This window comes from Oncorhynchus nerka, linkage group LG12 (genome assembly GCF_034236695.1).
Source record: "Oncorhynchus nerka isolate Pitt River linkage group LG12, Oner_Uvic_2.0, whole genome shotgun sequence".
NCBI classification, from domain to species: Eukaryota; Metazoa; Chordata; class Actinopteri; order Salmoniformes; family Salmonidae; genus Oncorhynchus; species Oncorhynchus nerka.
Window position 1 is genome coordinate 92,779,892 of NC_088407.1, and position 288,358 is coordinate 93,068,249.

A 288,358-nucleotide genomic window follows, 5' to 3' on the forward strand; every position below is an offset into this window, starting at 1 on the left:
AGTTCTACTGGAACAGTCTGTTTTAGGGTGTGATGGTCCTACTGGAACAGTCTGTTTTAGGGTGATGGTCCTACTGGAACAGTCTGTTTTAGGGTGTGATGGTCCTACTGGAACAGACTGTTTTAACAACACTGTTTTAGGGTGTGATGGTCCTACTGGAACAGTCTGTTTTAGGGTGTGATGGTCCTACTGGAACAGTCTGTTTTAGGGTGTGATGGTTCTACTGGAACAGTCTGTTTTAGGGTGTGATGGTTCTACTGGAACAGTCTGTTTTAGGGTGTGATGGTCCTACTGGAACAGTCTGTTTTAGGGTGTGATGGTCCTACTGGAACAGTCTGTTTTAGGGTGTGATGGTCCTACTGGAACAGTCTGTTTTAGGGTGTGATGGTTCTACTGGAACAGTCTGTTTTAGGGTGTGATGGTTCTACTGGAACAGTCTGTTTTAGGGTGTGATGGTCCTACTGGAACAGTCTGTTTTAGGGTGTGTTTTAGAACCATGTCAAGGACTGCTACTTCACGTGTTACAGTATAAACTTGACAACTAAACTACTGAAAACAACTATTCAATGACTATAGATGACAATTTAGTTACAACTTAAAACAATATTTTCTCCTCAGCTGAGTATGCTACTATTTCTTAAGAGAAGCCTCATCATAGTTGGGAGAGAGAAGACAGCGAGCCTCCTCGCGGAGGAGTTGGGAGAGAGAAGACAGCGAGCCTCCTCGCGGAGGAGTTGGGAGAGAGAAGACAGCGAGCCTCCTCGCGGAGGAGTTGGGAGAGAGAAGACAGCGGAGGAGTTGGGAGAGAGAAGACAGCCTCCTCACGGAGGAGTTGGGAGGAGTTGGGAGAGAGAAGACAGCGAGCCTCCTCGCGGAGGAGTTGGGAGAGAGAAGACAGCGAGCCTCCTCGTGGAGGAGTTGGGAGAGAGAAGACAGCGAGCCTCCTCACGGAGGAGTTGGGAGAGAGAAGACAGCGAGCCTCCTCGCGGAGGAGTTGGGAGAGAGAAGACAGCGAGCCACACATTTACTCAATGACAGGACCTTGATTTTGGTCAGAAGTTGTATTTATACACCAACAATCGTCCCGGATACAGAACAATTTCCCCGGATACAGAACAATTTCCCCGGTTACAGAACAATTTCCCCAGTTACAGAACAATTTCCCCAGTTACAGAACAATTTCCCCAGTTACAGAACAATTTCCCCAGTTACAGGACAATTTAGTGAGACAAAGAAAACAATGACATGAAATCTCCCCTCCTCAACTCCTTAGCCCTTCTGCTCCCAAACCTCCTTCCCACTCTTCTCCTCCCCATCTTCTCTTAAACCAACTCTCCCTCTCCTCTCAAACCTCCTCCCCTCTCTCCTCTCAAACCTCCTCCCCTCTCTCCTCTCAAACCTCCTCCCCTCTCTCCTCAACCCCCTTCACTTGCCTACTGTTCTTCCTCAACTCAAGCACTATCCCCGTCCTTCGACGTAATTGGCCAACAAGTTTCCCCAACTCAGACCGGCTGATTGGCTGTTGCTAAGCAGTAAGCTGTAGGAACCGGCCAGCTACTGGCAGCGGCTCAGAGTTCCTCTAAACCAACACCTCCTGACAGTCCTATGGAGCAGGGTCCTCCTACCACCACAGCTCTAAACCAACACCTCCTGACAGTCCTATGGAGCAGGGTCCTCCTACCACCACAGCTCTAAACCAACACCTCCTGACAGTCCTATGGAGCAGGGTCCTCCTACCACCACAGCTCTAAACCAACACCTCCTGACAGTCCTATGGAGCAGGGTCCTCCTACCACCACAGCTCTAAACCAACACCTCCTGACAGTCCTATGGAGCAGGGTCCTCCTACCACCACAGCTCTAAACCAACACCTCCTGGAGCAGGGTCCTCCTACCACCACAGCTCTAAACCAACACCTCCTGACAGTCCTATGGAGCAGGGTCCTCCTACCACCACAGCTCTAAACCAACACCTCCTGACAGTCCTATGGAGCAGGGTCCTCCTACCACCACAGCTCTAAAACAACACCTCCTGGAGCAGGGTCCTCCTACCACCACAGCTCTAAAACAGCTCAATGTTCAGATGTAAACAGCAAACTTTCAAAGTGGTTTTAACTTAACTATGGCAACACAGCCCAGTCTATGGCAACACAGCCCAGTCTATGACAACACAGCCCAGTCTATGGCAACACAGCCCAGTCTATGGCAACACAGCCCAGTCTATGGCAACACAGCCCAGTCTATGGCAACACAGCCCAGTCTATGGCAACACAGCCCAGTCTAAACCAACACAGCCCAGTCTATGGCAACACAGCCCAGTCTAAACCAACACCCCAGTCTATGGGCAACACAGCCCAGTCTATGGCAACACAGCCCAGTCTATGGCAACACAGCCCAGTCTAAACCAACACAGCCCAGTCTATGGCAACACAGCCCAGTCTATGGCAACACAGCCCAGTCTATGACAACACAGCCCAGTCTAAAACAACACAGCCCAGTCTATGGCAACACAGCCCAGTCTAAAACAACACAGCCCAGTCTATGGCAACACAGCCCAGTCTATGGCAACACAGCCCAGTCTATGGCAACACAGCCCAGTCTAAACAACCCCTTTAACTATGACAACCTACCAGCCCAGCTCTAAAACACAGCCCAGTCTGGCAAGGGTCACAGCCCAGTCTATGGCAACACAGCCCAGTCTATGGCAACACAGCCCAGTCTAAACACAGCCCAGTCTGTAACACAGCCCAGTCTATGGCAACACAGCCCAGTCTATGGCAACACAGCCCAGTCTATGGCAACACAGCCCAGTCTATGGCAACACAGCCCAGTCTATGACAACACAGCCCAGTCTATGGCAACACAGCCCAGTCTATGGCAACACAGCCCAGTCTATGGCAACACAGCCCAGTCTATGGCAACACAGCCCAGTCTATGGCAACACAGCCCAGTCTATGGCAACACAGCCCAGTCTAATCAACCCCTTTAACTATGACAACACAGCCCAGTCTATGGCAACACAGCCCAGTCTATGGCAACACAGCCCAGTCTATGGCAACACAGCCCAGTCTATGGCAACACAGCCCAGTCTATGGCAACACAGCCCAGTCTATGGCAACACAGCCCAGTCTATGACAACACAGCCCAGTCTATGGCAACACAGCCCAGTCTATGGCAACACAGCCCAGTCTATGGCAACACAGCCCAGTCTATGGCAACACAGCCCAGTCTAATCAACCCCCTTAACTATGACAACACAGCCCAGTCTATGGCAACACAGCCCAGTCTATGGCAACACAGCCCAGTCTATGGCAACACAGCCCAGTCTATGGCAACACAGCCCAGTCTATGGCAACACAGCCCAGTCTATGGCAACACAGCCCAGTCTATGGCCACACAGCCCAGTCTATGACAACACAGCCCAGTCTATGGCAACACAGCTATGGCCACACAGCCCAGTCTGTGGCAACACAGCCCAGTCTATGGCAACACAGCCCAGTCTATGGCAACACAGCCCAGTCTATGGCAACACAGCCCAGTCTATGGCAACACAGCCCAGTCTATGGCAACACAGCCCAGTCTATGGCAACACAGCCCAGTCTATGGCAACACAGCCCAGTCTATGGCAACACAGCCCAGTCTATGGCAACACAGCCCAGTCTATGGCAACACAGCCCAGTCTATGGCAACACAGCCCAGTCTATGGCAACACAGCCCAGTCTATGGCAACACAGCCCAGTCTATGGCAACACAGCCCAGTCTATGGCAACACAGCCCAGTCTATGGCAACACAGCCCAGTCTATGGCAACACAGCCCAGTCTGTGGCAACACAGCCCAGTCTATGGCAACACAGCCCAGTCTATGGCAACACAGCCCAGTCTATGGCAACACAGCCCAGTCTATGGCAACACAGCCCAGTCTATGGCAACACAGCCCAGTCTATGGCAACACAGCCCAGTCTATGGCAACACAGCCCAGTCTAATCAACACAGCCCAACTCTGGCAACACAGCCCAGTCTAGTCAACCCCCTTAACTATGGCAACACAGCCCAGTCTAGTGGCCCCCTTAACTATGGCACAGCCCAGTCTAGTCAACTCCCCAGTCTATGGCAACACAGCCCAGTCTAGTCAACCCCCTTAACTATGGCAACACAGCCCAGTCTAGTCAACCCCCAGTAACTATGGCAACACAGCCCAGTCCAGTCTAACTGGCAACACAGCCCAGTCTATGGCAACACAGCCCAGTCTAGTCAACCCCTTAACTATGGCAACACAGCCCAGTCTATGGCAACACAGCCCAGTCTATGGCAACACAGCCCAGTCTATGGCAACACAGCCCAGTCTATGGCAACACAGCCCAGTCTAGTCAACCCCCTTAACTAGGCAACACAGCCCAGTCTAGTCAACCCCAGTAACTATGGCAACACAGCCCAGTCTATGGCAACACAGCCCAGTCTATGGCAACACAGCCCAGTCTAGTCAACAACACAGCCCAGTCTAGTCAACCCCCAACTATGGCAACACAGCCCAGTCTATGGCAACACAGCCCAGTCTATGGCAACACAGCCCAGTCTAGTCAACACCCCAGTCTATGGCAACACAGTCTAGTCAACCCCTTAACTATGGCAACACAGCCCAGTCTAGTCAACCCCTTAACTATGGCAACACAGCCCAGTCTAGTCAACCCCTTAACTATGGCAACACAGCCCAGTCTAGTCAACCCCAGTAACTATGGCAACACAGCCCAGTCTAATCAACCCCTTAACTATGACAACACAGCCCAGTCTAGTCAACCCCCTTAACTATGACAACACAGCCCAGTCTATGGCAACACAGCCCAGTCTATGGCAACACAGCCCAGTCTATGGCAACACAGCCCAGTCTATGGCAACACAGCCCAGTCTAGTCAACCCCCTTAACTATGGCAACACAGCCCAGTCTAGTCAACCCCCTTAACTATGGCAACACAGCCCAGTCTATGGCAACACAGCCCAGTCTAGTCAACCCCCTTAACTATGGCAACACAGCCCAGTCTATGGCAACACAGCCCAGTCTATGGCAACACAGCCCAGTCTATGGCAACACAGCCCAGTCTATGGCAACACAGCCCAGTCTATGGCAACACAGCCCAGTCTAGTCAACCCCCTTAACTATGGCAACACAGCCCAGTCTAGTCAACCCCCTTAACTATGGCAACACAGCCCAGTCTATGGCAACACAGCCCAGTCTATGGCAACACAGCCCAGTCTAGTCAACCCCCTTAACTATGGCAACACAGCCCAGTCTAGTCAACCCCCTTAACTATGGCAACACAGCCCAGTCTATGGCAACACAGCCCAGTCTATGGCAACACAGCCCAGTCTAGTCAACCCCTTAACTATGGCAACACAGCCCAGTCTAGTCAACCCCCTTAACTATGGCAGTCTAGTCAACCCCCTTAACTATGGCAACACAGCCCAGTCTAGTCAACCCCTTAACTATGGCAACACAGCCCAGTCTAGTCAACCCCCTTAACTATGGCAACACAGCCCAGTCTAATCAACCCCCTTAACTATGACAACACAGCCCAGTCTAGTCAACCCCCTTAACTATGACAACACAGCCCAGTCTATGGCAACACAGCCCAGTCTATGGCAACACAGCCCAGTCTATGGCAACACAGCCCAGTCTATGGCAACACAGCCCAGTCTAGTCAACCCCCTTAACTATGGCAACACAGCCCAGTCTAGTCAACCCCCTTAACTATGGCAACACAGCCCAGTCTATGGCAACACAGCCCAGTCTATGGCAACACAGCCCAGTCTATGGCAACACAGCCCAGTCTATGGCAACACAGCCCAGTCTAACCCCCTGGCAACACAGCCCAGTCTAGTCAACCCCCTTAACTATGGCAACACAGCCCAGTCTATGGCAACACAGCCCAGTCTATGGCAACACAGCCCAGTCTAGTCAACCCCCTTAACTATGGCAACACAGCCCAGTCTAGTCAACCCCCTTAACTATGGCAACACAGCCCAGTCTATGGCAACACAGCCCAGTCTATGGCAACACAGCCCAGTCTAGTCAACCCCCTTAACTATGGCAACACAGCCCAGTCTAGTCAACCCCCTTAACTATGGCAACACAGCCCAGTCTAGTCAACCCCCTTAACTATGGCAACACAGCCCAGTCTAGTCAACCCCCTTAACTATGGCAACACAGCCCAGTCTAGTCAACCCCCTTAACTATGGCAACACAGCCCAGTCTAATCAACCCCCTTAACTATGACAACACAGCCCAGTCTAGTCAACCCCCTTAACTATGACAACACAGCCCAGTCTATGGCAACACAGCCCAGTCTATGGCAACACAGCCCAGTCTATGGCAACACAGCCCAGTCTATGGCAACACAGCCCAGTCTATGGCAACACAGCCCAGTCTAGTCAACCCCGTTAACTATGGCAACACAGCCCAGTCTAGTCAACCCCGTTAACTATGGCAACACAGCCCAGTGAGGTGACTTTCTTTTCTCAGTCTTCTGAGAACTGTAAGCTGCCCAGAAACTGCAGATCATAGTGAGATCGCCATAGAGGGCTGACGCTATTTATAGATCTGATAGACAGAACAGTGTAGGTCCCAAACGGCACTATACAGGGAATAGGGTCCTACTTAGGACAGCCGGTGAAAGAGACTTCAAGAGCAAAGAGATATCAGACAAAACAAATATTTAAAAGGAGAATTAAAAACACACGAGTCTCCCAGCCAGACTGATTCTGTCAGGACGTTTCTACAAAAGTGCCTTTTGAACGGTGTTGCTACCACAACGGTCTGTCCACGCGGTGTGTTTGACCTACAGCTGCCAGGTAGACCTACTATCAAGTCAAACTGCTTACACAGCCAGTCCAGTATGATTACACACCTTAGAATGTGGACTTGAGGTGTAATGAATCAGTACATTTAGGCTTATCTAGATTCACTGGTTTCATGCACCAACAAATCTTTTTGGGAGAGAGAGCGATGGTCCTCTTAATTAGAATGTGGATTTGTGAGGCCTCCCAAGTGGCGCAGCGCTCTAAGGCCCTGCATCTCAGTGCTAGAGGCGTCACTACAGAACCGGGTTCGATCCCAACTGTCACAACCGGCCGTGATCGGGAGTCCCATAGGACGGTGCACAGCGTCTACAGCATCTACAGTGGGTTCAGTCCACTCAGCGTCTACAGTGGGTTCAGTGGGTTCAGTCCACTCAGCATCTACAGTGGGTTCAGTCCGCTCAGCGTCTACAGTAGGTTCAGTGGGTTCAGTCCACTCAGCATCTACAGTAGGTGTGTAGCTTGTTGTTTACTCAACAGAGGGACTATTTATATTTATTAAGAGGGAGATGGGTAAAGTGTTTCAAGGGATTTTAGATCCAGTTGTTTATGGAACACCAAGACTTGTTGGTTTTAAAAGTGATTATCCATTGTGGAGAAGAAAGGTGCATCACAGAAAGCTGCCCCAGTGGAAACAGCTTACCCCACAAAGTGGTTCCTACTATTTGGAAACAGTAAAACTATTTAAACTATTTAGCCCTGTGGCATAAACAAGGACTGAAGCAATGATGTCACAGACATTATGTAGGCCTTGGTAGGCTATGGATAGACCTGACGGTGAGCAGACGGACAGACCTGACGGTGAGCAGACGGACAGCCGGACAGACCTGACGGTGAGCAGACGGACAGCCGGACAGACCTGACGGTGAGCAGACGGACAGACCTGACGGTGAGCAGACGGACAGACCTGACGGTGAGCAGACGGACAGACCTGACGGTGAGCAGACGGACAGACCTGACGGTGAGCAGACGGACAGACCTGACGGACAGACCTGACGGTGAGCAGACGGACAGACCTGACGGTGAGCAGACGGACAGCCGGACAGACCTGACGGTGAGCAGACGGACAGACCTGACGGTGAGCAGACGGACAGACCTGACAGTGAGCAGACGGACAGACCTGACGGTGAGCAGACGGACAGACCTGACGGACAGACCTGACGGTGAGCAGACGGACAGACCTGACGGTGAGCAGACTGACAGACCTGACGGATAGACCTGACGGTGAGCAGGCGGACAGACCTGACGGTGAGCAGGCGGACAGACCTGACGGTGAGCAGGCGGACAGACCTGACGGTGAGCAGGCGGACAGACCTGACGGTGAGCAGGCGGACAGACCTGACGGTGAGCAGGCGGACAGACCTGACGGTGAGCAGGCGGACAGACCTGACGGTGAGCAGGCGGACAGACCTGACGGTGAGCAGGCGGACAGACCTGACGGTGAGCAGACGGACAGACCTGACGGTGAGCAGAACGGACAGACCTGACGGTGAGCAGAACGGACAGACGGACAGACTGACAGACCTGACAGTGAGCAGAACGGACAGACTGACAGACCTGACGGTGAGCAGACGGACAGACTGACAGACCTGACGGTGAGCAGGCGGACAGACTGACAGACCTGACGGTGAGCAGGCGGACAGACTGACAGACCTGACGGTGAGCAGACGGACAGACTGACAGACCTGACGGTGAGCAGACGGACAGACTGACAGACCTGACGGTGAGCAGACGGACAGACTGACAGACCTGACGGTGAGCAGACGGACAGACCTGACGGTGAGCAGACGGACAGACTGACAGACCTGACGGTGAGCAGACGGACAGACTGACGGTGAGCAGACGGTGAGCCTGACGGACAGACTGACAGACCTGACGATGAGCAGACGGACAGACTGACAGACCTGACGGTGAGCAGACGGACAGACTGACAGACCTGACGGTGAGCAGACGGACAGACCTGACGGTGAGCACACGGACAGACCTGACGGTGAGCAGACCTGACGGTGAGCAGACGGACAGACCTGACGGTGAGCAGGCGGACAGACCTGACGGTGAGCAGACGGACAACTGTGTTCTTTAGGATAGACCTGACGGTGAGCAGGGGACAGATCAACTGTGTTCTTTACGGTGAGCAGATCAACTGTGTTCTTAGGTGATAGCCTGTGTTCTTTAGGGATAGCCTATCAACTGTGAGCAGACGGACAGACCTGAACTGTGTTTTTAGAGCATAGCCTATCAGACCTGTGTTTTTACGGTGAGCAGACGGACAGACCCTGAACTGTGTTTTTAGGCGGACAGACCTGACGGTGAGCAGGCGGTATAGACCTGACTGTGTTCTTTAGCAGGCGGACAGACCTGAGGGTGAGCAGATCAACTGTGTTTTTAGACCTGACGGTTTTTAGGAAGCCTATCAACTGTGTTCTTTAGGGTGTATAGCCTATCAACTGTGTTCTTTAGGGTGTATAGCCTATCAACTGTGTTCTTCAGGGTGTATAGCCTATCAACTGTGTTTTTAGGGTGTATAGCCTATCTACTGTGTTCTGTAGGGTGTATAGCCTATCAACTGTGTTCTGTAGGGTGTATAGCCTATCAACTGTGTTCTGTAGGGTGTATAGCCCATCAACTGTGTTCTGTAGGGTGTATAGCCCATCAACTGTGTTCTTAGGGTGTATAGCCTATCAACTGTGTTCTTTAGGGTGTGTAGCCTATCAACTGTGTTCTTTAGGGTGTGTAGCCTATCAACTGTGTTCTTTAGGGTGTATAGCCTATCAACTGTGTTCTTTAGGGTGTATAGCCTATCAACTGTGTTCTTTAGGGTGTATAGCCTATCAACTGTGTTCTTTAGGGTGTATAGCCTATCAACTGTGTTCTTTAGGGTGTATAGCCTATCAACTGTGTTCTTTAGGGTGTATAGCCTATCAACTGTGTTCTTTAGGGTGTATAGCCTATCAACTGTGTTCTTTAGGGTGTATAGCCTATCAACTGTGTTCTTTAGGGTGTATAGCCTATCAACTGTGTTCTTTAGGGTGTATAGCCTATCAACTGTGTTCTTTAGGGTGTATAGCCTATCAACTGTGTTCTTTAGGGTGTGTAGCCTATCAACTGTGTTCTTTAGGGTGTGTAGCCTATCAACTGTGTTCTTTAGGGTGTGTAGCCTATCAACTGTGTTCTTTAGGGTGTGTAGCCTATCAACTGTGTTCTTTAGGGTGTATAGCCTATCAACTGTGTTCTTTAGGGTGTATAGCCTATCTACTGTGTTCTTTAGGGTGTATAGCCTATCTACTGTGTTCTTTAGGGTGTATAGCCTATCTACTGTGTTCTTTAGGGTGTATAGCCTATCAACTGTGTTCTTTAGGGTGTATAGCCTATCAACTGTGTTCTTTAGGGTGTGTAGCCTATCAACTGTGTTCTTTAGGGTGTGTAGCCTATCTACTGTGTTCTTTAGGGTGTATAGCCTATCAACTGTGTTCTTTAGGGTGTATAGCCTATCTACTGTGTTCTTTAGGGTGTATAGCCTATCTACTGTGTTCTTTAGGGTGTATAGCCTATCAACTGTGTTCTTTAGGGTGTATAGCCTATCTACTGTGTTCTTTAGGGTGTATAGCCTATCTACTGTGTTCTTTAGGGTGTATAGCCTATCTACTGTGTTCTTTAGGGTGTATAGCCTATCTACTGTGTTCTTTTAGGGTGTATAGCCTATCTACTGTGTTCTTTAGGGTGTATAGCCTATCAACTGTGTTCTTTAGGGTGTATAGCCTATCAACTGTGTTCTTTAGGGTGTATAGCCTATCTACTGTGTTCTTTAGGGTGTATAGCCTATCTACTGTGTTCTTTAGGGTGTATAGCCTATCTACTGTGTTCTTTAGGGTGTATAGCCTATCAACTGTGTTCTTTAGGGTGTATAGCCTATCAACTGTGTTCTTTAGGGTGTATAGCCTATCTACTGTGTTCTTTAGGGTGTATAGCCTATCAACTGTGTTCTTTAGGGTGTATAGCCTATCAACTGTGTTCTTTAGGGTGTATAGCCTATCAACTGTGTTCTTTAGGGTGTATAGCCTATCTACTGTGTTCTTTAGGGTGTATAGCCAATCAACTGTGTTCTTTAGGGTGTATAGCCTATCAACTGTGTTCTTTAGGATGCACACAGATTTCTAGATGTTATCACAGGTGCAGTGAAATGCTTGTGTTTCCAACAGTGATAATAATACCTAGAAAACAATACAAAACAATGGGCACATAATCCCCAAATTAAAATATAATGTCAGAGTCCAGATTAGACACTGAGTGCACAAAACATTAGGAACACCTTCCTAATATTGAGGTTAAACCCCCTTTTGTCCTCAGAACAGCCTCAATTTGTCAGGACATGGACTCTACAAGGTGTCGAAAGCGTTCCACAGGGAAGCTGGCCCCATGTTGACTCCAATGCTTCCCGCAGTTTTGTCAAGTTGGCTGGATGTCCTTTGGGTGTGGACCATTCTTGATACACACAGGAAACTGTTGAGTGTGAAAAACCCAGCAGTGTTGCAGTTATTCACACACTCAAACCGGTGCTCCTGGCACCTACTACCAAAACCTGTTCAAAGGCACTTAAATATTCTGTCTTGCCCATTCACCCTCTGAATGGTACACAGACACAACCCATGTCTCAATTATCTCAAGGCTTAAAAGACCTTCTTAAACCAGTCTGCTCCCCTTCATCTACATGTCTCCTCCCCTTCATCTACACTGATTGATGTGGCTTTAACAAGTGACATCAATAAGGGATCATACAGTAGCTTTCACCTGGTCAGTCTGTCATGGAAAGAACAGGTGTTCCTAATGCATACACTCAGCATGTGATATCTATATATATATATATCTATCTACATATATCTATATACATATACATATACACATACATATACACACACACACATATACACATATATACACACATATACATATATACATATACACACACACATATACACACACACATATATATGCCAAGAGTGTTCTGATTGGCTCAAACAAATTAAGAAGGAAAGAAATTCCACATATTAACTTTTAACAAGGCACACCTGTTAATTGAAATGCATTCCAGGTGACTACCTCATGAAGCTGGTTTAGAGAATACCAAGAGTGTGCAAAACTGTCATCAAGGCAAAGGGTCACTACTTTGAAGAATCTCAAATATAAAATATATTTTGATTTGTTTAACACTTTTTTTGGTTACTACATGATTCCATAGTTTTGATGTCTTCACTATTATTCTACAATGTAGAAAACAGTCCAAATAAAGAACCGTGGAATGAGGAGGTAGGAGGTAGGAGGAGGGAGGAGGTGGGAGGAGGAGGGAGGGAGGTGGGAGGAGGAGGAGGTAGGAGGAGGTAAGAGGAGGTGGGAGGAGGGGGAGGAGGGAGAGGTAGGAGGAGGTGGGGAGGGAGGAGGGAGGAGGAGGTAGGAGGAGGTGGGAGGAGGGAGGAGGAGGTGGGAGGAGGTAGGAGGAGGTGGAGGGAGGAGGGTGGGAGGAGGGAGGAGGGAGGAGGAGGAGAGAGGGGTGGGAGGAGGTAGGAGGAGGTGGGAGGAGAGGAGGGAGGAGGGAGGGGGTAGGAGGAGGTAGGAGGTAGAGGGAGGAGGTGGGAGGAGGGAGGAGGGAGGAGGAGGAGGGAGGAGGTAGGAGGAGGTGGGAGGAGGTAGAGGGAGGAGGTGGGAGGAGGTAGGAGGAGGTGGAGGGAGGAGGTAGGAGGAGGTGGGAGGAGGTAGGAGGAGGTGGAGGGAGGAGGGGAGGGAGGAGGTAGGAGGTAGGAGGAGGTGGAGGGAGGAGGAGGGAGGAGGTAGGAGGTACCTTTTGATCAGTACTGTACTTCCCAAAAACATCTAAATAAAAACATCTATTATCTATGTATTGTTGTTTTTGACCAAATCCTCCTGCCATCATCTACATCCATATTTCAATGTTTTTTGGTTTCCTAAATACCGAACGTAAGGGCAGTATATGAGTTATTGCCCAGCGAAACTCCATATTTAGTGAGGAAAAGGTATTTTGACATAAAACTTTGACAGCTCTGCAAGTGTTATCTGATTTATTTCTCTAGGCAAGGAGGGAGGAGGTAAGAGGAGGTGGGAGGAGGTAGGAGGAGGGAGGAGGTAGGAGGAGGTGGGAGGAGGTAGGAGGAGGTGGGAGGAGGTAGGAGGAGGTGGAGGGAGGAGGTGGGAGGAGGGAGGAGGTAGGAGGAGGTGGGAGGAGGTAGGAGGAGGTGGGATTTGATTTATTTCTCTAGGCAAGTCAGTTAAGAACAAATTCTTAATTCACAATGACGACCTACCGCGGCCAAACCCTCCTCTAATATGTCCCCTAATGGGACAATGTATTGTAGCTAACTGTGTATAGATGAGATCTCATGATATCCTCTCCTCTGCCCAGATACTGGTTCAAGCTATACATTAACCAAAGAACAGTCCATTCTGGAAAGTGACTGTCGCTTCCCACTGGGCAGATATCAGTTCAATGTCTAGTTTGGATTTACATTTGGGTTGTGTTGTCAACTAACGTGCATTCAACAAAACATTTCACTGTGTCATTGGATTAAGGTTCAAAGTTGGGTTGAAAACTCCCGAGTGGCGCAGCGGTCTAAGGCACTGCGTTGCAGTGCATGAGGCATCACTACAGACCCGGGTTCGATCCCAGGCTGTGTCACATGATTGGGAGACCCAAGAAGCGGCGCACAATTGGCCCAGCGTCGTTTCAGGTTAAGGGAGGGTTTGGCCGGTCAGGATTTCCTTGTCCCATCGCACTCTAGCGACACGTGGCGGCCGGGCGCCGGCTAGCTGACTTCAGCCATCAGTTGGAGGGTGTTTCCTCCGACACATTGGTGCGGCTGGCTTCCGGGTTAAGTGTGTCAAGAAGCAGTGCAGCTTCCGGGTTAAGCGAGCAGTGTGTCAAGAAGCAGTGCGGCTTGGCAGGGTCGTGTTTCAGAGGAGGCATGGCTCTCGACCTTCGCCTCTCCCGAGTCCGTACGGGAGTTGCAGCGATGGGACAAGACTGTAACTACCAATTGGAAACCACGACATTGGGGAGAAAAAGGGGTAAACTTCTACACCTGCATTGCTTGCTGTTTGGTGTTTTAGGCTGGGTTTCTGTACAGCACTTTGAGATATCAGCTGATGTACGAAGGGCTATATAAATAAATTTGACTTGACTTGATTTGACTTGTAAACAATGTTTTGGGGTGAAAACAATACAGAATGCCCTTTTTGTAAATCCAATTAGTTTTCCACGTTGATTCAAAGTCCTCACATAGATTTGGAGGGGTTGAAATTACGTGGAAACCACCTGATTCAACCAGTTCTTGCCCAGTGGTTTGTCCGGGTGCCAGCCAGATACACTTTAATGATGGAAGAGGTTTGGAGAATAACGGAGCGTGTGACACTTTGGGTTTGATGACAGCTCTCGTTCTGTTGCTGCACTCAAGCAGAATCAGCAGATGCAAAGCAACAAATCGCTTCATTTTCAAATACATTTGCCACATAAACGTTATGAGTGACCACTATTAAGAGAACAATGTACCAAAGATTACTGAGAACGAGTTCGTAGCTATTACATCCAACAGAAACAAACTTGGGAGTAAAGAACTGTTTAGTTACATTGTTTGCGCACCAATTGTCTCCCCCTCCTCTCAAACTGGGAGCAGGCGACCATTGCAACAGAACAAGACAATAACTGTCTGAGTTGATGAACCACCTCGTTGGGAAATCATTGTGGTTTCAACAGTTTGCCAGTTGCAGTGGTCTCACCACAAACCGCTATAAGTTGTTAAGTACTAAACATGGGTTCTCACCGTTTCGGTCTGATGTTTCCGTCACTTTCTCCGTACGACTCCTCTCCGTTCCCGGTCGCCCCGCTCTCATCATCATGATCCTCCACGGTCACGTCTCCGATAACACCCGGAAGAGGACCGCCGATACTTTCCAAGCCCCGTTCCACCAACACCCCTTCGTTTCCATCTTCCCCGGCTCTGTGTGACCCCAGAGCGGCTGCGGTTTGAGGCTCTCTCCCGGAGGTAAAGCTTAGAGTTGGAGACGTCCCAGTCAGAGCCCTCAAAAACAACATGAGCACTAGGGATATGCTCACGTTCCCAAAGTGAAACTCCCTTTCCATTTGTAACAATGGCACATCAGTACATAGACTATTTACATGCCAAGCCCAGAGTAAAAGTAAAAATTAAAAAATAGCAGAGTAGGTTTTGTACAAGTAAATGTAGATAAGAGTTGTTCTTTCTTCGAAGTCATTTCCTTCGCTAGGTAAACAAACCACCGTTAAGGCACCATACTGTTATTCCCTTATACCTGACACAAGACTGGCCTTAGTAACGCTACTCCCTCCCCGTCTCCACACAGCAATAGGACAGACAAGTAGCAACTAAACAGAAAATGACAAGCATAGAAAGCCGATTGCACACCTGCACCATCAATCTGCACAAGTCGTGTACTAAGCAGAACCCGATTGCACGAAACCTTTGTCGCTCAAAAAAACATTTCCGTGGTCCGGACCGGCCCCCCCCCAAACACTGAACCTGATTGGACAAGCGCCTATCCGTCAAAAATCAAGGTAGAGTCTACGCATGCGCCGTCACGGCCAACACAAGGGAAAGCACCGGGTGACGTCAGAAGGTTTCTAGTGGCGCGTCCTCTGGTTAAAACATCATTGGTTAAAATAGTAATCGCTGGACCAATATAAATGCTCTGTGAAATCAGGAGAAAGATATTGGTTGGTTTACACGACCGCGAAAGATAGTGAGGTCCCCGAGTGGATATGTCCAGCTGTCAATCACCGTCGTTGCTACGGTGGCATTTAAATAGGCGGATTAGAAAGCAGCGAACGAGCAGTGAAACTGGGACGAGATGGAAAGATCAACGTGGCCGGACTGTAAAACGCTACGTTTCCTCTTCCGGTTTTATCACGAGTTACTGCAGCCACCGCAGTCTTCTGAACTCAACAAAATGATCAGAGAGGAAGAGGCGAAAATAAACCCACTATGTTAGGATTTTTTTGTATGGCAGGTTTCCATTGACCCATATGTATTCGACAAAAACAATGTCGCTAAATAAACATTGCGACGTGTGTAATGGAAACGGCAGATAGGAGACCTGTATGTGTATCCATTTGACAGGAGTGGATTTTTATTTAGTCAAACTTTGAGACAAATGACAAACGGTGTTTTTCTAATAAATTATGATTGCCGAAAATGTTTGAAAGTACAGTATGAAGGTTATCACGTAACTAGAAACTCCACTCCACATTTAATTCTAAATGCCTACCGCAAAATACATTTTCACAACTATAAAAATCATCTTTATTTGATGGACAAGGATTGTCCTGAATTGCTTCGCCTTCCTTTTCTAGTTGGCTGGCAAGTTTCACCACCCAATTATACCAGATCTACTGGAGTGTAAATTACAGCATGACAGGGACCGTGGCGATGCGTCGCACATGAGAATGATTAGAATATGGTAAATATTCGTCAATTATTGTATTGTATCCATGCTGTCTTTCACCGGCTACCGGAGACATGAAACCGGTAGGTGGGAAGGCATACAGGCTGTCACGCATATATTTTTACGCAATTTTCCTAAATAGGTAATGAAAACACTTCAACCGCTAACTTCACTTTCTTCACACTTGGTTTTCCGTTTTAGGTGTATGTCATTACGTCCAGCTATTTTTTATTGATTCAAGATTGTTCAATGGAAACGCACCCTAGCGGGCAATTGTCCGCGTCTATTTTCTATGCAAACTTTATAAATCTCGACAAAAAAAAATCACTGGACACGTTTAATGGAAACGTAGCTATTGAGTGTCGAAGTCGGTCAACAAAAACTTGAATTGCTATTTTGCTTACGTGAAGCTTTTCAAATCAAAAATCTCATTTGTAATTGTCACATTCGTCGAATACAACAGGTGTCGACTTTACCGTGTAATGCTTACTAACAGGCCCTTCACCAACAATACAGTCAAAGAAATAGAGTTAAGAAAAGATTTACTAAATAAACTAAATTTAAAAATAAAAAATGCAATAACAATTAACGAGGCTATGTACAGGTTAGTCGACGTAATATGTAGGTAGGGCTAAAGTGACACTGCATAGATAAACAGAGTAGCAGCAGTGTAAAAACAAAGGGGAGGAGCTTCATTTGATTAATTGCTCAGCAGTCTTATGGCTTGAAGCTGTTAAGCTTCTGGATTGGCGCAGTGGTCTAAAACACTGCAGTACCTGGTTCAAATCCAGGCTGCATCACATCCAGCTGTGATTGGGTGGCGTACAATTGGCCCAGTGTCCGTCTGGATTTGGCCTGGGTAGGCCATCATTGTAAATAGAATTTGTTCTTAAATTGACTTGCCTAGATAAATAAAAGTACAACTTATTGTTTTTATTATTAAGGAGCCTTTTGGACCCTAGACTTGGTGCTCCGGTACCGCTTGCCGTGCGGTAGCAGAGCGAACAGTCTACAACGAGGGTGACTGGAGTCTTTGACATTTTTTAGGGGCCCTCTGACACCGCCTGGTATAGAGGTCCTGGATGGCAGGAAGCTCCCTGTCAGGCGTCACCCGCCCCTATCTGAGATATCTACTGCAGCCCTCATCCTTCACATACAACACCCGTTCTGCCAGTCACATTCTGTTAAAGGTCCTCAAAGCACACACATCCCTGGGTCGCTCCTCTTTTCAGTTCGCTGCAGCTGGCGACTGGAACGAGCTGCAACACTCAAACTGGACAGTTTTATCTCCATCTCTTCATTCAAAGACTCAATCATGGACACTTACTGACAGTTGTGTCTGCTTCACGTGATGTAATTGTTGTCTCTACCTTCTTGCCCTTTGTGCTGTTGTCTGTGCCCAATAATGTTTGTACCATGTTTTGTGTTGCTACCATGTTGTGCTGTTGCCATGTTGTGTTTCATCCATGTTGTTGTCATGTTGTGTTGCTACCATGCTATGTTGCTGTCTTAGGTCTCTCTTGTCGTGATGTGTGTTTTGTCCTATATTAAAATGTATAATTTTTAATCCCAGCCCTGTCCCCGCAGGAGGACTTTTGGTAGGCCGTCGTTGTAAATAAGATTTTTTTCTTAACTGACTTGCTAAGTTAAAAAAAAGGTTAAATTTGAAAATTAAAAAAGCTTGGCCCCAGTGATGTAGTGGACTGTACGCACTACCCCCTGTAGCGCCTTACGATCGGATGCTGAGCAGTTGCCATACCAGGCGGTGATGCAGCCAGTCAAGATGCTCTCAATGGTGCAGCTGTATAACCTTTTGAAGATATGAGGGCCCATTACAAATCTGTTCAGTCTCCTGAGGGGGAAGAGGCGTTGTCGTGCCATCTTCACAACTGTCTTGGTGTGTTTGGACCATGTTAGTTTGTTGGTGATGTGGAGACCAAGGAACTTGAAGCTCTCGACCTGCTCCACTACAGCTCCGTCAATGTTAATGGGGGCCTGTTCAGCCAACCTTTTCCCTGTAGTCCACGATCAGTTCCTTTGTCTTGCTGACGTTGGGGGAGAGGTTGTTGTCCTGGCACCACACTGTCCGGTCAATGACCTCCTCCCTATAGGTTGTCGCGATGATGAATTGGAGTGGGTCTAGGGTTTATGGGATGATGGTGTTGTTGAGCCTTTCATGGCTGCAGATGTGAGTGGCAGTCATTTAGACAGGTTACCTTGAAGTTCTTTGGCACAGGGTCAGGTTGAGATGCCTGCATGTGTTTATTTCCATTGTTAAGGTGGGTCCCATGTCTGTCTTGTCAACATCATCTTTGAGGTGATCCAATTTATCCAGGAAAGACAATCTAACAAACAGATGACAAACTCATACAGATGGTTATACAGATGGCTATTACAGATGGTTCTTACAGATGGTTAATACAGTGGCAATCTAACAAACAGATGGTTCATACAGATGGTTCTTACAGATGGTTAATACAGTGGCAATCTAACAAACAGATGACAACCTCATACAGATGGTTCATACAGTGGCAATCTAACAAACAGATGACAACCTCATACAGATGGTTAATACAGATGGTTATTACAGATGGTTCATACAGTGGCAATCTAACAAACAGATGACAACCTCATACAGATGGTTATTACAGATGGTTCATACAGTGACAATCTAACAAACAGATGACAACCTCATACAGATGGTTATTACAGATGGTTCATACAGTGGCAATCTAACAAACAGATGACAACCTCATACAGATGGTTAATACAGTGACAATCTAACAAACAGATGACAACCTCATACAGATGGTTCATACAGATGGCTATTACAGATGGTTCATACAGTGGCAATCTAACAAACAGATGACAACCTCATACAGATGGTTCATACAGATGGCTATTACAGATGGTTCATACAGTGGCAATCTAACAAACAGATGACAACCTCATACAGATGGTTCATACAGATGGTTATTACAGATGGTTCATACAGTGGCAATCTAACAAACAGATGACAACCTCATACAGATGGTTATTACAGATGGTTCATACAGTGGCAATCTAACAAACAGATGACAACTCATACAGATGGTTCTTACAGATGGTTCATACAGATGGTTATTACAGATGGTTCATACAGTGCCAATCTAACAAACAGATGACAACCTCATACAGATGGTTCATACAGATGGTTCTTACAGATGGTTCATACAGTGCCAATCTAACAAACAGATGACAACCTCATACAGATGGTTCATACAGATGGTTATTACAGATGGTTCATACAGTGGCAATCTAACAAACAGATACAGATGGTTAATACAGATGGTTAATACAGATGGTTCATACAGATGGTTCATACAGTGGCAATCTAACAAACAGATGACAACCTCATACAGATGGTTCTTACAGATGGTTCATACAGATGGTTTTTACAGATGGTTCATACAGTGGCAATCTAACAAACAGATGACAACCTCTTACAGATGGTTCATACAGTGGCAATCTAACAAACAGATGACAACTCATACAGATGGTTCTTACAGATGGTTCATACAGATGGTTATTACAGATGGTTCATACAGTGCCAATCTAACAAACAGATGACAACCTCATACAGATGGTTAATACAGATGGTTATTACAGATGGTTCATACAGTGCCAATCTAACAAACATATGACAACCTCATACAGATGGTTATTACAGATGGTTCATACAGTGCCAATCTAACAAACAGATGACAACCTCATACAGATGGTTCATACAGATGGTTTTTACAGATGGTTCATACAGTGGCAATCTAACAAACAGATGACAACCTCATACAGATGGTTATTACAGATGGTTCATACAGTGGCAATCTAACAAACAGATGACAACTCATACAGATGGTTCTTACAGATGGTTCATACAGATGGTTATTACAGATGGTTCATACAGTGCCAATCTAACAAACAGATGACAACCTCATACAGATGGTTCATACAGATGGTTATTACAGATGGTTCATACAGTGCCAATCTAACAAACATATGACAACCTCATACAGATGGTTATTACAGATGGTTATTACAGATGGTTCATACAGTGCCAATCTAACAAACAGATGACAACCTCATACAGATGGTTCATACAGATGGTTATTACAGATGGTTCATACAGTGGCAATCTAACAAACAGATGACAACCTCATACAGATGGTTCATACAGATGGCTATTACAGATGGTTCATACAGTGGCAATCTAACAAACAGATACAGATGGTTAATACAGATGGTTCATACAGATGGTTATTACAGATGGTTCATACAGTGGCAATCTAACAAACAGATGACAACCTCATACAGATGGTTCTTACAGATGGTTCATACAGATGGTTATTACAGATGGTTCATACAGTGGCAATCTAACAAACAGATACATGCCCGGGGTCATAAACATCATGCTCAAATGTTCTATAAATGTTAAATGACAAAATAAAGCCTATGCATTGTTGTTACAAAGTGTGAACATTCTACATTTCTAACAGACTTGTCACCCCCTTGTGGGGAAAATACATACAGTGGGGCAAAAAAAGTATTTAGTCAGCCACCAATTGTGCAAGTTCTCCCACTTAAAAAGATGAGAGAGGCCTGTATTTTTCATTATAGGTACAGTTCAACTATGACAGACAAAATGAGAAAAAAAATCCTGATAATCACATTGTAGGATTTGTTATGAATTTATTTGCAAATTATGGTGGAAAAGAAGTATTTGGTCAATAACAAAAGTTTCTCAATACTTTGTTATATACCCTTTGTTGGCAATGACAGAGGACAAATGTTTTCTGTAAGTCTTCACAAGGTTCACACTCTGTTGCTGGTATTTTGGCCCATTCCTCCATGCAGATCTCCTCTAGAGCAGTGATATTTTGGGGCTGTTGCTGGGCAACATGGACTTTCAACTCCCTCCAAATATTTTCTATGGGGTTGAAATCTGGAGACTGGCTAGGACACTCCAGGACCTTGAAATGCTTCTTCTGTTTGGGATCATTGTCGTGCTGAAAGACCCAGCCACGTTTCATCTTCAATGCCCTTGCTGATGGAAGGAGGTTTTCACTCAATATCTCACGATACATGGCCCCATTCATTCTTTCCTTTACACGGATCAGTCGTCCTGGTCCCTTTGCAGAAAAACAGCCCCAAAGCATGATGTTTCCACCCCCATGCATCACAGTAGGTATGGCGTTCTTTGGATGCAACTCAGCATTCTTTGTCTTCCAAACACGACGAGTTGAGTTTTTACCAAAAAGTTCTATTTTGGTTTCATCTGACCATATGACATTCTCCCAATCTTCTTCTGGATCATCCAAATGCTCTCTAGCAAACTTGAGACGGGCCTGGACATGTACTGGCTTAAGCAGGGGGACACGTCTGGCACTGCAGGATTTGAGTCCCTGGCGGAGTAGTGTGTTACTGATGGTAGGCTTTGTTACTTTGGTCCCAGCTCTCTGCAGGTCATTCACTAGGTCCCCCCGTGTGGTTCTGGGATTTTTGCTCTCCGTTCTTGTGATCATTTTGACCCCACGAGGTGAGATCTTGCGTGGAGCCCCAGATCGAGGGAGATTATCAGTGGTCTTGTATGTCTTCCATTTCCTAATAATTGCTCCCACAGTTGATTTCTTCAAATCAAGCTGTTTACCTATTGCAGATTCAGTCTTCCCAGCCTGGTGCAGGTCTACAATTTTGTTTCTGGTGTCCTTTGACAGCTCTTTGGTCTTGGCCATAGTGGAGTTTGGAGTGTGACTGTTTGAGGTTGTAGACAGGTGTCTTTTATACTGATAACAAGTTCAAACAGGTAACGAGTGGAGGACAGAGGAGCCTCTTAAAGAATAAGTTACAGGTCTGTGAGAGCCAGAAATCTTGCTTGTTTGTAGGTGACCAAATACTTATTTTCCACCATAATTTGCAAATAAATTCATTAAAAATCCTACAATGTGATTTTCTGGATTTTTTTGTCTTATTTTGTCTGTCATAGTTGAAGTGTACCTATGATGACAATTACAGGCCTCTCTCATCTTTTTAAGTGGGAGAACTTGCACAATTGGTGGCTGACTAAATACTTTTTTGCCCCATTCACAATATTTCAGTCAATTACATGAAGATACCTGGTAGAGATGAACAATCTCAAGTAAAATATTATTTGTCACATGTGCCGAATACATCAGGTGAAACACTTACTTACAAGCCCTTAACCAACAATGCAGGGTTAAAAGTAAGAACAATTTGGCTAAAAATAAAAAAGGAAATAGTACCACAATGAGATTATATAATGGGTAGCGGTACCAAGTCAATATGCAGGAGTACGAGGTAGTCAATATGCAGGGGTACGAGGTAGTCGATATGCAGGGGTACGAGGTAGTCAATATGCAGGAGTACGAGGTAGTCGATATGCAGGAGTACGAGGTAGTCAATATGCAGGGGTACGAGGTAGTCGATATGCAGGGGTATGAGGTAGTCAACATGCAGGGGTACGAGGTAGTCAATATGCAGGGGTACGAGGTAGTCAACATGCAGGGGTGAGGTAGTCAATATGCAGGAGTACGAGGTAGTCAATATGCAGGAGTACGAGGTAGTCAATATGCAGGGGTACGAGGTAGTCGATATGCAGGGGTATGAGGTAGTCAACATGCAGGGGTACGAGGTAGTCAATATGCAGGGGTACGAGGTAGTCAACATGCAGGGGTGAGGTAGTCAATATGCAGGGTTACGAGGTAGTCAATATGCAGGGGTACGAGGTAGTCAATATGCAGGGGTATGAGGTAGTCAACATGCAGGGGTACGAGGTAGTCAATATGCAGGGGTGCGAGGTAGTCAATATGCAGGGGTACGAGGTAGTCAATATGCAGGGGTACGAGGTAGTCAATATGCAGGGGTACGAGGTAGCCAATATGCAGGGTTACGAGGTAGCCAATATGCAGGGGTATGAGGTAGCCAATATGCAGGGGTACGAGGTAGTCAATATGCAGGGGTACGAGGTAGCCAATATGCAGGGTTACGAGGTAGCCAATATGCAGGGGTACGAGGTAGTCAATATGCAGGGGTATGAGGTAGTCAATATGCAGGGGTACGAGGTAGTCAATATGCAGGGGTACGAGGTAGCCAATATGCAGGGGTATGAGGTAGTCGATATGCAGGGGTACGAGGTAGTCGATATGCAGGGGTACGAGGTAGTCGATATGCAGGGGTACGAGGTAGTCGATTGACTTATTCCACATTTGACTTATTCCACATTTTGTTGTGTTACATCCTGAGAGAAAAAAGAAACCCACACACTGCTCTTGCTAGTTTCGCTGCTCTTTATTAAGAAAATAACCAAGTGTTATCAAATATAACAATGTGTATTCTAAACGTATTAAAAAAGACTGTAAAAACACAATGAGGACATCAACCTATCAAGTACGTAATCAATGGGTCCAGTGCAGGAAAAACCACCAGAGTTGGCTGAAGTGGCGACATTAATTCACATTTACAATATAACCTGCTTGGGCATCTATCTCATCAAGACCTTTAGGGAATAATGTCTGGAGGGTGAAAATACAAAAACATTCTCTTTTGCTCAGTGTAATTTACAATGCATTCGGAAAGTATTCAGACCCCTTAAATAAAAACCTAGTCAATCTACCCACTATAATGACAAAGTGAAAACCTTTTTTAATTTTTATTTAAAAGAACCAAAATATATGAGACTTGAAATTGAGCTCAGGTGGATCCTGTTTCCATTGATCATCCTTGAGATGTTTCTGCAACTTAATTGGAGTCCACCTGGGGTAAATTCAATTGATTGGACATGATTTGGAAAGGCACACACCTGTATATATAAGGTATCATAGTTGACAGTGCATGTCAGAGCAAAACCCAAGCCATGATGTCGAAAGGAATTGTCCGTAGAGCTCTGAAAAAGGATTGTGTCGAGGCACAGATCTTGGGAAGGGTACCAAAACATTTCAGCAGCTTTGAATTTCCCAAAGACAAGAGGCCTCTATCATTCTTAAATGAAATTAGTTTGGAAGCTGGCCGCTTGGCCAAACTGAACAATCAAGGGAGAAGGGCCGTGGTCAGGGAGGTCTTGGTCTGGTGATGTAGAGGTTAATCCAGGCCCTGCAGTGCCTAGCTCCACTCCCATTCCCCAGGCGCTCTCATTTGTTGTCTTCTGTAACCGTAAAAGCCTTGGTGTCATGCATGTTAAGAAGGCATCAACAAGGTCAGAATCTGTAGACACGGCTCCGCCACACCTTCATGTATTAGGTCTCCACCCCCAATGAATAGCAGTGGAATAGCAGCTGAATAGCAGGTGTATAACAGATGTATAACAGGTGAATAACAGGTGTATATCAGGTGAATAGCAGGTGTATAACAGGTGAATAGCTCTCCCCCTTAAACCGCCCAAGAGGCACAGACAATTAATTCGTTCTGCTTACATTTTCAGTAACAGCTTAACCAAAAACTCATACTTTTCATACCATAACATAATAGTATTAGAATAAATGGTTCTAATCAATAATGTATACATAATTAATCATTTCAACTATAATTTCCTCTATCAATAACAGGTGTATAACAGGTGTATAACAGGTGTATAGCAGGTGTATAGCAGGTGAATAACAGGTGAATAACAGGTGAATAACAGGTGAATAGCAGGTGTATAGCAGGTGAATAGCAGGTGTATAGCAGGTGAATAGCAGGTGTATAACAGGTGTATATCAGGTGTATATCAGGTGAATAGCAGGTGTATATCAGGTGTATAGCAGGTGTATATCAGGTGTATATCAGGTGTATAACAGGTGTATAACAGGTGAATAGCAGGTGTATAACAGGTGTATAGCAGGTGAATAACAGGTGAATAGCAGGTGTATATTAGGTGAATAGCAGGTGTATAGCAGGTGAATAACAGGTGTATAACAGGTGAGTAGCAGGTGAGTAGCAGGTGTATAACAGGTGTATAGCAGGTGTATAGCAGGTGTATAGCAGGTGTATAGCAGGTGAATAGCAGGTGTATAACAGGTGAATAACAGGTGTATAACAGGTGAGTAGCAGGTGAATAGCAGGTGTATAACAGGTGTATAACAGGTGTATTAAAGGTGTATTAAAGGTGTATAGCAGGTGAATAGCAGGTGAATAGCAGGTGTATAACAGGTGAGTAGCAGGTGAATAACAGGTGTATAACAGGTGTGTAGCAGGTGAATAGCAGGTGTATAGCAGGTGTATAGCAGGTGTATAACAGGTGTATAACGGGTGTATATCAGGTGAATAGCAGGTGTATAACAGGTGTATAGCAGGTGAATAGCAGGTGTATAACAGGTGAATAGCGGGTGTATAGCGGGTGTATAGAGGGTGTATATCAGGTGAATAGCGGGTGTATAACAGGTGAATAGCAGGTGAATAACAGGTGAATAACAGGTGAATAACAGGTGTATAGCAGGTGTATAACAGGTGAATAGCAGGTGTATAACAGATGTATAGCAGGTGAGTAGCAGGTGTGTAGCAGGTGTATAACAGGTGTATAACAGGTGAATAGCAGGTGTATAACAGGTGTATAACAGGTGTATAACAGGTGTATAGCAGGTGTATAGCAGGTGAATAGCAGGTGTATAACAGGTGAGTAGCAGGTGAATAGCAGGTGAATAACAGGTGTATAACAGGTGTATAGCAGGTGAACAGGTGTATAACAGGTGAGTAGCAGGTGAATAGCAGGTGTGTAGCAGGTGTATAGCAGGTGTATAACAGGTGAACAGGTGAGTAGCAGGTGAATAACAGGTGTGTAGCAGGTGAATAGCAGGTGTATAACAGGTGTATAGCAGGTGAATAGCAGGTGTATAGCAGGTGTATAACAGGTGTATAACAGGTGAGTAGCAGGTGTATAACAGGTGTGTAGCAGGTGAATAACAGGTGTATAACGGGTGTATAGCGGGTGTATAACAGGTGTATAACGGGTGTATATCAGGTGAATAGCGGGTGTATAGCGGGTGTATATCAGGTGAATAGCGGGTGTATAACAGGTGAATAGCAGGTGAATAACAGGTGTATAGCAGGTGAGTAGCAGGTGTGTAGCAGGTGTATAACAGGTGTATAGCAGGTGAATAACAGGTGTATAGCAGGTGTATAACAGGTGAGTAGCAGGTGAATAGCAGGTGTATAACAGGTGTATAGCAGGTGTATAACAGGTGTGTAGCAGGTGTATAACAGGTGTGTAGCAGGTGAATAGCAGGTGTATAACAGGTGAGTGGCAGGTGAATAGCAGGTGAATAACAGGTGAATAGCAGGTGTATAGCAGGTGTATAGCAGGTGTATAGCAGGTGAGTAGCAGGTGAATAGCAGGTGTATAACAGGTGTATAACAGGTGAATAACAGGTGTATAGCAGGTGTATAACAGGTGAGTAGCAGGTGAATAGCAGGTGAATAGCAGGTGAATAACAGGTGTATAACAGGTGTATAACAGGTGTATAGCAGGTGAATAGCAGGTGTATAACAGGTGAGTAGCAGGTGAATAGCAGGTGAATAACAGGTGTATAGCAGGTGTATAGCAGGTGAATAACAGGTGAGTAGCAGGTGAATAGCAGGTGTATAACAGGTGTATAGCAGGTGAATAACAGGTGTATAGCAGGTGAATAACAGGTGAGTAGCAGGTGAATAGCAGGTGTATAGCAGGTGTGTAGCAGGTGTATAACAGGTGTGTAGCAGGTGAGTAGCAGGTGAATAGCAGGTGTATAACAGGTGAGTAGCAGGTGAATAGCAGGTGAATAACAGGTGTATAGCAGGTGTATAGCAGGTGAATAACAGGTGTATAACAGGTGTATAACAGGTGTATAACAGGTGAGTAGCAGGTGTGTAACAGGTGAGTAGCAGGTGAATAGCAGGTGAATAACAGGTGTATAACAGGTGTATATCAGGTGAATAGCAGGTGTATAACAGGTGTATAACAGGTGTATAACAGGTGAATAACAGGTGAATAACAGGTGAATAACAGGTGTATAGCAGGTGTATAGCAGGTGAATAACAGGTGAATAGCAGGTGTATAACAGGTGTGTAGCAGGTGTGTAGCAGGTGTGTAGCAGGTGTTTAGCAGGTGTATAACAGGTGTATATCAGGTGTATAACAGGTGTATAGCAGGTGAATAGCAGGTGTATAACAAATGTGTATAACAGGTATATATCAGGTATATATCAGGCGAATAGCAGGTGTATAACAGGTGAATAACAGGTGTATAGCAGGTGAATAACAGGTGAGTAGCAGGTGTATATCAGGTGTATATCAGGTGTATAACAGGTGTATAGCAGGTGTATAGCAGGTGTATAACAGGTGTATAGCGGGTGTATAACGGGTGTATAGCGGGTGTATATCAGGTGAATAGCAGGTGTATATGTATATCAGGTGAATAGCAGGTGTGTAACAGATGTGTAGCAGGTGTATATCAGGTGAATAGCAGGTGAATAACAGATGTATAACAGGTGTATAGCAGGTGTATATTCTCATGCTTCAGTTCAAGGTCAGAATCCAGAGAGAAAAGTGCATAAAAAGGGAATTACGTTCCATAACTCTGGTCGGACATCACCCCTATAATCCCTGGTCTAATTTAGTGCACTATGTAGGGAATTAGGTTCCATAACTCTGGTCGGACTTCACCCCTATAATCCCTGGTCTAATTTAGTGCACTATGTAGGGAATAGGGACCTAAATATGAATTAAAAACATTCCTACATTTCTTACGTAGTTATCACACTATCACTCGTATTTCATATGTCACGATTCGTCAATTTTTTACCTTTATTTAACCAGGCAAGTCAGTTAAAGAACAAATTCTTATTTTCAATGACTGCCTAGGAACAGTGGGTTAACTGCCTGTTCAGGGGCAGAACGACAGATTTGTACCTTGTCAGCTGGGGGGTTTGAACTTGCAACCTTCCGGTTACTAGTCCAACGCTCTAACCACTAGGCTACCTGCTGGTTACTAGTCCAACCACTAGGCTACCTGCTGGTTACTAGTCCAACCACTAGGCTACCTGCTGGTTACTAGTCCAACCACTAGGCTACCTGCTGGTTACTAGTCCAACCACTAGGCTACCTGCTGGTTACTAGTCCAACACTAACCACTAGGCTACCTGCTGGTTACTAGTCCAACACTAACCACTAGGCTACCTGCTGGTTACTAGTCCAACACTAACCACTAGGCTACCTGCTGGTTACTAGTCCAACACTAACCACTAGGCTACCTGCTGGTTACTAGTCCAACACTAACCACTAGGCTACCTGCTGGTTACTAGTCCAACACTAACCACTAGGCTACCTGCTGGTTACTAGTCCAACGCTCTAACCACTAGGCTACCTGCTGGTTACTAGTCCAACACTCTAACCACTAGGCTACCTGCTGGTTACTAGTCCAACACTAACCACTAGGCTACCTGCTGGTTACTAGTCCAACACTAACCACTAGGCTACCTGCTGGTTACTAGTCCAACACTAACCACTAGGCTACCTGCTGGTTACTAGTCCAACACTAACCACTAGACGACCTGTATATGTTTAAACATGCAAAGACCCAAACGGTGCGCCAAACATAGACACCTAAGTATATTGCTGTTCTACCTCGCATTTATTTAGAAGCACCAGTGCAGGCAAGAATGTATAACCTCGTTTTTCATCGTGCATCGTTTAATGTATTTATGTGTACATACATTTTTCAACATACAAAAAGGTAGAGCCCTGTGCATGTCATGGTAGATGTTGTGAGGTCAACCTGTAGTTATACACCATTCACAGTCTGTCAGATCAGGAAGAGTCCATAGGTGAAAGAATATGGTTTCCCCCAATGGCGCCCTATCCGCTACATAGGACCCTAACCCCATCATAACCCATAGGGCTGGTCAAAAGTAGTGCACTTTGTAAAGGATAGGGTGCCATTTGGGACCCAATATAGAAGGCACTGTGGTTTAGATGGTGGTCCCAGAATAGAAGGTACTGTGGTTTAGATGGTGGTCCCAGAATAGAAGGTACTGTGGTTTAGATGGTGGTCCCAGAATAGAAAGCACTGTGGTTTAGATGGTGGTCCCAGACAGGGAGGTTGGTGGAAGGTGTCAGGTCCCAGACAGGGAGGTTGGTGGAAGGTGTCAGGTCCCAGACAGGGAGGTTGGTGGAAGGTGTCAGGTCCCAGACAGGGAGGTTGGTGGAAGGTGTCAGGTCCCAGACAGGGAGGTTGGTGGAAGGTGTCGGGTCCCAGACAGGGAGGTTGGTGGAAGGTGTCGGGTTCCAGACAGGGAGGTTGGTGGAAGGTGTCGGGTTCCAGACAGGGAGGTTGGTGGAAGGTGTCAGGTTCCAGACAGGGAGGTTGGTAGAAGGTGTCGGGTCCCAGACAGGGAGGTTTGTAGAAGGTGTCGGGTCCCAGACAGGGAGGTTGGTGGAAGGTGTCGGGTCCCAGACAGCGAGGTTGGTGGAAGGTGTCAGGTCCCAGACAGGGAGGTTTGTAGAAGGTGTCGGGTCCCAGACAGGGAGGTTGGTGGAAGGTGTCGGGTCCCAGACAGCGAGGTTGGTGGAAGGTGTCAGGTCCCAGACAGGGAGGTTGGCAGAAGGTGTCGGGTCCCAGACAGGGAGGTTGGTGGAAGGTGTCAGGTCCCAGACAGGGAGGTTGGCAGAAGGTGTCGGGTCCCAGACAGGGAGGTTGGTGGTTGGTGTCGGGTCCCAGACAGGTCAGATGACTGGAGGGTCTCTCACACGAACACTGCCATCCTCCATCCCAAAGTACACCCTCTCAGCCATCCCCACAAACAGACCCGTCTCTACCACACCTAGAGAGAAGAAGCAGGAAGAGATAAAACCATATTGACTGAAGAAACAGTCAGTTGACCAGCCACACTGTCTATGATGATGATAGAAACAGAGCTGTGTGTGTTGTGTAGACTGTGTTACCTGGTATCATCTTAATAGCGGTATTGACCTCCTTCCAGTTCTGAGCGTGTTCAAACTTCCAGTCCAGAATGAAGTTACTGTTGTCTGTTACCACAGGACCCTGAGATGGGGAGACGGACCAATCACATCAGTTACATTGACATGTCGGTCATTTAGCAGAAGCTCTTATCCAGAGAGAGACTTAAGTTTATGTATTTCTACGTGCTGGTCTCCCGTGGGAATCGAACCCACAACCCCGGGGTTACAAGCACCATGCTCTACCACAACACTAAAACCTCAGAGACGAATCAGAACAGCTGCTAGTGGACAGGAAGACCAATCAAAACCTCTGCCTCTCACTGTAACCATCTCAACCTCTGTTAGTGCAGTGGTTCACCTAGGTAATTTGTTGTGTATTATAGTGAATATGAAATGTCAACTCCAGAAATGTAACCAATCCATGCAGTAACTACAACACACCATAATGAATTGCATTCAGTGACTCACAGCTTTACAACAGGAAGAGTTGTATATATGGTGACTCACAACAGGAAGAGTTGTATATATGGTGACTCACAGCTTTACAACAGGAAGAGTTGTATATATGGTGACTCAGCTTTACAACAGGAAGAGTTGTATATATGGTGACTCACTTTACAACAGGAAGAGTTGTATATATGGTGACTCACAGCTTTACAACAGGAAGAGTTGTATATATGGTGACTCACAGCTTTACAACAGGAAGAGTTGTATATATGGAGACTCACAGCTTTACAACAGGAAGAGTTGTATATATGGTGACTCACAGCTTTACAACAGGAAGAGTTGTATATATGGTGACTCACAGCTTTACAACAGGAAGAGTTGTATATATGGAGACTCACAGGAAGAGTTTACATATGGTGACTCAGGAAAGAGTTGTATATATGGTGACTCACAGCTTTACAACAGGAAGAGTTGTATATATGGTGACTCACAGCTTTACAACAGGAAGAGTTGTATATATGGTGACTCACAGCTTTTGTACAACAGGAAGAGTTGTATATATGGTGACTCACAGCTTTACAACAGGAAGAGTTGTATATATGGTGACTCACAGCTTTACAACAGGAAGAGTTGTATATATGGTGACTCACAACAGGAAGAGTTGTATATATGGTGACTCACAGCTTTACAACAGGAAGAGTTGTATATATGGTGACTCACAGCTTTACAACAGGAAGAGTTGTATATATGGTGACTCACAGCTTTACACTTGTATATATGGTGACTCAGCTTTACAACAGGAAGAGTTGTATATATGGTGACTCACAGCTTTACAACAGGAAGAGTTGTATATATGGTGACTCACAGCTTTACAACAGGAAGAGTTGTATATATGGTGACTCAGCTTTACAACAGGAAGAGTTGTATATATGGTGACTCACAGCTTTACAACAGGAAGAGTTGTATATATGGTGACTCACAGCTTTACAACAGGAAGAGTTGTATATATGGTGACTCACAGCTTTACAACAGGAAGAGTTGTATATATGGTGACTCACAGCTTTACAACAGGAAGAGTTGTATATATGGTGACTCACAGCTTTACAACAGGAAGAGTTGTATATATGGTGACTCACAGCTTTACAACAGGAAGAGTTGTATATATGAAGCTTTACAGGAAGAGTTGTATATATGGTGACTCACAGCTTTACAACAGGAAGAGTTGTATATATGGTGACTCACAGCTTTACAACAGGAAGAGTTGTATATATGGTGACTCACAGCTTTACAACAGGAAGAGTTGTATATATGGTGACTCACAACAGGAAGAGTTGTATATATGGTGACTCACAACAGGAAGAGTTGTATATATGGTGACTCAGCTTTACAACAGGAAGAGTTGTATATATGGTGACTCACAGCTTTACAACAGGAAGAGTTGTATATATGGTGACTCAGCTTTACAACAGGAAGAGTTGTATATATGGTGACTCAGCTTTACAACAGGAAGAGTTGTATATATGGTGACTCACAAACAGGAAGAGTTGTATATATGGTGACTCACAGCTTTACAACAGGAAGAGTTGTATATATGGTGACTCACAACTTTACAACAGGAAGAGTTGTATATATGGCTTTACAACAGGAAGAGTTGTATATATGGAGACTCAGCTTTACAACAGGAAGAGTTGTATATATGGTGACTCAGCTTTACAACAGGAAGAGTTGTATATATGGTGACTTTACACAGCTTTATATATGGTGACAACAGGAAGAGTTGTATATATGGTGACTCACTTTACAGGAAGAGTTGTATATATGGTGACTCAGCTTTACAACAGGAAGAGTTGTATATATGGTGACTCACAGCTTTACAACAGGAAGAGTTGGTGACTCACAGCTTTACAACAGGAAGAGTTGTATATATGTGACTCAGCTTTACAACAGGAAGAGTTGTATATATGGTGACTCAGCTTTACAACAGGAAGAGTTGTATATATGGTGACTCAGCTTTACAACAGGAAGAGTTGTATATATGGTGACTCACAACAGGAAGAGTTGTATATATGGTGACTCAGCTTTACAACAGGAAGAGTTGTATATATGGTGACTCAGCTTTACAACAGGAAGAGTTGTATATATGGAGACTCACAACAGGAAGAGTTGTATATATGGAGACTCAGCTTTACAACAGGAAGAGTTGTATATATGGTGACACAGCTTTACAACAGGAAGAGTTGTATATATGGTGACTCAGCTTTACAACAGGAAGAGTTGTATATATGGTGACTCACAACAGGAAGAGTTGTATATATGGTGACTCACAGCTTTACAACAGGAAGAGTTGTATATATGGTGACTCACTTTACAACAGGAAGAGTTGTATATATGGTGACTCACAGCTTTACAACAGGAAGAGTTGTATATATGGTGACTCAGCTTTACAACAGGAAGAGTTGTATATATGGTGACTCAGCTTTACAACAGGAAGAGTTGTATATATGGTGACTCACAACAGGAAGAGTTGTATATATGGTGACTCACAGGAAGAGTTGTATATATGGTGACTCAAACAGGAAGAGTTGTATATATGGTGACTCACAGCTTTGTATATATGGTGACTCACAACAGGAAGAGTTGTATATATGGTGACTCAGCTTTACAACAGGAAGAGTTGTATATATGGTGACTCAGCTTTACAACAGGAAGAGTTGTATATATGGTGACTCACAACAGGAAGAGTTGTATATATGGTGACTCAGCTTTACAACAGGAAGAGTTGTATATATGGTGACTCAGCTTTAAGAGTTGTATATATGGTGACTCAACAGGAAGAGTTGTATATATGGTGACTCAGCTTTACAACAGGAAGAGTTGTATATATGGTGACTCAGCTTTACAACAGGAAGAGTTGTATATATGGTGACTCAGCTTTACAACAGGAAGAGTTGTATATATGGTGACTCACAGCTTTACAACAGGAAGAGTTGTATATATGGTGACTCACAGCTTTACAACAGGAAGAGTTGTATATATGGTGACTCAGCTTTACAACAGGAAGAGTTGTATATATGGTGACTCAGCTTTACAACAAGGAAGGTGACACAGCTTTACATTGTATATGGTGACTCACAGCTTTACAACAGGAAGAGTTGTTGTACTCAGCTTTATTGTATGGTGACTCACAGCTTTACAACAGGAAGAGTTGTATATATGGTGACTCACAACAACAGGAAGAGTTGTATATATTTACAACAGGAAGACTCACAACAGGAAGAGTTGTATATATGGTGACTCACTTTACAGGGAAGAGTTGTATATATGGTGACTCACTTTAACAGGAAGAGTTGTATATATGGTGACTCACAACAGGAAGAGTTGTATATATGGTGACTCACAACAGGAAGAGTTGTATATATGGTGACTCACAACAGGAAGAGTTGTATATATGGTGACTCACAACAGGAAGAGTTGTATATATGGTGACTCACAACAGGAAGAGTTGTATATATGGTGACTCACACAACAGGAAGAGTTGTATATATGGTGACTCACAACAGGAAGAGTTGTATATATGGTGACTCACAACAACAGGAAGAGTTGTATATATGGAGACTCACAACAGGAAGAGTTGTATATATGGTGACTCAGCTTTACAACAGGAAGAGTTGTATATATGGAGACTCAGCTTTACAACAGGAAGAGTTGTATATATGGTGACTCAGCTTTACAACAGGAAGAGTTGTATATATGGAGACTCAGCTTTACAACAGGAAGAGTTGTATATATGGAGACTCACAACAGGAAGAGTTGTATATATGGAGACTCACAACAGGAAGAGTTGTATATATGGAGACTCAGCTTTACAACAGGAAGAGTTGTATATATGGAGACTCACAACAGGAAGAGTTGTATATATGGTGACTCAGCTTTACAACAGGAAGAGTTGTATATATGGAGACTCACAACAGGAAGAGTTGTATATATGGTGACTCAGCTTTACAACAGGAAGAGTTGTATATATGGTGACTCACAGCTTTACAACAGGAAGAGTTGTATATATGGTGACTCACAACAGGAAGAGTTGTATATATGGTGACTCACAACAGGAAGAGTTGTATATATGGTGACTCACAACAGGAAGAGTTGTATATATGGAGACTCACAACAGGAAGAGTTGTATATATGGTGACTCACAACAGGAAGAGTTGTATATATGGTGACTCACAACAGGAAGAGTTGTATATATGGTGACTCACAACAGGAAGAGTTGTATATATGGTGACTCACAACAGGAAGAGTTGTATATATGGTGACTCACAACAGGAAGAGTTGTATATATGGAGACTCACAACAGGAAGAGTTGTATATATGGTGACTCACAACAGGAAGAGTTGTATATATGGTGACTCACAACAGGAAGAGTTGTATATATGGTGACTCACTGCTTTACAACAGGAAGAGTTGTATATATGGTGACTCACAGCTTTACAACAGGAAGAGTTGTATATATGGTGACTCAGCTTTACAACAGGAAGAGTTGTATATATGGTGACTCACAGCTTTACAACAGGAAGAGTTGTATATATGGTGACTCAGCTTTACAACAGGAAGAGTTGGTGACTCACAACAGGAAGAGTTGTATTGTATATATGGTGACTCACAACAGGAAGAGTTGTATATATGGAGACTCACAACAGGAAGAGTTGTATATATGGTGACTCACAGCTTTACAACAGGAAGAGTTGTATATATGGAGACTCACAACAGGAAGAGTTGTATATATGGTGACTCACAACAGGAAGAGTTGTATATATGGAGACTCACAACAGGAAGAGTTGTATATATGGAGACTCACAACAGGAAGAGTTGTATATATGGAGACTCACAACAGGAAGAGTTGTATATATGGTGACTCACAACAGGAAGAGTTGTATATATGGTGACTCACAACAGGAAGAGTTGTATATATGGTGACTCACAACAGGAAGAGTTGTATATATGGTGACTCACAACAGGAAGAGTTGTATATATGGTGACTCACAACAGGAAGAGTTGTATATATGGAGACTCACAACAGGAAGAGTTGTATATATGGTGACTCACAACAGGAAGAGTTGTATATATGGCGACTCACAACAGGAAGAGTTGTATATATGGTGACTCACTGCTTTACAACAGGAAGAGTTGTATATATGGTGACTCACAGCTTTACAACAGGAAGAGTTGTATATATGGTGACTCAGCTTTACAACAGGAAGAGTTGTATATATGGTGACTCACAGCTTTACAACAGGAAGAGTTGTATATATGGTGACTCACAGCTTTACAACAGGAAGAGTTGTATATATGGTGACTCACAACAGGAAGAGTTGTATATATGGAGACTCACAACAGGAAGAGTTGTATATATGGTGACTCACAGCTTTACAACAGGAAGAGTTGTATATATGGAGACTCACAACAGGAAGAGTTGTATATATGGTGACTCACAACAGGAAGAGTTGTATATATGGAGACTCACAACAGGAAGAGTTGTATATATGGAGACTCACAACAGGAAGAGTTGTATATATGGTGACTCAGCTTTACAACAGGAAGAGTTGTATATATGGTGACTCACAACAGGAAGAGTTGTATATATGGTGACTCACAACAGGAAGAGTTGTATATATGGTGACTCACAGCTTTACAACAGGAAGAGTTGTATATATGGTGACTCAGCTTTACAACAGGAAGAGTTGTATATATGGTGACTCACAGCTTTACAACAGGAAGAGTTGTATATATGGTGACTCACAGCTTTACAACAGGAAGAGTTGTATATATGGTGACTCACAACAGGAAGAGTTGTATATATGGAGACTCACAACAGGAAGAGTTGTATATATGGAGACTCACAACAGGAAGAGTTGTATATATGGAGACTCACAACAGGAAGAGTTGTATATATGGTGACTCACAACAGGAAGAGTTGTATATATGGTGACTCACAACAGGAAGAGTTGTATATATGGTGACTCACAACAGGAAGAGTTGTATATATGGTGACTCACAACAGGAAGAGTTGTATATATGGTGACTCACAACAGGAAGAGTTGTATATATGGTGACTCACAACAGGAAGAGTTGTATATATGGTGACTCACAACAGGAAGAGTTGTATATATGGTGACTCACAACAGGAAGAGTTGTATATATGGTGACTCACAACAGGAAGAGTTGTATATATGGTGACTCACAACAGGAAGAGTTGTATATATGGTGACTCACAACAGGAAGAGTTGTATATATGGAGACTCACAACAGGAAGAGTTGTATATATGGTGACTCACAACAGGAAGAGTTGTATATATGGTGACTCACAACAGGAAGAGTTGTATATATGGCGACTCACAACAGGAAGAGTTGTATATATGGAGACTCACAACAGGAAGAGTTGTATATATGGTGACTCACAGCTTTACAACAGGAAGAGTTGTATATATGGTGACTCACAGCTTTACAACAGGAAGCGTTGTATATATGGTGACTCACAACAGGAAGAGTTGTATATATGGTGACTCACAACAGGAAGAGTTGTATATATGGTGACTCACAACAGGAAGAGTTGTATATATGGTGACTCACAACAGGAAGAGTTGTATATATGGTGACTCACAGCTTTACAACAGGAAGAGTTGTATATATGGTGACTCACAACAGGAAGAGTTGTATATATGGTGACTCACAACAGGAAGAGTTGTATATATGGTGACTCACAACAGGAAGAGTTGTATATATGGAGACTCACAACAGGAAGAGTTGTATATATGGAGACTCACAACAGGAAGAGTTGTATATATGGTGACTCACAACAGGAAGAGTTGTATATATGGTGACTCACAACAGGAAGAGTTGTATATATGGTGACTCACAACAGGAAGAGTTGTATATATGGTGACTCACAACAGGAAGAGTTGTATATATGGTGACTCACAACAGGAAGAGTTGTATATATGGAGACTCACAACAGGAAGAGTTGTATATATGGTGACTCAGCTTTACAACAGGAAGAGTTGTATATATGGTGACTCAGCTTTACAACAGGAAGAGTTGTATATATGGTGACTCACAACAGGAAGAGTTGTATATATGGTGACTCACAACAGGAAGAGTTGTATATATGGAGACTCACAACAGGAAGAGTTGTATATATGGTGACTCACAGCTTTACTGATGGCCATGCGGAGTACTGCCTCCCCTCCGAAGCGTTTGGCTATCGTCCTGGAGACGGGGACGTAGGCCATAGGGATCACCTCAATAGGAACTCCCTTCTTCCACTGCTGGCCCAGGACCGAGGAGTCCTTCCTGTAGGGGGAGGTCAGGGGCTTGTGAACTTCAACCTTTTAGGCAAGTGCATGTTTCTTTGTATTTAAAACCTGTATATGATACTTAGCCAAAGTAAACAAGTCAATAAATCAACAATGTTAAAGACAATCCACAATTACAGGAGACTACGGAACGCCTTTAGGGTCTTTGGACGTGTGTCCAATCAGCTTGTTGACCAATCAGGACCTGAATAAGGCGTCACATAATTTAACTCATTCATACATTTTTTACGTAGTTACTACACATTGGTTACACCATCACTCGTATTTCATGCATCACAACGATGAAATGCTATGATGCTATGCTACGATGAAATGCTATGATGCTATGCTATTATGATGCTATGCTATGATGCTATGCTGCTATGCTATGATGCTATGCTATGATGCTGGTAAAGTTGTCTCGCGTCACCTACAGTGCTGGTCATTAAGAAGCAGCTAGCTGATGGATGCACACTATGTTCTTCCCCAGAAACACCTGTTTCAGTAGCTGTAGTTAGCTAGCTAGCTATATAGCTAGGTGTCATCATGTAAAATAGGTCATTGACAGTGATGCAAATTAAAACAAATAGTAGAATTCTTATGACATTGAATAGATTACGCTAAACAAGGTTGGAATGTTATAGAAAAAAAAATAATCAACAAAAGACAAAAAAATCTGTTGAAATCACACTGGATGTATTGCACTTCAGAACTGCATTGGGGACATTCATACCAAGTCATTGATCTTACCAAGTCATTGATCCACAGGCATCAGTCTACTCAGTGACACCCAGAGAACATTAGCATCGTAGCTCTTAGTGTGGGACTCTGAAACAACTGAATCGAGCCACGTTTGTCAGCCCATGTGTATTGAACACTATTCCAGAGGAAAACCAATACTTTGTGGATGTTTTGGAGTCTAACAACCCTGAGGAAGTTGGGTAAAAATATATTGGGTATTGAGTAGACTGACAACCCATTTCATTGATCCCCAATCCTTAGGTAAAGCTGTACAGTGCAATATGAATGGCAAAACACACAATAGGCTGACTGGGGATATGATTTCACACAGTCACAGTCCCGCGATAAGAGCTACAAGGCTAATATTTGCATAAACTCTCCCCAGTTGTGTTCTGTGGGTCACAGAGTAGACATACCTCATTTCATTGCTTCACATTCCAACCTTGTTTAACATTATCTAGTCTAAATATGGCATGATTCCACCAATTCCGCATCACTTTCAATGAGGTACTTTTATTTTGAAGGCACACTGCAAATTCCACTATTGTGCCTAATCCTTATTGTGGCTAGCTTCACAACACACCCTGGTCTGGTCGAGCTTCACGATGCTAGCTAGCTGCTTATAACGTTAGCTTACCCCCTGTATATGTAGCCACGTTATTACCTGGTACTTCCTGTATATGTAGCCACGTTATTACCTGGTACTTCCTGTATATGTAGCCACGTTATTACCTGGTACTTCCTGTATATGTAGCCACGTTATTACCTGGTACTTCCTGTATATGTAGCCACGTTATTACCTGGTACTTCCTGTATATGTAGCCACGTTATTACCTGGTACTTCCTGTATATAGCCACGTTATTACCTGGTACTTCCTGTATATAACCACGTTATTACCTGGTACTTCCTGTATATAACCACGTTATTACCTGGTACTTCCTGTATATAACCACGTTATTACCTGGTACTTCCTGTATATAGCCACGTTATTACCTGGTACTTCCTGTATATAGCCACGTTATTACCTGGTACTTCCTGTATATAGCCACGTTATTACCTGGTACTTCCTGTATATATAGCCACGTTATTACCTGGTACTTCCTGTATATAGCCACGTTATTACCTGGTACTTCCTGTATATATAGCCACGTTATTACCTGGTACTTCCTGTATATAACCACGTTATTACCTGGTACTTTCTGTATATATAGCCACGTTATTACCTGGTACTTCCTGTATATATAACCACGTTATTACCTGGTACTTCCTGTATATATAGCCACGTTATTACCTGGTACTTCCTGTATATAACCACGTTATTACCTGGTACTTCCTGTATATATAACCACGTTATTACCTGGTACTTCCTGTATATAACCACGTTATTACCTGGTACTTCCTGTATATATAACCACGTTATTACCTGGTACTTCCTGTATATATAACCACGTTATTACCTGATACTTCCTGTATATATAACCACGTTATTACCTGGTACTTCCTGTATATATAACCACATTATTACATGGTACTTCCTGTATATAGCCACGTTATTACATGGTGCTGCCTGTATATAAGCCACGTTATTACCTGGTACTTCCTGTATATAGCCACGTTATTACCTGGTACTTCCTGTATATAACCACGATATTACCTGGTACTTCCTGTATATAGCCACGTTATTACCTGGTACTTCCTGTATATAGCCACGTTATTACCTGGTACTTCCTGTATATATAGCCATGTTATTACCTGGTACTTCCTGTATATAACCACGTTATTACCTGGTACTTCCTGTATATAACCACGTTATTACCTGGTACTTCCTGTATATAACCACGTTATTACCTGGTACTTCCTGTATATAACCACGTTATTACATGGTACTTCCTGTACCAGGTATATATATATTACTTGGTACTTCCTGTATTACTTGGTACTTCCTGTATATAACCATGATATTTTTACACTTATTTTTTGTTATTCACTATTTATTCCTGGTGTCACTGTTTCTATTGTATCTTTATCTCTGCATTGTTGGAAAAGGACCCATTAGTAAAGCATTTCACTGTTAGTCTACATGTCGTTTACGATGCATGTGACAAATACAACTTAATTTGAACACACAGACCCACCTGAAGTCAGCGATGACGATGAAGTGTTTGGCACAGCCGGCTACGATCTTCTCCTGAGTCAGACAGCCTCTATGAGCCGGAGAGAGAGAACTAGTCAGGGAGCCTGGCAGCATGGATAGCAGAGCCGTCACACCGGAATTTAAAACGGATTCAGTTGAGATGTTTAGGGTCACTAGCATACATACAATACCCCATAAATGACAAGTGGAATAATGTTGTATTAAAATTATTAAAAATTTAAAAGCTAAAATGTCTTGACTCAATAAGTACTCAACCTCTTTGTTACGTTAAGTCTAAATAAGTTCAGGATTAAAAACGTGCTTAACAAGTCACAGGTTGCATAGACTCACTGTGCAATAATGACTCCATATCTGTACCCCACACATACATTTAAGTTCCCTCAGTCGATCAGTGAATCTCAAACACAGATTCAACCACAAAGACGATTTTCAATGCCTCGCAAAGGGCACCTATTGGTTGATGGATCAAATAAAGGGCACCTATTGGTTGATGGATCAAATAAAGGGCACCTATTGGTTGATGGATCAAATAAAGGGCACCTATTGGTTGATGGATCAAATAAAGGGCACCTATTGGTTGATGGATCAAATAAAGGGCACCTATTGGTTGATGGATCAAATAAAGGGCACCTATTGGTTGATGGATCAAATAAAGGGCACCTATTGGTTGATGGATCAAATAAAGGGCACCTATTGGTTGATGGATCAAATAAAGGGCACCTATTGGTTGATGGATCAAATAAATCAGACAATATCCCTTTGAGCAGGGTGAATCTATGATTACACTCTGGGTGTATCAATACACCATCCAGTCACTACTAAGATACATAAGGTCCTTCCTAACTCAGTTACCGGAGAGGAAGGAAACCACCGAGGGGTTTCACCATGAGGACAATGGTGACTTTAAAACATTTAGAGTTTAATGGGAGAAAACTGAGGATGGATCAACAGCATTGTAGTTACTCCACAATACTAACCTAAATGACAGAAAAGGAAGCCAGTACAGAATAAAAATAATTCAAAACATGCATCAAGACACTAACGTAACACTGGAAAAAATGTGGCAAAGCAATTCACTTTTTGTCCTGAACACAAAAAAGTGGTTTTTGGGGCAAATACAATACAATACTGAGTACCACTATATTTTCAACCATAGTGATGGCTGCATCATGTTATGGGTATGCTTGTAGCATGGATAGCATGGAGCCTGACAGCACGGATAGTAACAGGCTAGCCTAGAACCTGACAGCATGGATAGTAACAGGCTAGCCTAGAACCTGACAGCATGGATAGTAACGGGCTAGCCTAGAACCTGACAGCATGGATAGTAACAGGCTAGCCTAGAACCTGACAGCATGGATAGTAACGGGCTAGCCTAGAACCTGACAGCATGGATAGTAACAGGCTAGCCTAGAACCTGACAGCATGGATAGTAAGGGCTAGCCTAGAACCTGACAGCATGGATAGTAACGGGCTAGCCTAGAACCTGACTGACTAGTCTGGTGAATAAGACAGAAGCTTCTTACCCTCCTCCCTTGATGAGTGTGAGAGCTGCATCCACCTCGTCCGCCCCGTCGATGGCCACATCCAGCTGGGAGGGGTTAGAGGTCAAACAGCATACACAGGGGCCACGTTACAGTTCAGAAATATGCATTTTCAAAACTCAGACCTTCAAAAGAAATATGTTTTAAACCATTTCACCTGCTTTTTATATTGAGTGTTTTTTGCTTCAAATAGAGTGATCAGGACCGTGCAACTATACTTTTCCTTCAGAAAATACATTAGTGCAACACATTAGGCAGAAAACAGCTTCAGGTCATCAGATGACAACAGAAGTGCAAAGCCTTTTGGCTGGTAGCCGCATGTAAGTGAGCTTACAAAAGCAAGGATTTTTTTTTGCAAAAACTAGCTAACACATTTCTAATGTTTAGGCCTACCATAGGAAGAATGTAGGCAGCTACATTTCCTAATGTTTTGCTTTAAGTTAAACTTGCATTTAACAGGAGAAAAATAGTCTGGCTACACCGAGAAAAGTAGAGCGAAAAGTAGCTTCATATCAGTCAGAGCGCTGCCTGCCTGCCGATAGAAGGTATCAGTCAGAGCGCTGCCTGCCTGCCGATAGAAGGTATCAGTCAGAGCGCTGCCTGCCTGCCGATAGAAGGTATCAGTCAGAGCGCTGCCTGCCTGCCGATAGAAGGTATCAGTCAGAGCGCTGCCTGCCTGCCGATAGAAGGTATCAGTCAGAGCGCTGCCTGCCTGCCGATAGAAGGTATCAGTCAGAGCGCTGCCTGCCTGCCGATAGAAGGTATCAGTCAGAGCGCTGCCTGCCTGCCGATAGAAGGTATCAGTCAGAGCGCTGCCTGCCTGCCGATAGAAGGTATCAGTCAGAGCGCTGCCTGCCTGCCGATAGAAGGTATCAGTCAGAGCGCTGCCTGCCTGCCGATAGAAGGTATCAGTCAGAGCGCTGCCTGCCTGCCGATAGAAGGTATCAGTCAGAGCGCTGCCTGCCGATAGAAGGTATCAGTCAGAGCGCTGCCTGCCTGCGGAAGGTATCAGTCAGAGCGCTGCCTGCCTGCGGAAGGTATCAGTCAGAGCGCTGCCTGCCGATGGAAGGTATCAGTCAGAGCGCTGCCTGCCGATAGAAGGTATCAGTCAGAGCGCTGCCTGCCGATGGAAGGTATCAGTCAGAGCGCTGCCTGCCGATGGAAGGTATCAGTCAGAGCGCTGCCTGCCTGCCGATAGAAGGTATCAGTCAGAGCGCTGCCTGCCTGCCGATAGAAGGTATCAGTCAGAGCGCTGCCTGCCTGCCGATAGAAGGTATCAGTCAGAGCGCTGCCTGCCTGCCGATAGAAGGTATCAGTCAGAGCGCTGCCTGCCTGCCGATAGAAGGTATCAGTCAGAGCGCTGCCTGCCTGCCGATAGAAGGTATCAGTCAGAGCGCTGCCTGCCTGCCGATAGAAGGTATCAGTCAGAGCGCTGCCTGCCTGCCGATAGAAGGTATCAGTCAGAGCGCTGCCTGCCTGCGGAAGGTATCAGTCAGAGCGCTGCCTGCCTGCGGAAGGTATCAGTCAGAGCGCTGCCTGCCGATGGAAGGTATCAGTCAGAGCGCTGCCTGCCTGCCGATAGAAGGTATCAGTCAGAGCGCTGCCTGCCTGCCGATAGAAGGTATCAGTCAGAGCGCTGCCTGCCTGCCGATAGAAGGTATCAGTCAGAGCGCTGCCTGCCTGCCGATAGAAGGTATCAGTCAGAGCGCTGCCTGCCTGCCGATAGAAGGTATCAGTCAGAGCGCTGCCTGCCTGCCGATAGAAGGTATCAGTCAGAGCGCTGCCTGCCTGCCGATAGAAGGTATCAGTCAGAGCGCTGCCTGCCTGCCGATAGAAGGTATCAGTCAGAGCGCTGCCTGCCTGCCGATAGAAGGTATCAGTCAGAGCGCTGCCTGCCTGCCGATAGAAGGTATCAGTCAGAGCGCTGCCTGCCTGCCGATAGAAGGTATCAGTCAGAGCGCTGCCTGCCTGCCGATAGAAGGTATCAGTCAGAGCGCTGCCTGCCTGCCGATAGAAGGTATCAGTCAGAGCGCTGCCTGCCTGCCGATAGAAGGTATCAGTCAGAGCGCTGCCTGCCTGCCGATAGAAGGTATCAGTCAGAGCGCTGCCTGCCTGCCGATAGAAGGTATCAGTCAGAGCGCTGCCTGCCTGCCGATAGAAGGTATCAGTCAGAGCGCTGCCTGCCTGCCGATAGAAGGTATCAGTCAGAGCGCTGCCTGCCTGCCGATAGAAGGTATCAGTCAGAGCGCTGCCTGCCTGCCGATAGAAGGTATCAGTCAGAGCGCTGCCTGCCTGCCGATGGAAGGTATCAGTCAGAGCGCTGCCTGCCTGCCGATGGAAGGTATCAGTCAGAGCGCTGCCTGCCTGCCGATGGAAGGTATCAGTCAGAGCGCTGCCTGCCTGCCGATGGAAGGTATCAGTCAGAGCGCTGCCTGCCTGCCGATGGAAGGTATCAGTCAGAGCGCTGCCTGCCTGCCGATGGAAGGTATCAGTCAGAGCGCTGCCTGCCTGCCGATGGAAGGTATCAGTCAGGCGCTGCCTGCCTGCCGATGGAAGGTATCAGTCAGAGCGCTGCCTGCCTGATGGAAGGTATCAGTCAGAGCGCTGCCTGCCTGCCGATGGAAGGTATCAGTCAGAGCGCTGCCTGCCTGCCGATGGAAGGTATCAGTCAGAGCGCTGCCTGCCTGCCGATGGAAGGTATCAGTCAGAGCGCTGCCTGCCTGCCGATGGAAGGTATCAGTCAGAGCGCTGCCTGCCTGCCGATGGAAGGTATCAGTCAGAGCGCTGCCTGCCTGCCGATGGAAGGTATCAGTCAGAGCGCTGCCTGCCTGCCGATGGAAGGTATCAGTCAGAGCGCTGCCTGCCTGCCGATGGAAGGTATCAGTCAGAGCGCTGCCTGCCTGCCGATGGAAGGTATCAGTCAGAGCGCTGCCTGCCTGCCGATGGAAGGTATCAGTCAGAGCGCTGCCTGCCTGCCGATGGAAGGTATCAGTCAGAGCGCTGCCTGCCTGCCGATGGAAGGTATCAGTCAGAGCGCTGCCTGCCTGCCGATGGAAGGTATCAGTCAGAGCGCTGCCTGCCTGCCGATGGAAGGTATCAGTCAGAGCGCTGCCTGCCTGCCGATGGAAGGTATCAGTCAGAGCGCTGCCTGCCTGCCGATAGAAGGTATCAGTCAGAGCGCTGCCTGCCTGCCGATAGAAGGTATCAGTCAGAGCGCTGCCTGCCTGCCGATAGAAGGTATCAGTCAGAGCGCTGCCTGCCTGCCGATAGAAGGTATCAGTCAGAGCGCTGCCTGCCTGCCGATAGAAGGTATCAGTCAGAGCGCTGCCTGCCTGCCGATAGAAGGTATCAGTCAGAGCGCTGCCTGCCTGCCGATAGAAGGTATCAGTCAGAGCGCTGCCTGCCTGCCGATAGAAGGTATCAGTCAGAGCGCTGCCTGCCGATGGAAGGTATCAGTCAGAGCGCTGCCTGCCGATGGAAGGTATCAGTCAGAGCGCTGCCTGCCTGCCGATAGAAGGTATCAGTCAGAGCGCTGCCTGCCGATGGAAGGTATCAGTCAGAGCGCTGCCTGCCGATGGAAGGTATCAGTCAGAGCGCTGCCTGCCGATGGAAGGTATCAGTCAGAGCGCTGCCTGCCGATGGAAGGTATCAGTCAGAGCGCTGCCTGCCGATGGAAGGTATCAGTCAGAGCGCTGCCTGCCTGCTGATAGAAGGTATCAGTCAGAGCGCTGCCTGCCTGCCGATGGAAGGTATCAGTCAGAGCGCTGCCTGCCGATGGAAGGTATCAGTCAGAGCGCTGCCTGCCTGCTGATAGAAGGTATCAGTCAGAGCGCTGCCTGCCTGCCGATGGAAGGTATCAGTCAGAGCGCTGCCTGCCTGCTGATAGAAGGTATCAGTCAGAGCGCTGCCTGCCTGCTGATAGAAGGTATCAGTCAGAGCGCTGCCTGCTGATAGAAGGTATCAGTCAGAGCGCTGCCTGCTGATAGAAGGTATCAGTCAGAGCGCTGCCTGCCTGCTGATAGAAGGTATCAGTCAGAGCGCTGCCTGCCTGCTGATAGAAGGTATCAGTCAGAGCGCTGCCTGCCTGCTGATAGAAGGTATCAGTCAGAGCGCTGCCTGCCTGCTGATAGAAGGTATCAGTCAGAGTGCTGCCTGCCTGCTGATAGAAGGTATCAGTCAGAGCGCTGCCTGCCTGCTGATAGAAGGTATCAGTCAGAGCGCTGCCTGCCTGCTGATAGAAGGTATCAGTCAGAGTGCTGCCTGCCTGCTGATAGAAGGTATCAGTCAGAGTGCTGCCTGCCTGCTGATAGAAGGTATCAGTCAGAGCGCTGCCTGCCTGCCGATAGAAGGTATCAGTCAGAGCGCTGCCTGCCTGCCGATAGAAGGTATCAGTCAGAGCGCTGCCTGCCTGCCGATAGAAGGTATCAGTCAGAGCGCTGCCTGCCTGCCGATAGAAGGTATCAGTCAGAGCGCTGCCTGCCTGCCGATAGAAGGTATCAGTCAGAGCGCTGCCTGCCTGCCGATAGAAGGTATCAGTCAGAGCGCTGCCTGCCTGCTGATAGAAGGTATCAGTCAGAGCGCTGCCTGCCGATGGAAGGTATCAGTCAGAGCGCTGCCTGCCTGCTGATAGAAGGTATCAGTCAGAGCGCTGCCTGCCGATAGAAGGTATCAGTCAGAGCGCTGCCTGCCGATAGAAGGTATCAGTCAGAGCGCTGCCTGCCGATGGAAGTGGGTTTATAAAAAGCAGCAAGATCTTATGCATTTAATCTTTTTTTTTGTGTGAAAAGGGCAGAATTCTGCATTAACATGACCCCTGATACATTACTACATGACCCCTGATACATTACTACATGACCCCTGATACATTACTACATGACCCCTGATACATTACTACATGACCCCTGATACATTACTGCATGACCCCTGATACATTACTGCATGACCCCTGATACATTACTGCATGACCCCTGATACATTACTGCATGACCCCTGATACATTACTGCATGACCCCTGATACATTACTGCATGACCCCTGATACATTACTGCATGACCCCTGATACATTACTACATGACCCCTGATACATTACTACATGACCCCTGATACATTACTACATGACCCCTGATACATTACTACATGACCCCTGATACATTACTACATGACCCCTGATACATTACTACATGACCCCTGATACATTACTACATGACCCCTGATACATTACTACATGACCCCTGATACATTACTACATGACCCCTGATACATTACTACCGATAAGAACTACATGACCCCTGATACATTACTACATGACCCCTGATACATTACTACCGATAAGAACTACATGACCCCTGATACATTACTACCGATAAGAACTACATGACCCCTGATACATTACTACCGATAAGAACTACATGACCCCTGATACATTACTACCGATAAGAACTACATGACCCCTGATACATTACTGCCGATAAGAACTACATAACCCCTGATACATTACTGCCGATAAGAACTACATGACCCCTGATACATTACTACCGATAAGAACTACATGACCCCTGATACATTACTACCGATAAGAACTACATGACCCCTGATACATTACTACCGATAAGAACTACATGACCCCTGATACATTACTACCGATAAGAACTACATGACCCCTGATACATTACTGCCGATAAGAACTACATGACCCCTGATACATTACTGCCGATAAGAACTACATGACCCCTGATACATTACTGCCGATAAGAACTACATGACCCCTGATACATTACTACCGATAAGAACTACATGACCCCTGATACATTACTACCGATAAGAACTACATGACCCCTGATACATTACTACCGATAAGAACTACATGACCCCTGATACATTACTACCGATAAGAACTACATGACCCCTGATACATTACTGCCGATAAGAACTACATGACCCCTGATACATTACTGCCGATAAGAACTACATGACCCCTGATACATTACTACCGATAAGAACTACATGACCCCTGATACATTACTGCCGATAAGAACTACATGACCCCTGATACATTACTACCGATAAGAACTACATGACCCCTGATACATTACTGCCGATAAGAACTACATGACCCCTGATACATTACTACCGATAAGAACTACATGACCCCTGATACATTACTACCGATAAGAACTACATGACCCCTGATACATTACTGCTGATAATGACTAGAGGAAACTGAAACATTGAAAACAGCATTGGAACACATGAAAAGTTGTTTCTAGCTGAAGTAAGACTGTACCTCTGGGTGTCTGTCCAGATCCGATAGGGTTAGACCATGCTGCAGAATCAACTGACGAGCCTGGAGTTGAGGAGGGAGAGGATAAGGCACAAAGGAACTTCAGCTGGAACGTTGTCTATGTTTTTGTTACACCACAGAGTGACAACTTCACCTGGAAGGAGGTGGGGACACACACGATGTTGAGTTTCTCCTGACGAACCCTCTCCGCTGGAACACACACACACACACACGTACGTACGTTAGATCACATTTCCAAGTCATCTTAATGAGAGAGAACACAACATTTGAAAAAGGCTCATCGACCAGCCTACATTATTCACAAAAGCCCTTTGTGGATGAATAAAGTACTAGCTTGGCTTGTTCTATAATCAACCATTGGGATACTAGTCTCCTCACCTAGTCTGTCTACAGCATACAAAATGGTGGATCCACTGCCCACTCCAACTACCTGGTTGTTCTGTGATGGAAGGAAAGACAAGTAACAGTCAGCACATTTTATATAATATAACAAATTACCTGGGCATATGCTGGTAGATAATGTCTAGAACTCTGATATTCAGAGACTTGTCCCGAAGCCACTCCTGCGTTGTCTTGGCTGTGTGCTTGGGGTCGTTGTTCTGTTGGAAGGTGAACCTTCACCCCAGTCGGAGGTCCTGAGCGCTCTGGAGCGGGGTTTCAAGGAGCTCTGTACTTTGCTCCATTCGTTTTGCGTCGATCCAGACAAGTCTCCCGGTCCCTGCCGCTTAGAACAGACCCATAACAGACACATGCTGCTGCCACCACATTTCACCGCGTCAGGTTTCCTTCAGATGTGACGCTTGACATTCAGGCCAAAGAGTTAAATCTTGGTTTCATCAGACCAGAGAATCTTGTTTCATGTTCAGAGAGTCTTTAGGTACCTTTTGGCAAACTAAGCGAGCTGTCATGTGCCTTTTACTGAGGAGAGGTTGCCGCCTGGTCACTCTACCATAAAGGCCTGATTGGTGGCGTGCTGTCGAGATGGTTGTCCTTCTGGAAGGTTCTCATCTCCACAGAGGAACTCTGGAGCTCTGTCAGAGTGACCATCAGGTTCTTGATCACCTCCCTGACCAAGGCACTTCTCCCCTGATTGCTCCATTTGGCCGAGCAGCCAGCTCTAGGAAGTCCTTGTGGTTCCAAACTTCTTCCATTTAAGAATGATGGAGACCACTGTGTTCTTGAAGACCTTCAATGCTGCAGACTTTTTTTGGTACCCTTCCCCAGATCTGTGGCTCGACAAAATCCTGTTTGAGCTCTATTCCTTCGACCTCATGGCTTGGTTTTTGCTCTGACATGCACAGTCAACTGTGAGACCTTATATAGACAGCTGTGTGCCTTCCCAAATCATGTCCAATCAATTTACCACAGGTGGACTCCCGTCAAGTTGTAGAAACATCAAGGATGATCAATGGAAATAGTATGATGAACCCAAGCTCAATTTCTCGTAGCAAAGGGTCTGAATACTTATGTAAATAAATTTGCAAAAACGTATAATCCTGTTTTCGCTTTGTCATTGTCTGAATACTTTCCCCGAAGGCTTCGGTGTATTGTCCTGTATGTATATAACACTGTATGTGTTGTCTAAAGGCACTGTATGTGTTGTCCCAAGGAACTGTATGTGTTGTCCCAAGGCACTGTATGCGTTGTCCCAAGGCACTGTATGCGTTGTCCCAAGGCACTGTATGCGTTGTCTAAAGGCACTGTATGTGTTGTCTAAAGGCACTGTATGTGTTGTCCCAAGGCACTGTATGCGTTGTCCCAAGGCACTGTATGCGTTGTCCCAAGGCACTGTATGTGTTGTCTGAAGGCACTGTATGTGTTGTCTGAAGGCACTGTATGTGTTGTCCCAAGGCACTGTATGTGTTGTCCCAAGGCACTGTATGCGTTGTCCCAAGGCACTGTATGTGTTGTCTAAAGGCACTGTATGTGTTGTCCCAAGGCACTGTATGTGTTGTCTGAAGGCACTGTATGTGTTGTCCCAAGGCACTGTATGTGTTGTCCCAAGGCACTGTATGTGTTGTCAGTCGCTCTGGATAAGAGCGTCTGCTAAATGACTTAAATGTAAATGTAAATGTTGTACAGCAGAAATGGATCGGAAGTCAGAGAAAGTAGAGGTTGTGGCAGCAGAAATGGATCGGAAGTCAGAGAAAGTAGAGGTTGTGGCAGCAGAGAGAAGTACTTGGGATTTGGAGGATTTACTGCAGAACAGCTGCAGGGGGTGTTGAGTGGTTGTGTTTTGTACTGAGTGTACTGAGTGTTCTGAGTGTACTGAGTGTTCTGAGTGTACTGAGTGTTCTGAGTGTACTGAGTGTTCTGAGTGTACTGAGTGTACTGAGTGGACAACAGTAGTTTCAAAAACTGGAACAAAAAGGGAATGGTCTAAAGGACGCATGTGGGAATGATAATGAATCACTTCTGGTTGGGAAGCTTTTGTTGAGCAAGGACGCATGTGGGAAACCCATTTGAGGTGTCAAATGGTGAAGTACGAGTCTGTCAGTGACCAGAAGTGGTCTTATTTTAGATTCATTGCATTTCTGAAGAACAGAGGAAGATTGCAGTAGGCCTCAAAAGAATCCGGACAACAGGAGTTGTGTGTTTTGAACTTCGGGAAGTAGAACACCAGTCAAAGGAGTCATCTCAGGGGTGACGACAGATGTTCAGGTTGAAGACCTGAAGAGAATTCCTGGTGTGGTTGGTGCCCGGCGTCTGACTCTCTGGGTGAAAGCAGAAAGGGAAGCCTGTCGGGCCTGTTTTTTGCAGTTACCTGCATGTGAAACTTGTTTGTTTGTGTAAGATACCCCGTACAAGCTTTCATCCACAAACCACTGCAGTGTAAAAAAAAATGTCAGGGATTTGGCCATGTTTCGAGTGTGGAGTGCCCTGTCAGGGTGGCGGGGATCATGATCCTGAGTTCCTGGAGTGCCCTGTCAGGGTGGCGGGGATCATGATCCTGAGTTCCTGGAGTGCCCTGTCAGGGTGGCGGGGATCATGATCCTGAGTTCCTGGAGTGCCCTGTCAGGGTGGCGGGGATCATGATCCTGAGTTCCTGGAGTGCCCTGTCAGGGTGGCGGGGATCATGATCCTGAGTTCCTGGAGTGCCCTGTCAGGGTGGCGGGATCATGATCCTGAGTTCCTGGAGTGCCCTGTCAGGGTGGCGGGGATCATGATCCTGAGTTCCTGGAGTGCCCTGTCAGGGTGGCGGGGATCATGATCCTGAGTTCCTGGAGTGCCCTGTCAGGGTGGCGGGGATTGAAAAATAACAAGTGGTTCCCGTGAAGAGATGGTGGTGGATTCCATCTCTGTGGTAAATGTTTGCTGACAGACAAAAGACACGCTGTGTGTTGAAAAGGTGGACTTTGATGCGTTCATTTGCCCCAGTTATAAACCTGTACAGCACAAGTCTCAAAGAAGTCCAAATTAGACAAGGTGGCTGCAGCAGAAAAGTTTTTGGGAATCAAAAGATTTGACATTGGATGACATGTAAGGGGTACTGGCACCGGAATACCCCCCTCCCAGGTTCCTCTTGAGCCTGTATAGGGATCAGATCTGTTTTAACAGGCAAGTTTGTTTGATTTATTGTAAGTTCAGTTTGGGGGGAATCTTGTTTCCATCCCGCATAGTAGGTGGCAGGATGCACATTACATTGTGGGGTCGCCAATATACCATAGAATAAATCCACGTGTGTCGATCAATGAGAGAACATGGCGATTTACACATTGCTGGATTTAACTCTCGGAGGAATTTATTTTGTTTTAATAACGGAGTATTTTCTCAAATTCAAAAGCGCCACCTGCACACAGACATGTTATAAGATAGATGTTTGGTCGAGTCGATACCAAGTTAAGTTTGGTCGAAAATGATCTATGCTCCTGTAACCCCCAGTAACGGTTATAAAACAAATATTTAGTTTATTCACATTATCTGGTAACAATTTGCAACTCTAGAAGGTGAGACAGTATTACCTCATGTTGCACAGCTAACCACGTGGTGCCAAAGTTGACCATGTTACCTGGCTGGCGTAGAAACAAATAACTTCCTTTGTGCAGCCATTACTATTAGGTAGTCATATGTCTAGCTAAAAAGTACACCATTCAAATGTTTGCTAGCTACTAGTAGCTAACTAGCCAGCTCATATAGCTGTTGTTCGGCATCAGTAACTTGCACATGACATGACAGTCAGGTTGTAAACAGAGTATGCCCCCTATCACCCTAAAGCAAACCCCTGTAGTTAACTGGCTATATTAACGTATCGTCAATGCAATACCAAATGTTATGACCTGGACATGGTTATCCACCGCAGCGTAGCCTGCTAGTTTCTTGGCCTCTTCTGCCATGACGCCTGTGACCCTAAAGCCTCCTGCAGAAAATGCACAACGTGCTGTAAAAGAAGCGTAGCGTGTTGATGACTTCGCAAGGAGTCTTCTGCCACTTGACCAACGTGGTAAAAACTTCTACTTCGGTGGGGTTTTATCGGCGGTTGGCATCCAACGTTATGGTGCATGACCGCCACCTACTGTACTGGAGTGTGGGCCAGAGACACGGAGGAACGACATCCTACCTGCCAGCCCCGTTGATCTTTATTAAAACGATAACACATTGAGACTCTATCCAAATGACGTTCTACTCAATATACTCTTTAAACTCATTCATTGTATCCCCTTCCCCTCATACTAGATCTCAGCCTCTCTCTACAATACTGCCCACACAGTATCAATACATGATCCACGGTCTCAGTTTCCTGGCAATAATCACACTTACCTGTTGGATGCTTTCTTTTCACATTAAGGACTTATTCAACCAGCTGTGTTCCACCCTTCATCTTGTAAAAATAGACTCCTCTCTTCTGTCCCTTCCTGCCGTCCTCCCCTCCTTGACTCTCCTCTGTACCTGAAATAAATGCCTGCCCCTTAGTATCTCTATTCCCCTGCTCCTGTCATCTCTACACCATCACTGTCTATATCAGGCTTTTAACCTGTCATCTCTACACCATCACTGTCTATATCAGGCTGTTAACCTGCCATCTCTACACCATCACTGTCTATATCAGGCTTTTAACCTGTCATCTCTACACCATCACTGTCCATATCAGGCTTTTAACCTGTCATCTCTACACCATCACTGTCTATATCAGGCTTTTAACCTGTCATCTCTACACCATCACTGTCCATATCAGGCTTTTAACCTGTCATCTCTACACCATCACTGTCTATATCAGGCTTTTAACCTGCTCCTGTCATCTCTACACCATCACTGTCCATATCAGGCTGTTAACCTGTCATCTCTACACCATCACTGTCTATATCAGGCTTTTAACCTGTCATCTCTACACCATCACTGTCTATATCAGGCTTTTAACCTGCTCCTGCCATCTCTACACCATCACTGTCTATATCAGGCTTTAACCTGTCATCTCTACACCATCACTGTCTATATCAGGCTATTAACCTGTCATCTCTACACCATCACTGTCTATATCAGGCTTTTAACCTGCTCCTGTCATCTCTACACCATCACTGTCTATATCAGGCTTTTAACCTGTCATCTCTACACCATCACTGTCTATATCAGGCTGTTAACCTGTCATCTCTACACCATCACTGTCTATATCAGGCTGTTAACCTGCTCCTGTCATCTCTACACCATCACTGTCTATATCAGGCTTTTAACCTGTCATCTCTACTCCATCACTGTCTATATCAGGCTTTTAACCTGCTCCTGTCATCTCTACACCATCACTGTCCATATCAGGCTGTTAACCTGTCATCTCTACACCATCACTGTCTATATCAGGCTTTAACCTGCTCCTGTCATCTCTACACCATCACTGTCTATATCAGGCTGTTAACCTGTCATCTCTACACCATCACTGTCCATATCAGGCTGTTAACCTGTCATCTCTACACCATCACTGTCTATATCAGGCTTTTAACCTGTCATCTCTACACCATCACTGTCCATATCAGGCTTTTAACCTGTCATCTCTACACCATCACTGTCTATATCAGGCTTTTAACCTGTCATCTCTACACCATCACTGTCCATATCAGGCTTTTAACCTGTCATCTCTACACCATCACTGTCTATATCAGGCTGTTAACCTGCCATCTCTACACCATCACTGTCTATATCAGGCTTTTAACCTGCTCCTGTCATCTCTACACCATCACTGTCTATATCAAGCTTTTAACCTGCTCCTGTCATCTCTACACCATCACTGTCTATATCAGGCTTTTAACCTGTCATCTCTACACCATCACTGTCCATATCAGGCTTTTAACCTGTCATCTCTACACCATCACTGTCTATATCAGGCTGTTAACCTGTCATCTCTACACCATCACTGTCTATATCAGGCTGTTAACCTGTCATCTCTACACCATCACTGTCTATATTTACATTTACATTTAAGTCATTTAGCAGACGCTCTTATCCAGAGCGACTTACAAATTGGTGCTTTCACCTTATGACATCCTGTGGAACAGCCACTTTACAATAGTGCATCTAGGTCTTTTAAGGGGGGAGGGGAGAAGGATTACTTTATCCTATCCTAGGTATTCCTTAAAGAGGTGGGGTTTCAGGTGTCTCCGGAAGGTGGTGATTGACTCCGCTGTCCTGGCGTCGTGAGGGAGTTTGTTCCACCATTGGGGGGCCAGAGCAGCGAACAGTTTTGACTGGGCTGAGCGGGAACTGTACTTCCTCAGTGGTAGGGAGGCGAGCAGGCCAGAGGTGGATGAACGCAGTGCCCTTGTTTGGGTGTAGGGCCTGATCAGAGCCTGGAGGTAGTGAGGTGCCGTTCCCCTCACAGCTCCGTAGGCAAGCACCATGGTCTTGTAGCGGATGCGAGCTTCAACTGGAAGCCAGTGGAGAGAGCGGAGGAGCGGGGTGACGTGAGAGAACTTGGGAAGGTTGAACACCAGACGGGCTGCGGCGTTCTGGATGAGTTGTAGGGGTTTAATGGCACAGGCAGGGAGCCCAGCCAACAGCGAGTTGCAGTAATCCAGACGGGAGATGACAAGTGCCTGGATTAGGACCTGCGCCGCTTCCTGTGTGAGGCAGGGTCGTACTCTGCGGATGTTGTAGAGCATGAACCTACAGGAACGGGCCACCGCTTTGATGTTATTTGAGAACGACAGGGTGTTGTCCAGGATCACGCCAAGGTTCTTAGCGCTCTGGGACGAGGACACAATGGAGTTGTCAACCGTGATGGCGAGATCATGGAACGGGCAGTCCTTCCCGGGAGGAAGAGCAGCTCCGTCTTGCCGAGGTTCAGCTTGAGGTGATGATCCGTCATCCACACTGATATGTCTGCCAGACATGCAGAGATGCGATTCGCCACCTGGTCGTCAGAAGGGGGAAAGGAGAAGATTAATTGTGTGTCGTCTGCATAGCAATAATAGGAGAGACCATGTGAGGTTATGACAGAGCCAAGTGACTTGGTGTATAGCGAGAATAGGAGAGGGCCTAGAACAGAGCCCTGGGGACACCAGTGGTGAGAGCACGTGGTGAGGAGACGGATTCTCGCCACGCCACCTGGTAGGAGCGACCTGTCAGGTAGGACGCAATCCAAGCGTGGGCCGCGCCGGAGATGCCCAACTCGGAGAGGGTGGAGAGGAGGATCTGATGGTTCACAGTATCGAAGGCAGCCGATAGGTCTAGAAGGATGAGAGCAGAGGAGAGAGAGTTAGCTTTAGCAGTGCGGAGCGCCTCCGTGATACAGAGAAGAGCAGTCTCAGTTGAATGACTAGTCTTGAAACCTGACTGATTTGGATCAAGAAGGTCATTCTGAGAGAGATAGCGGGAGAGCTGGCCAAGGACGGCACGTTCAAGAGTTTTGGAGAGAAAAGAAAGAAGGGATACTGGTCTGTAGTTGTTGACATCGGAGGGATCGAGTGTAGGTTTTTTCAGAAGGGGTGCAACTCTCGCTCTCTTGAAGACGGGAGGGACGTAGCCAGCGGTCAGGGATGAGTTGATGAGCGAGGTGAGGTAAGGGAGAAGGTCACCGGAGATGGTCTGGAGAAGAGAGGAGGGGATAGGGTCAAGCGGGCAGGTTGTTGGGCGGCCGGCCGTCACAAGACGTGAGATGTCATCTGGAGAGAGAGGGGAGAAAGAGGTCAGAGCACAGGGTAGGGCAGTGTGAGCAGAACCAGCGGTGTCGTTTGACTTAGCAAACGAGGATCGGATGTCGTCGACCTTCTTTTCAAAATGGTTGACGAAGTCATCTGCAGAGAGGGAGGAGGGGGGGGAGGGGGAGGAGGATTCAAGAGGGAGGAGAAGGTGGCAAAGAGCTTCCTAGGGTTAGAGGCAGATGCTTGGAATTTAGAGTGGTAGAAAGTGGCTTTAGCAGCAGAGACAGAGGAGGAAAATGTAGAGAGGAGGGAGTGAAAGGATGCCAGGTCTGCAGGGAGGCGAGTTTTCCTCCATTTCCGCTCGGCTGCCCGGAGCAGGCTGTTAACCTGTCATCTCTACACCATCACTGTCTATATCAGGCTTTTAACCTGCTCCTGTCATCTCTACACCATCACTGTCTATATCAGGCTGTTAACCTGTCATCTCTACACCATCACTGTCTATATCAGGCTTTTAACCTGTCATCTCTACACCATCACTGTCTATATCAGGCTTTTAACCTGTCATCTCTACACCATCACTGTCTATATCAGGCTGTTAACCTGTCATCTCTACACCATCACTGTCTATATCAGGCTTTTAACCTGCTCCTGTCATCTCTACACCATCACTGTCTATATCAGGCTTTAACCTGCTCCCGTCATCTCTACACCATCACTGTCTATATCAGGCTGTTAACCTGCCATCTCTACACCATCACTGTCTATATCAGGCTTTTAACCTGCTCCTGTCATCTCTACACCATCACTGTCTATATCAGGCTGTAAACCTGTCATCTCTACACCATCACTGTCTATATCAGGCTTTTAACCTGCTCCTGTCATCTCTACACCATCACTGTCCATATCAGGCTGTTAACCTGTCATCTCTACACCATCACTGTCTATATCAGGCTTTTAACCTGTCATCTCTACACCATCACTGTCCATATCAGGCTTTTAACCTGTCATCTCTACACCATCACTGTCTATATCAGGCTTTTAACCTGCTCCTGTCATCTCTACACCATCACATTTACATTACATTTAAGTCATTTAGCAGACGCTCTTATCCAGAGCGACTTACAAATGGGTGCTTTCACCTTATGACATCCAGTGGAACAGCCACTTTACAATAGTGCATCTAAGTCTTTTAAGGGGGGTGAGAAGGATTACTTTATCCTATCCTAGGTATTCCTTAAAGAGGTGGGGTTTCAGGTGTCTCCGGAAGGTGGGGATTGACTCCGCTGTCCTGGCGTCGTGAGGGAGTTTGTTCCACCATTGGGGGGCCAGAGCAGCGAACAGTTTTGACTGGGCTGAGCGGGAACTGTACTTCCTCAGTGGTAGGGAGGCGAGCAGGCCAGAGGTGGATGAACGCAGTGCCCTTGTTTGGGTGTAGGGCCTGATCAGAGCCTGGAGGTACTGAGGTGCCGTTCCCCTCACAGCTCCGTAGGCAAGCACCATGGTCTTGTAGCGGATGCGAGCTTCAACTGGAAGCCAATGGAGAGAGCGGAGGAGCGGGGTGACGTGAGAGAACTTGGGAAGGTTGAACACCAGACGGGCTGCGGCGTTCTGGATGAGTTGTAGGGGTTTAATGGCACAGGCAGGGAGCCCAGCCAACAGCGAGTTGCAGTAATCCAGACGGGAGATGACAAGTGCCTGGATTAGGACCTGCGCCGCTTCCTGTGTGAGGCAGGGTCGTACTCTGCGGATGTTGTAGAGCATGAACCTACAGGAACGGGCCACCGCCTTGATGTTAGTTGAGAACGACAGGGTGTTGTCCAGGATCACGCCAAGGTTCTTAGCGCTCTGGGAGGAGGACACGATGGAGTTGTCAACCGTGATGGCGAGATCATGGAACGGGCAGTCCTTCCCGGGAGGAAGAGCAGCTCCGTCTTGCCGAGGTTCAGCTTGAGGTGGTGATCCGTCATCCACACTGATATGTCTGCCAGACATGCAGAGATGCGATTCGCCACCTGGTCATCAGAGGGGGAAAGGAGAAGATTAATTGTGTGTCGTCTGCATAGCAATGATAGGAGAGACCATGTGAGGTTATGACAGAGCCAAGTGACTTGGTGTATAGCGAGAATAGGAGAGGGCCTAGAACAGAGCCCTGGGGACACCAGTGGTGAGAGCGCGTGGTGAGGAGACAGATTCTCGCCACGCCACCTGGTAGGAGCGACCTGTCAGGTAGGACGCAATCCAAGCGTGGGCCGCGCCGGAGATGCCCAACTCGGAGAGGGTGGAGAGGAGGATCTGATGGTTCACAGTATCGAAGGCAGCCGATAGGTCTAGAAGGATGAGAGCAGAGGAGAGAGAGTTAGCTTTAGCAGTGCGGAGTGCCTCCGTGATACAGAGAAGAGCAGTCTCAGTTGAATGACTAGTCTTGAAACCTGACTGATTTGGATCAAGAAGGTCATTCTGAGAGAGATAGCGGGAGAGCTGGCCAAGGACGGCACGTTCAAGAGTTTTGGAGAGAAAAGAAAGAAGGGATACTGGTCTGTAGTTGTTGACATCGGAGGGATCGAGTGTAGGTTTTTTCAGAAGGGGTGCAACTCTCGCTCTCTTGAAGACGGAGGGACGTGAGCCAGCGGTCAGGGATGAGTTGATGAGCGAGGTGAGGTAAGGGAGAAGGTCACCGGAAATGGTCTGGAGAAGAGAGGAGGGGATAGGGTCAAGCGGGCAGGTTGTTGGGCGGCCGGCCGTCACAAGACGCGAGATGTCATCTGGAGAGAGAGGGGAGAAAGAGATCAGAGCACAGGGTAGGGCAGTGTGAGCAGAACCAGCGGTGTCGTTTGACTTCGCAAACGAGGATCGGATGTCGTCGACCTTCTTTTCAAAATGGTTGACGAAGTCATCTGCAGAGAGGGAGGAGGGGGGGGGGAGGGGGAGGAGGATTCAGGAGGGAGGAGAAGGTGGCAAAGAGCTTCCTAGGGTTAGAGGCAGATGCTTGGAATTTAGAGTGGTAGAAAGTGGCTTTAGCAGCAGAGACAGAGGAGGAAAATGTAGAGAGGAGGGAGTGAAAGGATGCCAGGTCCGCAGGGAGGCGAGTTTTCCTCCATTTCCGCTCGGCTGCCCGGAGCCCTGTTCTACAGTACTACCATCACTGTCTATATCAGGCTTTTAACCTGCTCCTGTCATCTCTACACCATCACTGTCTATATCAGGCTTTTAACCTGCCATCTCTACACCATCACTGTCTATATCAGGCTTTTAACCTGTCATCTCTACACCATCACTGTCCATATCAGGCTTTTAACCTGTCATCTCTACACCATCACTGTCTATATCAGGCTTTTAACCTCTTCAGTCGACCCTCTACTTTTTTGAACATTTTGTTAAAAATCGCGCAACATTTCAGCGCCCTGCTACTCATGCCAGGAATATAGTACGTTCATATGGTTAGAATGTGTGGATAGGAAACCCTCGGACGTTTTTAAAACTGGTTAAATCACGACTGTGGCTATTACATGACGTGCGTTACATCGGAAAGTGCAGGAAAACCTGATCACAGAAAATGGAAATAAATATCCTTGCGCCACTTCCAGCAATTGTTAACAGTGAGCCGAATTAGATAAGACCGAGCATTCAACTCCCACAGCATCCCCGTGTTGTCGAGAGTCTTGTGAATTTAATCATCTTTGATTCTTGGTTGAACCGAAAGAGGGGCACCGCTTACCTCCGGTCTCCGCCCAGATCATTCCGGAAGAGCTCTCTCCTGAAATTTTTTCCAAGACGACAGCTAATGATATTTACATCGCCTATGGATGATTTTTATCGCTTATTAACGTTTACTAATACCTAAAGTAGCATTACAAACGTATTTCGAAGTGTTTTGTGAAAGTTTATCGTCTACTTTTTGAATTTTAAAAATGACGTTACGTTGTGAAATCGCTGTTTTTTTCGTTTATCACACAGTCTACATATAACGATATCTTGGCTTTATATGGCCCGATTTAATCGAAATAAAGACCCAATAGTGTTTATGGGACATCTAGGAGTGCCAACAAAGAAGATGGTGAAAGGTAATGACTGTTTTCTATTTTATTGTGCGGTTTGTGTAACGCCGAAATGCTAATTATTTTGTTTACGTCCCCTGCTGTGCTTTTCTGTTGTAGTGTATTGGTGCATGCTATCAGATAATAGCTTCTCATGCTGTCGCCGAAAAGCATTTTAAAAATCGGACTTGTTGCCTGGATTCACAACGAGTGTAGCTTTAATTTGATACCCTGCATGTGTATTTTAATGAACTTTTGAGTTTTAACTAATACTATTAGCATTTAGCGTAGCGCATTTGCATTTCCAGAGCTCTAGTTGGGACGCAAGCGTCCCAAGTAGAGGCAACAGGTTAACCTGTCATCTCTACACCATCACTGTCTATATCAGGCTTTTACCTGCCATCTCTACACCATCACCATTAAAATCACATCAGGCTTAGCTGGCATATCCACAATCAACTGCTTGAACTGCTGCTCATCAGCCAACAGCCTTGGAGCATAACTTCCATTGTGGTACTACCACCATAACTTCCATTGTGGTACTACCACCATAACTTCCATTGTGGTACTACCACCATAACTTCCATTGTGGTACTACCACCATAACTTCCATTGTGGTACTACCACCATAACTTCCATTGTGGTACTACCACCATAACTTCCATTGTGGTACTACCACCATTCCCACAATAAGTTGGGTGAATTTTGGCCCATTCCTCCTGACAGAGCTGGTGTAACTGAGTCAGGTTTTGTAGGCCTCCTTGCTTGCACACGCTTTTTCAGTTCTGCCCAGTTCTGACGGCTACTCTAATACCTTGACTTTGTTGTCCTTAAGCCATTTTGCCACAACTTTGGAAGTATGCTTGGGGTCATTGTCCATTTGGAAGACCCATTTGCGACCAAGCTTTCACTTCTTGACTGATGTCTTGAGATGTTGCTTCAATATATCCACATTTTGTGAAGTGCACCAGTCCCTCCTGCAGCAAAGCACCCCCACAACATGATGCTGTCACCCCATGCATTATGGACAAACAGTTATATTTTGTTTCATCAGACCAGAGGGCATTTCTCCAATAAGTACGATCTGTTGTTTATGGCGGTTTTGGAGCAGTGGCTTCTTCCTTGCTGAGCGGCCTTTCAGGTTATGTCGATATAGGACTCATTTTACTCTGGATATAGATACTTTTGTATCTGTTTCCTCCAGCATCTTCACAAGGTCCTTTGCTGTTGTTCTGGGTTTGATTTGCACTTTTCTCTAGGAGACAGAACGCGTTTCCTTCCTGAGCGGTATGACGGCTGCGTGGTCCCATGGTGTATATACTTGCGTACTATTGTTTGTACAGATGAACGTGGTACCTTCAGGCGTTTTGAAAATTGGCTGATTTCTTTTGATTTTCCCATGATGTCAAGCAAAGAGGCACTGAGTTTGAAGGTAGGCCTTGAAATACATCCACAGGTACACCTCCAATTGACTCAAATTATGTCAATTAGCCTATCAGAAGCTTCTAAAGCCATGACATCATTTTCTGTAATTGTCCAAGCTGTTTAAAGGCACAGTCAACTTAGTGTATGTAAACTTCTGACCCACTGGAATTGTGATACAGTGAATTATAAGTGAAATAATCTGTCTGTAAACAATTGTTGGAAAAATTACTTGTGTCATGCACAAATTAGATGTCCTAACTGATTTGGCAAAACTATAAAATTTGTGGAGTGGATGAAAAATGAGTGTTAATGACTCCAACCTAAGTGTGTGTAAACTTCCGACTTCAACTGTATTTGAAAAACAAATATTTCATTTAGAAGGCGAAAATGACATTGATATCTTCACAAAAGTATTCTCATATTTAATCATATCACATTTAAACTTGATATATAGTGTACACTTTCAGAGTTACAGTTACTTTGTCATACCATCCTTAATGACATCACAAAATAATAAACCATATGGCAGGATTATTCTTTAGATCCCCACGGAACATCCTACCCTATGAATATTTTTCCAAAGTTCATTCTTTGGCGAAAAAGGTTATGTCGGCAAAAGTCTCTCTGTAACAAAGGGGTTTCAGTCTTCCAATACTGCAGGGCAAAGAAGATAAAGGTCTCTCTAAATGTTAAGGTGTCAATACCGCCCCACCACCTCATCTGTGGGAGAGAGGGGATCATCAAGCACTTGCCTAGCTGATAGGTCCTTTGATTCACTGTCAGGAGAGTCATGACACCAGTTACTGTTTATGGCCATCTCATGAAAAATAATTACATTTGGGTGTGTCTATTTAGGTTGAATCAACATTTTTCATTCAAGAACTATTCCATGTCTGATTTGTTATTGGTAGCCATCTACCAATCAAATTTGATATGTCACATGCGCTGAATACAATATAGTGAAATGCTTACTTACAAGCCCTTAAACAACAATGCAGTTAAAATATTTACTTAATAAACTAAAGTTTAAAAAAATATATAGAAAAAGGAATAGAAAAATCACAAATAATTAAAGAGCAACAATAAAAGAACAGTAGCGAGACTATATACAGAGGGTACCGGTACAGAGTCAATGTAGGTATTAAAGGTTTTCCAAGATGGCGTAGCAGTCTGGTCCGGTCTGTCTTGTCTTGTCCCGTGTATAAATGTTTTTTTTCCGTATTTATTTCATATATATTTTTTATATTTTTAATCTCAATTTCCATCTACGGACTGAACATACTCTCCTGCAACCTGCCTCACCCAATGTGGTATGGATCTGCTATTTATTACCCCCTTCAGAAGCTAGACAGCTAACTAGCTACTAGCTAGTAGTCAACCAGCCTCACCCAATGTGGTATGGATCTGCTATTTTATACCCCCTTCAGAAGCTAGACAGCTAACTAGCTACTAGCTAGTAGTCAGTTAGCCACTGTAGCGGTCATCCCCGTTAACTCGGACATCAGACAGCCTCAACCTGGTCAACTCCTGCCAGTCTGCACAATGCGATATCAACCCAGAGCATATGGGACTGCTTTTCTCTACCACATCTCCGGATTCCTACAGTAAGCTCTGAACCTTTACTCCGGATCATTGCAGCTAGCTAGCTACTACCCGAATCCTGGCTAATGTCTCTGTCCCGAAACCAGCACCAGTTAGCCTGGAGCTAGCCTGGAGCTAGACCCATCTCCCGGCTAACCGAAGAGATCCATCAGACAATTCCTGGGCTTAAATACCTCTTTTGCCAATTGGCCTGGACCGTTTGCTGCCGACACGGAGCCCCGCTGATCCATCACGACTGGTCTGCCGAGGGGGTTTCAAAAGGTTCTTCCATCGCAACGTCCCCCTGAGGCCCATCTGCTAGCCCCGGCCTGCTAGCTGGCTGAATCGCTGTCTCCAGCTCGCCTAGCAACTCACTGGACCCTATGATCACTCAGCTACACATGCCTCTCCCTAACGTCAATATGTCTTGTCCATTGCTGTTTTGGTTAGTGATTTCTGTCTTATTTCCCTGTAGAGACTCCAGCTCTGCTCAATATGCCTTAGCTAACCCTTTAGTTCCACCCCCCACACATGCGCTGACCTACCCTGGCTTAAATGGTGCCCCTAGAGACAAAACCTCTCATCGTCACTCAATGCCTAGGTTTACCTCCACTGTACTCACATCCTACCATACCCTTGTCTGTACATTATGCCTTGAATCTATTCTTCAACACCCAGAAATCTGCTCCTTTTACTCTCTGTTCCGAACGCACTAGACAACCAGTTCTTATAGCCTTTAGCCGTACCCTTATCCTACTCCTCCTCTGGTGATGTAGAGGTTAACCCCTGTAGCCCCCAGTACCACACCTATTCCCCAGGTGCTCTCATTTGTTGACTTCTGTAACCATAAAAGCCTTGGTTTCATGCATGTTAACATTAGAAGCCTCCTCCCTAAGTTTGTTTTATTCACTGCTTTAGCACACTCTGCCAACCCTTATGTCCTAGCCGCGTCTGAATCCTGGTTTAGGAAGACCACCAAAAATCCTTAAATGTACATCCCTAACTATAACATTTTCTGACAAGATAGAACTGCCAAAGGGGGCGGAGTTGCAATCTACTGCAGAGATAGCTTGCAGAGTTCTGTCATACTATCCAGGTCTGTGCCCAAACAATTCAAACTTCTACCTTTCCAGAAACAAGGCTCTTACTATTGCCGCTTGCTGTAGACCACCCTCTGCCCCCAGCTGTGCCCTGGACACCATGTGTGAATTGATTGCCTCCCATCTATCTTCAGAGTTCGTACTGTCAGGTGACCTAAACTGGGATATGCTTAACACCCCGGCCGTCCTACAATTTAAGCTAGATGCCCTTAATCTCACACAAATTATCAAGGAACCTACCAGGTACAACCCTAAATCCGTAACCATGGGCACCCTCTGAGATATCACCCTGACAAACTTCCCTTTAAATACACCTCTGCTGTTTTCAATCAGGATCTCAGAAATCACTGCCTCATTGCCTGCGTGCGTAATGGGTCTGCGGTCAGACCGCCCCTCATCACTGTCAAATACTCCCTAAAACACTTCAGTGAGCAAGCCTTTCTAATCGACCTGGCCCGGTTATCCTGGAAGGATATTGACCTCATCCCGTCAGTAGAAGATGCCTGGTCGCTCTTCAAAAGTGCTTTCCTCACCATCTTAAATAAGCATGCCGCATTAAAAAAAATGTAGAACCAGGAATAGATATAGCCCTTGGTTCACCCCAGACATGACTGCCCTTGACCAGCACAAAAACATCCTGTGGCGTTCTGCATTAGCATTGAAAAGCCCCCGCCATATGCAACTTTTCAGGGAAGTCGGGAACCAATGTACTCAGTCAGTTAGGAAAGCTAAGGCAAGTCCAAAAGGTTTTGGGACACTGTAAAGTCCATGGAGAATAAGAGCACCTCCTTCTGGGACACTGTAAAGTCCATGGAGAACAAGAGCACCTCCTTCTGGGACACTGTAAAGTCCATGGAGAATAAGAGCACCTCCTCCCAGCTGCCCACTGCACTGAGGCTCGGAAACACTGTCACCACCGATAAATCTACGATAATCGATAATTTCAAAAAGCATTTCTCTATGGCTGGCCATGCTTTCCACCTGGCTTCGCCTACCCCGGACAACATCTCAGCACCCCCCTACATCAACCAAGTTAACAAACAGATCACCAACCATTTTCGAATCCCACCATGCCTTCTCCACTATGCAATTAGGTTTCCGAGCTAGTCATGGGTGCACCTCAGCCACGCTCAAGGTTCTAAACAATATCATAATCGCCATCGATAAGAGACATTACTGTGCAGCCGTCTTCATCGACCTGGCCAAGGCTTTCGACTCTGCCAATCACCGCATTCTTATTGGCACACTCAACAGCCTTGTTTTCTCAAACGATTGCCTCGCCTTGTTCACCAACTACTTCTCTGATAGAGTTCAGTGTGTCAAATCGGAGGGCCTGTTGTCCTGGCCTCTGGCAGTCTCTATGGGTGTGCCACAAGGTTAAATTCTCGGGCCGACTCTTTTCGCTGTCCTGTACATATCAATGATGTCACTCTTACTGCTGGTGATTCTCTGATCCACCTCTACGCAGACTAAACCATTCTGTATACATCTGGCCCTTCTTTGGACACTGTGCTAACAAACGTCCAAACGAGCTTCAATGCCATACAACTCTCCTTCCGTGGCCTCCAACTGCTTCTAAATGCTAGTATAACTAAATGCATGCTCTTCAACCGATTGCTGCCCACACCTACACGCCCGAATAGCATCACTACTCTGGACGGTTCTGACATAGATTATGTGGACATCTACAAATACCTAGGTGTCTGGTTAGACTGTAAACTCTCCTTTCAGACTCACATTAAACATCTCCAATCTAAAATTAAATCTAGAACTGGCTTCCTATTTCGCAAACAAAGCCTCCTTCACTCATGCTGCCAAACATACCCTCGTAAAACTGACTATCCTACCGATCCTTGACTTCGGCATTTACAAAATAGCCTCCAACACTGTACTCAGCATGTATGGATGTAGTCCATCACAGTGGCATCCGTTTTGTCACCAAAGCCCCGTATACTACCCACCACTGGGACCTGTATTCTGTCGTTGGCTGGCCCTCACCACCTATTTGTCGCCAAACCCACTGGCTCCAGGTCATCTTTAAGTCTTTGCTAGGTAAAGCCCCACCTTATCTCAGCTCACTGGTCATCAAAGCAACACCCACCCATAGCATGCGCTCCAGCAGGTATTTTTCATTGGTCATCTCCAAAGCCAACACTTCCTTTGGCTGCCTTTCCTTCAAGGTTCTCTACTGCCAATGACTGGAACGAATTGCAAAAATCACTGAAGCTGGACACTTATATCTCCCGCTCTAACTTTAAGCATCAGCTGTTAGAGCAGCTTACCGATCACTGTACCTGTACACAGCCAATCTGTAAATAGCACACCCAACTACCTCATCCCCATATTGTCACTGTACCTGTACATAGCCCATCTGTAAATAGCCCATCCAACTACCTCATCCCCATATTGTCACTGTACCTGTACATAGCCCATCTGTAAATAGCACACCCAACTACCTCATCCCCATATTGTCACTGTACCTGTACATAGCCCATCTGTAAATAGCCCATCCAACTACCTCATCCCCATATTATTACTTACCCTCTTGCTCTTTTGCTCCCCAGTATCTCTACTTGTACATCATCATCTGCACATCTATCACTCCAGTATTAATGCTAAATGTGTATTATTTATGCCACTAGGGCCTATTTATTGCCTACCTCCCTACTCTTCTACATTTGCACACACTGTACATAGATTTTTAAAAAATGTTTCTCTTGTGTTATTGACTGTACGTTTGTTTATGTGAAACTCTGTGTTGTTGTTTTTGTCGCACTGATTTGTTTTATCTTGGCCAGGCTGCAGTTGTAAATGAGAACTTGTTCTCAACTGGCCTACCTGGTTAAATAAAGGTGTTCTCAACTGGCCTACCTGGTTAAATAAGTAAAAAATATGCGGGGGCACAGGTTAGTCGAGGTAATATGTAAATGCAGGTAGAGGTAAAGTGACCATGCAAAGACGATGAACAGACAGTAGCAGCAGGGTAGCCATTTGGTTAGTTGTTCAGGAGTCTATTGGCTTTGGGGTAGAAGCTGTTAAGAAGCCTTTTGGACCTAGACTTGTCGTTCCGGTAATGCTTGCCGTGCGGTAGCAGAGAGAACAGTCTATGAGTAGGGAGGCTGGAGTCTTTGGCCATTTGTAGGCCCTTCCTCTGACACCGCCTGGTATAAAGGTCCTGGGTGGCATGAAGCTTGACAAATCTTTTCAGTGTCTTGAGGGGGAATAGGCTTTTGTCGTGCCCTCTTCACGACTGTCTTGGTGTGTTTGGACCATGACAGTTCGTTGGTGATGTGGACACCAAGGAACTTGAAGCTCTCGACCTGCTCCACTACAGCCCTGTCGATGAGAATGGGGGCGTGCTCGGCCCTCCTTTTCCTGTAGTTCATGTTCATCGCCTTTGTCTTGATCACGTTGTGGGAGAGGTTGTTGTACAGGCACCACATGGCCAGGTCTCTGCTGACTTCCTCTCTAGGCCATCTCATCGTTGTCGGTGATCAGGCCTACCACTGTTGTGTCATCGACAAACTTAATGATGGTGTTGTGCTTGGTCATGCAGTCATGGGTGAACAGGGAGTACAGGCGGGGACTGAGCACGGACCACTGAGGGGCCCCCGTGTTGAGGATCAGTGTGGCAGATGTGTTGTTACCTACCCTTACCACCTAGGGGCGGCCCGTCGGGAAATCCAGGATCCAGTTGCAGAGGGAGATGTTTAGTCCCAGGATCCTAAGCTTAGTGGGGGTCCAACGGTTCAGACACGAGAGGTATGTGGCAGGGTCTACAGTCAATCACGGACTACAAAAACAAAACCAGCCCCGTCGTGGACCACGATGTCTTGCTCCCAGGCAGACTAAACAATGTCTTTGCTCACTTTGAGGACAATACAGTGCCACCGACACGGCCCGCTACCAAAACCTGTGGACTCTCCTTCACCGTGGCCAACGTGAGTAAAACATTTAAACGTGTTAACCCTCGCAAGGCTGCCTGCCCAGACGACATCCCTAGCCGCGCCCTCAGAGCATGCGCAGACCAGCTGGCCGGTGTGTTTATGGACATATTCAATCAATCATTATCCCAGTCTGCTGTCCCCACATGCTTCAAGAGGGCCACCATTGTTCCTATTCCCAAGAAAGCTAAGGTAACTGAGCTAAACGACTACCGCCCCGTAGCACTCACTTCCATATCACCTCCACCCTACCTGACACCCTAGACCCACTCCAATTTGCTTACCGCTCCAATAGGTCCACAGACGACACAATCGCAACCACACTGCACACTGCCCTAACCCATCAGGACAAGAGGAATACCTATGTGAGAATGCTGTTCATTGACTACAGCTCAGCATTTAACGCCATAGTACCATCAAAACTCGTCATCAAGCTAGAGACCCTGGGTCTCGACCCCGCCCTGTGCAACTGGGTCCTGGACTTTCTGACGGGCTGCCCCCAGGTGGTGAGGGTAGGAAACATCTCCACCCCGCAGATCCTCAACACTGGGGCCCCACAGCCCTCTCCTGTACTCCCTGTTCGCCCATGACTGCGTGGCCATGCACCTCTCCAACTCAATCATCAAGTTTGCAGACGACACAACAGTGGTAGGCCTGATTACCAACAACGATGAGACGCCCTACAGGGAAGAGGTGAGGGCCCTCGGAGTTTGGTGTCAGGAAAATAACCTCACACTCAACGTCAACAAAACGGAGATGATCGTGGACTTCAGGTAACAGCAGAGGGAGCACCCCCTATCCACATCGACGGGATAGTAGTGGAGAAGGTGGAAAGTTTTAAGTTCCTCGGCGTACACATCACAGACAAACTGAAATGGCCCACCAACACAGACAGCATGGTGAAGAAGGTGCAACAGCGCCTCTTCAACCTCAGGAGACTGAACAAATTTGGCTTGTCACCAATAAACTTTTACAGATGCACAATCGAGAGCATCCTGTATCACCACCTGGTACAGAAATTACACCGCAAGGCTCTCCAGAGGGTAGCGAGGTCTGCACAAACTACCTGCCCTCCAGGACACCTACACAACCCGATGTCACAGGAAGGCCATAAAGATCATCAAGAACAACAACCACCTGAGCCACTGCCTGGTCACCCCGCTACCATCCAGAAGGCGGGGTCCGTACAGGGGCATCAAAGCTGGGACCGAGAGATTGAGAAACAGCTTCTATCTCAAGGCCATCAGACTGTTAAACAGCTTCTATCTCAAGGCCATCAGACTGATAAACAGCTTCTATCTCCATCAGACTGATAAACAGCTTCTATCTCCATCAGACTGATAAACAGCTTCTATCTCCATCAGACTGATAAACAGCTTCTATCTCCATCAGACTGATAAACAGCTTCTATCTCAAGGCCATCAGACTGATAAACAGCTTCTATCTCCATCAGACTGGTAAACAGCTTCTATCTCCATCAGACTGGTAAACAGCTTCTATCTCCATCAGACTGGTAAACAGCTTCTATCTCAAGGCCATCAGACTGATAAACAGCTTCTATCTCCATCAGACTGATAAACAGCTTCTATCTCCATCAGACTGTTAAACAGCTTCTATCTCCATCAGACTGGTAAACAGCTTCTATCTCCATCAGACTGGTAAACAGCTTCTATCTCCATCAGACTGGTAAACAGCTTCTATCTCAAGGCCATCAGACTGGTAAACAGCTTCTATCTCCATCAGACTGGTAAACAGCTTCTATCTCCATCAGACTGATAAACAGCTTCTATCTCCATCAGACTGATAAACAGCTTCTATCTCCATCAGACTGATAAACAGCTTCTATCTCCATCAGACTGATAAACAGCTTCTATCTCAAGGCCATCAGACTGATAAACAGCTTCTATCTCAAGGCCATCAGACTGATAAACAGCTTCTATCTCAAGGCCATCAGACTGATAAACAGCTTCTATCTCCATCAGACTGATAAACAGCTTCTATCTCCATCAGACTGATAAACAGCTTCTATCTCCATCAGACTGATAAACAGCTTCTATCTCCATCAGACTGATAAACAGCTTCTATCTCCATCAGACTGATAAACAGCTTCTATCACCATCAGACTGATAAACAGCTTCTATCTCAAGGCCATCAGACTGATAAACAGCTTCTATCTCCATCAGACTGATAAACAGCTTCTATCTCCATCAGACTGATAAACAGCTTCTATCTCCATCAGACTGATAAACAGCTTCTATCACCATCAGACTGATAAACAGCTTCTATCTCCATCAGACTGATAAACAGCTTCTATCTCCATCAGACTGATAAACAGCTTCTATCTCAAGGCCATCAGACTGATAAACAGCTTCTATCTCCATCAGACTGATAAACAGCTTCTATCTCCATCAGACTGATAAACAGCTTCTATCTCCATCAGACTGATAAACAGCTTCTATCTCAAGGCCATCAGACTGTAAAACAGCTTCTATCTCCATCAGACTGTTAAAACAGCCACCACTAACATTGAGTGGCTGCTGCCAACATACTGACTCAAATCTCTAGCCACTTTAATAATTAAAAATTGGATGTAATAAATGTATCACTAGTCACTTTAAACAATGCCACTTTATATAATGTTTACATACCCTACATTACTCATCTCATCCAGGCCAGTGTGTATAAGATAGTTGTTGGGGAATTGTTAGATTACTTGATAGATATTACTGCACGGTCGGAACTAGAAGCACAAGCATTTCGCTACACTCACATTATTAACATCTGCTAACCATGTGACCAATAAAATTTGATTTAGTGATGAGCTTTGAGGGCACTATAGTGTTGAACACTGAGCTGTAGTCAATGTATAGCATTATCACATAGGTGTTCCTCTTGTCCAGGTGGGAAAGGGCAGTGTGGAGTGCAGTAGAGGTTGCGTAATCCGTGGATCTGTTGGGGCGGTATGCAAATTGGAGTGGGTCTAGTGTTTCTGGGATAATGGTGTTGATGTGAGCCATGACCAGCCTTTCAAAGCACTTTATGGCTACAGATGTGTGCTACAGGTCGGTAGTCATTTAGGCAGATTACCTTAGTGTTCTTGGGCACAGGGACTATGGTGGTCTGCTTTAAACATGTTGTTGTAACAGACTCGGTCAGGGACATGTTGAAAATGTCAGTGAAGACACTTGCCAGTTGGTCAGCACAGGCCTGGAGTACACGTCCTGGTAACCCGTGTGAATGGTTGTGAATGGTGACCTGTTTAAAGGTCTTACTCACATCGGCTACGGAGAGCGTGATCACACAGTCGTCCGGAACAGCTGGAGCTCCCATGCATGCTTCAGTGTTGCTTGCCTTGAAGCGCGCATAGAATTCATTTAGTTCGTCTGGTAGGCTCGTGTCACTGGGCAGCTCGCAGTTGTTTTTGTCTTTGTAGTCCATAATAGTTTGCAAACCCTGCCACATCCGACGAGCATCAGAGCAGTAGGATTCAATCACTGCCCTTTGAGGCTTTCAAAAAGCTCCCTGATCTTTGTACTTGAATCTGTGCTGGAATTCAACACTTGACAGAGAGACCTTACAGATGTATGTATGTGGGACAGATAAAGGGTTAGTCATAAATCATGCTAAACACTATTATTACACACAAAGTGAGTCCATGTAAGTTATGTGACTTGTTAAGCCACATCTTATTGAACTAATGTAGGCTTGCCCAAACAAAGGGGCTTTTATGTAAAGACTATATTTTAGTTCATTATTTGTTATTCATCTTTAAAAAAGTAAAACTTTCACAGAGTATTTTGTCGAATAAATTACAATTAAATCCATATAATACCACTAACAAAAATTCTGAAGAAATCCAGGGGTTTGAATACATTAAGGTACAGTAAATACACTCGTATCTGACGATGACAAAAATAATGAGACTATTTAACCATATCAATATTTTAATGGTTTACTTGGTGCAATAAATAACACAATAAGATTATAAAAGCATCAGTCACAGGAAAAAAACTAAAGTTACAGTAGTTTTGTGTAAATTCAATTAATCATCCTCAAAAACATTTTTGGCACTAAGTTCACTTCACCAAATTCCTTCTTTCAGCTTATTGGATTCCACATCGGAAATCCTTTTTTTGAGGCAATATATTAATCAATTGTATTAATATAGTTACGTTACAGATGTAATAACTTGGTTGTAGAGGTGAAAAGAGTCTTTAGTTTACCACCACGTTCATGCCATAAACTACCTCCAACTTAAATCAATACTTTCCCAAACATAGAAATGTAGTTGTCATAAGATTGTATTAAACTATGGGCTATCAGCTTCTGATTAGGATTGGCAGACTAACCACTACTGAACCATCAGTAGTGGTTGACAGGGTGTAAACCCACTGTTACAGGTGTGGAAACCTGGGCCCAGATTTACAAAACATTTCTTATGCAGAAACTTAAGAAAAAAATGATAAGTTCATAAGATAGTTCACAAGTGCAATTCTTCAACAATATGTTAAGATTTTATAATTTTCTTACAAACTTAACTATCTTCTTAAAACGATTGTCACAAACTGTTTTAGCTGTTTTAGCTGGCTATAGTATCTAGCTAGCAATGACAATCATGTTAGCATATTTCATACCGAGATGACTGTTCTAAAACATTTTTTTTGGGGGGTTTCAAATAATCAATACTGAAACTTTCAGATGAAGTTTGAGTGAATTAAATATGTTCAATTGATTTAATTAGGTTATTATCTCACTGCCCTGAGTTTAAGACAATTCTTTAGATGTCTTGGAATTAAGAAAATGTCCAAGAACAAACTATATTTTTACTTGAAGAGAAACATGAAATAACACAAGAACATGTCCAAGAAGCTTTTTGAGGAATACCACCTTGGCTGAACTTTCGTCTGTAGTCTATAGTTAAGGAATAAATGGCAGTTAAGAAGAAATATCTTCTTAAGAAGGTTTTGTGAATCTGGGCCCTGACCTATAACCTTCCTATAGACCTATATACCTGAGTTATTACTCCCACTGAAACTTGTGATTCCTTTTAACACCTAAAGACTGTTGAAGTCAGGGTACTGTATAGGTAGGTTACTGTAGGCATGTGAAAGATCACTTTGACTACAGGTGAGATAATTACTCCATTACAAAACATACAAATACAATCAATTCAAATATCAGTTTTCATCAAAGTGCATAAATTCCAAATGTTGGCTCTCTGGAACCTTGGAGCCAATCTTCAGAACATTTAATTTAGTTTAGAACATACTCATCACATTTCCCTCGTAAAAAAAAACAATAAACACTAAACTTAGTTTTTGTCCTATAACTTCAGCTACAAGCCGCTAGCCTCCACATACAGCATGAATACAACATAGCCAGAGGGTTGAGTAAAAAGAGTTACATCAGAAGCATAGCTTTAGCTCTGAGTTACAGGGGAGAACCTCTAGAGGGCTTTTTCTCTGGGGCCCACTGAGCAATAAGGTGGGTCTCCTAACCAATCAGCTGACCGATACCCTAAATAGGACAGGGTAGGCTGCTCTACTTTAACCAATAGGACAGGGTAGGCTGCTCTACTTTAACCACTAAGTTAACCACTAGGACAGGGTAGGCTGCTCTACTTTAACCACTAAGTTAACCACTAGGACAGGGTAGGCTGCTCTACTTTAACCACTAAGTTAACCATTAGGACAGGGTAGGCTGCTCTACTTTAACCACTAAGTTAACCACTAGGACAGGGTAGGCTGCTCTACTTTAACCACTAAGTTAACCATTAGGACAGGGTAGGCTGCTCTACTTTAACCACTAAGTTAACCATTAGGACAGGGTAGGCTGCTCTACTTTAACCATTAGGACAGGGTAGGCTGCTCTACTTTAACCACTAGGACAGGGTAGGCTGCTCTACTTTAACCACTAAGTTAACCACTAGGACAGGGTAGGCTGCTCTACTTTAACCACTAAGTTAACCATTAGGACAGGGTAGGCTGCTCTACTTTAACCACTAAGTTAACCATTAGGACAGGGTAGGCTGCTCTACTTTAACCACTAAGTTAACCATTAGGACAGGGTAGGCTGCTCTACTTTAACCACTAAGTTAATCACTAGGACAGGGTAGGCTGCTCTACTTTAACCACTAAGTTAACCACTAGGACAGGGTAGGCTGCTCTACTTTAACCACTAAGTTAATCACTAGGACAGGGTAGGCTGCTCTACTTTAACCACTAAATTAACCACTAGGACAGGGTAGGCTGCTCTACTTTAACCACTAAGTTAACCACTAGGACAGGGTAGGCTGCTCTACTTTAACCACTAAGTTAACCACTAGGACAGGGTAGGCTGCTCTACTTTAACCACTAAGTTAACCACTAGGACAGGGTAGGCTGCTCTACTTTAACCACTAAGTTAACCACTAGGACAGGGTAGGCTGCTCTACTTTAACCACTAAGTTAACCATTAGGACAGGGTAGGCTGCTCTACTTTAACCACTAGGACAGGGTAGGCTGCTCTACTTTAACCACTAGGACAGGGTAGGCTGCTCTACTTTAACCACTAAGTTAACCATTAGGACAGGGTAGGCTGCTCTACTTTAACCACTAAGTTAACCACTAGGACAGGGTAGGCTGCTCTACTTTAACCACTAGGACAGGGTAGACTGCTCTACTTTAACCACTAAGTTAACCACTAGGACAGGGTAGACTGCTCTACTTTAACCACTAAGTTAACCATTAGGACAGGGTAGGCTGCTCTACTTTAACCACTAGGACAGGGTAGACTGCTCTACTTTAACCACTAAGTTAACCATTAGGACAGGGTAGACTGCTCTACTTTAACCACTAAGTTAACCACTAGGACAGGGTAGACTGCTCTACTTTAACCACTAAGTTAACCATTAGGACAGGGTAGACTGCTCTACTTTAACCACTAAGTTAACCACTAGGACAGGGTAGACTGCTCTACTTTAACCACTAAGTTAACCATTAGGACAGGGTAGTACTTTAACCACTAACTCATCATCCTCATTTTTGACAACAGCTTTGAAACCAGAACCACGAGGACCCCGGTTTCCATTCAGAATCCTTGTGGCTTCGTATCATTTATTGACTAGTTGAAACGGTGTGAGCCCTCGAGTGACCTCCCCTTCCCCCAGGGCTTACTGCCCCCTTTGGCTGAGTAACACATTGCTTAAAGAACAATTCCATTGATTCAGTCCTTTCACCAACACTGTTTAAGATAGCTGGTCCCAGATCTGTTTGTCATCATCTCGACTCCTTGTCATGCCAAACCGGAAAGGCGTGGCATGATGACACAAATAGACTGGTACCCAGGCTGTTTCAGGATGGTTCCTTTCACCAAATACCGTTTCAGGACGGTTCCTCAGCCTCCAGCCCCGTCATGTACAGTAGCAGTAGAATGTAGACTAGAGGGGGCTGGAGCTCTGAACAGGATTATTTCTTAGCCGTAAAGTAACGGGCCAAGGCACTGCTGGACCAGAGAAACATCACGTCTCACAACATTTCTCTGTTTTGCTTATTTATTCAATTGTGTGAGAAAAAGATTGACTCTTAGCTTTTTCTCTGTTCAATTCACAGCATTACAAAAATACTCTAGTGGTGTCTGAGGTACTTCAATTCTCACCAGTTTTGTAAAATAAATGTGATAATTTTCTCTTGGTTATACCAGTTTGGTGAAAGGCAATAGTATCAGAATATATCATAGATATATATATATATATATATATTAAAAGGACATCCTAACACATGCAGATAGTGTGGCATCTTATGTGCTACTAAGTTAATATCACAAACATGTTCAATAATAACCCCCTAGAACCCTTTAAGGACTGATAGCTACACCGTAGACCAATCAGTGTCTGTTCCCAAACACCGCCCATATTAGGACCTGTAGTTATGGCATCTTCAGTCTTATTCTGTAGGATATCAATCACCCTCAGTTATGGCTCTGTGTCTCTGACTCAACTAAGACAGGTCTCTGTGGTATTGCAGACAAGAGGACTTGTCAGAAGAGACTCCAGTCATACGGAGACAAGACACAGAGCGTTAGTCTCCAGTGCTGTGGATTAGGTCAGCGTGGTACTATAAACGTTAAGCAAATCTCAACTCACTCCAATGTTGAGACTGAGAACACGGTCCTTATTTAATCAGCTAGTCCTTAAAATAGTTCTGTGAAGGTAGTTAGAATACATATAAAAACAGAGTACAATTGCACTTGATAAAGTTAAGGAGAGGGAGGGATTGTAAGCTAAGAGAATGAATAGTAACATGGGTCAGGAGGATTGTGATGTAGTCTGTCTTCCTTTCTAGACTGATTGACTGGGTGTGTATCTGACTGGAACAGGCCTGGACCCTGAAGAAACTAACTTACTGGCTAGGGATCATTCTCTATTCAGACAGTAACACGTCTAGCAGAGGACTGGGTCATTCTCTATTCAGACAGTAACACGTCTAGCATGGGAGGCACTGTGAATGGACAGGCTTGGTATAGATGGACTGGTGAGTGGAGCTAAATTAGCAGACCGTAACTGTTCTCCTGGTGAGTGGAGCTAAATTAGCAGACCGTAACTGTTCTCCTGGTGAGTGGAGCTAAATTAGCAGACCGTAACTGTTCTCCTGGTGAGTGGAGCTAAATTAGCAGACCGTAACTGTTCTGTCAACTGATATTGTCAAATATTCTGTTATTTTCTCATTTGAAATTCCATCTATCTAACAGGTAGTGGACACAGGTTAAGTCCCATCTATCTAACAGGTAGTGGACACAGGTTAAGTCCCATCTATCTAACAGGTAGTGGACACAGATTAAGTCCCATCTATCTAACAGGTAGTGGACACAGGTTAAGTCCCATCTATCTAACAGGTAGTGGACACAGGTTAAGTCCCATCTATCTAACAGGTAGTGGACACAGGTTTAAGTCCCATCTATCTAACAGGTAGTGGACACAGGTTTAAGTCCCATCTATCTAACAGGTAGTGGACACAGGTTAAGTCCCATCTATCTAACAGGTAGTGGACACAGGTTTAAGTCCCATCTATCTAACAGGTAGTGGACACAGGTTAAGTCCCATCTATCTAACAGGTAGTGGACACAGGTTAAGTCCCATCTATCTAACAGGTAGTGGACACAGGTTTAAGTCCCATCTATCTAACAGGTAGTGGACACAGGTTAAGTCCCATCTATCTAACAGGTAGTGGACACAGGTTTAAGTCCCATCTATCTAACAGGTAGTGGACACAGGTTAAGTCCCATCTATCTAACAGGTAGTGGACACAGGTTAAGTCCCATCTATCTAACAGGTAGTGGACACAGGTTTAAGTCCCATCTATCTAACAGGTAGTGGACGCAGATTAAGTCCCATCTCCAGGAACATCACGACAGGTAGTCCTGAGAGAACATGTAAGCTACCTCCAACACCCATCTATCTAACAGGTAGTGGACACAGGTTAAGTCCCATCTATCTAACAGGTAGTGGACACAGGTTAAGTCCCATCTCCAGGAACATCACGACAGGTAGTCCTGAGAGAACATGTAAGCTACCTCCAACACCCATCTATCTAACAGGTAGTGGACGCAGATTAAGTCCCACATCAAGGAACTGCATGTGGTCAACAACACTAACTCTGACCCCTGACCCTACCCATCCCTGTAATACACCATTACTAAGACCCTGACCTCTGACCCTACTCATCCCTGTAATACACCACTACTAACTCATTCCTCAGCCCTTATCTGGCCAACACCAGTCCTACCCTCCCCATCCCTCAAACACCCTCAAACCAAACCCTCCTAATCCAGACCAAAGTGGCCTAACCCAAAGTGGCCTAACCCAGCCCAAACCCTCCTAACCCAAAGTGGCCTAACCCAGCCCAAACCCTCCTAACCCAAAGTGGCCTAAACCAGCCCAAACCCTCCTAACCCAAAGTGGCCTAAACCAGCCCAAACCCTCCCAACCCAAAGTGGCCTAACCCAGCCCAAACCCTCCTAACCCAAAGTGGCCTAAACCAGCCCAAACCCTCCCAACCCAAAGTGGCCTAAACCAGCCCAAACCCTCCTAACCAAAACCGGCCTAAACCAGCCCAAACTGGCCTAAACTAGACTAATTGATTTCAGACCATCCCCATTCCAACCAGTATCCCACCCACAGCATGTTAGGTGGTTGTGTGAAAGGGGGAGGAGTAATGTTATTGTTGATGTTTGATCACCATGACGTTATGTTACTGAGGACCACGTTGCTATGCTGACTAGAGCTGGGTGACGGTCACGCTAGTATTTATAACAACAGGAGACAGTTTCTATCACCACACCAGGGATTGACAGCTACAGGCTGCCTATTCAAAGTTCACAGCTCTGCGTCCACTTCCTCTCACCAAGTCTGACACTGATACAAGCTATTGGCACAGTAGAGCCAGTGAGAACAGCTACACAACGTGATACTGAAAGCAGCTAACTAACAGGTGGGCTGTGCATCGTATGACAGGTCAGGAAAATAGACGAGAAAGGAGTGTTTTAATAATGCCAACAGCCAGGCTACAAATAGAACCAATTCTACTGGCCTATTAGAAACATACCTAGGATGATACTGACTGACAATGTAAAGTTGAACCTCTTATCTGGACAGAAAGCTTGTGCTCTCTCACCATAATAATGTCTTGATTCATGTTTATCACCCCTATATGTATGGTGACAGGATGTATGGTATAGTGGAGGTGACAGGATGTATGGTATAGTGGAGGTGACAGGATGTATGGTATAGTGGAGGTGACAGGATGTATGGTATAGTGGAGGTGACAGGATGTATGGTATAGTGGAGGTGACAGGATGTATGGTATAGTGGAGGTGACAGGATGTATGGTATAGTGGAGGTGACAGGATGTATGGTATAGTGGAGGTGACAGGATGTATGGTATAGTGGAGGTGACAGGATGTATGGTATAGTGGAGGTGACAGGATGTATGGTATAGTGGAGGTGACAGGATGTATGGTATAGTGGAGGTGACAGGATGTATGGTATAGTGGAGGTGACAGGATGTATGGTATAGTGGAGGTGACAGGATGTATGGTATAGTGGAGGTGACAGGATGTATGGTATAGTGGAGGTGACAGGATGTATGGTATAGTGGAGGTGACAGGATGTATGGTATAGTTTTGTTTCCCTTTGAGATGTGCTGAGGAGGACAAACAGTAAAAGGACGAGACAGACGACCTCTAACCCCAACCTTGGGGGTCACTAAGGGTCAAACAGGTTCCGGTGCTGCTGCTGCTCCAGCTGATTGTTGAAGAGGTCGATCTCTCGGTTGGCCTCCTCAACATACTCCGCTATGAACCGGTCCATTTCTGCAGGGGCTGGATGTAAGGACAGCTACACCACCTTACTACTCATCAACAACAAACCATTCAGTGGAATAGGGATGTGTTGTCAGGTGGTGTATTAGACACCATTCAGTGGAATAGGGATGTGTTGTCAGGTGGTGTATTAGACACCATTCAGTGGAATAGGGATGTGTTGTCAGGTGGTGTATTAGACACCATTCAGTGGAATAGGGATGTGTTGTATTAGACACCATTCAGTGGAATAGGGATGTGTTGTATTAGACACCATTCAGTGGAATAGGGATGTGTTGTATTAGACACCATTCAGTGGAATAGGGATGTGTTGTATTAGACACCATTCAGTGGAATAGGGATGTGGTGTATTAGACACCATTCAGTGGAATAGGGATGTGTTGTCAGGTGTTGTGTTGAGGACAGACAGGGTTGTGTATTAGACAGACAGGGTTGTGTTGAGGACAGACAGGGTTGTGTTGAGGACAGACAGGGTTGAGTTGAGGACAGACAGGGTTGAGTTGAGGACAGACAGGGTTGTGTTGAGGACAGACGGGGTTGTGTTGAGGACAGACGGGGTTGTGTTGAGGACAGACGGGGTTGTGTTGAGGACAGACGGGGTTGTGTTGAGGACAGACGGGGTCGTGTTGAGGACAGACGGGGTCGTGTTGAGGACAGACGGGGTCGTGTTGAGGACAGACGGGGTCGTGTTGAGGACAGACGGGGTCGTGTTGAGGACAGACGGGGTCGTGTTGAGGACAGACGGGGTTGTGTTGAGGACAGACGGGGTTGTGTTGAGGACAGACGGGGTTGTGTTGAGGACAGACGGGGTTGTGTTGAGGACAGACAGGGTTGTGTTGAGGACAGACAGGGTTGTGTTGAGGACAGACAGGGTTGTGTTGAGAACAGACAGGGTTGTGTTGAGGACAGACAGGGTTGTGTTGAGGACAGACAGGGTTGTGTTGAGGACAGACAGGGTTGTGTTGAGGACAGACAGGGTTGTGTTGAGGACAGACAGGGTTGTGTTGAGGACAGAGCGATAAAAGGATACGTGGATGGAAGTTGTTCTTCTCTCCAAAGAAACTGACGTACTGTTGTCCGTTGTAGAAGAAGCCTGGAGGCAGAGGGTCCAGATGTCTCTTCACCTGAACACAGACACAGGCAGGTTGACAGGCAGGTTGACAGGCCGGTTGACAGACAGGTACACAGGCAGGTTGACAGGCAGGTTGACAGGCAGGTTGACAGGCAGGTTGACAGGCAGGTTGACAGACAGGTACACAGGCAGGTTGACAGACAGGTTGACAGGCAGGTTGACAGACAGGTACACAGGCAGGTTGACAGACAGGTTGACAGGCAGGTTGACAGGCAGGTTGACAGGCAGGTACACAGGCAGGTTGACAGGCAGGTTGACAGACAGGTTGACAGACAGGTACACAGGCAGGTTGACAGACAGGTTGACAGACAGGTTGACAGGCAGGTTGACAGACATGTTGACAGGGAGGTTGACAGACAGGTACACAGGCAGGTTGACAGACAGGTACACAGGCAGGTTGACAGACAGGTACACAGGCAGGTTGACAGACAGGTTGACAGACAGGTTGACAGACAGGTTGACAGGCAGGTTGACAGACAGGTACACAGGCAGGTTGACAGACAGGTTGACAGACAGGTACACAGGCAGGTTGACAGACAGGTACACAGGCAGGTTGACAGACAGGTTGACAGACAGGTTGACAGACAGGTACACAGGCAGGTTGACAGACAGGTTGACAGACAGGTTGACAGGCAGGTTGACAGACATGTTGACAGGGAGGTTGACAGACAGGTACACAGGCAGGTTGACAGACAGGTACACAGGCAGGTTGACAGACAGGTACACAGGCAGGTTGACAGACAGGTTGACAGACAGGTTGACAGACAGGTTGACAGGCAGGTTGACAGACAGGTACACAGGCAGGTTGACAGACAGGTTGACAGACAGGTACACAGGCAGGTTGACAGACAGGTACACAGGCAGGTTGACAGACAGGTTGACAGACAGGTTGACAGACAGGTACACAGGCAGGTTGACAGACAGGTTGACAGACAGGTTGACAGACAGGTACAGAGGCAGGTTGACAGACAGGTACACAGGCAGGTTGACAGACAGGTACACAGGCAGGTTGACAGACAGGTACACAGGCAGGTTGACAGACAGGTACACAGGCAGGTTGACAGACAGGTACACAGGCAGGTTGACAGACAGGTACACAGGCAGGTCAAGAGAGAGGAACAATGATATGTTAGAGGAAACACTCACATGGATGGTCCTGATTTCCTGAGGAGAGAGGCTGGTGTGGGTCTTCTTCACCTTCCTCACCTCCTTCTGAAAACAACACCACAGATACCAAGATGAGTATATTACCTCTGATGTTTACAATACCATCAACCTCTGCAACTTGTCTACAGCACAGTAGATGGTCAGTTAGATGGTCAGCTAGATGGTCAGTTAGATGGTCAGTTAGATGGTCAGCTAGATGGTCAATTAGATGGTCAATTAGATGGCCAGCTAGATGGTCAGTTATATGGCCAGTTAGATGGTCAGTTAGATGGCCAGTTATATGGTCAGTTATATGGTCAGTTAGATGGCCAGTTATATGGCCAGTTAGATGGTCAGTTAGATGGCCAGTTAGATGGTCAGTTAGATGGTCAGTTAGATGGCCAGTTAGATGGCCAGTTAGATGGTCAGTTAGATGGCCAGTTAGATGAGCTGTGAGTTCCAGTAGATGGTCAGTTAGATGAGCTGTGAGTTCCAGTAGTTGGTCAGTTAGATGGTCAGTTAGGTGGTCAGTTGGATGGTCAGTTAGATGGTCAGTTGGATGAGCTGTGAGTTCGTTAGATGGTCAGTTGGATGGTCAGTTAGATGGTCAGTTAGATGGCCAGTTAGATGGCCAGTTAGATGGTCAGTTAGATGGCCAGTTAGGTGGTCAGTTAGATGAGCTGTGAGTTCCAGTAGTTGGTCAGTTAGATGAGCTGTGAGTTCCAGTAGTTGGTCAGTTAGATGAGCTGTGAGTTCCAGTAGTTGGTCAGTTAGATGGTCAGTTAGATGAGCTGTGAGTTCCAGTAGATGGTCAGTTAAATGGCCAGTTAGGTGGTCAGTTAGGTGGCCAGTTAGGTGGCCAGTTAGGTGGTCAGTTGGATGGCCAGATAGATGGCCAGTTAGATGGCCAGTTAGGTGGTCAGTTAGGTGGCCAGTTAGGTGGCCAGTTAGGTGGTCAGTTAGGTGGTCAGTTAGATGGCCAGTTAGATGGTCAGTTAGATGAGCTGTGAGTTCCAGTAGTTGGTCAGTTAGATGGTCAGTTAGATGAGCTGTGAGTTCCAGTAGTTGGTCAGTTAGATGAGCTGTGAGTTCCAGTAGTTGGTCAGTTAGATGGTCAGTTATATGGCCAGTTAGGTGGCCAGTTAGATGGTCAGTTAGATGAGCTGTGAGTTCCAGTAGTTGGTCAGTTAGATGAGCTGTGAGTTCCAGTAGTTGGTCAGTTAGATGGTCAGTTATATGGCCAGTTAGATGGCCAGTTAGATGGCCAGTTAGATGGCCAGTTAGGTGGCCAGTTAGGTGGCCAGTTAGGTGGCCAGTTGGATGGCCAGTTGGATGGTCAGTTAGATGGTCAGTTAGATGGTCAGTTAGATGGCCAGTTAGATGGTCAGTTAGATGGCCAGTTAGATGGTCAGTTAGATGAGCTGTGAGTTCCAGTAGTTGGTCAGTTAGATGGCCAGTTAGTTGGCCAGATGGATGGTCAGTAAGATGGCCAGTTAGATGGCCAGTTAGATGGTCAGTTAGATGGTCAGTTAGATGGTCAGTTAGGTGGTCAGTTAGATGAGCTGTGAGTTCCAGTAGTTGGTCAGTTAGATGGTCAGTTAGATGAGCTGTGAGTTCCAGTAGTTGGTCAGTTAGATGGTCAGTTAGATGGTCAGTTAGATGGTCAGTTAGGTGGTCAGTTATATGGTCAGTTAGATGGTCAGTTAGATGAGCTGTGAGTTCCAGTAATTGGTCAGTTAGATGGTCAGTTAGATGGTCAGTTAGATGGTCAGTTAGATGAGCTGTGAGTTCCAGTAGTTGGTCAGTTAGATGAGCTGTGAGTTCCAGTAGATGGTCAGTTAGATGAGCTGTGAGTTCCAGTAGTTGGTCAGTTAGATGAGCTGTGAGTTCCAGTAGTTGGTCAGTTAGATGAGCTGTGAGTTCCAGTAGTTGGTCAGTTAGATGGTCAGTTATATGGCCAGTTAGATGGCCAGTTAGATGGCCAGTTAGGTGGCCAGTTAGGTGGCCAGTTGGATGGCCAGTTAGATGGTCAGTTAGATGGCCAGTTAGATGGCCAGTTGGATGGTCAGTTAGATGGCCAGTTAGATGGCCAGTTGGATGGCCAGTTAGATGGCCAGTTAGATGAGCTGTGAGTTCCAGTAGGTGGTCAGTTAGATGGTCAGATAGATGGTCAGTTAGATGGCCAGTTAGATGGTCAGTTAGATGGCCAGTTAGATGGTCAGTTAGATGAGCTGTGAGTTCCATTAGTTGGTCAGTTAGATGAGCTGTGAGTTCCAGTAGTTGGTCAGTTAGATGGTCAGTTAGTTGGTCAGTTAGCTGGTCAGTTAGATGAGCTGTGAGTTCCAGTAGGTGGTAAGTTAGATGAGCTGTGAGTTCCAGTAGATGGTCAGTTAGATGAGCTGTGAGTTCCAGTAGGTGGTCAGTTAGATGAGCTGTGAGTTCCAGTAGGTGGTCAGTTAGATGGTCAGTTAGATGGTCAGTTAGATGGCCAGTTAGATGAGCTGTGAGTTCCAGTAGGTGGTCAGTTAGATGAGCTGTGAGTTCCAGTAGTTGGTCAGTTAGATGGTCAGTTAGATGAGCTGTGAGTTCCAGTAGTTGGTCAGTTAGATGAGCTGTGAGTTCCAGTAGTTGGCCAGTTAGGTGGTCAGTTAGATGGCCAGTTAGATGGTCAGTTAGATGAGCGGTGAGTTCCAGTAGTTGGTCAGTTAGATGAGCTGTGAGTTCCAGTAGTTGGTCAGTTAGATGGTCAGTTAGATGGTCAGTTAGTTGGTCAGTTAGCTGGTCAGTTAGATGAGCTGTGAGTTCCAGTAGGTGGTCAGTTAGATGGTCAGTTAGATGGTCAGTTAGATGAGCTGTGAGTTCCAGTAGTTGGTCAGTTAGATGGCCAGTTAGATGGCCAGATGGATGGTCAGTAAGATGGCCAGTTAGATGGCCAGTTAGATGAGCTGTGAGTTCCAGTAGTTGGTCAGTTAGATGGCCAGATGGATGGTCAGTAAGATGGCCAGTTAGATGGCCAGTTAGATGGTCAGTTAGATGGTCAGTAAGATGGCCAGTTAGATGGTCAGTTAGATGAGCTGTGAGTTCCAGTAGTTGGTCAGTTAGATGGTCAGTTAGTTGGTCAGTTAGATGAGCTGTGAGTTCCAGTAGTTGGTCAGTTAGATGGTCAGTTAGATGGTCAGTTAGGTGGTCAGTTAGGTGGTCAGTTAGATGAGCTGTGAGTTCCAGTAGTTGGTCAGTTAGATGGTCAGTTAGATGGTCAGTTAGATGGCCAGTTAGATGGTCAGTTAGATGAGCTGTGAGTTCCAGTAGTTGGTCAGTTAGATGGTCAGTTAGATGGCCAGTTAGATGAGCTGTGAGTTCCAGTAGTTGGTCAGTTAGATGAGCTGTGAGTTCCAGTAGATGGTCAGTTAGACGAGCTGTGAGTTCCAGTAGTTGGTCAGTTAGATGAGCTGTGAGTTCCAGTAGTTGGTCAGTTAGATGGTCAGTTAGGTGGTCAGTTAGGTGGTCAGTTAGATGGTCAGTTGGATGGCCAGTTGGATGGTCAGTTGGATGGTCAGTTAGATGGCCAGTTAGATGAGCTGTGAGTTCGTTAGATGGTCAGTTAGATGGTCAGTTAGATGGCCAGTTAGATGGCCAGTTAGATGGTCAGTTGGATGGCCAGTTAGGTGGTCAGTTAGATGAGCTGTGAGTTCCAGTAGTTGGTCAGTTAGATGAGCTGTGAGTTCCAGTAGTTGGTCAGTTAGCTGGTCAGTTAGATGAGCTGTGAGTTCCAGTAGGTGGTCAGTTAGATGGTCAGTTGGATGGCCAGTTGGATGGCCAGTTAGGTGGTCAGTTGGGTGGCCAGTTAGGTGGCCAGTTAGGTGGTCAGTTGGATGGCCACTTAGATGGTCAGTTAGATGAGCTGTGAGTTCCAGTAGTTGGTCAGTTAGATGAGCTGTGAGTTCCAGTAGTTGGTCAGTTAGCTGGTCAGTTAGATGAGCTGTGAGTTCCAGTAGGTGGTCAGTTAGATGGTCAGTTGGATGGCCAGTTGGATGGCCAGTTAGGTGGTCAGTTGGGTGGCCAGTTAGGTGGCCAGTTAGGTGGTCAGTTGGATGGCCACTTAGATGGTCAGTTAGATGAGCTGTGAGTTCCAGTAGTTGGTCAGTTAGATGAGCTGTGAGTTCCAGTAGATGGCCAGTTAGATGAGCTGTGAGTTCCAGTAGGTGGTCAGTTAGATGAGCTGTGAGTTCCAGTAGGTGGTCAGTTAGTTGGTCAGTTAGATGGTCAGTTAGATGGCCAGTTAGATGAGATGTGAGTTCCAGTAGGTGGTCAGTTAGATGAGCTGTGAGTTCCAGTAGTTGGTCAGTTAGATGGTCAGTTAGATGAGCTGTGAGTTCCAGTAGATGGTCAGTTAGATGAGCTGTGAGTTCCAGTAGTTGGTCAGTTAGATGGTCAGTTATATGGCCAGTTAGATGGCCAGTTAGATGGCCAGTTAGGTGGCCAGTTAGGTGGCCAGTTGGATGGCCAGTTAGATGGTCAGTTAGATGGCCAGTTAGATGGCCAGTTGGATGGTCAGTTAGATGGCCAGTTAGATGGCCAGTTGGATGGCCAGTTAGATGGCCAGTTAGATGAGCTGTGAGTTCCAGTAGGTGGTCAGTTAGATGGTCAGATAGATGGCCAGTTAGATGGTCAGTTAGATGGCCAGTTAGATGGTCAGTTAGATGAGCTGTGAGTTCCATTAGTTGGTCAGTTAGATGAGCTGTGAGTTCCAGTAGTTGGTCAGTTAGATGGTCAGTTAGTTGGTCAGTTAGCTGGTCAGTTAGATGAGCTGTGAGTTCCAGTAGGTGGTAAGTTAGATGAGCTGTGAGTTCCAGTAGATGGTCAGTTAGATGAGCTGTGAGTTCCAGTAGGTGGTCAGTTAGATGAGCTGTGAGTTCCAGTAGGTGGTCAGTTAGATGGTCAGTTAGATGGTCAGTTAGATGGCCAGTTAGATGAGCTGTGAGTTCCAGTAGGTGGTCAGTTAGATGAGCTGTGAGTTCCAGTAGTTGGTCAGTTAGATGGTCAGTTAGATGAGCTGTGAGTTCCAGTAGTTGGTCAGTTAGATGAGCTGTGAGTTCCAGTAGTTGGCCAGTTAGGTGGTCAGTTAGATGGCCAGTTAGATGGTCAGTTAGATGAGCGGTGAGTTCCAGTAGTTGGTCAGTTAGATGAGCTGTGAGTTCCAGTAGTTGGTCAGTTAGATGGTCAGTTAGATGGTCAGTTAGTTGGTCAGTTAGCTGGTCAGTTAGATGAGCTGTGAGTTCCAGTAGGTGGTCAGTTAGATGGTCAGTTAGATGGTCAGTTAGATGAGCTGTGAGTTCCAGTAGTTGGTCAGTTAGATGGCCAGTTAGATGGCCAGATGGATGGTCAGTAAGATGGCCAGTTAGATGGCCAGTTAGATGAGCTGTGAGTTCCAGTAGTTGGTCAGTTAGATGGCCAGTTAGATGGCCAGATGGATGGTCAGTAAGATGGCCAGTTAGATGGCCAGTTAGATGGTCAGTTAGATGGTCAGTAAGATGGCCAGTTAGATGGTCAGTTAGATGAGCTGTGAGTTCCAGTAGTTGGTCAGTTAGATGGTCAGTTAGTTGGTCAGTTAGATGAGCTGTGAGTTCCAGTAGTTGGTCAGTTAGATGGTCAGTTAGATGGTCAGTTAGGTGGTCAGTTAGATGGTCAGTTAGATGAGCTGTGAGTTCCAGTAGTTGGTCAGTTAGATGGTCAGTTAGATGGTCAGTTAGATGGCCAGTTAGATGGTCAGTTAGATGGTCAGTTAGATGAGCTGTGAGTTCCAGTAGTTGGTCAGTTAGATGGTCAGTTAGATGGCCAGTTAGATGAGCTGTGAGTTCCAGTAGTTGGTCAGTTAGATGAGCTGTGAGTTCCAGTAGATGGTCAGTTAGACGAGCTGTGAGTTCCAGTAGTTGGTCAGTTAGATGAGCTGTGAGTTCCAGTAGTTGGTCAGTTAGATGGTCAGTTAGGTGGTCAGTTAGGTGGTCAGTTAGATGGTCAGTTGGATGGCCAGTTGGATGGTCAGTTGGATGGTCAGTTAGATGGCCAGTTAGATGAGCTGTGAGTTCGTTAGATGGTCAGTTAGATGGTCAGTTAGATGGCCAGTTAGATGGCCAGTTAGATGGTCAGTTGGATGGCCAGTTAGGTGGTCAGTTAGATGAGCTGTGAGTTCCAGTAGTTGGTCAGTTAGATGAGCTGTGAGTTCCAGTAGTTGGTCAGTTAGATGAGCTGTGAGTTCCAGTAGTTGGTCAGTTAGCTGGTCAGTTAGATGAGCTGTGAGTTCCAGTAGGTGGTCAGTTAGATGGTCAGTTGGATGGCCAGTTGGATGGCCAGTTAGGTGGTCAGTTGGGTGGCCAGTTAGGTGGCCAGTTAGGTGGTCAGTTGGATGGCCACTTAGATGGTCAGTTAGATGAGCTGTGAGTTCCAGTAGTTGGTCAGTTAGATGAGCTGTGAGTTCCAGTAGATGGCCAGTTAGATGAGCTGTGAGTTCCAGTAGGTGGTCAGTTAGATGAGCTGTGAGTTCCAGTAGGTGGTCAGTTAGTTGGTCAGTTAGATGGTCAGTTAGATGGCCAGTTAGATGAGCTGTGAGTTCCAGTAGGTGGTCAGTTAGATGAGCTGTGAGTTCCAGTAGTTGGTCAGTTAGATGGTCAGTTAGATGAGCTGTGAGTTCCAGTAGTTGGTCAGTTAGATGAGCTGTGAGTTCCAGTAGTTGGTCAGTTAGATGGTCAGTTAGATGGTCAGTTAGGTGGCCAGTTAGGTGGTCAGTTAGATGGCCAGTTGGATGGTCAGTTAGATGAGCTGTGAGTTCCAGTAGTTGGTCAGTTAGATGGTCAGTTAGATGGTCAGTTAGTTGGTCAGTTAGCTGGTCAGTTAGATGGTCAGTTAGTTGGTCAGTTAGATGAGCTGTGAGTTCCAGTAGGTGGTCAGTTAGATTGTCAGTTAGTTGGTCAGTTAGATGTCAATTAGATGGTCAGTTAGATGGTCAGTTAGATGGTCAGTTATATGGTCAGTTAGATGAGCTGTGAGTTCCAGTAGTTGGTCAGTTAGATGGTCAGTTAGATGAGCTGTGAGTTCCAGTAGATGGTCAGTTAGATGGCCAGTTAGATGGTCAGTTAGATGAGCTGTGAGTTCCAGTAGTTGGTCAGTTAGATGGCCAGTTAGTTGGCCAGATGGATGGTCAGTAAGATGGCCAGTTAGATGGTCAGTTAGATGGTCAGTAAGATGGCCAGTTAGATGGTCAGTTAGATGAGCTGTGAGTTCCAGTAGTTGGTCAGTTAGATGGTCAGTTAGTTGGTCAGTTAGATGAGCTGTGAGTTCCAGTAGTTGGTCAGTTAGATGGTCAGTTAGATGGTCAGTTAGGTGGTCAGTTAGATGGTCAGTTAGATGAGCTGTGAGTTCCAGTAGATGGTCAGTTAGATGGTCAGTTAGTTGGTCAGTTAGATAAGCTGTGAGTTCCAGTAGTTGTTCAGTTAGATGGTCAGTTAGATGGTCAGTTAGTTGGTCAGTTAGCTGGTCAGTTAGATGAGCTGTGAGTTCGTTAGATGGTCAGTTAGATGGTCAGTTAGGTGGTCAGTTAGATGGTCAGTTAGATGAGCTGTGAGTTCCAGTAGATGGTCAGTTAGATGGTCAGTTAGATGGTCAGTTAGATGGTCAGTTAGATGGCCAGTTAGGTGGTCAGTTAGATGGCCAGTTAGGTGGTCAGTTAGATGGTCAGTTAGATGAGCTGTGAGTTCCAGTAGATGGTCAGTTAGTTGGTCAGTTAGCTGGTCAGTTAGATGGTCAGTTAGGTGGTCAGTTAGCTGGTCAGTTAGGTGGTCAGTTAGATGAGCTGTGAGTTCGTTAGATGGTCAGTTAGATGGCCAGTTAGAATGTCAGTTGGATGGCCAGTTAGATGGTCAGTTGGATGGCCAGTTAGATGGTCAGTTGGATGGCCAGTTAGATGGTCAGTTGGATGGCCAGTTAGATGGCCAGTTAGATGAGCTGTGAGTTTCAGTAGTTGGTCAGTTAGATGGTCAGTTAGATGGCCAGTTAGATGGTCAGTTAGATGAGCTGTGAGTTCCAGTAGTTGGTCAGTTAGATGAGCTGTGAGTTCCAGTAGTTGGTCAGTCAGTCTTGTACCTGTTTTACACAGATCCTCAGCCAGTCCTTCAGGGCCTCCTGTGTCAATCCCACTCCATGGAACAGCAGGAAGCATCCAGGGGGTTCCTGGTCTCCCTGGTGGCTGTCCCCCAAGGGCTGCTGAGTGATACGGAGGTTCCCACTCACAGTGTTGTAGCTCACCTCCATCATCCTCTCAGAGTCTGGAGAAGAACATGGAGATATCTCAGCATCTCACTGATTTGTCTGATGGTCCTAATGACTGGTCTGATGGACCTACCACTGTGGCAGCTACATATACCAAACAGCATGCTGAGGATGAGGAGGGGTTCAGTGCTACAACATCCATTCATCTATCCATGATCCAACTCCAGAATGACTCAAACAACATGGAACATTCAATAGAAGACACGAATAAACAAAATTCAATGGACAGTAACTTAAAATTCACAGAAACTAGTAAGGAACACGCCAAGGACCACCAGCTCCAGAATCATTCAACTTCCACAAGCATCTGCTCTCTCTTCATTCTGCTCTCTCTTCATTCTGCTCTCTCTTCATTCTGCTCTCTCTTCATTCTGCTCTCTCTTCATTCTGCTCTCTCTTCATTCTGCTCTCTCTTCATTCTGCACTCTCTTCATTCTGCACTCTCTTCATTCTGCTCTCTCTTCATTCTGCACTCTCTTCATTCTGCTCTCTCTTCATTCTGCTCTCTCTTCATTCTGCACTCTCTTCATTCTGCTCTCTCTTCATTCTGCTCTCTCTTCATTCCGCACCCTCTTCATTCTGCTCTCTCTTCATTCTGCTCTCTCTTCATTCTGCTCTCTCTTCATTCTGCACTCTCTTCATTCTGCTCTCTCTTCATTCTGCTCTCTCTTCATTCTGCTCTCTCTTCATTCTGCTCTCTCTTCATTCTGCACCCTCTTCATTCTGCTCTCTCTTCATTCTGCTCTCTCTTCATTCTGCTCTCTCTTCATTCTGCTCTCTCTTCATTCTGCACCCTCTTCATTCTGCTCTCTCTTCATTCTGCTCTCTTCATTCTCTCTCTTCATTCTGCTCTCTCTTCATTCTGCACTCTCTTCATTCTGCTCTCTCTTCATTCTGCTCTCTCTTCATTCTGCTCTCTCTTCATTCTGCACTCTCTTCATTCTGCTCTCTCTTCATTCTGCTCTCTCTTCATTCTGCACTCTCTTCATTCTGCACTCTCTCTCTTCATTCTGCACTCTCTTCATTCTGCTCTCTCTTCATTCTGCTCTCTCTTCATTCTGCTCTCTCTTCATTCTGCACTCTCTTCATTCTGCTCTCTCTTCATTCTGCTCTCTCTTCATTCTGCTCCCTCTTCATTCTGCACTCTCTTCATTCTGCACTCTCTTCATTCTGCACTCTCTTCATTCTGCACTCTCTTCATTCTGCACTCTCTCTCTTCATTCTGCTCTCTCTTCATTCTGCTCTCTCTTCATTCTGCTCTCTCTTCATTCTGCACTCTCTTCATTCTGCACCCTCTTCATTCTGCTCTCTCTTCATTCTGCACCCTCTTCATTCTGCTCTCTCTTCATTCTGCACTCTCTCTCTTCATTCTGCACTCTCTTCATTCTGCACTCTCTTCATTCTGCTCTCTCTTCATTCTGCTCTCTCTTCATTCTGCTCTCTCTTCATTCTGCTCTCTCTTCATTCTGCACTCTCTTCATTCTGCTCTCTCTTCATTCTGCTCTCTCTTCATTCTGCTCTCTCTTCATTCTGCTCTCTCTTCATTCTGCTCTCTCTTCATTCTGCACTCTCTTCATTCTGCTCTCTCTTCATTCTGCTCTCTCTTCATTCTGCTCTCTCTTCATTCTGCTCTCTCTTCATTCTGCTCTCTCTTCATTCTGCTCTCTCTTCATTCTGCACCCTCTTCATTCTGCACTCTCTTCATTCTGCACTCTCTTCATTCTGCACCCTCTTCATTCTGCTCTCTCTTCATTCTGCACCCTCTTCATTCTGCTCTCTCTTCATTCTGCTCTCTCTTCATTCTGCACTCTCTTCATTCTGCACCCTCTTCATTCTGCACCCTCTTCATTCTGCTCTCTCTTCATTCTGCTCTCTCTTCATTCTGCACCCTCTTCATTCTGCACCCTCTTCATTCTGCTCTCTCTTCATTCTGCTCTCTCTTCATTCTGCTCTCTCTTCATTCTGCTCTCTCTTCATTCTGCACTCTCTTCATTCTGCTCTCTCTTCATTCTGCACTCTCTTCATTCTGCTCTCTCTTCATTCTGCACCCTTCATTCTGCTCTCTTCATTCTGCTCTCTCTTCATTCTGCACTCTCTTCATTCTGCACCCTCTTCATTCTGCTCTCTCTTCATTCTGCTCTCTCTTCATTCTGCACCCTCTTCATTCTGCTCTCTCTTCATTCTGCTCTCTCTTCATTCTGCTCTCTCTTCATTCTGCTCTCTCTTCATTCTGCTCTCTCTTCATTCTGCTCTCTCTTCATTCTGCTCTCTCTTCATTCTGCACCCTCTTCATTCTGCTCTCTCTTCATTCTGCTCTCTCTTCATTCTGCTCTCTCTTCATTCTGCTCTCTCTTCATTCTGCTCTCTCTTCATTCTGCTCTCTCTTCATTCTGCTCTCTCTTCATTCTGCTCTCTCTTCATTCTGCTCTCTCTTCATTCTGCACCCTCTTCATTCTGCTCTCTCTTCATTCTGCACTCTCTCCTCATTCAACAACGTCACATAAACGTCTGTATGAATAAAGTGAGGAGAAACTACTCAACCAAACTAAACCAGTGGAGAGTGAAGGAGCTCAGTTTCCTACCATCAGCTGGTGCTGCTTGCCTTGAGGACAAACCTTTATCTAATAATACTCACAACTGGGAATGCAAGTACAGGTTAAATGTTGGCATTTAGTATTAGAACACAAGGCAGAAGACATCTCAAATAATACTTATATGATTATTGATAAGTAGTACAAGTAAACATTTCTACTCAATCATCACCATCATTACACAGAGTGATGTTGTGTATATTGTCAGTGAGGGAGAATAACAGAAACCCTACCAGAGAAGAGGACCTTCCCCGAGACGTTGTAGACGTTTCCTCTGAAAGGGTTTGGTCTCAGAGCTGACTTGAAGGCTAGGGGGCAGAGAGAGAGACTGGTAGGATATTCAACTGTATAAAATATCCTACTGTTTAATATACATGGTTAAGCATTGTACTGTACACTATATAGATCCTCGAAAAGTTATACAGCTGCGCCATTGAGAGCATCTTGACTGGCTGCATCACCGCCTGGTATGGCAACTGCTTTGGCATCTGACCGTAAGGCGCTACAGAGGGTAGTGCGTACGGCCCAGTACATCACCGTGCCAATCTCCCTGCCATCCAAGACCTCTATACCAGGCGGTGTCAGAGGAAGACCCTAAAAATTGCACAGCAAGCGGTACCAGAGCGCCAAGTCTTGGACCAAAAGGATCCTTAAAAGCTTCTAGCTTCTGCCTAAATAAAGGTGAAATAAATCAAATAAATAAATAAGGCACATCTCCCCCGATACTGCTGAACAGTTAATGGCTACTCTGACTGCTAACATTGACCCCTTTTTTAATTGAATGACAGTCTTGCACTGGCTCTATGCGCCCTCACACACACACTACATACGCTCACACACACACACTACATACGCTCACACACACACACTACATACGCTCACACACACACACTACATACGCTCTCACACACACACTACATACGCTCACACACACACACTACATACGCTCACACGCACACACTACATACGCTCACACACACACACACACTACATACGCTCACACACTACATACGCTCACACACACACACACACACTACATACGCTCACACACACACACACACACTACATACGCTCACACACACACACACTACATACGCTCACACACACACACACTACATACGCTCACACACACACACTACATACGCTCACACACACACACACACTACATACGCTCACACACACACACACTACATACGCTCACAGACACACACTACATATGCTCACACACTACATACGCTCACACACACACACTACATACGCTCACACGCACACACTACATACGCTCACACACACACACACACACACTACATACGCTCACACACTACATACGCTCACACACACACACACACACTACATACGCTCACACACACACACTACATACGCTCACACACACACACACTACATACGCTCACACACACACACACTACATACGCTCACACACACACACACTACATACGCTCACACACACACACACTACATACGCTCACACACACACACACTACATACGCTCACAGACACACACTACATATGCTCACACACTACATACGCTCACACACACACACTACATACGCTCACACGCACACACTACATACGCTCACACACACACACACACACTACATACGCTCACACACTACATACGCTCACACACACACACTACATACGCTCACACACACACACACTACATACGCTCACACACACACACTACATACGCTCACACACACACACACACACTACATACGCTCACACACACACACTACATACGCTCACACACACACACTACATACGCTCACACACACACACACTACATACGCTCACACACACACTACATACGCTCACACAGTAACATATTGTTACTGACTGGTACATCTAGTCTATGGTCTCAGTATTGACTGGTACATCTAGTCTATGGTCTCAGTATTGTTACTGACTGGTACATCTAGTCTATGGTCTCAGTATCGACTGGTACATCTAGTCTATGGTCTCAGTATTGTTATTGATGGTACATCTAGTCTATGGTCTCAGTATTGTTATTGACTGGTACATCTAGTCTATGGTCTCAGTATTGTTATTGACTGGTATATCTAGTCTATGGTCTCAGTATTGTTATTGACTGGTACATCTAGTCTATGGTCTCAGTAGTGTTATTGACTGGTACATCTAGTCTATGGTCTCAGTATTGTTATTGACTGGTACATCTAGTCTATGGTCTCAGTAGTGTTACTGACTGGTACATCTAGTCTATGGTCTCAGTATTGACTGGTACATCTAGTCTATGGTCTCAGTATTGTTATTGACTGGTACATCTAGTCTATGGTCTCAGTATTGTTATTGACTGGTACATCTAGTCTATGGTCTCAGTATTGTTACTGACTGGTACATCTAGTCTATGGTCTCAGTAGTGTTACTGACTGGTACATCTAGTCTATGGTCTCAGTATTGTTATTGATGGTACATCTAGTCTATGGTCTCAGTAGTGTTACTGACTGGTACATCTAGTCTATGGTCTCAGTATTGACTGGTACATCTAGTCTATGGTCTCAGTATTGTTATTGACTGGTACATCTAGTCTATGGTCTCAGTATTGTTATTGACTGGTACATCTAGTCTATGGTCTCAGTATTGTTATTGACTGGTACATCTAGTCTATGGTCTCAGTATTGTTACTGACTGGTACATCTAGTCTATGGTCTCAGTAGTGTTACTGACTGGTACATCTAGTCTATGGTCTCAGTATTGTTATTGATGGTACATCTAGTCTATGGTCTCAGTATTGTTACTGACTGGTACATCTAGTCTATGGTCTCAGTAGTGTTATTGACTGGTACATCTAGTCTATGGTCTCAGTATTGTTACTGACTGGTACATCTAGTCTATGGTCTCAGTAGTGTTATTGACTGGTACATCTAGTCTATGGTCTCAGTAGTGTTATTGACTGGTATATCTAGTCTATGGTCTCAGTATTGTTACTGACTGGTATATCTAGTCTATGGTCTCAGTATTGTTACTGACTGGTATATCTAGTCTATGGTCTCAGTAGTGTTATTGACTGGTATATCTAGTCTATGGTCTCAGTAGTGTTATTGACTGGTACATCTAGTCTATGGTCTCAGTATTGTTATTGATGGTACATCTAGTCTATGGTCTCAGTATTGTTACTGACTGGTACATCTAGTCTATGGTCTCAGTATTGACTGGTACATCTAGTCTATGGTCTCAGTAGTGTTATCGACTGGTACATCTAGTCTATGGTCTCAGTATTGTTATTGACTGGTACATCTAGTCTATGGTCTCAGTAGTGTTACTGACTGGTACATCTAGTCTATGGTCTCAGTATTGTTATTGATGGTACATCTAGTCTATGGTCTCAGTAGTGTTATTGACTGGTATATCTAGTCTATGGTCTCAGTAGTGTTATTGACTGGTACATCTAGTCTATGGTCTCAGTATTGTTACTGACTGGTACATCTAGTCTATGGTCTCAGTATTGTTACTGACTGGTACATCTAGTCTATGGTCTCAGTATTGTTATTGACTGGTACATCTAGTCTATGGTCTCAGTAGTGTTACTGACTGGTACATCTAGTCTATGGTCTCAGTAGTGTTATTGACTGGTACATCTAGTCTATGGTCTCAGTATTGTTACTGACTGGTATATCTAGTCTATGGTCTCAGTATTGTTACTGACTGGTACATCTAGTCTATGGTCTCAGTATTGTTACTGACTGGTACATCTAGTCTATGGTCTCAGTAGTGTTATTGACTGGTACATCTAGTCTATGGTCTCAGTATTGTTACTGACTGGTACATCTAGTCTATGGTCTCAGTATTGTTACTGACTGGTATATCTAGTCTATGGTCTCAGTATTGTTACTGACTGGTACATCTAGTCTATGGTCTCAGTATTGACTGGTACATCTAGTCTATGGTCTCAGTATTGTTACTGACTGGTACATCTAGTCTATGGTCTCAGTATTGTTACTGACTGGTACATCTAGTCTATGGTCTCAGTAGTGTTATTGACTGGTACATCTAGTCTATGGTCTCAGTATTGTTACTGACTGGTATATCTAGTCTATGGTCTCAGTATTGTTACTGACTGGTATATCTAGTCTATGGTCTCAGTAGTGTTATTGACTGGTATATCTAGTCTATGGTCTCAGTAGTGTTATTGACTGGTACATCTAGTCTATGGTCTCAGTATTGTTATTGATGGTACATCTAGTCTATGGTCTCAGTATTGTTACTGACTGGTACATCTAGTCTATGGTCTCAGTATTGACTGGTACATCTAGTCTATGGTCTCAGTAGTGTTATCGACTGGTACATCTAGTCTATGGTCTCAGTATTGTTATTGACTGGTACATCTAGTCTATGGTCTCAGTAGTGTTACTGACTGGTACATCTAGTCTATGGTCTCAGTATTGTTACTGACTGGTACATCTAGTCTATGGTCTCAGTATTGTTACTGACTGGTACATCTAGTCTATGGTCTCAGTAGTGTTATTGATGGTACATCTAGTCTATGGTCTCAGTAGTGTTATTGACTGGTATATCTAGTCTATGGTCTCAGTAGTGTTATTGACTGGTACATCTAGTCTATGGTCTCAGTATTGTTACTGACTGGTACATCTAGTCTATGGTCTCAGTATTGTTATTGACTGGTACATCTAGTCTATGGTCTCAGTAGTGTTATTGACTGGTACATCTAGTCTATGGTCTCAGTAGTGTTATTGACTGGTACATCTAGTCTATGGTCTCAGTATTGTTATTGACTGGTACATCTAGTCTATGGTCTCAGTATTGACTGGTACATCTAGTCTATGGTCTCAGTATTGTTACTGACTGGTACATCTAGTCTATGGTCTCAGTATTGACTGGTACATCTAGTCTATGGTCTCAGTATTGACTGGTACATCTAGTCTATGGTCTCAGTATTGACTGGTATATCTAGTCTATGGTCTCAGTATTGACTGGTACATCTAGTCTATGGTCTCAGTATTGTTATTGACTGGTACATCTAGTCTATGGTCTCAGTAGTGTTATTGACTGGTACATCTAGTCTATGGTCTCAGTATTGTTATTGATGGTACATCTAGTCTATGGTCTCAGTATTGTTACTGACTGGTACATCTAGTCTATGGTCTCAGTAGTGTTATTGACTGGTACATCTAGTCTATGGTCTCAGTATTGTTACTGACTGGTACATCTAGTCTATGGTCTCAGTAGTGTTATTGACTGGTACATCTAGTCTATGGTCTCAGTATTGTTACTGACTGGTACATCTAGTCTATGGTCTCAGTAGTGTTATTGACTGGTACATCTAGTCTATGGTCTCAGTAGTGTTATTGATGGTACATCTAGTCTATGGTCTCAGTATTGTTATTGACTGGTACATCTAGTCTATGGTCTCAGTATTGTTACTGACTGGTATATCTAGTCTATGGTCTCAGTATTGTTACTGACTGGTATATCTAGTCTATGGTCTCAGTAGTGTTATTGACTGGTATATCTAGTCTATGGTCTCAGTAGTGTTATTGACTGGTACATCTAGTCTATGGTCTCAGTATTGTTATTGATGGTACATCTAGTCTATGGTCTCAGTATTGTTACTGACTGGTACATCTAGTCTATGGTCTCAGTATTGACTGGTACATCTAGTCTATGGTCTCAGTAGTGTTATCGACTGGTACATCTAGTCTATGGTCTCAGTAGTGTTATTGACTGGTACATCTAGTCTATGGTCTCAGTATTGTTATTGACTGGTACATCTAGTCTATGGTCTCAGTAGTGTTATTGACTGGTACATCTAGTCTATGGTCTCAGTAGTGTTATTGACTGGTACATCTAGTCTATGGTCTCAGTATTGTTATTGACTGGTACATCTAGTCTATGGTCTCAGTAGTGTTACTGACTGGTACATCTAGTCTATGGTCTCAGTAGTGTTATTGACTGGTACATCTAGTCTATGGTCTCAGTATTGTTACTGACTGGTATATCTAGTCTATGGTCTCAGTATTGTTACTGACTGGTACATCTAGTCTATGGTCTCAGTATTGTTACTGACTGGTACATCTAGTCTATGGTCTCAGTAGTGTTATTGACTGGTACATCTAGTCTATGGTCTCAGTATTGTTACTGACTGGTACATCTAGTCTATGGTCTCAGTATTGTTACTGACTGGTATATCTAGTCTATGGTCTCAGTATTGTTACTGACTGGTACATCTAGTCTATGGTCTCAGTATTGACTGGTACATCTAGTCTATGGTCTCAGTATTGTTACTGACTGGTACATCTAGTCTATGGTCTCAGTATTGTTACTGACTGGTACATCTAGTCTATGGTCTCAGTAGTGTTATTGACTGGTACATCTAGTCTATGGTCTCAGTATTGTTACTGACTGGTATATCTAGTCTATGGTCTCAGTATTGTTACTGACTGGTATATCTAGTCTATGGTCTCAGTAGTGTTATTGACTGGTATATCTAGTCTATGGTCTCAGTAGTGTTATTGACTGGTACATCTAGTCTATGGTCTCAGTATTGTTATTGATGGTACATCTAGTCTATGGTCTCAGTATTGTTACTGACTGGTACATCTAGTCTATGGTCTCAGTATTGACTGGTACATCTAGTCTATGGTCTCAGTAGTGTTATCGACTGGTACATCTAGTCTATGGTCTCAGTATTGTTATTGACTGGTACATCTAGTCTATGGTCTCAGTAGTGTTACTGACTGGTACATCTAGTCTATGGTCTCAGTATTGTTACTGACTGGTACATCTAGTCTATGGTCTCAGTATTGTTACTGACTGGTACATCTAGTCTATGGTCTCAGTAGTGTTATTGACTGGTACATCTAGTCTATGGTCTCAGTATTGTTACTGACTGGTACATCTAGTCTATGGTCTCAGTATTGTTACTGACTGGTACATCTAGTCTATGGTCTCAGTAGTGTTATTGATGGTACATCTAGTCTATGGTCTCAGTAGTGTTATTGACTGGTATATCTAGTCTATGGTCTCAGTAGTGTTATTGACTGGTACATCTAGTCTATGGTCTCAGTATTGTTACTGACTGGTACATCTAGTCTATGGTCTCAGTATTGTTATTGACTGGTACATCTAGTCTATGGTCTCAGTAGTGTTATTGACTGGTACATCTAGTCTATGGTCTCAGTAGTGTTATTGACTGGTACATCTAGTCTATGGTCTCAGTATTGTTATTGACTGGTACATCTAGTCTATGGTCTCAGTAGTGTTACTGACTGGTACATCTAGTCTATGGTCTCAGTAGTGTTATTGACTGGTACATCTAGTCTATGGTCTCAGTATTGTTACTGACTGGTATATCTAGTCTATGGTCTCAGTATTGTTACTGACTGGTACATCTAGTCTATGGTCTCAGTATTGTTACTGACTGGTACATCTAGTCTATGGTCTCAGTAGTGTTATTGACTGGTACATCTAGTCTATGGTCTCAGTATTGTTACTGACTGGTACATCTAGTCTATGGTCTCAGTATTGTTACTGACTGGTATATCTAGTCTATGGTCTCAGTATTGTTACTGACTGGTACATCTAGTCTATGGTCTCAGTATTGACTGGTACATCTAGTCTATGGTCTCAGTATTGTTACTGACTGGTACATCTAGTCTATGGTCTCAGTATTGTTACTGACTGGTACATCTAGTCTATGGTCTCAGTAGTGTTATTGACTGGTACATCTAGTCTATGGTCTCAGTATTGTTACTGACTGGTACATCTAGTCTATGGTCTCAGTAGTGTTATTGACTGGTACATCTAGTCTATGGTCTCAGTATTGACTGGTACATCTAGTCTATGGTCTCAGTATTGACTGGTACATCTAGTCTATGGTCTCAGTATTGACTGGTACATCTAGTCTATGGTCTCAGTATTGACTGGTACATCTAGTCTATGGTCTCAGTATTGTTATTGACTGGTACATCTAGTCTATGGTCTCAGTATTGTTACTGACTGGTACATCTAGTCTATGGTCTCAGTATTGTTACTGACTGGTACATCTAGTCTATGGTCTCAGTATTGTTACTGACTGGTACATCTAGTCTATGGTCTCAGTATTGTTACTGACTGGTACATCTAGTCTATGGTCTCAGTATTGTTATTGACTGGTACATCTAGTCTATGGTCTCAGTATTGTTATTGACTGGTACATCTAGTCTATGGTCTCAGTATTGTTACTGACTGGTACATCTAGTCTATGGTCTCAGTATTGTTACTGACTGGTACATCTAGTCTATGGTCTCAGTAGTGTTATTGATGGTACATCTAGTCTATGGTCTCAGTAGTGTTATTGACTGGTACATCTAGTCTATGGTCTCAGTATTGTTATTGATGGTACATCTAGTCTATGGTCTCAGTATTGTTACTGACTGGTACATCTAGTCTATGGTCTCAGTAGTGTTATTGACTGGTACATCTAGTCTATGGTCTCAGTATTGACTGGTACATCTAGTCTATGGTCTCAGTATTGACTGGTACATCTAGTCTATGGTCTCAGTATTGACTGGTACATCTAGTCTATGGTCTCAGTATTGACTGGTACATCTAGTCTATGGTCTCAGTATTGACTGGTACATCTAGTCTATGGTCTCAGTATTGACTGGTACATCTAGTCTATGGTCTCAGTATTGACTGGTACATCTAGTCTATGGTCTCAGTAGTGTTATTGATGGTACATCTAGTCTATGGTCTCAGTAGTGTTATTGACTGGTACATCTAGTCTATGGTCTCAGTATTGTTATTGATGGTATATCTAGTCTATGGTCTCAGTATTGTTACTGACTGGTACATCTAGTCTATGGTCTCAGTAGTGTTATTGACTGGTACATCTAGTCTATGGTCTCAGTATTGACTGGTACATCTAGTCTATGGTCTCAGTATTGACTGGTACATCTAGTCTATGGTCTCAGTATTGACTGGTACATCTAGTCTATGGTCTCAGTATTGACTGGTACATCTAGTCTATGGTCTCAGTATTGACTGGTACATCTAGTCTATGGTCTCAGTATTGACTGGTACATCTAGTCTATGGTCTCAGTATTGACTGGTACATCTAGTCTATGGTCTCAGTAGTGTTATTGACTGGTACATCTAGTCTATGGTCTCAGTATTGTTACTGACTGGTACATCTAGTCTATGGTCTCAGTATTGTTACTGACTGGTACATCTAGTCTATGGTCTCAGTATTGTTACTGACTGGTATATCTAGTCTATGGTCTCAGTATTGTTACTGACTGGTACATCTAGTCTATGGTCTCAGTATTGACTGGTACATCTAGTCTATGGTCTCAGTATTGTTACTGACTGGTACATCTAGTCTATGGTCTCAGTATTGTTACTGACTGGTACATCTAGTCTATGGTCTCAGTAGTGTTATTGACTGGTACATCTAGTCTATGGTCTCAGTATTGTTACTGACTGGTACATCTAGTCTATGGTCTCAGTAGTGTTATTGACTGGTACATCTAGTCTATGGTCTCAGTATTGACTGGTACATCTAGTCTATGGTCTCAGTATTGACTGGTACATCTAGTCTATGGTCTCAGTATTGACTGGTACATCTAGTCTATGGTCTCAGTATTGACTGGTACATCTAGTCTATGGTCTCAGTATTGACTGGTACATCTAGTCTATGGTCTCAGTAGTGTTACTGACTGGTATATCTAGTCTATGGTCTCAGTATTGTTACTGACTGGTACATCTAGTCTATGGTCTCAGTATTGTTATTGACTGGTACATCTAGTCTATGGTCTCAGTATTGTTATTGACTGGTACATCTAGTCTATGGTCTCAGTATTGTTACTGACTGGTACATCTAGTCTATGGTCTCAGTATTGTTACTGACTGGTACATCTAGTCTATGGTCTCAGTAGTGTTATTGATGGTACATCTAGTCTATGGTCTCAGTAGTGTTATTGACTGGTACATCTAGTCTATGGTCTCAGTATTGTTATTGATGGTACATCTAGTCTATGGTCTCAGTATTGTTACTGACTGGTACATCTAGTCTATGGTCTCAGTATTGTTACTGACTGGTACATCTAGTCTATGGTCTCAGTAGTGTTATTGATGGTACATCTAGTCTATGGTCTCAGTATTGTTATTGATGGTACATCTAGTCTATGGTCTCAGTATTGTTATTGATGGTACATCTAGTCTATGGTCTCAGTATTGTTACTGACTGGTACATCTAGTCTATGGTCTCAGTATTGTTACTGACTGGTACATCTAGTCTATGGTCTCAGTAGTGTTATTGATGGTACATCTAGTCTATGGTCTCAGTATTGTTATTGATGGTACATCTAGTCTATGGTCTCAGTATTGTTACTGACTGGTACATCTAGTCTATGGTCTCAGTATTGTTACTGACTGGTACATCTAGTCTATGGTCTCAGTAGTGTTATTGATGGTACATCTAGTCTATGGTCTCAGTAGTGTTATTGACTGGTATATCTAGTATATGGTCTCAGTATTGTTACTGACTGGTACATCTAGTCTATGGTCTCAGTATTGTTACTGACTGGTACATCTAGTCTATGGTCTCAGTATTGTTACTGACTGGTACATCTAGTCTATGGTCTCAGTATTGTTACTGACTGGTACATCTAGTCTATGGTCTCAGTATTGTTATTGACTGGTACATCTAGTCTATGGTCTCAGTATTGTTACTGACTGGTACATCTAGTCTATGGTCTCAGTATTGTTATTGACTGGTACATCTAGTCTATGGTCTCAGTATTGTTACTGACTGGTACATCTAGTCTATGGTCTCAGTATTGTTACTGACTGGTACATCTAGTCTATGGTCTCAGTATTGTTATTGACTGGTACATCTAGTCTATGGTCTCAGTATTGTTACTGACTGGTACATCTAGTCTATGGTCTCAGTATTGTTACTGACTGGTAGATCTAGTCTATGGTCTCAGTATTGTTACTGACTGGTACATCTAGTCTATGGTCTCAGTATTGTTACTGACTGGTACATCTAGTCTATGGTCTCAGTATTGTTATTGACTGGTATATCTAGTCTATGGTCTCAGTAGTGTTATTGACTGGTACATCTAGTCTATGGTCTCAGTAGTGTTATTGACTGGTACATCTAGTCTATGGTCTCAGTATTGTTATTGACTTGTGCTACTATTTCCTTATTTTTCAACAAATTATTTTCTTTCTTAATTCTTAATTTATTTTCTTTCTTAATGAATTATTTTTCTTTCTTAATATCTGCTGTATTCGGCACGTGACAAGTAAAATTTGATTTTAAAATTTGATTTCAAAATTTGATTTGATATAATTAAATAATTCCAATGCTATTGTACTGGAAATGTTTTAGGAACATGTGCCATGTCATGACAACTCAGACTGCAGTCACTTGGTGCTCTCCATATCAGAAGAGAAAGGTCTTCACGTGTTCCACTTGATTGACTGATGTAATTATTAGGGTGTTCTTACCTTTACAGTGTTTCAGAAACAGAGGTCTCTCCAGGGGAAGGTTGAACATCACATACTGGTGGCCCAAAGACAGGGACCCACAACCACTGCTGAACAGGCCTTTACACCTGAAATACACACAGACATCAGACCTTGTGACGGGCATTCATGCACGTTTGATAGAGTAGATAGCCCGTGTTTTCTAAGCTGCTGCTAGAAACACTTCTAATGAGGCATAGTGACCACTGAGGTGTCATAAGGTGTCTAAATGGACTGGTCCAGAGGTAGAGCCCAGCCAGTCTGTGTACATGGCAACCGCCTGGCCAACAGCTTGGTAGTGGTCTGTTACAGTAGGAGGAACCAGGCTGGTAGTGGTCTGCTACAGTAGGAGGAACCAGGCTGGTAGTGGTCTGTTACAGTAGGAGGAACCAGGCTGGTAGTGGTCTGCTACAGTAGGAGGAACCAGGCTGGTAGTGTCTGCTACAGTAGGAGGAACCAGGCTGGTAGTGTCTGCTACAGTAGGAGGAACCAGGCTGGTAGTGTCTGCTACAGTAGGAGGAACCAGGCTGGTAGTGGTCTGCTACAGTAGGAGGAACCAGGCTGGTAGTGTCTGCTACAGTAGGAGGAACCAGGCTGGTAGTGGTCTGCTACAGTAGGAGGAACCAGGCTGGTAGTGGTCTGCTACAGTAGGAGGAACCAGGCTGGTAGTGGTCTGTTACAGTAGGAGGAACCAGGCTGGTAGTGGTCTGTTACAGTAGGAGGAACCAGGCTGGTAGTGGTCTGCTACAGTAGGAGGAACCAGGCTGGTAGTGTCTGCTACAGTAGGAGGAACCAGGCTGGTAGTGTCTGCTACAGTAGGAGGAACCAGGCTGGTAGTGGTCTGCTACAGTAGGAGGAACCAGGCTGGTAGTGTCTGTTACAGTAGGAGGAACCAGGCTGGTAGTGGTCTGTTACAGTAGGAGGAACCAGGCTGGTAGTGGTCTGTTACAGTAGGAGGAACCAGGCTGGTAGTGGTCTGCTACAGTAGGAAGAACCAGGCTGGTAGTGTCTGCTACAGTAGAAGGAACCAGGCTGGTAGTGGTCTGTTACAGTAGGAGGAACCAGGCTGGTAGTGTCTGCTACAGTAGGAGGAACCAGGCTGGTAGTGTCTGTTACAGTAGGAGGAACCAGGCTGGTAGTGGTCTGTTACAGTAGGAGGAACCAGGCTGGTAGTGTCTGTTACAGTAGGAGGAACCAGGCTGGTAGTGTCTGCTACAGTAGGAGGAACCAGGCTGGTAGTGGTCTGCTACAGTAGGAGGAACCAGGCTGGTAGTGGTCTGTTACAGTAGGAGGAACCAGGCTGGTAGTGGTCTGTTACAGTAGGAGGTACCAGGCTGGTAGTGGTCTGTTACAGTAGGAGGTACCAGGCTGGTAGTGTCTGTTACAGTAGGAGGAACCAGGCTGGTAGTGTCTGCTACAGTAGGAGGAACCAGGCTGGTAGTGGTCTGTTACAGTAGGAGGAACCAGGCTGGTAGTGTCTGCTACAGTAGGACGAACCAGGCTGGTAGCTGAACTGCCTGTTACTCAGGCCCAGAAGCTAGGATATGCATATGCATGTAGTATTGGATAGAAAACACTCTAAAGTTTCTAAAACTGTTAAAATAGTGTCTGTGAATATAACAGAACTGATATGGCAGGCGAAACCCAGAGGACAAACCATAAAAATAAAATCAGCCTACCACTGTTTCCAATGGCTGTCATGTTTATTATGAGGCAAAATCCACCCATATTGCAGTTCCTAGGGCTTCCACTAGATGTCAACAGTCTTTAGAAAGAGTTTCAGGCTTGTTTTTGGAAGAATTAGCTAGAATTTGTAGTTTTTCTAAGTGGCTCCCATTTAGGCTGTAGTGTTTTCATGCACGTGGATGAGAGTGCGTTCTTTGTTGTTTATCAATGGTAAGGCAATAACGATTCTCAGTCTTAAATTTGATCATTTATTTACGTATTAAGGTACCGGAGGTTTGATTATTAACGTTGTTTGACTTGTTTGGACAAGTTTATTGGTAACGTTTGGGATTCATTTTGTATGCATTTTGATGGAGGGAAACCGGTGGATTATTGAATGAAGCGTGCCAGTTAACTGAGTTTTGGGGATATAAAGAAGGACTTTATTGAACAAAAGGACCATTTGTGATGTAGCTGGGACCCTTTTGGAGTGCCAACAGAAGGAGACCTTCAAAGGTAAGGCAATTATTATATCGCTATTTCTGACTTTAGTGGCGCACCTGCCTGGTTGAAATATGTTTTTCATGCTTTTGTATGCGGGGCGCTGTCCTCAGATAATCGCATGGTGTGCTTTCGCCGTAAAGCCTTTTTGAAATCTGACACAGCGGCTGGATTAACAAGAAGTTAAGCTTTATTTTGATGTATGACACTTGTATTTTCATGAATGTAAAATATTTCAATTTCTGTAATTTGAATTTCGCGCTCTGCAATTTCACCGGATGTTGGCCAGGTAGGACGCTACCGTCCCACCTGCCCGTAAGAAGTTATATCCATTATTAAAAAATGGAAAGAATATGGCACCACAACAAACTTGCCAAGAGAGGGCCGCCCACCAAAAATCACAGAACATATAGCTGGGCTTTACGGAAGAGTGGCCAGAAAAAAAGCCATTGCTTAAAGAAAGAAATAAGCAAACGTGGGAGACTCCACAAACATATGGAAGAAGGTACTCTGGTCAGATGAGACTAAAGTTGAGCTTTTTGACCAGCAAGGAAAACGCTATGTCTGGAGCAAACCCAACACCTCTAATCACCCCGAGGACACCATCCCCATGCTGTGGGAATGTTTTTCCATCGGCAGGGACTGGGAAACTGGTCAGAATTGAAGGATGATGGATGGTGCTAAATACACAGAAATTCTTCAGGGAAACTTGTTTCAGTCTTCCAGAGATTTGAGACTGGGAAGGAGGTTCACCCTAAGCATACTGCTAAAGCAACACTTGAATGGTTTAAGGGGAAACATTTAAATGTATTGGAATGGCCTAGTCAACGCCCAGACCTCAATCCAATTGAGAATCTGTGGTATGACTTAAAGATCGCTGTACACCAGCGGAACCCATCCAACTTGAACTTGAAGAATGGGCAACAATCCCAGGGGCTAGATGTGCCAAGCTTATAGAGACACACCCCAAGAGACTTGCAGCTGTAATTGTTGCAAAAGGTGGCTCTACAAAGTATTGACTTGGAGGGGGTGAATAGTTATGCACGCTCAAGTTTTCTGTATTTTTGGTATTATTTCATGTTTGTTTCAAATTAAAACATATTTTGCATCTTCAAAGTGGTAGGCATGTTGTGTAAATCAAATGATACAAACCCCACAAAATGTTTTATTCCAGGTTGTAGGATAACAAAATAGGGGGTGAATCCTTTCACAAGCCACTGTAGATCACATAAATATAAAACAAAATAAATGGAGGGGAGATGGAGAGAAGGAGAGGAGAGAGAGGTGGAAGAGAGGGAGAGGAGAGAAGGAGAGGAGAAATCAAGGGGAAGGAGAGAGAGGGGAAGGAGCGAGAGATAGAGGTGGAGAGAGGGAGAGGAGAAGGAGAGATCATCTTACCAGCCAGGGTAGAGCAGGTAGCGTGCTCTCATCATCTGCGCCTCAGAGAAGCTGCTCTCAGACAAAATCATCTTCACATCCTCATTCCTATAGAAGGGAATGATGCATTGTTACGCAAGGAACCAAGAGAATTACTGAAAGATTAAGACAGAAATGAGTTTAGACTTCATTGGGCTAATCTACCTGGTAACGGCTCCTCTCTCTGCCAGGATGAAGACAGCGTTGGGATTGGCTGACCGGATCAGCTGCTGTACGGTTTGGAGGAGAGGGTTCTTCTGTTCTGCTGCCGGTCCAGTGAAGACGACCGTACTCACTATACCTTGGCTGCACTGCTCCACCAGCTTCGGGAAGACAAATCTATAAGGTAGAATCAGATATACACTCAGAACGGCTACCTCACTTTAATATTATCAGTTATGGCACAGAGTGGTTTAGCTCAGAGAGTGGGGGTCCGCAGTCCCTGTTAGTGGGCCACGTCGGTGGCACTGTATTATCCTCAAAGCGGGCAAAGAAGGTGTTTAGTTAGTCTGATTTTATTTTTGTAGTCCGTAATTGCCTGTAGACACTGCCACATAAGTCTCATTGTCTGAGCCGTTGAATTACAACTCCACTTTGACCCTATAATGACATTTCGCTTGTTTGATTGCTTGCGGATCGGTTATAAGAAATGATAGCGGATTCATTCAGTTAAATAATAATTGGGTTGGAGTCTGCAAAACGGCTATCTTTTATACATTTAAGTTATGAATCTGAGCCTCACGCTTATCACCTGTGGAAGGAGGGGCTTCCAGCGAGGAAGGAGGGGCTTCCACCTCACCTAGCCTAGGCCATAGGCCTATATGTTTTAATATGGTTTGTATCACAACTAAAGTAGCCAAATAACTTCTTAAAATGAAGCACATTAATCTGCTTTACAACGGGTGTCGAGCCTAACTACATACATAAACAGCGTGTGAGTCTCAAGTTTGGGGAAGATAATGTTCACCATAGAAATGCACCTTTATAATAAAAGCATTACATGCATAACCGCATTTGTGGTTAGTTTTGATAATGGTGTTTTCCGCTAATGGAACATTTGCGCTTAGCGCCTACTACCATGTGCAAATCACTGTGGTTATAATGTGAAGAAATAGCCTAATACGTTATCCACATTTTAAGCTAAACGTTCTGATCGGTTGCCTCAAGCCACATTGCGGAATTTTTCATTAATGTTTTTATTCTAGAGGTTGTATTCATTTGGGATCTATCGCATCCCACATCTGTCCCAGACTATGTCTGGAATATTTATTTCTCGCACAGAATAGGTAAACTTTTGTACAATGGGGATAGTAAATAGACAGAGCTAGTGCTTTTGCTGTTCGTTAGGACTACTCATCTTGTTGGCTGACGAAAAGTAAATGTGGACAGTTCTTCCGATATCTTCAATATGGACCTTGGAATTGGATAAGGAGGTGTGCAGTTGCGTCCCTGATGTGTCGGTCTTCACTTGTAGCCTGTGAGAAAGACCCGATCACATGATGGAGAGCCGTGTGAGTGAGAGGTGCTTCGGAGTGCTCAGGGAGAAGGGCAGAATGCAGCACTCAGGGAGAAGGGCACAGCAGCCACTAGCCACAAAGTAATGTCTTTTTTTTAGGGTGCATTACGGTCACAAAGGGGATGCCACCGTGAAATTCGAGGCATAATCAAGTGCTTGTCAAACTATGACTGATGTAGTGTGTACAGCTTGCCAAAAAAAAAAACAGAGCTCATGCATTTCAACATACTTTTTCCCAAATCATCATTAGTGTCTCATCATGCAGCCTTACAATGTATTAAACATCAAAACATACAGGCCAACGTTTGTAGAACAACTAAAGTTACATTAACGACTCTAAATTAAGCATCTAGGAGGACCTGTTTCTTTGTTGACCTATCAACACAGAATAGCCACCTATTATCGTTTGGATAACGTATCCTTTCTATTTTATTAAGCTTTGTTCAATGGTAGTATTTAAACTATAAACCATAAATAAAGGCACGACATTCTAAGTAAATCTTGCCTGCTAAATGAACTAGTGTAGCCCACAGCCATATGTCACAGCCAGATCAGGACCTAACATAATGAACTAGTGTAGCCCACAGCCATATGTCACAGCCAGATCAGGACCTAACATAATGAACTAGTGTAGCCCACAGCCATATGGCACAGCCATATCAGGACCTAACATAAACTGTGTAACAGCCATATGTCACAGCCAGATCAGTAACATAATGAACTAGTGTAGCCCACAGCCAGATCAGGACCTAACATAATGAACTAGTGTAGCCAGCCAGATCAGGACCTAACATAATGAACTAGTGTAGCCCACAGCCAGATCAGGACCCTAACATAATGAACCCCACAGCCAGATCAGGACCCTAACATAATGAACTAGTGTAGCCCACAGCCAGATCAGGACCCTAACATAATGAACTAGTGTAGCCCACAGCCAGATCAGGACCCTAACATAATGAACTAGTGTAGCCCACAGCCAGATCAGGACCCTAACATAATGAACTAGTGTAGCCCACAGCCAACATAATGAACTAGTGTAGCCCACAGCCATATGGCAGCCAGATCAGGACCTAACATAATGAACTAGTGTAGCCCACAGCCAGATGGCACAGCCAGATCAGGACTTAACTAAATGAACTAGTGTAGCCCACAGCCAGATCAGGACCTAACATAATGAACTAGTGTAGCCCACAGCCATATGTCACAGCCAGATCAGGACCTAACATAATGAACTAGTGTAGCCCACAGCCAGATGGCACAGCCAGATCAGGACTTAACTAAATGAACTAGTGTAGCCCACAGCCAGATCAGGACCTAACATAATGAACTAGTGTAGCCCACAGCCATATGTCACAGCCAGATCAGGACCTAACATAATGAACTAGTGTAGCCCACAGCCATATGGCACAGCCATATCAGGACCTAACATAAGGACAACTAAATGAACTAGTGTAGCCCACAGCCATATGGCACAGCCAGATCAGGACCTAACATAATGAACTAGTGTAGCCCACAGCCATATGGCACAGCCAGATCAGGACCCTAACATAATGAACTAGTGTAGCCCACAGCCATATGGCACAGCCAGATCAGGACCCTAACATAATGAACTAGTGTAGCCCACAGCCATATGGCACAGCCAGATCAGGACCTAACATAATGAACTAGTGTAGCCCACAGCCATATGGCACAGCCAGATCAGGACCTAACATAATGAACTAGTGTAGCCCACAGCCATATGGCACAGCCAGATCAGGACCCTAACATAATGAACTAGTGTAGCCCACAGCCATATGGCACAGCCAGATCAGGACCTAACATAATGAACTAGTGTAGCCCACAGCCAGATCAGGACCTAACATAATGAACTAGTGTAGCCCACAGCCATATGTCACAGCCAGATCAGGACCTAACATAATGAACTAGTGTAGCCCACAGCCATATGGCACAGCCAGATCAGGACTTAACTAAATGAACTAGTGTAGCCCACAGCCATATGTCACAGCCAGATCAGGACCTAACATCAGGACAACTAAATGAACTAGTGTAGCCCACAGCCATATGGCACAGCCAGATCAGGACCCTAACATCAGGACAACTAAATGAACTAGTGTAGCCCACAGCCATATGTCACAGCCAGATCAGGACCCTAACATAAGGACAACTCAGAGTAAACTATTCTGTTCTTCTGAAGAAAAAAAAGACATTTCCTTTATATCATGTTTCTTTAGACCTGTATAAAATAAATAATGGATTTATTGTGAAGGTGTAGGATATATTACATGGATTTATTGTGAAGGTGTAGGATATATTACATGGATTTATTGTGAAGGTGTAGGATATATTACATGGATTTATGGTGAAGGTGTAGGATATATTACATGGATTTATGGTGAAGGTGTAGGATATATTACATGGATTTATGGTGAAGGTGTAGGATATATTACATGGATTTATTGTGAAGGTGTAGGATATATTACATGGATTTATTGTGAAGGTGTAGGATATATTACATGGATTTATTGTGAAGGTGTAGGATATATTACATGGATTTATTGTGAAGGTGTAGGATATATTACATGGATTTATGGTGAAGGTGTAGGATATATTACATGGATTTATGGTGAAGGTGTAGGATATATTACATGGATTTATGGTGAAGGTGTAGGATATATTACATGGATTTATGGTGAAGGTGTAGGATATATTACATGGATTTATTGTGAAGGTGTAGGATATATTACATGGATTTATTGTGAAGGTGTAGACTATATTACATGGATTTATTGTGATGGTGTAGGATATATTACATGGATTTATGGTGAAGGTGTAGGATATATTACATGGATTTATGGTGAAGGTGTAGGATATATTACATGGATTTATTGTGAAGGTGTAGGATATATTACATGGATTTATTGTGAAGGTGTAGGATATATTACATGGATTTATTGGAAGGTGTAGGATATATTACATGGTTTATGGTGAAGGTATATATTACATGGATTTATGGTGAAGGTGTAGGATATATTACATGGATTTATGGTGAAGGTGTAGGATATATTACATGGATTTATTGTGAAGGTGTAGGATATATTACATGGATTTATTGTGAAGGTGTAGGATATATTACATGGATTTATTGTGAAGGTGTAGGATATATTACATGGATTTATTGTGAAGGTGTAGGATATATTACATGGATTTATGGTGAAGGTGTAGACTATATTACATGGATTTATGGTGAAGGTGTAGGATATATTACATGGATTTATGGTGAAGGTGTAGACTATATTACATGGATTTATGGTGAAGGTGTAGGATATATTAAATTGATTTTTTTTAATAATTTTTTTTTTTAGATGTTTCAAAGGTCTGCATCAGTGGCTTGTAGGCTAAATTATTTTACGTTAATTAACGGTCAATTACCGTGAGAACGGCAGTTATTTGCTTGACAATCACTGTCTTGATCAAATTTCCGCCACAGCCTCATGTGTGACCAGTGGAAGGTGTCCTGACCTGTGTTCCATGTATGAGCTGAGAGGGTCCACACAGGCTGTGACCGCCCCGATGGTGAAACAGGCCTGGACCACAGCATCTGGATGGGACAGGACCGCCTGGACCACGTCTAATACATCTGTACATCTAGAGATAGAGACAGAGAGATAGTCAGGGTTAAGCCATCTAGAGATATAGATAATCTACACAGACACAGGAAAGAGATTTAACCAGTGGATTATAAACAGAAAGATCATCAGTGACACCAGCAGCTAATGGAGGATATATCTGTCTGGTTGACTTCTTTACGCTACATGCTACTATAACAGAGCTAATGGAGGGTATATCTGTCTGGTTGACTTCTTTACGCTACATGCTACTATAACAGAGCTAATGGAGGGTATATCTGTCTGGTTGACTTCTGTAAGCTACATGCTACTATAACAGAGCTAATGGAGGGTATATCTGTCTGGTTGACTTCTTTACGCTACATGCTACTATAACAGAGCTAATGGAGGGTATATCTGTCTGGTTGACTTCTGTAAGCTACATGCTACTATAACAGAGCTAATGGAGGGTATATCTGTCTGGTTGACTTCTGTAAGCTACATGCTACTATAACAGAGCTAATGGAGGGTATATCTGTCTGGTTGACTTCTGTAAGCTACATGCTACTATAACAGAGCTAATGGAGGGTATATCTGTCTGGTTGACTTCTTTACGCTACATGCTACTATAACAGAGCTAATGGAGGGTATATCTGTCTGGTTGACTTCTGTAAGCTACATGCTACTATAACAGAGCTAATGGAGGGTATATCTGTCTGGTTGACTTCTTTACGCTACATGCTACTATAACAGAGCTAATGGAGGGTATATCTGTCTGGTTGACTTCTGTAAGCTACATGCTACTATAACAGAGCTAATGGAGGGTATATCTGTCTGGTTGACTTCTGTAAGCTACATGCTACTATAACAGAGCTAATGGAGGGTATATCTGTCTGGTTGACTTCTGTAAGCTACATGCTACTATAACAGAGCTAATGGAGGGTATATCTGTCTGGTTGACTTCTTTACGCTACATGCTACTATAACAGAGCTAATGGAGGGTATATCTGTCTGGTTGACTTCTGTAAGCTACATGCTACTATAACAGAGCTAATGGAGGGTATATCTGTCTGGTTGACTTCTGTAAGCTACATGATACTATAACAGAGCTAATGGAGGGTATATCTGTCTGGTTGACTTCTGTAAGCTACATGATACTATAACAGAGCTAATGGAGGGTATATCTGTCTGGTTGACTTCTGTAAGCTACATGCTACTATAACAGAGCTAATGGAGGGTATATCTGTCTGGTTGACTTCTGTAAGCTACATGCTACTATAACAGAGCTAATGGAGGGTATATCTGTCTGGTTGACTTCTTTACGCTACATGCTACTATAACAGAGCTAATGGAGGGTATATCTGTCTGGTTGACTTCTGTAAGCTACATGCTACTATAACAGAGCTAATGGAGGGTATATCTGTCTGGTTGACTTCTGTAAGCTACATGCTACTATAACAGAGCTAATGGAGGGTATATCTGTCTGGTTGACTTCTGTAAGCTACATGCTACTATAACAGAGCTAATGGAGGGTATATCTGTCTGGTTGACTTCTTTACGCTACATGCTACTATAACAGAGCTAATGGAGGGTATATCTGTCTGGTTGACTTCTGTAAGCTACATGCTACTATAACAGAGCTAATGGAGGATATATCGATCTGGTTGACTTCTGTAAGCTACATGCTACTATAACAGAGCTAATGGAGGGTATATCTGTCTGGTTGACTTCTGTAAGCTACATGATACTATAACAGAGCTAATGGAGGGTATATCTGTCTGGTTGACTTCTGTAAGCTACATGCTACTATAACAGAGCTAATGGAGGGTATATCTGTCTGGTTGACTTCTTTACGCTACATGCTACTATAACAGAGCTAATGGAGGGTATATCTGTCTGGTTGACTTCTGTAAGCTACATGCTACTATAACAGAGCTAATGGAGGGTATATCTGTCTGGTTGACTTCTGTAAGCTACATGGAACTATAACAGAGCTAATGGAGGATATATCGATCTGGTTGACTTCTGTAAGCTACATGCTACTATAACAGAGCTAATGGAGGGTATATCTGTCTGGTTGACTTCTGTAAGCTACATGATACTATAACAGAGCTAATGGAGGGTATATCTGTCTGGTTGACTTCTGTAAGCTACATGATACTATAACAGAGCTAATGGAGGGTATATCTGTCTGGTTGACTTCTGTAAGCTACTATAACAGAGCTAATGGAGGGTATATCTGTCTGGTTGACTTCTTTACGCTACATGCTACTATAACAGAGCTAATGGAGGGTATATCTGTCTGGTTGACTTCTGTAAGCTACATGCTACTATAACAGAGCTAATGGAGGATATATCGATCTGGTTGACTTCTGTAAGCTACATGCTACTATAACAGAGCTAATGGAGGGTATATCTGTCTGGTTGACTTCTGTAAGCTACATGATACTATAACAGAGCTAATGGAGGGTATATCTGTCTGGTTGACTTCTGTAAGCTACATGATACTATAACAGAGCTAATGGAGGGTATATCTGTCTGGTTGACTTCTGTAAGCTACATGATACTATAACAGAGCTAATGGAGGGTATATCTGTCTGGTTGACTTCTGTAAGCTACATGCTACTATAACAGAGCTAATGGAGGATATATCGATCTGGTTGACTTCTGTAAGCTACATGCTACTATAACAGAGCTAATGGAGGGTATATCTGTCTGGTTGACTTCTGTAAGCTACATGCTACTATAACAGAGCTAATGGAGGGTATATCTGTCTGGTTGACTTCTTTACGCTACATGCTACTATAACAGAGCTAATGGAGGGTATATCTGTCTGGTTGACTTCTGTAAGCTACATGCTACTATAACAGAGCTAATGGAGGGTATATCTGTCTGGTTGACTTCTTTATGCTACATGCTACTATAACAGAGCTAATGGAGGGTATATCTGTCTGGTTGACTTCTGTAAGCTACATGCTACTATAACAGAGCTAATGGAGGGTATATCTGTCTGGTTGACTTCTTTACGCTACATGCTACTATAAGAGATGATCTTAGAGACCGGTACACAGCTTAATGTGTACATACCCAGGAGTGAGCAGCAGTAGTCGGGGCTTCCCTCCAGGTGCTCTCTGTGTCTCCAGGAAGCAGGACAGGTAGCGCTGGAAGTGGGAGGTGGAGAAACAATCACTGCAGTCTGGACCTGGACGGTAGACAACCCACCTACACATCAACACACACAGGGGAAACACTACAGTTAGACACAATCACTGCAGTCTGGTCCTGGACGGTAGACAACCCACCTGGTAGAATATACACACACCGTTAGGAACACCACAGTGGGGAACACCACAGTTAGGAACACCACAGTGGGGAACACCACAGTTGGGAACACCACAGTGGGGAACACCACAGTTAGGAACACCACAGTGGGGAACACCACAGTGGGGAACACCACAGTGGGGAACACCACAGTTAGGAACACCACAGTAGGGAACACCACAGTTAGGAACACCACAGTTAGGAACACCACAGTGGGGAACACCACAGTTAGGAACACCACAGTTAGGAACACCAGAGTGGGGAACACCACAGTGGGGAACACCACATTTAGGAACACCACAGTTAGGAACACCACAGTTAGGAACACCACAGTGGGGAACACCAGTGGGGAACACCACAGTTGGGAACACCACAGTGGGGAACACCACAGAGGGGAACACCACAGTGGGGAACACCACAGTTAGGAACACCACAGTGGGGAACACCACAGTTAGGAACACCACAGTTAGGAACACCATAGTGGGGAACACCACAGTTGGGAACACCACAGTGAGGAACACCACAGTGGGGAACACCACAGTGGGGAACACCAGAGTGGGGAACACCACAGTTAGGAACACCACAGTGGGGAACACCACAGTGGGGAACACCACAGTTAGGAACACCACAGTGGGGAACACCACCGTTAGGAACACCACAGTTAGGGACACCACAGTTAGGAACACCACTGTTAGGAACACCACAGAGGGGAACACCACAGTTAGGAACACCACAGTTAGGAACACCACAGTTAGGAACACCACAGAGGGGAACATCACAGTTAGGAACACCACAGTTAGGAACACCACAGTTGGGAACACCACAGTGGGGAACACCACAGTTAGGAACACCACAGTGGGGAACACCACAGTGGGGAACACCACAGTTAGGAACACCACCGTTAGGAACACCACCGTTAGGAACACCACAGTTAGGGACACCACTGTTAGGAACACCACAGAGGGGAACACCACAGTTAGGAACACCACAGAGGGGAACATCACAGTTAGGAACACCACAGTTAGAAACACCACAGTGGGGAACACCACAGTGGGGAACACCACAGTTAGGAACACCACAGTGGGGAACACCACAGTGGGGAACACCACAGTGGGGAACACCACAGTTAATAACACCACAGTTAGGAACACCATAGTGGGGAACACCACAGTTAGGAACACCACAGTTAGGAACACCACAGTTGGGAACACCACAGTGGGGAACACCACAGTTAGGAACACCACAGTTAGGAACACCACAGTTGGGAACACCACAGTGGGGAACACCACAGTTAGGAACACCACAGTTAGGAACACCACAGTTAGGAACACCACAGTTAGGAACACCATAGTGGGGAACACCACAGTTAGGAACACCACAGTTAGGAACACCACAGAGGGGAACACCACAGTTAGGAACACCACAGAGGGGAACACCACAGTTAGGAACACCATAGTGGGGAACACCACAGTTGGGAACACCACAGTGGGGAACACCACAGTGGGGAACACCATAGTGGGGAACACCACAGTGGGGAACACCACAGTTAGGAACACCACAGTGGGGAACACCACAATTAGGAACACCACAGTTAGGAACAACCACAGTTAGGAACACCACAGTTAGGAACACCACAGTTAGGAACACCACAGTGGGGAACACCATAGTGGGGAACACCACAGTTGGGAACACCACAGTGGGGAACACCACAGTGGGGAACACCACAGTTAGGAACACCACAGTGGGGAACACCACAGTTAGGAACACCACAGTGGGGAACACCACCGTTGGGAACACCACAGTGGGGAACACCACAGTTAGGAACACCACAGTTAGGAACACCACAGTGGGGAACACCACAGTTAGGAACACCACAGTTAGGAACACCACAGTGGGGAACACCACAGTGGGGAACACCACAGTTAGGAACACCACAGTGGGGAACACCACAGTTAGGAACACCACAGAGGGGAACACCACAGTTAGGAACACCACAGTGGGGAACACCACAGTTAGGAACACCACAGTGGGGAACACCACAGTTAGGAACAACCACAGTTAGGAACACCACAGTTAGGAACACCACAGAGGGGAACACCACAGTTAGGAACACCACAGTGGGGAACACCACAGTTAGGAACACCACAGTGGGGAACACCACAGTTAGGAACAACCACAGTTAGGAACACCACAGTTAGGAACACCACAGTTAGGAACACCACAGTGGGGAACACCACAGTGGGGAACACCACAGTTAGGAACACCACAGTGGGGAACACCACAGTTAGGAACACCACAGTTAGGAACACCACCGTGGGTAACACCACAGTTAGGAACACCACAGTTAGGAACACCACAGTGGGGAACACCACAGTTAGGAACACCACAGTTAGGAACACCACCGTGGGGAACACCACAGCGGGGAACACCACCGTGGGGAACACCACAGCGGGGAACACCACCGTGGGGAACACCACAGTCAGACACATACTGTACTGTGGGTCAGAGTTATAGTTCTTATTGTCTCACCTTCCTCCTTCTCTATTCAGCTGGACCAGGAAGTTAACCAGTCTGTTCTTGTGGCTGCCCGGTAGTCCAGAGATGATGGTTATAACCACCTGTTATCATACAAACACACAGGTACATCAGACTCCTGGACAATCAACAACATGTGGGAAGTAGTGGGAGCTGGGAAGACAGAATAGTCATCTGTATTAGTTACCTTGTCAACTGTCCTGTGAGAGGGTTGGTTACCTTGTCAGTCTGTCCTGTGAGAGGGTTGGTTACCTTGTCAGTCTGTCCTGTGAGAGGGTTGGTTACCTTGTCAGTCTGTCCTGTGAGAGGGTTGGTTACCTTGTCAACTGTCCTGTGAGAGGGTTGGTTACCTTGTCAGTCTGTCCTGTGAGAGGGTTGGTTACCTTGTCAACTGTCCTGTGAGAGGGTTGGTTACCTTGTCAACTGTCCTGTGAGAGGGTTGGTTACCTTGTCAGTCTGTCCTGTGAGAGGGTTGGTTACCTTGTCAACTGTCCTGTGAGAGGGTTGGTTACCTTGTCAACTGTCCTGTGAGAGGGTTGGTTACCCTGTCAACTGTCCTGTGAGAGGGTTGGTTACCTTGTCAGTCTGTCCTGTGAGAGGGTTGGTTACCTTGTCAACTGTCCTGTGAGAGGGTTGGTTACCTTGTCAACTGTCCTGTGAGAGGGTTGGTTACCCTGTCAACTGTCCTGTGAGAGGGTTGGTTACCTTGTCAGTCTGTCCTGTGAGAGGATTGGTTACCTTGTCAACTGTCCTGTGAGAGGGTTGGTTACCCTGTCAACTGTCCTGTGAGAGGGTTGGTTACCTTGTCAGTCTGTCCTGTGAGAGGGTTGGTTACCTTGTCAGTCTGTCCTGTGAGAGGGTTGGTTACCTTGTCAGTCTGTCCTGTGAGAGGGTTGGTTACCTTGTCAGTCTGTCCTGTGAGAGGGTTGGTTACCTTGTCAGTGCGTCCTGCCAGAGGGTTCCTGGTGTCTGGCGTGGAGAACAGTGCCCCCAGGTGGTCATCCTGGATGGGCTCCTGACCCACACTGCTCAGAGCAAAGTGCTGCAGGAACCTGTTGCAACACAGCAGCATTAGGAAGCATGTTGTGGTGGTTCAATGGGAGAACACTTGGGCTATTGGCAGGCAGGGTGGGACATCTACACATATATACTACTGGTCAAAAGATTGAGGTCACTTAGAAATGTCCTTGTTTTTTAAAGAAAATCACATTTTTTTGTCCATTGCAATAACATCAAATTGATCAGAAATACAGTGTAGACATTGTTAATGTGGTAAATTACTATTGTAGCTACATGTAGCTACATCTACATAGGTGTACAGAGGCCTGTTATCAGCAACCATCACTCCTGTGTCCCAATGGCACGTTGTGTTAGCTAATCCAAGTTTATCATTTTAAAAGGCTTAGAAAACCCTTTTGCAATTATGTTAGCACAGCTAAAAACCGTTGTCCAGATTAAAGAAGCAATAAAACTGGCCTTCTTTAGACTAGTTGAGTATCTGGAGCATCAGAATTTGCGGGTTCGATTACAGGCTCAAAATGTCCAGAAACAAAGAACTTTATTCTGAAACTCGTCAGTCTATTCTTGTTCTGAAAAATGAAGGCTATTCCATGAGAGAAATTGCCAAGAAACTGAAGACCTCGTACAACGTTGTGTGCTACTCCCTTCACAGAACAGCGCAAACTGGCTCTAACCATAATAGAAAGAGGAGTGGGAGGCCCTGGTGTACAACTGAGCAAGAGGACAAGTACATTAGCACCTCACAAGTCCTCAACTGGCAGCTTCATTAAATAGTACCCGCAAAACACCAGTCTCAACGTCAACAGTGAAGAGGTGACTGAAGGATGCTGGCCTTCTAGGCAGAGTTCTTCTGTCCAGTCTCAACATCAACAGTGAAGAGGTGACTGAAGGATGCTGGCCTTCTAGGCAGAGTTCTTCTGTCCAGTCTCAACATCAACAGTGAAGAGGTGACTGAAGGATGCTGGCCTTCTAGGCAGAGTTCTTCTGTCCAGTCTCAACGTCAACAGTGAAGAGGTGACTGAAGGATGCTGGCCTTCTAGGCAGAGTTCCTCTGTCCAGTCTCAACGTCAACAGTGAAGAGGTGACTGAAGGATGCTGGCCTTCTAGGCAGAGTTCCTCTGTCCAGTCTCAACGTCAACAGTGAAGAGGTGACTGAAGGATGCTGGCCTTCTAGGCAGAGTTCTTCTGTCCAGTCTCAACAGTGAAGAGGCGACTGAAGGATGCTGGCCTTCTAGGCAGAGTTCTTCTGTCCAGTCTCAACAGTGAAGAGGCGACTGAAGGATGCTGGCCTTCTAGGCAGAGTTCTTCTGTCCAGTCTCAACAGTGAAGAGGCGACTGAAGGATGCTGGCCTTCTAGGCAGAGTTCTTCTGTCCAGTCTCAACAGTGAAGAGGCGACTGAAGGATGCTGGCCTTCTAGGCAGAGTTTCTCTGTCCAGTGTCTGTGTTCTTTTGCCCATCTTAATATTTTATTTTTATTGGCCAGTCTGAGATATGGCTTTTTCTTTGCAACTCTGCCTAGAAGGCCAGCATCCTGGAGATGCCTCTTCACTGTTGACGTTGAGACTGATAAACTGAGAATGATAAACTTGCATTAGCTAACACAACATGCCATTGGAACACAGGAGTGATGGTTGCTGATAATGGGCCTCTGTACACATATGTAGATATTCCATTAAAAATCTGCCATTTCCAAGTACAATAGCCATTTACAACATTAACAATGTCTACACTGTATTTCTGATCAATTTGAAGTCATTTTAATGAACAAAAAATGTGCTCTTCTTTCATCAACATGGACATTTCTAAGTGATCTCAAACTTTTGAGCGGTAGTGTGTGTATATATATATATATTAGAGGTCGACCGATTAATCGGAATGGCCGATTAATTAGGGCCGATTTCAAGTTTTCATAACAAATTGGTAATCTGCATTTTTGGACGCCGATTATGGCCGATTACATTGCACTCCATGAGGAGACTGCTGACCACCTGTTACTCCACGAGGAGACTGCGTGGCAGGCTGACCACCTGTTACTCCATGAGGAGACTGCGTGGCAGGCTGACCACCTGTTACTCCATGAGGAGACTGCTGACCACCTGTTACTCCACGAGGAGACTGCGTGGCAGGCTGACCACCTGTTACTCCACGAGGAGACTGCGTGGCAGGCTGACCACCTGTTACTCCACGAGGAGACTGCGTGGCAGGCTGACCACCTGTTACTCCATGAGGAGACTGCTGACCACCTGTTACTCCATGAGGAGACTGCGTGGCAGGCTGACCACCTGTTACTCCACGAGGAGACTGCGTGGCAGGCTGACCACCTGTTACTCCATGAGGAGACTGCGTGGCAGGCTGACCACCTGTTACTCCATGAGGAGACTGCTGACCACCTGTTACTCCACGAGGAGACTGCGTGGCAGGCTGACCACCTGTTACTCCACGAGGAGACTGCGTGGCAGGCTGACCACCTGTTACTCCATGAGGAGACTGCTGACCACCTGTTACTCCATGAGGAGACTGCGTGGCAGGCTGACCACCTGTTACTCCACGAGGAGACTGCGTGGCAGGCTGACCACCTGTTACTCCATGAGGAGACTGCGTGGCAGGCTGACCACCTGTTACTCCATGAGGAGACTGCTGACCACCTGTTACTCCACGAGGAGACTGCGTGGCAGGCTGACCACCTGTTACTCCATGAGGAGACTGCGTGGCAGGCTGACCACCTGTTAATCCATGAGGAGACTGCTGACCACCTGTTACTCCATGAGGAGACTGCGTGGCAGGCTGACCACCTGTTACTCCACGAGGAGACTGCGTGGCAGGCTGACCACCTGTTACTCCACGAGGAGACTGCGTGGCAGGCTGACCACCTGTTACTCCACGAGGAGACTGCTGACCACCTGTTACTCCATGAGGAGACTGCGTGGCAGGCTGACCACCTGTTATGCGAGTGCAGCAAGGAGCCACGGTAAGTTGCTAGCTAGCATTAAACTTATCTTAACATAATCACTAGTTAACTACACATGGTTGATGATATTACGAGTTTAACTAGCTTGTCCTGCTTTGAATATAATCAATGCGCTGCCTGTTAATTTATTATCCAATCACAGCCTACTTCGCCAAACGGGTGATGATTTAACATTCGTGAAAAAAGAACTGTGGTTGCACCAATGTGTACCTAACCATAAACATCAATGCCTTCCTTAAGATCAATACACAAGCACATTCGTGAAAAAAGAACTGTGGTTGCACCAATGTGTACCTAACCATAAACATCAATGCCTTCCTTAAGATCAATACACAAGCACATTTTTTAAAACCTGCATATTTAGTTAATATTGCCTGCTAACATGAATTTCTTTTAACTAGGGTAATTGTGTTCTGTGCAAGCAGAGTCAGGGTATTATGCAGCAGTTTGGGCCGCCTGGCTCGTTGCGAACTGCGTGAAGACCATTTCTTCCTAACAAAGACCAAAATTAATTTGCCAGAATTGTACATAATTATGACATAACATTGAAGGTTGTGCACTGTAACAGCAATATTTAGACTTAGGGTTGCCGCCCGTTAGATAAAATACGTAACGGTTCCATATTTCACTTCCAGCATGAGTGAAGGATGCTTTGTTGCGAAATAGAAGCCAATTCTAGATTTAACTTTGGATTGGAGGTTTGACGTGAGTCTGGAAGGAGAGTTTACAGTCTAACCAGACACCTAAGTATTTGTAGTTGTTCACATATTCACAGAACCATCCAGAGTAGTGAGTAGTGATGCTGGACGGGCGGGCAGATGCAGGCAGCGATCGGTTGAAGAGCATGCATTTAATTTTACTTGTATTTAAGAGCAGTTGGAGGCCACGGAAGGAGAGTTGTATGGCATTGAAGCTCGTCTAGAGGGTTGTTATCACAATGTCCAAAGAAGGGCCAGAAGTATACAGAATGGTGTCGTCTGTGTAGAGGTCGATCAGAGACTCACCAGCAGCAAGAGCGACATCATTGATGTATACAGAGAAGAGAGTCGGCCCAAGAATTGAACCCTGTGGCACACCCATAGAGACTGCCAGAGGCCAGGACAAAAGGCCCTCCGATTTGACACACTGAACTCTATCAGAGAAGTACTTGGTGAACCAGGCGAGGCAATCATTTGAGAAAACAAGGCTGTCGAGTCTGCCGATGAGGATATGGTTATTGACAGTGTCGAAAGCCTTGGCCAGGTCGATGAATACGGCTGCACAGTACTGTCTGGCGGTTAAGATATTGTTTAGGACCTTGAGCGTGGCTGAGGTGCACCCCATGACCAGCTCGGAAACCAGATTGCATAGCGGAGAAGGTGCGGTGGGATTCTAAATGGTCGGTAATCTGTTTGTTGACTTGGTTTTCGAAGACCTTAGAAAGGCAGGGTAGGATAGATATTGGTCTGTAGCAGTTTGGGTCAAGAGTTTCCCCCCCTTTGAAGAGGGGGATGACCGCAGCTGCTTTCCAATCTTTGGGAATCTCAGACGACACGAAAGAGAGGTTGAACAGGCTAGTAATAGGGGTGGCAACAACTTCGGCAGATAATGTTAGAAAGGGTCCAGATTGTCTAGCCCGGCTGATTTGTAGGGGTCCAGATTTTGCAGCTCTTTCAGAACATCATGTCCTGAGCAAGGATTAAAAAAAAAATGTTTATATATATGTCCATGTCCTGTTCTGGTAGCTGGGACTATGAGGCCTTCAGGCTGCCTCTATGTGGTAGGTAGTGTATACTAAGTAGTGTATACTAGGTAGTGTATACTAGGCAATGTATACTAGGTAGTGTATACTAGGTAGTGTATACTAGGTAGTGTATATGTACATGTTCTGTTCTGGTAGCTGGGACTATGAGGCCTTCAGGCTGCCTCTATGTGGTAGGTAGTGTATACTAGGTCATGTATACTAGGTCATGTATACTAGGTAGTGTATACTAGGTAGTGTATACATACATCTCCTGTTCTGGTAGCTGGGACTATGAGGCCTTCAGGCTGCCTCTATGTGGTAGGTAGTGTATACTAGGTAGTGTATACTAGGTAATGTATACTAGGTCATGTATACTAGGTAGTGTATACATACATCTCCTGTTCTGGTAGCTGGGAGTATGAGGCCTTCAGGCTGCCTCTATGTGGTAGGTAGTGTATACTAGGTCATGTATACTAGGTAGTGTATACTAGGTAGTGTATACTAGGTCATGTATACTAGGTAGTGTATACATACATCTCCTGTTCTGGTAGCTGGGAGTATGAGGCCTTCAGGCTGCCTCTGCGTTTGGCCACCGGGGGGGCGTGGCAGTCATGCAACCACTGCAGTCTGGAGTGCCTTGAGGGACAACATGGATCAACAACATTACTCCTAATATTGACATTTCTGACAGATCAAAGTCAGACCACTTTACGTAGAAGTCGTAGACTAAGTGCCAGTTCGTTACTGTGACTCACATGTTCCTCTGATCCCAGGTCAGCTGTTCTCTGTCCACCAGCTGCAGAGAGAGTCCAGAGTCTGACCCCTGCCACACTGGTAACACCTGCAACAACAATACAACACCTAAACAACCACAATACAACACAACCACAATACAACACAACCACAATACAACACCTAAACAACCACAATACAACACCTAAACAACCACAATACAACACCTAAACAACCACAATACAACACAACCACAATACAACACCTAAACAACCACAATACAACACCTAAACAACCACAATACAACACCTAAACAACCACAATACAACACATAAACAACCACAATACAATACAACCACAATACAACACCTAAACAACCACAATACAACCACCATACAACACAACCACAATACAACACAACCACAATACAAATCCTAAACAACCACAATACAACACCTAAACAACCAACAATACAATACAACCACAATACAACACCTAAACAACCACAATACAACCACAATACAACACCTAAACAACCACAATACAACCACAATACAACACCTAAACAACCACAATACAACACAAACAACCACAATACAACACAAACAACCACAATACAACACCTAAACAACCACAATATAACACCTAAACAACCACAATACAACACCTAAACAACCACAATACAACACCTAAACAACCACAATATAACACAACCAAAATACAACACCTAAACAACCACAATATAACACAACCACAATACAACACCTAAACAACCACAATACAAACAGATAAACAACCACAATACAACACCTAAACAACCACAATACAACACAACCACAATACAACACCTAAACAACCACAATACAACACAACCACAATACAACACCTAAACAACCACAATACAACACAACCACAATACAACACCTAAACAACCACAATACAATACAACCACAATTCAACACATAAACAACCACAATTCAACACATAAACAACCACAATACAACATCTAAACAACCACAATACAACATCTAAACAACCACAATACAAATCCTAAACAACCACAATACAACACCTAAACAACCACAATACAACCACAATACAACACCTAAACAACCACAATACAACACATAAACAACCACAATACAACACAACCACAATACAACACAACCACAATACAACACCTAAACAACCACAATACAACCACAATACAACACATAAACAACCACAATACAATACAACCACAATACAACACCTAAACAACCACAATACAACCACCACAATACAACACCTAAACAACCACAATACAACACCTAAACAACCACAATACAACCACAATACAACACATAAACAACCACAATACAATACATAAACAACCACAATACAACACATAAACAACCACGATACAACACCTAAACAACCACAATACAACACCTAAACAACCACCATACAACACAACCACAATACAACACCTAAACAACCACAATACAACACCTAAACAACCACAATACAACACAACCACAATACAATACAACCACAATACAACACCTAAACAACCACAATACAATACAACCACAATACAACACCTAAACAACCACAATACAACACAACCACAATACAATACAACCACAATACAACACCTAAACAACCACAATACAATACAACCACAATACAACACCTAAACAACCACAATACAACACACAAACAACCACAACACAACCACAATACAACACCTAAACAACCACAATACAACACCTAAACAACCACAATACAACCACAATACAACACCTAAACAACCACAATACAACACCTAAACAACCACAACACAACCACAATACAACACCTAAACAACCACAATACAACACATAAACAACTACAATACAACACAACCACAATACAACACAACCACAATACAACACAACCACAATACAACACCTAAACAACCACAATACAACACATAAACAACCACAATACAATACAACCACAATACAACACCTAAACAACCACAATACAACACCTAAACAACCACAATACAACACAACCACAATACAACACAACCACAACACATAAACAACCACAATACAACACCTAAACAACCACAATACAACACCTAAACAACCACAATACAACACCTAAACAACCACAATACAACACATAAACAACCACAATACAATACAACCACAATACAACACATAAACAACCACAATACAACACAACCACAATACAACACAACCACAATACAATACAACCACAATACAACACCTAAACAACCACAATACAACACCTAAACAACCACAATACAACACCTAAACAACCACAATACAACACAACCACAATACAACACCTAAACAACCACAATACAACACAACCACAATACAACACCTAAACAACCACAATACAATACAACCACAATACAACACATAAACAACCACAATACAACACCTAAACAACCACAATACAACACAACCACAATACAACACCTAAACAACCACAATACAACACCTAAAAACAACCACAATACAATACAACCACAATACAACACCTAAACAACCACAATACAACACCTAAACAACCACAATACAATACATAAACAACCACCATACAACACATAAACAACCACAACACAACACCTAAACAACCACAATACAACACCTAAACAACCACAATACAACACATAAACAACCACAATACAACACAACCACAATACAACACCTAAACAACCACAATACAACCACCATACAACACAACCACAATACAACACAACCACAATACAAATCCTAAACAACCACAATACAACACCTAAACAACCACAATACAATACAACCACAATACAACACCTAAACAACCACAATACAACCACAATACAACACCTAAACAACCACAATACAACCACAATACAACACCTAAACAACCACAATACAACACAAACAACCACAATACAACACAACCACAATACAACACCTAAACAACCACAATATAACACCTAAACAACCACAATACAACACCTAAACAACCACAATACAACACCTAAACAACCACAATATAACACAACCAAAATACAACACCTAAACAACCACAATATAACACAACCACAATACAACACCTAAACAACCACAATACAACACAACCACAATACAACACCTAAACAACCACAATACAACACAACCACAATACAACACCTAAACAACCACAATACAACACAACCACAATACAACACCTAAACAACCACAATACAACACAACCACAATACAACACCTAAACAACCACAATACAATACAACCACAATTCAACACATAAACAACCACAATTCAACACATAAACAACCACAATACAACATCTAAACAACCACAATACAACATCTAAACAACCACAATACAAATCCTAAACAACCACAATACAACACCTAAACAACCACAATACAACCACAATACAACACCTAAACAACCACAATACAACACATAAACAACCACAATACAACACAACCACAATACAACACAACCACAATACAACACCTAAACAACCACAATACAACCACAATACAACACATAAACAACCACAATACAATACAACCACAATACAACACCTAAACAACCACAATACAACCACAATACAACACCTAAACAACCACAATACAACACCTAAACAACCACAATACAACCACAATACAACACATAAACAACCACAATACAATACATAAACAACCACAATACAACACATAAACAACCACGATACAACACCTAAACAACCACAATACAACACCTAAACAACCACCATACAACACAACCACAAATACAACACCTAAACAACCACAATACAACACCTAAACAACCACAATACAACACAACCACAATACAATACAACCACAATACAACACCTAAACAACCACAATACAATACAACCACAATACAACACCTAAACAACCACAATACAACACAACCACAATACAATACAACCACAATACAACACCTAAACAACCACAATACAATACAACCACAATACAACACCTAAACAACCACAATACAACACACAAACAACCACAACACAACCACAATACAACACCTAAACAACCACAATACAACACCTAAACAACCACAATACAACCACAATACAACACCTAAACAACCACAATACAACACCTAAACAACAACACAACACAACCACAATACAACACCTAAACAACCACAATACAACACATAAACAACTACAATACAACACAACCACAATACAACACAACAACCACAATACAACACAAAACCACAATACAACACCTAAACAACCACAATACAACACATAAACAACCACAATACAATACAACCACAATACAACACCTAAACAACCACAATACAACACCTAAACAACCACAATACAACACAACCACAATACAACACAACCACAACACATAAACAACCACAATACAACACCTAAACAACCACAATACAACACCTAAACAACCACAATACAACACCTAAACAACCACAATAAACAACACATAAACAACCACAATACAATACAACCACAATACAACACATAAACAACCACAATACAACACAACCACAATACAACACAACCACAATACAATACAACCACAATACAACACCTAAACAACCACAATACAACACCTAAACAACCACAATACAACACCTAAACAACCACAATACAACACAACCACAATACAACACCTAAACAACCACAATACAACACAACCACAATACAACACCTAAACAACCACAATACAATACAACCACAATACAACACATAAACAACCACAATACAACACCTAAACAACCACAATACAACACAAACCACAATACAACACCTAAACAACCACAATACAACACCTAAACAACCACAATACAATACAACCACAATACAACACCTAAACAACCACAATACAACACCTAAACAACCACAATACAATACATAAACAACCACCATACAACACATAAACAACCACAACACAACACCTAAACAACCACAATACAACACCTAAACAACCACAATACAACACATAAACAACCACAATACAACACAACCACAATACAACACCTAAACAACCACAATACAACACCTAAACAACCACAATACAACACAACCACAATACAACACATAAACAACTACAGTACAACATATAAACAGCTACAGCTCCCTCTGTGAATAGAAGGCTCTGTGACTGACTGACCTGTGAGTAGAAGGCTCTGTGACTGACTGACCTGTGAGTAGAAGGCTCTGTGACTGACTGACTGACCTGTGAGTAGAAGGCTCTGTGACAGACTGACTGACCTGTGAGTAGAAGGCTCTGTGACTGACTGACTGACCTGTGAGTAGAAGGCTCTGTGACTGACTGACTGACCTGTGAGTAGAAGGCTCTGTGACAGACTGACTGACCTGTTAGTAGAAGGCTCTGTGACAGACTGACTGACCTGTTAGTAGAAGGCTCTGTGACTGACTGACCTGTTAGTAGAAGGTTCTGTGACTGACTGACTGACCTGTGAGTAGAAGGTTCTGTGACTGACTGACCTGTGAGTAGAAGGCTCTGTGACTGACTGACCTGTGAGTAGAAGGCTCTGTGACTGACTGACCTGTGAGTAGAAGGCTCTGTGACTGACTGACCTGTGAGTAGAAGGTTCTGTGACTGACTGACTGACCTGTGAGTAGAAGGCTCTGTGACTGACTGACTGACTGACCTGTTAGTAGAAGGCTCTGTGACTGACTAACCTGTGAGTAGAAGGCTCTGTGACTGACTGACCTGTTAGTAGAAGGTTCTGTGACTGACTGACTGACCTGTGAGTAGAAGGTTCTGTGACTGACTGACCTGTGAGTAGAAGGCTCTGTGACTGACTGACCTGTGAGTAGAAGGCTCTGTGACTGACTGACCTGTGAGTAGAAGGCTCTGTGACTGACTGACCTGTGAGTAGAAGGTTCTGTGACTGACTGACTGACCTGTGAGTAGAAGGCTCTGTGACTGACTGACTGACTGACCTGTTAGTAGAAGGCTCTGTGACTGACTAACCTGTGAGTAGAAGGCTCTGTGACTGACTGACCTGTTAGTAGAAGGTTCTGTGACTGACTGACTGACCTGTGAGTAGAAGGTTCTGTGACTGACTGACCTGTGAGTAGAAGGCTCTGTGACTGACTGACCTGTGAGTAGAAGGCTCTGTGACTGACTGACCTGTGAGTAGAAGGCTCTGTGACTGACTGACCTGTGAGTAGAAGGTTCTGTGACTGACTGACTGACCTGTGAGTAGAAGGCTCTGTGACTGACTGACTGACTGACCTGTTAGTAGAAGGCTCTGTGACTGACTAACCTGTGAGTAGAAGGCTCTGTGACTGACTGACATTTTAGTAGGTTCTGTGACTGACTGACCTGTGTGTAGAAGGCTCTGTGAAGGACTGACATTTTAGTAGGTTCTGTGACTGACTGACCTGTGAGTAGAAGGCTCTGTGACTGACTGACCTGTTAGTAGAAGGCTCTGTGACTGACTGACCTGTTAGTAGAAGGTTCTGTGACTGACTGACCTGTGAGTAGAAGGCTCTGTGACTGACTGACCTGTGAGTAGAAGGCTCTGTGACTGACTGACCTGTTAGTAGAAGGCTCTGTGACTGACTGACCTGTGAGTAGAAGGTTCTGTGACTGACTGACCTGTTAGTAGAAGGCTCTGTGACTGACTGACCTGTGAGTAGAAGGTTCTGTGACTGACTGACCTGTGAGTAGAAGGTTCTGTGACTCTGTGAGCGTGGCTGGAGGCTGAAGACCAAACAGTGGTCGTCACTGTGGAGAGGGAAGGGCAGGTGGGACAGCAGAGCAGCTTCATACTGTACAAACAGAGCTGCCACCTGTGAGTAGAAGGCTCGACTGAGTCCTGGCTGGACACAGATAGCAGACACAGAGAGATATGGGGGACAGTGGTGGAATGTATAACAACCCCACAGACAGAAAAGGCACAGTAACAATAACAGAACCATGGTTGGTCCGACACCATATTCTCACACAACACCGACATACATACGCTTATGAACAACACACACACACACACCCACACACACACATTTTACACACACACAACACCCACACACACACACAGACTCTGTGACACCCACACACAACACACACTGTGACACACACACACCACACCCACACACAACACACACTCTGTGACACACCCACACACACACACACACACTGACAACACCCTGTGACACACACACACACACACACACACACACCACACCCACACACAACACACCCACACACACACTGCTGTCTGTTCTTTATCTATCCTGATGTCTAGTCACTTTGACTGACCTGCCTTCATGTACATATCTACCTCAAATACCTTATTATTATCTATCCTGATGTCTAGTCACTTTACTGACTGACCTTCATGTACATATCTACCTGACAAATACCTTATTATTATCTATCCTGATGCCTAGTCACTTTACCCTGCCTTCATGTACATATCTACCTATAATACCTTATTATTATCTATCCTGATGTCACTTTACCCTGCCTTCATGTACATATCTACCTCACCTTATTATTATCTATCCTGATGTCACTCTTGACTGACTGCCTTCATGTACATATCTACCTCAAATACCTTATTATTATCTATCCTGATGTCACTTTACCCTGCCTTCATGTACATATCTACCTCAAATACCTTATTATTATCTATCCTGATGTCTAGTCACTTTACCCTGCCTTCATGTACATATCTACCTCAAATACCTTATTATCTATCCTGATGTCACTTTACCCTGCCTTCATGTACTCTGTGATGACTACCTTAAATACCTTATTATTATCTATCCTGATGTCACTTTGACTGACCTGCCTTCATGTACATATCTACCTCAAATACCTTATTATTATCTATCCTGATGTCTAGTCACTTTACCTTCATGTACATATCTACCTCAAATACCTTATTATTATCAATCCTGATGTCACTTTACCCTGCCTTCATGTACATATCTACCTCATTATTATCTATCCTGATGCCTAGTCACTTTACCCTGCCTTCATGTACATATCTACCTCAAATACCTTATTATTATCTATCCTGATGCCTAGTCACTTTACCCTGCCTTCATGTACATATCTACCTCTAATACCTTATTATTATCTATCCTGATGTCTAGTCACTTTACCCTGCCTTCATGTACATATCTACCTCAAATACCTTATTATTATCTATCCTGATGCCTAGTCACTTTACCCTGCCTTCATGTACATATCTACCTATAATACCTTATTAGTATCTATCCTGATGTCTAGTCACTTTACCCTGCCTTCATGTTCATATCTACCTCAAATACCTTATTATTATCTATCCTGATGTCTATTCACTTTACCCTGCCTTCATGTACATATCTACCTCACCTTATTATTATCTATCCTGATGTCACTTTACCCTGCCTTCATGTACATATCTACAGATATAGACCTTGGTTCACTCCAGAACTGACTGCCCTTGACCAGCACAAAAACATCCTATGCGTTCTGCACTAGCATCAATTAGACCCCACAATATGAAACTTTTCAGGTAAGTTAGGAACCAATATACACAGTCAGTTAGGAAAGCTAAGGCTAGCTTTTTAAACAGAAATTTGCATCCTGCAACACTAATTCCAAAAAGTTTTCGGACAGTGTAAAGTCCATGGAGAACAAGAGCACAAGAGGGAGACACTCTAGACCCTGCTTTGCTTTATCTTGGCCAGGTCGCAGTTGTAAATGAGAACTTGTTCTCAACTGGCCTACCTGGTTAAATAAAGGTAACATATATATATTTCTATATATTTTTTAATTGTATTTATTATGAATCCCCATTACTTCCTGCCAAGGCAGCAGTTACTCTTCCTGGGATTTATTACGGATCCCCATTAGTTCCTGTCAAGGCAGCAGCTACTCTTCCTGGGGTTTATTACGGATCCCCATTAGTTCCTGTCAAGGCAGCAGTTACTCTTCCTGGGGTTTATTACGGATCCCCATTACTTCCTGCCAAGGCAGCAGCTACTCTTCCTGGGGTTTATTACAGATCCCCATTAGTTCCTGCCAACGCAGCAGCTACTCTTCCTGTGGTTTATTATGGATCCCCATTAGTTCCTGCCAAGGCAGCAGTTACTCTTCCTGGGGTTTATTATGGATCCCCATTAGTTCCTGCCAAGGCAGCAGCTACTGTTCATGGGGTTTATTATGGATCCCCATTAGTTCCTGCCAAGGCAGCAGTTACTCTTCCTGGGGTTTATTATGGATCCCCATTAGTTCCTGCCAAGGCAGCAGCTACTCTTCCTGGGGTTTATTATGGATCCCCATTAGTTCCTGCCAAGGCAGCAGTTACTCTTCCTGGGGTTTATTATGGATCCCCATTAGTTCCTGCCAAGGCAGCAGTTACTCTTCCTGGGGTTTATTATGGATCCCCATTAGTTCCTGCCAAGGCAGCAGCTACTGTTCCTGGGGTTTATTATGGATCCCCATTAGTTCCTGCCAAGGCAGCAGCTACTCTTCCTGAGGTTTATTATGGATCCCCATTAGTTCCTGCCAAGGCAGCAGCTACTGTTCATGGGGTTTATTATGGATCCCCATTAGTTCCTGCCAAGGCAGCAGCTACTCTTCCTGAGGTTTATTATGGATCCCCATTAGTTCCTGCCAAGGCAGCAGCTACTCTTCCTGAGGTTTATTATGGATCCCCATTAGTTCCTGCCAAGGCAGCAGCTACTCTTCATGGGGTTTATTATGGTTCCCCATTAGTTCCTGCCAAGGCAGCAGCTACTCTTCCTGAGGTTTATTATGGATCCCCATTAGTTCCTGCCAAGGCAGCAGCTACTCTTCCTGGGGTTTATTATGGATCCCCATTAGTTCCTGCCAAGGCAGCAGCTACTCTTCCTGGGGTTTATAATGGATCCCCACTTAGTTCCTGCCAAGGCAGCAGCTACTCTTCCTGGGGTTTATTATGGATCCCATTGTTCCTGTTCCAAGGCAGCAGCTACTCTTCCTGGGGTTTATTATGGATCCCCATTAGTTCCTGCCAAGGCAGCAGCTACTCTTCCTGGGGTTTATTATGGATCCCCATTAGTTCCTGCCAAGGCAGCAGCTACTCTTCCTGGGGTTTATTATGGATCCCCATTAGTTCCTGTCGAGGCAGCAGCTACTCTTCCTGGGGTTTATTATGGATCCCCATTAGTTCCTGCCAAGGCAGCAGCTACTCTTCCTGGGGTTTATTATGGATCCCCATTAGTTCCTGTCGATGCAGCAGCTACTCTTCCTGAGGTTTATTATGGATCCCCATTAGTTCCTGCCAAGGCAGCAGCTACTCTCCCTGGGGTTTATTATGGATCCCCATTAGTTCCTGCCAAGGCAGCAGCTACTCTTCCTGGGGTTTATTATGGATCCCCATTAGTTCCTGCCAAGGCAGCAGCTACTCTTCCTGGGGTTTATTATGGATCCCCATTAGTTCCTGTCGAGGCAGCAGCTACTCTTCCTGGGGTTTATTATGGATCCCCATTAGTTCCTGCCAAGGCAGCAGCTACTCTTCCTGGGGTTTATTATGGATCCCCATTAGTTCCTGTCGATGCAGCAGCTACTCTTCCTGAGGTTTATTATGGATCCCCATTAGTTCCTGCCAAGGCAGCAGCTACTCTCCCTGGGGTTTATTATGGATCCCCATTAGTTCCTGCCAAGGCAGCAGCTACTCTTCCTGGGGTTTATTATGGATCCCCATTAGTTCCTGCCAAGGCAGCAGCTACTCTTCCTGGGGTTTATTATGGATCCCCATTAGTTCCTGCCAAGGCAGCAGCTACTCTTCCTGGGGTTTATTATGGATCCCCATTAGTTCCTGCCAAGGCAGCAGCTACTCTTCCTGGGGTTTATTATGGATCCCCATTAGTTCCTGCTAAGGCAGCAGCTACTCTTCCTGGGGTTTATTATGGATCCCCATTAGTTCCTGCCAAGGCAGCAGCTACTCTTCCTGGGGTTTATTATGGATCCCCATTAGTTCCTGCCAAGGCAGCAGCTACTCTTCCTGGGGTTTATTATGGATCCCCATTAGTTCCTGCCAAGGCAGCAGTTACTCTTCCTGGGGTTTATTATGGATCCCCATTAGTTCCTGCCAAGGCAGCAGCTACTCTTCCTGGGGTTTATTATGGATCCCCATTAGTTCCTGCCAAGGCAGCAGTTACTCTTCCTGGGGTTTATTATGGATCCCCATTAGTTCCTGTCAAGGCAGCAGCTACTCTTCCTGGGGTTTATTATGGATTATGAATATTAAGGCAGTTTATACATTTCTTAAAACACTACAATACATTCACAAATTTCATAACAGACTGTGTGCCCTCAGGCCCCTACTCCACCACTACCACATATCTACAGTACAAAATCCATGTGTACGTGTGTGTATAGTGCGTATGTTATCGTGTGTGTGTGCTGTGCCTATGTTTGTGTTTCTTCACAGTCCCCGCTGTTCCTTAAGGTGTTTTTGAAATAAATTTTTCAAAATAGAATGACATTTTATTAGTCACATGCGCCGAATACAACAGGTGTAGAACTTACAGCGAAATGCTGAATACAACAGGTGTAGAACTTACAGTGAAATGCTGAATACAACAGGTGTAGAACTTACAGTGAAATGCTGAATACAACAGGTGTAGAACTTACAGTGAAATGCTGAATACAACAGGTGTAGAACTTACAGCGAAATGCTGAATACAACAGGTGTAGAACTTACAGTGAAATGCTGAATACAACAGGTGTAGAACTTACAGTGAAATGCTGAATACAACAGGTGTAGAACTTACAGCGAAATGCTGAATACAACAGGTGTAGAACTTACAGCGAAATGCTGAATACAACAGGTGTAGAACTTACAGTGAAATGCTGAATACAACAGGTGTAGAACTTACAGCGAAATGCTGAATACAACAGGTGTAGAACTTACAGCGAAATGCTGAATACAACAGGTGTAGAACTTACAGCGAAATGCTGAATACAACCTATGATAAAAAATTACAGACCTCTACATGCTTTGTAAGTAGGAAAACCTGCAAAATAGGTAGTGTATCAAATACTTGTTCTCCCCACTGTACGCGCTCGTAGTTTGTCTATTTTATTATTCATTGCTTGTACGTTGGCTAACAGGACCGATGGTAAAGGTAGATTACCCTCTCGGCGACGGATCCTTACAAGGCACCCGGACCGTCATCCACAATTTCTCCATCTTTTCCTCTTGTGAATAACGGGGATGAGGGCATTGTCTGTAGTAAATCCTTCCCATCCAACTCGTTGAAGAAGAAGAATTCCTCCAGTACGAGGTGAGTAATCGCTGTCCTGATATCCAGAAGCTCTTTTCAGTCATAAGACACAGTGGCAGAAACATAAAGTACACAATACGTTACAAATAACGCAAAAAAACATGCACAAATGGTTACGGGATCGTAAAACGGCGGCCATCTCCTTCGGCGCCATTATCTATGTGAGCGGCTCTCCTCTAGTAAAAATTGCTGGATGGAAACCCGGTTGGCTAAAGTGAGCGGCTCTCCTGTAGTCAATGTAGCCTACCAAATCAGTGAGAGCCATTCATTTGGCTCCTGGTAGGCCTAGGCTTTTTGGCTATTATCTGCAGATAAATTACGAAAGCATTCGATGAATGTGGCCTCCTGATGTGGTTTCAGGATTGTTGTGGATGTAGAACTTTCGCTGTTGGTGTTTTTCTGTTGAAAAATGGTGATTTTGAGAGTATGCGAACGGAGTTGGGCAGTCAGAAATCCCGCTCGTATCGTGCTGGCGCTCAACGTCCTTTCCAACCTCTCCCCTATAAAACCTCTCCTTGCTCACAGGATAAAAAAACTGCAGCTCCAAATTCGCTCCATTCATTAAAAATAATTTAACCAACACCAATCTATTATTGGGACTACCTGGACCTGCCATGTGGTCTTGAAGTATTGAAACCAAACCATATGATCTGAACGAGAAGTATTTTAATAACCGACATGAAAAGGTGACTGTAAAGAAGCGCTTATTTGAAATAGGCTACATGTCATATTAAACAGCATATTAACACTAAATAGGTCAGGAGCCAGACAGGAAGCCTAATGTATTATTCAGGCTGTTATTCCACAAAGGAATACATTATGAAGCATTTGCGAGAGCGACGCAACAGGGACATAAAGCGCTCAGCATTTAAACAACATTTTGTTCTTTTAAATCATTATAGTCTAGAAATTGCACATATAGGCTGTGACTTACTTAGAATAAAATACAAATTAAACAAAATTGCCTTGTTTGGCTCAGTCTACAGTGCCCTTGAATTCATTTTTAGAAACACGAGTTTGGCCAGAGACTGGCTTCAGGTTCATGTAATGGTACTTGGAGAGCAGGGCAATAAGAGGAAAATACCCTCTTGGCGCTTGCAGAGCCACTGGGGATGCTAAACACCCTTCAGTCCACTCTTGCCAGGCTGGGCAGGGATGCAGAGGTGTTTTCACATTTTTCTATGGGTAGGCAGAAAGGATTTTAGGCAAAATAATCGTATCAAAACGGAAAGCTCCTTGAAAGAGGTAATATGTCAGGCCTACTGGGCCAAAATCTATTGTATAGATAATAGAACTTTTAATATATCTGGTTTTTAGTTTATAAATACTTTGCAACAATGACACACTTAGTTATCTGTTAGCATATGTACATAGTAAGTACTCCATCACGAGTCTTTAGTTGTAGACATTACATCACCACACTCCCTCTCTTGCTTTTGGTCCTCTTCCTCTTTTCTAAGTCCCCTTCATTTAGAACCTATGTGTTTAATCCGTTTCTTTATGAACATATCTATCCCACTCCATGACAGTAGCTAAAGCAAGGGGCTATAGCAGCACACAAGAAGGCTACAAATGCATGCTGGGCTAAGCATGCCCTGAGCTCACTGTGCATTTTGGACGGAATCAAGGCATGGAAATGTACCAAAAGGCATCAGAATGTACCAGAGGCATCAGAATGTACCAGAGGCATGGAATGTACCAAAAGGCATCAGAATGTACCAGAGGCATCAGAATGTACCAGAAGCATTGGAATGTACCAGAAGCATTGGAATGTACCAGAGGCATCGGAATGTACCAAAAGGCATCAGAATGTACCAGAGGCATCGGAATGTACCAGAGGCATCGGAATGTACCAGAGGCATCAGAATGTACCAGAGGCATCAGAATGTACCAAGGCATCAGAATGTACCAGAGGCATCAGAATGTACCAGAGGCATGGAATGTACCAGAGGCATCAGAATGTACCAGAGGCATCAGAATGTACCAGAGGCATGGAATGTACCAGAGGCATCAGAATGTACCAGAGGTATCAGAATGTACCAGAGGCATCAGAATGTACCAGAGGCATCAGAATGTACCAGAGGTATCAGAATGTACCAGAGGTATCAGAATGTACCAGAGGCATCAGAATGTACCAAAGGCATCAGAATGTACCAAAGGCATCAGAATGTACCAGAGGCATGGAAATGTACCAGAGGCATGGAAATGTACCAGAGGCATGGAAATGTACCAAAGGCATCAGAATGTACCAGAGGCATGGAAATGTACCAAAAGGCATCAGAATGTACCAGAGGCATCAGAATGTACCAGAGGCATCAGAATGTACCAGAGGCATGGAATGTACCAGAGGCATCAGAATGTACCAGAGGCATCAGAATGTACCAGAGGCATCAGAATGTACCAGAGGCATCAGAATGTACCAGATGCATCAGAATGTACCAGAGGCATCAGAATGTACCAAAGGTATCAGAATGTACCAGAGGCATCAGAATGTACCAGATGCATCAGAATGTACCAGAGGCATCAGAATGTACCAAAGGCATCAGAATGTACCAGAGGCATCAGAATGTACCAAAGGCATCAGAATGTACCAGAGGCATCAGAATGTACCAGATGCATCAGAATGTACCAGAGGCATCAGAATGTACCAGAGGCATCAGAATGTACCAGATGCATCAGAATGTACCAGAGGCATCAGAATGTACCAGAGGCATCAGAATGTACCAGAGGCATGGAATGTACAGAGGCATCAGAATGTACCTGAGGCAACTGTCCCCAACCCAGGGGAGAGTGGCTGGATGGAATCAAGTAATTAGAATGTACCAGAGACATCAGAATGTACCAGAGACATCAGAATGTACCAGAGGCATCAGAATGTACCAGAGGCATTGGAATGTACCAGAGGCATCAGAATGTACCAGAGGCATCGGAATGTACCAGAGGCATCGGAATGTACCAGAGGCATCAGAATGTACCAGAGGCATCAGAATGTACCAAGGCATCAGAATGTACCAGAGGCATCAGAATGTACCAGAGGCATGGAATGTACCAGAGGCATCAGAATGTACCAGAGGCATCAGAATGTACCAGAGGCATGGAATGTACCAGAGGCATCAGAATGTACCAGAGGTATCAGAATGTACCAGAGGCATCAGAATGTACCAGAGGCATCAGAATGTACCAGAGGTATCATCAGAGGTATGAATGTACCAGAGGCATCAGAATGTACCAAAGGCATCAGAATGTACAAAGGCATCAGAATGTACCAGAGGCATGGAAATGTACCAGAGGCATGGAAATGTACCAGAGGCATGGAAATGTACCAAAGGCATCAGAATGTACCAGAGGCATGGAAATGTACCAAAAGGCATCAGAATGTACCAGAGGCATCAGAATGTACCAGAGGCATCAGAATGTACCAGAGGCATGGAATGTACCAGAGGCATCAGAATGTACCAGAGGCATCAGAATGTACCAGAGGCATCAGAATGTACCAGAGGCATCAGAATGTACCAGATGCATCAGAATGTACCAGAGGCATCAGAATGTACCAAAGGTATCAGAATGTACCAGAGGCATCAGAATGTACCAGATGCATCAGAATGTACCAGAGGCATCAGAATGTACCAAAGGCATCAGAATGTACCAGAGGCATCAGAATGTACCAAAGGCATCAGAATGTACCAGAGGCATCAGAATGTACCAGATGCATCAGAATGTACCAGAGGCATCAGAATGTACCAGAGGCATCAGAATGTACCAGATGCATCAGAATGTACCAGAGGCATCAGAATGTACCAGAGGCATCAGAATGTACCAGAGGCATGGAATGTACCAGAGGCATCAGAATGTACCTGAGGCAACTAAAACAGTCCCCAACCCAGGGGAGAGTGGCTGGATGGAATCAAGTAATTAGAATGTACCAGAGACATCAGAATGTACCAGAGACATCAGAATGTACCAGAGGCATCAGAATGTACCAGAGGCATTGGAATGTACCAGAAGCATTGGAATGTACCAGAGGCATTAGAATATACCAGAAGCATTGGAATGTACCAGAGGCTTTAGAATGTACCAGAAACATTGGAATGTACCAGAGGCATTAGAATATACCAGAGGCATTGGAATGTACCAGAGGCTTTAGAATGTACCAGAAGCATTAGGATGTACCAGAGGCTTTAGAATGTACCAGAAGCATTAGGATGTACCAGAAGCATTGGAATGTACCAGAGGCTTTAGAATGTACCAGAAACATTGGAATGTACCAGAGGCATTAGAATGTACCAGAAACATTGGAATGTACCAGAGGCTTTAGGATGTACCAGAAACATTGGAATGTACCAGAGGCATTAGAATGTACCAGAGGCTTTAGAATGTACCAGAAGCATTGGAATGTACCAGCGGCTTTAGAATGTACCAGAAACATTGGAATGTACCAGAGGCATTAGAATGTACCAGAAACATTGGAATGTACCAGAGGCTTTAGGATGTACCAGAAACATTGGAATGTACCAGAGGCATTAGAATGTACCAGAGGCTTTAGAATGTACCAGAAGCATTGGAATGTACCAGCGGCTTTAGAATGTACCAGAAACATTGGAATGTACCAGCGGCATTAGAATGTACCAGAAACATTGGAATGTACCAGAGGCTTTAGGATGTACCAGAAACATTGGAATGTACCAGAGGCATCAGAATGTACCAGAGGCATCAGAATGTACCAGAGGCATCAGAATGTACCAGAAACATTGGAATGTACCAGAGGCATCAGAATGTACCAGAGGCTTTAGAATGTACCAGAAACATTGGAATGTACCAGAGGCTTTAGAATGTACCAGAAACATTGGAATGTACCAGAGGCTTTAGAATGTACCAGAAACATTGGAATGTACCAGAGGCTTTAGAATGTACCAGAAACATTGGAATGTACCAGAGGCATCAGAAATGTACCAAAAGGCATCAGAATGTACCAGAAACATTGGAATGTACCAGAGGCTTTAGGATGTACCAGAAGCATTGGAATGTACCAGAGGCTTTAGGATGTACCAGAAACATTGGAATGTACCGGAGGCATTAGAATGTACCAGAGGCTTTAGGATGTACCAGAGACAACTAAAATAGGCCCCAACCCAGGGACACGTGGCTGGATGGAATCAAGTAATTAGGATGTACCAGAGACAACTAAAATAGGCCCTAACCCAGGGACACGTGGCTGGATGGAATCAAGTAATTAGGATGTACCAGAGACAACTAAAATAGGCCCCAACCCAGGGACACGTGGCTGGATGGAATCAAGTAATTAGGATGTACCAGAAACAACTAAAATAGGCCCCAACCCAGGGACACGTGGCTGGATGGAATCAAGTAATTAGGATGTACCAGAGACAACTAAAATAGGCCCCAACCCAGGGACACGTGGCTGGATGGAATCAAGTAATTAGGATGTACCAGAGACAACTAAAATAGGCCCTAACCCAGGGACACGTGGCTGGATGGAATCAAGTAATTAGAATGTACCAGAGACAACTAAAATAGGCCCTAACCCAGGGACACGTGGCTGGATGGAATCAAGTAATTAGGATGTACCAGAGACAACTAAAATAGGCCCTAACCCAGGGACACGTGGCTGGATGGAATCAAGTAATTAGGATGTACCAGAGACAACTAAAATAGGCCCCAACCCAGGGACACGTGGCTGGCTACTCCGTGTACTTGTGGAAAACACTTTCGGCACGTGACAAATGGGCCCTGGTCAACAGTAGTGCACTATAGGGAACAGGGTGCCCTCTGGGAGACAGCCCATGTAACTGCCTGTGTTCTGGTAGAGAAACGTACCAGGTCATACAACTTGATCCTGCTGATGAGGCTCCTGGGTAGAGTGATGGTGCCGTACTGAGGATGGAGGAACAGGATGCCCTCTGTGAAGAAGCTCATCTTACCTGAAACCCACAGACACAGGAGGTTAAAGGGACATCATTCACATTAACTACAGACTAATTAACTAATTAAATAACTGACACACTGACTGACTGGGTGGGTGGCTAACTGACTGACTGGCTGAGTGGGTGGCTGACTGACTGGCTGAGTGGGTAGCTGACTGACTGGCTGAGTGGGTGGCTGACTGACTGACTGGCTGAGTGGGTGGCTGAGTGGGTGGCTGACTGACTGACTGGCTGGGTGGGTGGCTGGCTGACTGGCTGGGTGGGTGGGTGGGTGGCTGGCTGGGTGGGTGGCTGACTGACTGACTGACTGGCTGGGTGTGTGGCTGGCTGACTGACTGGCTGAGTGGGTGGCTGACTGACTGGCTGAGTGGGTGGCTGACTGACTGGCTGACTGGCCGGGTGGGTGGCTGACTGACTGGCTGAGTGGGTGGCTGACTGGCTGGGTGCGTTCGAGTGGATCACTATTTAATAGCCGTTGTTCCTGTTCCCAAGAAAGCTAAGGTACCTGAACTAAAGGACTACTTCTGTCATCATGAAGTGCTTTGAGAGACAAGTCAAGGGTACCTGAACTAAAGGACTACTTCTGTCATCATGAAGTGCTTTGAGAGACGAGTCAAGGGTACCTGAACTAAAGGACTACTTCTGTCATCATGAAGTGCTTTGAGAGACGAGTCAAGGGTACCTGAACTAAAGGACTACTTCTGTCATCATGAAGTGCTTTGAGAGACGAGTCAAGGGTACCTGAACTAAAGGACTACTTCTGTCATCATGAAGTGCTGAGAGACGAGTCAAGGGTACCTGAACTAAAGGACTACTTCTGTCATCATGAAGTGCTTTGAGAAACGAGTCAAGGGTACCTGAACTAAAGGACTACTTCTGTCATCATGAAGTGCTGAGAGACGAGTCAAGGGTACCTGAACTAAATGACTACTTCTGTCATCATGAAGTGCTTTGAGAGACGAGTCAAGGGTACCTGAACTAAAGGACTAATTCTGTCATCATGAAGTGCTTTGAGAGACGAGTCAAGGGTACCTGAACTAAAGGACTACTTCTGTCATCATGAAGTGCTTTGAGAGACGAGTCAAGGGTACCTGAACTAAAGGACTACTTCTGTCATCATGAAGTGCTGAGAGACGAGTCAAGGATCACATCACCTCCACCTTACCGCCCCAATAGATCCACAGCTGACGCAATCTCAACCACACTGCACACTGCCCTAACCCATCTGGACAAGAGGAATACCTATGTAAGAATGCTGTTCATTGACTACAGCTCAGCATTTAACACCATAGTACCATCCAAACTCGTCATCAAGCTCGAGACCCTGGGACTCGACCCCGCCCTGTGCAACTGGGTACTGGACTTCCTGACGGGCCGCCCCCAGGTGGTGAGGGTAGGAAACAACATCTCCACCCCGCTGATCCTCAACACTGGGGCCCCACAAGGGTGCGTTCTCAGCCCTCTCCTGTACTCCCTGTTCACCCACGACTGCGTGGCCATGTACGCCTCCAACTCAATCATCAAGTTTGCAGATGACACAACAGTGGTAGGCTTGATTACCAACAACAACGAGACAGCCTACAGGGAGGAGGCGAGGGCACTGGAGTGCGGTGTCAGGAAAATAACCTCTCACCCAACGTCAACAAAACAAAGGAGATGATCGTGGATTTCAGGAAACAGCAGAGGGATCAGCCCCCTATCCACATCGACGGGACAGTAGTGGAGAAGGTGGAAAGTTTTAAGTTCCTCGGCGTACACGGACATACTGAAATGGTCTACCCACACAGACAGTGTGGTGAAGAAGGCGCAGCAGCGCCTCTTCAACCTCAGGAGGCTGAAGAAATTTGGCTTGAATAATGTTTACATACCGTACATTACTCACCTCATATGTATATACTGTACACACAGTACCAGTCAAAAGTTAGGACACACCTCCTCATTCCAGGGTTTTTCTTTATTTGTACTATTTTCTACATTGTAGAATAATAGTGAAGACATCAGAACTATGAAATAACATACTTGGAATCATGTAGTAACCAAAAAAAGTGTTAAACAAATGAAAATATATTTTATATTCTTCAAAGTAGCCACCCTTTGCCTTGATAACAGCCTTGCACACTCTTGGCAAAGCTGTCCACCACCATGTTGCACTGAGCCTTGCAGTTGGAAACCAGTAGCACCGACTTCCGGCTGTCGCAGATGCACCTCCCACAACATAACTTGTCTATAGCGGTTGCTTTCGCCTTACTAATCTAACGAGACCACCAACTGACTGACTGACTGGTCGTGTTCCAGAGCATCAAAACAACTGCAGGCGACTGACTGATCTACAAATCACCTGGGATCATAAATAACTACTCATTTTAGATCCTCTCGAACACGGCCACTGGCTGGACTGACAGACTGGCTGAACTGGACAAACTAGCTGGCTGGACTGACAGACTGGCTGAACTGGACAAACTAGCTGGCTGGACTGACAGACTGGCTGAACTGGACAAACTAGCTGGCTGGACTGACAGACTGGCTGAACTGGACAAACTAGCTGGCTGGACTGACAGACTGGCTGAACTGGACAAACTAGCTGGCTGGACTGACAGACTGGCTGAACTGGACAAACTAGCTGGCTGGACTGACAGACTGGCTGAACTGGACAAACTAGCTGGCTGGACTGACAGACTGGCTGAACTGGACAAACTAGCTGGCTGGACTGACAGACTGGCTGAACTGGACAAACTAGCTGGCTGGACTGACAGACTGGCTGAACTGGACAAACTAGCTGGCTGGACTGACAGACTGGCTGAACTGGACAAACTAGCTGGCTGGACTGACAGACTGGCTGAACTGGACAAACTAGCTGGCTGGACTGACAGACTGGCTGAACTGGACAAACTAGCTGGCTGGACTGACAGACTGGCTGAACTGGACAAACTAGCTGGCTGGCTGGCTGACTGACTGAACTGGACAAACTAGCTGGCTGGCTGGCTGACTGACTGAACTGGACAAACTAGCTGGCTGGCTGGCTGACTGACTAACTGACTGGGATAGAGGTCGACCGATTAATCGGAATGGCCGATTAATTAGGGCCGGTTTCAAACAATTCATAACAATCGGAAATCGGTATTTTTGGGCGCCGTTTATTTTTTTTTTTATACCTTTATCTAACTAGGCAAGTCAGTTAAGAACACATTCTTATTTTCAATGACGGCCTAAGAACGATGGGTTAACTGCCTTGTTCAGGGGCAGAACAACAGATTTTTACCTTGTCAGCTCGGGGGACCCAATCTTGCAACCTTACAGTTAACTAGTCCAACGCTCTAACCACCTGCCTCTCTCTCGTTGCACTCCACAAGGAGACTGCCTGTTACGCGAATGCAGTAAGCCAAGGTAAGTTGCTAGCTAGCATTAAACTTATCTTATAAAAAATCAATCAATCAACGACTGTCGTTGTACTTAACCATAAACATCAATGTCCTTCTTAAAATCAATACACAAGTATATATTTTTAAACCTGCATATTTAGCTAAAAGAAATCCAGGTTAGCAGGCAATATTAACCAGGTGAAGTTGTGTCACTTCTCTTGCGTTCATTGCACGTAGAGTCAGGGTATATGCAACAGTTTGAGCCGCCTGGCTCTTTGCGAACTAATTTGCCAGAATTTTACGTAATTATGACATAACATTAAAGGTTGTGCAGGAATATGTAGACTCATGGATACCACCCGTTAGATCAAATACGGAACGGAATAAACATTTTGTTTTCAAGGTGATAGTTTCCGGATTTGACCTAAGGCTCGTATTTCTGTGTGTTTATTATAGTTAAGTCTATGATTTGATATTTGATAGAGCAGTCTGACTGAGGGGTGGTAGGCAGCAGCAGGCTCGTAATAGTCAAAGGTATATGGTTTAGAGACGCGTTATAATTCCTGTAATAACTTGCGGCTGAACTTGAAAGGGGTTCCTTTGTTATTTTACCGTTCATGTCTTCCATAGAGAACGTCTTGATCTACGTCCAATAAGGTCTGTGTTTCGTTCTTAAACCACCTCTGTTCATGTCTTCCATAGAGAACGTCTTGATCTACGTCCAATAAGGTCTGTGTTTCGTGCTTAAACCACCTCTGTTCATGTCTTCCATAGAGAATGTCTTGATCTACGTCCAATAAGGTCTGTGTTTCGTTCTTAAACCGCCTATGTTCATGTCTTCCATAGAGAATGTCTTGATCTACTTCAAATAAGGTCTGTGTTTCGTTCAGGCTTAAACCACCTCTGCGTTTGATACCCATGTAAATCTCACTAAGATAAGGTAACGTTTGTCAACATATTTTCATAAATCCACTCTACAAAAAAAATGATCTTGGCTTATATTTAGCCAATATTGATCAGTTACCTTGTCCTATGGATATCTACACAGGTGTAAGTCGCTCTGGATAAGAGCGTCTGCTAAATGACTTAAATGTAATGTAATGTATAAAATTGGCAAGGTGGTGTAAGCCTACACGAAACACAGACCTTTTCTAAGTGAATCTAAAAATATCCTATGGAATAAATGAATGAAGGAACCGCTTTTCAGATTTTGCTAGGTGTCATGGGAATTATGACTCGCACTTTGGTAGTCAATTCTTACCATGCCCATTATTAAAATAGGATTTCCTGCATATAGAAATTACAGTTTTTGTTTTCAACATTCATCACAGGTAACTTAAGCTCTATTTTTATTCAAACAGTTGAGAGTATTTGTCTCTTAAGCAGACTCTTCAGTATCATTGTCACTTCAGAGCTGTGTGTGTGTGTGTGTGTGTGTGTGTGTGTTTTTTTACAGATGGCAGAGAAAAGCAGAGCACCAGTGTGGGGACTATTACATGGAATTGGCACCAGGGAAAGCAAGGTGTCTTATTTGTGTTAAAGATGTAAGCATGGGGTCAGCAACGGCTAAATCAAAACATACCACCAACCTGTGGAATCACCTTAAGAACACCCATCCAAAAGCCCATAATATGTATTATATTAAGTTAAAATAAAAGTGTTCATTGTTCATTCAGTATTGTTGCAATTGTCATTATTACAAAAGAGTGTGTGTGTGTGTGTGTGTGTGTGTGTGTGTGTGTGTGTGTGTGTGTGTGTGTATATATATATTTATTGGCCGATTAATCGGTATCCACCTTTTTTTTTGTCCTCCAATAATCGGTATCGGCGTTGAAAAATCATAATGGGTCGACCTCTAGACTAAACTGACTAGCTGACTGGCTGGTTGACTACAGAGAGAGCATTAAAGTACGTGTCACCTTCCTCTGGAGTGGAGAGCAGGCTGTTGGAGAACACATGAGCTGTGTCTGCTGTAGTCAAAGAGGTGCCCAGGCAGGTACCCTCCTCCTCCTGGGGATTAAACACACACAATACACATCAACACACTGACCAGCATTTATCAATGTAATAACGGCAACATGAGCGGTTGTTGTCTGACCTTCAGCAGGACCTGGGCCTTCTCAGAATGCTTCACATCAGACTCCACCTAAAGCGATTAGGACACACAGTTAACAAGGGCTGTGAACGAGAGGATCAAATCCACAATGCATTATGGATAAATTGTGACTGACTGATCTACAAATAATAATTAGCAGTTATTTATGATGCAAGGTGATTTGCAGGTCAGTTGGCAGTCATTTTGAAGCCCTTGAACACCTTGCCATTTTGTTGAAAGTGACTTGATCCCTGGATGAATGGAGAGAGAGGAGAGGAGAGAGGAAAGGAGAGAGGATTGAGGGGAGGGGAGAGATGACGAGAGAGGGTAACATACCAGCCAGCAGACGTATCGAGGCAGAGCTGTTGTCAGGATGGTGTAGCAGCTGTCTGAGGAAACACTTCCATCTACAGGACAGACTCAACGTTACAGTTCAACAGGAGGAACAACATCAAATCAAATCAAATTGTATTTGTCACATACACATGGTTAGCAGATGTTAATGGTCACATACACATGGTTAGCAGATGTTAATGGTCACATACACATGGTCAGCAGATGTTATTGGTCACATACACATGGTTAGCAGATGTTATTGGTCACATACACATGGTTAGCAGATGTTAATGGTCACATGGTTAGCAGATGTTATTGGTCACATGGTCAGCAGATGTTAATGGTCACATGGTCAGCAGATGTTAATGGTCACATGGTCAGCAGATGTTATTGGTCACATACACATGGTTAGCAGATGTTATTGGTCACATACACATGGTTAGCAGATGTTATTGGTCACATACACATGGTTAGCAGATGTTAATGGTCACATGGTCAGCAGATGTTAATGGTCACATGGTCAGCAGATGTTATTGGTCACATACACATGGTTAGCAGATGTTATTGGTCACATACACATGGTTAGCAGATGTTATTGGTCACATACACATGGTCAGCAGATGTTATTGGTCACATGGTTAGCAGATGTTATTGGTCACATACACATGGTTAGCAGATGTTATTGGTCACATACACATGGTTAGCAGATGTTATTGGTCACATACACATGGTTAGCAGATGTTATTGGTCACATGGTTAGCAGATGTTATTGGTCACATACACATGGTTAGCAGATGTTATTGGTCACATGGTTAGCAGATGTTAATGGTCACATACACATGGTTAGCAGATGTTATTGGTCACATACACATGGTTAGCAGATGTTAATGGTCACATACACATGGTTAACAGATGTTATTGGTCACATGGTTAGCAGATGTTATTGGTCACATGGTTAGCAGATGTTAATGGTCACATGGTTAGCAGATGTTATTGGTCACATGGTTAGCAGATGTTAATGGTCACATGGTTAGCAGATGTTATTGGTCACATACACATGGTCAGCAGATGTTAATGTGAGTGTAGCGAAATGCTTCTGCTTCTAGTTCCGACAATGCAGTGATAACCAACAAGTAATCTAACTAACAATTCCAAAACTACTGTCTTATACACAGTGTTAGGGGATAATGGTCAATATGTACATATGTTAGGTCATATGAATGAGTGAATGGTCACAGAGCAGCATACAGTAGATGGTCACATACACATGTACAGTATATACATATGAGATGAGTAAGGTAGACAAAGTGGCATAGTTAAAGTGGCTAGTGATACATGTATTACATAAGGATGCAGTAGATGGTATCGAGTACAGTATATACATACATAGGGAGTAGGCATCGGTCAGAGGCCTAACAGCATGTGTCTCTCTTACCTTTCTGTTGGATGTTGATGCTGGACACCAAGAAGGACTCAGAGAAGACTACAGAGCCCAGGTCTCCTTTCCCCCACTGGAGGTCTGGGATGTCGTACACTGACATGGACGCCTGGGACACACAACCACCACTATAAAGTATAAACCTTAAACCCTGACCCCACTGGAGGTCTGGGATGTATATACATACATGACATGGACGCCTGGGACACACAACCACCACTATAAAGTATAACCCTTAAACCCTGACCCCTGACCCCACTGGAGGTCTGGGATGTCGTACACTGACATGGACGCCTGGGACACACAACCACCACTATAAAGTATAACCCTTAAACCCTGACCCCTGACCCCACTGGAGGTCTGGGATGTCGTACACTGACATGGACGCCTGGGACACACAACCACCACTATAAAGTATAACCCTTAAACCCTGACCCCTGACCCCACTGGAGGTCTGGGATGTCGTACACTGACATGGACGCCTGGGACACACAACCACCACTATAAAGTATAACCCTTAAACCCTGACCCCACTGGAGGTCTGGGATGTCGTACACTGACATGGACGCCTGGGACACACAACCACCACTATAAAGTATAACCCTTAAACCCTGACCCCTGACCCCACTGGAGGTCTGGGATGTCGTACACTGACATGGACGCCTGGGACACACAACCACCACTATAAAGTATAACCCTTAAACCCTGACCCCTAACCCCACTGGAGGTCTGGGCTGTCGTACACTGACATGGACGCCTGGGACACACAACCACCACTATAAAGTATAACCCTTAAACCCTGACCCCTAACCCCACTGGAGGTCTGGGATGTCGTACACTGACATGGACGCCTGGGACACACAACCACCACTATAAAGTATAACCCTTAAACCCTGACCCCTAACCCCACTGGAGGTCTGGGCTGTCGTACACTGACATTGACGTTTGGGAGTGATGGACAGAAAACGCACATTGTAATTCATTCGAATTTAATCAATCAAACACAGTGACATGCCTACCGCAAATGTTTTGGGAACAATTATCAGGTTGGAAGAATTGACTTACAGTTTTCACCAAGAAGCAGCTCCCTTCTTCACTCAGAGGAACAATTCTGAAAAGGAAAACAAGAAAGACGGAACATTCAGGAAAACAACGAGTCAATAAAAAGCCAGCTAACAACATTGAATCATAGTGTCATTAAACACTTTCTTTATAACCATCAGAACCCACCTGCCCTGGTTGTTCACAGCTTGGATGTGGAAAACACTTTTAGATCTGAGAGAGAAAACAACAGGTAGAACACTTTATACTAGATCAGCTAACGTCATCATTCAGAGGACACTAATGAAACAACAGGTAGAACACTTTATACTAGATCAGCTAACGTCGTCATTCAGAGGACACCAATGAAACATCAGGTAGAACACTTTATACTAGATCAGCTAACGTCGTCATTCAGAGGACACTAATGAAACAACAGAACACTTTATACTAGATCAGCTAACGTCGTCATTCAGAGGACACTAATGAAACAACAGGTAGAACACTTTATACTAGATCAGCTAACGTCGTCATTCAGAGGACACTAATGAAACAACAGGTAGAACACTTTATACTAGATCAGCTAACGTCGTCATTCAGAGGACACCAATGAAACAACAGGTAGAACACTTTATACTAGATCAGCTAACGTCGTCATTCAGAGGACACTAATGAAACAACAGGTAGAACACTTTATACTAGATCAGCTAACGTCGTCATTCAGAGGACACTAATGAAACAACAGGTAGAACACTTTATACTAGATCAGCTAACGTCGTCATTCAGAGGACACTAATGAAACAACAGGTAGAACACTTTATACTAGATCAGCTAACGTCGTCATTCAGAGGACACTAATGAAACAACAGGTAGAACACTTTATACTAGATCAGCTAACGTCGTCATTCAGAGGACACCAATGAAACAACAGGTAGAACACTTTATACTAGATCAGCTAACGTCGTCATTCAGAGGACACTAATGAAACAACAGGTAGAACACTTTATACTAGATCAGCTAACGTCGTCATTCAGAAGGACACTAATGAAACAACAGGTAGAACACTTTATACTAGATCAGCTAACGTCGTCATTCAGAGGACACCAATGAAACAACAGGTAGAACACTTTATACTAGATCAGCTAACGTCGTCATTCAGAGGACACTAATGAAACAACAGGTAGAACACTTTATACTAGATCAGCTAACGTCGTCATTCAGAGGACACTAATGAAACAACAGGTAGAACACTTTATACTAGATCAGCTAACGTCATTCAGAGGACACTAATGAAACATTCAGAGGACACTAATGAAACAACAGGTAGAACACTTTATACTAGATCAGCTAACGTCGTCATTCAGAGGACACTAATGAAACAACAGGTAGAACACTTTATACTAGATCAGCTAACGTCGTCATTCAGAGGACACTAATGAAACAACAGAACACTTTATACTAGATCAGCTAACGTCGTCATTCAGAGGACACTAATGAAACAACAGGTAGAACACTTTATACTAGATCAGCTAACGTCGTCATTCAGAGGACACTAATGACATCAAATAACTTTTTATTGGAATACAAAGGTAGAGTTGTTATCTATTGTGACAGGTGTGCTGGTACCTGAGAGCAGTTCTGTACTGAGGCAGGTGGACCGAGTCCAGTGCCAGGTGGAAGGTATGCTCTGCTACGTCCTTCGCCTGGAAATATACACAAAATATACACAAGTTTTAGTCAGTAACGAAACACTCGTCCTCATCCAACGCCTACAGCATACCGCCGTGCCTAGCTAGATACAGCATACCGCCGTGCCTAGCTAGATACAGCATACCGCCGTGCCTAGCTAGTTACAGCATACCGCCGTGCCTAGCTAGATACAGCATACCGCCGTGCCTAGCTAGTTACAGCATACCGCCGTGCCTAGCTAGTTACAGCACACCGCCGTGCCTAGCTAGTTACAGCACACCGCCGTGCCTAACTAGATACAGCATACCGCCGTGCCTAGCTAGTTACAGCATACCGCCGTGCATAGCTAGTTACAGCATACCGCCGTGCCTAGCTAGATACAGCATACCGCCGTGCCTAGCTAGTTACAGCATACCGCCGTGCCTAGCTAGTTACAGCATACCGCCGTGCCTAGTTAGTTACAGCATACCGCCGTGCCTAGCTAGATACAGCATACCGCCGTGCCTAGCTAGTTACAGCATACCGCCGTGCATAGCTAGTTACAGCATACCGCCGTGCATAGCTAGTTACAGCATACCGCCGTGCCTAGCTAGATACAGCATACCGCCGTGCCTAGCTAGTTACAGCATACCGCCGTGCCTAGCTAGATACAGCATACCGCCGTGCCTAGCTAGTTACAGCATACCGCCGTGCCTAGTTAGTTACAGCATACCGCCGTGCCTAGTTAGTTACAGCATACCGCCGTGCCTAGCTAGATACAGCATACCGCCGTGCCTAGCTAGTTACAGTATACCATGCATAGCTAGTTACAGTATACCATGTATAGCTAGTTACAGTATACCATGTATAGCTAGTTACAGCATACCATGTATAGCTAGTTACAGTATACCATGTATAGCTAGTTACAGTATACCATGTATAGCTAGTTACAGCATACCATGTATAGCTAGTTACAGTATACCATGTATAGCTAGTTACAGTATACCATGTATAGCTAGTTACAGTATACCATGTATAGCTAGTTACAGTATACCATGTATAGCTAGTTACAGTATACCATGTATAGCTAGTTACAGCATACCATGTATAGCTAGTTACAGTATACCATGTATAGCTAGTTACAGTATACCATGTATAGCTAGTTACAGCATACCATGTATAGCTAGTTACAGTATACCATGTATAGCTAGTTACAGTATACCATGTATAGCTAGTTACAGTATACCATGTATAGCTAGTTACAGTATACCATGTATAGCTAGTTACAGTATACCATGTATAGCTAGTTACAGTATACCATGTATAGCTAGTTACAGTATACCATGTATAGCTAGTTACAGTATACCATGTATAGCTAGTTACAGTATACCATGCATAGCTAGTTACAGTATACCATGTATAGCTAGTTACAGTATACCATGTATAGCTAGTTACAGTATACCATGTATAGCTAGTTACAGTATACCATGTATAGCTAGTTACAGTATACCATGTATAGCTAGTTACAGTTACATGTATAGCTAGTTACAGTATACCATGTATAGCTAGTTACAGTATACCATGTATAGCTAGTTACATTATACCATGCATAGCTAGTTACATTATACCATGCATAGCTAGTTACAGTATACCATGTATAGCTAGTTACAGTATACCATGTATAGCTAGTTACAGTATACCATGTATAGCTAGTTACAGTATACCATGTATAGCTAGTTACAGTATACCATGTATAGCTAGTTACAGTATACCATGTATAGCTAGGTACAGCAAATGTGTGTATTGCTAGTTAGGTAGCTCAGTGGGTAGAGCGTTGAGCCAACAATGGAACGTTTGCTGGATGGAATCACCGAGCTGACAAGGTAAAAATGTGTTGTTCTGCCCCTGACCAAGGCAGTTAACCCAGTGTTCCCCGGGCAGCGAAGACGTGGATTATGGCAGCCCCCCCCTCTCTGATTCAGAGCGGTGCACATGTCAGTTGAATGCATTCAGTTGAACCATTGACTAGGTATCCCCCTTTCCCTTTCAGTACACCATCTATAGCTAGTAACAACAAATTTGTATGGCCAGTTATAGTACACCATTAGTTATAGTACACCATTAGTTATAGTACACCATTAGTTATAGTACACCATTAGTTATAGTACACCATTAGTTATAGTACACCATTAGTTATAGTACACCATTAGTTATAGTATACCATTAGTTATAGTACACCATTAGTTATAGTACACCATTAGTTATAGTACACCATTAGTTATAGTACACCATTAGTTATAGTATACCATGTAAAGCTAGTTACAGCAAACGTGTAGCTAGTTATAGCTAGTTATATCATTAAAACTCATTTTTCAACCACTCCACAAATGTTTTGTTAACACACTATAGTTTTGTCAAGTCAGTTAGGACATCTACTTTGTGCTTGACACAAGTCATTTTTCCAACAATTGTTTACAGACAGATTATTTCACTTATAATTCACTGTATCACAATTCAAGTGGGTCAGAAGTTTACATACACTAAATTGACTGTGCCTTTAAACAGCTTGGACAATTCTAGAGTATTATGTCATGACTTTAGAAGCTTCTGATAGGCTAATTGACATCATTGGAGTCAACTGGAGGTGTACCTGTGGAGGTATTTAAAGGCCTACCTTCAAACTCAGTGCCACTTTGCGTGACATCATGGGAAAATCTAAAGAAATCAGCCAAGACCTCGGAAAAAATATAGTAGACCTCCACAAGTCTGGTTCATCCTTGGGAGCAATTTCCAAACGCCTGAAGGTACCACGTTCATCTGTACAAACAATAGTACGCAAGTATAAAAACCATGGGACCACGCAGCCGTCATACCACTCAGGAAGGAGATGCGTTCTGTCTCCTAGAGATGAATATACTTTGGTGTTAAAAGTGCAACTCAATCCCAGAACAACAGCAAAGGACCTTGTCAAGATGCTGGAGGAAACAGGTTCAAAAGTATCTATATCCACAGTAAAACGAGTCCTATATCGACATAACCTGAAAGGCCGCTCAGCAAGGAAGAAGCCACTGCTCCAAAACCGCCATAAAAAAGCCAGACTACGGTTTGCAACTGCACATGGGGACAAAGATCGTACTTTTTGGAGAAATGTCCTCTGGTCTGATGAAACAGATGTTTGGAGGAAAAAGGGGGAGGCTTGCAAGCCGAAGAATACCATCCCAAATGTGAAGCAGGGGGTGGCAGCATCATGTTGTGGGGGTGCTTTGCTGCAGGAGGTGCACTTCACAAAATATATGGCATCATGAGGAAGGGGAATTATGTGGATATATTGAAGCAACATCTCAAGACATCAGTCAGGAAGTTAAAGCTTGGTCGCAAATAGATCTTCCAAATGTTCAATGACCCCAAGCATACTTCCAAAGTTGTGGCAAAATGGCTGAAAGACAACAAAGTCAAGGTATTGGAGGGGCCATCACAAAGCCCTGACCTCAATCCTATAGAACATTTGTGGACAGAACTGAAAAAGCATGTGCAGGCAAGGAGGCCTACAAACCTGACTCAGTTATACCAGCTTTGTCAGGAGGAATGGGCAAACATTCACCCAACTTATTGTGGGAAGCTTGTGGAAGGCCACCCGAAACGTTTGACCCAAGTTAAACAATTTAAAGGCAATGCTACCAAATAATAATTGAGTGTATGTAAACTTCTGACCCACTGAGAATGTGATGAAAGAAATAAAAGCTGAAATAAATCATTCTCTCTACTATTATTCTGACATTTCACATTCTTAAAAATAAAGTGGTGATCCTAACTGACCTAAGACAGGGAATATTTACTAGGATTAAATGTCAGGAATTGTGAAAAACTGAGTTTAAATGTATTTGTCTAAGGTGTAAGTAAACTTCAGACTGTAGCTAGTTGGAGAAATGACTATCACCTTAGTAGCACTAGTGGTGTTGGAGTAGCATTTGATTCCAGCCAAGACCGACTGGACGGCTGCTGCATAGATCTGAGAGAGAAGACTGGAAGAGAGATAGATTTAACGCCGTACATACACTACATGGACAGAAGTATGTGGACAGCTGGTCATCCAACATCTCATCTCACGTTGGGCCATGTAGTGTAATATGTACATGTTCTACATTATATTCAGGCATCATCTTCTAGAGCAGGGGTTCCCAACAGGTTTCACGGAGGCCAAACTGGGGGGCGAGGACATACCTCACCCCCACCTGCACGTGTGCACACGCCATGCCTATTCTACGGGCACAAGCACTGTTCAACTGTTCAAACCCCTCTTGTTGGCGGTGAGAACATTTTTCAGGTTTAAAGCAAAACTGTCTAATGTGAATTCATATGTTATTTGAGTTGAATCAAACATTACTACAAAATCTATGGACTAAAAAAACGTACCTGGGCTAGTTGATCTGGACATTTCAGACAAGTTATAAATGGTTCTCTAAGGTCTGTAATGACTGATATGACAAGAGGAGCTGATGATGCACTACCCAAGATAGAAATATCACCTTGTGCATTCTACTATTACAACTTCCAAGAGAAAGTTCAAAGCTGGTCTGAGTTCCTTAAAACTCCACAGTTTGGTAACCACTGTTCTAGAAGAGATATAGTTAACACCTTATATACAGTATTATCATATGGGAGAGATGAGTCAACAGGTTTGGACATGTTGTCGTGGTGAACTTACAGGAGTTCTGTTTTCTTCTGTTGCATGTTGTCATTCCCTGCAAGGGAAACATCAGATATTAGGTCTACAGACAGTAAAATAGCTATGGTAGATCCAACAAAAAAGTTTAGTGTATACATTATGGGCTATGTTTACCTAGGTAGGGGATGTGAGTGGTTCCAAAGAAGTAAGTCCTGGAGCAGGCTAAAGATCCTTTAGGAGCCACACACTGGAGAACCTGAGAGACAAGAACAGATTACAGAGTACTCTAGGGAGACCAAGCCCAACATGGACTGCCAAGCCATCTCATTAAACATGCACACACAACACTAATAGTCTAATCTGGATAGGGGTTAGGTAACAGTCTAATCTGGATAGAGGATAGGTAACAGTCTAATCTGGATAGGGGTTAGGTAACAGTCTAATCTGGATAGAGGATAGGTAACAGTCTAATCTGGATAGGGGTTAGGTAACAGTCTAATCTGGATAGGGGTTAGGTAACATGCTAATCTGGATAGGGGTTAGGTAACAGTCTAATCTGGATAAGGGTTAGGTAACAGTCTAATCTGGATAGAGGATAGGTAACAGTCTAAACTGGATAGAGGATAGGTAACAGTCTAATCTGGATAGAGGATAGGTAACAGTCTAATCTGGATAGAGGATAGGTAACAGTCTAATCTGGATAGAGGATAGGTAACAGTCTAATCTGGATAGGGGTTAGGTAACAGTCTAATCTGGATAGAGGATTGGTAACAGTCTAATCTGGATAAGGGTTAGGTAACAGTCTAATCTGGATAGGGGTTAGGTAACAGTAATCTGGATAGGGGTTAGGTAACAGTCTAATCTGGATAGAGGATAGGTAACAGTCTAATCTGGATAGGGGTTAGGTAACAGTCTAATCTGGATAGAGGATAGGTAACAGTCTAATCTGGATAGGGGTTAGGTAACAGTCTAATCTGGATAGAGGATTGGTAACAGTCTAATCTGGATAAGGGTTAGGTAACAGTCTAATCTGGATAGGGGTTAGGTAACAGTCTAATCTGGATAGAGGATAGGTAACAGTCTAATCTGGATAGGGGTTAGGTAACAGTCTAATCTGGATAGAGGATAGGTAACAGTCTAATCTGGATAGGGGTTAGGTAACAGTCTAATCTGGATAGAGGATAGGTAACAGTCTAATCTGGATAGGGGTTAGGTAACAGTCTAATCTGGATAGAGGATTGGTAACAGTCTAATCTGGATAAGGGTTAGGTAACAGTCTAATCTGGATAGGGGTTAGGTAACAGTCTAATCTGGATAGGGGTTAGGTAACAGTCTAATCTGGATAGAGGATAGGTAACAGTCTAATCTGGATAGGGGTTAGGTAACAGTCTAATCTGGATAGAGGATAGGTAATAGTCTAATCTGGATAGGGGTTAGGTAACAGTCTAATCTGGATAGGGGTTAGGTAACAGTCTAATCTGGATAGAGGATAGGTAACAGTCTAATCTGGATAGGGGTTAGGTAACAGTCTAATCTGGATAGAGGATAGGTAACAGTCTAATCTGGATAGGGGTTAGGTAACAGTCTAATCGGATAGGGGTTAGGTAACAGTCTAATCTGGATAGAGGATAGGTAACAGTCTAATCTGGATAAGGGTTAGGTAACAGTCTAATCTGGATAGGGGTTAGGTAACAGTCTAATCTGGATAGGGGTTAGGTAACAGTCTAATCTGGATAAGGGTTAGGTAACAGTCTAATCTGGATAGGGGTTAGGTAACAGTCTAATCTGGATAGGGGTTAGGTAACAGTCTAATCTGGATAGGTGTTAGGTAACAGTCTAATCTGGATAGGGGTTAGGTAACAGTCTAATCTGGATAAGGGTTATGTAACAGTCTAATCTGGATAGGGGTTAGGTAACAGTCTAATCTGGATAGAGGATAGGTAACAGTCTAATCTGGATAGGGGTTAGGTAACAGTCTAATCTGGATAGGGGTTAGGTAACAGTCTAATCTGGATAGGGGTTAGGTAACATGCTAATCTGGATAGGGGTTAGGTAACAGTCTAATCTGATAGGGGTTAGGTAACAGTCTAATCTGGATAGGGGTTAGGTAACAGTCTAATCTGGATAGGGGTTAGGTAACATGCTAATCTGGATAGGGGATAGGTAACAGTAGAGGAACAGTCTAATCTGGATAGGGGTTAGGTAACAGTCTAATCTGGATAGGGGTTAGGTAACAGTCTAATCTGGATAGGGGTTAGGTAACAGTCTAATCTGGATAGGGGTTAGGTAACAGTCTAATCTGGATAGAGGATAGGTAACAGTCTAATCTGGATAGGGGTTAGGTAACAGTCTAATCTGGATAGAGGATAGGTAACAGTCTAATCTGGATAGGGGTTAGGTAACAGTCTAATCTGGATAAGGGTTAGGTAACAGTCTTATCTGGATAGGGGTTAGGTAACAGTCTAATCTGGATAGGTGTTAGGTAACAGTCTAATCTGGATAGGGGTTAGGTAACAGTCTAATCTGGATAGGGGTTAGGTAACAGTCTAATCTGGATAGGGGTTAGGTAACAGTCTAATCTGGATAGAGGATAGGTAACAGTCTAATCTGGATAGGGGTTAGGTAACAGTCTAATCTGGATAGAGGATAGGTAACAGTCTAATCTGGATAGGGGTTAGGTAACAGTCTAATCTGGATAGGGGTTAGGTAACAGTCTAATCTGGATAGGTGTTAGGTAACAGTCTAATCTGGATAGGGGTTAGGTAACAGTCTAATCTGGATAGGGGTTAGGTAACAGTCTAATCTGGATAGGGGTTAGGTAACAGTCTAATCTGGATAGGGGTTAGGTAACAGTCTAATCTGGATAGGTGTTAGGTAACAGTAGAGGAACAGTCTAATCTGGATAGGGGTTAGGTAACAGTCTAATCTGGATAGGGGTTAGGTAACAGTAGAGGAACAGTCTAATCTGGATAGGGGTTAGGTAACAGTCTAATCTGGATAGGGGTTAGGTAACAGTCTAATCTGAATAGGGGTTAGGTAACAGTCTAATCTGGATAGGGGTTAGGTAACAGTCTAATCTGGATAGGGGTTAGGTAACAGTCTAATCTGGATAGGGGTTAGGTAACAGTCTAATCTGGATAGGGGTTAGGTAACAGTCTAATCTGGATAGAGGATAGGTAACAGTCTAATCTGGATAGGGGTTAGGTAACAGTCTAATCTGGATAGAGGATAGGTAACAGTCTAATCTGGATAGGGGTTAGGTAACAGTCTAATCGGATAGGGGTTAGGTAACAGTCTAATCTGGATAAGGGTTAGGTAACAGTCTAATCTGGATAGGGGTTAGGTAACAGTCTAATCTGGATAGAGGATAGGTAACAGTCTAATCTGGATAAGGGTTAGGTAACAGTCTAATCTGGATAGGGGTTAGGTAACAGTCTAATCTGGATAGGGGTTAGGTAACAGTCTAATCTGGATAAGGGTTAGGTAACAGTCTAATCTGGATAGGGGTTAGGTAACAGTCTAATCTGGATAGGGGTTAGGTAACAGTCTAATCTGGATAGGTGTTAGGTAACAGTCTAATCTGGATAGGGGTTAGGTAACAGTCTAATCTGGATAAGGGTTAGGTAACAGTCTAATCTGGATAGGGTTAGGTAACAGTCTAATCTGGATAGAGGATAGGTAACAGTCTAATCTGGATAGGGGTTAGGTAACAGTCTAATCTGGATAGGGTTAGGTAACAGTCTAATCTGGATAGGGGTTAGGTAACATGCTAATCTGGATAGGGGTTAGGTAACAGTCTAATCTGATAGGGGTTAGGTAACAGTCTAATCTGGATAGGGGTTAGGTAACAGTCTAATCTGGATAGGGGTTAGGTAACATGCTAATCTGGATAGGGATAGGTAACAGTAGAGGAACAGTCTAATCTGGATAGGGGTTAGGTAACAGTCTAATCTGGATAGGGGTTAGGTAACAGTCTAATCTGGATAGGGGTTAGGTAACAGTCTAATCTGGATAGGGGTTAGGTAACAGTCTAATCTGGATAGAGGATAGGTAACAGTCTAATCTGGATAGGGGTTAGGTAACAGTCTAATCTGGATAGAGGATAGGTAACAGTCTAATCTGGATAGGGGTTAGGTAACAGTCTAATCTGGATAAGGGTTAGGTAACAGTCTTATCTGGATAGGGGTTAGGTAACAGTCTAATCTGGATAGGTGTTAGGTAACAGTCTAATCTGGATAGGGGTTAGGTAACAGTCTAATCTGGATAGGGTTAGGTAACAGTCTAATCTGGATAGGGGTTAGGTAACAGTCTAATCTGGATAGAGGATAGGTAACAGTCTAATCTGGATAGGGGTTAGGTAACAGTCTAATCTGGATAGAGGATAGGTAACAGTCTAATCTGGATAGGGGTTAGGTAACAGTCTAATCTGGATAGGGGTTAGGTAACAGTCTAATCTGGATAGGTGTTAGGTAACAGTCTAATCTGGATAGGGGTTAGGTAACAGTCTAATCTGGATAGGGGTTAGGTAACAGTCTAATCTGGATAAGGGTTAGGTAACAGTCTTATCTGGATAGGGGTTAGGTAACAGTCTAATCTGGATAGAGGATAGGTAACAGTCTAATCTGGATAGGGGTTAGGTAACAGTCTAATCTGGATAGGGGTTAGGTAACAGTCTAATCTGGATAGGGGTTAGGTAACAGTCTAATCTGGATAGGGGTTAGGTAACAGTCTAATCTGGATAGGTGTTAGGTAACAGTAGAGGAACAGTCTAATCTGGATAGGGGTTAGGTAACAGTCTAATCTGGATAGGGGTTAGGTAACAGTAGAGGAACAGTCTAATCTGGATAGGGGTTAGGTAACAGTCTAATCTGGATAGGGGTTAGGTAACAGTCTAATCTGAATAGGGGTTAGGTAACAGTCTAATCTGGATAGGGGTTAGGTAACGGTCTAATCTGGATAGGGGTTAGGTAACAGTCTAATCTGGATAGGGGTTAGGTAACAGTCTAATCTGGATAGGGGTTAGGTAACAGTCTAATCTGGATAGGGGTTAGGTAACAGTCTAATCTGGATAGGTGTTAGGTAACAGTAGAGGAACAGTCTAATCTGGATAGGGGTTAGGTAACAGTCTAATCTGGATAGGGGTTAGGTAACAGTAGAGGAACAGTCTAATCTGGATAGGGGTTAGGTAACAGTCTAATCTGGATAGGGGTTAGGTAACAGTCTAATCTGAATAGGGGTTAGGTAACAGTCTAATCTGGATAGGGGTTAGGTAACGGTCTAATCTGGATAGGGGTTAGGTAACAGTCTAATCTGGATAGGGGTTAGGTAACAGTCTAATCTGGATAGGGGTTAGGTAACAGTCTAATCTGGATAGGGGTTAGGTAACAGTCTAATCTGGATAGGTGTTAGGTAACAGTAGAGGAACAGTCTAATCTGGATAGGGGTTAGGTAACAGTCTAATCTGGATAGGGGTTAGGTAACAGTAGAGGAACAGTCTAATCTGGATAGGGGTTAGGTAACAGTCTAATCTGGATAGGGGTTAGGTAACAGTCTAATCTGGATAGAGGATAGGTAACAGTCTAATCTGGATAAGGGTTAGGTAACAGTCTAATCTGGATAGGGGTTAGGTAACAGTCTAATCTGGATAGGGGTTAGGTAACAGTCTAATCTGGATAAGGGTTAGGTAACAGTCTAATCTGGATAGGGGTTAGGTAACAGTCTAATCTGGATAGGGGTTAGGTAACAGTCTAATCTGGATAGGGGTTAGGTAACAGTCTAATCTGGATAGGGGTTAGGTAACAGTCTAATCTGGATAGGGGTTAGGTAACAGTCTAATCTGGATAGGTGTTAGGTAACAGTAGAGGAACAGTCTAATCTGGATAGGGGTTAGGTAACAGTCTAATCTGGATAGGGGTTAGGTAACAGTAGAGGAACAGTCTAATCTGGATAGGGGTTAGGTAACAGTCTAATCTGGATAGGGGTTAGGTAACAGTCTAATCTGAATAGGGGTTAGGTAACAGTCTAATCTGGATAGGGGTTAGGTAACAGTCTAATCTGGATAGGGGTTAGGTAACAGTCTAATCTGGATAGGGGTTAGGTAACAGTCTAATCTGGATAGGGGTTAGGTAACAGTCTAATCTGGATAGGGGTTAGGTAACAGTCTAATCTGGATAGGGTTAGGTAACAGTCTAATCTGGATAGGGGTTAGGTAACAGTCTAATCTGGATAGGGGTTAGGTAACAGTCTAATCTGGATAGGGGTTAGGTAACAGTCTAATCTGGATAGGGGTTAGGTAACAGTCTAATCTAGATAGGTGTTAGGTAACAGTCTAATCTGGATAGGGGTTAGGTAACAGTCTAATCTGGATAGGGGTTAGGTAACAGTCTAATCTGGATAGGGTTAGGTAACAGTCTAATCTGGATAGGGTTAGGTAACAGTCTAATCTGGATAGGGGTTAGGTAACAGTCTAATCTGGATAGGGGTTAGGTAACAGTCTAATCTGGATAGGGGTTAGGTAACAGTCTAATCGGATAGGGGTTAGGTAACAGTCTAATCTGGATAAGGGTTAGGTAACAGTCTAATCTGGATAGGGGTTAGGTAACAGTCTAATCTGGATAGAGGATAGGTAACAGTCTAATCTGGATAGGGGTTAGGTAACAGTCTAATCTGGATAGGGGTTAGGTAACAGTCTAATCTGGATAGAGGATAGGTAACAGTCTAATCTGGATAGGGGTTAGGTAACAGTCTAATCTGGATAGAGGATAGGTAACAGTCTAATCTGGATAGGGGTTAGGTAACAGTCTAATCTGGATAAGGGTTAGGTAACAGTCTTATCTGGATAGGGGTTAGGTAACAGTCTAATCTGGATAGGTGTTAGGTAACAGTCTAATCTGGATAGGGGTTAGGTAACAGTCTAATCTGGATAGGGGTTAGGTAACAGTCTAATCTGGATAGAGGATAGGTAACAGTCTAATCTGGATAGGGGTTAGGTAACAGTCTAATCTGGATAGAGGATAGGTAACAGTCTAATCTGGATAGGGGTTAGGTAACAGTCTAATCTGGATAGAGGATAGGTAACAGTCTAATCTGGATAGGGGTTAGGTAACAGTCTAATCTGGATAGAGGATAGGTAACAGTCTAATCTGGATAGGGGTTAGGTAACAGTCTAATCTGGATAGGGGTTAGGTAACAGTCTAATCTGGATAGGTGTTAGGTAACAGTCTAATCTGGATAGGGGTTAGGTAACAGTCTAATCTGGATAAGGGTTAGGTAACAGTCTTATCTGGATAGGGGTTAGGTAACAGTCTAATCTGGATAGAGGATAGGTAACAGTCTAATCTGGATAGGGGTTAGGTAACAGTCTAATCTGGATAGGGGTTAGGTAACAGTCTAATCTGGATAGGGGTTAGGTAACAGTCTAATCTGGATAGGGGTTAGGTAACAGTCTAATCTGGATAGGGTTAGGTAACAGTCTAATCTGGATAGGTGTTAGGTAACAGTAGAGGAACAGTCTAATCTGGATAGGGGTTAGGTAACAGTCTAATCTGGATAGGGTTAGGTAACAGTAGAGGAACAGTCTAATCTGGATAGGGGTTAGGTAACAGTCTAATCTGGATAGGGGTTAGGTAACAGTCTAATCTGGATAGGGGTTAGTAACAGTCTAATCTGGATAGGGTTAGGTAACAGTCTAATCTGGATAGGGGTTAGGTAACAGTATAATCTGGATAGGGTTAGGTAACAGTCTAATCTGGATAGGTGTTAGGTAACAGTCTAATCTGGATAGGGGTTAGGTAACAGACTAATCTGGATAGGGGTTAGGTAACAGTCTAATCTGGATAGGTGTTAGGTAACAGTCTAATCTGGATAGGGGTTAGGTAACAGACTAATCTGGATAGGGGTTAGGTAACAGTCTAATCTGGATAGGGGTTAGGTAACAGTCTAATCTGGATAGGGGTTAGGTAACAGTCTAATCTGGATAGGGGTTAGGTAACAGTCTAATCTGGATAGGGGTTAGGTAACAGTCTAATCTGGATAGGGGTTAGGTAACAGTCTAATCTGGATAGGTGTTAGGTAACAGTAGAGGAACAGTCTAATCTGGATAGGGGTTAGGTAACAGTCTAATCTGGATAGGGGTTAGGTAACAGTAGAGGAACAGTCTAATCTGGATAGGGGTTAGGTAACAGTCTAATCTGGATAGGGGTTAGGTAACAGTCTAATCTGAATAGGGGTTAGGTAACAGTCTAATCTGGATAGGGGTTAGGTAACAGTCTAATCTGGATAGGGTTTAGGTAACAGTCTAATCTGGATAGAGGATAGGTAACAGTCTAATCTGGATAGGGGTTAGGTAACAGTCTAATCTGGATAGAGGATAGGTAACAGTCTAATCTGGATAGGGGTTAGGTAACAGTCTAATCTGGATAAGGGTTAGGTAACAGTCTTATCTGGATAGGGGTTAGGTAACAGTCTAATCTGGATAGGTGTTAGGTAACAGTCTAATCTGGATAGGGGTTAGGTAACAGTCTAATCTGGATAGGGGTTAGGTAACAGTCTAATCTGGATAGGGGTTAGGTAACAGTCTAATCTGGATAGAGGATAGGTAACAGTCTAATCTGGATAGGGGTTAGGTAACAGTCTAATCTGGATAGAGGATAGGTAACAGTCTAATCTGGATAGGGGTTAGGTAACAGTCTAATCTGGATAGGGGTTAGGTAACAGTCTAATCTGGATAGGTGTTAGGTAACAGTAGAGGAACAGTCTAATCTGGATAGGGGTTAGGTAACAGTCTAATCTGGATAGGGGTTAGGTAACAGTAGAGGAACAGTCTAATCTGGATAGGGGTTAGGTAACAGTCTAATCTGGATAGGGGTTAGGTAACAGTCTAATCTGAATAGGGGTTAGGTAACAGTCTAATCTGGATAGGGGTTAGGTAACAGTCTAATCTGGATAGGGGTTAGGTAACAGTCTAATCTGGATAGGGGTTAGGTAACAGTCTAATCTGGATAGGGGTTAGGTAACAGTCTAATCTGGATAGGTGTTAGGTAACAGTCTAATCTGGATAGGGGTTAGGTAACAGACTAATCTGGATAGGGGTTAGGTAACAGTCTAATCTGGATAGGTGTTAGGTAACAGTCTAATCTGGATAGGGGTTAGGTAACAGACTAATCTGGATAGGGGTTAGGTAACAGTCTAATCTGGATAGGGGTTAGGTAACAGTAGAGGAACAGTCTAATCTGGATAGGGGTTAGGTAACAGTAGAGGAACAGTCTAATCTGGATAGGGGTTAGGTAACAGACTAATCTGGATAGGGTTTAGGTAACAGTCTAATCTGGATAGAGGATAGGTAACAGTCTAATCTGGATAGGGGTTAGGTAACAGTCTAATCTGGATAGGTGTTAGGTAACAGTAGAGGAACAGTCTAATCTGGATAGGGGTTAGGTAACAGTCTAATCTGGATAGGGGTTAGGTAACAGTAGAGGAACAGTCTAATCTGGATAGGGGTTAGGTAACAGTAGAGGAACAGTCTAATCTGGATAGGGGTTAGGTAACAGACTAATCTGGATAGGGTTTAGGTAACAGTCTAATCTGGATAGAGGATAGGTAACAGTCTAATCTGGATAGGGGTTAGGTAACAGTCTAATCTGGATAGGTGTTAGGTAACAGTAGAGGAACAGTCTAATCTGGATAGGGGTTAGGTAACAGTCTAATCTGGATAGGGGTTAGGTAACAGTAGAGGAACAGTCTAATCTGGATAGGGGTTAGGTAACAGTCTAATCTGGATAGGGGTTAGGTAACAGTCTAATCTGAATAGGGGTTAGGTAACAGTCTAATCTGGATAGGGGTTAGGTAACAGTCTAATCTGGATAGGGGTTAGGTAACAGTCTAATCTGGATAGGGGTTAGGTAACAGTCTAATCTGGATAGGGGTTAGGTAACAGTCTAATCTGGATAGGTGTTAGGTAACAGTCTAATCTGGATAGGGGTTAGGTAACAGACTAATCTGGATAGGGGTTAGGTAACAGTCTAATCTGGATAGGGGTTAGGTAACAGTAGAGGAACAGTCTAATCTGGATAGGGGTTAGGTAACAGACTAATCTGGATAGGGTTTAGGGTGCACTCACCATGTGTTTGGTTAGATAGGGGTTAGGGTTTAGGGTGCTCTCACCATGTGTTTGGTTAGATAGGGGTTAGGGTTTAGGGTGCTCTCACCATGTGTTTGGTTAGATAGGGTTTAGGGTGCACTCACCATGTGTTTGGTTAGATAGGGGTTAGGGTTTAGGGTGCTCTCATCATGTGTTTGGTTAGATAGGGGTTAGGGTTTAGGGTGCACTCACCATGTGTTTGGTTAGATAGGGTTTAGGGTGCTCTCACCATGTGTTTGGTTAGATAGGGGTTAGGGTGCTCTCACCATGTGTTTGGTTAGATAGGGGTTAGGGGTTAGGGTGCCCTCACCATGTGTTTGGTTAGATAGGGGTTAGGGTTTAGGGTGCTCTCACCATGTGTTTGGTTAGATAGGGGTTAGGGTTTAGGGTGCACTCACCATGTGTTTGGTTAGATAGGGTTTAGGGTGCTCTCACCATGTGTTTGGTTAGATAGGGGTTAGGTTGCTCTCACCATGTGTTTGGTTAGATAGGGGTTAGGGTTTAGGGTGCTCTCACCATGTGTTTGGTTAGATAGGGGTTAGGGTGCTCTCACCATGTGTTTGGTTAGATAGGGGTTAGGGTTTAGGGTGCTCTCACCATGTGTTTGGTTAGATAGGGGTTAGGGTGCTCTCACCATGTGCTTGGTTAGATAGGGGTTAGGGTGCTCTCACCATGTGTTTGGTTAGATAGGGGTTAGGGTTTAGGGTGCTCTCACCATGTGTTTGGTTAGATAGGGGTTAGGGGTTAGGGTGCTCTCACCATGTGCTTGGTTAGATAGGGGTTAGGGTGCTCTCACCATGTGTTTGGTTAGATAGGGGTTAGGGGTTAGGGTGCTCTCACCATGTGTTTGGTTAGATAGGGGTTAGGGTTTAGGGTGCTCTCACCATGTGTTTGGTTAGATAGGGGTTAGGGTTTAGGGTGCTCTCACCATGTGTTTGGTTAGATAGGGGTTAGGGTTTAGGGTGCTCTCACCATGTGTTTGGTTAGATAGGGGTTAGGGTTTAGGGTGCTCTCACCATGTGTTTGGTTAGATAGGGTTTAGGGTGCACTCACCATGTGTTTGGTTAGATAGGGGTTAGGGTTTAGGGTGCTCTCATCATGTGTTTGGTTAGATAGGGGTTAGGGTTTAGGGTGCACTCACCATGTGTTTGGTTAGATAGGGTTTAGGGTGCTCTCACCATGTGTTTGGTTAGATAGGGGTTAGGGTGCTCTCACCATGTGTTTGGTTAGATAGGGGTTAGGGTGCCCTCACCATGTGTTTGGTTAGATAGGGGTTAGGGTTTAGGGTGCTCTCACCATGTGTTTGGTTAGATAGGGGTTAGGGTTTAGGGTGCACTCACCATGTGTTTGGTTAGATAGGCGTTAGGGTTTAGGGTGCTCTCACCATGTGTTTGGTTAGATAGGGGTTAGGGGTTAGGGTGCTCTCACCATGTGTTTGGTTAGATAGGGGTTAGGGTGCTCTCACCATGTGTTTGGTTAGATAGGGGTTAGGGTGCTCTCACCATGTGTTTGGTTAGATAGGGGTTAGGGGTTAGGGTGCACTCACCATGTGTTTGGTTAGATAGGGGTTAGGGTTTAGGGTGCTCTCACCATGTCTTTGGTTAGATAGGGGTTAGGGGTTAGGGTGCTCTCACCATGTGTTTGGTTAGATAGGGGTTAGGGTTTAGGGTGCTCTCACCATGTGTTTGGCTAGATAGGGGTTAGGGTGCTCTCACCATGTGTTTGGTTAGATAGGGGTTAGGGTTTAGGGTGCTCTCATCATGTGTTTGGTTAGATAGGGGTTAGGGTTTAGGGTGCTCTCACCATGTCTTTGGTTAGATAGGGGTTAGGGTTTAGGGTGCTCTCACCATGTGTTTGGTTAGATAGGGGTTAGGGTGCTCTCACCATGTGTTTGGTTAGATAGGGGTTAGGGTGCTCTCACCATGTGTTTGGTTAGATAGGGGTTAGGGTGCTCTCACCATGTGTTTGGTTAGATAGGGGTTAGGGTGCTCTCAGCATGTGTTTGGTTAGATAGGGGTTAGGGTTTAGGGTGCTCTCACCATGTTTTTGGTTAGATAGGGGTTAGGGTTTAGGGTGCTCTCACCATGTTTTTGGTTAGATAGGGGTTAGGGTGCTCTCACCATGTGTTTGGTTAGATAGGGGTTAGGGTTTAGGGTGCTCTCACCATGTTTTTGGTTAGATAGGGGTTAGGGGTTAGGGTGCTCTCACCATGTTTTTGGTTAGATAGGGGTTAGGGTGCTCTCACCATGTGTGGTTAGATAGGGGTTAGGGTGCTCTCACCATGTGTTTGGTTAGATAGGGGTTAGGGTTTAGGGTGCTCTCACCATGTGTTTGGTTAGATAGGGGTTAGGGTGCTCTCACCATGTGTTTGGTTAGATAGGGGTTAGGGTGCTCTCACCATGGGTTTGGTTAGATAGGGGTTAGGGTGCTCTCACCATGGGTTTGGTTAGATAGGGGTTAGGGTGCTCTCACCATGTGTTTGGCTAGATAGGGGTTAGGGTGCTCTCACCATGTGTTTGGTTAGATAGGGGTTAGGGTGCTCTCACCATGTGTTTGGTTAGATAGGGGTTAGGGTGCTCTCACCATGTGTTTGGTTAGATAGGGGTTAGGGTTAGGGTGCTCTCACCATGTGTTTGGTTAGATAGGGGTTAGGGTTTAGGGTGCTCTCACCATGTGTTTGGTTAGATAGGGGTTAGGGGTTAGGGTGCTCTCACCATGTGTTTGGTTAGATAGGGGTTAGGGTGCTCTCACCATGTGTTTGGTTAGATAGGGGTTAGGGTGCTCTCACCATGTGTTTGGTTAGATAGGGGTTAGGGTGCTCTCACCATGTTTTTGGTTAGATAGGGGTTAGGGGTTAGGGTGCTCTCACCATGTGTTTGGTTAGATAGGGGTTAGGGGTTAGGGTGCTCTCACCATGTGTTTGGTTAGATAGGGGTTAGGGTGCTCTCACCATGGGTTTGGTTAGATAGGGGTTAGGGTGCTCTCACCATGTGTTTGGTTAGATAGGGGTTAGGGGTTAGGGTGCTCTCACCATGTGTTTGGTTAGATAGGGGTTAGGGTGCTCTAACCATGGGTTTGGTTAGATAGGGGTTAGGGTGCTCTCACCATGTGTTTGGTTAGATAGGGGTTAGGGGTTAGGGTGCTCTCACCATGTGTTTGGTTAGATAGGGGTTAGGGTTTAGGGTGCTCTAACCATGTGTTTGGTTAGATAGGGGTTAGGGGTTAGGGTGCTCTCATCATGTGTTTGGTTAGATAGGGGTTAGGGTTTAGGGTGCTCTCACCATGTGTTTGGTTAGATAGGGGTTAGGGTTTAGGGTGCTCTCACCATGTGTTTGGTTAGATAGGGGTTAGGGTGCTCTCACCATGTGTTTGGTTAGATAGGGGTTAGGGTTTAGGGTGCTCTCACCATGTGTTTGGTTAGATAGTGGTTAGGGTGCTCTCACCATGTGTTTGGTTAGATAGGGGTTAGGGTGCTCTCACCATGTGTTTGGTTAGATAGGGGTTAGGGTTTAGGGTGCTCTCACCATGTGTTTGGTTAGATAGGGGTTAGGGGTTAGGGTGCTCTCACCATGTGTTTGGTTAGATAGGGGTTAGGGTGCACTCACCATGTGTTTGGTTAGATAGGGGTTAGGGTTTAGGGTGCTCTCATCATGTGTTTGGTTAGATAGGGGTTAGGGTTTAGGGTGCACTCACCATGTGTTTGGTTAGATAGGGGTTAGGGTGCTCTCACCATGTGTTTGGTTAGATAGGGGTTAGGGGTTAGGGTGCTCTCACCATGTGTTTGGTTAGATAGGGGTTAGGGTTTAGGGTGCTCTCACCATGTGTTTGGTTAGATAGGGGTTAGGGTTTAGGGTGCTCTCACCATGTGTTTGGTTAGATAGGGGTTAGGGGTTAGGGTGCTCTCACCATGTGTTTGGTTAGATAGGGTTTAGGGTGCTCTCACCATGTGTTTGGTTAGATAGGGGTTAGGGTGCTCTCACCATGTTTTTGGTTAGATAGGGGTTAGGGGTTAGGGTGCTCTCAGCATGTGTTTGGTTAGATAGGGGTTAGGGTGCTCTCACCATGTGTTTGGTTAGATAGGGGTTAGGGGTTAGGGTGCTCTCACCATGTGTTTGGTTAGATAGGGGTTAGGGGTTAGGGTGCTCTCACCATGTGTTTGGTTAGATAGGGGTTAGGGTGCTCTCACCATGGGTTTGGTTAGATAGGGGTTAGGGTGCACTCACCATGTGTTTGGTTAGATAGGGGTTAGGGGTTAGGGTGCTCTCACCATGGGTTTGGTTAGATAGGGGTTAGGGTGCACTCACCATGTGTTTGGTTAGATAGGGGTTAGGGGTTAGGGTGCTCTCACCATGGGTTTGGTTAGATAGGGGTTAGGGTGCACTCACCATGTGTTTGGTTAGATAGGGGTTAGGGTGCTCTCACCATGTGTTTGGTTAGATAGGGGTTAGGGTGCTCTCACCATGTGTTTGGCTAGATAGGGGTTAGGGGTTAGGGTGCTCTCACCATGTGTTTGGTTAGATAGGGGTTAGGGGTTAGGGTGCTCTCACCATGGGTTTGGTTAGATAGGGGTTAGGGTGCACTCACCATGTGTTTGGTTAGATAGGGGTTAGGGTGCTCTCACCATGTGTTTGGTTAGATAGGGGTTAGGGTGGTCTCACCATGTGTTTGGCTAGATAGGGGTTAGGGTGCTCTCACCATGTGTTTGGCTGGGGTCCCCTGGGGTCCGGTGTTGCGGACCTGGTGTCCATCAGAAGGGAAGTTGAAGGAGTAGCTGTGGAGGTTCTCCATGGAGGAGTGGCTCCCAAACAGAACCAAGGGCTGCCGTCTCCTCCTGCTATCCGCGATGTTACTGGAGATCAGGCCATGAGAGAAATAACTCCGGAACGCCTGGGGATTTAACAGACAGACAGTCAATGGTTTGGTTTGCTCACTAACAAACCAACGTAGCAACCTGTACTTGGCCAACTAGAGAACAGGTGTTACCTCCCCCCTCTGAGCAACAGACTGTAGTAATGTAGTTATAGACAACATGTATCTATGTTAAGTTACCTCCCCTGTCTGAGCCACAGACTGTAGTAATGTAGTTATAGACAACATGTATCTATGTTAAGTTAACTCCCCTGTCTGAGCCACAGACTGTAGTAATGTAGTTATAGACAACATGTATCTATGTTAAGTTACCTCCCCTGTCTGAGCCAGACTGTAATAATGTAGTTATAGACAACATGTATCTATGTTAAGTTACCTCACCTGTCTGAGCCACAGACTGTAGTAATGTAGTTATAGACAACATGTATCTATGTTAAGTTACCTCACCTGTCTGAGCCACAGACTGTAGTAATGTAGTTATAGACAACATGTATCTATGTTAAGTTACCTCCCCTGTCTGAGCCACAGACTAATAATGTAGTTATAGACAACATGTATCTATGTTAAGTTACCTCCCCTGTCTGAGCCACAGACTGTAATAATGTAGTTATAGACAACATGTATCTATGTTAAGTTACCTCCCCTGTCTGAGCAACAGACTGTAATAATGTAGTTATAGACAACATGTATCTATGTTAAGTTACCTCCCCTGTCTGAGCCAGACTGTAATAATGTAGTTATAGACAACATGTAGCTATGTTAAGTTACCTCCCCTGTCTGAGCCACAGACTGTAGTAATGTAGTTATAGACAACATGTGTCTATGTTAAGTTACCTCCCCTGTCTGAGCCACAGACTGTAATATTGTAGTTATAGACAACATGTATCTATGTTAAGTTACCTCCCCCCTCTGAGCAACAGACTGTAATAATGTAGTTATAGACAACATGTGTCTATGTTAAGTTAACTCCCCTGCCCCATCCCCTATCTCCATCTCTAGTACCGGGTCATATCTCCATCCCTAGTACCTGGTCATATCTCCATCTCTAGTACCTGGTCATATCTCCACCTCTAGTACCTGGTCATATCTCCATCCCTAGTACCTGGTCATATCTCCATCTCTAGTACCTGGTCACATCTCCACCTCTAGTACCTGGTCATATCTCCATCCCTAGTACCTGGTCATATCTCCATCCCTAGTACCTGGTCATATCTCCATCTCTAGTACCTGGTCATATCTCCACCTCTAGTACCTGGTCATATCTCCATCCCTAGTACCTGGTCATATCTCCATCTCTAGTACCTGGTCATATCTCCACCTCTAGTACCGGGTCACACCTCCATTCCTAGTACCTGGTCATATCTCCACCTCTAGTACCGGGTCACACCTCCATACCTAGTACCTGGTCATATCTCCACCTCTAGTACCGGGTCACACCTCCATCCCTAGTACCTGGTCATATCTCCATTTCTAGTACCTGGTCACACCTCCATCCCTAGTCACATCTCCATCCCTAGTACCTGGTCATATCTCCATCCCTAGTACCTGGTCATATCTACATCTCTAGTACCTGGTCATACCTCCATCCCTAGTACCTGGTCACATCTCCATCCCTAGTCACATCTTCATCCCTAGTACCTGGTCATATCTCCATCTCTAGTACCTGGTCACATCTCCATCCCTAGTCACATCTCCATCCCTAGTACCTGGTCACATCTCCATCTCTAGTACCTGTCTAGTACCTAGTCATATCTCCATCCCTTGTACCTGGTCACATCTCCATCCCTAGTCACATCTCCATCCCTAGTACCTGGTCACATATCCATCTCTAGTACCTGGTCATATCTCCATCTCTAGTACCTGGTCACACCTCCATCCCTAGTACCTGGTCATATCTCAATTTCTAGTACCTGGTCACACCTCCATCCCTAGTACCTGGTCATATCTCCATTTCTAGTACCTGGTCATATCTACATCTCTAGTACCTGGTCAAATCTCCATCTCTAGTACCTGGTCACATCTCCATCCCTAGTCACATCTCCATCCCTAGTACCTGGTCATATCTCCATCTCTAGTACCTGGTCACATCTCCATCCCTGGTCATATCTCCATCTCTAGTACCTGGTCATATCTCCATCCCTAGTACCTGGTCATATCTCCATCTCTAGTACCTGGTCACATCTCCACCTCTAGTACCTGGTCATATCTCCATCCCTAGTACCTGGTCATATCTCCATCCCTAGTACCTGGTCATATCTCCATCTCTAGTACCTGGTCATATCTCCACCTCTAGTACCTGGTCATATCTCCATCCCTAGTACCTGGTCATATCTCCATCTCTAGTACCTGGTCATATCTCCACCTCTAGTACCGGGTCACACCTCCATTCCTAGTACCTGGTCATATCTCCACCTCTAGTACCGGGTCACACCTCCATACCTAGTACCTGGTCACATCTCCACCTCTAGTACCGGGTCACACCTCCATCCCTAGTACCTGGTCATATCTCCATTTCTAGTACCTGGTCACACCTCCATCCCTAGTCACATCTCCATCCCTAGTACCTGGTCATATCTCCATCCCTAGTACCTGGTCATATCTACATCTCTAGTACCTGGTCATACCTCCATCCCTAGTACCTGGTCACATCTCCATCCCTAGTCACATCTTCATCCCTAGTACCTGGTCATATCTCCATCTCTAGTACCTGGTCACATCTCCATCTCTAGTACCTGGTCACATCTCCATCCCTAGTACCTGGTCATATCTCCATCTCTAGTACCTGGTCACATCTCCATCCCTAGTCACATCTCCATCCCTAGTACCTGGTCACATCTCCATCTCTAGTACCTGTCTAGTACCTAGTCATATCTCCATCCCTTGTACCTGGTCACATCTCCATCCCTAGTCACATCTCCATCCCTAGTACCTGGTCACATCTCCATCTCTAGTACCTGGTCATATCTCCATCTCTAGTACCTGGTCACACCTCCATCCCTAGTACCTGGTCATATCTCAATTTCTAGTACCTGGTCACACCTCCATCCCTAGTACCTGGTCATATCTCCATTTCTAGTACCTGGTCATATCTACATCTCTAGTACCTGGTCAAATCTCCATCTCTAGTACCTGGTCACATCTCCATCCCTAGTCACATCTCCATCCCTAGTACCTGGTCATATCTCCATCTCTAGTACCTGGTCACATCTCCATCCCTGGTCATATCTCCATCTCTAGTACCTGGTCATATCTCCATCTCTAGTACCTGGTCACATCTCCATCCAAGGTCATATCTCCATCTCTAGTACCTGGTCATATCTCCATTTCTAGTACCTGGTCATATCTCCATCCCTAGTACCTGGTCACATCTCCATCCCTGGTCATATCTCCATTTCTAGTACCTGGTCATATCTCCATTTCTAGTACCTGGTCATATCTCCATCCCTAGTACCTGGTCACATCTCCTTCTCTAGTGCCTGGTCATATCTCCATCTCTAGTACCTGGTCACATCTCCATCCCTAGTCACATCTTCATCCCTAGTACCTGGTCATATCTCCATCTCTAGTACCTGGTCACATCTCCAACTCTACTACCTGGTCACATCTCCATCCCTAGTACCTGGTCATATCTCCATCTCTAGTACCTGGTCACATCTCCATCTCTAGTACCTGGTCACATCTCCATCTCTAGTACCTGGTCACATCTCCATCCCTTGTACCCGGTCACATCTCCATCCCTAGTCACATCTCCATCCCTAGTACCTGGTCACATCTCCATCTCTAGTACCTGTCTAGTACCTAGTCATATCTCCATCCCTTGTACCTGGTCACATCTCCATCCCTAGTCACATCTCCATCCCTAGTACCTGGTCACATCTCCATCTCTAGTACCTGGTCATATCTCCATCTCTAGTACCTGGTCACACCTCCATCCCTAGTACCTGGTCATATCTCAATTTCTAGTACCTGGTCATATCTACATCTCTAGTACCTGGTCATATCTCCATCTCTAGTACCTGGTCACATCTCCATCCCTAGTCACATCTCCATCCCTAGTACCTGGTCATATCTCCATCTCTAGTACCTGGTCATATCTCCATCCCTAGTACCTGGTCATATCTCCATCCCTGGTCATATCTCCATCTCTAGTACCTGGTCATATCTCCATCTCTAGTACCTGGTCACATCTCCATCTCTAGTACCTGGTCATATCTCCATTTCTAGTACCTGGTCATATCTCCATCCCTAGTACCTGGTCATATCTCCATCCCTAGTACCTGGTCACATCTCCATCCCTGGTCATATCTCCATTTCTAGTACCTGGTCATATCTCCATTTCTAGTACCTGGTCATATCTCCATCCCTAGTACCTGGTCACATCTCCTTCTCTAGTGCCTGGTCATATCTCCATCTCTAGTACCTGGTCATATCTCCATCTCTAGTACCTGGTCATACCTCCATCTCTAGTACCTGGTCATATCTCCATCTCTAGTACCTGGTCATATCTCCATTTCTAGTACCTGGTCATATCTCCATCCCTAGTACCTGGTCACATCTCCATCCCTAGTCACATCTCCATCTCTAGTACCTGGTCATATCTCCATCCCTAGTCACATCTCCATCCCTAGTACCTGGTCACATCTCCATCCCTAGTCACATCTCCATCCCTAGTACCTGGTCATATCTCCATCCCTAGTACCATCTCCATCCCTAGTACCTGGTCACATCTCCATCCCTAGTCACATCTCCATCCCTAGTACCTGGTCATATCTCCATCCCTGGTACCTGGTCATATCTCCATCTCTAGTACCTGGTCATATCTCCATCCCTAGTACCTGGTCACACCTCCATCCCTAGTACCTGGTCATATCTCCATCCCTAGTACCTGGTCACATCTCCATCCCTAGTACCGGGTCATATCTCCATCCCTAGTACCTGGTCATATCTCCATCCCTAGTACCTGGTCACATCTCCATCGCTAGTACCTGGTCATATCTCCATCCCTAGTACCTGGTCACATCTCCATCCCTAGTCACATCTCCATCCCTAGTACCTGGTCACATCTCCATCCCTAGTACCTGGTCACATCTCCTTCTCTAGTGCCTGGTCATATCTCCATCTCTAGTACCTGGTCATATCTCCATCTCTAGTACCTGGTCATACCTCCATCTCTAGTACCTGGTCATATCTCCATCTCTAGTACCTGGTCATATCTCCATTTCTAGTACCTGGTCATATCTCCATCCCTAGTACCTGGTCACATCTCCATCCCTAGTCACATCTACATCCCTAGTACCTGGTCATATCTCCATCTCTAGTACCTGGTCATATCTCCATCCCTAGTCACATCTCCATCCCTAGTACCTGGTCACATCTCCATCCCTAGTCACATCTCCATCCCTAGTACCTGGTCATATCTCCATCCCTAGTACCTGGTCATATCTCCATCCCTAGTCATATCTCCATCCCTAGTACCTGGTCACATCTCCATCCCTAGTCATATCTCCATCCCTAGTACCTGGTCATACCTCCATCTCTAGTACCTGGTCATATCTCCATCTCTAGTACCTGGTCATATCTCCATTTCTAGTACCTGGTCATATCTCCATCCCTAGTACCTGGTCACATCTCCATCCCTAGTCACATCTACATCCCTAGTACCTGGTCATATCTCCATATCTAGTACCTGGTCATATCTCCATCCCTAGTACCTGGTCACATCTCCATCCCTAGTCATATCTCCATCCCTAGTACCTGGTCACATCTCCATCCCTAGTCACATCTCCATCTCTAGTACCTGGTCATATCTCCATCCCTAGTCACATCTCCATCCCTAGTACCTGGTCACATCTCCATCCCTAGTCACATCTCCATCCCTAGTACCTGGTCACATCTCCATCCCTAGTCACATCTCCATCCCTAGTACCTGGTCACATCTCCATCCCTAGTCACATCTCCATCCCTAGTACCTGGTCATATCTCCATCCCTGGTACCTGGTCATATCTCCATCTCTAGTACCTGGTCATATCTCCATCCCTAGTACCTGGTCACACCTCCATCCCTAGTACCTGGTCATATCTCCATCCCTAGTACCTGGTCACATCTCCATCCCTAGTACCGGGTCATATCTCCATCCCTAGTACCTGGTCATATCTCCATCCCTAGTACCTGGTCACATCTCCATCGCTAGTACCTGGTCATATCTCCATCCCTAGTACCTGGTCACATCTCCATCCCTAGTCACATCTCCATCCCTAGTACCTGGTCACATCTCCATCCCTAGTACCTGGTCACATCTCCTTCTCTAGTGCCTGGTCATATCTCCATCTCTAGTACCTGGTCATATCTCCATCTCTAGTACCTGGTCATACCTCCATCTCTAGTACCTGGTCATATCTCCATCTCTAGTACCTGGTCATATCTCCATTTCTAGTACCTGGTCATATCTCCATCCCTAGTACCTGGTCACATCTCCATCCCTAGTCACATCTACATCCCTAGTACCTGGTCATATCTCCATCTCTAGTACCTGGTCATATCTCCATCCCTAGTCACATCTCCATCCCTAGTACCTGGTCACATCTCCATCCCTAGTCACATCTCCATCCCTAGTACCTGGTCATATCTCCATCCCTAGTACCTGGTCATATCTCCATCCCTAGTCATATCTCCATCCCTAGTACCTGGTCACATCTCCATCCCTAGTCATATCTCCATCCCTAGTACCTGGTCATACCTCCATCTCTAGTACCTGGTCATATCTCCATCTCTAGTACCTGGTCATATCTCCATTTCTAGTACCTGGTCATATCTCCATCCCTAGTACCTGGTCACATCTCCATCCCTAGTCACATCTACATCCCTAGTACCTGGTCATATCTCCATATCTAGTACCTGGTCATATCTCCATCCCTAGTACCTGGTCACATCTCCATCCCTAGTCATATCTCCATCCCTTGTACCTGGTCATATCTCCATCCCTAGTCACATCTCCATCCCTAGTACCTGGTCACATCTCCATCCCTAGTCACATCTCCATCCCTAGTACCTGGTCATATCTCCATCCCTAGTACCTGGTCATATCTCCATCCCTAGTCATATCTCCATCCCTAGTACCTGGTCACATCTCCATCCCTAGTCATATCTCCATCCCTAGTACCTGGTCACATCTCCATCCCTAGTACCTGGTCATATCTCCATCCCTAGTACCTGGTCACATCTCCATCCCTAGTCATATCTCCATCCCTAGTACCTGGTCATATCTCCATCCCTAGTACCTGGTCATATCTCCATCCCTAGTACCTGGTCACATCTCCATCCCTAGTACCTGGTCACATCTCCATCCCTAGTACCTGGTCATATCTCCATCTCTAGTACCTGGTCATATCTCCATCCCTAGTACCTGGTCACACCTCCATCCCTAGTACCTGGTCATATCTCCATCCCTAGTACCTGGTCACATCTCCATCCCTAGTACCGGGTCATATCTCCATCCCTAGTACCTGGTCATATCTCCATCCCTAGTACCTGGTCACATCTCCATCCCTAGTACCGGGTCATATCTCCATCCCTAGTACCTGGTCATATCTCCATCCCTAGTACCTGGTCACATCTCCATCCCTAGTACCTGGTCATATCTCCATCCCTAGTACCTGGTCACATCTCCATCCCTAGTACCTGGTGCCTAGTGCCTGCATTATTGATTGCCACATGGCCTTAAATTATACCAATTCGTTTTTCCTTGGTCGCCCATGCTATTTCAATATGTCAACAATAAATTTGATTTTTCCTTTCTGTTAATTATGGTAGATTAATTGATTGCCAAGTTTTTAATATACGTTTTTTTCAAGATGAGAAATGAGAATCGTCCAGTCCATTGGGTATCTCACTATACAAACATATGACATGTCTTGAAATATACAGACAGACGGATTTAAAGGAAGTTTACATTGTAATACCTCTGGCAGCCAACTTTCTAGCTCCGCCCACATATTCCAGACTATATCGCATTGCCAGAAAGCATGGATTATTGAGTCATTATTATTTTTATACTTAATCCACATGCTGCAAAATGTGTGAATATTGTCTATTGTATAATCAATTCTACACATGAATTTATACTGGATTAAGCGTACATTTTAATTAACAGTCATATCATTTATTACATCCAATTTTTCCATTATTAAAGTGGCTGGAGTTGAGTCAGTATGTTGGCAGCAGCCACTCAATGTTAGTGGTGGCTGTTTTAACAGTCTGATGGCCTTGAGATAGAAGCTGTTCTTCAGTCTCTCGGCACCTGTACTGACCTCGCCTTCTGGACGATAACAGGGTGAACAAGCAGTGGCTCGGGTGGTTGTTGTCCTTGATGATCTTTATGGCCTTCCTGTGACATCGGGTGGTGTAGGTGTCCTGGAGGGCAGGTAGTTTGCCCCCGGCGATGCGTTGTGCAGACCTCACCACCCTCTGGAGAGCCTTATGGTTGTGGGCGGAGAAGTTGCCGTACCAGGCGGTGATACAGCCCGACAGGATGCTCTCAATTGTGCATCTGTAAAAGTTTGAGTGTTTTTGGTGACAAGCCAAATTTCTTCAGCCTCCTGCTTCACCACGCTGTCTGTGTGGGTAGACCATTTCAGTTTGTACATGTACGCGAAGGAACTTAAAACTTTCCACCTTCTCCACTACTGTCCCATAGAGGGCTGATCCCTGTGCTGTTTCCTGAAGTCCACGATCATCTCCTTTGTTTTGTTGACTTTGAGTGTGAGGTTATTTTCCTGACACTACACTCCGAGGACCCTCACCTCCTCCCTGTAGGCCGTCTCATCGTTGTTGGTAATCAAGCCTACCACTGTAGTGTCGTCTGCAAACTTGATGATTGAGTTGGAGGCGTGCATGGCCACGCAGTCATGGGTGAACAGGGAGTACAGGAGAGGGCTGAGAACGCACCTGTGGGGCCCTAGTGTTGAGGATCAGCGGGGTTGAGATGCTGTTCCCTACCCTCACCACCTGGGGGCGGCCCATCAGGAGGTCCAGGACCCAGTTGCACAGGGCGGGGTTGAGGCCCAGGGTGTCAAGCTTAATGATGAGTTTGGATGGTACTATGGTGTTGAATGCTGAGTTGCGGAAGTTAGAGTAGCAGTGGTCCACTGTTTTGCTCGAGCGGGTACTTACAATCAATTGTGCAGGTAGAATTTAGGTAGCCTTGTTCTCAAATTAGCTTTGTTAAAATCCCCAGCAACAATAAATGCAGCCTCAGGATATATGGTTTCCAGTTTACATAGAGTCCAGTGAAGTTCTTTCAGGGCCGTCGAGGTATCTGGATGGGAGGGGATATACACGGCTGTGACTATAGTCGAATTCTCTAGAGAATAGAGAATTATTTTGGTAGATAATGCGATAATGCGGTAGGCATGTGATTGTAAGGAATTCTAGGTCAGGTGAACAAAAGGACTTGAGTTCCTGTATGTTGTTATGATTACACCATGAGTCGCTAATCATGAGGCATACACCTCTTCCCTTCTTCTTAACAGAGATGTTTGTTTCTGTTGGCGCGACGCATGAAGAAACCCGGTGGCTGTTCCGACTCTGACAACATATCCCGAGTGAGCCATGTTTCCATGAAACAGAGAATGTTACAATCTCTGATGTCTCTCTGGAAGGCAACTTGTGCCCTAATTTCGTCCACCTTGTTTTCAAGAGACTGGACATTGGCAAGAAATATGCTCTGGAGCGGTGGATGGTGTGCTCGCCTTCTAAGTCTGACCAGGAGGCCTCTCCGTCTGCCTCTTCTGCTGCAACCGTGTTGGTTTGGGTCAGCTTCTGCACCCAGATCCAATGTCCAGGTCCAAACAAAGGCTCCGCTTCGGGAAAGACCTATTCCTGGTCGCAATGATGGTAAGTTGACGTTGCTCTTATATCCAATAGTTCTTCCTGGCTGTGTAATAACACAAGATTTTCTGGGCTAATAGTGTACGAAATAACACAGACGACCATCTCTGTCGGCGCCATCTTGCTATTATTGATCAACCTATATCTTTTTTTTTTTTACACATTGTATTAAACTGAAATATGTAATAAACCATGTTTGATTGATATCTATCACGTCTGGTAAGACTTTTGCCATTCTAATGCTTATAAGCTTTGTTATCATTTATTGTCATTATTGTATTAAACTCTCCAGATTATCCTGGGTTTAATACAACTGAAATACCCGTTTGACACATGGGACTAGAAAGCACTGAATTAAGTGATGTGTGTTGTCATTTGTGTAAATAGGAGGCTTCTTTGTCCAACAACTTTGAACAGAATTCTATGGGAAAGCTGTCCAGTCCAGGGGCTTTTCTCTGTGTGAGTGTTTTCACACTATCTAATATTTATTCTTGGGTGATCTCTGTTTTTAATGACAATTTTTTTTTGTCTGCTGATAGCGTTCTCATTTCTCTTTCATCAAAATGGAGGTAACACATGATCTCTCTGAAGTAGTCTGGTGAAACGGTTTCTCCAAAGAAAGGTATCCCATACAGTACATGTCTGAGCAGAAGCTCTCCATATACACGCTCTCGCCACCGAAATACTTCACGGACATACAGGATTGAAATGAACGCTTCCAGCTCATCAACAGACAGATCCCAGGCAGTGTCTCCTTGCTCCCTGTGCACCTCAGCCACAGTATGTGCTGTAGCATGTTCACGTCACATAAACAATGAAAGCAGGCGAGTGTGTTGCGGATGTACTTTTGTGCTTGAGATGTAGAGCCTGCTCTCAGTAATGACATTTTGTGCTGATAATCGGCCCATAGCATTGTCACCGGCTGGTGAGTCCCTTCCTTTCTCCTGTCTCACCATTTCATTTAATTGCGGCCGTTCTGGCTTTTTTTGCGCTTAGGCCTTGGATGTGCAGGTTCAGGCTGATGCTCAGAATCAGAAGAATAATCAGATGTCATGATTCATTTCTTCCCCACCATTTTCAATCTGATCTTGTAACAGCGCTAACGCAGCACGGGCATCAATTCGTCTTGGTCTTCTTGCCATTGTAAATTATGCAAGCTCTCATTGTGAAGCCTACTCCCAGTAGGCCAAAGTAGACTGACTAGACTGCTGTGATTCGGTGAACTGATATAGGGTACATACCATTTTAAGATGAGGTATATAATTAGAATGGATCAATTCAATAGATTAAATTGATGATGACATAATGCTGCATCGTTCGCTTCGTCTCGCTCATCCACTCTCCCCCTTCCTCCCCCATTATACTTTACTTTATTTATGTAATCTGTTGTTATATATGTGATATTAGTTTCGTTCTGTTCCGAGACAATTATCCGGGTGATTATCAAGTGGGCACGGCACCTTCCACTGTTGGGAGAAGGAGCGAAGCAGGCCCTACTGTCGGGAGAAGGGGGGCAATGGGGAAAACCCTTAAAAAATATATTTATGACATACACTCCTAAAACTGGTTATAACTCCAGTTGTGTTTGTGATTCTAACACTGACAGTGTGTTATATTCACTACTGATCAAAAGTTTTTACCATTTTCTACATTGTAGAATAAAAGTGAAGACAATTAAAAATATGAAATAACACATGGAATCATGTAGGATCCAAAAACGTGTTAAACAAACCAAAATATATTTTATATTTGAGATTCTTCAAAATTGCCACCCTTTGCCTTGATGACAGCCTGGCACACTCTTGGCATTCTCTCAACCAGCTTCACCTGGAATGCTTTTCCAACAGTCTTGAAGGAGTTCCCTCATATGCTGAGCACTTGTTGGCTCAATTTGGTTGAGTTCGGGGGATTATGGAGGCCAGGTCTACTGATGCAGCACTCCATCACTCTCCTTCGTGGTAAAATAACCCTTACACAGCCTGGAGGTGTGTTGCATAGACTGAAAAACAGCTTCTATCTCAAAGCCATCAGAGTGCTAAACAGCCATCACTAACTCAGAGAGGCTGCTGCCTGCACTTAGACCCAATCACAGGCCACTTTAATAAATGGATCACTAGTCGCTTTAAACAATGCCACTTTAATAATGTTTACATATCACATGTATATACTGTATTTTATACCATCGACTGCACCTTGCCTATGCTGGTCGGCCATCGCTCATTCATATACTTACATGTACATATTCTCATTAACCCCTATAGATGTGTGTATTAGGTAGTTCTTGGGGAATTGTTAAATTACTTGTTAGATATGACTGCACTGTCGGAACTAGAACCACAAGCATCCGCTACAATCACATAAACATCTGCTAACCATGTGTACGTGACCAATAACATCTGCTGACCATGTGTATGTGACCAATAACATCTGCCGACCATGTGTGTGTTACCAATAACATCTGCTGACCATATGACCAATAACATCTGCTGACCATGTGACCAATAACATCTGCTAACCATGTGTATGTGACCAATAACATCTGCTAACCATGTGTGTGTTACCAATAACATCTGCTGACCATATGTATGTGACCAATAACATCTGCTAACCATGTGTATGTGACCAATAACATCTGCCGACCATGTGTGTGTTACCAATAACATCTGCTGACCATATGACCAATAACATCTGCTGACCATGTGACCAATAACATCTGCTAACCATGTGACCAATAACATCTGCTGACCATATGACCAATAACATCTGCTGACCATATGACCAATAACATCTGCTGACCATGTGTATGTGACCAATACCATCTGCTGACCATGTGACCAATAACATCTGCTAACCATGTGACCAATAACATCTGCTAACCATGTGACCAATAACATCTGCTAACCATGTGACCAATAACATCTGCTAACCATATGACCAATAACATCTGCTGACCATGTGTATGTGACCAATAACATCTGCTGACCATATGACCAATAACATCTGCTGACCATATGACCAATAACATCTGCTAACCATGTGTGTGACCAATAACATCTGCTAACCATGTGTGTGACCAATAACATCTGCTAACCATGTGACCAATAACATCTGCTGACCATATGACCAATAACATCTGCTGACCATATGACCAATAACATCTGCTGACCATGTGTATGTGACCAATACCATCTGCTGACCATGTGTGTGACCAATAACATCTGCTGACCATGTGACCAATAACATCTGCTAACCATGTGACCAATAACACCTGCTGACCATGTGTATGTGACCAATAACATCTGCTGACCATATGACCAATACCATCTGCTGACCATGTGTGTGTGACCAATAACATCTGCTGACCATGTGTATGTGACCAATAACATCTGCCGACCATGTGTGTGTTACCAATAACATCTGCTGACCATATGACCAATAACATCTGCTGACCATGTGACCAATAACATCTGCTAACCATGTGACCAATAACATCTGCTAACCATGTGACCAATAACATCTGCTAACCATGTGACCAATAACATCTGCTGACCATATGACCAATAACATCTGCTGACCATGTGTATGTGACCAATAACATCTGCTGACCATATGACCAATAACATCTGCTGATCATATGACCAATAACATCTGCTAACCATGTGTGTGACCAATAACATCTGCTAACCATGTGTGTGACCAATAACATCTGCTAACCATGTGACCAATAACATCTGCTGACCATATGACCAATAACATCTGCTGACCATATGACCAATAACATCTGCTGACCATGTGTATGTGACCAATACCATCTGCTGACCATGTGTGTGACCAATAACATCTGCTGACCATGTGACCAATAACATCTGCTAACCATGTGACCAATAACACCTGCTGACCATGTGTATGTGACCAATAACATCTGCTGACCATATGACCAATACCATCTGCTGACCATGTGTGTGTGACCAATAACATCTGCTGACCATGTGTATGTGACCAATAACATCTGCCGACCATGTGTGTGTGACCAATACCATCTGCTGACCATGTGTGTGACCAATAACATCTGCTGACCATGTGACCAATAACATCTGCTAACCATGTGACCAATAACACCTGCTGACCATGTATGTGACCATCATCTGCTGACCATATGACCAATACCATCTGCTGACCATGTGTGTGTGACCAATAACATCTGCTGACCATGTGACCAATAACATCTGCTGACCATATGACCAATAACATCTGCTGACCATATGACCAATACCATCTGCTGACCATGTGTGTGTGACCAATAACATCTGCTGACCATATGACCAATAACATCTGCTGACCATGTGTATGTGACCAATAACATCTGCTGACCATGTGTGACCAATAACACCTGCTGACCATGTGTACGTGACCAATAACATCTGCTTACCATGTGTACGTGACCAATAACATCTGCTAACCATGTGACCAATAACATCTGCTAACCATGTGACCAATAACATCTGCTGACCATATGACCAATAACATCTGCTGACCATGTGTATGTGACCAATACCATCTGCTGACCATGTGACCAATAACATCTGCTAACCATGTGACCAATAACATCTGCTAACCATGTGACCAATAACATCTGCTGACCATATGACCAATAACATCTGCTGACCATATGACCAATAACATCTGCTAACCATGTGTGTGACCAATAACATCTGCTAACCATGTGTGTGACCAATAACATCTGCTAACCATGTGACCAATAACATCTGCTGACCATATGACCAATAACATCTGCTGACCATGTGTATGTGACCAATACCATCTGCTGACCATGTGTGTGACCAATAACATCTGCTGACCATGTGACCAATAACATCTGCTAACCATGTGACCAATAACACCTGCTGACCATGTGTATGTGACCAATAACATCTGCTGACCATATGACCAATACCATCTGCTGACCATGTGTGTGTGACCAATAACATCTGCTGACCATATGACCAATAACATCTGCTGACCATGTGTATATGACCAATAACATCTGCTAACCATGTGACCAATAACATCTGCTGACCATGTGTATGTGACCAATAACATCTGCTGACCATGTGTATGTGACCAATAACATCTGCTAACCATGTGACCAATAACATCTGCTAACCATGTGACCAATAACATATGCTGACCATATGACCAATAACATCTGCTGACCATGTGTATGTGACCAATACCATCTGCTGACCATGTGTGTGACCAATAACATCTGCTGACCATATGACCAATAACATCTGCTGACCATATGACCAATAACATCTGCTAACCATGTGACCAATAACATCTGCTAACCATGTGACCAATAACATCTGCTAACCATGTGACCAATAACATCTGCTGACCATATGACCAATAACATCTGCTGACCATGTGTATGTGACCAATAACATCTGCTGACCATATGACCAATAACATCTGCTGACCATATGACCAATAACATCTGCTAACCATGTGTGTGACCAATAACATCTGCTAACCATGTGTGTGACCAATAACATCTGCTAACCATGTGACCAATAACATCTGCTGACCATATGACCAATAACATCTGCTGACCATATGACCAATAACATCTGCTGACCATGTGTATGTGACCAATACCATCTGCTGACCATGTGTGTGACCAATAACATCTGCTGACCATGTGACCAATAACATCTGCTAACCATGTGACCAATAACACCTGCTGACCATGTGTATGTGACCAATAACATCTGCTGACCATATGACCAATACCATCTGCTGACCATGTGTGTGTGACCAATAACATCTGCTGACCATGTGTATGTGACCAATAACATCTGCCGACCATGTGTGTGTTACCAATAACATCTGCTGACCATATGACCAATAACATCTGCTGACCATGTGACCAATAACATCTGCTAACCATGTGACCAATAACATCTGCTGACCATATGACCAATAACATCTGCTGACCATATGACCAATACCATCTGCTGACCATGTGTGTGTGACCAATAACATCTGCTGACCATGTGACCAATAACATCTGCTGACCATATGACCAATAACATCTGCTGACCATATGACCAATACCATCTGCTGACCATGTGTGTGTGACCAATAACATCTGCTGACCATATGACCAATAACATCTGCTGACCATGTGTATGTGACCAATAACATCTGCTGACCATGTGTGACCAATAACATCTGCTGACCATGTGTACGTGACCAATAACATCTGCTTACCATGTGTACGTGACCAATAACATCTGCTAACCATGTGACCAATAACATCTGCTAACCATGTGACCAATAACATCTGCTGACCATATGACCAATAACATCTGCTGACCATGTGTATGTGACCAATACCATCTGCTGACCATGTGACCAATAACATCTGCTAACCATGTGACCAATAACATCTGCTAACCATGTGACCAATAACATCTGCTGACCATATGACCAATAACATCTGCTGACCATATGACCAATAACATCTGCTAACCATGTGTGTGACCAATAACATCTGCTAACCATGTGTGTGACCAATAACATCTGCTAACCATGTGACCAATAACATCTGCTGACCATATGACCAATAACATCTGCTGACCATGTGTATGTGACCAATACCATCTGCTGACCATGTGTGTGACCAATAACATCTGCTGACCATGTGACCAATAACATCTGCTAACCATGTGACCAATAACACCTGCTGACCATGTGTATGTGACCAATAACATCTGCTGACCATATGACCAATACCATCTGCTGACCATGTGTGTGTGACCAATAACATCTGCTGACCATATGACCAATAACATCTGCTGACCATATGACCAATAACATCTGCTGACCATGTGTATATGACCAATAACATCTGCTAACCATGTGACCAATAACATCTGCTGACCATGTGTATGTGACCAATAACATCTGCTGACCATGTGTATGTGACCAATAACATCTGCTAACCATGTGACCAATAACATCTGCTAACCATGTGACCAATAACATATGCTGACCATATGACCAATAACATCTGCTGACCATGTGTATGTGACCAATACCATCTGCTGACCATGTGTGTGACCAATAACATCTGCTGACCATATGACCAATAACATCTGCTGACCATATGACCAATAACATCTGCTAACCATGTGTGTGACCAATAACATCTGCTAACCATGTGTGTGACCAATAACATCTGCTAACCATGTGACCAATAACATCTGCTAACCATGTGACCAATAACATCTGCTGACCATATGACCAATAACATCTGCTGACCATGTGTATGTGACCAATAACATCTGCTAACCATGTGACCAATAACACCTGCTGACCATGTGTATGTGACCAATAACATCTGCTGACCATATGACCAATACCATCTGCTGACCATGTGTGTGACCAATAACATCTGCTGACCATATGCCCAATAACATCTGCTGACCATGTGTATGTGACCAATAACATCTGCTGACCATGTGTGTGACCAATAACATCTGCTGACCATGTGTACGTGACCAATAACATCTGCTGACCATATGACCAATAACATCTGCTGACCATGTGTATGTGACCAATAACATCTGCTGACCATATGACCAATAACATCTGCTGACCATGTGTATGTGACCAATAACATCTGCTAACCATGTGACCAATAACATCTGCTGACCATATGACCAATAACATCTGCTGACCATATGACCAATAACATCTGCTGACCATGTGTATGTGACCAATACCATCTGCTGACCATGTGTGTGACCAATAACATCTGCTGACCATGTGACCAATAACATCTGCTGACCATGTGACCAATAACATCTGCTGACCGTGTGACCACTAACATCTGCTGACCATATGACCAATAACATCTGCTAACCATGTGACCAATAACATCTGCTGACCATATGACCAATAACATCTGCTGACCATGTGTATGTGACCAATAACATCTGCTGACCATGTGTGTGACCAATAACATCTGCTGACCATGTGTACGTGACCAATAACATCTGCTGACCATATGACCAATAACATCTGCTGACCATGTGTATGTGACCAATAACATCTGCTGACCATATGACCAATAACATCTGCTGACCATGTGTATGTGACCAATAACATCTGCTAACCATGTGGCCAATAACATCTGCTAACCATGTGACCAATAACATCTGCTGACCATATGACCAATAACATCTGCTGACCATATGACCAATAACATCTGCTGACCATGTGTATGTGACCAATAACATCTGCCGACCATGTGTGTGTTACCAATAACATCTGCTGACCATATGACCAATAACATCTGCTGACCATGTGACCAATAACATCTGCTAACCATGTGACCAATAACATCTGCTGACCATATGACCAATAACATCTGCTGACCATATGACCAATACCATCTGCTGACCATGTGTGTGTGACCAATAACATCTGCTGACCATGTGACCAATAACATCTGCTGACCATATGACCAATAACATCTGCTGACCATATGACCAATACCATCTGCTGACCATGTGTGTGTGACCAATAACATCTGCTGACCATATGACCAATAACATCTGCTGACCATGTGTATGTGACCAATAACATCTGCTGACCATGTGTGACCAATAACATCTGCTGACCATGTGTACGTGACCAATAACATCTGCTTACCATGTGTACGTGACCAATAACATCTGCTAACCATGTGACCAATAACATCTGCTAACCATGTGACCAATAACATCTGCTGACCATATGACCAATAACATCTGCTGACCATGTGTATGTGACCAATACCATCTGCTGACCATGTGACCAATAACATCTGCTAACCATGTGACCAATAACATCTGCTAACCATGTGACCAATAACATCTGCTGACCATATGACCAATAACATCTGCTGACCATATGACCAATAACATCTGCTAACCATGTGTGTGACCAATAACATCTGCTAACCATGTGTGTGACCAATAACATCTGCTAACCATGTGACCAATAACATCTGCTGACCATATGACCAATAACATCTGCTGACCATGTGTATGTGACCAATACCATCTGCTGACCATGTGTGTGACCAATAACATCTGCTGACCATGTGACCAATAACATCTGCTAACCATGTGACCAATAACACCTGCTGACCATGTGTATGTGACCAATAACATCTGCTGACCATATGACCAATACCATCTGCTGACCATGTGTGTGTGACCAATAACATCTGCTGACCATATGACCAATAACATCTGCTGACCATATGACCAATAACATCTGCTGACCATGTGTATATGACCAATAACATCTGCTAACCATGTGACCAATAACATCTGCTGACCATGTGTATGTGACCAATAACATCTGCTGACCATGTGTATGTGACCAATAACATCTGCTAACCATGTGACCAATAACATCTGCTAACCATGTGACCAATAACATATGCTGACCATATGACCAATAACATCTGCTGACCATGTGTATGTGACCAATACCATCTGCTGACCATGTGTGTGACCAATAACATCTGCTGACCATATGACCAATAACATCTGCTGACCATATGACCAATAACATCTGCTAACCATGTGTGTGACCAATAACATCTGCTAACCATGTGTGTGACCAATAACATCTGCTAACCATGTGACCAATAACATCTGCTAACCATGTGACCAATAACATCTGCTAACCATGTGACCAATAACATCTGCTGACCATATGACCAATAACATCTGCTGACCATGTGTATGTGACCAATAACATCTGCTAACCATGTGACCAATAACACCTGCTGACCATGTGTATGTGACCAATAACATCTGCTGACCATATGACCAATACCATCTGCTGACCATGTGTGTGACCAATAACATCTGCTGACCATATGCCCAATAACATCTGCTGACCATGTGTATGTGACCAATAACATCTGCTGACCATGTGTGTGACCAATAACATCTGCTGACCATGTGTACGTGACCAATAACATCTGCTGACCATATGACCAATAACATCTGCTGACCATGTGTATGTGACCAATAACATATGCTGACCATATGACCAATAACATCTGCTGACCATGTGTATGTGACCAATAACATCTGCTAACCATGTGGCCAATAACATCTGCTAACCATGTGACCAATAACATCTGCTGACCATATGACCAATAACATCTGCTGACCATATGACCAATAACATCTGCTGACCATGTGTATGTGACCAATACCATCTGCTGACCATGTGTGTGACCAATAACATCTGCTGACCATGTGACCAATAACATCTGCTGACCATGTGACCAATAACATCTGCTGACCGTGTGACCACTAACATCTGCTGACCATATGACCAATAACATCTGCTAACCATGTGACCAATAACATCTGCTGACCATATGACCAATAACATCTGCTGACCATGTGTATGTGACCAATAACATCTGCTGACCATGTGTGTGACCAATAACATCTGCTGACCATGTGTACGTGACCAATAACATCTGCTGACCATATGACCAATAACATCTGCTGACCATGTGTATGTGACCAATAACATCTGCTGACCATATGACCAATAACATCTGCTGACCATGTGTATGTGACCAATAACATCTGCTAACCATGTGGCCAATAACATCTGCTAACCATGTGACCAATAACATCTGCTGACCATATGACCAATAACATCTGCTGACCATATGACCAATAACATCTGCTGACCATGTGTATGTGACCAATACCATCTGCTTACCATGTGTGTGACCAATAACATCTGCTGACCATGTGACCAATAACATCTGCTGACCATGTGACCAATAACATCTGCTGACCGTGTGACCACTAACATCTGCTGACCATATGACCAATAACATCTGCTAACCATGTGACCAATAACATCTGCTGACCATATGACCAATAACATCTGCTGACCATATGACCAATACCATCTGCTGACCATGTGTGTGACCAATAACATCTGCTGACCATGTGACCAATAACATCTGCTAACCATGTGACCAATAACACCTGCTGACCATGTGTATGTGACCAATAACATCTGCTGACCATATGACCAATACCATCTGCTGACCATGTGTGTGTGACCAATAACATCTGCTGACCATGTGACCAATAACATCTGCTGACCATATGACCAATAACATCTGCTGACCATATGACCAATAACATCTGCTGACCATGTGTATGTGACCAATACCATCTGCTGACCATATGACCAATAACATCTGCTGACCATGTGTATGTGACCAATAACATCTGCTGACCATATGACCAATAACATCTGCTGACCATATGACCAATAACATCTGCTGACCGTATGACCAATAACATCTGCTAACCATGTGTGTGACCAATAACATCTGCTAACCATGTGTGTGTGACCAATAACATCTGCTGACCATGTGCATGTGACCAATAACATCTGCTAACCATGTGACCAATAACATCTGCTAACCATGTGTGTGACCAATAACATCTGCTAACCATGTGTGTGTGACCAATAACATCTGCTAAACATGTGCATGTGACCAATAACATCTGCTAACCATGTGACCAATAACATCTGCTAACCATGTGTGTGACCAATAACATCTGCTAACCATGTGACCAATAACATCTGCTGACCATGTGACCAATAACATCTGCTGACCATGTGACCAATAACATCTGCTGACCATGTGACCAATAACATCTGCTGACCATGTGACCAATAACATTTGATTTGACTGCTTTAGCGGTTCTAGTGTTAAGTTACCTCCCCTGCCTGAGCCTCAGACAGTTCCAGGATAGACAGATGGCTCTCGATGTCAAAGCTGGAGAAGAAACTGCTCCACTGCTTCTCAAACAACACCAGGTCCTGGAAGAGACACCATACCAGAGTCAGTGTGGCCCGTCACAACACGCTGGTCCAACGGTCCTGTTCCAACGTCTACTCACAGGCGTGTGGTGCGTTCAAGCTCAGAATGGTTACCTCAGTCAGCAGGTTGTCTAGGGACACAGGGTCCAATCTGGTGTAGGTCTGCCACAGCTTCTCACTAATGTCCATCAACTGGAACACACAGCAACAGTACACACATCCAGTCAATCATTTCCGAGAAGTAACCCAACCTCCTTTGCTACGGCCAAATGCAACGCCACGCCCACAGTTTCTTCTCTGCAATGAGTCTGGATCCGAGTACCTCTCCGACGATTATTATAATGCAAACACATTGTAACCGTTCGGATTGGTCCCAGGCAGATAGGTTGGGCCAGAGCCAGAACACAAGTAGGTAAAGCAGTGTTTAGAAAATGTGTCATTGGCTTTGATACTCTGATTGGTTAGAGATGATCCAATCACTGATGATTTTGTGTTGTACAACGCCCCTCGTGACCAGAAATGTCTAAGACTGAAGTATGTAGCAAATTTAGTTTGAGTCGTCAGGCAACTATTCTGTACCACTCAAATTAAATGGAGATGTAACTATCTTACTAACTATTCTGCCATGGACCTAAGGTTAGACAATTTCCCCCTACAATTTGTATTAGTAATATGAAGTGAGGTACCTTGTATTTCATGGTGAAGAAGCTTCCTCCACCGATCCCCTCCAGAGCGAAGGCCTGAATGATGGGCCACTTCTCTATCATAAACATGTCAAACGTCTGGATGTGGCCTGAAACAGCACAGTTTCTCATTTACATATAAACATACAACACATTCCAAATCGTCACACTATAAAACCAGTTGCTGGTTACAGTTCAATTATGTTACAATTGTTCAATTAGTTGTTTGCTTCATTACATAAGTTAGAACAATAGAAGTCACGTCGGAGGCTGTTAAGCAATTACTGGTTACCAAGGAAGTAGTTAGAGGAGTAATTACTGGTTACCAAGGAAGTAGTTAGAGGAGTAATTACTGGTTACCAAGGAAGTAGTTATAGAGGAGTAATTACTGGTTACCAAGGTAGTAATTACTGGTTACCAAGGAAGTAGTTATAGGAGTAATTACTGGTTACCAAGGAAGTAGTTAGAGGAGTAATTACTGGTTACCAAGGAAGTAGTTATAGAGGAGTAATTACTGGTTACCAAGGTAGTAATTACTGGTTACCAAGGAAGTAGTTATAGGAGTAATTACTGGTTACCAAGGAAGTAGTTATAGAGGAGGAATTACTGGTTACCAAGGAATACCTTTTTCCCATGAATTAAGTGTGTTTGTTATCCTGTGTTATCATTTACTTAGCTAGTAAATAAATAATTAAACCAATTTGAGTATCAAATCAAATGCATAGACCTTACAGAGAAATGCTTACTTACAAGCCCTTAACACTATATTTTAAACTGCATTGTTGGTTAAGCATAAAACAGATAAGTAAAAAATAACAAATAATTAAAGAGCAGTAGCAAAATAACAGTAGTGAGGCTTTATACAGGGGGTACCAGTACAGAGTCAATGTGGAGGCTATATACAGGGGGTACCGGTACAGAGTCAATGTGGAGGCTATATACAGGTGGTACCAGTACAGGGTCAATGTGGAGGCTATATACAGGGGGTACCGGTACAGAGTCAATGTGGAGGCTATATACAGGGGGTACCAGTACAGAGTCAATGTGGAGGCTATATACAGGGGGTACCGGTACAGAGTCAATGTGGAGGCTATATACAGGTGGTACCAGTACAGAGTCAATGTGGAGGCTATATACAGGGGGTACCAGTACAGAGTCAATGTGGAGGCTATATACAGGTGGTACCAGTACAGAGTCAATGTGGAGGCTATATACAGGTGGTACCAGTACAGAGTCAGTGTGGAGGCTATATACAGGGGGTACCAGTACAGAGTCAATGTGGAGGCTATATACAGGTGGTACCAGTACAGAGTCAATGTGGAGGCTATATACAGGGGGTACCAGTACAGAGTCAATGTGGAGGCTTTATACAGGGGGTACCAGTACAGAGTCAATGTGGAGGCTATATACAGGGGGTACCAGTACAGAGTCAATGTGGAGGCTATATACAGGGGGTACCAGTACAGAGTCAATGTGGAGGCTATATACAGGGGGTACCAGTACAGAGTCAATGTGGAGGCTATATACAGGGGGTACCAGTACAGAGTCAATGTGGAGGCTTTATACAGGGGGTACCAGTACAGAGTCAATGTGGAGGCTATATACAGGGGGTACCAGTACAGAGTCAATGTGGAGGCTATATACAGGGGGTACCAGTACAGAGTCAATGTGGAGGCTATATACAGGGGGTACCAGTACAGAGTCAATGTGCGGGGGCACCGGTTAGTCAAGATAATTGAGGTAATATATACATGTATGTACAGTTAAAGTGACTATGCATAGATAATAAACAGAGAGTAGCATCAGTGTAAAAGAGGGGGTGGGGGGGACAATGCAAATAGTCTGGGTAGCCATTTGATTAGCTGTTCAGAAGCCTTATGGCTTGGGGGTAAAAGCTGTTAAGAAGCCTTTTGGACCTAGAATTGGCGTTCCGGTACCGCCTGCCGTGCGGTGGCAGAGAGAACAAGTCGATGACTAAGGTGGCTGGAGTCTGACAATTTTCAGGGCGTTCCTCTGACACCGCCTGGTGTAGAGGTCCTGGACGGAAGGAAGTTTGGCCCCAGTGATGTACTGGGCCGTAAGCACTACCCTCTGTACTGTCTTGCGGTCGGAGGCTGAGCAGTTGCCATACCAGGCAGTGATGCAACCCGTCAGGATGCTGTCGATGGTGCAGCTGTATAACCTTTTGAGGATCTGAGGACCCATGACAAATCATTTCAATCTCCTAAGGGGTTATAGGCTTTGTCATACCCTTTTCACAACTGTCTTGGTGTGCTTGGACCATGATAATTTGTTGGTGATGTGGACACCAAGGAACTTGAAGCTCTCAACCTGCTCCATTACAGCCCCGTCGATGAGAATATGGGTGTGCTCTGTCCACCTTTTCCTGTAGTCCACAATAATTTGTCTTGATCACGTTGAGAGAGAGGTTGTTATCCTGGCACCACACGGCCAGGTTTCTGACCTCCACCCTACAGGCTGTCTCATCGTTGTCGGTGATCAGGCCTACCACTGTTGCGTTCTTGGTAAACTTAATGACGATGTTGGAGTCGTGCCTGGCCATGCAGTCATGGGTGAACAGGAAGTACAGGAGGAGACTGAGCACGCACCCCTGAGGGGCCCCTGTGTTGAGGATCAGAGTGGCAGATGTGTTGTTACCTACACTTACCACCTTGGGGTGGCCCATCAGGATGTCCAGGATCCAGTTGCAGAGGGACGTGTTTAGTCCCATGGTCCTTAGTTTAGTGATGAGCTTTGAGGGCACTATGGTGTTGAATGCTGAGCTCTAGTCAATGAACAGCATTCTCACATAGGTGTTCCTTTTGTCCAGGTGGGAAAGGGCAGTGTGGAGTGCAATAGAGATAGCATCATCTGTGGATCTGTTGGGGCGGTATGCAAATTGGAGTGGGTATAGGGTTTCTGGGATAATGGTTTTGATGTGAGCCATGACCAGCCTTTCAAAGCACTTCATGGCTACAGACGTGAGTGCCACGGGGCGGTAATCATTTAGGCAGGTTACCTTAGTGTTCTTGTACACAGGGACTATGGTGGTCTGCTTGAAACATGTTGGTATTACAGACTCAATCAGGGACAGGTTGAAAATGTCAGTAAAGACACTGACAGTTTGTCAGCGCATGCCCGGAGCACACATCCTGGTAATCCATCTGGCCCCGCGGTCTTGTGAATGTTGACCTGTTTAAAAGTCTTACTCGCATTGAATATGAAGAGCGTCATCACACAGTCATCCGGAACAGCTGATGATCTCATGCTTCAGCGTTGCTTGCCTCAAAGCGAGATTAGAAGTAATTTAGCTCGTCTGGTTGGCTCGTGTCACTGGGCAGCTCGCAGCTGTGCTACCCTTTGTCGTCTGTAATAGTTTGCAAGCCTTTGCCACATCCGACGAGCGTCGGAGCCGGTGTAGTACGACTCAATCTTAAGTCTTGTATTTACGATTTGCCTGTTTGATGGTTCGCCGGACGGCATAGCAGGATTCCTTATAAGGGTACGGGTTAGAGTCCCGATCCTTGAAAGCGGCAGCTCTACCCTTTAGCTCAGTGCGAATGTTGCCTGTAATCCATGGCTTCTGGTTGGGGTATGTACGTACAGTCGCTGTGGGAACGATGTCCTCGATGCACTTATTGATGAAGCCGATGACTGAGGTGGTGTACTCCTCAATGCCATCGGAAAAATCCAGGAACATATTCCAGTCTGTGCTGCAAAACAGTCCTGTAGCTTAGCATATGCGTCATCTGACCACTTCTTTTTTGAATGAGTCACTGGTTCTTCCTGCTTTAGTTTTTGCTTGTAAGCAGGAATAGAATTATGGTCAGATTTGCCAAATGGAGGGCGGGGGAGAGCTTTGTATACGTCTCTGTGTGTGGAGTAAAGGTGCTCTAGAGTTTTTTTTCCCGCCTTTTTGCACATTTAACATGCTGGTAGATATTAGGTATAACGGATTTAATTTTCCCTGCATTAAAGTCCCCGGCCACTAGGAGCGCCGCCTCTGGATAAGCGTTTTCCTGTTTCCTTATGGCATACAGCTCATTGAGTGAAGTCTTAGTGCCACCATCGGTTTGTGGTGGTAAAAGATAACTACGAAAAATACAGATGAATACTCTCTAGGTAGATAATGTGGCCTACTGCTTATCATGAGATACTCTACCTTAGTCGAGCAAAACCTTGAGACTTCCTTAATATTAGCTGTTGTTTACAGCTGGGGCACCCCTTGTCTTACCAGAGGCAGCTCTTCTATATTACCGATGCAGCGTAAACCCCGTGCGACGTAGAAGTCCGTCACTGGCCGCGGGCAGCATTTGGTACTTTAACACACATTCATCACTCCTCCCTGCTCCGTTATTCAGATAAGGTAACAATGTGGGTCGACACACAAGTTAACCTCTCTGTCTTAGTGCATACATTTCACACTTATGTCAGTGTTCATAGTTAATATAAGCAATATGTATTATACTTATTGATGTTATGGATGAGCACGTTTGTTTGTTCTGTTCCTCTCTCAATCTCTGTAGCTTCCGGGTATGCTGGATAAGGACCCGGGCTAAGGGAATTGGGCGGACTTTGTCGTGCCTGTCCCGAATAGCCCATTAATGTAAATGGCCATATTGAAAGACACTATGTCAGTAGTGATATAACATTTCCAAAATTACATTGGGATATTGTTTCATAAAAAACGTGTTGCAATGTATATACTTTAGTACGTTTAGTACGTTTAGTGAATGGAAAATGTAGGTTTGAATAGGTAATTGCATAATTAATTAGTGTTAATTGTTCTAATGGGAGGGGCTTCCCCAACAAAAGGAGCCTCTCAGTTCATGGAGAGGCATTTTGGATTGAGCTGTGAATGGGGCAGCATTGTGTTTAGCTGGCCCATAAGGTATATGTTAGATGGCAGCATTGTGTTTAGCTGGCCCATAAGGTATATGTTTGATGGCAGCATTGTGTTTAGCTGTCCCATAAGGTATATGTTTGATGGCAGCATTGTGTTTAGCTGTCCCATAAGGTATATGTTTGATGGCAGCATTGTGTTTAGCTGGCCCATAAGGTGTATGTTAGATGGCAGCATTGTGTTTAGCTGGCCCATAAGGTATATGTTAGATGGCAGTACTGTGAATGGGGCAGCATTGTGTTTAGCTGGCCCATAAGGTATATGTTAGATGGCAGTACTGTGGATGGGGCAGCATTGTGTTTAGCTGTCCCATAAGGTATATGTTAGATGGCAGTACTGTGAATGGGGCAGCATTGTGTTTAGCTGGCCCATAAGGTATATGTTAGATGGCAGCATTGTGTTTAGCTGGCCCATAAGGTATATTTTTGATGGCAGTACTGTTGTTTTTGTTCAGGAATCACTATGTAAATAAACACCCTGAAGCACAGAAGAACTTTTGCGGCTCCGCCATCTTTTTATTTTGATAGAGGTTAGGTTTTCCAGTTTAGCCTTCTGGCCTACTCTACGTGATAGAGGTTAGGTTTTCCAGTATAGCCTTCTGGCCTACTCTACGTGATAGAGGTTAGGTTTTCCAGTATAGCCTTCTGGCCTACTCTACGTGATAGAGGTTAGGTTTTCCAGTATAGCCTTCTGGCCTACTCTACGTGATAGAGGTTAGGTTTTCCAGTTTAGCCTTCTGGCCTACTCTACGTGATAGAGGTTAGGTTTTCCAGTATAGCCTTCTGGCCTACTCTACGTGACACCCCGCCAGCTGTATGTTATCCATGTCGTCCTTCTGCCACGACTCGGTGAAACATTATAGTCTTTAATGTCCCATTGGTTGGATATTCATGAACGTAGCTTGTCTATTTTGCTATCCAATGATTGTACGTTGGCTAATAGGACTGATGGTAGAGGCAGATTACCCAGTCGTCGTCGGATCCTTACAAGGCACCCCGACCTATGTCCTCGATATCTCCGCCTCTTTCTCATGCGAATGACGGGGATTTGAGCCTTGTCGGGTGTCTGAAGTAAATCCTTCGGCTCCGACTCGTGAAAGAAAAAATCTTCTTCCAGTTCTTCTTCCAGACGGTGGCGGAAACATTAGGTACAAAATAAGTTACAAATAACACTAAAAAACACACACAGTAGCACAATTGGTTAGGAGCCCATAAAACAGCAGCCATCTCCTCCGGCGCCATTCTGCAACTTAGGTCTTTACTGAATCCGTACTGAATCATAAGTAATGCTGGGTTTTTTGCAGATGCAGGAGGGTACGACTGTTCAGAATGATGATTTGATACGAAGTTATGAATAATACGTTGACCGTTTTATGGATGTAATAGGTAAAGACCTTCAGAATTTAATTCGGGAGATGGTAAAAACCTCTCTCGTGGTGCCCCAAATCCTAATGAGTTAATTGTTACATGATTAATTTAAATCAGGTAACAAATATAGTTGATTAAATAAATAACAGTCATCAGATTAATGAAAGTAAAGTCACGACACGTAACAAAATGTGGGAAAAAGTCAAGGGGTCTGAATACTCGCCAAAGGCACTGTACATGTGACATGTACTATGTAATCTCTGTAACTATACTGTACCCTGGGTGCTGTAAGGAACTCCAATACGGCTGCAGTCTTGAACCATGCTCACAAAGCTGGAGATCTTAAACTCCTCCGCTGCTTCCTCGTCTTCATACTGCAGAGGGGGAGATGAGGGGGGGGAAACAAAGGAGGAGGGGGAGGGCGGAGAACAGGAGTGAATATAATCAACATCAACATTCAATTTAGACATACATAATCAACATCAACATTCAATTTAGACATACCTGTGTATCTGCTTGGTTAAGGAAACAAATATAAAAGCATTTCTATTAATTAAGTAATCTAATCACAACATACAAATATTGTTGTTTACTTCTTGATCAATTGAACATTTGGATGAGAACTTACAAGTCTGATGGTAGAAAGCTAACCTCTGGCTGGGTAAGACAGTCTATGTGGTTACAGTAATAGCTAATCTCTGCCTGGGTAAGGCAGTCTATGTGGTTACAGTAATAACTAACCTCTGCCTGGGTAAGACAGTCTATGTGGTTACAGTAATAGCTAACCTCTGCCTGGGTAAGACAGTCTATGTGGTTATAGTAATAGCTAACCTCTGCCTGGGTAAGGCAGTCTATGTGGTTATAGTAATAGCTAACCTCTGCCTGGGTAAGGCAGTCTATGTGGTTATAGTAATAGCTAACCTCTGCCTGGGTAAGGCAGTCTATGTGGTTACAGTAATAGCTAATCTCTGCCTGGGTAAGGCAGTCTATGTGGTTACAGTAATAGCTAACCTCTGCCTGGGTAAGGCAGTCTATGTGGTTATAGTAATAGCTAACCTCTGCCTGGGTAAGGCAGTCTATGTGGTTACAGTAATAGCTAACCTCTGTTTGGTTCATGCAGTGTATGGAGAGGTTCCTCCAGTGGGAGACGTAGGGCAGCAGGTAACTGTAGTTGATTGGGTTACAGTACAGGTGGACACTCTCTGCCTTGATCAGCACGATCACATCTGGAGATGAAGAGAGACGGGTCTCAATGTTAACGAGCCAGAACAACACACAGAGTAAGACAGCATTAACAACACACTAGAACACATAGGTTGTCATCCCAAAAGCACCCTATTCCCTATATAGTGTACTACTGTTAACTAGAGACCTATATGCACTATATAGAGAATAGGGTGCCATCCGGGATGTAGAGCATTAGAAATATTAATCACTGGAGCCAGGAGCGCTTGTTGAGAACCATCCAACATGTGTGAAGTAGTATGCATATACTGATCCTAACCCCATAACCCCTACTACTGACTATATACTGATCCTAACCCCATAACCCCTACTACTGACTATATACTGATCCTAACCCCATAACCCCTACTACTGACTATATACTGATCCTAACCCCATAACCCCTACTACTGACTATATACTGATCCTAACCCCATAACCCCTACTACTGACTATATACTGATCCTAACCCCATAACACCTACTACTGACTATATACTGATCCTAACCCCTACTACTGACTATATACTGATCCTAACCCCATAACCCCTACTACTGACTATATACTGATCCTAACCCCATAACCCCTACTACTGACTATATACTGATCCTAACCCCATAACCCCTACTACTGACTATATACTGATCCTAACCCCATAACCCCTACTACTGACTATATACTGATCCTAACCCCATAACCACTACTACTGACTATATACTGATCCTAACCCCTACTACTGACTATATACTGATCCTAACCCCATAACCCCTACTACTGACTATATACTGATCATAACCCCTACTACTGACTATATACTGATCCTAACCCCATAACCCCTACTACTGACTATATACTGATCCTAACCCCATAACCCCTACTACTGACTATATACTGATCATAACCCCTACTACTGACTATATACTGATCCTAACCCCTACTACTGACTATATACTGATCATAACCCCTACTACTGACTATATACTGATCCTAACCCCATAACCCCTACTACTGACTATATACTGATCCTAACCCCATAACCCCTACTACTGACTATATACTGATCCTAACCCCTACTACTGACTATATACTGATCATAACCCCTACTACTGACTATATACTGATCATAACCCCTACTACTGACTATATACTGATCATAACCCCTACTACTGACTATATACTGATCATAACCCCTACTACTGACTATATACTGATCATAACCCCTACTACTGACTATATACTGATCATAACCCCTACTACTGACTATATACTGATCCTAACCCCTACTACTGACTATATACTGATCATAACCCCTACTACTGACTATATACTGATCATAACCCCTACTACTGACTATATACTGATCATAACCCCTACTACTGACTATATACTGATCCTAACCCCATAACCCCTACTACTGACTATATACTGATCCTAACCCCATAACCCCTACTACTGACTATATACTGATCCTAACCCCATAACCCCTACTACTGACTATATACTGATCCTAACCCCATAACCCCTACTACTGACTATATACTGATCCTAACCCCATAACACCTACTACTGACTATATACTGATCCTAACCCCTACTACTGACTATATACTGATCCTAACCCCATAACCCCTACTACTGACTATATACTGATCCTAACCCCATAACCCCTACTACTGACTATATACTGATCCTAACCCCATAACCCCTACTACTGACTATATACTGATCCTAACCCCATAACACCTACTACTGACTATATACTGATCCTAACCCCTACTACTGACTATATACTGATCCTAACCCCATAACCCCTACTACTGACTATATACTGATCCTAACCCCATAACCCCTACTACTGACTATATACTGATCCTAACCCCATAACCCCTACTACTGACTATATACTGATCCTAACCCCATAACCACTACTACTGACTATATACTGATCATAACCCCTACTACTGACTATATACTGATCCTAACCCCATAACCCCTACTACTGACTATATACTGATCCTAACCCCTACTACTGACTATATACTGATCCTAACCCCTACTACTGACTATATACTGATCCTAACCCCTACTACTGACTATATACTGATCCTAACCCCATAACCCCTACTACTGGCTATATACTGATCCTAACCCCATAACCCCTACTGCTGACTATATACTGATCCTAAACCCATAACCCCTACTACTGACTATATACTGATCCTAACCCCTACTACTGACTATATACTGATCCTAACCCCATAACCCCTACTACTGACTATATACTGATCATAACCCCTACTACTGACTATATACTGATCATAACCCCATAACCCCTACTACTGACTATATACTGATCCTAACCCCATAACCCCTACTACTGACTATATACTGATCCTAACCCCATAACCCCTACTACTGACTATATACTGATCCTAACCCCTACTACTGACTATATACTGATCATAACCCCTACTACTGACTATATACTGATCATAACCCCATAACCCCTACTACTGACTATATACTGATCCTAACCCCTACTACTGACTATATACTGATCCTAACCCCATAACCCCTACTACTGACTATATACTGATCCTAACCCCATAACCCCTACTACTGACTATATACTGATCCTAACCCCATAACCCCTACTACTGACTATATACTGATCCTAACCCCTACTACTGACTATATACTGATCCTAACCCCTACTACTGACTATATACTGATCCTAACCCCATAACCCCTACTACTGACTATATACTGATCCTAACCCCATAACCCCTACTACTGACTATATACTGATCATAACCCCATAACCACTACTACTGACTATATACTGATCCTAACCCCATAACCATAAACCCTACTACTGACTATATACTGATCATAACCCCATAACCACTACTACTGACTATATACTGATCCTAACCCCATAACCCCTACTACTGACTATATACTGATCCTAACCCCTACTACTGACTATATACTGATCCTAACCCCATAACCCCTACTACTGACTATATACTGATCCTAACCCCTACTACTGACTATATACTGATCCTAACCCCATAACCCCTACTACTGACTATATACTGATCCTAACCCCATAACCCCTACTACTGACTATATACTGATCCTAACCCCTACTACTGACTATATACTGATCCTAACCCCATAACCCCTACTACTGACTATATACTGATCCTAACCCCATAACCCCTACTACTGACTATATACTGATCCTAACCCCATAACCCCTACTACTGACTATATACTGATCCTAACCCCATAACCCCTACTACTGACTATATACTGATCCTAACCCCATAACCCCTACTACTGACTATATACTGATCATAACCCCTACTACTGACTATATACTGATCCTAACCCCTACTACTGACTATATACTGATCATAACCCCTACTACTGACTATATACTGATCCTAACCCCATAACCACTACTACTGACTATATACTGATCCTAACCCCATAACCCCTACTACTGACTATATACTGATCCTAACCCCATAACCCCTACTACTGACTATATACTGATCATAACCCCTACTACTGACTATATACTGATCATAACCCCATAACCACTACTACTGACTATATACTGATCCTAACCCCATAACCCCTACTACTGACTATATACTGATCCTAACCCCATAACCACTACTACTGACTATATACTGATCCTAACCCCATAACCCCTACTACTGACTATATACTGATCATAACCCCATAACCCCTACTACTGACTATATACTGATCCTAACCCCATAACCCCTACTACTGACTATATACTGATCCTAACCCCTACTACTGACTATATACTGATCCTAACCCCATAACCCCTACTACTGACTATATACTGATCCTAACCCCTACTACTGACTATATACTGATCCTAACCCCATAACCCCTACTACTGACTATATACTGATCCTAACCCCATAACCCCTACTACTGACTATATACTGATCCTAACCCCTACTACTGACTATATACTGATCCTAACCCCATAACCCCTACTACTGACTATATACTGATCCTAACCCCTACTACTGACTATATACTGATCCTAACCCCATAACCCCTACTACTGACTATATACTGATCCTAACCCCATAACCCCTACTACTGACTATATACTGATCCTAACCCCTACTACTGACTATATACTGATCATAACCCCTACTACTGACTATATACTGATCATAACCCCATAACCCCTACTACTGACTATATACTGATCCTAACCCCATAACCCCTACTACTGACTATATACTGATCCTAACCCCATAACCCCTACTACTGACTATATACTGATCCTAACCCTACTACTGACTATATACTGATCCTAACCCCATAACCCCTACTACTGACTATATACTGATCCTAACCCCATAACCCCTACTACTGACTATATACTGATCCTAACCCCATAACCCCTACTACTGACTATATACTGATCCTAACCCCATAACCCCTACTACTGACTATATACTGATCATAACCCCATAACCCCTACTACTGACTATATACTGATCCTAACCCCTACTACTGACTATATACTGATCATAACCCCTACTACTGACTATATACTGATCATAACCCCATAACCCATACTACTGACTATATACTGATCCTAACCCCATAACCACTACTACTGACTATATACTGATCCTAACCCCATAACCCCTACTACTGACTATATACTGATCCTAACCCCATAACCCCTACTACTGACTATATACTGATCATAACCCCTACTACTGACTATATACTGATCATAACCCCATAACCACTACTACTGACTATATACTGATCCTAACCCCATAACCATAACCCCTACTACTGACTATATACTGATCATAACCCCATAACCCCTACTACTGACTATATACTGATCCTAACCCCTACTACTGACTATATACTGATCCTAACCCCATAACCCCTACTACTGACTATATACTGATCCTAACCCCATAACCCCTACTACTGACTATATACTGATCCTAACCCCTACTACTGACTATATACTGATCCTAACCCCATAACCCCTACTACTGACTATATACTGATCCTAACCCCTACTACTGACTATATACTGATCCTAACCCCATAACCCCTACTACTGACTATATACTGATCCTAACCCCATAACCCCTACTACTGACTATATACTGATCCTAACCCCTACTACTGACTATATACTGATCATAACCCCTACTACTGACTATATACTGATCATAACCCCATAACCCCTACTACTGACTATATACTGATCCTAACCCCATAACCCCTACTACTGACTATATACTGATCATAACCCCTACTACTGACTATATACTGATCCTAACCCCATAACCCTAACCCCTACTACTGACTATATACTGATCATAACCCCTACTACTAAATATACTGATCCTAACCCCATAACACCTACTACTGACTATATACTGATCCTAACCCCATAACCCCTACTACTGACTATATACTGATCCTAACCCCTACTACTGACTATATACTGATCCTAACCCCATAACACCTACTACTGACTATATACTGATCCTAACCCCATAACCCCTACTACTGACTATATACTGATCATACTACTACTAAATATACTGATCCTAACCCCACGTTGCTGCGTGGCTGGTGAAATTGATATTCTAACACAGGAATACCTAAATCTACCCGCATTTGCCGGGTGTTAATTTTATGCCCTGGACATAGATAAAACTGCAGTCGTTCCACAACAGGGCAGCATGTTGCACTTCGATGTACACGGAGGTGGATGTCAGTCTCCCCTGGCTCAGAGTTGAGGAGAGATTGCCTGCATCACTATGGGTATTTGTGCAAGGTATTGATGTGTTTAAGGTACTGAACTGTCTGTTCAAACCGTTGGACACTCATCGGTACAAAACGAGATATGCAACCAGAGGTTAAAGTATTAAATAGAGTATTAAATAGAGCTACGACTACATGGAACTCTCTGCCACCTCAGGTAACTGATTAAAGAACACCTTACGGCATGACGGGGACTGTGGAGACACAGACATGTTTATATATTTGCGTATTGTATGGTGTATATTATTGATTCTATTTGTTGTGTTTTGCTTCCTATTTGGACCACAGGAAGAGTAGCCGCTGCCTTGGGGGATCTTATTGAAATACTAAACCCCATAACCCCTTCTCCTCACCATCCAGCACCTCCTCAGGGAAGTCCTCCAGAATGTGCTCCAGGTTCAGCTGGTTCTTCCGGTACAGTCCGTAGAACAGGTAGTTGGCCAGCTCACTGCAGCCCTCATTATACCTGCTGTCAATCCCTGCAATATGAACTAACATGTCAAATCATGCTGAAATCAAATAAAACAGGGAAGTTAATATGACTACAACATAGCTGAAGCATCATCTATATAAAACAGGGAAGTTAATATGACTACAACACAGCTAAAGCATCATCTATATAAAGCAGGGAATAGTGTACAAAACATTAAGAACACCTGCTCTTTCCATCAGAGACTGACCAGGAGAAAGCTACTGTATGATCCCTTCTTGGGGCGGCAGCGTAGCCTAGTGGTTAGAGCGTTGGACTAGTAACCGGAAGGTTGCGAGTTCAAACCCCCGAGCTGACAAGGTACAAATCTGTCGTTCTGCCCCTGAACAGGCAGTTCCAAGGCCGTCATTGAAAATAAGAATGTGTTCTTAACTGACTTGCCTGGTTAAATAAAGGTAAAATTTTGATGTCACTTCAATCAGTGTAGATGAAGGGGAGGAGACATGTAGATGAAGGGAAGGAGTCAGGTTAAATCATGTTTTTTAAGCCTTGATTGTGTATGTGTGCCATTCATAGATTTTAGTGCCTATGAACGGGGTATGGTAGTAGATGCCAGGCACACCGGTTTGTGTCAAGAACTGCAACACTGCTGGGTTTTTCACGCTCAATAGTTCCCCATGTGTATCAAGAATGGTCCAGCACCCAAATGGAAACATTGGAGTCAACATGGGGCCAGCATCCCCATGGAACGCTTGGAGTCAACATGGGGCCAGCATCCCCATGGAACGCTTGGAGTCAACATGGGGCCAGCATCCCCATGGAACGCTTGGAGTCAACATGGGGCCAGCATCCCCGTGGAACGCTTGGAGTCAACATGGGGCCAGCATTCCCGTGGAACGCTTGGAGTCAACATGGGGCCAGTATCCCCATGGAACGCTTTGAGTCAACATGGGGCCAGTATCCCCATGGAACGCTTGGAGTCAACATGGGGCCAGTATCCCCATGGAACGCTTGGAGTCAACATGGGGCCAGTATCCCCATGGAACGCCTGACACCTTGAGGAGTCCATGTCCCGACGAATTGAGGGCAAAGGGGGGAGGTGAAACTCAATATTAGGAAGGTGTTCCTAATGTTTGATATACTAAGCGTATAAATAATAATATCTCAAGACAGTTTCCTGCGTTCAAGCAATGTTTAATATATTGTCATGTTGTCAAATCCAACTTCCTCAGAATGAATGTGACTCCAGACAGAGCTGGACTCACCCAGAGAGCAAAGAATCCCATCAGGGCTGGCTTCCCCCTCCCACAGCAGTGACTGGACATGGTGCAGACGGGAGCAGCTGAAAAAGACAAACACAATATTACGTAGATACAGTAGGTGCCATTGATGCCAATTTGTCAAAATACAAATAAACATCCACCATATGAACCATACAATTGGATAGAAGCCAGTGCCCTTGGAGCAGCAATTGGACAAAAGGCTATCAGTCCGACGGCGAGAAAGAGGAAATGTCATGACTCGAAAGCGGGGGGTAAATGGTTCTAAGTACAAACCTTCATTGCCTGAATACAAGCCAGGGAATATTACTTCTAAATTTAGTTTATCACTTTAGCATTTTGAGGATGTTGGATCCCATGGGTCTGCTGGCTCTCTTGAGAATCATGAGATGGAGTCAGTGATGATTCCTCTGAAACAGAGCCTGACCAGGATGAAGGCCTTCCTGTGGCAGCAGGTGTGGTGGTACAGATTTTGCCCTGAAAATCCTACCAGAGATGATTTTGGACCGGTAGGAGTGCGGTTTTTGGATAAAGTGGATCTATGCTTTTTGGCCGACCAATATGTTGTTTTAAGTTGGGTAAAGGACAAACTGAGAACTATTACATCCGTCAAAGTTTAGAGAAGTGGAATTGTTTAGATTTTTTGTCTTTGGGGCGGCAGGGTAACCTAGTGGTTAGAGCGTTGGACTAGTAACCGAAAGGTTGCAAGTTCAAACCCCCGAGCTGACAAGGTACAAATCTGTCGTTCTGCCCCTGAACAGGCAGTTAACCCACTGTTCCTAGGCAGTCATTGAAAATAAGAATTTGTTCTTAACTGACTTGCCTAGTAAAATAAAGGTTAAATAAAAAATCCTCCACCCAGAGGCAGGAAGTGATCTGTGTCAGGCGTCTCGGGACTTGACTGGTGTCATGTTCGGGGTGAAAGTAAGGCGGTATGGTCCGGTAAAACATGAGCCAATCACAGTAATGAAAACTAAATGTCAAGAAAACTGTCGGCCATTACACCATAATTTATCATTAGGCTGACGCATGGCATGAAAAATGTACGAATGGACTTGAAAACAGGTGGCATGGCCTAGACCAGGGATCATCAACTAGATTCAGCCACGGCCCATTTTTCTTAAGCAGATGGTCGGCAGGTAGCCTAGTGGTTAAGAGTGTCGGGCCAGTAATTGAAAGGTCACTGGTTTGAATCCCTGAGACTAGGTGAAAAATCTGTAGATGTGCCCTTGAGCAAGGCACTTAACCCTAATTGCTCATGTAAGTCGCTCTGGATAAGAACGTCAACTAAAATATAAAGATAATTACAAATATTTGTAGAATGCAAATTGACCACAAGAAGCCCAAACAGATGCTTGATTAAAACGTAATCATTTGGGCCTCCCGAGTGGCACAGAGGTCTAAGGCAGTGTTAGCTGCCCCAGTGAGTAGGCCTGAAGAGATTCAGAGAGGTTGAGTTTTAATAAGGATGGATTTCTTGCATTTATAACCATGGTGATCAACTGCAGGGATGGAGCAGAAATCACAGAAGAAAGATGTGATAGTTGAAGCAGCAGATAAATATTTGGGTGTGAGAGTTTTGTGCAGCAGATCTACAGGTAGTTGAGAGAAGGTTTTCCATCCTCCAAGGACAACGGCCTGGTGTAGAGTCGTTTAGGGCTAAAGTAGTGGGATGGGGTTTTGGGGATAGTGTATAGGTAAGATGCAGGGTTAGATGGTGGTGTAATTTAAATTTTCCGTATGATCAAAATGTACAATCCGCACTCAGACCGGCGAAAGGCAGAAATAGCAACACAGCATCTACAGTAAATAAGAAAAAAGACAGTAAAAAGGTGCAACGTAGATGAATCTATCCGCAATGCACATTCTCACAGTGCGACTTTGATTGAATTCCTAGGCAATTGACGCTAGCAGCTAACTAGTCTAGCTACAATCAATCGATTAGTTAGCTTCATATCTAGCCGATCCAATGTCATAGTCAAACATGGCGAGATAGCAAACAGTAGTTTTCAAGCAAACGTTAAAACGGTTGGCTAAAGTTAGCTAGCTCAACTGCCGAGCAACGTAAAGAAACAACACATCTGCAGCTAAATATTTATAGCTAAACTAGCTAGCTTCATCACATCCCTTTTCGGTAAACAAGATAGCGTCAGAAATGGACGTTACCTGACAGCGGGGCTCATACACGGGAATTGTCCGTTCACCCTGCGGATACAAGACATGTTTATTAGCAACCGTCGTTATGGCGTTTTGTAAATAACGGTGTTTTTTTTGGAATCCGCCGATATTTGATCAAGGCGCGAGCACCAGTGCCGTCATTGTGTTCGTTAGCGTTGCTGCTATAGACCTATCGACGGCATAGCAACCGCCTGGACCATTACACATTTAGGGGAGTAGCTTTTTAAAACACAGTCATATTTAGGCTTAACAACATGCAATTACATTAGTTATGGCTGGTATTAGACATATATCACTAAAGAGCATACCTATTTATTTATTTTTGAGGGGGAGGGGGTATTAGTTGTTTCAATATAGAAAAGGATGTAATCTACATATTGGAATCCCCCCTTCCTACACCACAGCAGCAGTCGATGCAACCCTGTTAGCCCTTGATCAGGACCCTCACAGTTCCATTAGACGCAGGACTCTTCTGTAGGTGGGGTTGATCTGAACATTAACACGCATCGCTTGTGGTACGGTTTTCATATCGGAGAGAGATGTTTTTTAATTTTTTAAATAGGCTACATTGATACACAGGGTTAGTGTTCCCATGTTACAGAGCTTGTACGGAAGACAGTGTGGACTAACCTATCTGCGTCTCTCTGAACACCTGTGTGTTGTAACAGATGTGATCCTTACTCTCTCGCACTGGGTAATAAAGAACAGAAGCCCAGCCAATGGTTCCAGATTATCTGTAGTTTGTTTTGATACAAATATATTACATATGTCGTTTATGACTCGATAGTTTATTTATTGTACTAGGCAAGTCAGTTAAGAACAAATTCTTATTTGGACGGCCTAGGAACTGCCTGTTCAGGGGCAGAACGACAGATTTGTACCTTATCAGCTCGGGGGTTTGAACTTGCAACCTTCTGTTTACTAGCCCAACGCTCTAACCACTAGGCTACCCTGCCGCCCCGCCCTGTCAATATCAGACTGGGATTTACAATCAATAATTGAACAATTACAAAAATATTAGAATACAATTATATATAAATATTTCATAAAAAGATATGCAGTTCTAGATGCTCTTGATGGCTGTAGAAAAACACCTGTAATTAGCAGGGAGCCAATATGCCCATTGCATTTAGAGCATGTTAACAAACTCTTCTTACAGCAATCATACATACAAAAGCACATTACAGGAAGATCACAATATCTAACAGGTATTGTACACACACACTACGTGTACAAAACATTAAGGACACCTGCTCTTTCCATGTCAGACTGATCAGGTGAAAGCTATGATCCCTTATTGATGTTGCTTGTTAAATCCACTTCAACCAGTGCAGATGAAGGGGAGGAGACAGGTTAAAAGAAGAATTTTGAAGCCTTGAGACAATTGAGACATGGATTGTCTACGTGTGTCATTCAATCAAACGCCTGTGGGTGGTATTTAATGTCACGGGGCTGCTTTTGCACCACCTATGTGAAGCTAGCCACAATAATGATTAGCTACACTTGTAGAATCTGCGGATTGCCTTCAAAATAAAAGTCCTGCATTGAAACTGACACAAACAAACACAAATAATGGATAATGCTAAACAAGGTTAAAAATATATTACATTTAAGTCATTTAGCAGACGCTCTTATCCAGAGCGACTTACAAATTGGTGCGTTCACCTTAAGACATCCAGTGGAACAGCCACTTTACAATAGTGCATCTAAATCTTTTAAGGGGGGGGGTGAGAAGGATTACTTTATCCTATCCTAGGTATTCCTGAAAGAGGTGGGGTTTCAGGTGTCTCCGGAAGGTGGTGATTGACTCCGCTGTCCTGGCGTCGTGAGGGAGTTTGTTCCACCATTGGGGGCCAGAGCAGCGAACAGTTTTGACTGGATGCGCGGACTTCCTCAGTGGTAGGGAGGCGAGCAGGCCAGAGGTGGATGAACGCAGTGCCCTTGTTTGGGTGTAGGGCCTGATCAGAGCCTGGAGGTACTGAGGTGCCGTTCCCCTCACAGCTCCGTGCAAGCACCATGGTCTTGTAGCGGATGCGAGCTTCAACTGGAAGCCAGTGGAGAGAGCGGAGGAGCGGGGTGACGTGAGAGAACTTGGGAAGGTTGAACACCAGATGGGCTGCGGCGTTCTGGATGAGTTGTAGGGGTTTAATGGCACAGGCAGGAGCCCAGCCAACAGCGAGTTGCAGTAATCCAGACGGGAGATGACAAGTGCCTGGATTAGACCTGCGCTGCTTCCTGTGTGAGGCAGGGTCGTACTGGATGTTGTAGAGCATGAACCTACAAGAACGGGCCACCGCCTTGATGTTAGTTGAGAACGACAGGGTGTTGTCCAGGATCACGCCAAGGTTCTTAGCGCTCTGGGAGGAGGACACAATGGAGTTGTCAACCGTGATGGCGAGATCATGGAACGGGCAGTCCTTCCCGGGAAAGAGCAGCTCCGTCTTGCCGAGGTTCAGCTGAGGTGGTGATCCGTCATCCACACTGATATGTCTGCCAGACATGCAGAGATGCGATTCGCCACCTGGTCATCAGAAGGGGGAAAGGAGAAGATTAATTGTGTGTCTAGCAATGATAGGAGAGACCATGTGAGGTTATGAAGAGCCAAGTGACTTGGTGTATGAGAATAGGAGAGGGCCTAGAACAGAGCCCTGGGGGACTAGTGGTGAGAGCGCGTGGTGAGGAGACAGATTCTCGCACGCCACCTGGTAGGAGCGACCTGTCAGGTAGGATTGCGTGGGCCGCGCCGGAGATGCCCAACTCGGAGAGGGTGGAGAGGAGGATCTGATGGTTCACAATCGTCCTAGAAGGATGAGAGCAGAGGAGAGAGAGTTAGCTTTAGCAGTGCGGAGGGCCTCCGTTGACTAGTCTTGAAACCTGACTGATTTGGATCAAGAAGGTCATTCTGAAGAGATAGCGGGAGAGCTGGCCAAACGGCACGTTCGAGAGTTTTGGAGAGAAAAGAAAGAAGGGATACTGGTCTGTAGTTGTTGACATCGGAGGGATCGAGTGTAGGTTTTTTCAGAAGGGGTGCAACTCTCGCTCTCTTGAAGACAGAATATATATAATATATATATTATATAAAAAAATATATATCCATTTCGCTACACCTGCAATAACAACTGCTAAAAACGTGTATGTGACCAATACAATTTGGTTTGGTGTATGATTTCAACAAAAGTCAATTTGACCAAAACATTTAAATCAGTTGAAATCGCAGAGTGGATGTATTAGACTTCAGAATTGCATTGGGGGCTTACTGTATTTATTTTACAGCCTTGCCTATGTATCTTGGGTCCGTGAAATGTTCAAAACTGTATAATTTACACAAATATTAACGTTGTAACTATTATTGCAGGACTTTGACACCACTGTGAAATGAGCCACATTAGAGCACCAGTCTGTGTATTGAGCATTTATATTGCAATGTACAGCCTTACCCCATTTCATGGACCCAAGATCCATAGGTATCAGCTTACTCAGTGACACCCACAGAACACAACTGTGAAGAGGTTACACAAATATAAAGGTTATGACTCTTATTGCAGGACTTTGACACAACTGTGAAATTAGCCACATTAGCTCACTAGTCAATAGGCTCAATAGTTTTATTTCACCTTTATTTATACAGGTAGGCCAGTTGAGAACAAGTTCTCATTTACAACTGAGACCTGCCCAAGATAAAGCAAAGCAGTTCAACACATACAACAACACAGAGTTACACATGGAATAAACAAACATACAGTCAATAATACAGTAGAAACAAGTCTACATACAGTGTGTGCAAATGAGGTAAGAAAAGGAAGGCAATAAATAGGCCATGGTGGTGAAGTAATTACAATATACCAATTAGACACTAGAGTGATTGATGTGCAGAAGATGAATGTGCATGTAGAGATACAGGGGTGCAAAGGAGCAAGATAAATAAATACAGTATGGGGATGAGGTAGTTGGATGGGCTATTTACAGATGGGCTATGTATAGTGAGGTGGTTTCCCACAGCCAAGTTCCTGCAATAAGACCTACGACGCTAATATGTGTAAACCCTTCACAGTTGTGTTATGTGGGTATCACCCAGTAGGCTGATACCCCATTTCAGGGATCCTAGACTCATAGGTAAGGCTACAGCCACAGTGAAATATTAATGTTCAATTTTGCACAATAGGCTGATTTCCCACAAAGTCCTCCAATAAGAGCTCCAATGCTAAAAATGTGTGTAAACTCTTCCCAGTTGTGTTCTGTGGGTGACACTGAATAGGCTGACACCTTCCATAGGTAATATAAAAATGCCCCCAATGGAACTATGACGTCTAATAGATCAACAGAGCGATGTCAAATGATTTGTCCTCCTTTGTCCAATTAACTATTGTTTTTTGTTGCATTTATATAACATTCCAAACTTGTTAAGAACGATCGAGTGCAAATATGACACGATTCCACTACTTTGTGTCAGTTTCAATGTGGGACCTTTATTTTGAAGGCAAAATGCAAATTCCACTATTGTGGCTAATCTTTATTGTGGCTTGGCTTTTGTTGCTGATGAAAACTGCGCATCTCCCAGATTACCTGTTTTTCCATGTGGAGCAGTGGAGGAAGGGGAGGACCATCCTCCTCAGTGAGGATAAAATAGGGGGAAATGAAATGTTTTTATTATTTTTAGACTATTCTAAAATATGTGACTGGCCAGTTTGATTCGGTGTTATGTAGCAACATTAGAAAATGTTATTTTTTACATTGGATAAAAGTAGAGACTCAGAGCTAGAAAGTGGTGTCATACACTACAGTTGAGGAACAATGGGAAAGTAATTATGCTTTGAAAGTTGATAAACTCAGCCCCACCCATCTCTTTAAGGATTCACGAGGCCATGGGCTAAGCAGCGAGTACAGCAGTGTAAAGACTGGTTTGTACTACGTCTATATACAGTTGTCACAGTGACGTCATTAACATTCTATTGTCGTCCGACGTCAAACTTGTGTGGTCGTTATGAAAAAGTCTAAACACAAAAACGACAGGCTGCACGACATCAGCAGCCTGGTGGTCCAAACTGGCAGAAGATTGTGTATTTTAACACCAATAAACCCATATGTTTAAAAATGAATGTAATATATGTCAATCTAGCAAACCAGGCAGCTAAAAGGAACTTTCTAAACAATGTTTTGGTTTGTTTCTAGCTTGTTAGCTGGTTAGCTTGTTAGCTTGTTAGCTGGTTAGCTTGTTAGCTGGTTAGCTTGTTAGCTGGTTAGCTGGTTAGCTTGTTAGCTGGTTAGCTTGTTAGCTGGTTAGCTGGTTAGCTTGTTAGCTTGTTAGATGGTTAGCCAGTTTAAATAATGACCATATAATATAGCTGACAATGTCTTAATTTCTATTCAGTGTAACAGGAAAATAAACCCACAACAAGATCATTATTTTTTGACTTTGATTATTATTATAGTTGCACCCCTTCTGAAAAAACCTACACTCGATCCCTCCGATGTCAACAACTACAGACCAGTATCCCTTCTTTCTTTTCTCTCCAAAACTCTTGAACGTGCCGTCCTTGGCCAGCTCTCCCGCTATCTCTCTCAGAATGACCTTCTTGATCCAAATCAGTCAGGTTTCAAGACTAGTCATTCAACTGAGACTGCTCTTCTCTGTATCACGGAGGCGCTCCGCACTGCTAAAGCTAACTCTCTCTCCTCTGCTCTCATCCTTCTAGACCTATCGGCTGCCTTCGATACTGTGAACCATCAGATCCTCCTCTCCACCCTCTCCGAGTTGGGCATCTCCGGCGCGGCCCACGCTTGGATTGCGTCCTACCTGACAGGTCGCTCCTACCAGGTGGCGTGGCGAGAATCCGTCTCCTCACCACGTGCTCTCACCACTGGTGTCCCCCAGGGCTCTGTTCTAGGCCCTCTCCTATTCTCGCTATACACCAAGTCACTTGGCTCTGTCATAACCTCACATGGTCTCTCCTATCATTGCTATGCAGACGACACACAATTAATCTTCTCCTTTCCCCTTCTGACGACCAGGTGGCGAATCGCATCTCTGCATGTCTGGCAGACATATCAGTGTGGATGACGGATCATCACCTCAAGCTGAACCTCGGCAAGACGGAGCTGCTCTTCCTCCCGGGAAGGACTGCCCGTTCCATGATCTCGCCATCACGGTTGACAACTCCATTGTGTCCTCGTCCCAGAGCGCTAAGAACCTTGGCGTGATCCTGGACAACACCCTGTCGTTCTCAAATAACATCAAGGCGGTGGCCCGTTCCTGTAGGTTCATGCTCTACAACATCCGCAGAGTACGACCCTGCCTCACACAGGAAGCGGCGCAGGTCCTAATCCAGGCACTTGTCATCTCCCGTCTGGATTACTGCAACTCGCTGCTGGCTGGGCTCCCTGCCTGTGCCATTAAACCCCTACAACTCATCCAGAACGCCGCAGCCCGTCTGGTGTTCAACCTTCCCAAGTTCTCTCACGTCACCCCGCTCCTCCGCTCTCTCCACTGGCTTCCAGTTGAAGCTCGCATCCGCTACAAGACCATGGTGCTTGCCTACGGAGCTGTGAGGGGAACGGCACCTCACTACCTCCAGGCTCTGATCAGGCCCTACACCCAAACAAGGGCACTGCGTTCATCCACCTCTGGCCTGCTCGCCTCCCTACCACTGAGGAAGTACAGTTCCCGCTCAGCCCAGTCAAAACTGTTCGCTGCTCTGGCCCCCCTATGGTGGAACAAACTCCCTCACGACGCCAGGACAGCGGAGTCAATCACCACCTTCCGGAGACACCTGAAACCCCACCTCTTTAAGGAATACCTAGGATAGGATAAAGTAATCCTTCTCCCCTCCCCCCCTTAAAAGACCTAGATGCACTATTGTAAAGTGGCTGTTCCACTGGATGTCATAAGGTGAAAGCACCAATTTGTAAGTCGCTCTGGATAAGAGCGTCTGCTAAATGACTTAAATGTAAATGTAATTATTTACAAGTTAATAGAGAGCTAATTACAGAAAATAGCTTATGTTTGTGAGTGTGACTAAATAAATGCAGGGCATTCTACCTGATAATTTTATAACTTAGACACTGTCTCGTTGGCCTAACTGTCATGTCTATTCCCGCTCCTCCCCTCCGGCATTCGACATCGCAGGTTTGCTAACTACCGGTCCTGGCATTCATCATTACGCGCACCTGGCATTCATCATTACGCGCACCTGGCATTTATCATTACGCGCACCTAACTCCTATGTTATATCGTTCCATGTTATTTGTTATATTAAATTTACCACCTGCTTCTCAACTCCCAGCATCTACGTTAAACTAACTTTATATCCTACTTTGACTTTGAAACAGGTCATGTCGTTCTTCACATTACCGTCTCTGGTAAACACACACTACATCAAATAAAATCCAAGTTTATTTGTCACATGCACAGGCTACAGAAGGTGAAATGGTTACTTGCATAGTGGAGTCTTCTCTTTAGACATGTAGGTAGCTAAACAATGAACCATAATCCAAGCTCTGCCCTGCACGAATCTACAGATAGCGAAAGCTAAAAAAAACTAGCTCGGTTCAATGTAGCTAGCTAAAATAAGGCTATAACTAGCAATGTAAATGGCTCCAGAAGGCAAATAATGCATTTTGATGAATAAATATGTTTTACGTTCAAATGCCTCTCCTGTGAAGTAGTTACGTCCGACATATGCCAAGTTTCCTGAAACGAGTCACATATATTTATGTCACCAAATAATTGATTAAAACACATTGTTTTTCAATAAAGGTCTACAGTAGCCTCAACAGCACTCTGTAGGGTAGCACCATACTGTAGCTGGAGGACAGATAGTTTACGTCCTTCTCTGGGTACATTGATTCAATACAAAACTTAAGTTCTCACCCCCTTCCATAGACTTACACGGTAATTATGACAACTTCCGGAGGACGTCCTCCAACCTATCAGAGCTCTTGCAGCATGAACTGACATGTTGTCCACCCAATTATAGGATCAGAGAATTAATCTAGTACTGAAAGCATAAGCTACAGCTAGCTAGTACTGCCGTGCATAGAATGTGGTGAGTAGTTGACTCAAAGAGAGAGAAAGACAATAGTTGAACAGTTTTGAAGAAATTGATATCTTAAACAATAAAGGTGAAGCTAGAGAGAGAGATAGAGATATTGAGCTAGCTATAGTTCGTAGTATTTTTTTCATTGTTAATTTCACTGATCGAATGCAGCGAATGCAGCTAGCTAGTTTAACCTACTCAAACACCCGGCTCAAACAGAGAGGAATGCTAAGTTAGCTAGCTGGCTATATCTATCCTACACTGGAACTTTTCCAAGTCAAGGTAAGCTTTTGGTTTTATTAATTTATTGCCACCGTGGCCCTCCGGTGTAACTGCTAAACTGTACTGCATGATTGTAGCAGGTTTACTAATGCATTAGTTCTAGTAGCTATGTTGACTATGACGTTAGCTAATATGGTGACAACGATGTAGGCTGTGTGTAGTGGTTAGTGGTTAATATGAAGGTTTGGCTTGGAAAGTTTTTTTCGCCTGCTCACAGACAGCTGATGTGTTGTGCACTGAAGTCCACAAGCGAAGAGAAAAGGTTAGAGGAGGAGAGCACGTAGATGCGAGAAGGAATTATACAACAAAATGATCATGCTGCTTGTTTGTGGATGCTATGAAAGTGAACTGTGTTTGTGTGTGATCAGGTGTGTATTCATTCCACTGATTCTGTTGAAAAACATTTCTTAAACAGAAGCAAACAGAACGAAATGGGGATAAACGTACCTGAATTTATCCAATAGAAAGTCTTGTTTGCAACTGTTGGACTAATGAGTACACACTAGATCAGCTAGATGCAGGGAAGAGGTGATCCTGTTGGACTAATGACTACACCCTAGATCAGCTAGATGCAGGTAAGAGGTGATACTGTTGGACTAATGACTACACCCTAGATCAGCTAGATGCAGGTAAGAGGTGATACTGTTGGACTAAAGATTACACCCTAGATCAGCTAGATGCAGGTAAGAGGTGATACTGTTGGACTAATGACTACACCCTAGATCAGCTAGATGCAGGTAAGAGGTGATACTGTTGGACTAATGACTACACCCTAGATCAGCTAGATGCAGGTAAGAGGTGATACTGTTGGACTAATGACTACACCCTAGATCAGCTAGATGCAGGTAAGAGGTGATACTGTTGGACTAATGACTACACCCTAGATCAGCTAGATGCAGGTAAGAGGTGATACTGTTGGACTAATGACTACACCCTAGATCAGCTAGATGCAGGTAAGAGGTGATACTGTTGGACTAATGACTACACCCTAGATCAGCTAGATGCAGGTAAGAGGTGATACTGTTGGACTAATGATTACACCCTAGATCAGCTAGATGCAGGTAAGAGATGATACTGTTGGACTAATGACTACACCCTAGATCAGCTAGATGCAGGTAAGAGGTGATACTGTTGGACTAATGACTACACCCTAGATCAGCTAGATGCAGGCAAGAGGTGATACTGTTGGACTAATGACTACACCCTAGATCAGCTAGATGCAGGCAAGAGGTGATACTGTTGGACTAATGACTACACCCTAGATCAGCTAGATGCAGGTAAGAGGTGATACTGTTGGACTAATGACTACACCCTAGATCAGCTAGATGCAGGTAAGAGGTGATACTGTTGGACTAATGACTACACCCTAGATCAGCTAGATGCAGGTAAGAGGTGATACTGTTGGACTAATGACTACACCCTAGATCAGCTAGATGCAGGCAAGAGGTGATACTGTTGGACTAATGACTACACCCTAGATCAGCTAGATGCAGGCAAGAGGTGATACTGTTGGACTAATGACTACACCCTAGATCAGCTAGATGCAGGTAAGAGGTGATACTGTTGGACTAATGACTACACCCTAGATCAGCTAGATGCAGGTAAGAGGTGATACTGTTGGACTAATGACTACACCCTAGATCAGCTAGATGCAGGTAAGAGGTGATACTGTTGGACTAATGATTACACCCTAGATCAGCTAGATGCAGGCAAGAGTGTTGAATGTGTCACTGTCTGGGTAGTAACTTTATGAGTTGGGATTAAGGTTAATTGTTTAGCTAGCTAGCTACATGTCTAAACAAAAGACTCCACTATGCAAGTAACCATTTCAATAGAATGTTTATGACGTCACTGCGACAACTGTCGATAGACGTTGCTGGTAAATTCGCTCAGGCTATGTACTCAGATTTCAGAGCACTCTCTCATCTGAATGTGCCAGAGAGCAGAATAACTGACAAATGTACGAACGCTAAACACCCGTTGAAAATGGCCAGTGTCAGTAAACGTTGGCAAAAAACGCAATTAAATTGTTGCCAGCAGTACAGTTACAGTCACCAACACTCTAGACAACATAAAAACAGCCTAACCAGCTCTGCTAGGGCGAGTAAAATGGTCAGTGAACGGTTCTCTCATTTGTGTCTGGAAGTAGCTAGCAAGCTTGTCAACGTTAGCTAGTTAGCTTGGGTGCTTGACTGCTGTTGTAAGATCAACCCTACTCCTCAGCCAGAGCGTCTAGTGTGCGCTCTGAACTCTCCGAGACCGAAATGCTCTTATTTTTCGAACAGACAATCTGACAACTGCGTTTACGAACACCCAGAGCACACTGGCACTCCAGATTCAATTTACGAACACACCCGTAGTACAAACCAGCCTTTAGTCTTGGTTGTTTAGTACATGGCCTCACATGTGAATCCTTAAAGAGATGGGTGGGGCTAAGTCTTAAGAGGGTGTGAACAATGCTGAATGGGTGGAGACAAAGAAGTGGTCTCCAGTAGGTACCAAAACATTCAAGGGCCATTTTCTGAAAAGTGAAGTTACAATTTTATCAACTTTCAAAGCAGAATTACTTTCCCATTGTTCCTCAACTGTAGTGAGAGAAAAAAACCTCAAGGGGCTGAATACTTCTCGAAGGGAACTGTATGAATGATATAAACTCAGATCTATATATATATATATAAACTCAGATCTCTCTATTATATAAACTCAGATCTATATATATATAAACTCAGATCTATATATTATATAAACTCAGATCTATCTATTATATAAACTCAGATCTCTCTGTTATATAAACTCAGATCTCTCTGTTATATAAACTCAGATCTCTCTGTTATATAAACTCAGATCTCTCTCTATATATATAAACTCAGATCTATATATATATATATAAACTCAGATCTATGTATTATATAAACTCAGATCTATGTATTATATAAACTCAGATCTCTCTCTTTATATAAACTCAGATCTATATATATATATATATATATACTCGGATGGCTTGAGAATTAACCACGGAACATTCTGAAGGTCTCGTACCAACTGAAATGGCAGCGGTGACCCAGTCACCTTGTGATTGAACAGCCGGTAAGGATTTTTTATTTTTATTTTTATTTTTTTTTAAACAAAGTGTTATCTGGTCGCAGCTATCCTAAGGACCCGGGCTCTGTCTGTAGCCTCTGGTTCTCCAAGTTCATGCCAGAGAAATGGGGAGTCTTTGACTGTCCTAGCCTCTCTGTGCCTGAGGTAGTCACTCTACTGTCCTACATATTTAGCTGCATCTTTGAACCATAGTAATGTTGCTTTGATAGTTCCACCAATGTAAACCATGCCGTTGGCGCTTAATTTGTGCATGGCTGAATTTCTAATGTCTGACTCGGTATTTCTGCAGGTATGGAGGTACAAGTGTGCCTTAACACTTAAGATGAAATGGTGCAATCTAGGTCCCTTGATGGGAATGTCAATCTGTAGGTATATCCTGAACTTTCATTACAGTACAATGGTTTGATTTGTTTGATCGTAGCTAGCTACATAGCTAGCTACATAGCCGTCTTTGTATCAAAGATAATTGTGTAGTCTAGAGCGATTTTCTAGGTTAGCTAGCCAGCTATTGTCGTTCTTTTAACGCAACGTAACGTAATCAACACTGCTAGCTAGCCAGCTAGCCCCCGAATAGCAGCACTGTAGAAACTATCACACTCAACGGAACGACTTGATTAGTGTAGTGCCAACAACGCAGCCACTGCCAGCTAGCCTACAAAGTCAACAACGCAGCCACTGCCAGCTAGCCTACTTCAGCAGTACTGTATCATTTTAATCATTTTAGTCAATAAGATTCTTGCTACGTAAGCTTAACTTTCTGAACATTCGAGACGTGTAGTCCACTTGTCATTCCAATCTCCTTTGCATTAGCGTAGCCTCTTCTGTAGCCTGTCAACTATGTGTCTGTCTATCCCTGTTCTCTCCTCTCTGCACAGACCATACAAACGCTCCACACCGCGTGGCCGCGGCCACCCTAATCTTGTGGTCCCAGCGCGCACGACCCACGTGGAGTTCCAGGTCTCCGGTAGCCTCTGGAACTGCCGATCTGCGGCCAACAAGGCAGAGTTCATCTCAGCCTATGCCTCCCTCCAGTCCCTCGACTTCTTGGCACTGACGGAAACATGGATCACCACAGATATCACTGCTACTCCTACTGCTCTCTCTTCGTCCGCCCACGTGTTCTCGCACACCCCGAGAGCTTCTGGTCAGCGGGGTGGTGGCACCGGGATCCTCATCTCTCCCAAGTGGTCATTCTCTCTTTCTCCCCTTACCAATCTGTCTATCGCCTCCTTTGAATTCCATGCTGTCACAGTTACCAGCCCTTTCAAGCTTAACATCCTTATCATTTATCGCCCTCCAGGTTCCCTCGGAGAGTTCATCAATGAGCTTGATGCCTTGATAAGCTCCTTTTCTGAGGACGGCTCACCTCTCACAGTTCTGGGCGACTTTAACCTCCCCACGTCTACCTTTGACTCATTCCTCTCTGCCTCCTTCTTTCCACTCCTCTCCTTTTGACCTAACCCTCTCACCTTCCCCCTACTCACAAGGCAGGCAATACGCTCGACCTCATCTTTACTAGATGCTGTACTTCCACTAACCTCACTGCAACTCCCCTCCAAGTCTCCGACCACTACCTTGTATCCTTTTCCCTCTCGCTCTCATCCAACACTTCCCACACTGCCCCTACTGGATGGTATCGCGCCGTCCCAACCTTCGCTCTCTCTCCCCCGCTACTCTCTCCTCTTCCATCCTATCATCTCTTCCCTCTGCTCAAACCTTCTCCAACCTATCTCCTGATTCTGCCTCCTCAACCCTCCTCTCCTCCCTTTCTGCATCCTTTGACTCTCTATGTCCCCTATCCTCCAGGCCGGCTCGGTCCTCCCCTCCCGCTCCGTGGCTCGACGACTCATTGCGAGCTCACAGAACAGGGCTCCGGGCAGCCGAGCGGAAATGGAGGAAAACTCGCCTCCCCTGCGGACCTGGCATCCTTTCACTCCCTCCTCTCTACATTTTCCTCTTCTGTCTCTGCTGCTAAAGCCACTTTCTACCACTCTAAATTCCAAGCATCTGCCTCTAACCCTAGGAAGCTCTTTGCCACCTTCTCCTCCCTCCTGAATCCTCCTCCCCCTCCCCCTCCTCCCTCTCTGCAGATGACTTCGTCAACCATTTTGAAAAGAAGGTCGACGACATCCGATCCTCGTTTGCTAAGTCAAACGACACCGCTGGTTCTGCTCACACTGCCCTACCCTGTGCTCTGACCTCTTTCTCCCCTCTCTCCAGATGAAATCTCGCGTCTTGTGACGGCCGGCCGCCCAACAACCTGCCCGCTTGACCCTATCCCCTCCTCTCTTCTCCAGACCATTTCCGGAGACCTTCTCCCTTACCTCACCTCGCTCATCAACTCATCCCTGACCGCTGGCTACGTCCCTTCCGTCTTCAAGAGAGCGAGAGTTGCACCCCTTCTGAAAAAACCTACACTCGATCCCTCCGATGTCAACAACTACAGACCAGTATCCCTTCTTTCTTTTCTCTCCAAAACTCTTGAACGTGCCGTCCTTGGCCAGCTCTCCCGCTATCTCTCTCAGAATGACCTTCTTGATCCAAATCAGTCAGGTTTCAAGACTAGTCATTCAACTGAGACTGCTCTTCTCTGTATCACGGAGGCCCTCCGCACTGCTAAAGCTAACTCTCTCTCCTCTGCTCTCATCCTTCTAGACCTATCGGCCGCCTTTGATACTGTGAACCATCAGATCCTCCTCTCCACCCTCTCCGAGTTGGGCATCTCCGGCGCGGCCCACGCTTGGATTGCGTCCTACCTGACAGGTCGCTCCTAGCAGGTGGCGTGGCGAGAATCTGTCTCCTCACCACGCGCTCTCACCACTGGCGTCCCCCAGGGCTCTGTTCTAGGCCCTCTCCTATTCTCGCTATACACCAAGTCACTTGGCTCTGTCATAACCTCACATGGTCTCTCCTATCATTGCTATGCAGACGACACACAATTAATCTTCTCCTTTCCCCCTTCTGATGACCAGGTGGCGAATCGCATCTCTGCATGTCTGGCAGACATATCAGTGTGGATGACGGATCACCACCTCAAGCTGAACCTCGGCAAGACGGGGAAGGACTGCCCGTTCCATGATCTCGCCATCACGGTTGACAACTCCATTGTGTCCTCCTCCCAGAGCGCTAAGAACCTTGGCGTGATCCTGGACAACACCCTGTCGTTCTCAACTAACATCAAGGCGGTGGCCCGTTCCTGTAGGTTCATGCTCTACAACATCCGCAGAGTACGACCCTGCCTCACACAGGAAGCGGCGCAGGTCCTAATCCAGGCACTTGTCATCTCCCGTCTGGATTACTGCAACTCGCTGTTGGCTGGGCTCCCTGCCTGTGCCATTAAACCCCTACAACTCATCCAGAACGCCGCAGCCCGTCTGGTGTTCAACCTTCCCAAGTTCTCTCACGTCACCCCGCTCCTCCGCTCTCTCCACTGGCTTCCAGTTGAAGCTCGCATCCGCTACAAGACCATGGTGCTTGCCTACGGAGCTGTGAGGGGAACGGCACCTCAGTACCTCCAGGCTCTGATCAGGCCCTACACCCAAACAAGGGCACTGCGTTCATCCACCTCTGGCCTGCTCGCCTCCCTACCACTGAGGAAGTTCAGTTCCCGCTCAGCCCAGTCAAAACTGTTCGCTGCTCTGGCCCCCCAATGGTGGAACAAACTCCCTCACGATGCCAGGACAGCGGAGTCAATCACCACCTTCCGGAGACACCTGAAACCCCACCTCTTTAAGGAATACCTAGGATAGGATAAAGTAATCCTTCTCACCCCCCCTTAAAAGATTTAGATGCACTATTGTAAAGTGGCTGTTCCACTGGATGTCTTAAGGTGAACGTAAATGTAATAAACTCACTATATTTGTAAAACTCGCTCTGGATAAGAGCTATATATTATATAAACTCAGATCTATTATATAAACTCAGATCTAAATGACTTAAATGTAAATGTAATAAACTCAGATCTATATATTATATAAACTCAGATCTATCTATTATATAAACTCAGATCTATGTATTATATAAACTCAGATCTATGTATTATATATATAAACTCAGATCTATGTATTATATAAACTCAGATCTATGTATTATATAAACTCAGATCTATGTATTATATAAACTCAGATCTATGTATTATATTATATAAACTCAGATCTATGTATTATATAAACTCAGATCTACAGTGCCTTGCGAAAGTATTCGGCCCCCTGCGACCTTTTGCCACATTTCAGCCTTCAAACATAAAGATATAAAACTGTATTTTTTTGTGAAGAATCAACAACAAGTGGGACACAATCATGAAGTGGAACGACATTTATTGGATATTTCAAACTTTTTTAACAAATAAAAAACTGAAAAATTGGGCGTGCAAAATTATTCAGCCCCCTTAAGTTAATACTTTGTAGCGCCACCTTTTGCTGCGATTACAGCTGTAAGTCGCTTGAGGTATGTCTCTATCAGTTTTGCACATCGAGAGACATTCCTCCTTGCAAAACAGCTCGAGCTCAGTGAGGTTGGATGGAGAGCATTTGTGAACAGCAGTTTTCAGTTCTTTCCACAGATTCTCGATTGGATTCAGGTCTGGACTTTGACTTGGCCATTCTAACACCTGGATATGTTTATTTTTGAACCATTCCATTGTAGATTTTGCTTTATGTTTTGGATCATTGTCTTGTTGGAAGACAAATCTCCGTCCCAGTCTCAGGTCTTTTGCAGACTCCATCAGGTTTTCTTCCAGAATGGTCCTGTATTTGGCTCCATCCATCTTCCCATCAATTTTAACCATCTTCCCTGTCCCTGCTGAAGAAAAGCAGGCCCAAACCATGATGCTGCCACCACCATGTTTGACAGTGGGGATGGTGTGTTCAGGGTGATGAGCTGTGTTGCTTTTACGCCAAACATAACATTTTGCATTGTTGCCAAAAAGTTCAATTTTGGTTTCATCTGACCAGAGCACCTTCTTCCACATGTTTGGTGTGTCTCCCAGGTGGCTTGTGGCAAACTTTAAACAACACTTTTTATGGATATCTTTAAGAAATGGCTTTCTTCTTGCCACTCTGCCATAAAGGCCAGATTTGTGCAATATACGACTGATTGTTGTCCTATGGACAGAGTCTCCCACCTCAGCTGTAGATCTCTGCAGTTCATCCAGAGTGATCATGGGCCTCTTGGCTGCATCTCTGATCAGTCTTCTCCTTGTATGAGCTGAAAGTTTAGAGGGACGGCCAGGTCTTGGTAGATTTGCAGTGGTCTGATACTCCTTCCATTTCAATATTATCGCTTGCACAGTGCTCCTTGGGATGTTTAAAGCTTGGGAAATCTTTTTGTATCCAAATCCGGCTTTAAACTTCTTCACAACAGTATCTCGGACCTGCCTAGTGTGTTCCTTGTTCTTCATGAACAACGGACCTCTGAGACTATCACGCTTTTAACGGACCTCTGAGACTATCACAGTGCAGGTGCATTTATACGGAGACTTAATTACACACAGGTGGATTGTATTTATCATCATTAGTCATTTAGGTCAACATTGGATCATTCAGAGATCCTCACTGAACTTCTGGAGAGAGTTTGCTGCACTGAAAGTAAAGGGGCTGAATAATTTTGCACGCCCAATTTTTCAGTTTTTGATATGTTAAAAAAGTTTGAAATATCCAATAAATGTCGTTCCACTTCATGATTGTGACCTTTATTTCCTTTGTTTTGTATTTATGTAGTATGGTCAGGGCGTGAGTTGGGGAGGGCAGTCTATGTTTGTTTTTCTATGATTTGGGGAATTGTATGTTTCGGCCTAGTATGGTTCTCAATCAGAGGCAGGTGTCATTAGTTGTCTCTGATTGAGAATCATACTTAGGTAGCCTGGGTTTCACTGTTTGTTTGTGGGTGTTTGTTTCCGTGTCTGTGTTCACCACACGGTACTGTTTTGGGTTTCGTTCGTTCCACGTTTATTGTTTTTGTATTTCAGTCGTGTTCATGTGTAGTATTTCTTATTAAAAAACCATGGACACTTACCACGCCGCATATTGGTCCTCCGATCCTTCTCGCCTCTCCTCTTCGGAAGAAGAGGAGGAAATCCCTTACAGAAACACCCACCAACCAAGGACCAAGCGGCGTGGTGACAGGCAACAGCAACAGCGGCCAAAGACACAGGACTCTTGGACATGGGAGGAAATCCTCGACGGGAGAGGACCCTGGGCTAAGCCAGGGGAGTGTCGCCGCCCCAAGGTACAGCAGGAAAAGCGGCAGCAGGAGGCAGCTAGGAGAGCAGAGGCAGCTGGAGAGAGGAATCGGCAATACGAGGGAACACGGCTGGCAAGGAAGCCCGAGAGGCAGCCCCAAAAATGTCTTGGGGGAGCACCCAGGAAGTATGGCGAAGCCAGGTAGGAGACCTGAGCCAACTTTCTGTGCTTACCGGAGGGCTAGAGAGACCGGGCAGGCACCGTGTTATGCTGTGGAGTGCACGGTGTCTCCAGTGCGGGTGCATAGCCCGGTGCGGTACATACCAGCTCCGCGTATCGGCCGGGCTAGAGTGGGCATCGAGCCAAGTGCCATGAAGACGGCTCTACGCATCTGGTCTCTAGTGCGTCTCCTTGGGCCGGCGTACATGGCACCAGCCTTACGCATGGTGTCCCCGGTTCGCCTGCACAGCCCAGTGCGGGCTATTCCACCTCGCCGCACTGGCAGGGCGACCGGGAGCATTCAACCAGGTAAGGTTGGGCAGGCTCAGTGCTCAAGAGCTCCAGTGCGCCTGCACGGTCCGGTCTATCCAGTACCACCTCCACGCACCAGCCCTCCGGTGGCAGCCCCCCGCACCAGGCTGTCTCTCCGTCTCATCACTACAGGTGCTCCCACCTGTCCAGTGCTGCCGGAGCCTTCCTCCTCTCCAGCGCTGCCGGAGTCTCCCGCCTGTCCAGCGCTGCCAGAGCTTTCCTGCTCTCCAGCGCTGCCGGAGTCTCCAGTCTGCCCAGCGGCCGTCTACCCAGCGCCGCCTGAGCTACCCGCCTGCCCAGCGTGATCAGAGCCGCCAGTCTGCAAGGAGCCGCCAGAGCCGCCAGTCAGCCGGGATCTGCCAAAGCCGCCAGTCAGCCGGGATCTGCCAGAGCCGCCATTCAGCCAGGATCTGCCAGAGCCGCCAGTCAGCCGGGATCTGCCAGAGCCGCCATTCAGCCAGGATCTGCCAGAGCCGCCATTCAGCCGGGATCTGCCAGAGCCGCCATTCAGCCAGGATCTGCCAGAGTCGTCAGCCAGTACGGAGCTACCCCTCTGTCCCGAGCTGCCCCTCTGTCCCGAGCTGCCCCTCAGTCCAGTGGGGTCATTTAGAAGGGTCGCCGTGTTTAGGAGGCCACGGAGGAGGACAATGAGGCGGAGAACGACTGTGGTGAAGTGGGGTCCACATCCCGCGCCAGAGCCGCCACCGCGGACAGACGCCCACCCAGACCCTCCCCTATATTACATCCATGTATTTTATGTATTATATTACATCTATGTATTTGATGTATTATATTACATCTATGTAGTATATTATATTATATTACATCTATGTATTTTATGTATTATATTACATCTATGTAGTATATTATATTATATTACATCTATGTATTTTATGTATTATATTACATCTATGTAGTATATTATATTATATTACATCTATGTAGTATATTATATTATATTACATCTATGTAGTATTCTTATTTTTTTTTTATTTAAAAAAAAAAAAAAATGGTTGAATTTTTACCCCTTTTTCTCCAATTGTTGTAGTAGCTACTATCTTGTCTCATCGCTACAACTCCCGTATGGGCTCGGCAGAGACGAAGGTTGTAGTAGCTACTATCTTGTCTCATCGCTACAACTCCCGTACGGGCTCGGGAGAGACGAAGGTTGTAGTAGCTACTATCTTGTCTCATCGCTACAACTCCCGTACGGGCTCGGCAGAGACGAAGGTTGTAGTAGCTACTATCTTGTCTCATCGCTACAACTCCCGTACGGGCTCGGGAGAGACGAAGGTTGTAGTAGCTACTATCTTGTCCCATCGCTACAACTCCCGTGGGCTCGGCAGAGACGAAGGTTGTAGTAGCTACTATCTTGTCTCATCGCTACAACTCCCGTACGGGCTCGGCAGAGACGAAGGTTGTAGTAGCTACTATCTTGTCTCATCGCTACAACTCCCGTACGGGCTCGGGAGAGACGAAGGTTGTAGTAGCTACTATCTTGTCTCATCGCTACAACTCCCGTACGGGCTCGGGAGAGACGAAGGTTGTAGTAGCTACTATCTTGTCTCATCGCTACAACTCCCGTACGGGCTCGGCAGAGACGAAGGTTGTAGTAGCTACTATCTTGTCTCATCGCTACAACTCCCGTACGGGCTCGGGAGAGACGAAGGTTGTAGTAGCTACTATCTTGTCCCATCGCTACAACTCCCGTACGGGCTCGGCAGAGACGAAGGTTGTAGTAGCTACTATCTTGTCTCATCGCTACAACTCCCGTACGGGCTCGGCAGAGACGAAGGTTGTAGTAGCTACTATCTTGTCTCATCGCTACAACTCCCGTACGGGCTCGGGAGAGACGAAGGTTGTAGTAGCTACTATCTTGTCTCATCGCTACAACTCCCGTACGGGCTCGGGAGAGACGAAGGTTGTAGTAGCTACTATCTTGTCTCATCGCTACAACTCCCGTACGGGCTCGGCAGAGACGAAGGTTGTAGTAGCTACTATCTTGTCTCATCGCTACAACTCCCGTACGGGCTCGGGAGAGACGAAGGTTGTAGTAGCTACTATCTTGTCCGGCAGAGACGAAGGTTGTAGTAGCTACTATCTTGTCCCATCGCTACAACTCCCGTACGGGCTCGGCAGAGACGAAGGTTGTAGTAGCTACTATCTTGTCTCATCGCTACAACTCCCGTACGGGCTCGGGAGAGACGAAGGTTGTAGTAGCTACTATCTTGTCTCATCGCTACAACTCCCGTACGGGCTCGGCAGAGACGAAGGTTGTAGTAGCTACTATCTTGTCTCATCGCTACAACTCCCGTACGGGCTCGGCAGAGACGAAGGTTGTAGTAGCTACTATCTTGTCTCATCGCTACAACTCCCGTACGGGCTCGGCAGAGACGAAGGTTGTAGTAGCTACTATCTTGTCTCATCGCTACAACTCCCGTACGGGCTCGGCAGAGACGAAGGTTGTAGTAGCTACTATCTTGTCTCATCGCTACAACTCCCGTACGGGCTCGGCAGAGACGAAGGTTGTAGTAGCTACTATCTTGTCTCATCGCTACAACTCCCGTACGGGCTCGGGAGAGACGAAGGTTGTAGTAGCTACTATCTTGTCCCATCGCTACAACTCCCGTACGGGCTCGGGAGAGACGAAGGTTGTAGTAGCTACTATCTTGTCTCATCGCTACAACTCCCGTACGGGCTCGGGAGAGACGAAGGTTGAAAGTCATGCGTCCTCCGATACACAACCCAACCAAGCCGCACTGCTTCTTAACACAGTGCGCATCCAACCCGGAAGCCAGCCGCACCAATGCGCCGGAGGAAACACCGTGCACCTGGCCACCTTGGCTAGCGCACACTGCGCCCAGCCCGCCACAGGAGTCGCTGGTGCGCGATGAGACAAGGACACCCCTACCGACCAAGCCCTCCCTAACCCGGGCGACGCTAGGCCAATTGTGCGTCGTCCCACGGACCTCCCGGTCGCGGCCGGTTACGACAGAGCCTGGGCGCGAACCCAGGGACTGTACTGCAGCGCCCTTAACCACTGCGCCACCCGGGAGGCCTCTATGTAGTATTCTAGTGCTTTCGGAAAGTATTCAGACCCATTGACGTTTCTCACATTTTGTTACATTACAGCCTTATTTTAAAACTGATTAAATTATTTTTCCGCTCATCAAACTTCACATAATAGTGACAAACTAATAAAAGGATTTATAAATGTTGCTAATGTATTATAATAATACATTGAGATACGTTTTCAGACCCTTTACTCAGTACTTTGTTGAAGCGTCTTTGGCAGCGATTACAGCTTCCAGTCTTCTTGGGTATGACGCTACAAGCTTAGCACACCTGTATTTGGGGAGTTTCACGGTAGGGATGGAGCAAGGGTTCCTCCAGGTATGACGCTTGGCATTCAGGCCAAAGATTTCAATCTTGGTTTCATCAAACCAGAGAATCTTGTTTCTCATGGTCTGAGAGTTCTTTAGGTGTCTTTTGGCAAACTCCAAGCGGGCTGTCGTGTGCCTTTTACTGACGAGTGGCTTCCATCTGGCCACTACCATAAAGGCCTGATTGGTGGAGTGTTGCAGAGATGGTTGTCCTTCTGGAAGGTTCTCCCATCTCCACAGAGGAACTCTGGAGCTCTGTCACAGTGACCCACGGATTCTTGGTCACCTCCCTGACCAAGGCCCGTCTCCTCCGATTTTTCAGTTTGGCCAGGCGGCCAGCTCTAGGAAGACTGACTGGTTCCAAACTTCTTGCATTTAAGAATGATGGAGGCCACTGTGTTCTTGGGGACCTTCAATGCTGTATAAATGTTTTGGTACCCTTCCCCAGATCTGTGCCTCGACACAATCCTGTCTTGGAGCTCTGCGACAATTCCTTCGATCTCATGTCTTGGTTCGTGCTTTGACATGCACTTTCAGCTGTGGGACCTTATATAGACAGGTGTGGGACCTTATATAGACAGGTGTGGGACCTTATATAGACAGGTGTGGGACCTTATATAGACAGGTGTGGGACCTTATATAGACAGGTGTGGGACCTTATATAGACAGGTGTGGGACCTTATATAGACAGGTGTGGGACCTTATATAGACAGGTGTGGGACCTTATATAGACAGGTGTGGGACCTTATATAGACAGGTGTGGGACCTTATATAGACAGGTGTGGGACCTTATTATGTATTTTTTTCAGCGTTATTTGTAACTTATTTTGTACATAATGTTTCTGCAAACGTATTTTACGGCAAAAAAATAGCTTCTGGATATCAGGACAGAGATCACTCACCTCTGATTTGACAAAGAGCTTCTGGATATCAGGACAGCGATCACTCACCTCTGATTTGACAAAGAGCTTCTGGATATCAGGACAGAGATCACTCACCTCGGATTAGACAAAGAGCTTCTGGATATCAGGACAGAGATCACTCACCTCGGATTAGACAAAGAGCTTCTGGATATCAGGACAGAGATCACTCACCTCTGATTTGACAAAGAGCTTCTGGATATCAGGACAGAGATCACTCACCTCAGATTAGACAAAGAGCTTCTGGATATCAGGACAGAGATCACTCACCTCGGATTAGACAAAGAGCTTCTGGATATCAGGACAGCGATCACTCACCTCGGATTAGACAAAGAGCTTCTGGATATCAGGACAGCGATCACTCACCTCGGATTAGACAAAGAGCTTCTGGATATCAGGACAGCGATCACTCACCTCGGATTAGACAAAGAGCTTCTGGATATCAGGACAGCGATCACTCACCTCGGATTAGACACAGAGCTTCTGGATATCAGGACAGCGATCACTCACCTCGGATTAGACAAAGAGCTTCTGGATATCAGGACAGAGATCACTCACCTCGGATTAGACAAAGAGCTTCTGGATATCAGGACAGCGATCACTCACCTCGGATTAGACAAAGAGCTTCTGGATATCAGGACAGCGATCACTCACCTCGGATTAGACAAAGAGCTTCTGGATATCAGGACAGCGATCACTCACCTCGGATTAGACAAAGAGCTTCTGGATATCAGGACAGCGATCACTCACCTCGGATTAGACAAAGAGCTTCTGGATATCAGGACAGAGATCACTCACCTCGGATTAGACAAAGAGCTTCTGGATATCAGGACAGCGATCACTCACCTCGGATTAGACAAAGAGCTTCTGGATATCAGGACAGCGATCACTCACCTCGGATTAGATGAAGATTTTTTTCTACAAAAAGGAGGATGCACAAGACATTCTCCAAACACCCCACAGAGCCGACATCCCCGTTATTTGCAAGAGGAAGCGACGCAGGTACAGAGGACAAAGAGCCGGATGCCTTGTCAGGACCCGGAAAAGGCGAGTGGGAAAGATGCCGTTACCGTCAATACTACTCGCCAACGTGCAATCAATGGACAATAATTTAGACGAGGTACGATCACGAATATCCTGCCAACGGGACATCAAAAACTGTAATATCCTATGTTTCAATGAATCGTGGCTGAATTGTGGCTGAACCATAAATTGCAGGCCACACTACTTGCCAAGAGAGTTTTCAGCTATACTTTTCATGGCTGTTTATTTACCACCACAGACAGATGCTGGAAATAAGACCGCACTCAGTATAAGGAAATAAGAAAACAGGAGGCGGCGCTCCTAGTGGCCGGAGACTTTAATGCAGGGAAACTGAAACTGGCACAGAGAGACAGGGAACACAGGGATAAATACACAAAGTGAGTTTGTATTTATACAGGACCTGCTGACCCCACCTACCGTCAACCAATCATGTCAATGTGGAGCTACACAAAACATTGTTACAAAATTTGAGAGGCTCATGGCGATGCAGTACTGAGATTGATTTGGCCTCTGTGATGCAGTACTGAGATTGATTTGGCCTCTGTGATACGGTATGGAGATTGATTTGGCCCCTGCAATGTGGAACGGAGATTGATTTGGCCTCTGTGATGCGGTATGGAGATTGATTTGGCCCCTGCAATGTGGAACGGAGATTGATTTGGGCCCTGTGATGTGATACGGAGCTTGATCTGGCCCCTGTGTGCCTCTGAAGGCGCTACACCCTCCATACGAAGCCTCCTATTACATTTTGGGATCAAACATAAATAGGCTTTTAGACCCACCGCGTTACCTGGTTCCCATGATGACAAGGTGTGGGTGTCCAACTCTGACAGCACATCCTGAAACACTGAGGGAAACACCCTGGCTGGATCTCACCTAGCCCACCCAGGAACAACCACAGGGCTGTGTGTATCCCTGTGTGTGGTCTGACACTGAAACAGTTATCAGGGGGATCTCTAAAGAATGCTTTTTTATGTTTATATGTTGAATTATTTTCTCCTCCCTCTCCCCATCTGTCCTTCCCTTTCACTGTCCTCCTCCCTCTCCCCCTCTGTCCTTCCCTTTCACTGTCCTCCTCCCTCTCCCCATCTGTCCTTCCCTTTCACTGTCCTCCTCCCTCTCCCCCTCTGTCCTTCCCTTTCACTGTCCTCCTCCCTCTCCCCCTCTGTCCTTCCCTTTCACTGTCCTCCTCCCTCTCCCCCTCTGTCCTTCCCTTTCACTGTCCTCCTCCCTCTCCCCCTCTGTCCTTCCCTTTCACTGTCCTCCTCCCTCTCCCCATCTGTCCTTCCCTTTCACTGTCCTCCTCCCTCTCCCCCTCTGTCCTTCCCTTTCACTGTCCTCCTCCCTCTCCCCCTCTGTCCTTCCCTTTCACTGTCCTCCTCCCTCTCCCCCTCTGTCCTTCCCTTTCACTGTCCTCCTCCCTCTCCCCATCTGTCCTTCCCTTTCACTGTCCTCCTCCCTCTCCCCCTCTGTCCTTCCCTTTCACTGTCCTCCTCCCTCTCCACCATCTGTCCTTCCCTTTCACTGTCCTCCTCCCTCTCCCCATCTGTCCTTCCCTTTCACTGTCCTCCTCCCTCTCCCCATCTGTCCTTCCCTTTCACTGTCCTCCTCCCTCTCCCCATCTGTCCTTCCCTTTCACTGTCCTCCTCCCTCTCCCCATCTGTCCTTCCCTTTCACTGTCCTCCTCCCTCTCCCCATCTGTCCTTCCCTTTCACTGTCCTCCTCCCTCTCCCCCTCTGTCCTTCCCTTTCACTGTCCTCCTCCCTCTCCCCCCTTCTCTCCCTCCCCCTTCTTTCCCTCCCACCCTCCTCCCTCGCTCTTTCCCCCTCCCTCCCTCCCTCCCTCCCTCCCTCCCTCTCTCTCTCTCTCTCTCTCTCTCTCTCCCCCTCCACCCTCACCCCCTCTCCTTCTCCCCCTTCTCCCTCTCCCCCTCCTCCCTCCCTCTTTCTCCCCTTCCCTCCCTCCACCCTCACCCTCACCCTCCTCCTCCCTCTTCCCTCACCACCATCCCTCCCTCCACCCTCACCCTCCTCTTCCCTCACCACCATCCCTCCTCCTTCCCCCTTCTCCCCCTCCCTCCACCCTCTTCGCTCTCCCCCTCCTTCTCCCTTCTCCCTCACCTCCCTCCCTCTCCTTTCTCCCTCTCACCCCCTCCTCCATTCTCCCTTCTCCTCATTCTCCCTTCTCCTCATTCTCCCTTCTCCCCCTCACCACCCTCCATCCTCCTCCCTCTCCCCTCCTCCCGCCTTCTCCCTTCTCCCCCTCCCGCCACCCTCCTCCCTCTCCCCCTCCTTCTCCCCCTCCCTCCACCCTCACCACCCTCCCTCCTCCTCCCTCTCCCCCTCCTTCTCCCTTCTCCCCCTCCCTCCACCCTCACTCCTCCTCCCTCTCCTTCTCCCTTCTCCCCCTCCCTCCCTCCACCCTCACCACCCTCCCTCCTCCTCTCTCTCCCCCCTCCTTTCAGGATTACTGTTAATCTTTCTAATCTCCTTTGTTTCCTCGTTCTCTGCAGTTCCATCTGATGAGAGGGTTAGTGGTAGGTGAGATAGGTGTTTACTATCGCGCTGGTGTGTGTGTGTGCATTTGTGTCTGCATGCATGTGTGTGTGTGAGTGTGGTATGGTGTATGTGTATGTGGGTGTGGTGTGTGTGAGAATGTGTGTGTGTGTGTGTGGTGTGTGTGTCTGCAGGTGTGAGTGAGTATGTGTACATGTGGTGTGTGTGTGTGTGTGTGTCTGCAGGTGTGAGTGAGTGTGTGTGTGTGTGTGTGTGTGTGTGTGTTAGGTGTTTAGAGCAGGGTTGGAGGAGATCCCTCTTGTGTTAATCTCTCTCATTACCTCCAGCAGACAGCCAGGCAGGCAGTTCGCTCTAGCTAGGCAGGCAGCAGACAGCCAGGCAGGCAGTTCGCTCTAGAAAACTCCCCACACCTACAGCCCAGACAGGGTCTCTCAGCCCAGTAACACTCTACACACCATCCAGCCCAGACAGGGTCTCTCAGCCCAGTAACACTCCCCACAACATCCAGCCCAGACAGGGTCTCTCAACCCAGTAAAACAACCCACATCGTACGACCCAAGCAAGAGGACAAGTACATTAGAGTGTCTAGTTTGAGAAACAGATGCCTCACAAGTCCTCAACTGGTAGCTTCATTAAATAATACCCACAAAGCACCAGTCTCAATGCCAACAGTGAAGAGGCGACTCCAGGGATATTGAGTCTCTGACGTGATCTTTCTGTCCGGGTTGACGCCCCCTCAGGTTCGTGCCGTGGGGGAGATCTTCTTGGGCTATACTCGGCCTTGTCTCAGGATAGTAAGTTGGTTATTTGAAGATATCCCTCTAGTGGTGTGGAGGCTATGTTCTGTTAAAGTGGGTGGGGTTATATCCTGCTTGGTTGGCCCTGTCCCCTCAGGTTCGTGCCGTGGAACGGGGCCACAGTGTCTCCTGACCCTGCTGGTCATCTATGAAAGTTTGAACATCTTGGCCTGGTTCCTCTCTAGGTTTCTTCCCAGGTTCCTGCCTTTCTAGGGAGTTTTTCCTAGCCACCGTGCTTCTACAACTGCATTGCTTGCTGTTTGGGGTTTTAGGATGGGTTTCTGTACAGCACTTTGAGATATCAGCTGATGTAAGAAGGGCTATATAAATACATTTGATTGATTGGTCCTCTCCCCAACGCCACTCTGCTCTACTGATCCACAGCACAAGAAAACTCCTGATAAAATCCCAACACAGTCTGGTGACCTGACAACAGGGAGAACATCCCAACACAGTCTGGTGACCTGACAACACGGAGAACATCCCAACACAGTCTGGTGACCTGACAACAGGGAGAACATCCCAACACAGTCTGCTGACCTGACAACAGGGAGAACATCCCAACACAGTCTGGTGACCTGACAACAGGGAGAACATCCCAACACAGTCTGGTGACCTGACAACAGGGAGAACATCCCAACACAGTCTGGTGACCTGACAACAGGGAGAACATCCCAACACAGTCTGGTGACCTGACAACAGGGAGAACATCCCAACACAGTCTGGTGACCTGACAACAGGGAGAACATCCCAACACAGTCTGGTGACCTGACAACAGGGAGAACATCCCAACACAGTCTGGTGACTGGACAACAGGGAGAACATCCCAACACAGTCTGGTGACCTGACAACAGGGAGAACATCCCAACACAGTCTGGTGACCTGACAACAGGGAGAACATCCCAACACAGTCTGTTGACCTGACAACAGGGAGAACATCCCAACACAGTCTGGTGACCTGACAACAGAGAGAACATCACAACACAGTCTGGTGACCTGACAACAGGGAGAACATCCCAACACAGTCTGGTGACCTGACAACAGGGAGAGCATCCCAACACAGTCTGGTGACCTGACAACAGGGAGAACATCCCAACACAGTCTGGAGACCTGACAACAGGGAGAACATCCCAACACAGTCTGGTGACCTGACAACAGGGAGAACATCCCAACACAGTCTGGTGACCTGACAACAGGGAGAACATCCCAACACAGTCTGGTGACCTGACAACACGGAGAACATCCCAACACAGTCTGGTGACCTGACAACAGGGAGAACATCCCAACACAGTCTGGTGACCTGACAACAGGGAGAACATCCCAACACAGTCTGGAGACCTGACAACAGGGAGAACATCCCAACACAGTCTGGTGACCTGACAACAGGGAGAACATCCCAACACAGTCTGGAGACCTGACAACAGGGAGAACATCCCAACACAGTCTGGTGACCTGACAACAGGGAGAACATCCCAACACAGTCTGGTGACCTGACAACAGGGAGAACATCCCAACACAGTCTGGTGACCTGACAACAGGGAGAACATCCCAACACAGTCTGGTGACCTGACAACAGGGAGAACATCCCAACACAGTCTGGTGACCTGACAACAGGGAGAACATCCCAACACAGTCTGGTGACCTGACAACAGGGAGAACATCACAACACAGTCTGGTGACCTGACAACAGGGAGAACATCCCAACACAGTCTGGTGACCTGACAACAGGGAGAACATCCCAACACAGTCTGGTGACCTGACAACAGGGAGAACATCCCAACACAGTCTGGTGACCTGACAACAGGGAGAACATCCCAACGCAGTCTGGTGACCTGACAACAGGGAGAACATCCCAACGCAGTCTGGTGACCTGACAACAGGGAGAACATCCCAACGCAGTCTGGTGACCTGACAACAGGGAGAACATCCCAACGCAGTCTGGTGACCTGACAACACGGAGAACATCCCAACACAGTCTGGTGACCTGACAACAGGGAGAACATCCCAACACAGTCTGGTGACCTGACAACAGGGAGAACATCCCAACACAGTCTGGAGACCTGACAACAGGGAGAACATCCCAACACAGTCTGGTGACCTGACAACAGGGAGAACATCCCAACACAGTCTGGAGACCTGACAACAGGGAGAACATCCCAACACAGTCTGGTGACCTGACAACAGGGAGAACATCCCAACACAGTCTGGTGACCTGACAACAGGGAGAACATCCCAACACAGTCTGGTGACCTGACAACAGGGAGAACATCCCAACACAGTCTGGTGACCTGACAACAGGGAGAACATCCCAACACAGTCTGGTGACCTGACAACAGGGAGAACATCCCAATACAGTCTGGTGACCTGACAACAGGGAGAACATCCCAACACAGTCTGGTGACCTGACAACAGGGAGAACATCCCAACACAGTCTGGTGATCTGACAACAGGGAGAACATCCCATCACAGTCTGCTGACCTGACAACAGGGAGAACATCCCAACACAGTCTGGTGACCTGACAACAGGGAGAACATCCCAACACAGTCTGGTGACCTGACAACAGGGAGAACATCCCAACACAGTCTGGTGATCTGACAACAGGGAGAACATCCCAACACAGTCTGGTGACCTGACAACAGGGAGAACATCACAACACAGTCTGGTGACCTGACAACAGGGAGAACATCCCAACACAGTCTGGTGACCTGACAACAGGGAGAACATCCCAACACAGTCTGGTGACCTGACAACAGGGAGAACATCCCAACACAGTCTGGTGACCTGACAACAGGGAGAACATCCCAACACAGTCTGGTGACCTGACAACAGGGTGAACATCCCAACACAGTCTGGTGACCTGACAACACGGAGAACATCCCAACACAGTCTGGTGACCTGACAACAGGGAGAACATCCCAACACAGTCTGGTGACCTGACAACAGGGAGAACATCCCAACACAGTCTGGTGACCTGACAACAGGGAGAACACCCCAACACAGTCTGGTGATCTGACAACAGGGAGAACATCCCATCACAGTCTGGTGACCTGACAACAGGGAGAACATCCCAACACAGTCTGGTGACCTGACAACAGGGAGAACATCCCAACACAGTCTGGTGACCTGACAACAGGGAGAACATCCCAACACAGTCTGGAGACCTGACAACAGGGAGAACATCCCAACACAGTCTGGTGACCTGACAACACGGAGAACATCCCAACACAGTCTGGAGACCTGACAACAGGGAGAACATCCCAACACAGTCTGGTGACCTGACAACAGGGAGAACATCCCAACACAGTCTGGTGACCTGACAACAGGGAGAACATCCCAACACAGTCTGGTGACCTGACAACAGGGAGAACATCCCAACACAGTCTGGTGACCTGACAACAGGGAGAACATCCCAACCATTTTAATATGTAATATACGGTGTGTGTGTGTGTGCCAGTGTGTGTGTGTGTGTGTGTGCCAGTGTGTGTGTGTGTGTGTGCCAGTGTGTGTGTGTGTGTGTGTGCCAGTGCGTGTGTGTGTGTGCCAGTGTGCGTTTCTTTGTGTGTGTGTGTGCCAGTGTGTGTGTGTGTGTGTGCCAGTGTGTGTGTGTGTGTGTGTGTGCCAGTGTGTGTGTGTGTGTGTGTGCCAGTGTGTGTGTGTGTGTGTGCCAGTGTGCGTGTCTTTGTGTGTGTGTGTGCCAGTGTGTGTGTGTGTGTGTGCCAGTGTGTGTGTGTGTGTGTGTGTGTGTGCCAGTGTGTGTGTGTGTGTGCCAGTGTGTCTGTGTGTGTGTGCCAGTGTGGGGTCTGTGTGTGTGTGCCAGTGTGGGGTCTGTGTGTGTGTGCCAGTGTGCGGGTCTGTGTGTGTGTGCCAGTGTGCGGGTCTGTGTGTGTGCCAGTGTGCGGGTCTGTGTGTGTGCCAGTGTGTGTGTGTGCCAGTGTGCGTGTCTGTGTGTGTGCCAGTGTGCGGGTCTGTGTGTGTGTGTGTGCCAGTGTGCGGATTTGTGTGTGTGCTAGGGTGAGTGTCTGTGTGTGGGCCAGTGTGCGGGTCTGTGTGTGTGTGCCAGTGTGCGTGTCTGTGTGTGTGCCAGTGTGCGGGTCTGTGTGTGTGTGTGTGCCAGTGTGCGGATTTGTGTGTGTGCTAGGGTGAGTGTCTGTGTGTGGGCCAGTCTGTGTGTGTGCCAGTGTGCGGGTCTGTGTGTGTGTGCCAGTGTGCGTGTCTGTGTGTGTGTGCCAGTGTGCGTGTTTGTGTGTGGGCCAGTCTGTGTGTGTGCCAGTGTGCAGGTCTGTGTGTGGGCCAGTCTGTGTGTGTGCCAGTGTGCAGGTCTGTGTGTGTGTGCCAGTGTGCAGGTCTGTGTGTGTGTGCCAGCGTGCAGGTCTGTGTGTGTGTGCCAGTGTGCGTGTCTGTGTGTGTGTGCCAGTGTGCGGGTCTGTGTGTGTATGCCAGTTTGCGGGTCTGTGTGTGTATGCCAGTGTGTGGGTCTGTGTGTGTGTGCCAGTGTGCGTGTCTGTGTGTGTGCCAGTGTGGGTCTGTGTGTGTGTGCCAGTGTGCGTGTCTGTGTGTGTGTGCCAGTGTGCGTGTCTGTGTGTGTGTGCCAGTGTGCGTGTCTGTGTGTGTGCCAGTTTGCGTGTCTGTGTGTGTGTGCCAGTGTGCGTGTCTGTGTGTGTGCCAGTTTGCGTGTCTGTGTGTGTGCCAGTTTGCGTGTCTGTGTGTGTGCCAGTTTGCGTGTCTGTGTGTGTGTGCCAGTGTGCGTGTCTGTGTGTGTGTGCCAGTTTGCGTGTCTGTGTGTGTGCCAGTTTGCGTGTCTGTGTGTGTGCCAGTTTGCGTGTCTGTGTGTGTGTGCCAGTGTGCGTGTCTGTGTGTGTGTGCCAGTGTGCGGGTCTGTGTGTGTATGCCAGTGTGCGGGTCTGTGTGTGTATGCCAGTGTGTGGGTCTGTGTGTGTGTGCCAGTGTGCGTGTCTGTGTGTGCCAGTGTGGGTCTGTGTGTGTGTGCCAGTGTGCGTGTCTGTGTGTGTGTGCCAGTGTGCGTGTCTGTGTGTGTGTGCCAGTGTGCGTGTCTGTGTGTGTGCCAGTTTGCGTGTCTGTGTGTGTGTGCCAGGGTGCAGGTCTGTGTGTGTGTGCCAGTGTGCGTGTCTGTGTGTGTGTGCCAGTGTGCAGGTCTGTGTGTGTGTGCCAGTTTGCGTGTCTGTGTGTGTGTGCCAGTGTGCGTGTCTGTGTGTGTGCCAGTGTGCGTGTCTGTGTGTGTGTGCCAGTGTGCGTGTCTGTGTGTGTGCCAGTGTGTGGGTCTGTGTGTGTGTGCCAGTGTGCGTGTCTGTGTGTGTGTGCCAGTGTGCGTGTCTGTGTGTGTGCCAGTGTCGTGTCTGTGTGTGTGCCAGTGTGGGTCTGTGTGTGTGTGCCAGTGTGCGTGTCTGTGTGTGTGTGCCAGTGTGCGTGTCTGTGTGTGTGTGCCAGTGTGCGTGTCTGTGTGTGTGCCAGTTTGCGTGTCTGTGTGTGTGTGCCAGTGTGCGTGTCTGTGTGTGTGCCAGTTTGCGTGTCTGTGTGTGTGCCAGTTTGCGTGTCTGTGTGTGTGCCAGTTTGCGTGTCTGTGTGTGTGCCAGTTTGCGTGTCTGTGTGTGTGTGCCAGTGTGCGTGTCTGTGTGTGTGTGCCAGTTTGCGTGTCTGTGTGTGTGCCAGTTTGCGTGTCTGTGTGTGTGCCAGTTTGCGTGTCTGTGTGTGTGCCAGTTTGCGTGTCTGTGTGTGTGTGCCAGTGTGCGTGTCTGTGTGTGTGTGCCAGTGTGCGGGTCTGTGTGTGTATGCCAGTGTGCGGGTCTGTGTGTGTATGCCAGTGTGCGGGTCTGTGTGTGTGTGCCAGTGTGCGTGTCTGTGTGTGTGCCAGTGTGGGTCTGTGTGTGTGTGCCAGTGTGCGTGTCTGTGTGTGTGTGCCAGTGTGCGTGTCTGTGTGTGTGTGCCAGTGTGCGTGTCTGTGTGTGTGCCAGTTTGCGTGTCTGTGTGTGTGTGCCAGTGTGCAGGTCTGTGTGTGTGTGCCAGTGTGCGTGTCTGTGTGTGTGTGCCAGTGTGCAGGTCTGTGTGTGTGTGCCAGTTTGCGTGTCTGTGTGTGTGTGCCAGTGTGCGTGTCTGTGTGTGTGCCAGTGTGCGTGTCTGTGTGTGTGTGCCAGTGTGCGTGTCTGTGTGTGTGCCAGTGTGTGGGTCTGTGTGTGTGTGCCAGTGTGCGTGTCTGTGTGTGTGTGCCAGTGTGCGTGTCTGTGTGTGTGCCAGTGTCGTGTCTGTGTGTGTGCCAGTGTCGTGTCTGTGTGTGTGTGCCAGTGTGCGTGTCTGTGTGTGTGCCAGTGTCGTGTCTGTGTGTGTGCCAGTGTCGTGTCTTTACTATCAATAAATTGAAGACTTAGTTTTTATCAAAGATTCTCTGTAATTAGTATTACGCGATTAAACTGATTAATCATGTAACCGTAAATAACTAGGATGTCGGGGCACCAAGGAAAATATTAAAATGACAAAGTTATCATTTCCTAAAATAACTTTTCAGGTATTTTATCAATTGTTGCCAATTGTTTTGGAGGTGGACAAATCCACTGGACTTCCTTTACGACCAGTGTGGTACACCTCAGTATCTTAGATGTGTTCTAAAATAATCCCAGTCTAGGGGCCCGTCTGCTCCTCACTGTTCTCACAGGGGAGTTTACAACTAGATTTGATTTATGCTCTGGCGGCCTCGTACGGTGTTGTCCGTAGTCTCGACCCCCCACCGGCCTCGATGATGTTCATCATGGGTCTGGGCTACTATTCCCCCCCTTTGTGTCTCCGGACCCCCCCAACAGCAGGTGGTGTTGGTATCTGAGGCGCAAACGAAAAGGTCGGACCCTATGTACGAGTTGTCAGCGGCCGCGTTGTTGTGGGAATGGCTGTAACCTTTCAACCAAATCTCCTGGTGTTTGTGCTTCAACACCCTCAGTGGCTGTAGAGGCCTGTCAGTCACCACCGTGTCCGCGTGTGGCAACCTCTTCAGTACCTGCGAACTGAGATGAGGATGACGGTCTGTGATATCGCAAAGTGTTTCACCAGTGGGAGTCATCGGGTCAGTTGCTGGACTGACGCCATTAGTGTCATTGTAAGGGTTGACAGTCCCCACAAAGTGGAAGGTGTATCATCGGAAGCAGAGTATACTCTGTGCATCAATGTTTTTCTTGCTGAGACGGCCGCAGTGCTTGCGGAAGTGTCCGAAGGGCACGAGAAGTTCATCTCAACTACCGTATTGCACGACTGCAAGGAGGAGGGAAGTTGCTTATTCATAGAGATAAAATCTAAATCATGAAAAGAATGGTCAATCAGGTTGGCTGATGGAATGTGTCGAGATATCGTAATATCTCCTTGGATCGGATTCTGCCCCAAGAGGTTTCTAAACGTCTTTTTCCCAAGGGGTGCTTTCGACAGAAACCCCTCGTGACTGATTGCATTGCAGCTAGCGTTAGAGGAAGACAGTGTGGTCGGTGGAGGAGGCACGGTGGCCTGTGACCTGGTTGGCTTTCCAATCCATCAGTGGGAGTAACCGATCCATCAAGTCTGCTCCAAGTAGCAGGGGTACAGTTTCGAGGCTGGTAACATACACAGGGTGAACGAGCGATACGTCCTTGAAGTGTAGTTTCAGCATGACTCTCAATGTGAGAGGCGAGGTAGTCTGAGTGACCCCTCGAAGTGTAGTGTCGCATCGTTACACTTTTAAACAACGTTTTGTTGGCTTCAAAGCCTTTTTGAGATCATTAAACAATGTTTGAGAGATGAGTGATATTGTCGCACCCAAATCAATTAGCGCATGACAAGTTAAGCAGTCCTCCAGGACTGTTTCCAGGTATGATCGTTTTGATTCGTGTTTAGTGGACATATTCCCCACAAAGTGGAGTGGTAGTTCACAACGACGTGATGTGCCATTTCTGTTCAAGGTGGAAGCAGATTGACTTTTCCGATTTTAGGTGGGCTGGGCTTTAACGAAGCGTTTGACCTTTTTCTTTCTCAACCTTTGTATCAGAGTCTATAGACAAAGCCCAGGGGCTTGTTTCTTGATCAAGCGGACCCTGGATAGGGTCTTGAATGAGAGCGGGAGAGATTAGAATTTTAACGTCCTTGCTATGGGTGTTAATTCCTGTGGACCTGGTGTCTGGTAATTCCCCGTCTAGTCCTTGCTATGGGTGTTAATTCCTGTGGACCTGGTGTCCGGTAATTCCCCGTCTAGTCCTTGCTATGGGTGTTAATTCCTGTGGACCTGGTGTCTGGTAATTCCCCGTCTAGTCCTTGCTATGGGTGTTAATTCCTGTGGACCTGGTGTCTGGTAATTCCCCATCTAGTCCTTGCTATGGGTGTTAATTCCTGCGAACCTAGTGTCTGGTAATTCCCCGTCTAGTCCTTGCTATGGGTGTTAATTCCTGCGAACCTAGTGTCTGGTAATTCCCCGTCTAGTCCTTGCTATGGGTGTTAATTCCTGCGGACCTGGTGTCCGGTAATTTCCCATCTAGTCCTTGCTATGGGTGTTAATTCCGGCGGACCTGGTGTCCGGTATTTCCCCGTCTAGTCCTTGCTATGGGTGTTAATTCCTCCGGACCTGGTGTCTGGTAATTCCCCGTCTAGTCCTTGCTATAGGTGTTAATTACCCGCCTAGTCCTTGCTATGGGTGTTAATTCCCCGTCTAGTCCTTGCTATGGGTGTTAATTCCTGTGGACCTGGTGTCCGGTAATTCCCCGTCTAGTCCTTGCTATGGGTGTTAATTCCTGCGGACCTGGTGTCTGGTAATTCCCCGTCTAGTCCTTGCTATGGGTGTTAATTCCTGTGGACCTGGTGTCTGGTAATTCCCCGTCTAGTCCTTGCTATGGGTGTTAATTCCTGCGGACCTGGTGTCTGGTAATTCCCCGTCTAGTCCTTGCTATGGGTGTTAATTCCTGTGGACCTGATGTCTGGTAATTCCCCGTCTAGTCCTGGTGACTTATCTTTTACCCTTTTCTCAAATGTTTCTCGCTTTAGGTCTTCACGTAGTGGAAATTCTGGAGAAAATTGGTCTACGTTTTGATCGTCCTTCAACTCTTTGTTACCCTTGTGCTCTGACACTTTTTTTGTGGGTTGAGTGCAGGAACGTAGCGAACAGGTCGATTGTAGCGGTAGTCATGTTGATGGCGTAGTAGTCATGTTATTTCGACCGCGGAGGTTATTGGAATCATGGTAGAAACTGCTAGAAACTGTTGTTGTGCGTTATCTCTCAATGCTCCAATACCTGATAATGCCTCTAACCGGAGTGAGTGCTCCTGGTCAAACTTCAAAACCGAGTGGTCAGGGCTCTTACTGTTGCAAACTTTTGATGCCTCAAAAGCTGTGCTTGCAAGCTCTCTGAGTTGTAAGATAGGCAAGCCAACGTGGGCGGCAGGGACCAAGTAGGTAATGAAGGTAGGATACATGTTTGACAGAAACATTTGTTTAAAAGGTAACAGGTCTTCCATGCCTGTTTCAGTGAGTAGGCCAAAGTAAGCTGAACAAGCCTGTAAGCTTGTGGGTGTTCGTTCCGAGCTTGTTTGACGGTGTTAGCCAGTGAGCTATCGTGTTTGCGAGTCACAGAACCACTGAATTCTAATTTCAAAGCTGTGGCAAGTTTAGCATAGTTATTTAGCCCATGTTGCTGTTGTAGACTAATGAAGTTTGTCACGTGTCTATTCGATGTTCGCTTCAACAGGGAAACCCTGTCAGAACCAGTAGCGTTCAGGTAGCCATCCAACGCGTCCTCTATGTCAGCTAGGAACGTCTCAGTATCGATTGGCTGACCTGGAACGGGGTCAAAGGTGGGGAAATTCTTGATGAGTTTGTCAAGGTATTCTGCGCCAAGCGGGCGGAGGGGGTTGGCTTCATCCTGTGAAGAGATTGGGGCCGAAAGGCCAAGAGGAGAAGCCTTGTTGTTGTTGGCCAAGAGGCGCAATATTACTCAGTGCCAAATGGCCAATAGGAGATATAGGACACTTAATGGAGGCAAGGTCTGAAACCTATCGTCTTTACTCCTGTGAGTACAGGGTTCCGGTTGCTTGGATTGGTAGTCACGCTGTAGAGCGTGACCATTCTGGACTTCCTCCAGATGGTACCTAAGGGTGGTATTCTGCTGCATTGCAGAGTCCACTTGAGGGCTTAGAGTACTGATTTTGGACACGCGAGTGTCACACTTGCTCCTTTCGGTCTCAAACTTATCTGTCATGGTTTGCAGATAGTGCGAGAGATTTAGTGATGAGATTTCCTCCGCTTGCTTAGAAATCAATATTTCCATCTTCATCACCTGAGTTCTCTCATCCTTCACTTGGTCAGCGACTTCAATGAGTTCTGCTGATTTGTCATCCAACTTTGTCATTGTGTTTTTTTTGTTTTTTTTGTTTTGAATTTGACCCCTTTCTCCCCAATTTGTTTAGTAGCTACTATCTTGTCTCATCGCTACAACTCCCGTACGGGCTCGGGAGAGACGAAGGTTGAAAATCATGCGTCCTCCGATACACAACCCAACCAAGCCGCACTGCTTCCTAACACAGCGCGCACCCAACCCGGAAGCCAGCCGCACCAATGTGTCGGAGGAAACACCGTGCACCTGGCAACCTTGGTGTGCACTGCACCTGGCAACCTTGGTGTGCACTGCACCTGGCAACCTTGATGTGCACTGCACCTGGCCTGGCCCGCCACAGGAGTTGTAGAAGACGTGCATGTCTTTCAGGGGGATTCCAACATTCCCAGACAGGCCCGACCTCTCGTCTGCGATAAGGCTTTTGTCCCGGCTTCTATCTGTACCGTAGTCCTCGGTTTGTGTCTCGGCTCTGTGACTGTTTTATTCCCAGAGAGACGGAGTTGTGCAGTCTCCCAGAGAGGACAGGTCTGAGTCTGAACCTGCTGTGGAAAGTATGTTTCAGACGTTGTTATTAACTTCAAGAACTGGAGCATCGTGTTAATACTACTTGTGTCTTTGATATTAGAGACAGGAGAAACATGATGATAGAGGAGGGATATCACTGTTGAACACAGACTGTTAGGGATAACGTTACCCTTTTGAAGTCAGTCTCTGGAATATATAAATAAATTAGGGGCTATATAAATAAATTTGATTTGATTTATCAGTTAATCTGACAATTCTCTCATTGACTTCATCTACTTATTCCAGCTATTTGAGGTTTTCAGAACAGCGGGGCATATTATTCTATTTTAATGTTACTCCTGATAAAGACGAGTTTTTATTCAGTGTAGTTTTAACAGAGCTGAGATTTACTTTGAAGATGTAGGAATAGGCTTACAGGCTTACAGGTGAAATCAGTCATTGAACATCTTCTTCAGCTTCTATACCCCCATGCCATAAGACTCCTGAACAGCTAATCAAATGGCTACCAAGACTATTTACACCCCCCCCTCCACATTGACTCTGTACTGGTACCACCTGTATATAGCCTCCACATTGACTCTGTACCCCCTGTATATAGCCTCCACATTGACTCTGTACCCCCTGTATATAGCCTCCACATTGACTCTGTACCCCCTGTATATAGCCTCCACATTGACCCTGTACTGGTACCACCTGTATATAGCCTCCACATTGACCCTGTACCGGCACCCCCTGTATATAGCCTCCACATTGACCCTGTACTGGTACCCCCTGTATATAGCCTCCACATTGACTCTGTACCGGTACCCCCTGTATATAGCCTCCACATTGACTCTGTACCCCCTGTATATAGCCTCCACATTGACCCTGTACTGTACCACCTGTATACCACCTTGTATATAGCCTCCACATTGACCCTGTACCCCTCTGTACCGTACCCCCTGTATATAGCCTCCACATTGACCCTGTACCGGCACTGTATATAGCCTCCACATTGACCCTGTACTGGTATAGCCTCCACATTGACCCTGTACTGGTACCCCCTGTATATAGCCTCCACATTGACTCTGTACCGGTACCCCCTGTATATAGCCTCCACATTGACTCTGTACCCCCTGTATATAGCCTCCACATTGACCCTGTACTGGTACCCCCTGTATATAGCCTCCACATTGACTCTGTACTGGTACCACCTGTATATAGCCTCCACATTGACTCTGTACTGGTACCACCTGTATATAGCCTCCACATTGACCCTGTACTGGTACCACCTGTATATAGCCTCCACATTGACTCTGTACCGGTACCCCCTGTATATAGCCTCCACATTGACCCTGTACCGGCACCCCCTGTATATAGCCTCCACATTGACCCTGTACTGTACCTCCACATTGACTCTGTACCCCTGTACCCCCTGTATATAGCCTCCACATTGACCCCCTATATAGCCTCCACATTGACCCTGTACTGGTACCCTGTATATAGCCTCCACATTGACTCTGTACTGGTACTCCACATTGACCCTGTACTGGTACCACCTGTATATAGCCTCCACATTGACCCTGTACTGGTACCCCTGTATATAGCCTCCACATTGACTCTGTACTGGTACCCCCTGTATATAGCCTCCACATTGACCCTGTACTGGTACCCCTGTATATAGCCTCCACATTGACCCTGTACATTGACCCTGTACTACCCCCTGTATATAGCCTCCACATTGACCACTGGTACCACCTGTATATAGCCTCCACATTGACTCTGTACTGGTACCACCTGTATATAGCCTCCACATTGACTCTGTACTGGTACCCCTGTATATAGCCTCCACATTGACCCTGTACTGGTACCACCTGTATATAGCCTCCACATTGACTCTGTATTGATATAGCCTCCACATTGACTACTACCCCTGTATATAGCCTCCACCTGTACCCCCCACCTGTATATAGCCTCCACATTGACCCTGTACTGGTACCCCTGTATATAGCCTCCACATTGACTCTGTACTGGTACCACCTGTATATAGCCTCCACATTGACCCTGTACTGGTACCCCTGTATATAGCCTCCACATTGACCCTGTACTGGTACCACCTGTATATAGCCTCCACATTGACTCTGTACCGGTACCCCCTGTATATAGCCTCCACATTGACCCTGTACTGGTACCACCTGTATATAGCCTCCACATTGACCCTGTACTGGTACCACCTGTATATAGCCTCCACATTGACTCTGTACTGGTACCCCCTGTATATAGCCTCCACATTGACTCTGTACTGGTACCACCTGTATATAGCCTCCACATTGACCCTTACTGGTACCACCTGTATTTCCACATTGACTCTGTACTGGTACCCCCTGTATATAGCCTCCACATTGACCCTGTACTGGTACCCCTGTATATAGCCTCCACATTGACTTGTACTGGTACCCCCTGTATATAGCCTCCACATTGACTCTGTACTGGTACCCCCTGTTATAGCCTCCACATTGACCCTGTACTGGTACCCCTGTATATAGCCTCCACATTGACCCTGTACTGGTACCCCCTGTAGGTTTATATAGCCTCCACATTGACTACTGTACTGGTACCCCCTGCCTCCAAATAACATTGACCCTGTACTGGTACCACCTGTATATAGCCTCCACATTGACTCTGTACTGGTACCACCTGTGCCTCCAGACTCTGTAGGTACCACCTGTATATAGCCTCCACATTGACTGGTGTCAGTTCAATATAGCCTCCAGACTCTGTGAGGACATGTTTTTAGCCTCCACATTGACTATTTTGTATTTCCACATTGACCCTGTTATTTAACCTCCACATTGACCCTGTACTGGTACCACCTGTTCACATTGACCCTGTACTGGTTCCACCTTTATAAAGCCTCGCTACTGTTATGTTACTGCTGCTCTTTAATTATTTGTTATTTTTAACTTATATATATTTTTTACTTAACAATTACTTTTTCTTTAAACTGCGTTGTTGGTTAAGGTCTTTTACGAAAGCATTTCACTGTGAGGTTTATTCGGCGCATGTGACAAATAACATTTTATTTGATTAGTTTGTTGATGGTGGTGTAGCAGGAAGATTGGAATGGTTGTCAGTTCAAATCCCAGGTGAGGACATGTTTTTATTTTATTTTGTATTTCACCTTTATTTAACCAGGTAGACCAGTTCACCTTTATTTAACCAGGTAGACCAGTTCACCTTTATTTAACCAGGTAGACCAGATCACCTTTATTTAACCAGGTAGACCAGATCACCTTTATTTAACCAGGTAGACCAGTTCACCTTTATTTAACCAGGTAGACCAGATCACCTTTATTTAACCAGGTAGACCAGTTCACCTTTATTTAACCAGGTAGACCAGTTCACCTTTATTTAACCAGGTAGACCAGATCACCTTTATTTAACCAGGTAGACCAGTTCACCTTTATTTAACCAGGTAGACCAGTTCACCTTTATTTAACCAGGTAGACCAGATCACCTTTATTTAACCAGGTAGACCAGTTCACCTTTATTTAACCAGGTAGACCAGATCACCTTTATTTAACCAGGTAGACCAGATCACCTTTATTTAACCAGGTAGACCAGATCACCTTTATTTAACCAGGTAGACCAGATCACCTTTATTTAACCAGGTAGACCAGATCACCTTTATTTAAACCAGGTAGACCAGATCACCTTTATTTAACCAGGTAGACCAGATCACCTTTATTTAACCAGGTAGACCAGATCACCTTTATTTAACCAGGTAGACCAGATCACCTTTATTTAACCAGGTAGACCAGATCACCTTTATTTAACCAGGTAGACCAGATCACCTTTATTTAACCAGGTAGACCAGATCACCTTTATTTAACCAGGTAGACCAGATCACCTTTATTTAACCAGGTAGACCAGATCACCTTTATTTAACCAGGTAGACCAGTTCACCTTTATTTAACCAGGTAGACCAGTTCACCTTTATTTAACCAGGTAGACCAGATCACCTTTATTTAACCAGGTAGACCAGATCACCTTTATTTAACCAGGTAGACCAGTTCACCTTTATTTAGCAGGTAGACCAGATCACCTTTATTTAACCAGGTAGACCAGATCACCTTTATTTAACCAGGTAGACCAGATCACCTTTATTTAACCAGGTAGACCAGATCACCTTCTCATTTACAACTGCGACCTGGCCAAGATAAAGCATAGCAGTGTGAACAGACAGCAACACAGAGTTACACATGGAGTAAACAATTAACAAGTCAATAACACAGTAGAAAAAAAGAAAAAAAAAGTCTATATACATTGTGTGCAAAAGGCATGATAATTACAATAACAATATGCACAATGTAATCATGTCTGTCTAGTATATAAGACGAAACATGATATGCTAAAAGCACTGTTTGTGTGGTTGTCCCTAGCGTTGTCAGCTGTGACTGGATCAGTAGTTTACCAATCAGGGCTCTGCTACGTTAACGTGGGTGATGTGGTCATCCTGTCTGGGTTGGCGCCCCCCCTGGGTTGTGCCGTGGCGGAGATCTTTGTGGGCTATACTTGGCCTTGTCTCAGGATGGTAAGTTGGTGGTTGAAGATATCCCTCTAGTGGTGTGGGGGCTGTGCTTTGGCAAAGTGGGTGGGGTTATATCCTTCCTGTTTGGCCCTGTCCGGGGGTGTCCTCGGATGGGGCCACAGTGTCTCCTGACCCCTCCTGTCTCAGCCTCCAGTATTTATGCTGCAGTAGTTTATGTGTCGGGGGGCTAGGGTCAGTTTGTTATATCTGGAGTACTTCTCCTGTCCTATTCGGGGTCCTGTGTGAATTTAAGTGTGCTCTCTCTAATTCTCTCTTTCTCTCTCTCAGCCTGGTTCCTCTCTAGGTTTCTTCCTAGGTTTTGGCCTTTCTAGGGAGTTTTTCCTAGCCACCGTGCTTCTACATCTGCATTGCTTGCTGTTTGGGGTTTTAGGCCGGGTTTCTGTACAGCACTTTGAGATATCAGCTGATGTACGAAGGGCTATATAAATACATTTGATTTGATGAAACCAGGTTGCCCTGGGTAACACGTTTGTTTCTTTCGCCACCATCAGGAGACGTCACTGGGACAAACCGGGAACTAGACATAAACCTCCAGGGGACCATGACACAACATCCTGACGACTTTAGGCGACACTTTAACGACCATCATTGGTTTCAGTGAGAACAGTTTAATGATGAAGACCTGTTTAACGACCTGTTTAACAAGATAAAGACCTGTTTAACGTATAGATGAAGACCTGTTTAACGTATAGATAAAGACCTGTTTAACGTATAGATAAAGACCTGTTTAACGTATAGATAAAGACCTGTTTAACGTATAGATAAAGACCTGTTTAACGTATAGATAAAGACCTGTTTAACGTATAGATGAAGACCTGTTTGATGAAGACCTGTTTAACGTATAGATGAAGACCTGTTTGATGAAGACCTGTTTAACGTATAGATAAAGACCTGTTTAACGTATAGATAAAGACCTGTTTAACGTATAGATAAAGACCTGTTTAACGTATAGATAAAGACCTGTTTAACGTATAGAGGAAGACCTGTTTAACGTATAGATGAAGAGCTGTTTAACGTATAGATAAAGACCTGTTTAACGTATAGATGAAGACCTGTTTAACGTATAGATGAAGAGCTGATGGCCCCGTTCATAATGTTTTGAAGTGAGGGCCGAGAGAGGGGTGAGAGGGCCGAGAGAGGGTGAGAGGGGTGAGAGGGCCGAGAGAGGGTGAGAGGGCCGAGAGAGGGTGAGAGGGCCGAGAGAGGGGTGAGAGGGGTGAGAGGGCCGAGAGAGGGTGAGAGGGCCGAGAGAGGGGTGAGAGGGCCGAGAGAGGGTGAGAGGGGTGAGAGGGCCGAGAGAGGGTGAGAGGGTGAGAGGGGTGAGAGGGCCGAGAGAGGGTGAGAGGGCCGAGAGAGGGTGAGAGGAGTACACCTCTTTGATGACAGGATGACTAGGAGGTTGTGGAGGGGAATAGGAGAGAGCGAGAGAGGGCTGAGGCACTGCACTCACAGTCAGTGACCTACATCCCATTTTCACGCTACATTGAGGAACACTCACCAGTGGAGGAGCAGAGGGGGCGTCACCGGGGGACATCAGAGAACACCTGAAACACACCTGAGACACCAAGACCAATTGCTGGGCTTTGATTATGACACTATAGCAAACACAATCACACACACCTATTCCACCTTGTTGCCAGGTCTCTCTACCTAAGAATGTCTGTTACACATCCCTGGAATACCTAGTGAGAAACATCAGACACACCTAGACCAATAGCTGATCCTGACACCTAGACCAATAGCTGATCCTGAGACCTAGTCCTGACTCCTAGACCAATAGCTGATCCTGACACCTAGACCAATAGCTGATCCTGAGACCTAGTCCTGACACCTAGACCAATAGCTGATCCTGAGACCTAGTCCTGACTCCTAGACCAATAGCTGATCCTGACACCTAGACCAATAGCTGATCCTGAGACCTAGTCCTGACGCCTAGACCAATAGCTGATCCTGACACCTAGACCAATAGCTGATCCTGACACCTAGACCAATTGCTGATCCTGACACCTAGACCAATAGCTGACCCTGAGACCTAGTCCTGACTCCTAGACCAATAGCTGATCCTGACACCTAGACCAATAGCTGATCCTGAGACCTAGTCCTGACTCCTAGACCAATAGCTGACCCTGACACCTAGACCAATAGCTGATCCTGACACCTAGACCAATAGCTGATCCTGACACCTAGACCAATAGCTGACCCTGACACCTAGACCAATAGCTGACCCTGACACCTAGACCAATAGCTGATCCTGACACCTAGACCAATAGCTGATCCTGACACCTAGACCAATAGCTGATCCTGACACCTAGACCAATAGCTGATCCTGACACCTAGACCAATAGCTGACCCTGACACCTAGACCAATAGCTGATCCTGACACCTAGACCAATGGCACCATGTCACAAAGCTACATCATCACCGCGTCGCATGAATCGTCTCTCAAAGCACACAGAAACTCAGGAGCTTCGTCACAGTGACCATTGGGTTCTTGGTCACCTCCCTGACCAAGGCCATTCTCCCACGATTGCTCAGTTTGGCCGGGCGGCCAGCTCTAGGAAGAGTCTTGGTGGTTCCAACTTCTTCTATTTAAGAATGAAGAATAAAGGGCCGCTGTGTTCTTGAGGACCTTCAATGCTGCAGAAAATGTTTTGGTACCCTTCCCCAGATCTGGGCCTCGACGCAATCCTGTCTCTATGGAGAATTCCTTTGACTTCATGGCTTGGTTTCTGCTCTGACATGCACGGTCAACTGTGGGACCTTGTATGGATTGGTGTGGGCCTTTCCAAATCATGTCCAATCAATTGAATTTACCACAGGGGGAATCCAATCAAATGGTCAAAACACCTCAAGGATGACCAATGGAAACAGGATGCACCCGAGCTACATTTTGAGTCTCACAGTAAAGGGTCTGAATATTTATGTAAATAAGGAAATTCTGTTTTTAATTTGTCATAGATTTGCAGACATTTCTAAAAACCTATTTTCACTTTGTCATTATGGGATAGATTAGTGAGGAATTTCTTTTTTAAAATACATTATAAAATAAGGCTGTAATGTAACAAAATGTGGGAAAAGTCAAGGGGTCTGAATACTTTCCGAATGCACTGTCTAGTGAACATATATAATGAACATATACAGTCAACTAATATACCACATTAACTAAATACCACAGACTACCTGCTATAGACCTATACTAATATACCACATTAACTAAATACCACAGACTACCTGCTATAGACCTATACTAATATACCACATTAACTAAATACCACAGACTACCTGCTATAGGCCAACAAACAAAAACACTCTAAAGATTTCTACCACATTAACTAAATACCACAGACTACCTGCTATAGACCTATACTAATATACCACATTAACTAAATACCACAGACTACCTGCTATAGACCTATACTAATATACCACATTAACTAAATACCACAAGAGAATCCCCAAGTTGGTTTACACCAAATCCCAACAAACTAAAACACTCTAAAGATTTCTCGTGATTAGTTGAGCGCTGCAGCCTCATAATACTGATTGCATCAAAGTCTTCCACTGAGAGGTGTACATGTATATGCTAATTAAAACTACGATGTGGTTACAGCATAGTACCATGGCAGACAGCATCCACAGAGGGCAGAAGCAAACACATGAGTTAATGCAGTGTGGATTACATTAGTTTCAGAGTTAATCACACCTGAAGAGAACCTGTCAGTCTGTTGGTTTACACCTGAAGATACATCTGTCTGCCTCACCTGAAGAGCCTGTTTGCTCAGGGGCAGACAGCATCCACAGTTGGGCCCCTCCCCTTCCACCACTGCATCCCAAACATATGTCTGATTTATGTAGCTGCCTGGCCGGGCTGACGGTGGTTTCAGGGCAGGAACTGTGAGGGGCAGACAGCATCCACAGTACGTGTTGTCAGGGGCAGACAGCATCCACAGTACGTGTTGTCACAGTACGTGTTGTCAGGGGCAGACAGCATCCACAGTACGTGTTGTCAGACAGCATCCACAGGTGTTGTCAGGGGCAGACAGCATCCACAGCACGTGTTGTCAGGGGCAGACAGCATCCACAGTACGTGTTGTCAGGGGCAGACAGCATCCACAGTACGTGTTGTCAGGGGCAGACAGCAGCATCCACAGCATCGTGTTGTCAGGGGCAGACAGCATCCACAGTACGTGTTGTCAGGGGCAGACAGCATCCACAGTACGTGTTGTCAGGGGCAGACAGCATCCACAGTACGTGTTGTCAGGGGGGGCAGGCAGCATCCACAGTACGTGTTGTCAGGGGTCAGACAGCATCCACAGTACGTGTTGTCAGGGGCAGACAGCATCCACAGTACGTGTTGTCAGGGGCAGCATCCAGCATCCAGACAGCATCCACAGTACGTTGTCAGGGGCAGACAGCATCCACAGTACGTGTTGTCAGGGGCAGACAGCATCCACAGTACGTGTTGTCAGGGGCAGACAGCATCCACAGTACGTGTTGTCAGGGGCAGACAGCATCCACAGACAGCATCCACAGTACGTGTTGTCAGGGGCAGACAGCATCCACAGTACGTGTTGTCAGGGGCAGACAGCATCCACAGTAGACAGTGTTGTCAGGGGCAGACAGCATCCACAGTACGTGTTGTCAGGGGCAGACAGCATCCACAGTACGTGTTGTCAGGGGCAGACAGCATCCACAGTACGTGTTGTCAGGGGCAGACAGCATCCACAGTACGTGTTGTCAGGGGCAGACAGCATCCACAGTACGTGTTGTCAGGGGCAGACAGCATCCACAGTACGTGTTGTCAGGGGCAGACAGCATCCACAGTACGTGTTGTCAGGGGCAGACAGCATCCACAGTACGTGTCCACAGTTTGTCAGGGGCAGACAGCATCCACAGTACGTTGTCAGGGGCATCCACAGTACGTGTTGTCAGGGGCAGACAGCATCCACAGTACGTGTTGTCAGGGGCAGACAGCATCCACAGTACGTGTTGTCAGGGGCAGACAGCATCCACAGTACGTGTTGTCAGGGGCAGACAGCATCCACAGTACGTGTTGTCAGGGGCAGACAGCATCCACAGTACGTGTTGTCAGGGGCAGACAGCATCCACAGTACGTGTTGTCAGGGGCAGACAGCATCCACAGTACGTGTTGTCAGGGGCAGACAGCATCCACAGTACGTGTTGTCAGGGGCAGACAGCATCCACAGTACGTGTTGTCAGGGGTAGACAGCATCCACAGTACGTGTTGTCAGGGTCAGACAGCGTCCACAGTACGTGTTGTCAGGGGCAGACAGCATCTATTTTTCAATCTTTACTAACGACATGCCACTGGCTTTGAGTAAAGCCGGTGTGTCTATGTATGCGGATGACTCAACACTATACATGTCAGCTACTACAGCAACTGAAATGACTGCAACACTTAACAAAGAGCTGCAGTTAGTTTCAGAATGGTTGGCAAGGAATAAGTTAGTCTTAAATATTTCAAAAACTAAAAGCATTGTATTTGGGACAAATCTTTCACTAAACCCTAAACCTCATCTAATTATTGTAATGAATAATGTGGAAATTGAGCAGGTTGAGCTGACTAAACTAACCTTGGATTGTAAACGGTTATGGTCAAAATACAGTATATTGACACAACAGTAGCTAAGATGGGGAGAAGTCTGTCCATAATAAAGCACTGCTCTGTCTTCTTAACAACACTATAAACAAGGCAGGTCCTAAAGGCTCTATTTTTGTCGCACCTGGACTACTGTTCAGTCGTGTGGTCAGGCGACAAGGCAGCACGGGTGGAGATACACAGAGAGCTAATATTAATAATATGCATGTCAATCTCACCTGGCTCAAAGTGGAGGAGAGATTGACTTCATCTTTTCTGGTATTTATGGGAGGTATTGACATGTTTAATGCACCGAGCTGTCAGTTTGCACTACTGGCGCACAGCTCAGACACCCATGACTACCCCACAAGACATGCCACCAGAGGTCTCTTCACAGTCCCCAAGTCCAGAACAGACTATGGGAGGCACACATTACTACATAGAGCCATGACTACATGGAACTCTATTCCACAGTACTACATAGAGACATGACTACATGGAACTCTATTCCACAGTACTACATAGAGCCATGACTACATGGAACTCTATTCCACAGTACTACATAGAGCCATGACTAACATTCCACAGAACTCCATGATTCTCTATTCAGTACTACATAGAGCCATGACTACATGGAACTCTATTCCACAGTACTACAGAGCCATGACTACATGGAACTCTATTCCACAGAGCCATGACTACATGGAACTCTATTCCACAGTACTACATAGAGCCATGACTACATGGAACTCTATTCCACAGTACTACATAGAGCCATGACTACATGGAACTCTATTCCACAGTACTACATAGAGCCATGACTACATGGAACTCAATTCCACATCAAGTAACTCATGCAAGCAGTAAAATTAGATTTAACAAACAGATTAAAATACACCTTGTGGTACTGCGGGGACTGTGAAGAGACACAAACATCGGCCAGACACATACATGGACATTTTCAAAAAATACAGGGATACAAATGAGGCCATCCTTTCTCTCTTAGAACTGGGACTAACGCGTAACAAATAGATTGTTGAGGCTATCCTTGGCCTGGAGTCTGGGGTGGGGTCTATCTCTGGCCTGGAGTCTGGGGTGGGGTCTATCTCTGGCCTGGAGTCTGGGGTGGGTTCTATCTCTGGCCTGGAGTCTGGGGTGGGGTCTATCTCTGGCCTGGAGTCTGGGGTGGGGTCTATCTCTGGCCTGGAGTCTGGGGGGGTGGGGTCTATCTCTGGCCTGGAGTCTGGGGTGGGGTCTAGTCTGGGGTGGGGTCTATCTCTGGCCTGGTGTCTGGGGTGGGGTCTATCTCTGGCCTGGAGTCTGGGGTGGGGTCTATCTCTGGCCTGGAGTCTGGGGTGGGGTCTATCTCTGGCCTGGAGTCTGGGGTGGGGTCTATCTCTGGCCTGGAGTCTGGGGTGGGGTCTATCTCTGGCCTGGCCTGGCCTGGAGTCTGGGGTGGGGTCTATCTCTGGCCTGGAGTCTGGGGTGGGGTCTATCTCTGGCCTGGAGTCTGGGGTGGGGTCTGGCCTGGAGTCTGGGGTGGGGTCTATCTCTGGCCTGGAGTCTGGGGTGGGGTCTATCTCTGGCCTGGAGTCTGGGGTGGGGGAGTCTATCTCTGGCCTGGAGTCTGGGGTGGGGTCTATCTCTGGCCTGGAGTCTGGGGTGGGGTCTATCTCTGGCCTGGTGTCTGGGGTGGGGTCTATCTCTGGCCTGGAGTCTGGGGTGGGGTCTATCTCTGGCCTGGAGTCTGGGGTCTGGCCTGGTGTCTGGGGGGGTCTATCTCTGGCCTGGAGTCTGGGGTGGGGTCTATCTCTGGCCTGGAGTCTGGGGTGGGGTCTATCTCTGGCCTGGAGTCTGGGGTGGGGTCTATGGCCTGGAGTCTGGCCTGGCCTGGAGTCTGGGGTGGGGTTTATCTCTGGCCTGGAGTCTGGGGTGGGGTCTATCTCTGGCCTGGAGTCTGGGGTGGGGTGGTCCAAGGCCCAAGGCAGCAGAGAAAATTTGGATTAATAAATTGGGCACACCTGCCCCCGCTGGTCTCAACGAGATTGACCAAAGTCCCTTTGTGGATCTTTCTCCAACCAGAAATAAATATTTTTGACAACATATTATTTGCGTGGGGAGGTGGCACTGACTGTACCAAATAACCTCCTACTCAGTTCTAATAGATCCTCTATTGAATATCTGTGGTTTCTTAGTTAATTAGGTATTCATTTATTCATTCTTATTTAAATGAGGTATTTATTCATTCTTATTTAAATGAGGTATTTATTCATTCTTATTTTGATGGGATTTTTTTCTGTGTGACTTTGTTTGATTTGCATGATAACGGAATATATTTCCTTTCTCTTTTGAATTTAAAGGGAGGCTATTTCTAATCCCTTCTCTTAATGCACTTCTTTCTACAATCAGCATTTAGGGCCTTTTGAGGCACAAAAAAAATATTCATTCATTTATTCATCCATTTATATTTATGATTTTGAGGATTTAAATGTTTTGAGGACTGGTGTTGTTGGTGTCATCTCTTCCCATCTTAAAATCCGTTTTTGTCCAGTTTACAAACATTCTTCACATGTCAAATGCTATGCACCTGGCCAGGATAGCCCAGTGATTAGAGCATAGGGAGTTACTGGTAAATTGCTGGTTTGAATCTCCCAAGTGAAAAAAACGAAAGACATATGTATCTTGGGTATTCCATTGCAAAAGACACTTGGTGTCTACTGTTTTACTACTGTTCTACTGTTTTATGCTGTCGAGTGACCATTAACAAACATTACAGGGGACTACCCTTCATTCTGGTTGGAAGTTCAGCGTTCTGGGACCACCTCACCTATTTTAGAATTCATTAAAATGATACCAGGGTTTAACTAGAGGCTCATAAAATGAGGGGGCTAATTCTCTATGTGCCCGTGCACTCTGTACTCCTTGTGGGTAGGAGCTGTTTTCCCCCTTACCCTTACCCTAAACCTAACCCTAACCTTACCCTTACCTAACTCTAACCTAACACCCTACCCTTACCCTTACCTAACTCTAACCCTAACCTAACACCCTACCCTTACCCTAACCCTAAACCTAACCCCTTACCTAACACCCTACCCTTACCCTAACCTAACACCCTACCCTTACCCTAACCTTACCCTTACCCTAACCCTACCCTTACCCTAACCCCTTACCTAACTCTAACCCTAACCTAACACCCTACCCTTACCCTAACCTTACCCTTACCCTAACCCTACCCTTACCCTAACCCCTTACCTAACTCTAACCCTAACCTAACACCCTACCCTTACCCTAACCTTACCCTTACCCTAACCCTACCCTTACCCTAACCCCTTACCTAACTCTAACCCTAACCTAACACCCTAACCTTACCCCTTACCCTAAACCTAACCCTAATCCTTATTCTAAACCGAACCCTAACCTTAACCCTTATTCTAACCCTTACCTTAACCCTTATTCTAACCCTAGCCTTAACCCTTACCATAACCCTAACCCTAACCTTAACCCTTATTCTAACCCTAACCCTTATTCTAACCCTTACCTTAACCCTTATTCTAACCCTAGCCTTAACCCTTACCTTAACCCTAACCCTTATTCTAACCCTAACCCTAACCCTTATTCTAACCCTAGCCTTAACCCTTACCTTAACCCTTATTCTAACCCTAACCCTTATTCTAACCCTAGCCTTAACCCTTACCTTAACCCTTATTCTAACCCTAACCTTAACCCTTACCTTAACCCTTATTCTAACCCTAGCCTTAACCCTTACCTTAACCCTTATTCTAACCCTAACCTTAACCCTTACCTTAACCCTTATTCTAACCCTAACCTTAACCCTTACCTTAACCCTTATTCTAACCATAACCTTAACCCTTACCCTAACCCTTATTCTAACCCTAACCTTAGCAATCAGTTGCTTATCAACTCATGGTTTGTTGATAGTATGACCATCTGTAGAACATATACAGACTGACTGTGACAGCGTGTGACCTGTATGTTTTCTATGAGAGACGACTCCAACACCATCATTCAGTTAGCTGATCACCTACAACGATGAGACAGCCTATAGGGAGGAGGTTAGAGACCTGGCAGAGTGGTGCCAGGACAACAACAACCTCTCCCTCAATGTGATCAAGACAAAGGAGCTGATCGTGGACTACAGGAAAAGGTTGGCTGAACAGGCCCCCATTAACATCGACGGGGCTGTAGTGGAGCAGGTCGAGAGCTTCAAGTTCCTTGGTGTCCACATCACCAACAAACTAACATGGTCCAAACACACCAAGACAGTCGTGAAGAGGGCACGACAACACCTATTCCCCCTCAGGAGACTGAAAAGATTTGTCACGGGTCCTCAGATCCTCAAAAGGTTCTACAGCTGCACCATCGAGAGCATCCTGACTCGTTACATCACTGCCTGGTACGGCAACTGCTCGGCCTCCCACCGCAGGCCACTACAGAGTAGTACGTACGGCCCAGTACAACACTGGGGCCAAGCCTCCTGTCATCCTGGAACTCTATACTAGGCGGTGCCAGAGGAAGGCCCTAAAAATTGTCAAAGACTCCAGCCACCCTATTCATAGACTGTTCTCTCTGCTACCGCACGGCAAGCGGTACCAGAGCGCTGCGCCGGTCTAAGGCACTGCATTTCAGTGCAAAAGACGTCACTACAGTACCTGGTTCAGATCCAGGCAGTATCACATCCGACCGTGATTGGGAGTCTCATAGGGCGGCGCACAATTCGCCCAGCATCGTCCTGGTTTGGTCAAGTTAAATAAAGGTTAAATAAATAAAAACCAAGTCTAGGTCCAAAAGGCTCCTTCACAGCTTCTACCCACAAGCCATACAACTGCTGTTCATTAAATGGCTTCCCGGACAGAGTCCTGTCTGTTTTCTATTACTCTGTCAGGCTGTTTTCTATTATGAGAGTCCTGCCTTTCTGTTAGATTCCTCTCTGTCTTTTTACTATTAGAATCTGTTTCTATTATAGAATGTTTACTATTAGAATCCTGTCTGTTTCTATTATAGAATGTTTTAATGTTAGAATCCTTTCTGTTTCTATTATAGAATGTTTTAATGTTAGAATCCTTTCTGTTTCTATTATAGAATGTTTTAATGTTAGAATCCTTTCTGTTTCTATTATAGAATGTTTTAATGTTAGAATCCTGTCTGTTTCTATTATAGAATGTTTACTATTAGAATCCTGTCTGTTTCTATTATAGAATGTTTACTATTAGAATCCTGTCTGTTTCTATTATAGAATGTTTACTATTAGAATCCTGTCTGTTTCTATTATAGAATGTTTACTATTAGAATCCTGTCTGTTTTCTATTAATTTATTACAGTAGTATTCCCTTACAAAGAAATACAAAAACATAGAAAATAGAACATAGAATGCCCACCCAAATCACACCCTGACCAAATCAAAACAGAGACATATACAGGTCTCTAAGGTCAGGGTGTGACAATTAGAGGATAAGGGAATACTACTGTAATAAATACCTCTTACATTAGAAGATAAGGGAATAATACTGTAATAAATACCTCTTACATTAGAAGATAAGGGAGTAATACTGTAATAAATACCTCTTACATTAGAAGATAAGGGAGTAATACTGTAATAAATACCTCTTACATTAGAGGATAAGGGAGTAATACTGTAATAAATACCTCTTACATTAGTGGATAAGGGAATACTACTGTAATAAATACCTCTTACATTAGTGGATAAGGGAATACTACTGTAATAAATACCTCTTACATTAGAGGATAAGGGAATAATACTGTAATAAATACCTCTTACATTAGTGGATAAGGGAATACTACTGTAATAAATACCTCTTACATTAGTGGATAAGGGAATACTACTGTAATAAATACCTCTTACATTAGTGGATAAGGGAATACTACTGTAATAAATACCTCTTACATTAGTGGATAAGGGAATACTACTCTATATGCTGTTCTGGTTAAAAACCTGACCTTTCAAATGTCATACTGACAAAACATGTAAGGAAGAGTCCATGCACAGTAAAATATGAGGTAATATTAGGTAACACAGTAATAGTGTTGACTGAGGTAATATTAGGTAACACAGTAATACTGGTGACTGAGGTAATATTAGGTAACACAGTAATACTAGTGACTGAGGTAATATTAGGTAACACAGTAATACTGGTGACTGAGGTAATATTAGGTAACACATTAATACTGGTGACTAAGGTAATATTAGGTAACACAGTAATACTAGTGACTGAGGTAATATTAGGTAACACAGTAATACTGGTGACTGAGGTAATATTAGGTAACACAGTAATACTGGTGACTGAGGTAATATTAGGTAACACAGTAATACTGGTGACTGAGGTAATATTAGGTAACACAGTAATACTAGTGACTGAGGTAATATTAGGTAACACAGTAATACTGGTGACTGAGGTAGTATTAGGTAACACAGTAATACTGGTGACTGAGGTAGTATTAGGTAACACAGTAATACTGGTGACTGAGGTAATATTAGGTAACACATTAATACTGGTGACTGAGGTAATATTAGGTAACACAGTAATACTGGTGACTGAGGTAATATTAGGTAACACAGTAATACTGGTGACTGAGGTAATATTAGGTAACACAGTAATACTGGTGACTGAGGTAATATTAGGTAACACAGTAATACTGGTGACTGAGGTAATATTAGGTAACACAGTAATACTGGTGACTGAGGTAATATTAGGTAACACATTAATACTGGTGACTGAGGTAATATTAGGTAACACAGTAATACTGGTGACTGAGGTAATATTAGGTAACACAGTAATACTGGTGACTGAGATAATATTAGGTAACACAGTAATACTGGTGACTGAGGTAATATTAGGTAACACAGTAATACTGGTGACTGAGGTAATATTAGGTAACACAGTAATACTGGTGACTGAGGTAATATTAGGTAACACAGTAATACTGGTGACTGAGGTAATATTAGGTAACACAGTAATACTGGTGACTGAGGTAATATTAGGTAACACAGTAATACTGGTGACTGAGGTAATATTAGGTAACACAGTAATACTGGTGACTGAGGTAATATTAGGTAACACATTAATACTGGTGACTGAGGTAATATTAGGTAACACAGTAATACTGGTGACTGAGGTAATATTAGGTAACACAGTAATACTGGTGACTGAGATAATATTAGGTAACACAGTAATACTGGTGACTGAGGTAATATTAGGTAACACAGTAATACTGGTGACTGAGGTAATATTAGGTAACACAGTAATACTGGTGACTGAGGTAATATTAGGTAACACAGTAATACTGGTGACTAAGGTAATATTAGGTAACACAGTAATACTGGTGACTGAGATAATATTAGGTAACACAGTAATACTGGTGACTGAGGTAATACTAGGTAACACATTAATACTGGTGACTGAGGTAATACTAGGTAACACATTAATACTGGTGACTGAGGTAATACTAGGTAACACATTAATACTGGTGACTGAGGTAATACTAGGTAACACATTAATACTGGTGACTGAGGTAATACTAGGTAACACAGTAATACTGGTGACTGAGGTAATATTAGGTAACACAGTAATACTGGTGACTGAGATAATATTAGGTAACACAGTAATACTGGTGACTGAGATAATATTAGGTAACACAGTAATACTGGTGACTGAGGTAATATTAGGTAACACAGTAATACTGGTGACTGAGGTAATATTAGGTAACACAGTAATACTGGTGACAGGTAATATTAGGTAACACAGTAATACTGGTGACTGAGGTAATATTAGGTAACACAGTAATACTGGTGACTGAGGTAGTATTAGGTAACACAGTAATACTGGTGACTGAGGTAATATTAGGTAACACAGGTAATAGTAAAACACCTCTCTACTCCTTTTCCTCAATGCCTCCTCCTCTACTCCTTTTCCTCAACGCTTACTCCTCTACTCCTCTTCCTCTCCTCCTATACTCCTCTTCCTCAACGCCTCTTCCTCTACTCCTCCTCTGCTCCTCCTCTACTCCTCCTTCACTCCCTCTCCGCTCTTCCTCCACTCTTCCTCTACTCCTCCTCTACTCATCCTCCTCTAGTCCACCTACACACCTCCTCAACTCATTCTCTAGCAGACCACTCTTCCTCTACTCCTCCTCTGCTCCTCCTCTACTCCTCCTCCTCTACTCCTGCTACACTAATTCTCATCCTCTACTCCTCCTCCCCAACTCCTTCTCCTCCTCCACTCCTCCTCCTCTACTCCTCCTCTACTCCTCCTTTAGTCCTCCTCCTCTACACCTCCTCTACTCCTCCTCCACTCCTCCTCTACTCCTCCTCCTCTTCCTCTACTCCTCCTCCACTCCTCCTCTACTCCTCCTCTCCGCTCCTCTAGCAGACCACTCCTCCTCTTCTCCCCTCCTCTACTCCTCCTACACTAATTCTCATCCTCTACTCCTCCTCCACTCCTCCTCTACACATCTTTCTCCACTCCTCCTCCACTCCTCCTCTACTCCTCCTCTTCCTCTATTCCTCCTCTACTCCTCCTCCTCTACTCCTCCTCTTCCTCTACTCCTCCTCCTCCACTCCCCCCTCCTCTACTCCTGCACTCCTCCTACTCTACTCCTCCTCCTCTACTCCTCCTCCTCCACTCCCCCTCTTCTACTCCTCCTCCTCCACTCCTCCTACTCTACTCCTCCTCCTCTACTCCTCCTCCTCCTCCACTCCCCCTCCTCTATTCCTCCACTCCACATTTACTCCTCCTCCTCTCCTCCTCCTCTACTCCTGCACTCCTCCTCCTCTACTTCTCCTCCTCAACTCCCTCTCCTCTACTCCTCCACTCCTCCTCCTCCTCTACTCCTCCTCCTCCACTCCTCCTCCTCCTCCTCTACTCCTCTAGTCCTCTACTCCTCCACTCCTCCTCCTCTACTCCTCCACTCCTCCTCCTCTACTCCTCCTATACTCCTCCACTCCTCCTCCTCTACTCCACCACTCCTCCTCCTCCTCCTCCTCTATTCCTCCTCCACTCCTCCTCCTCCTCCTTCTCCACTCCTGTACTCCTCCTCCTATACTCCTCCACTCCTGTACTCCTCCTCCTATACTCCTCCTCCTCCTCTACTCCTCCCTCCACTCCTCCTCCTCTACTCCTCCTCCTCCTCCTCCTCTACTCATCCTCCACTCCTTCACTCCTCCAATCCTCCTCCTCCTCCTCCTTTACTCCTCCTCCTCTCTTCCTCCTCTACTCCTCCACTCCTCCCTCCTCTCTTCCTCCTCTACTCCTCCACTCCTCCTCCTCCTATACTCCTCCACTCCTCCTCCTCCTCCTATACTCCTCCACTCCTCCTCCTCCTCCTCTACTCCTCCTCCACTCCTCCTCCTCCTCTACTCCTCCTCCACTCCTCCTCCTCCTCCTCCTCCTCTACTCCTCCTCTACTCCTCCTCCTCTCCTCCTCCTCTACTCCTCCTCCTCTACTCCTCCTCCACTCCTCCAATACTCTGTTCATTCTTCTCTCTGTTCCTTTGTATTGTTGTAATCCCAGGGCTGGCTGGGTCTTGCCTGGTTTCAAAAGGTAATAGACACCTCACCTGTCATTTACTGGGTTCACCTGCCTTTGATGTCTGAGAGAGAGAGGGAGTCTGCTGGGGTTTGGATGTGAAGAGAAGAATGAAACGGAGACGGGACGCGTGACTCTGTGGGACTGTGTGTGTGTGTGAGTGTGTGTGTGTGTGTGTGAGAGTGTGTGTGTGTGTGTGTGTGTGTGTGTGTGTGTGTGTGTGTGTGTGTGTGTGTGTGTGTGTGTGTGTGTGTGTGTGTGTGTGTGTGTGTGTGTGTGTGTGTGTGAGTGTGTGTGTGAGTGTGTGCTTCAACTTTCAAGTTGTAATGTCACATGCACAACTCTACTCCTCAAGAGCAGAAGTAGAACAACAAAACACCCAATATAAAAATAAGAAGAACACAATACATTAAGTCAGTTCCCGTAGATATGTATAGGGGCAATCATACTATATACAGGGTCAGTACCATATTAACAATGTACAGGGATACTGGAGTGATGGAGGTAGATGTGTATAGGGGCAATCATACTATATACAGGGTCAGTACCATATTAACAATGTACAGGGATACTGGAGTGATGGAGGTAGATGTGTATAGGGGCAATCATACTATATACAGGGTCAGTACCATATTAACAATGTACATGGATACTGGAGTGATGGAGGTAGATATGTATAGGGGCAATCATACTATATACAGGGTCAGTACCATATTAACAATGTACAGGGATACTGGAGTGATGGAGGTAGATATGTATAGGGGCAATCATACTATATACAGGGTCAGTACCATATTAACAATGTACAGGGATACTGGAGTGATGGAGGTAGATATGTATAGGGGCAATCATACTATATACAGGGTCAGTACCATATTAACAATGTACAGGGATACTGGAGTGATGGAGGTAGATATGTATAGGGGCAATCATACTATATACAGGGTCAGTACCATATTAACAATGTACAGGGATACTGGAGTGATGGAGGTAGATATGTATAGGGGGAAGGAGACAGGGATACTGGAGTGATGGAGGTAGATATGTATAGGGGCAATCATACTATATACAGGGTCAGTACCATATTAACAATGTACAGGGATACTGGAGTGATGGAGGTAGATATGTATAGGGGGAAGGAGACAGGGATACTGGAGTGATGGAGGTAGATATGTATAGGGGGAAGGTGACTATATACAGGGTCAGTACCATATTAACAATGTACAGGGATACTGGAGTGATGGAGGTAGATGTGTATAGGGGCAATCATACTATATACAGGGTCAGTACCATATTAACAATGTACAGGGATACTGGAGTGATGGAGGTAGATATGTATAGGGGGAAGGAGACAGGGATACTGGAGTGATGGAGGTAGATATGTATAGGGGGAAGGAGACAGGGATACTGGAGTGATGGAGGTAGATATGTATAGGGGCAATCATACTATATACAGGGTCAGTACCATATTAACAATGTACAGGGATACTGGAGTGATGGAGGTAGATATGTATAGGGGGAAGGAGACAGGGATACTGGAGTGATGGAGGTAGATATGTATAGGGGGAAGGAGACAGGGATACTGGAGTGATGGAGGTAGATATGTATAGGGGGAAGGGGACAGGGATACTGGAGTGATGGAGGTAGATATGTATAGGGGTAAGGTGACTATATACAGGGTCAGTTCCATATTAACAATGTACAGGGATACTGGAGTGATGGAGGTAGATATGTATAGGGGGAAGGAGACTATATACAGGGTCAGTTAGTAAGGTATAGGGTAAGTAGTATCAGTGTGATGGAGTATCAGTGTGTGTTGGAGTATAAGTGTGATGGAGTATCAGTGTGATGGAGTATCAGTGTGTGTTGGAGTATCAGTGTGATGGAGTATCAGTGTGTGTTGGAGTATCAGTGTGTTGGAGTATCAGTGTGATGGAGTAGCAGTGTGTGTTGGAGTATCAGTGTGTTGGAGTATCAGTGTGATGGAGTATCAGTGTGATGGAGTATCAGTCTGATGGAGTATCAGTGTGTGTTGGAGTATCAGTGTGTTGGAGTATCAGTGTGATGGAGTAGCAGTGTGTGTTGGAGTATCAGTGTGTTGGAGTATCAGTGTGATGGAGTATCAGTGTGATGGAGTATAAGTCTGATGGAGTATCAGTCTGATGGAGTATCAGTGTGTTGGAGTATCAGTGTGATGGAGTATCAGTGTGATGGAGTATCAGTGTGGTGGAGTATCAGTGTGATGGAGTATCAGTGTATGTTGGAATATCAGTGTGATGGAGTATCAGTGTGTGTTGGAGTATCAGTGTGTTGGAGTATCAGTGTGATGGAGTATCAGTGTGATTGAGTATCAGTATGTGATGTAGTATCAGTCGGATGGAGTATCAGTGTGATGGAGTATCAGTGTGTTATGCAATATCAGTGTGATGAAGTATCAGTATGTGATGGAGTATCAGTGTGATGGAGTATCAGTGTGGTGAAGTATCAGTGTGATGGAGTATCAGCGTGTGATGGAGTATCAGTGTGATGGAGTAGCAGTGTGATGGAGTATCAGTGTGTTGGAGTATCAGTGTGATGGAGTATCAGTGTGATGGAGTATCAGTGTGTGATGGAGTATCAGTGTGATGGAGTATCAGTGTGTGTTGGAGTATAAGTGTGATGGAGTATCAGTGTGATGGAGTATCAGTCTGATGGAGTATCAGTGTGATGGAGTATCAGTGTGTGTTGGAGTATCAGTGTGTTGGAGTATCAGTGTGTTGGAGTATCAGTGTGATGGAGTATCAGTGTGGTGGAGTATCAGTGTGGTGGAGTATCAGTGTGATGGAGTAAGTGTGATGGAGTATCAGTGTGGTGTAGTATCAGTGTGTGATGGAGTATCAGTGTGGTGGAGTATCAGTGTAATGGAGTATCAGTGTGTGTTGGAGTATCAGTGTGTTGGAGTATCAGTGAAATGGATTATCCATGTGATGGAGTATCAGTGTGTTGGAGTATCAGTGTGATGGAGTATCAGTGTGTGATGGAGTATCAGTGTGATGTAGTATCAGTGTGATGTAGTATCAGTGTGATGGAGTATCAGTGTGGTGGAGTATCAGTGTGATGGAGTATCAGTGTGTTGGAGTGTCAGTGTGATGTAGTATCAGTGTGTTGGAGTATCAGTGTGTTATGGAATATCAGTGTGGTGGAGTATCAGTGTGATGGAGTATCAGTGAGATAGAGGAGCAGTGTGTGATGGAGTATCAGTGTGTGATGGAGTATCAGTGTGGTGGAGTATCAGTGTGTGATGGAGTATCAGTGTGATGGAGTATCAGTGTGGTGGAGTATCAGTGTGGTGGAGTATCAGTGTGTGATGGAGTATCAGTGTGATGGAGTATCAGTGTGTGATGGAGTATCAGTGTGATGGAGTATCAGTGTGGTGGAGTATCAGTGTGTGATGGAGTATCAGTGTGATGGAGTATCAGTGTGTGATGGAGTATCAGTGTGATAGAGTATCAGTGTGATGGAGTATCAGTGTGATGGAGTATCAGTGTGGTGGAGTATCAGTGTGTGATGTAGTATCAGTGTGATGGAGTATCAGTGTGATGGAGTATCAGTGTGTGATGTAGGATCAGTGTGATGGAGTATCAGTGTGTTGGAGTATCAGTGTGTTGCAGTATCAGTGTGATGGAGTATCAGTGTGTGTTGGAGTATCAGTGTGTTGGAGTATCAGTGTGATGGAGTATCAGTGTGATGGAGTATCAGTCTGATGGAGTATCAGTGTGATGGAGTATCAGTGTGTGTTGGAGTATCAGTGTGATGGAGTATCAGTGTGTGTTGGAGTATCAGTGTGATGGAGTATCAGTGTGTGTTGGAGTATCAGTGTGTGATGGAGTATCAGTGTGTGATGGAGTATCAGTGTGATGGAGTATCAGTGTGTGTTGGAGTATCAGTGTGATGGAGTATCAGTGTGTGTTGGAGTATCAGTGTGTGATGGAGTATCAGTGTGTGATGGAGTATCAGTGTGATGGAGTATCAGTGTGTGATGGAGTATCAGTGTGTGATGGAGTATCAGTGTGATAGAGTATCAGTGTGTGATGTAGTATCAGTGTGATGAAGTATCAGTGTGATGGAGTATCAGTGTGATGGAGTATCAGTGCGTGATGTAGTATCAGTGTGTGATGTAGTATCAGTGTGATGGAGTATCAGTGTGTGATGGAGTATCAGTGTGATAGAGTATCAGTGTGTGTTGGAGTATCAGTGTGATGGAGTATCAGTGTGTGATGGAGTATCAGTGTGTGTTGGAGTATCAGTGTGATGGAGTATCAGTGTGATGGAGTATCAGTGTGTGATGGAGTATCAGTGTGTGATGGAGTATCAGTGTGATAGAGTATCAGTGTGTGATGTAGTATCAGTGTGATGAAGTATCAGTGTGATGGAGTATCAGTGTGATGGAGTATCAGTGCGTGATGTAGTATCAGTGTGTGATGTAGTATCAGTGTGATGGAGTATCAGTGTGTGATGGAGTATCAGTGTGATAGAGTATCAGTGTGTGATGTAGTATCAGTGTGATGAAGTATCAGTGTGATGGAGTATCAGTGTGATGGAGTATCAGTGTGTGATGGAGTATCAGTGTGTGATGGAGTATCAGTGTGATAGAGTATCAGTGTGTGATGTAGTATCAGTGTGATGTAGTATCAGTGTGGTGGAGTATCAGTGTGATGGAGTATCAGTGTGTGATGGAGTATCAGTGTGTGATGGAGTATCAGTGTGATGGAGTATCAGTGTGATGTAGTATCATTGTGGTGGAGTATCAGTGTGATGGAGTATCAGTGTGTGATGGAGTATCAGTGTGTGATGGAGTATCAGTGTGATGTAGTATCAGTGTGTGATGGAGTATCAGTCTGATGGAGTATCAGTGTGTTGGAGCATCAGTGTGATGGAGTATCAGTGTGATGGAGTATCAGTGTGTTGGAGTATCAGTGTGATGGAGTATCAGTGTGATGGAGTATCAGTGTGATGGAGTATCAGTGTGTGATGGAGTATCAGTGTGATGGAGTATCAGTGTGATGGAGTATCAGTGTGATGGAGTATCAGTGTGTGATGGAGTATCAGTGTGATGGAGTATCAGTGTGTGATGGAGTATCAGTGTGGTGGAGTATCAGTGTGTGATGGAGTATCAGTGTGTGATGTAGTATCAGTGTGATGGAGTATCAGTGTGATGGAGTATCAGTGTGATGGAGTATCAGTGTGATGGAGTATCAGTGTGTGATGGAGTATCAGTGTGATGGAGTATCAGTGTGTGATGGAGTATCAGTGTGATGGAGTATCAGTGTGGTGGAGTATCAGTGTGGTGGAGTATCAGTGTGATGGAGTATCAGTGTGTGATGGAGTATCAGTGTGTGATGGAGTATCAGTGTGATGTAGTATCAGTGTGTGATGGAGTATCAGTGTGATGGAGTATCAGTGTGATGTAGTATCAGTGTGTGATGGAGTATCAGTGTGATGGAGTATCAGTGTGATGTAGTATCAGTGTGTGATGGAGTATCAGTGTGATGGAGTATCAGTGTGTGATGGAGTATCAGTGTGTGATGTACTATCAGTGTGTGATGGAGTATCAGTGTGGTGGAGTATCAGTGTGTATAAAGAAAGTGTGTAGTGTGTAAATCAAATCAAATCAAAATGTATTTGTCACATACACATGGTCAGCAGATGTTAATGTGAGTGTAGTGAAATTCTTCTGCTTCTACTTCCGACAATGCAGTAATAACCAACTTTACACACAAGTGTAAAGGGATGAAGAATATGTACATAAAGATACATGAATGAGTGATGGTACAGAACGGCATAGGCAAAATGCAGTAGATGGTATAGAGTACAGTATATACATATGAGATGAGTAATGTAGGGTATGTAAACATTATATAAAGTGGCTTTGTTTGAAGTGACTAGTGATACATTTATTACATCCAATTTTTACACTATTAAAGTGGCTGGAGTTGAGTCAGTGTGTTGTCAGCAGCCACTCAATGTTAGTGGTGGCTGTTTAACAGTCTGATGACCTTGAGACAGCCGTACCAGGCGGTGATACAGCCCGACAGGATGCTCTCGATTGTGCATCTGTAGAAGTTTGTGAGTGCTTAATTAAGAGGCGCTGCTGCGCCTTCTTCACCACCCTGTCTGTGTGAGTGGACCAATTCAGTTTGTCCGTGATGTGTACGCCGAGGAACTTAAAACTTTCTACCCTCTCCACTACTGTCCCGTCAATGTGGATATGGGGGTGCTCCCTCTGCTGTTTCCTGAAGTCCACGATCATCTCCTTTGTTTTGTTGACATTGAGTGTGAGGTTATTTTCCTGACACCACACTCTGAGGGCCCTCACCTCCTCCCTATAGGCCGTCTCGTTGCTGTTGGTAATCAAGCCTACCACTGTAGTGCCGTCCGCAAACTTGATGATTGAGTTGGAGGCGTGCGTGGCCACGCAGTCGTGGGTGAACGGGGAGTACAGGAGAGGGCTCAGAACGCACCCTTGCGGGGCTCCAGTGTTGAGAATTTTTTATTTATTTATTTATTTCACCTTTATTTAACCAGGTAAGCAAGTTGAGAACAAGTTCTCATTTACAATTGCGACCTGGCCAAGATAAAGCAAAGCAGTTCGACACATACAACGACACAGAGTTACACATGGAGTAAAACAAACATACAGTCAATAATACAGTAAAAAAAAAAAAAAAAAAAAACAAGTCTATATACAATGTGAGCAAATTAGGTGAGAAGGGAGGTAAAGGCAAAAAAGGCCATGGTGGCAAAGTAAATACAATATAGCAAGTAAAACACTGGAATGGTAGTATTGCAATGGAAGAATGTGCAAAGTAGAAATAAAAATAATGGGGTGCAAAGGAGCAAAATAAATAAATTAATTAAATACAGTTGGGAAAGAGGTAGTTGTTTGGGCTAAATTATAGGTGGGCTATGTACAGGTGCAGTAATCTGTAAGATGCTCTGACAGTTGGTGCTTAAAGCTAGTGAGGGAGATAAGTGTTTCCAATTTAAGAGATTTTTGTAGTTCGTTCCAGTCATTGGCAGCAGAGAACTGGAAGGAGAGGCGGCCAAAGAAAGAATTGGTTTTGGGGGTGACTAGAGAGATATACCTGCTGGAGCGTGTGCTACAGGTGGGAGATGCTATGGTGACCAGCGAGCTGAGATAAGGGGGACTTTACCTAGCAGGGTCTTGTAGATGACATGGAGCCAGTGGGTTTGGCGACGAGTATGAAGCGAGGCCAGCCAACGAGAGCGTACAGGTCGCAATGGTGGGTAGTATATGGGGCTTTGGTGACAAAACGGATAGCACTGTGATAGACTGCATCCAATTTGTTGAGTAGGGTATTGGAGGCTATTTTGTAAATGACATCGCCAAAGTCGAGGATTGGTAGGATGGTCAATTTTACAAGGGTATGTTTGGCAGCATGAGTGAAGGATGCTTTGTTGCGAAATAGGAAGCCAATTCTAGATTTAACTTTGGATTGGAGATGTTTGATATGGGTCTGGAAGGAGAGTTTACAGTCTAACCAGACACCTAAGTATTTGTAGTTGTCCACGTATTCTAAGTCAGAGCCGTCCAGAGTAGTGATGTTGGACAGGCGGGTAGGTGCAGGTAGCGATCGGTTGAAGAGCATGCATTTAGTTTTACTTGTATTTAAGAGCAATTGGAGGCCACGGAAGGAGAGTTGTATGGCATTGAAGCTTGCCTGGAGGGTTGTTAACACAGTGTCCAAAGAAGGGCCGGAAGTATACAGAATGGTGTCGTCTGCGTAGAGGTGGATCAGAGACTCACCAGCAGCAAGAGCGACCTCATTGATGTATACAGAGAAGAGAGTCGGTCCAAGAATTGAACCCTGTGGCACCCCCATAGAGACTGCCAGAGGTCCGGACAGCAGACCCTCCGATTTGACACACTGAACTCTATCAGAGAAGTAGTTGGTGAACCAGGCGAGGCAATCATTTGAGAAACCAAGGCTGTCGAGTCTGCCGATAAGGATGTGGTGGTTGACAGAGTCGAAAGCCTTGGCCAGATCAATGAATACGGCTGCACAGTAATGTTTCTTATCGATGGCGGTTAAGATATCGTTTAGGACCTTGAGCGTGGCTGAGGTGCACCCATGACCAGCTCTGAAACCAGATTGCATAGCAGAGAAGGTATGGTGAGATTCGAAATGGTCGGTAATCTGTTTGTTGACTTGGCTTTCAAGAACTTAGAAAGGCATGGTAGGATAGATATAGGTCTGTAGCAGTTTGGGTCAAGAGTGTCCCCCCTTTGAAGAGGGGGATGACCGCAGCTGCTTTCCAATCTTTGGGAATCTCAGATGACACGAAAGAGAGGTTGAACAGGCTAGTAATAGGGTGGCAACAATTTCGGCAGATAATTTTAGAAAGAAAGGGTCCAGATTGTCTAGCCCGGCTGATTTGTAGGGGTCCAGATTTTTCAGCTCTTTCAGAACTTCAGCTGAATGGATTTGGGAGAAGGAGAAATGGGGAAGGCTTGGGCGAGTTGCTGTTGGGGGTGCAGTGCTGTTGACCGGGGTAGGAGTTGCCAGGTGGAAAGCATGGCCAGCCGTAGAAAAATGCTTATTGAAATTCTCAATTATGGTGGATTTATCAGTGGTGACAGTGTTTCCTATCTTCAGTGCAGTGGGCAGCTGGGAGGAGGTGTTCTTATTCTCCATGGACTTTACAGTGTCCCAGAACTTTTTAGAGTTAGTGTTGCAGGAAGCAAATTTCTGCTTGAAAAAGCTAGCCTTGGCTTTTCTAACTGCCTGTGTATAACGGTTTCTAGCTTCCCTGAACAGCTGCATATCACGGGGGCTGTTCGATGCTAATGCAGAACGCCATAGGGTGTTTTTGTGTTGGTTAGGGGCAGTCAGGTCTGGGGAGAACCAAGGGCTATATCTGTTCCTGGTTCTAATTTTCTTGAATGGGGCATGTTTATTTAACATTGTTAGGAAGGCATTTTTAAAAAATATCCAGGCATCCTCTACTGACGGGATGAGATCAATATCCTTCCAGGACACCCCGGCCAGGTCGATTAGAAAGGCCTGCTCGCTGAAGTGTTTCAGGGAGCGTTTTACAGTGATGAGTGGAGGTCGTTTGACCGCTGACCCATTACGGATGCAGGCAATGAGGCAGTGATCGCTGAGATCTTGGTTGAAGACAGCAGAGGTGTATTTAGAGGGGAAGTTGGTTAGGATGATATCTATGAGGGTGCCCGTGTTTAAGGCTTTGGGGGGGTACCTGGTAGGTTCATTGATAATTTGTGTGAGATTGAGGGCATCAAGTTTAGATTGTAATCACCGGGGTGGAGATGTTGTTACCTACCCTCACCACCTGGGGGGCGGCCCGTCAGGAAGTCCAGTACCCAGTTGCACAGGGCGGGGTCGAGACCCAGGGTCTCGAGCTTGATGACGAGTTTGGAGGGTACTATGGTGTTAAATGCTGAGCTGTAGTCAATGAACAGCATTCTCACATAGGTATTCCTCTTGTCCAGATGGGTTAGGGCAGTGTGCAGTGTGGTTGCGATTGCGTCGACTGTGGACCTATTGGGGCGGTAAGTAAATTGGAGTGGGTCTAGGTTGTCAGGTAGGGTGGAGGTGATATGGTCCTTGACTAGTCTCTCAAAGCACTTCATGATGACGGAAGTGAGTGTCCTCAAAGCGAGCAAAGAAGTTATTTAGTCTGTCTGGGAGCAAGAAATCCTGGTCGGGCCCTGTCAGTGTGTATAGAGACAGAGCCGGTGTAGTAGGATTCAATCTTAGTCCTGTATTGACACTTTGCCTGTTTGATGGTTCGTCTGAGGGCGTAGCAGATTTTCTTATAAGTGTCTGGATTATTTTCCTGCTCCTTGACGTCAGCAGCTCCAGCCTTTAAATTCATGGCTTCTGGTCAGGATATGCACTATTCTATCCTACGTATTCTACAGATATACTATATATTCTATTCACATACTGTCCATTATGTCAAAACGTCCTATCACATATATTCATCCATATTTATACTCTGGACTCTGACATTGATCGTCCTAATATTGACATATTTCCTAATTCCATTCGTCTACTTTTTGATTTGTGTGTATTGTTGTGAATTGTTAGATACTACTGCACTGGTGGAGCTAGGAACACAAGCATTTAGTTAGATACTACTGCACTGGTGGAGCTAGGAACACAAGCATTTAGTTAGATACTACTGCACTGGTGGAGCTAGAAACACAAGCATTTAGTTAGATACTACTGCACTGGTGGAGCTAGAAACACAAGCATTTAGTTAGATACTACTGCACTGGTGGAGCTAGGAACACAAGCATTTAGTTAGATATTACTGCACTGGTGGAGCTAGAAACACAAGCATTTAGTTAGATACTACTGCACTGTTGGAGCTAGAAACACAAGCATTTAGTTAGATATTACTGCACTGGTGGAGCTAGAAACACAAGCATTTAGTTAGATATTACTGTACTGTTGGAGCTAGGAACACAAGCATTTAGTTAGATACTACTGCACTGGTGGAGCTAGGAACACAAGCATTTAGTTAGATACTACTGCACTGTTGGAGCTAGAAACACAAGCATTTAGTTAGATACTACTGCACTGGTGGAGCTAGAAACACAAGCATTTAGTTAGATACTACTGCACTGTTGGAGCTAGAAACACAAGCATTTAGTTAGATATTACTGCACTGTTGGAGCTAGGAACACAAGCATTTAGTTAGATATTACTGCACTGTTGGAGCTAGGAACACAAGCATTTAGTTAGATATTACTGCACTGGTGGAGCTAGGAACACAAGCATTTAGTGAGATATTACTGCACTGTTGGAGCTAGGAACACAAGCATTTAGTTAGATATTACTGCACTGGTGGAGCTAGAAACACAAGCATTTAGTTAGATACTACTGCGCTGGTGGAGCTAGAAACACAAGCATTTAGTTAGATACTACTGCACTGGTGGAGCTAGGAACACAAGCATTTAGTTAGATACTACTGCACTGTTGGAGCTAGGAACACAAGCATTTAGTTAGATATTACTGCACTGTTGGAGCTAGGAACACAAGCATTTAGTTAGATATTACTGCACTGTTGGAGCTAGGAACACAAGCATTTAGTTAGATACTACTGCACTGTTGGAGCTAGGAACACAAGCATTTAGTTAGATATTACTGCACTGTTGGAGCTAGGAACACAAGCATTTAGTTAGATATTACTGTACTGTTGGAGCTAGAAACACAAGCATTTAGTTAGATATTACTGTACTGTTGGAGCTAGGAACACAAGCATTTAGTTAGATATTACTGTACTGTTGGAGCTAGAAACACAAGCATTTAGTTAGATATTACTGCACTGGTGGAGCTAGAAACACAAGCATTTAGTTAGATACTACTGCACTGTTGGAGCTAGAAACACAAGCATTTAGTTAGATACTACTGCACTGGTGGAGCTAGGAACACAAGCATTTAGTTAGATACTACTGCACTGTTGGAGCTAGAAACACAAGCATTTAGTTAGATATTACTGCACTGTTGGAGCTAGGAACACAAGCATTTAGTTAGATATTACTGTACTGTTGGAGCTAGAAACACAAGCATTTAGTTAGATATTACTGCACTGGTGGAGCTAGAAACACAAGCATTTAGTTAGATACTACTGCACTGTTGGAGCTAGAAACACAAGCATTTAGTTAGATACTACTGCACTGGTGGAGCTAGGAACACAAGCATTTAGTTAGATACTACTGCACTGTTGGAGCTAGAAACACAAGCATTTAGTTAGATATTACTGCACTGTTGGAGCTAGGAACACAAGCATTTAGTTAGATACTACTGCACTGTTGGAGCTAGGAACACAAGCATTTAGTTAGATACTACTGCACTGTTGGAGCTAGAAACACAAGCATTTAGTTAGATATTACTGCACTGTTGGAGCTAGGAACACAAGCATTTAGTTAGATACTACTGCACTGGTGGAGCTAGGAACACAAGCATTTAGTTAGATACTACTGCACTGGTGGAGCTAGAAACACAAGCATTTAGTTAGATACTACTGCACTGTTGGAGCTAGGAACACAAGCATTTAGTTAGATATTACTGTACTGTTGGAGCTAGGAACACAAGCATTTAGTTAGATACTACTGCACTGGTGGAGCTAGAAACACAAGCATTTAGTTAGATACTACTGCACTGTTGGAGCTAGGAACACAAGCATTTAGTTAGATACTACTGCACTGGTGGAGCTAGAAACACAAGCATTTAGTTAGATATTACTGCACTGGTGGAGCTAGAAACACAAGCATTTAGTTAGATACTACTGCACTGTTGGAGCTAGGAACACAAGCATTTAGTTAGATACTACTGCACTGGTGGAGCTAGAAACACAAGCATTTAGTTAGATATTACTGCACTGGTGGAGCTAGAAACACAAGCATTTAGTTAGATATTACTGCACTGGTGGAGCTAGAAACACAAGCATTTAGTTAGATACTACTGCACTGGTGGAGCTAGAAACACAAGCATTTAGTTAGATACTACTGCACTGTTGGAGCTAGGAACACAAGCATTTAGTTAGATACTACTGCACTGGTGGAGCTAGGAACACAAGCATTTAGTTAGATACTACTGCACTGGTGGAGCTAGGAACACAAGCATTTAGTTAGATACTACTGCACTGGTGGAGCTAGAAACACAAGCATTTAGTTAGATACTACTGCACTGGTGGAGCTAGGAACACAAGCATTTCGCTGCACCTGCAATAACATCTGCTAAACATGTGTATGCGACCAATACAATTAAAATTGGATTTGATCCTGTCTCTATAATAGTTCATTTCAGTGGTTCAACCAGAGGCAGCTGTAACGATTTTCTTCTTCTTCTGATGAAGACGGAGTAGACCAAAGCGCAGCGTGGCACGTGTTCATATTTCCTTTAATTAACTGAACACTAAATACAAAAGAACAAGAGAATAAATGAAAACCGAAACAGTCCCGTATGGTGAAAACACTGAAACGGAAAATAACTACCCACAAACACAGGTGGGAACAGGCGACCTAAGTATGGTTCTCAATCAGAGACAACGCTAGACAGCTGCCTCTGATTGGGAACCATACCAGGCCAAACACAGAAATAAAAAACATAGAACAAAAACATAGAATGCCCACCCCAACTCACGCCCTGACCAAACCAAAAATAGAGACATAAAAAAAGGAACGAAGGTCAGACAGGAGACAGGAGACGTGACAGGAGACAGGAGACAGGAGACGTGACAGGAGACAGGAGACAGGAGACGTGACAGGAGACAGGAGACAGGAGACGTGACAGGAGACAGGAGACAGGAGACGTGACAGGAGACAGGAGACAGGAGACGTGACAGGAGACAGGAGACAGGAGACAGGAGACGTGACAGGAGACAGGAGACAGGAGACAGGAGACGTGACAGGAGACAGGAGACAGGAGACAGGAGACGTGACAGGAGACAGGAGACAGGAGACGTGACAGGAGACAGGTGACAGGAGACAGGAGACAGGAGACAGGAGACGTGACAGGAGACAGGAGACAGGAGACGTTGACGTTGACGTTGAAGGAAAGTTGACATGTTATATGTGTTGTAATAACGGATTGGTCAAATATGAACAACTGAACAATTTGGCAATACATTCCTCTGCCCTCTCTGTGTCGGCGTGGACTGGGAGTCTTTGTGATCTGTAAGTCCACTGACAGGGTTGTAATGGAGTCCCTGTCCTAATTGTCTGTACAGTCAGTTCGTAAAGGTCCCTCAGATTCTCTGTCCTGTGAAGGCCATCCTTATGAACTGGTCTGTCTCACCATCTGATTGGCTGAGCCCATCTGGACCTGTGGTAACCCCTGCTACATTCTACATTACTATACATTCTACATTACTATACATTCTACATTCCTATACATTCTACATTCCTATACATTCTACATTCCTATACATTCTACATTCCTATACATTCTACATTACTCCACATTGTACATTCCTATACATTGTACATTACTATACATTCTACATTCCTATACATTCTACATTACTCTACATTCTACATTCCTATACATTCTACATGACTATACATTCTACATTCCTATACATTCTACATTCCTATACATTCGACATTCCTATACATTCGACATTACTCTACATTGTACATTCCTATACATTCTACATTACTATACATTCTACATTACTATACATTCTACATTACTATACATTCTACATTACTAAACATTCTACATTCTTATACATTCTACATGTACACATTATACCTTATACAATATACGCTACACGTAACACTCTATATGTTATACTCTATACGTTATACTCTATACGTTATACTCTACACAATATACTCTATACGTTATACTCTATACGTTATACTCTACACAATATACTCTATACGTTATACTGTATACGTTATACGCTACACAATATACTCTACATGTTATACTCTACACGTTATACTCTACACAATATACTCTATACGTTATACTCTATACGTTATACTCTATACGTTATTCGCTACACGTTATACTCTATACGTTATACTCTATACGTTATACTCTACATGTTATTCGCTACACGTTATACTCTATACGTTATACTCTATACGTTATACTCTATACGTTATTCGCTACACGTTATACTCTATACGTTATACTCTATACGTTATACTCTACATGTTATTCGCTACACGTTATACTCTATACGTTATACTCTATACGTTATACTCTATACGTTATACTCTATACGTTATACTCTATACGTTATACTCTACACAATATACTCTATACGTTATACTGTATACGTTATACGCTACACAATATACTCTACATGTTATACTCTACACGTTATACTCTACACAATATACTCTATACGTTATACTCTATACGTTATACTCTATACGTTATTCGCTACACGTTATACTCTATACGTTATACTCTATACGTTATACTCTACATGTTATTCGCTACACGTTATACTCTATACGTTATACTCTATACGTTATACTCTATACGTTATACTCTACATGTTATTCGCTACACGTTATACTCTATACGTTATACTCTATATGTTATACTCTATACGTTATACTCTATATGTTATACTCTATACTCTATCCTTTATACGTTATATGATACACGTTATACGCGAAATACCCTACATTCATCACAAAACAGAAAAAGGAGGTAGATCAAAAGCAGGTATATCTCTCTAGTCACCCCCATAACCAATTCTTCCTTTGGCCGCCTCTCCTTCCAGTTCTCTGCTGCCAATGACTGGAACGAACTACAAAAATCACTGAAACTGGAAACACTTATCTCCCTCACTAGCTTTAAGCACCAGCTGTCAGGGCAGCTCACAGATTACTTCACCTGTACATAGCCCACCTATAATTTAGCCCAAACAACTACCTCTTTCCCGACTGTATTTATTTTATTTTATTTATTTATTTTGCTCCTTTGCACCCCATTATTTTTATTTCTACTTCGCACATTCTTCCACTGCAAATCTACCATTCCAGTGTTTTACTTGCTATATTGTATTTACTTTGCCACCATGGCCTTTTTTGCCTTTATCTCCCTTATCTCACCTCATTTGCTCACATCGTATATAGACTTATTTTTCTACTGTATTATTGACTGTATGTTTGTTTTACTCCATGTGTAACTCTGTGTCGTTGTATCTGTCGAACTGCTTTGCTTCATCTTGGCCAGGTTGCAATTGTAAATGAGAACTTGTTCTCAACTTGTCTACCTGGTTACATAAAGGTGAAATAAATAAATAAAAACCAACTGATATTGCCAAATACTTTAATATTTTTTTCATTGGCAAGATTAGCAAACTGAAGGATTACAGTCCAAGTATACCAAGTACATCCAAGTATATCTGACCAAATCATGAAAGACAAGCATTGTAATTTTGAATTCTGTAACGTGAGTGTGAAAGTGGTGAACAAAATAATTGTTGTCTATCGATAATGACAAGCAACCAAGTTCTGACAATCTGGAGAGAAAATGACTGTGGATAATAGCAGATGATATTGACATGCCTATTTGCCACATCTTCAATTTAAGCCTACCAGAGCCCTCAGGCCTGGAGGGAAGCTAAAGTCATTCCGCTACCCAAGAATAGTGAATCTTCCTTTACTGGCTCAAATAGCCGACCAATCAGCCGGTTATCAACCCTTAGTAAACTTCTGGAAAAAATGGTGTTTGACCAGAAACAATGCTATTTACAGTAAACAAATTGACAACAGACTTTCAGCATGCTGATAGGGAAGGACATTCAACAAGCACAGCACTTACACACATGACTGATGATTGGCTAAGAGAAATTGATGATAAAAATATTATGGAGGCTGTTTTGTTAGACTTCAGTGCAGCTTTTGACATTATCGATCATAATCTGCTGCTGGCAAAACCTATGTGTTATGGTTTTACACCCCCTGCTATAATGTGGATAAAGAGTTACCTGTCTAACAGAATACAGAGGGTGTTCTTTAATGGAAGCCTCTCAAATATAATCCAGGTAATCAGGAATTCCCCAGGGCAGCTGTCTAGGCCCAATACTTTCTCAATCTTTACTAATGACATGACACAAGCTTTGAGTAAAGCCAGTGTCTATCTATACACGTCAGCTACTACAGCTTCTGAAATGACTGCAACACTTAACAAAGAGCTGCAGATAGTTTCAGAATTGATGGCAAGGAATAAGTTAGTCTTAAATATTTAAAAAACTGAAAGCATTTTATTTGGGACAAATCTTTCACTAAACCCTAAATCACAACTAAGTCTTGTAATGAATAATGTGGAAATTGAGCAAGTTGAGCTGACTAAACTAACCCTGGATTGTAAATTGCATGATCAAAATATATTGATACAACAGTAGCTAAGATGGGGAGAAGTCTGTCCATGATAAAGCACTGCTCTGTCTTCTTAACAGCACTATAAACAAGGCAGGTCCTACAGGCCCTAGTTTTGTCGCACCCGGATTACTGTTCAATCGTGTGGTCAGGTGCCACAAAAAAGGATTTAGGAAAATTGCAATTGTCTCAGAACAGGGCAGCACGGCTGGCCTTGGATGTACACAGAGAGCTAACATTAATAATATGCATGTCAATCTCTCCTGGCTCAAAGTGGAGGAGAGATTGACTTCATCACTACTTGTATTTGTGAGAGGTATTGACATGTTGAATTCACTGAGCTGTCTGGTTGAACTACTGGCACACATTTCAGACACCCTGACTACCCCACAAGACATGCCACC

The 288,358-nt window shown here is 44.8% G+C and overlaps 4 protein-coding genes across 5 annotated transcripts in view; all 4 read right to left on the reverse strand.

Annotated features, from left to right (window-relative positions):
- Positions 1-15,332, reverse strand: part of eif2ak3 (eukaryotic translation initiation factor 2-alpha kinase 3) — a 101,608-nt gene extending 86,276 nt beyond the window's left edge. Inside the window, 1 exon segment of the mRNA XM_065025976.1 lies at positions 14,675-15,332. Coding sequence (XP_064882048.1) covers positions 14,675-14,994 — 320 coding nt within the window. The 5' untranslated portion in view covers positions 14,995-15,332.
- Positions 15,333-29,000: 13,668 nt separating this feature from the next.
- rpia (ribose 5-phosphate isomerase A (ribose 5-phosphate epimerase)) lies at positions 29,001-53,288 on the reverse strand. Of its 2 annotated transcripts, none has more exons than XM_065025978.1 (9): positions 53,109-53,288; positions 49,210-49,270; positions 48,965-49,020; positions 48,814-48,873; positions 42,513-42,577; positions 40,967-41,035; positions 37,946-38,087; positions 30,273-30,372; positions 29,001-30,151 (listed from the first exon to the last, which is right to left on the reverse strand). In XM_065025978.1, exons 1-9 carry the CDS (start codon positions 53,163-53,165, stop codon positions 30,054-30,056), a joined length of 708 nt encoding a protein of 235 aa, XP_064882050.1. In that variant the 5' UTR covers positions 53,166-53,288; the 3' UTR covers positions 29,001-30,053. The 2 variants fall into 2 exon arrangements, with proteins under 2 accessions (XP_064882050.1, XP_064882051.1); XM_065025979.1 differs by lacking the exon at positions 53,109-53,288 and adding an exon at positions 52,794-53,048.
- Positions 53,289-72,910: 19,622 nt separating this feature from the next.
- On the reverse strand, positions 72,911-213,817 carry dnaaf9 (dynein axonemal assembly factor 9). The gene is made up of 35 exons (XM_065025980.1): positions 213,646-213,817; positions 211,465-211,541; positions 210,123-210,248; positions 203,780-203,904; positions 202,956-203,052; positions 196,412-196,518; positions 195,840-195,917; positions 195,624-195,725; positions 173,729-173,920; positions 159,070-159,151; positions 158,935-158,971; positions 158,167-158,251; positions 154,188-154,264; positions 152,751-152,795; positions 152,586-152,631; positions 151,518-151,629; positions 150,083-150,153; positions 149,750-149,797; positions 149,571-149,661; positions 144,186-144,289; positions 132,744-132,875; positions 126,068-126,153; positions 125,847-125,948; positions 120,535-120,652; positions 119,595-119,683; positions 116,832-116,966; positions 113,659-113,784; positions 108,789-108,962; positions 108,606-108,692; positions 105,024-105,130; positions 93,764-93,838; positions 90,754-90,935; positions 82,618-82,683; positions 81,370-81,463; positions 72,911-80,330 (listed from the first exon to the last, which is right to left on the reverse strand). The coding sequence occupies exons 1-35, from the start codon at positions 213,699-213,701 to the stop codon at positions 80,224-80,226; spliced, it is 3,438 nt and encodes a 1,145-aa protein (XP_064882052.1). The 5' UTR covers positions 213,702-213,817; the 3' UTR covers positions 72,911-80,223.
- A 73,114-nt stretch (positions 213,818-286,931) lies between these two features.
- Positions 286,932-288,358, reverse strand: part of LOC115124681 (forkhead box protein I1c-like) — a 7,779-nt gene continuing 6,352 nt past the window's right edge. The window contains exon 2 of the mRNA XM_029654116.2: positions 286,932-288,358. This exon is cut by the window's right edge and continues 1,144 nt beyond it. The gene's annotated coding sequence lies outside the window, so the exon portion shown is untranslated.

Excerpts from the sequence above, each read along its gene's own strand:
- dnaaf9 (XM_065025980.1), bottom strand. The coding sequence starts at position 213,701 with ATGTCTTGTATCCGCAGGGTGAACGGACAATTCCCGTGTATGAGCCCC. Across the intron at positions 210,249-211,464 it reads TGGGATTCTTTGCTCTCTGG|GGATTGACAGCAGGTATAAT; the intron begins GTGAGTCCAGCT and ends TTCATATTGCAG. Across the intron at positions 105,131-108,605 it reads TACCTGCTCTACCCTGGCTG|GTGTAAAGGCCTGTTCAGCA; the intron begins GTAAGATGATCT and ends TGTGTATTTCAG.
- rpia (XM_065025978.1), bottom strand. The coding sequence starts at position 53,165 with ATGGCAGAAGAGGCCAAGAAACTAGCAGGCTACGCTGCGGTGGATAAC. Across the intron at positions 49,021-49,209 it reads GTATGCTGTAGACAGACTAG|CGGAGAGGGTTCGTCAGGAG; the intron begins GTGAGGAGACTA and ends TGTGTGTTCCAG. Across the intron at positions 38,088-40,966 it reads ATCGTCATCGCTGACTTCAG|GAAGGACTCCTCGGTCCTGG; the intron begins GTGGGTCTGTGT and ends CTCCCCCTACAG.